General features: G+C 52.5%; 2 protein-coding genes and 2 long non-coding RNA genes across 21 annotated transcripts; 2 read left to right on the forward strand and 2 right to left on the reverse strand.

The window, feature by feature from the left end:
- The first annotated feature begins 32,753 nt into the window (after positions 1 to 32,753).
- RAPGEF1 (Rap guanine nucleotide exchange factor 1) lies at positions 32,754 to 163,268 on the forward strand. Of its 18 annotated transcripts, none has more exons than XM_053204468.1 (27): positions 32,754 to 32,965; positions 98,609 to 98,748; positions 99,335 to 99,448; positions 104,264 to 104,442; positions 108,097 to 108,253; positions 120,378 to 120,466; positions 121,141 to 121,293; positions 121,766 to 121,889; positions 122,330 to 122,513; positions 124,082 to 124,588; positions 130,195 to 130,394; positions 132,682 to 132,840; positions 145,035 to 145,307; positions 146,135 to 146,227; positions 147,956 to 148,041; positions 150,470 to 150,581; positions 152,224 to 152,299; positions 154,882 to 154,966; positions 156,596 to 156,688; positions 157,526 to 157,711; positions 158,423 to 158,507; positions 158,655 to 158,749; positions 159,929 to 160,007; positions 160,097 to 160,198; positions 161,213 to 161,310; positions 162,361 to 162,489; positions 162,724 to 163,268. In XM_053204468.1, the coding sequence occupies exons 1-27, from the start codon at positions 32,905 to 32,907 to the stop codon at positions 162,872 to 162,874; spliced, it is 3,810 nt and encodes a 1,269-aa protein (XP_053060443.1). In that variant the 5' UTR covers positions 32,754 to 32,904; the 3' UTR covers positions 162,875 to 163,268. The 18 variants fall into 18 exon arrangements, with proteins under 18 accessions (XP_053060443.1, XP_053060444.1, XP_053060446.1 ...); XM_053204469.1 differs by having other exon boundaries at positions 132,685 to 132,840; XM_027035428.2 differs by lacking the exon at positions 32,754 to 32,965 and adding an exon at positions 47,500 to 54,846.
- LOC113592902 (uncharacterized) lies at positions 35,616 to 37,406 on the forward strand. Its single transcript, XR_003412901.2, has 2 exons — positions 35,616 to 36,219; positions 36,413 to 37,406. It is a non-coding gene; the product is annotated as an uncharacterized LOC113592902 (long non-coding RNA).
- Positions 126,142 to 179,478, reverse strand: LOC128312079 (uncharacterized). Its single transcript, XR_008290882.1, has 2 exons — positions 178,359 to 179,478; positions 126,142 to 126,369 (listed from the first exon to the last, which is right to left on the reverse strand). It is a non-coding gene; the product is annotated as an uncharacterized LOC128312079 (long non-coding RNA).
- Positions 179,479 to 181,558: 2,080 nt separating this feature from the next.
- Positions 181,559 to 202,540, reverse strand: PRRT1B (proline rich transmembrane protein 1B). The gene is made up of 4 exons (XM_053204482.1): positions 202,431 to 202,540; positions 184,316 to 184,776; positions 183,414 to 183,557; positions 181,559 to 182,354 (listed from the first exon to the last, which is right to left on the reverse strand). Exons 1-4 carry the CDS (start codon positions 202,438 to 202,440, stop codon positions 182,205 to 182,207), a joined length of 765 nt encoding a protein of 254 aa, XP_053060457.1. The 5' UTR covers positions 202,441 to 202,540; the 3' UTR covers positions 181,559 to 182,204.
- Between the last annotated feature and the right edge of the window lie 3,320 nt (positions 202,541 to 205,860).

Below are 205,860 nucleotides of genomic sequence, written 5' to 3' on the forward strand. Positions count from 1 at the left end.
AGGACCCTAAGATCCACTCTGCAAAATGGAGTAAGCTCAAAGCTGGTGGTTTTACATTTTTAATATTCAAAATACCTCGACCATCTAGAAGTCACTTGATGAACAACTTAAGTTATCTAGAATATTGAGGAGAGGAGAAAAAGGAAGCTCAAAAAAAAATTTTTTTTTCTATAGGAGCCGTTTCAAGGCTACAAAACGCAAGCATTGAAGTTCATGCACTTGACCCACAGGAAGCAGAGCCATCTGGGGCCATTTAACGTGGGGGCAAGTGCCCTCGTGGGGCTTCCGGTTTGGCAAAGAGTTAGACATAAGCCGCTTGACTTGCTTAAACTTAAAGTAGTCGTACAAAGTGCCTTGGGGAAATGGCGTCTCTGAGAAATCCAAGATCACACGCTCATTGCTGGGCTCATGGACGATCACAGTGGCCAGAGGTCGTGAATTTGAGAACATGGCATCCACAGGTCACGCACGTGAATGCCTTTCTGGGAGCGGCCAGGCCGTAGAAATGAAAGCCGCAGGAGGGGTGGGTCGTAGGCAGTAGTGGTGGCCATGGCACAATGGACACCACGGGCCTGGTCTCAAAGGAAGCCGTCCCTGCGCTCAGGTCCCCTGGTGATGGAGGAATTGTGCGCCCTTTCCAAAAGAAGGCAGAAATCTAATTTTAAGATGAGATCTCCCGATTTTTGAATATCGACACCTAATTGTTATTTTCTAGAACAGTGTGTGGGCCAAACAAAGCCTGACCACAGGTGGAGCTCAGCCTGAGAACACGGTGTCCCGCCTCTCTCTTCGCTGATGAGGAAGATGAGGCCAGGAGAGGTCCGGTGGCTGCGTGACTGGCTGCCCTGCTTAGTGGCCTTTAAAGGCTTTGGTGTCTTTTCTTTTCTTCTCTTTTTTAATATTTATTTTTGGGAGAGCACAAGTGGGAGGAGAGGCAGAGAGAAGGGGGACAGAGGGTCTGAAGCGGGCTTTTCAGGACGGGCTGACAGCGGCCAGCCCTACACGGGGCTCCCGCGAGATCATGACCTGAGCCGAAGTCAGATGCTCAGCCGACTGAGCCACCCAGGTGCCCCTGGTGTCTTTTCTAAATTGAGCGAGAGGAGCTGGGTCTGGGGTGCATGGTAATCGTATCAGTTTGTCCCACTTGTCCTAAGTCCCCACACACGCTCTATGGCGCGAGACCCCCAGGAAAGCCCACCGGGGCGGCTGGTGCTCTCCTGCTTTTATCCGTGATGAGATATGGGCTCAGAGGAGTCAAGCAGCTTCGTGGGGTCCCACAGCCACACGCGTGGCGGAGTGGACTGGGGGCCCTGGCGTGAAGGCAGGGAGACCCATCCTGGGACCGGACCGTGAATTGCTTCACTGTAAAATGGAAACACTGCCGTGGTCCTTTCCCATTGCTGCTCTAACACCATCACCGCGGACTGGGTGGCTTCAGCCACATTCGTCATCCACAGTCGTGGAGGTCGGAAGTCCTAAAATGAAGGTGTCGGCAGGTCTGGCTCCTCCTGGAGGCTCCGGGAGAGTAGGTTCCTTGCCTTCTCCAGCTTCTGCAAACCTGGCTCCCGGCCCCTCCCTCCGCCTTCAGAGCCATTTCCCCCGCGTCTGACCTCTGCTGAGGCTCTGACCTCTCTCCTCCTCTGACATCCCTGCCTCCCTCTTATAAGGACCTTTGTGATCACATCAGGCCCACCCAGGTCACCCGGGGTCATCTGTAAATTAACCTCACCTGCAGTGTCCCTTTGCCGTCTTTCAATTTTTAAAAATGTGTTTATGTTTATTTATTTTTGAGAGAGAGACAGAGTGCAAGCAGGGGAGGGGCAGAGCGAGAGGGAGACACAGAATCCGAAGCAGGCTCCAGGCTCCGAGCTGTCAGCGCAGAGCCCGACGCAGGGCTTGAACTCAGGAATCATGAGATCATGACCTGAACCGAAGTTGGATGCTTAACCGACTGAACCAGCCAGGTGCCCCTGTCCCTTGGCCATATTAAGTAACATAATCCCAGGTTCCAGGGATTGGGACGTGGGCATCTTTGGGGAGCACTCTTCCATCCCCCACAGCTGTCTGCCCTCGAAGGCCCTTTGTCCTCACTGAGTGAGGGAGGGGCGGGGGAAGAGAACAACACCAGAGGGTTCTTTAGACTTCAAGTCAAGGGCGGGCAGATCACGCCGCGAGGCTTCGAGGAGCCCAAGCACGCGGGAAGCAAATCCCTGCGGATCCTCAGGAGCAGCTCAGAGAAAGCTGGGCCGGGGGCTGGCACCTCCAGTCCTGCTGACCCCACACCCGAGGTTGGAATGCTGGTGTCAGGTCTCAGGACAGAACTTCTCATCAACTTTTTACCCCCTGCCAACCTTGAGGGGGTCACTTCCTGGGAGAGGGGCTGGGACCTGGAACCCACCCAGCATTCCCCTTCCTATACCTGTCCCAGGCTGAGGGCCTCATCAAAGTCTGGCTCTGGGGCCCCCGACAGGTCTGGGAGCCCCAGGAGGGTGGACAGGGGGCACCCAGCCTCCCCTCAGCCCCTGCATCAACCAGCGGGGTACCATTCACGACTTCATTCAAGACATATGGATGAAGCCCCGCTCCGGGCCAGGCCCCACGCCAGGCACCGGGACGAAGCTGTTCGGCTGGCAGATGGGGCCCACGCCCGGGCAGAACCGTTGGTTTGGCAGGAGAGAGAAGTATTCAGCACATAATCATTTAATGGCAGATAGGAAAAAGTGCTTTGGGGATATGGAATATTTGAGAAATGAAAAGCCTCATATGGTGCATTTCCTGGAGACCTGAAGGTTCCTCCTTGAAGGAATAAAAGAAGGAGGGGGGGGGGAGGCAGGGGAGAAGAAGTGAAGTCTCTCTGAAATGCACCACTCCCTTCCCCCCCGAGTACCGTGGCAGTGCCGTGGCCCGACCTCTGACTCACACCTGCTCTGGGCCATCCGATGCTGACTCCCCTCTCTCATTTGGGATTCTGTACAGTTTTTTTCCCCTCCACCGGACCACTGGGACCGCTTCTGTTGGGGGAAGGGGCCCGGCTCTTGGAGCAGCACCCGCCCCCCTGCCCTGCAGCGTCCATCCCGTGGCTGGTGCCCAGGAGGCCACCTGGTGCCCAGGCGGGGACCTCTGTGTGAGCCCCGCCAGGCTAGGGTACCACGAGCTCTTCCAGGAGCCCGGGGTCCTGGAAGCTCTCCAGGGCCACACCACCAGGCACGTGAGACCCATGTCCCATACCCGATGGTGGACAAGGGCCCCGGCGAGTCCCACCCCATCTCCGAGCCCCAGGCCCTCCACCTGGAAAGGGACAGAGCGGATCAGACGGTCTCTACGGCACCTTGCTGCTCTGCCTCGTGGGGCCCTTCCTTGATTTCCGAAAGGGGTCTTGCGGCCGTCACGCTGTCTTCCTGGACTGGACTGCTGGCCCTCCAGGCGCAGAGCAGATGCCCCACAAGAGTGCCCCGCAGGATCAGCCTGCGAGCTGCTGCAGGCGGCACAGGCCTACTGACGTTCGCAAATGATGCTCGCGGTAGGGCTGGCACGGACCCTGTGGCTGCGGCCCAAGGCTGCAGGCACCCCACGGGGCTGTGCCATCCTGCCACTCTGTGGGGAACCACAGACACTGTGTCCTTGTCCGGGGCAGGGCCAGAGCTTAGGCCGGCTGGAGACCCCCAGGGATGCCTTCGCTGAGTTCCTAAGGGGTCCCCCTCCCCCTGGAGAGAGAGCTGAGTGCGGCGGCCTTTAAAGCGTGCAGTCGGGAACCTAACCGCTCTGGGCTCAAGTCCTACTCTCTGGCTTGCTAGCCAGTGGCCTTGGGCAAGTGGCATAACTCATAGACTCCGCTTTCTCGTCTGCATGAAGGGGGCCCCCAACACACAGGGCCACCGTGGGGCGAAATGAGGTCATAGCGTCCAGTCGAGGGCTGGGCATGTAGTAAGTGCTCAGTAAATAAATGTGCCTATTGTCATGGTCAACCTGACCAGTCTAGTGGCTTCAAGGCCAAGCTGCTACTAACTCTTTCGGCCTTGGGGAAGCCCATCCCCCTCAGAAGAGGGAGGGGGAGCGGTCTCAGCGGTCTCTTGAGTCCCTCTGAAGCTCCCATTCTGTGACTTGCACCTGCTGTGACTCCCCAGTCACTTCTCTTTCTAGCACTAGACTGTGGCCTTCTGTCCCCGCTGCCCAGCAAACATTCCACCCCTGCAGGGACAAGCAGGTGGAGGCAGGTAGCACTGTAGGCAGGAGGTGAGCTTGGCTTGGCCAGGACACTAGAGGTGCTCATGCCACCACAGTGAGGGAAGGCCCAGGACAAAGGTCATCCTTCCCCCCAGGCCAGAGGTCATTCCCACCTTTCAGATAAGCCAGAAAAGCTCCCTGGATTTAAGAGCTTATGGAGAGTTTAATTAAAGAAACTCATTGTTACTTTTGAAAAAAGAAAAAAAAAAAAAAAAAACCTCATGCCTGCATTGATCCTCCCTTGAAAGATATTTGCTCCCACAGAGCATCGGGCTGAGAGGGAGAAAGAGATTCACGGAAGGGCCACGGACGGACATGCTTGGGCGAGAGACCCGGCTGCCTAGGTCTGCAGTCTGGTGGCCAAGCCCTGCCATGTGGGAGGGGTTTGCCTCCTGATGCATTCAAAGAGGGCTGGAGGCCTCCCTGGCCAGTCCCCAGGGCCCCGCTGGCCGGCCCTACCTTCTCCTCGCTGTCCTTCTATCTGTCCTCTCTCCCCGAGAGAAGCTGGGGTGGCCACAGTGACCTAGCAAACAGTCTGGGTCCTGGGCAAGCAGCTCGGGGAAGTGAGCTCTGTCTGCTGCTGGGAGTCTTCTGAGACCTCACAGATGGCCTAGCTGACCTTGGTGTTGTTGGAGTGCTGGGCTCCCAGACAACCCCGTTGCACCCCTGAGTTATTGGGGCGTGGGGCAAGGCCGCCATCCCCAGCCCCCCGCCTGACTCCTCCATCACCTTCCACCACCACCACCCAGGCTGCCCTGGGGTCCCCAACCCTGGGGATGGCCATTTGACCTCTCTGTGTCTCAGGAGGTGGAGTCATCTGTAAAATGGGGGCTTTCATGAGGCCACAGAGAGAGGCAGTGAGGCACTGGGGCGTACCAGGGTAGACTCTGCAGGTAAAAGGCAGCAACCTTTGAGCACAGGGGGACATTGGAAGATGCGGGGTGTCTCGGGATTGAGGAGCAGGAGGCAGCCAAGCTCTGGACAGGGCAGAATCTAAGATCTGGAAACCAGGCCACAGGCCCCTGGCTCCTTCCTTCCCTGAGAAAAATCGCGGCTCACTAAGCCCAAATGGAGCCAGTGCCCTTTTTGGTCCTGCCTCCGATCATCTGAGAGAGCGAATTGAATCGGTCCTCCTTACGCCTGCCTTGTCCATACACACAGGCCGAACCCTTGTCTGGGATCCCGACCTGAGGTGAGGGAAGTGAGGTTCCCAGAGGCTCTCCTCGGGCAGAAAGTCACTCCCAATGAGTCCCTGACAAGTGTCTCTGGCTGTGGTCTGGGAGTCTGGAAGCACTGGGGGATGCGGTCGGGTCTAGCCCAGTTCAGCACCTTGGACAAGACACCCTAGTTTCTGATTCCGCGTGATGCTGGCTGCCCCGCTGCCCTGCCTTCCTCCCAGTGAGGCCAGCACAGGGACGCCAAATGGCCCAAGTGGGACTCACATCCTCAGGCTCCTCGCCAACAGCAGGCTATCCGCTGTCTACCCAAGGTAGGGACTGAAGCAGGCATTCACATATGAAGGTGTTCTAAAATCCAGGTTTTATTTCTATTCCAGTTGTGGTGAGGCCAACAGATCAGGACACGACTGCTGTTGCAAAGGTCGTTTGGGAGACTCCCGGCCCCCAGGAGTGGGGGGGGGGGGCGACGTATGGGGTTGTGGAGCTGTCCCCAGGTATCTGGTACCCGGCCCTGGGGTGATTAAGGCAGCTGGATCGTGGCCCAGAGTGTGAGAGCCCAGGAAAGGAGGTTGAGGGTTTGCGTGTGAAGGGCATCATCACAGGTACGTCTTTTATGGTCACCAGGACTTGGCTTATCCTGGGAGAGACAGTCCTCTCCAGGGTCAGCAAAACCCCCAAGATGACAAAGCATAGACGATACGGAATATTAAAAGGCATGATTAATACAGAAGGAAGGAAGTCTGGGCAGCAGAGGAGCCACAGGGCCCAAGCACCTGGGCAGCAACTGACCCCCTAGAGGGTCCCACTTGCCCAGTGAGGAAGGACTGAGGTCCCTGAGGAAGGATGCTAGTGTGGGGCCAGTCGGCCCCGTGTCTGTCCCCAAGGCCCACTCCTTCTGCCTGACATGCTCCTACTTATCTCTCTACATCCGGCCCTGGCCTCCATCTACCTTGCCAGAGTGGCCTGGTCTGGGTGTACCCAGGCCAGTGTGGGGCGGCTGCTGCCAAGGTCAGCTGCCTGACATGTTTCATGTAGCCCGGCCAGGGACAGCCTGGGCTCAGGAGTCAGACCCGGGTCTGAAACTAAGCTTCACGGCTGGAGCACCTGACATGAATTACCTAATCTCTTTAGACCTCCGTTTCCCCACCTGCAAAATGGGACTAGTAACAGTGGCATCTTCTAGGGGTGCACGGTGGGCAAAATGAGACGGTACTCGCAAAGCTCTTAGCACACGGCACGGCACGGCACAGAGGCCACTCTCGGTAAGAGGAACTAATACTAAGATTATTTTAAAGGCTCTTTATGATCTGCCTGCTCACCCTGCCTCCACTCGGGACTTTCCATGGTTTGTCCATGCTCCCTACACTGTCATTTGCCTCCAGACCTTCGCACATGCTGTTCCCTTTGGCCAGGATGCTCTTCCCTGCTCTGCTCTCCCTGCCTCTTTCCCTGACTAACTCCCACTCTTGCTCGGATGTTCTCTCCATCAGGATGCCTTCTCTGACCCTGACCCCTCACCCGGGGAGGTGTCCCTCTCACAGGTACCCAGCACACCCTGTCCCCACCTCCAACGGGGCACGGACCACCCCAGATTGCAACCTCCTGCTTCCCCCTTGAGCGGACCCAACTGAGCTCGTGCGATTGTGTTCGTTTCCCGCGGCTGCCGCAACAAGTTACTCCAAACTGGGTGCCTAAAAACGACAGAAAAAGTATTGTCTCGTAGCTCTCGTAGTTTGGAGAGATTCAGTGTCGGTCTCACTGGGTCAAAATCAAGGTGTCAGTCGTGCTCCCTCCTCCCCCTAGGGAAGAATCTGCTCCCTGCTTCTTTAGTTTCCGGTGGCCGTCAGCTTTCCTGGGCTTGTGGCCATATCACTCCAGTCTCTGCCTCTGGCTTCACCCCCTTTCTCTGTGTGCCCCACATCGCCCTCTGCCTGTCTTATAAACACACGGGTAATGACCTCTAGCGCCCTCCTGCATAACCCAGGATGATCTCCTCAGCGTAAGACCTATACTCAGTCACATCTATGAAGACCCTTTTTCCAAGACGTCATTCGATCTTTTGCCGTATGAGGTGATATTCACAGGTCCTGGGGATTGGGAAGTGGATACACGAATCTCCCGCTTTTCAAAAGCTCACATTCCTCCACTTGTACGAAGAGCCCACAGGGGCACGTGGGTGGCTCAGTCGGTTAAGCTTCCGACTCTTGGTTTCAGCTCAAGTCATGATCTCGTGCTTCGTGAGTTCGAGCCCCGCATCGGGCTCTGTGCTGACAGCGCTGAGCCTGCTTGGGATTCTCTCTCTCCCTCTCTCTCTCTGCCCCTCCCCTCCTCGCTCTCTCTCTCCTCTCTCTCAAAATAAATAAATAAACTTAAAAAACATTTTAAAGGCCCGTTTTAGTACCTGTTTTCACTAACTGAAAGAAATCCGAAAAGGATTTTTGCTTTTATGAGAAAAAAAAGGCAAAAGGCAAAAATAGTGCTCCGCCTATGTTCTGCCACGAGCCATTAGAGAGGCAGCTCACACCCAGCAGCCGGAGTGGTCCCGCCAAACTCCTCCCGGGGAACCACACTCGGCATCTCAGCACCCAGCCGCCATCACTTTGAACTGTGTCTGTGAGCGTCTGTGCTTCATCTCAATTTGTTTCACGCATCCATTAGCAAGACATACCTTGAGGTACCAGAAAAGCCCAAGAGATTGTTTTTGTGAGGGGGCTGGGAATGATCGGATTTTTTCCATAGAGGGGCGCCTGGAGGGGCTCAGTGGGTGGAGCGGCCGACTTCGGCTCAGGTCATGATCTCGCGGTCCGTGAGTTCGAGCCCCGCGTCTGGCTCTGTGCTGACGGCTCGGAGCCTGGAGCCTGCTTCGGATTCTGCGTCTCCTCCTCTCTCTGCTCCTCCCCTGCTCACGCTCTGTCTCTCTCTCTCTCTCTCTCTCTCTCTCTCTCTCAAAAATAAATAAACATTTAAAAAGTTTAAAAAAAATTTTTTTTTCCATATAAATGTATGGTAATTGGTTCTGTGCCTGAAACCACTTGGGTTCACGAAAGGTTTCATGGGAGCATGCCGCTTTCAGACAGTGGAAGAAACCTGGGCGTCTGTGCATGGCCGTGGTTTCAGCCAAACACAGGGCCCGTGTCCTGTTCGCTGCCGGATTCCCAGTGCCGATCGCAGTGCTTACACACAGTGCTAGGTAAACACCTGTGGCTGGGCTGAGTCAAGTGCAGGGTGGGTGGCAAAGGCTTTCCACTCGGCCAGGCTGGAGGGGGCAGGAATCGTAGCCTCATAAAGCTGGAGAAGAGCATTGGATTCAACCCCCTCATTTTCCTCTTGTTTTTGAAGCACAGAGAGAGAGAGCTGAAAAGCTCATTTGTGCCCAAAACACCGGAGAGCAGGTTTCTGATGCCAGGGCTCCACGTCAGGGGTACCAGCCTCACAATTTTGCCAGCCGGAGGCAGCCCAGACCCCGTCCAGCACCACTGCCCCAACCCCCACGGGTGCCACCGGGTCGGGAAGGGCTGAGCGCAGACTTCCATGGCCGCTCACACCAGCCTCCCCGCAGCCGCTGGCTTCCGAGCCCCATTTTTGTGACTTCTCTTTGGAATATTGACCGTATTCCCTGCTGGCCTTCCTGTTTGTCAGTCAGGCTTTTGTTCAGACAAGTCCTCCCTGAGGCAGCCGGGGTCACCTTGACATCCCGCCGGCCCTACCAGAGGGTCTCCTGGCCACAGAGAAAGGCAGGGAAGAAAGGCCGGACCCTGGGGAGACCCCAATCGATAGGGGTCTTTCTTCTGGCACGGCAGCAGCCCAGCAGCGGTGCTGGCTTCCGGGCAGAGGTGGGGAGGGGCTGCGGCACCTTTGTGCAGCCGGGGCTCTGCAGGCCGAGGGAAAAAAGAGCCGGGCCCTGCAGAGGCACGGGGCCATTGCAGAGAGCTCGGGCAGGGCTCACAATGCGGCAGAGGCTTCAGCACGGGCCAGCCGGGAGAGGCAGGGCAGTCCTGGGCCGGGGTCCGAAGGCTGGTCGTGCAGGCCTCCAAGGGTTATGCACCTGCTGCCCAGTGCCCTGGGATTAAAACCAGGCAGCTTGTGGTACCCAGTGGAGGCTATGAGCTCCGGAGTCAGGCAGGCCTGGGTTGAATCCTGGGGCGAGCTCCTCCACGCCTGGTCTCAGTCACCGCGTCTGTAAAATGGGGATGACGCCCGTGCTTCCTCACAGGCTGCAGGAGGAAGGAATCTCTCGCCATGATGTCCACGGTCAGGCACTACCATGACAACAACGTGTCCAACTTTCCTGCTCCTCCAGGCAGTCTCCACGCTCTGGCCAGACTGAACTTCCCTCTGCTTCTGGAAGCTTCCATGCCCTCTCACTCTTCCAGGCTTATGCACGTGCTGTGGAATACTCTCCCGGCTCCTCTTACCCAGGTCGCAATGTCACCTGCTCCAGGAAGCTCTCCCGGGTTAGACGCCCTCGATTCCTGCCCTGCCGTGTGCCCCGTGGCGCCCATGCTTCCCGCGTCCGCGCACGTCTCACGCCGGATGGGTGGGTTGCGGCTGCTTGTCTGTCTCTCCCTCAGGGCTCCCGTGAGTGGGAGCATCTGTCTCCCTCGCGCCTGTATCTCTGGTACCCTAACCCCAAGTGAACGATGAACCCCGAATGAATGATGTTCGCACGTCACAAATGAACGAGCTTGGCAAACCGGGCAACTCCATCCCGAGTGTCAGGCCTGACTGTGACCGGGTCGGGGCTGACGGAAGTCCCAGCTGCCTGGCGTGCGGGGGTGATGGCCTGTTTGCTCAGTTTTCAGGGGAAGGTGAGCTACTTCCTGGAAAGAGGGCTGTTTCCCATGCCGCCCACAGAGAAGGTGAGAGCTCTGAGCCCGGCAAGCCGGGGTTCAGGCCCCGACTCCCCCACCTCCTCCCTCAAGGCTGACGGGGGGCTCCCCTGTCATAAATACTACCTGCCCCTTAGGAATCAGCCGTGATGCTGCAGCACCCTGCACAGCGTCCAGCTTGGAGCAGGTGATCAATTTTTCAAAAGCAACAAATGTTAATTTTTTAAAAGACACTGTAAATCAAAAACACGTTTTACATCGTCTCCTTCGACTTCTTCAGCCGACCCCCCATATGCAGCTCAATAATTCTTTCCCCTGTGACATTATCTTCAAAATAATGTCTTCAATTTATAATTTATTGGGAGTTTTTTTTCCCCCCGAGACAGACATCTTCCAGTTTTGATCTAAAGAATACAATCAACAAAATTAATATTTAAATCCAGAAAGCTCCAATTCTGGTGACTGAGCTCAGGGATTTGAATCAACGGCAAGATTTTTAGACCTTCTAGGCTCTGCGTGAGGCACTTTTTATATGAATCTGCTGGGCCAAGGAGGACAGGAAACCTGCCTCCCCCTCCCTCTCAATTCCCCTCTCCCCCCAGCGTGTCGCCTCCCTCCCAACATTCCCACCCGCTTCCGGCTGGAATGCTTGGCAAGGAGAGGTGCTATTAGTAAGGACTCTGGAGTGACAGCCTTGAGCCAGGACAGTCATGGGCAAATGGGGAGCTCTGGTCTCCCTCCTGACGGCTGCCGTCACTGAAGAGTCCCAGCCTCCTCTCCCACAGAGCCCCACTGGCCTCAGAATCCCCTCCTGCCCCAGGGAGCCTGTCTACCTCATCTTCCAGACTCGCTAGACAGGATGCCCCACGCGGTCAGCAGTTCTGTCTGTATTCTTCAAAGCATATCCCCAGAACATGGCCTAGAATGGTGCCTGGCCCGTGGTCTGGGCTCTAGACGTGTACGTTGAATAAGCGAACGAAGCAGAACGGACGTGCAGGAGGAAGCCTTTTGCCAAGCCTGCCGAAAACAGTGGTGAGTATACCTCTCGGCAACAAGATGTCCTTCCGTGGTGCACAGGCGCAAACTGGTCCGTCCAGACAGCGGAACACTGCTCTGAGCTACGGAGCCTGGAAAGTTGCGTGTCTCCGTGACTCCGCGAAAGAAGGCAATCTGAGGGCGCCGCACCCCGTCTGACTCCAGCCGTGGGACATTCTGGAAAGTCAGCACTGTGCAGACAGTACAAAGACTCCCGGTTGCCAGGAGTCGGGGAGGCAGGAGGGATGAAACGGGGCAATGAGACGAGGCCGTGTGATGTTGGAAGGGCGGATGCGTGTCGTCACGCATTTGTCCAGACTGTTGGGTGTGTCCGAAGCAACAGTGATCCCTGATGTAAAGTGTGGACTCTGGGCGATAATGACGTGTCACTGGAGGATCGGCGGGGGGTAACAAGTGGTGCACCTGCCACTCTGGAGGGGGGCGTCCACGGCGGGGGAGGCGTGTGCGTGAGGGAGGCGGGGCATGCGGGAAATCTCTGTACTTTCTGCTCAGTTTGGCTGTGAACCCAAAACGGCCCTAAAAATAAATAAATAAATAAATAAATAAAGTCTGGGTTTTTTTTTAATTTTTTATTTATTTTTGAGAGCGAGAGACAGAGGGTGAGTCGGGGAGGGGCAGAGAGAGAAGAGAGGGAGACACAGAATCCGAAGCAGGCTCCAGGCTCCGAGCTGTCCGCACAGAGCTGGATGCGGGGCTCGAACCCACGAACCGTGAGATCGTGACCTGAGCCGAAGCCGGACGCTTAACCGATGAGCCACCCAGGCGCCCCTGGATTTTGTTTAAAACCCAGTTCTAATTCCTATTTTGTAGCTAAAATTGGAATGACTGTAAGAATTCTCACTCCATCTGAATAAAATCACCTAAGTCCCCTGGCGTTTTGGGAGACGTGTACCCCAGCCCCCACCCCCCGTCCCTCTTTTAAAGTGCATCTCCTCGTTCAAAATATGAAACATTTTGGCTTTGTTCCAGCTCCACGCAGTGGGCCCCCTCCCCCTTCACGGCACAGACATCCGTCTATGTGTGATATGTTCGTTTACTTGTGTTTCTAACAGCTTTGTTGAGGAATAATCCACATGCACATGTTTCAAGTGTTCAGTTTGATTCTTTCTCTGCCCGTGAAACCATTGCTATCATGAAGCTACTGAAATACCTGTGTGGGCTGACTGGTGTTCTCCCAAAAATTCTTACGTGGGAGGCGTGCCTGGGTGGCTCAGTCGGTTAAGCTTCCGACTTCGGCTCAAGTCACGATCTCACGGTTCGTGAGTTCAAGCCCTGTGTCGGGCTGTGTGCTGACGGCTCAGAGCCTGGAGCCTGCTTCGGATTCCATGTCTCCCTCTCTCTCTGCCCCTCCGCTGCTCACACTGTCTCTCTCTTTCAAGAATAAACGTTAAAATAATTTTTTTTAAAGAATGGAAATTCTAGTTATAAAAAAAAATTCATATGTGGGAGTCCTAACCCCCAGGACCTCAGAATGTGACCATATTGGTGACGGGGTCTTTTTACAGAAGTGATCAAGTTAAAATGAGATCACTAGGGTGGACCCTAATCCGACATGACTGGTGTCTTCATAAGCGGAGCTCGGGACACAGACACGTAGAGGGACGGCCGTGTGAAAACACAGGGAGAAGAGGGCGTCCACGAAGGGCCTCAGGGGGAGCCACCTTCTGCTGGGCAAACCACCCAGTCTGTGGTGCTTTATGACGATGGCCTAGCAAACAAATACAATCGTCCCTCCCAGCCCCCAGCCCCCAGATAACTACTGACCTGCTCTGTGTCACTGACTTCTCTCCCTCAGCATCATTATATTGTATCAGTTCATTCCCTTTTCTAGCTAAGTGCTGGTACAGTGACTTGATATGTTATACTTTTGAAATTTGTGACGGCCAAAACCTGGGAAAAGTCCAGATGTCCATTAACAGATGAACGGATATTTCCTCGTGATTCATCTCTTCCTCCCTCTTGGACACTCCAGGAGAGCCGGGACCTTGTTCACGGCTACGTCCATGGCATCCAGGAACCCAGGCCTGGCGCATGCTAGGCCCTCAATAAACAGTGGCTGTGTTAATGATGGAAAGGCTCGTTGCCATGGAGAGGATGTGGCCCGAGCCCTGAGGCCAGGTGCGCTCCTGTCCCTGGAACACAGCCTCCGTCGGCATGCTGGGTCAAGCCCTGTTCCGTCTCCTGGTCCTGGGCCAGACACAGGATCTGTCCCTCTGGGAAGCTATCCTGGCAATTCCTGCCTGCAAGGACTTTTCCCCTTCACTCATGCCCTACCCCTGTGGTCCAGCTGGGGAGGGCCGGACATTCACCGGGCACCTGTCGTCAGCATCACGCTGGAGGCTGGGCGGACAGGCGCCGAACTCACAGTCAGGTGGGAAAGCCCAAATTAAATGATACTGTGTATATCAGCCACTTAGATCCACTATCCTGTACCATAAAGGGCAGGAATCCCGGTGGGAGGAGCGGATAATGGTGGAGGAACTTAGTTTCCTTTGGGGGCTGTCTTAGGGGAGACCGCCAGGCTGAGGCAAGGGTTGAGGAGAGACTGGGCGCCGTGGGACACAGTTGGGGGAGAGGTCCATGCGCGTGTGCAGGCCTAGAGGGGACAAGTCATGGCCCATCGCCATGACTGAAGGAGGGTCTGTGTGCCCAGGGAACCGTGAGCACAGAGAGGGGGCACCAGGGAGGGCCAGGGCAAAGACAGGGATTTTGTTCTAAGCCCGTTTGTCTCCTGGCTTCTGCCGCGTTTCTCGCCCGGAGCCGAGGCCGCATCTCTCTCCAGCCACGATTCGCTTCTGCGTGTTGGGACCCTTAGGTCCCTCACACCCCTTGCACCCTCCAACACACCCAACACTACCAGGTCCGTGTTAGGCAGATAATTGGACATTTCTGGATCGATGGGCTGCTGATGTGGATTGATCACCTCATTCTCATGCGGGGGAAGGGGAGACTTTGCCAGGAAGGGCGCCGCGTCCTTTGGGGATGACAGTGGCTTCAGAAGAAGTTCCCGTAGAGAGAGTGGGACTCTCCTGCCGAGCAGGGCTGGGAGTAGGCCGGCAGAGGGTTTATTCACAGGCAAAGTGGGGTTTCTCGCCACACCCCTGTACTCCCCAGCGGAATAGGGGCTCTTAAGAATGCTCCCGCTGTGCCGGGGTCCAAATTCACCCTCCGTCTCCTACGCCTTGAGAACCGCTTAACGTGTGGGATTTATTCAAATAACATGGATTTATCTCTGCAGGCAAAGGATAGGGTTGGAAGAATGGACCAGAAAATGGGGGGAAGGAAGTGCCTATGTGATGTTCTTTTCCCTTTTTGTCACGGGAACAGCTCTTTCCTCACTCACTTGTCAACGACACACTCCCTCCCGCCAGGCCCCGGAGCCCGTCCCCGTCCCCGGTATCTCTGAGAAATACCACAGCTCTGGGCTAGGGGAGGGATCAATGATGTTACAAGGTGATCGTGGGGGAAACCGCAGAGGGAAAGGTACGGATGCCGATCCAGAGGGAGAAGAGACTGCGTAGAAAATCTGGGAACCCCAGAACTAGATGCGGGGGTGGAGGATGCCTGGGGTTCGAGAAGGAAAATCTTAGGATGTTAAAAAAAAAAAAAGAAAGAAACAAACAAACAAAAACAAAAAGAGACATCTGCCCCCAGTAGGGAAGAGGCAAATTGAACTTTACCAGCTAGAAATATAAATAGGTTCAAGAAAGGTTTTTCATAAAATATTCAAAACTAGAAAGGACCTTAGGAATTATGTAGTCTCGTGGTTCGAAACATTTGTTTGGGTAATTTAGCATCAAACCTCTTTTATTTTTCAGAATGAAAAACACAAAGCCTTTTAGAGCTGCTTTGGCAGGAGGGGAGGGGCTTTCGCCACTGGACCCCCAACCCGCTGCTCCTGACCCCCCAAGACCTTTGGAGCACCTCCAAGGGGCAGCGGCTGAACAGGGCTGGTGTTCTCCCTCACACGCCAGGGGAAGAAGCAGAGGCTGAGGACGGTGAAGGGAGCCCCACGCGATGCTGACCGCCCGGTGATGGCAGGACCAATGGGACCTGGGAGGTCACAGCCACTTGTGCGCACAGCGCCCCAGGCCTTCCGAAAGTTTCCCTGAGACTCTGACCAGGGGCTCCGTGGCCAGACTGCCTGAGGTGGGGTGGGGGAACCCCAGCCTGGTTCCTGCAACTTGGACAGGCTGGCTTGTCCCTCGTGTTCCCCGTCGGCCCAGTGGGAGTAATTACAGGACCTACTGTGGTGGGGGCGGGGGGGTATGGTCTGAAGGAAGGGATCAGAGCACGTCGAGCAAAGAGCTGGACAGCCAGCATGTGCTCGGGGGAGATCGACCTCACTGTCGCTGTCACTTTCCCCCTCCTTTCCCTCGCCAGCTGCTCGGAGGGCAGCTGTGAGGATGACGGGAGAGAACGTTTCAGAAGCACCCGCCTGTGTCCAGAGCAAAATATCACATGTATTATTATTGTTTGCTCTCACAGCTAACGTTACTACTAGAATTAAGCCTCCCTTGGGGCGCCTCGGTGGCTCAGTTGGTTAAGCGTCCAACTCGTGGTTTCGGCTCAGGCCATGATCTCACGGCTCCTGGGTTCGAGCCCCACATCGGAGCCTCCGTGCTGACCGCGCAGAGCCTGCTTGACTTTCTCTCTCTCCCTCTCTCTGCCCTCCCCCGCTCGCTCTGTCTCTCTCAAAAATAAAATAAATAAGCTTTAAAAATTAAAAAGAAAGAAATAACTAACCCTCCCTATTGACCCACAAAGAGGGTGAGGTGTTATTGCCGTGTTACAGGTGTGGAAACTGAGGCACAGGGGCTTGAATGATTTTCCCAAAGTCTCAAAGGTAGTGACTGAAAAAGCCAAGCGGCCCTTAGATTTGCTCCCCAGGGCTCAGTCCGCCCCAGCAGGGTATGAGGTGGGGGGAAGGGAGGGCTCCGGAGGGTAAGAACGGGGATGGGCGGGCCCCTCTCCACTCCTGTCCCCGTGCACTTCCGCGGGACCAGCTGCGCCGTCCTTCCGTGGGACCGTGCTGCCCTCTGGTGGCGCTGCGCGCACATGACTCTGGCCAGCTGACCGGGGACCAGAGGGGCGCTCTCTCCTGCCCATCGCGTCCTAGAGCTGCGGACTTATGTCACCAGGGGCCGAAGGAGAAGGACCACGGGAAGTCCCCCGCCCCGGACTGAGGTCAGCCACCGCCAGAGCGGCCTGCAGGAGCTGACTAGGTGCTGGGAGAGGGTGTGACTGGAAATGGGGCTGGGTCACGGAGCAGCATGGAATCCTTGCTTAGGTGCTTCAGCTCAAGTGCGCAGGTGTGTGTGGATGTGTGTGCATGTGCACGTGTGTGTGCGCGTCGGGGGGGGGGGGGACCGTGTCGTGGCAGCGTGACTAGGTGGGAAGGAGAACAGAAAGACGGAATTCTAGCCCATCCCGTGTCCCTCGTCACCCGCAAACCCAAAGTAGCAGGTAAGTGGAGTTTAAGGAAACGCTGGAACTCCTTCCAGGGAAGTATTCTGCAGCTGCATCATCACACGGGCTAAAAGCCAAGAGGCTGCGGCCCCTGGGGGGCCCAGTCGGCTAAGCATCCGACCCTTGATTTCAGCTCAGGTCATGACCTCACAGTTCGTGAGATCGAGCCTTGCGCCGGGCTCTGCTCTGACAGCTCAGGGCCTGCTTGGGATTCTCTTTCTTGGCCCCTCCCCTGTTTGCACTCTTTCTCTCTCTCGATAAATAAATAAACGTTCAGAGGCGCCTGGGTGGCTCAGTCGGTTGAGCATCCGACTTCAGCTCAGGTCATGATCTCGCAGTTGGTGAGTTCGAGCCCCGCGTCGGGCTCTGTGCTGACAGCTCGGAGCCTGGAGCCTGCTCGGGTTCTGTGTCTCCCTCTCTCTCTGCCCCTCCTCTACTCACACTCTGTCTCTCTCTCTCAGAAATAAATAAACACTAAATAATTAAAAAAAAAAAAACTTGACCAAGACCCCTCAACCCACAAGTGACAGCATGGGAGTCACAGCCAGGACCGGGTTCTCCACCACCAGGCTGATTCTCCCTCTGGTGCTGATGGTCGGGGTTGTCTTATTCCTCCTTTATGGGTGTGGTAGACTGTGAAAACTAACTTTCTACCCCCTCTAGGAAACCAGAGATTTCATAATTTATTTTTCAGAGCAGCAAGACTGAAGATAGAAAGGAACTCAAAGCTTCTCAGGTAAAGATGAAAGGAAATGTCACATAAAACCAGGAATGGTTGATCTTTTTTAAGTCTAAAGCATTGTCTTTTTGTTTAAAAAAAAAAAAAACAGCAATCTAAGTGGTGAGTTGATGTATTTGCCTGTCAGGAGTTTGGTAAATAAGTAAGGAATGCCTTCTGACATCCTGGGTTATATATAATGTAGAGGTTAAGTTTATCCAGGATTTTTATTGCCTGTGCCCTTTTTTTTTTAAGTTTATTTATTCATTTTGAGAGAGAGAGGGAGCGAGAGAGAAGAGAGACAGAGAGAGAATCCCAAGCACTGCCAGCCCAGAGCCCGATACAGGGCTTGAACTCATGAACCGGGAGATCATGACCTGAGCCAAAATCCACAGTTGGATGCTCGACCAACTGAGCCACCCAGGCACCCCTGGCTGTGCCCTTTCTTAATTTAAAGCGTGGATTAGTGAGGATAGAAGCTGATGGCCAGGATCAAGAGGATGAACCTGTCAGGGAAAGCATAAATTGATAAAATGTTTCTAGAGGACAATATGGCAACATGTATCAACCTGTCACACATGCATATTTCCTGACCCAGAAATGTCACCCTCTGGCAAAGAAATATACGCAAGGATGCTCATAATACCGTGGTTCGTAATGATGAAAATTAGAAATAATGTGAACTCTAACAATATGGAATTGGCTCAATAAAATACGGCACATGCACCCAGGGAGATACAGCACGGCTTTTATAAACAAAGATGCAGAAACTAATAGTGGCTGCTGTTGGGGAGGGTGGAAAGCCTACTTTTCATGGTCTACAGTCTTCAGGATTTAAAAAACAAAAAAGTTGTATTTTGAGATCACTGTAGATTCACATGCAGTTGTAAGAAAAAATACCTAGAGATTCCCCAGGAGGCTTCACCCAGTGGTAACATCTTGCAAAATTATATAACGTTGCAACATCTCAACTAGGATGTTGACATTGACACAGTCACTAGGATACTGACATTGACACGGTCAAGATACGGGACCCATTGCCACAACCATGGACTGTGTGCTCTTTTGTTAATGTCGACTGTGGAGAGCTCTGTGTATATTCCGGAAATTAACCATTTCTCAGATATGTGGTTTGCAAATATTTTCTCAGTCTGTAGCTTGTCTTTCCAGTCTCTCTCTCTTTTTTTAATGTTTATTTATTTTTGAGAGAGAGAGAGAGACAAAGTGTAAGCAGGGGAGGGGCAGAGAGAGGGAGACACAGAATTCGAAGCAGGCTGCAGGCTCTGAGCTGTCAGCACAGAGCCCAACACGGGGCTGGAGCTCATGAACCGTGAGATCATGACCTGAGTCAACATCAGACACTTAACTGACTGAGCCACCCAGGCGCCCCCTTTTCAATCTCTTAAAAGAACTTTTAGATCCAAGTGTTTTTCTCCTAATTTCTCCTAAAAGTCTTAAACTTTTACATTTTACATTTAAGTCTGATCTACTGTAAGGTAATTTTTGTATAAGGTATGAGACTTAAGGTGATGTTCGTATTTTTGCCTGTGGAAGATCAGTTGCTCTAGGACCTTTTGTCAAAGAGGCTATCTCTCGGGGCGCCTGGGGGGCTCAGTCGGTTGAGCGTCTGACTTTGGCTCAGGTCATGATCTCATGGTCCGTGAGTTCGAGCCCCGCGTCCGTCGGGCTCTGTGCTGACAGCTCAGAGCCTGGAGCCTGCTTCCGATTCTGTGTCTCCCTCTCTCTCTCTCCCTTCCCCTGCTCATGCTCTGTCTCTCTCCCTCTGTCTCCCCAAAATAAATAAACATTAAACATAAAAAAAAAAGCCATCCTTCCTTCCCTGAATTCTTTCCAAGCTTTTGTCAAAAATCAGCTGGGCATACTTGTAGAGATCTATTTCTGGGTTCTCTATTCATATGTATTATGCATCAAAAATTAATTTTAAAGCTGCATTCATTATATAGATCTATACTTATTATTAGGGGAAAACATCCATAATACATGGAGTAGAAAAAAATCAATTTCACATAATCTAATTTTGTTAAAACTCTTTTTTCAAGAGTGCCTTTGTGCACGTGTGCGAGGTCTCCTCCCAGGAAAGACCCTGAAACAGTGTTTCCCAAACTGTGTTCCTGGGGATTCCTCTGATGGGCTTTAAGGGGGAGACTGAGTGAAAGCTGGATTCAGCACGTCTACACCGCTGGGGAGCTCTTCCCAGGGACTTTTGACTATAGAATCCCCATTTTCTCCTATGAAGCCTCTCTCAGAGCTAGTGTTCAAGGGGTTTTCCTTTGGGAAACTGGTCTGAAAGGCTTTCTGCCAAAATATTAATGGTGGTTATCATGGAAATGCGGGATTTGGGTTAGTTTTCCCTTTTTCTTTCTCCTTCCAACTTCTTTTTCTAAAAAAGATTTTATTTAAAAAAATGTTTCTGGTTATTTATTTTTAAGAGAGAGAGAACCAGCAGGGGAGGGGCAGAGAGAGAAGGAGAGAGAGAATCCCAAGCAGGCTCCGTACTGTCAGCGCAGAGCCCAACTTGGGGCTCGATCCCACAAGGCTCAGACTCAGGAACCGTGAGGTCACGACCTGAGCTGAAATCAAGAACGGGACACGTAACCAACTGAGCCACCCAGGCACCCCTTTAAAATGTTATTTTTAAGGAATCTCTACACTCAACGTGGGGCTTGAACTCACGACCCTGAGATCAAGAGTTGCACGTTCCACCGACTGAGCCAGCCAGGCACCCCTCTCCTCCTAACATCTATTAGCTGGAAAAAAAAATTTTTTTTCTGCCACAAACAGGTGTTCATCGTATAAATGAAAGAAGGTAATAAAGATGTTTGGGGGAGGGGAGACCAGGTGCCAAAGGGCTAGAGTGGAGAGGCAGGTAGGAGCCGGCTTGCGGAAGCAGGAAAGAAAGCCAGGCTGGCAAGCATCCCTGGTCAAGACTGCCAGTTCACCTCCAGGAGGGAAGGAGAGGGAGATTGGGGCCAGAATTCCCACAGGCATCCACAGTGCTGCGTGGTGATGGTGGGCATTGACATGCTTCACACTCCCAGCATGCCCTTGGGAAGACCGTGCTGTGTAGACAAGGGAGGAGCAGGGGCCACTGGGACATCAGGTCCTGATGGCGCCCAGCACAGGAGGGGGGACAGCAAGAGTATGAAGGTAAGCGGGAGGCTGGGGGCTGTCACATCTCTGAGACTTTGTAGAATATTTTGATTGAGTCAGCTTAGAGAAGAGACTCCGGCTAATTATATCCACAGCGAATTCTTTTTTCATTTTTTCATTTATTTTTTTATACCCTGCCTTGTTCTGCGGGGGAAAAAAATCCGATTAAGAATGGCTCACAAGGGTTCATAAAATCAGACAAGATAGCAGAAAATTAAATGCAGATGGAAGAAGGGAGGAGAGCAGGGACGAGTGCCAAGAGGAAGCAGCAACAGGCTTATTCTTGGCTCGCTCTTCGTTATCCCGCCGAACAAGATGGCCCTGTGGGATTCCTCACACGAGCTGGGGTAGCCAGGAACCACCATGCACCCGGACCCAATCCTGCACGACACGTATCTACGGAGTGAGGAGCCTTCAATATATACCCATTGAGTGAATCCGCATCTGACGCTGAAACGTGAAAACTGCCTCGGGTTTTCACTGGTGCCTCTCAGGTTGTGCAATCGGTGGGACAGAGCTGAGATTCCCCAGGATTGAGATTTGTCTGGCTTGGAGACCAGTGTCCTCTCGGGAGGAGCGTTTGAAGAGGGGTAAAGCCCATCCTCCGAAGATGATTTTCCTTCACACCCGTTAAGATGGCTATTATTAAAACAAAACAAAACAAAACAAAACAGAAAACAAACGGTGCTGGCGAGGATGTGGAGAAATTCGAGCTTTCGTGCACTGTTGGCAGGAAGGTAAACTGGTCCGGCCACTGTGCAAAACAGCCTAATGGCTCCTCAAAAAATTGTAAATAGAATTGCCATACAATTCAGCAATTCCACTCTGGGTATACAGGTCTTCCTTGACTTACGGTGGGGTCACGTTCCAATAAACACATCATAAACTGAAAATATCGTAAGTCAAAAACGCACTGACGACGCCTAACCTACCAAACATCGTAGCTTAGCCCGGCCTGCCTTAAACGTACTCCAGACACTTACATTGGCCGGCAGTTGGGCAAAACCCCCTAATGCAAAACCTCTTTTGTAATAAAATGTTCACTGTTTCATGTAATTGATTGAAAATCACAGGGGAAGTGAAAAGCAGAACAGTTGTATGGGCACAAAATAGTTGTCAGAGTTATCAGTGGTTTACTCTCGTGATCGTGTCAGGACTGGGGGGGGGGGCAGCCCACCTCTGCCCAGCATTTCAACGAGAAAGGACTGTCCTGTGTAGCATTAGCCCAGGAAAAGGTCAACCTTCACAATTCAAAGTGTGGTTTCTACTGAATGTGTATTGCTTTCACACCACAGTGGAGTCAAAAAATAGTAAATCGACCCCTTGTAAGTAGGGCGCCGTCGTATACCCCAAAGAATCAAAAGCAGGGTCTTAGATATTTGTGTATCTATATTCATGCAGCACTATTCACAGTATCCAAAAAGTGGACGTAATCCAAGTGTCCATCGAAGAATGAATGGATAAGCAAAATGGGAGATACATGTACACATACACACACTGGAATATGATTCAACCTTAAAAAGGAGGGGAATTTCTGGGACCTGCTATAACATGGATGAACCTTGAGGACACGTGTTTTGGCCGGGGGGGGGGGGGTGCAAGTGAGCAAGGGACAGAGAGAGACAGAGAGAGGCGGAGCTCACCCGGGGCTCATGTTTTACCTGAAGCAGGGCTCAAATTCATCTGATGTGGGACTCGAACTCACCAACTGCAAGATCCTGACCTGAGCCACAGTCGGATGCTTACCAACTGAGCCACCCAGGCGCCCCTTGGGGACGTTTTGCCAAGTGAAATAAGCCAGACACAAAAGGACAAGCGCTGGGGCACCTGGGTGGCTGAGTCGGTGGCTCTTGAGGTCAGCCCAGGTCACGATCTCACGGTCCGTGAGATCGAGCCCCGTGTTGACCTCTGTGCTGACAATGTGAAGCCTGCCTAGGACTCTCTCTCTCCCTCCCTCCCCCACCCCCTGCAAATAAATACGTAATCTTAAATTAAAAAAAAAAAAAAAAAGGACAAGCACTGTATGATTTTGCTTACATGAGGCACCTAGAATAGTCAAATTGATAGAGACAGAAAGTAGACAGCTGGGCGCCAGGAGCGAGGGGAGGAGGGAATGGGGAGTTAGTGTTTTCCTGGACACAAAGTTTCAGTTTTGCAAGATACCAAGAGTTCTGGAGAGGGATGGCTGTGATGGTTGCTCAACAGTGCGAATGCACTTTAATGTCACTGAACTGTATGCTTAAAAGTGGTTACCATGGGGGGCCCCTGGGTGGCTCAGGTGGTCAAGCTTCGGACTTCAGCTCAGGTCGTGATCTCATAGCTCGTGAGTTTGAGCCCCGCATCGGGCTCTGTGCTGACAGCTCGGAGCCTGGAGCCTGCTTCCGATTCTGCGTCTCCCCCTCTCTCTGCCCCTCCCCTGCTCACGCTCTCTCTCTCTGCCTCTCTCTCTCCCTTAGAAATAAACATTAAAAACATTTTTTTAAGTAGTACCATTTACAATGGTGAATGTTATGCCGTGTGTATTTTATCGCCACTTGAAACTTTAAAGAAAAGAATAACTTGACTTCCAGAAGGAAGCTTTGTGCTGGGAAATGTGGGCCCACCCACTGTCCGGGGATGGGGGTGGGGTGGGGAGAGGGCATTCAAGGCAGGGGCAGCTACACACAGAGTAAAGACACAGGGGCAGGAATCAACAGAGATGTGCAGGGAGACAGGGGGAAAGGATATGAATGCAGAAAACGAAAGTTGGGTAATGGGAAATGACATTCGGGGGTCATTTGGGGGAATTAGTAAACAAGATATACTTCTTAACGCAGGATACAACCACAGGAACTCAAGAGAGCAAAAGGAATCAGACAGAGTTCTTGTGACTTGGTCCCAGCTGCTGTGAGTATTCATAGCAGAGGGAATAGAACAGGGGTATATGAAGCCAGACAGAGGAACTGTTGCTCGATCTTATGGACAATAGGGAGCCATTATGGGTTCTGTGAGAGGGAGTCATGATTTGGAAAGATTGCTCCTCAGCATGCTTTTGAAATATTGAAGGGATGCTTGCCTCCCGTTAGTACCCATTTCAAACCGTTTGATAAAATACTGTCTTCACTGGGTGATGAGTTGCCAAGAGGGGGATTTCTCAGAGGTCCCATTTCAGGTGAGACCTGAAGAATGAGAAGGGCCATCTCGACGAGGAGGATGGAGGTAGGGGAGGGCAGGGGAAGAGTGTCCTCAGCAAAGGGAACAGAATGTGCAAAGGTCCAGTGATGGCAGGAGAGGAAAGCCCATGGCTTTGGACGCCCAGAAGGAGCTGTGTGTGCCTGGTGGCTTTAGTGAGGGAGAGCAGAGGTGTGTGTGTGTGTGTGTGTGTGTGTGTGTGTTATTTATAGTGAGAGAAAAAGAGAGAGCATGGAGAAGGGGCAAGGAGAGAGGGAGAGAGAATTTCCAAGTGGGCTTGACGCTGTCCATGTGGAGCCTGACTTGGGACTCGATCTCACGAACTGTGAGATCATGACCTGAGCCGAAATCAACAGTCAGATGCTTAACCGACTGAACCCCCCCAGGCGCCCCAAGGGGAGCAGAGGTTGAAGATGAGAACAGGTGGCTCTCCTTTGTGCCAAGGGTGATGGGAAGCGGCTGGAGACCGACGCCATCAGGTTAGCACTGAGGAGACCTCTGTGGCCACAACATGGAGAAGAAGTTGCTAGAACAGGCGGTGTGCGGGGCGGGGGGGGGGGGGGGCTCACTCGGGCAGTATCGGAGTAACGCAGACCTGAGACGATGGAGGCCTGGACGAGGAACCGGGGAGCAGCAGTGGGGTCAGGGGGGAGGGGAAGGTCTTCGGGCGTTTGTAATTGACTGAATGGGCAAGATGGGCGCCCGGGCTTCTGGATTGGTTCCTGGAAGGGCTTAGGGTTTAGGGTTTGAAGCAGGTTCAGGGTCTGAGGTCCTGGGTCCAAGTTCGGACATTCTCAGCTGAGCTGCCTACAAGACAGCCAAGGGGAGACGTCCACCAGCCGCGGGGGATGGAGCCGAGGGGACACTGAGCGGAAGACTCGGGGAGGCACAGAGGTGGGAGTAGGACCACGGCAGCTACCGGAGACCAGTTTCCCGAAGAGGCTCACAACACCATTTTCAGCCACAGTCCCACCAAGACGTGCGGTCCGTGCTCCACCCCCTTGCCAGATCATGTGACTGCACTGACCCACACAGGACACAGGGATGGGGGGTTGACCCACACAGGACACAGGGGCAGGAGAATCCCTGGGGGGACACAGGGGCAGAAGCATCCCCAGGGGAACCAGGGCAGGAGGGATATTCAGTCAGTACCAGGAGCTGCCCTTGACTGGCCTGGGAACTTCTGCTTCCAGACGCTCAGAGGTCAGCTGCCATGTGCAAAGTGCATCTTCCAGAAGACCTTATGCCGTGAGAACCCCAAGCCAGGTGGAGAAGCCCCAGAGAATGAGATGCCACCCGGGCACAGAGAACAGGGCCCAGGAGCACTGAGGCCCCAATAGGTGCCCGAGGAAGCCAACTTCCAAGCGAATCTTCCAGGCCTCCCCAGGCTGGCGCTGCTCAGAGAAGACACGGGCTGCCAGGCGGACTCTTCCTGGCCCCCAACAGCTGCACAGATCAAACCACTAAGCCAGAAGGTAGTTTGTGGTTCAGTAACGCGGATGACGAGCATAGACAGTGGCAGGTGGGGCACATTTTGGGAAACAGGCGGAGGAGTGGAGGGCCCACACTCAGCTCTGAGAATAACCCCAGAGCCAGTGGAGGGGCGTCCTGAGGTGTGAGTAGTCAACGATATTGCCTCTTTTTCCTTTCTTTTTAAAGTTTACTTATTTTGAGAGAGAGAGAGAGAGAGATGGGGCGCCGGGGTGGCTCAGTTAGGTGCCCGACTCTTGATTTCGGCTCAGGTCATGATCTCACAGTTTGTGAGTTCGAGGCCTGCGTCAGGCTCTGTGCTGACAGTGCGGAGCCTGCTTGAGATTCTGTCTCTCCCTCTCTCTCTGCTCCTCCCTGCCTTCCCCCCTGCCCCCCGCAGCTCTCTCTCGAAATAAATAAATTTTTTAAGAAGTTGAAAAAAAAGAGAGAGAGAGAGAGGAGTGCAAGTGGGGGAGAGGGAGAGAGAGAGAGAGAGAGAGAGAGAGAGAGAATCCCAAGCAGGCTCCACACCACCAGCACAGAGCCCGATGCGGGGCTCGAACCCACAAGCCGTGAGATCATGACCTGAGCCGAAACCAAGAGTGGGATGCTTAACTGAGCCCCTCAGGTGCCTCAATATTGCCTCTTCGTCCTTACTCCACTCTTTCCCTCCAGATGGAGGGAGCCCAACTAGCATTGGCCTCTCTGCCCATGCACCCCCGGGAAGGAGGAGACGCTTGACCTGGCTGATGAATTTGGAAGGAGGAAGGGGGTGTGTGTGACTGAGCCCTTTCCTCCCTCCTCCCGTGGAGCAGACAACTGTCTGGAACCATAGTCTGCGTTGTTACCCCACACTAAGCTTTACAGAGGTGGCCCTGAGGCCACCTGCACCTCCCCTCCCCTCCCTGCCACTCTGTCCTGTGAACTCTGGCTACTTTGGACTCCCCGGACTCACGGCTCTGTCACCTTAACCCAGGGAGCCCACCTGCTCTGCCTGGGTACCGCTTCCCTGAACCACAGCCTGGAAACTGCCTTTAGGCATTACCCTGGGGCAATTGTAAGGCTTTTCTCATTTGTATCCATTCCTCAAGCCTCACTGTCCTTCCTGCCTTCATTATTTAACCTTGATCACCTTGTGAAGTAGGTGCTCGCATCCCTATTCAATTGTCCCCATTTTGCAGATGCAACATCAATATAAGGCAGGTGCTAGCTAGAATTACCCCCATTTCACAGATGAGTAAACTGAGACCTAGAGAGGCTAAGTGACTTGTACAAGGTTGCTTAGCGGGTAGCAGGGCCAGAACTTGGACCAGCTTCTTTCTTTCTTCAAGGATCTTCAACACTGCACCCTATTACCTCCCTGAATACTTCCCATAACCGAATATAATTATTCCAGATCTTTCTTCACTGCCCAGGTTGCTGTGGTTCTGGGTCCTTATCTAAAATGATAGGAAATAAAAGTCTGCCCCACAGAAATACGGGCATGAAAGCACACAAGATATGCCGACCTTGATATTTACTACAGTTCATAATTTTTCCCCACCACCCACTTTAAAAAAATGGAAGGAAACAACAGAAGCTCTCGTCAAGAAGGGAATGGTTAAATACATGTACATTTTAAATACAAATACATTTACAATGTATTTATTGTATTTATTTGTACTTATTGTATTTATTGATTAAATACGAATACATTTACAATGATTAAATACACGTACATTTTGATACATCGACACAATGTAACGCTGTACAACTGTTAAAAAGTATCAGATTCTTATGTACTGGCATGAAAGATGTTCTATCTATCTACTTACCTATCTATATATAACTTAATGAAAAATGCAAGTTGTAGATTGCATCGGACAGGGTAGGTTCCGTGCCAGGGCAGATTCAGTTCAGCGTTATTTCTGGCTCACATCACAATCCTTTAACCCTGCACAAGTCCATGGGATGGGCCAATGCTCAGCCCCAGGCAACCATTCAGGGACCCAGACTGTTCTCATTGTCAGCACATCACAGCAGAAGGAGAAGAAAGAGCAGAGGATCAGAGGTAGGAGGTTTTTATGGGCCGAGCATGGCAGTGACAATCGTTATTTCAACCACATCCCCTTGTCTGGAGCTCAGACAGACTAATTGCAGGGTGGAGGCTGGGAGACGTCGTGTAGCTGTGTGCCCAGCCAAGGGGCTCGGTGACCATGCAGCCGGCCTCTGCCTTGCGAACTGATATGTACCACTTAAACCCATTCATACAAAACCCCACAAATGGTTGCCTGGATATATTTTTAAAAGGGAAAAATCTGGGGGGCCCTGGGTGGCTCAGTCCATTAGAGCGTCTGGCTCTTGATTTCAGCTCAGGTTATGATCTCACGGTTGTGAGATCCAGCCCTTGTAGGGCTCCGTGCTGACAGCGTGAAGCCTGCTTGGGATTCTCTCCCTCTCCCTCTCTCTCTGCCTTTGGATTCTGTGTCTCCTCTCTCTGCCCCTCCCCTGCTCCCACTCGCTCTCTCTCTCTCAAAAATAAATTTAAAGAAACCACACTGGTACAGATAAGTGTATAGTCAAATTCAGATAATAAATAAACATATATTTAATAATAAATAAATTTTAGGAGCGCCTGGGTGGCTCAGTTGGTTAGGCGTCCGACTTCAGCTCAGGTCACGATCTCACAGACCGTGAGTTCGAGCCCTGCGTCGGGCTCTGGGCTGATGGCTCAGAGCCTGGAGCCTGCTTCCGATTCTGTGTCTCCCTCTCTCTCTGCCCCTCCCCCGTTCATGCTCTGTCTCTCTCTGTGTCAAAAATAAATAAACGTTAAGAAAATAATAAATAAATTTTAATAAATAAAATAAACATTCTTTTTTAAAGGGAAAAAAGTCTGGAAGGATATACACTTTTACCTCCCATGAGTGAAAGGGAGACTCTCACTTTTATTTTCTTTGTCTCTGTTATTTTTCCTAGTAATGACACATGTTTTCTGTGATTAACACTTAAAGACTTGTAAAATGAGAGTACGTTGCTTTTTTTTTTAAAGGGCTTTTAGCCAACGGAGCTTAGAATTCTAAATGGTCACTAGGGGGCAGAAGAGATACGTGTGTGCGGGTTCGCCTGTGCTGTTTGCTAATTGTTTACTACATTTCTTGCACAATTTCCTGGTTCAACAGGCCAGCTGTAACACTTACCAAATTGTTGGAAGAAATGACAGCAGCCAGGCCTCTCACACTGGCAGGCTTCATAACGTGTGGCCAAATACTCCCTGATCTAGACCCCCTACCCTCCCAGGATCACCGTGAGGACTGAGGCAGCTACTAAGCACACACCAGCCGTGGGAAACCCTTATTACCTTTACTGCCACTATCATGCATGACACCTCCTGTTTGTGCGGTAAAGACGTAGTGACTCCATATTCTTTATCCTCGGGGAGCTGATGATGCATCTGGGGAGTTCGGGGCAGGCACCTACGGACGGATTGCCAACAATCGCAGCTGAGCCCCGGAGCCACCAGCCTCACTCTGCCTTAGTCTCACTGAACTCCTGTTGTCCTGACAGCTGAATGTCATCTGCAACTGCCAAGAAGAGAATGTGACCCTTTTGGAAAGGGCCACACCTCCGATAGGCTCTCTGGGCAGCCCCTGGCCACCTGCCCAGCTGTCCCTCCCACCGTGGAGGTGGAGAGCTACACAGTGGTCATCTGGCTTGTCCTTCCTTTTTACTGGGCTTCCTATTTTAGGTCTTTGACATCACAGTTTGCATCTTTTTATATTCTGTATCTATTAATAAATTATTGTAGTTAACATTTTTGTCCTTTAAATACAAGAATTAAATGTTGAACACACCATATTACAGCATTAGAGAATGTTCTGAATTTGACTATACACTTATCTTTACCAGTGTGGTTTATTTTTATTTTTATTTTTAAATTTATTTTTGAGAGAGAGAGAGAGCAAGTGGGAGCAGGGGAGGAGCAGAGAGAGGGGGAAACACAATCCGAAGCAGTCTCCAGGCTCTAGCTGTCAGCACAGAGCCCGACACGGGGCTGGAACCCATGAACCGTGAGATCACCGCCTGAGCCAAAGTCAGATGCTCAACTGGCTAAGCCTCCGGGGGAACCCCTGTCTTGTGTTTCGACGTCTTAAAAATCTGCCAGCCTGGGAGAGACTACCCTCCCCCAGGCTAGCGAATTCTCGAAGATGGGAAAGGAAGCAAACCTTGCAACACCTCTCACACACCAAGCAGGTGTGTCCCCTGCCCTAAATCATCCCAGGGCCCGGCGACTGGAGACCACCCCTATTTCCCGGAGCCCGTTGGGATTATTCCCTCTAGGCAACCCTAAACTGTTCACTCTGCCCTGCCTTGCCTTTCCTGAAGAAACCCCAATACAGGCTCTGGCCTAAGCTTTTCCCTTACTGCTGCTTCTGCCCCCTGTGTCCCCTCCCCCCCCCACCCGTGCTCCTCAAGCCGCCCCGCCTGGTGTGGTGTGCTCCTCCCCTGGGGAAATGCAAGTAATGTGTTCTTCCAGTGGCATTGGCCTCCCCTTGTCGCCACTGAGTCACCCCTGTAAATTGAAATCCATGGGTACAAACAAGTCCTCCCCACCTGCGTGGACTCAGTGTCCTGAAGGGGACAGGCATTAAACGGATCCAAGAAACTAGAGAACTAGAGGGAGTCCCGTGCTATGACATGGAATCCCACGAGGCTCTCTGCCATCTGAGATGGCAAGACGGACGTCCTGGCTTTGCTTCACCAGCGTGTCTCTCCTCCCCCCCGTATTGCCTTGAGCACATGCCCTTCCCCTGTCCCGCATGCCGGTTCTACGGCGTCCACTCGGAGCTTTCTCGCACTTGGTGCGGACCTGGCCGATTTGCATATTCTGCCCCCGCCCCTGCGGTCATTGGTTCAGGATAGTCATGTGACCCAGACTAGGCTAATGAGTCTGCTGGTGCCCAACTCCACCACTAGGCGGAGAGAGACCACCCAGGAAGAGACCCAACCCAGCGGGGCAATGCCATGGTTTCAGAGCCTAGAAGTGGCTGTGTCGGTCCTGGCTGTATCCCTGCTTTGCTATTTGCGACGTCCAACAAACTCCCTTTTGCTCTAACCAAGCTGAGCCGGGCTTCTGACCATGAAATCAAGCATCCCGACCAGTACAGGGAGCTGGCCCTTTTGGGGGCGGCAGGAAGGGGCCCCCGGAGAAGTGACAGATCGGGAAGTGAAACACGACCAGGAAGGAGCCAGGTGGAGCAGAGGAGAGAGAACACGGCAGGCAGAAAGCCCAGCGTGAGAGAAGGCCCCGAGGTGGGAAGAAGAGAGCTTTAGGAATTCGTTTGCCTCATTAACCTGTGTGTGTTCTGTGACAGCTACAAACACGTTTGGTGAATAACCTTTGTTAAGTAAGGCCCATTCAGAAAGTGCTCTATTGTTTGAAAATCCCTCGACACTTGATATGTCATGATTTATTACATATACTTGGTTTTACTCTCATGAACCCCTGACTGGGCTTACTATTTGAGTCTAATTTTCTACTTTGCACCAAGGATTTGGGGCCTAAAATACTGGCCCTCCTTAGCTCAGAAGCCTAGAAGGACTGGGGCAGGTTTGGGAGTGTTGGGGAGGTGGGTCTGGGGTCAGGGGTCAGGGGCCAGTTTTTCCTGGTGATGTGGCTTCCAAGAGAGCTGAGAAGTGCCACCCTGGCTCCGAGCAGCCATTCATTAGCTCTAAAAGAGAAGTGAGTGTGTCAATCTTTGGCTTTGCCTTTGACTCCCAGAGAGCTGGAATTGACGACTCTGAAAATGTGGCTGCTACCAGTTCCAGAATCAGGAAACCCACCCCGGTTCCCGGTGGATGGAAACAGGAAATCTCTTGCAACCTCAGCCTCCCCTTCTTCCTGCACCTCTCCCAAATCCTGTCCTCATCACCAGATTACTTAATTTACCTATGTCAAGAGACACAGGAGGGAAAACTAGTTGCGTTGGTTCTGTGTTGCTCTTCTGTATTCTACCTCGGGCCAAGAACAATGAGCAGGGAGAAGGACATTTTTCTACATGTGACTATCCCTTGTGTTACCGAAGTATGTTACTAAGATTTATACTTGCATTATATGATTTAACTTTGCCTCTCCAAGTGTGACTTCTTTGGAGGAAAGAACCGACCATGTGCATTTTTGTGGGGCACACAGCACCCATCACAGTGCCTGGCTCTAGCAGGGTCCTTGATTCTTAAATTAATGACTTTTACTTAAGCAATCACCATGCTAGAAAAGGTTCACACCTGAGCTCCAAACTAGAAGCATAAATAGTCCCCAGCTGGGGATCCAATGAGTAGGGCAGGCAGGGGTCTCTTGCCCTATGGGTTGGGCCCAAGCCTTGGCATAGATGGAGGTTCTGAGACTCTGGAGACACTGAGCTCTGGGTGGGGTCAGACTGGCCAGGTGGCTCTTGCCTTCAGGGGGTGCTGAGTATCAGATGGGGAGAGCAGGGGAGGGCAGGGCAGTCCAGAGCCTGGAGTCCTTATGATGGCAGGGAGCACAGGGTCTGGAGTGGGTCAAGCCGAGACCTGGCCAGCTGACTTAGCTAGCAGGGGCTGCCGACACCCAGCTGACCGGAGGGGAGACTGGCCCAATGACTTTTCGTGGATTGTGGGCTAGCATGGGGCTCTGAATCCTGGGTGGAGTCAGTCACTGGTTCCCTCATGGAGGCTAGAGTTTGGAAAGGAGCAGTGTGTCCTGTATCAGGGGGACATGCTGGGCTCTGGGCCCAAGGGAGGACCCTGAACAATGCACGGGGGAGATCACTCCCGGGTCCTGGCTTGGAGACTCCAGGCCAGCAGGAGGTGCTGTGTCTCGGGTAGCAGGGTCAGGACGGGCTCCCAGCCCCGGTAGAGGGTGCTGAGGGCCGGTTGGGGGGTCATTCCCAGCCTCTGGCGAGGAAATTCTGGCCCTAAGAGGACTCCGAGTCCTGCATGATGCGGGTGAGTGCGTCAGTCCCAAGCCCTGGCTTGGACGCTCCGGGTCGGCATGTGCCTCCGGTGAGAAGGTCAGGCCGGGTGGGCAGGGGCCGCTGAGTCCTGGCTGGGGTCAATGTGATGGCTGTGGAGCCCCGGTGGGGGTGCAGGCTCTGCGGCGGTGGGTGGCGGTGCGGGCTCTGCGCGGGCAGGGGTGCTGGTGCGGGTCGGCGCCTCGCCCTGGCGTGGAGACTCCGGGCCGGCAGGGGGCGCCGCCTCCCAGACGGGAGGCTCGGGCCGGCTCCGGACCGGCAGGGGGCGCTGGGCTCGCGGCGGCGTGGCGGGCGCCCGGCAGGTGGCGCTCTGGCCGCGGCCGAGGCGGGCGGCGGGCGGCGGCGGCGGCGGCGGCAGCGCGGCGCTGCGGCCGGCTCTCGGGCCCGGGAAGCGGCAGCGGCGGCGGCGGCGGCGAGAGCGGAGGAGGTGGAGCGGCGGCGGCGGCCGGCGGCGGGAGCGGCGGCGGCGGCGGCGGGGGCCCCGGGCGGGCGGGAGCGCCGCTGGCCGAGCGCACAGGCCGCGGCCCGCGGAGCCCGCCATGCCGGCGCGGGTGTGAGGCGCGGCGAGCCAGGGCCGAGGCGAGCGGCGGCCGCGCCGGCCTGTGGCCCCGCAGCGGCCCGGCCCGGGCCCCATGAGCGGCGGCCTCGGCCTCCGGCGCAGCCCGGAAATGTCCGGCAAGCTCGAGAAAGCAGGTGAGCGCGGCGCCGGGCGGGAGGGGCGGGCCTGCGGGGGCGCGGGCGCCGGGGCGAGCCGCCGCCCAGGCCTGGGGCCCCGCCGCCCCGCCGCCCCGCGGGGGCCGTCTCGGCGCGCCGGCCTGCTGGCGCTCCCGGGGCGGCGGGGCCGGCGGGATTCGGGCCCCCGGGGCGCGCGGGCAGCGGGACGGGAGCCCGGGCGCGCGGCCGTTCTTCCACGGCGGGCGGAGCCGAGCCCCGAAAGGTGTCACTTCTGCCGAGCCCCGGGTGTACGTTGAACCCGAAGCAGCCGCTTCGCTGGCTTCGGAGGAAGCAGGCAGGATGTGTCTGGGCGCCTTCGGGGCTCGCTCGCCTTCCCCGCTGGCGCCGCGCTGAGCTCCGGCAGCAGGGCCCGGAGGGAGCCTGCGGGTTTGGGGGCGATGATAACCTCATCTCTTTGTGTGTTTCCTAGAAACCTCGGAGAGCTGCCTTCCCATCACCGGGCTTCTGCCCGTGCTGGGGGTCAGAGTCCCCAAAGACTCCGTTAGGGCCGTGCCTCCGGGGTGCGGGTGGGGGGCCCGGGGCGGCTCTGGCCAGCGACCCCCTGCGGGGCGAATCCCTGGGTCCCAGGTGAGGTGGGCGGGCAGGCCAGGGCTCCTGTGCGGGGGACACCGTTGCTTGTCATCGCCTGGGCGCCAGCCTAGCTTGGCGGCCGAGTCGTGCAAGGCAGGCTTTTAGGGGCTGCCGAGGGGCAAGTTGCATTGATTTGGGAAGTGGCGCCTTCTGCCCAGGCGGAACCCATATACTCTTCTGCGCTGGGCCTCAGGAGGGGACTCGGAAGGGGTGGGGGGTGGGTGGGTGGGGATTTGCAGGCTGTGGTTTAAGCACAGGAAGGAAATTTCTGTCGCCTTTATTGAGGGTTTTCTATACATCCGGCTCTGTGCTGAGCACCTTACAAGTGTTGCTTAGTAAATCCTTGCAGGTTCTCGGTGGGAGAGGATTTGATGGTGGTTTTACAGGCTCAGGGCCTCTCAGTGAGTTCCTACGGACTGGCCACCCAGCGAGAGGGCAGCTGGCCATCCACTGCGGGCCTGGCTGCCTTCCTCAGGGGCAGGGCCCTCGGTTTCAGGGGCTGTTTCTTGGGTATTTCTCTCAGCTTCTCATCAGGGCCGTGCCCAGTGACTGCGAGCTGCTTCTCGGCACACGTACCATTCCAGAAATACCTGAGGTTAATTTGTGCAGCGTTTCTCAGGAGCCCCATGAATAGTGTCTCCGAAGGGTGCCGTTGGGCAGGTCAGATTGTTTGCTTTAAATAAATAAATAAATGGCAGGGTTTTCTCTGCTTAGGATACGTTCATTGTCAAAAACGTGAGAATCGAGGAAAAGGAAAGAGTGAGCTGAAAAGCACGTGTCGTCCCGCGGACCGCCTTCCACAGCGCAGACCTGTCAGATGAAATGAGTCTTCAGTTGTGTGCTCTGTTACCTAGAGGGGGGGGGGGGTCCTAAGGCCAGTTGCTTTCAGCATAGATTAGCCCCTCGCCCTCTCTGGGCACCTCCTTCCGCGAGGGTCTGCCGCAGACGGAGACACCAGTAAGCGCCTTCTTCAGAGAAGCTTCTCTGAGGCAGGGAGGGCCGGACCTAGCCTGACCCCGGACTCCCGGGCCACCTGATAGGCACTGCAGCCAGAGCCGGGGCCTGGGGACAGCCAGGGAATGGGGGAGGCCCTGGAGGGGACGGGGCTCGTGCTGGGCTCCGAAGAGAGGGTGGGAGGGATGCCCAGGTGGAGTGGAGGTGGGGCGGGGGGAGGGCAGAGAGGAAGGGGCTGACCCAGGGCCGCGGGAAACTCGGGAGGAAAATGCATTGGGTGAGAGGCAGCTAAGCGAGAAAGTTCTGAGGTTGGCACCTGTGTGGAGCTAGCGGGAAGCCTGCGGTGTCTACAGCCTTTGGCTGTGCCTCACGGTCGTCGGGGAAGATGGGGGCACCCCTGGAAGGAAGGGTGCGTCTCCCTGGGGGTCCCTGCTGGTCGTTACAGGCGTGCTTCTCCTTGCGTTTGGATGAGGTTCCTGTTGGCGTTTTCTAAACAGCCCTTCTCCTAAGTCACCAGCAGAGTGTTTCATTCCAAGGGAAGGGCTTTGGGTGCAGCAGCGACTCCTGTTAGCAAGTGAGTCCCTGGCAAGTCATAGAGGCTGAAGAGTCACTTGGGGTCTGCCATGCCACCCTTCAGTATGCTGACTCAGCAGTGCCTGGCTGGGGGCGGGGAGGGGCTGGGGGAGGGGTATACCCACTGCCTTCCTCCCAGGGTCTGCCTGCCATTTCTTTGGGGACACGGAAAGGCAAGCCTCAGTTCGTGCTGTCTCCGGTCATCTCTGCTCCCAGATCGAGACGGTCTGGGTTCCAGAGGGCGGCAGAGGGTCAGCTGGCTGGCCGGTCGGGGCCTTGTCCGGTTAGCTTTGGCGGAGGAGGGCTGATGTTGGAGGGCGGAGGCGTATGGATCAGGGAGCAACCCGGGGTGAGCTTGTGCGGAGGGAGGCCTGGCAGAGAGAAGAGACTCTGCCCTAGGAGCCCAGCGGGACTAGTTCTGAGCGAGGGCACCGGCAGGAGACGCGTGTGGCCGCTCCAAGGCCACTTTGGGGGAGCCGGGGAACACGGTTCCGGTTGCACGCAGGTATGATGGCGTTCAGTTGGTTCACGCTTAGTTCCAGCCAGCAAACACATCGTGTGCGGACGGTTGATGCCCTGCGTGTCTGGAACTGAAACGCCTCTCTTGCCTATGCGCGGAGGTAGCAGGCTGGTGGCTCCGGGCTGGGTTCTGTCCATAGATGTGTTGTGTTTGAGCCATACGCGTTGCCGAAGAAAGAGGAAGGAATTGATGGCCAGCCCTTAAAAATCAGGAGATCGCTCACATGTCTCAGATTTCTGGTTCTCTTGAAAAATGACAAACTCTGGTAATTCTGAGGCCTTGTTTCCTACAAGGTGGCGGGGTGGGGCAGGGGGTGGGCGCCACTCCCCCCACCAGCCACGTCTCGGATTCCTGTTTCCCACTTGGGCCGTTGACATTTGAGTCTGCAGCCCCTTCCTTGGAGACACCATTTGTGTGTGTTCGCGTTTCATCCGGACTTTGAAATCTTTGCCCCATTCCTCCATCGATTCCTTCCTCAGTCGCTCTGCACCAGCTCTGTCCGGCTCCGCACGAGGCTCCGGGGAACTAGCGTTGAACTCAGCAGACATCAGTGCACCCAGGCCCTGGCCCTGGCAGTGTGGGGAGCACCGGAGAGGTCAGGAGGGGTCACGTCAGACTTAGGGTGGGGGCAGGTATCAGGCGGCTAGCTCTGTGGGGAGCTGAGATTCAGGGTGAGACTCAGAGGGTGGGGCGAGTTAGCAGGGGCACAATGCAGGGATAGGGAGGAAGGGGGTTCTGGTTTTACTGACCGCTCATCAGCGTCTCCCTTGCTCGTTTGTGCATCGCAGATGGTTTGTCCAGCATCTCCTAAGGGGCCTGGACTTGTTCTGGTCCTTGGAATACAACCCACCACCCCACCCCCCTCCAGGGCCTCACCTCCTAACTGGGCAGATACTCAGAATAGACACCGTGAGAACGTAGACTGTCACCGAACCCCCCGGCCAGTTCGACAGGCTCCCTGTGACCCCGAACTGCCCGCTGGGGCTGATGTGGTACACGCTCCCCGGTGCACCGCCTGAGGACAGAATAAATACGGCGTCTCAGACTCCAGTGTATGTTTTTCAGATGTGTGGAGAGGCTTTTGTTGTAAATTAAAAAGCAACATTTATCCCGACTGTGTGCGCGGTAACTTTTCGTCGTTGAGCTTTTTCCTCAGAACAGCGGAAAAGTACGAGTGCCGTCCCACGAGGCCGTAGCAAGTTCTTGTGGATCAGCACTCACTGGGTTTGGGTCAATTTTAAACTTCTTTCAGATTTTACACTTCCTCCTCCTCCCCTCCCCCCCTTAACAGTGTTTGTGGTCAAGATGAATCCAGTCAACGCATACAACATTTTTGTGGCTCCGGGTAGGCCTTCATTCACTCACACGTGCAACTTACCCAGTCTGTCCTTTGTAGGCAAACGCTGTGATGCCTCACAGCACGGGGTCCGAAGAAGACCGGCTCTCCCAGGGTCCTGGTCCAAGAGTAACATGAAAATGGTCTTGAACATGTCTGCAGCGTCCTGTCATTCTGAGAATATGCATCGAGAGACAGCCTCCTTTCACTCCACCCGCGGGGCCGTCCTGGGGGCTGGGTCAGGGCTCATTCTCCCTATTTTGCGCCTGAGGACAACTAAGATCCAGGAAGGTGTGGGGGACCGACCAGGCGGTCTCCAGCTCCCTGCCCGGCCACCGTTCCGCCTTCACAGAGCACCGCTTAGAGCCTCCCGTGGTGCTGGGCACACAGTAGCTTCATCTTGATTCTTGCTCATGTTTCTGTTTCTGGTCTTCCCTAAGGGGGGAGGGAAACAACAACAACTCCGTTAAATAAAGGTAGGCCCAGCATAGTCTTTAGGCTGCGTGTGATACTAATAACACTAACAACATTAGCAGTCCTTGAGGGAGATAAATGGCATGGGTGTGGGCTGCGTTTCACAGAAGCAGCCACCGCGGCCCCAAATGTGGCCTGGTCTCCTGCACAGCTGTTGGCAGAGGTGTTTTGAATGGGATTCCTCGTGGCCGACAGACCTGATGGGAGGCCGTAAAGATGAGTCATGTGTGAGCTTGCAGAAAAATCATTTCCCAAATTAGCCCGGACTGGAGGATGCTCTGAGCACGGGGCTGGGTCTTACTTCAGTCCAGCTGGACGTGTTCCCCGTTGCCACAATAAGGTGACGCACTGGACAGAGTGCTGCCGGCTGCCGCGCCCACGAAGGATCCGACCGGGCGCCTCGCTGCTGGGACAGGTGTTCCCCCGGTTCGTCACCCACCTTGCCCCGAAGGCTGTTCTATGATGAAAAACAAAACCCACAGTTTGTGAATTCTTAAGGGATCTGTCATCTTGGTTCCAGCCATTTGTTTCGGCCATTTGACTAAGACTGAGACCTGCCATTGTGAGCTTGGGCGACTCTTTCCCTTTCCAGGGTCTCGTTTTCTCCATCGGAGCTCTGAAGGCATGAGACTCTCAAGTTAGTGCTTCTTTGTTCTGTTTGAAGGTGGCAGGTCCTTATCTGCCATGGATGAGGGCCATCAGAAACTTTGAGGACCGTGAATGCTTCCTGTTCAGCGGTGGCCCCTGAGGATCCTCCTTGGGTCCTCCAGTGAGCAGTGTGAAAACTTACTTCCAGGATGCACTCAGTCTTCTCTTCCAAAACCAGCCTCCTCTGGGCTCGTCGTGCCTTCTCTTCCCCTAGCAGATTGTGAATTCCATGGGAAGGCCCCAAATAAACACTTGGGGAAATCGGTATTGTTTAGCTCATCCAGAAACCTCACTTTCCTTTCTGAAAGTTAAAACTCAGCAGATACTGGGGCGCCTGGGTTGCTCAGTCTGTTGAGCGTCTGACTTCATTCAGCTCAGGTCATGATCTCGCGGTCTGTGAGTTCGAGCCCCGCGTCAGGCCCTGTGCTGACCGCTCGGGGCCTGGAGCCTGCTTCGGATTCTGTGTCTCCCTCTCTGCCCCTCTCCCACTCATGCTCTGTCTCTCTCTGTCAAAAATAAATAAACATTAGAAAAATCAACAGATAGGGTCCTGACGAGACCATTAGCTTCTTGGAGGAGTGTGCCTGTCTGGTCCACCACGAGGTTGCCATCGCTGTGCTTCGGACATAGATGCTCACTAGCTACTCGCTGGAAGAACGAAGGAATTTACTTGATACTATCATAGGATGAACTCAGGTCTCTGATTCCAAGTCTCAAAATTATTATTTTTTTAAGATTTTATTTTTAAGTAATCTCCACACCCAACGTGGGGCTTGAACTTGCAACCCTGAGATCAAGAGTCCCACAGTCCACTGACTGGGCCAGCAGGTGCCCCAAAATTATCTTTATTTTTTGTTCCTTTTTCATTTCATTTTAATTATTTTAGAGAGCACTCAAGCAGGCTCCACACTCAGCCTGGAGCCCAATGTGGGGCTCGATCCCACGACCCTGGGATCATGACCTGAACCAAAATCAAGAGTCAGACACTCCACCGACTGAGCCACCCAGGCAACCCCCAAAATTATCTTTAAATGGAGCTTCTTCTGGGTTTTGAATTGCCAGTGAGGATGTTTCTTGGTGAATTAGTAGGACCACTAATCTTATCAGGATATGCGGACAGTTGTGGGCTTGTGTTAACCAGGTACGTTGATCGCTGTTTTGGTGTAGTTTTCTGAAAACTCCCGGGAAGGCTGAGATCAAAGTCTCGGAGCACTATTGAGGGAGCTCTACGGACGACGTGGTGAGAGAGTGAGCCACGCTCCCCTCTGAGCCTGCGACCGTCAGGCCACTGATGTTTGTAATGGCTGTGCGGGACTAGGGGACACACAGGGACAGTCCTCTCAGGCATCCGAACAGTTGGGACTTTGCCTTTTATTTCCAAACCGTTGGCATGTGCCAGTTCTGCTCAGCCTGCTCCCCACAGCAGCGAGGCCCTGATGAGAGTCCTTGTCTCTACTTGTTATTTTTTCAGTCGGCCTCTGGGTGTTATTTAGGACGAGCCGCCTGCACCGTCAGCTCTGTTTGTGGACTGTTTGTGAGTACACGCTCCCTGGGGGGCCAGGAGAGGTAGGCTGCTGGGGCTCTCCTGGCTCCCCCCTTTCCTCTTTGTCCAGGGACTCAGGCAGAGTGTCTTATGTCCCGTCCTCCTCCTCTGTGAACGAAGATGCCGTGCAGGGATTTACCTCCTGGATTGAAAGTCTGCTGTCTGATGGCCACCATCCCTGTCTCTCCCCACCTTTCCTTCCAGGCTGTGGTTTGGAAGGTGGGTGGTGGAATCCCCACCTGCGGTCGGACTGCGTCTTCCTGAAACACCGTTGCTGCCTCTTCGCAGCTCAGACCCTCTGTTCTCATTAGCTCCCGAAAGGCGATCTTGCTCCTTGCTTTTCGCTGGCTTTTTGTGATCAGGAAACCGCCCTACTTGTAAAGCATAGAAGTGGGGCTGTCAGGCACCGGGTGGCCTGGGTGGCCTGTGGTCCTCCCCGGGCTAGAGACAAAAGGGCGGAGTTCAGACATTTGCTTTCTGGTTTTTCAAACATTTATGCCATCGGCGCGGACTTGACAAGCGTGGCTCCCGGCCGCGCGCCATGCCGTTCAGAGTGGCGGCAGCCCGTGGAATCCTTGAGCGGGGCTTCTGCACGCAGCCTTTGGGAGGAAGCAGGCGTGGACGCGGAGTGATGAGGGAGGAGGCAGGTGTGGATGCGGCGGGAAGAGGGACAGTGGAGTCTGGTGCGGTGTGGTGGCTCCAACCGCCCCTTAGTTGGCCCGAAACTAGCAAACAAAACCCCAAAACTTCTGGTTGGACACAGTGGTTGTGTTTATTTGCTGCTTATGGATAATCACGTGTGCCTCCTTCCTGCACGTGGCTGGCCGTGAATACAGAGATGGGTGATTGTACACGGGTCATGGAATTGGCTACTCTCAGCTCCTCCTTTCAGCGATAAACACAAGAGTCATAGTAGCAGCGAGTTTCAGTAACGCTTCCCATGTTACCGTACCAGGCCCTGTGCTGCGTGTTTTACCCACGTGGTCTCATTTAATCCTTACAGCGGGAGGTTCTCGTTCAACTGCAGGAGGAAACTGAGACACAAGCTTTCCTTTTTTTGCATGGGATCTTGAGATCAGGAACAGCTGAGATCTGCCGGTGGTCATACGCTGAGTGGGGGCCAAGTTGGGACTGCAGCCCATTTTTCTGTATTTCCATTGGCTGTGATGACATTATTCTCTCGACTGTTGTGACTTGGGCAAAACTGGGCCTCTGCATTTCCAGGGACCCCTCTGCCACCGAGGCACTGAAAGGGCCACTAACGAATGCCGGATGGGATGCTGGGAAAGGCAGTGGCCCTGGCTCTCCTGCTCTAGCTCACAAGGGGGCCAGGGAGCCCTGCTTCATGCTGGGTGGGTGACCTTGGGCAAATGGCTTAATCTTTCTGAGCTTCCGGCACCTCTGTTGTAACCTGATGGGGTGGCCAGACCCGTCCCAGAACTCTTTCTAATGCTGATTCTTTGTGAGCAACATCAAGGGGGGAGTTGGATGCATTGGGGTTGTTTTGTTGGCTTTTAATGACACCGATATTGTGTGGCACTTAACTCTCATCACGGTAAAACTTACATAATTCTTCATAGCTTTCAAAACACTTCTCTAGACGTGGGTTTTGTGTGTCTTTTTTGCTGTTGTTTTTGGGTTTTGGTCTTTGGTTATCGTAAGGTATTGGAGTCATACAGTGTTTTTCCCAGTTGAAGAGAACAGCAGTTAACAGTCGCTGGGTACTTCCTGTATGTCAGGTACCGTGCTAGGAGCTTCACCTTTAGGTACGTGTGCGATTTCATGAGTTCTGTTCTTATAACGAGAGTGAAATGGCAGGTATTGTGCCCATTTGACAGTTGCTGAGGAAAGGGAGGCAGTAAGACGAGAAGTGGCTTGCTGAGGTCATGTGCCGAGTGAGAGGCAGAGCCAGCTGGGGACCCTGGGTGTTTTTTGTTGCTTCCCTTCCCCTCCTCCAATGCATGTGTTCCCTGGCCCCTCTGAGAGTCTGGATCTGGGGTCTGGTGCCCCCAGGAGGCTGGCCTGGAGCCGCCCGCATTGTCTTTTGTCTGGAGTCCCCTGGGGCTTTCCAGCCTCTCAGGGGATGGGGAAGGTGTTTCTGAATCTGTCTACAGGTTTTCAAAGCAGCATCTGGTTTCTCAGAGGTGACTTAAAAAGTACATTTGCTGAAAATATTGCAGGGGAATCTGCTTTGGACGTGAATGGCGGGAAGAGGCCCTTGGTTAAAACAGCTCTCCGCCCACCCGTCCGTCCAGCCGTCTATGCGTCGATGGCCGAGCGCGCGGAGTGCCAGGGAGTCTGCCAGGGCAGTGGAGGGTGCTGGGAAGGTTAGAGGCCATCTGTGCCTTTAGGGAGTTGACAGTCTGGCCCCCGCCTGTGCTGTGTATGTGCAGGGGACTTTTGACTTAGGCTTTCATACTCTCTTGACACTCATTCACGTTAGGAGCAGCCTGGGCCTGGGGCTGGAGGTCCGGAGACCTGCCTCGTAGGCCCTGGGTCTGCATGGAAGCACCGTCCGCACGCCTCTGAGCCCTCGGGCTCCCCGTCTGCAGAAAGGCAGGATGGACTCCGTGGGGAACAGTGACGGAGGCTTGGGCTTCTGAGTCCGATGGCCGTGGGCTTGACTCCAGCTCCCCCATACAGCGGTATGGGATGTTGGGCGAGTCACCGTGCCTGTGTAAGCCTCGGTCCTTATCTGTAAAATCGGGAGGATCATAACCACGCCTGCTTATGGCCTCCAGGGAGGGTTAAGTGAGATGATGTACCTGGAGCATATTAACAGAGTCCTGACACAGAAGTGCTCGTGAGCATTAGCTTTTGTTCTCCCCGAATGTCCCGCTCTGCTCAGGGTCTCTCCCCCCACCGTTTTTCCCCCTGAATTTGAGAACGCTGAGTTCCAGAGAATAGGTTTGTATAACTGAGTGATAAACCTCCAGAAAGATCATTTATAGGAAGGATAGATGGCGTTTCATTTCAGCCGCAGGTGGCCCCCGCACATGCAGGGAGATTGAGGAAAGGCCTGATGATATCGTCTCCTACGTCTGTGCAGAAGGAGTAGGCCTGTCCTCCTGGGTGGCAGCTTATCCCACAGCCAGAGCAGGCTGATTGCCTGCAGGCGTATTCTTGCTTCCTCCCAAGAGACAGCACCTCAGTCTCTCCTTGCAGGGGTGACTCTCTGGACTCATTAAACCATCTCTGTTCAGCTCTGAAGGAGAGCTGATCGTAGTTGGTGCTTTTGTCCTGTGACAGCAGCATTACCGCAAGCCGTGCAGGGTCCTCTTGGGCAAGTAGCTTACAAATTGCCTTCAGTGCCACAAGCAGGTGATTTCGTACCGTTTATTTTTCCTCCTTGATGAGTTTTCACAGTTAGGATAAATTCAGAGGTGCTGATGTATTGTTCTGAGTCTCCCTTAACCCGTGCTGTCCTGGGCTTCTGCGATGTGTGTGTGTGTGTGTGTGTGTGTGTGTGTGTGTGTGTGTGTGTGTCTAGTCTTAGAGGTTTGTCAGTGCAAGCTCACTCAGAGCACAGGGCTGTTTGCACAGAGACCAAAGCCCAGTCAGTTTCTTTTCACTTTCTTTAATCATTGGGTCCTGGAGCTACAGAACCTCTCACTTAATTAGCATAACCACACTAATTTGGGCTCCTGCCTCAGCTTGTCAAGAGTGCCTTACAAATAGTAAGTCTCTGAGCTCATCCGAAAACCAAAGGCAGAGATCAAAAGCATGCTTTTCTGCGTGCTCTGTCCTTGTTTTTTCTGTTCACTGGGAACCATCTCTCTTAATTACCCTAAACGTGCAAGGTTATAGAATAGATACAGTTTTTATATGTGACCAAGATAGGAATTGGGTTAGGGACCTGGACCACATTTCGGCCCTGTGTTGCAGGGAGCCCAAAGTGCCCTGGTTCCAGCTTGGTAGGTGAAATGCTCCTACTGGTGAAGAAATCGTGTGCACTAAAATCACCATGGGGAACATGTGAGTTGCTGTCGCTAGGAATGCTTCGAACAGTGACATCTTTGGGCGATGGAGAGGGACACTCACTGGCCCGAGTGTCTGGAAGTGACACAGACCTGCTGTGCCTCTGGGGCAGGCCACGATCCCTCCCCAAACCTTGGGACTGGAGGGGTGATTCCTGAGTTGTTTAAGGTCGTAAGTCCTATTAAGGATTTGACAGAAGCTCAGTAGACCCTGTCCCCAGCGAGAAAGATGCATTTATGTGTGGACATGGTTTTACCCCTCTAAATTGCTGCTACTATAGGATAAATAATAATTAGCAAACACTCCACGTCTCGGAACGCTTGAATGGAATCTCACGTATCTGAAATAATCAGGACTTAGTTTCTCCCACTTTAGTCACACCTGGGTTCAAATGACTGTTAATCATTGTATATTCCTGGAGTTTGGTGAGGGTTCTGCCAAATGATGCTTGTAAGCTGCTTAAGCATAATGTCTATGTGGGTAAAGGAGAAACCCTTTTGCCTTCTGCATGAAAACTTTTTTAATTTACATGCAGTAAAATTGACCTGCTTTGGGGTATACCGTTCGTTGTCTTGAGCTGTGACTCATCTCTAGACTTGTGTCACCTCTGCCACAGTCAGGATTGAGACTTGCTGCCTCTTTGTGGCCAGTTCCTTCCCCCACCCCTGACTCCTAGCAGCCATGGATCTGTTTCCCATCCCTGTAGTTTTGCCTTTTCCAGAATATCATGTAATACGTAACTTTCGGAAAATGGCTTCTTTTACTCAGTGTAGTGCCTTTGAGATTCATGCAGTTGTTCTTATCAGTAGTTTATTCCTTTTTGTAGCTGAGTTGTATTCCGTTGTACGAGTATCATCAGTGTTTATCTGCATAGAATTTTATCTTGGTTAACTAGGTCTGTTTCCTGCAAATAGACAGGGATGGCATTTGACCAACAAAAATCAAGCAGCCCAATTAAAAAATTTGAGTAGACGTCTCCAGAGAAGATCACAAGTGGCCAATAAGCACATGCAAAGGTGCTCAACACCATCCGTTATTAGGGAAATTAGGGAAATGCAAATCAAAACCACAGATGCAACGTCACACCCACTAAAATGGCTGCTTTCAAAAAACAGAAACGGAAAATGACAAGTGCCGGTGAGGACGTGTAGAAATTGGAACGGTTGGTGCGGGCCGCCATCCTTTCGTACGCACGGCTCTGGAGGCGGATCTCTGACCCTGGGTCTGGGGCTGGTGGAGACCAGCCTCGGGTCCAAGGCACCCTAGCGCTCTAGTTTTTGCCCTCGTGCGGCACAGTGGTGACAGAGATGACATACGGAGGCCACGTGGACAGGGAAGGCCCTGAGACTAGATGGAGGGAAAGTAGGGACCCACTTGCCCCCAGGAACTTGGTGACTCCATCGCAGCGGCGGGGGGGGGGGGGGGGGGCAGTCATTGAGGTCAGCCATCTGAGCGGTTCCTCGTTTCCTAGAACAGAGTTTATATCGACATCTCTGTGCTCAGCTCCAGATTCTCTCAGGCTCACCTGTTGTATTCCGTCCAGCCATTGCTGCCCAGATCAGTTCTGCACAGGCTCCAAACAGCTGCTCATAGGTGTCGCCCAGCACCTCTTCGGGGCTTCTCCTTAATGCTGCAGCGTGGGAGACTGTAGAAATCTGCTTGGCGTGCGCAGCCCGGAAGTGCCAGGGACCCCACCTCTTTGAGGCAGACTTTGACCAGCGCAGATGAGAACCAGTGGACCCCTGCTTTCCCTTTCGTCCGCAGGGCGTCAGTCCAGAGGCACGGTACCTGCCACTTCCCAGAAGGTCCGAGGGGTTAAGGAACGGATCTTTGTGGTGGACAACTTGATCACGCCCTCTTGGCGCTTCCCTGTCCCTCGTTCTGCCCTCTGAGACCGCACTGTTCCACTCTTCACTGGGGTTTGCACACTAAAAGAAAGAAACTGGAACCATCGTGCACTGCTAGTGGGCACGTAAGATGCTACAGTTGCTATGGAAAACAGCATGGCGGTTCCTCCAAAACTTAAAAATAGAATTACCATCTGATCCAGCAATTCTGCTTCTGAGCGTGAGGAAATAAAAGCAGGCTCTCAGGAAGACATTTGGACACCCAGCTCCATAGCAGCGTTGTTCACAGGAGCCCAGAGGTGGGAGCAACCCAAGTGTCCACCGAAGGACGAGGAGATCAACAAAACGTGGTCGTACACACACGGAACGTTACCCCGCCTGAAAAGGAAGGAAATTCTAACATGGGCTTCATCGTGGATGAACCTTGGGGATGTGATGGCCAGGTGAAATAGGCCGGTCGCAAAAGGGCAAATACTGTGGGATCCCGCTAGCACGGGATACCCAAGAGTGGTCAAAATCGTAGAGACAGGAAGTAAGTAGGATGGTGGTTGCAGGGGCTGGGGGAGGGGAGAGCGGGCGGTTACTGGCCAACGACGCCTTGTTAAGGCCAGAGGACTTGTGTGGCTGGATGGTAGTCACATATGTGACGGGATGAATGTGCTTGTTACCACCGAACTGCGCACTTAAAAATGGCTAAGGTGGTGAATTTTATGTTACGTGTATTTACCACAACTCATAAAGACTTACCTACAGTTAGCATGTTTTTCAGTATTTAGTCATTGTTTAACCTTAAATGTCTTTGCGAGTTGTATTAAAACATTGAAATAATCATGGCACAAGACAGCTGTGTTACTGGGCAGCAGTGCTCATGGTAAAAATGACTTCTCGTTTCATTAATTCATCTGAGCTGGGAGGAACCAGACGTAGTCTGTAAGCACCTGGTGGGACAACCATGCTTGGGACTTTGCGCAGTGACGACTCTAACTGGGCGTGTCCCCCGAGGAAACCTGCGTAATTATGAGATGTGGTTCCTGTGGGGCAGGAGGCTTTTAAGCCAGGGTGGATCCTATACCCACCCGATGTGGATCTTGTCGCCTTGGGCCTGAGCTGCTCAGCTGTGCTGGGCTCCTGCAAGGACCCTCACAGAGAGAGGGTGCTGCCCAGGGCTGCCCTCTGGCAGCCTTTGGTTCCCACCTCTGTCTGCCTGAACAGCTGAGTCCACGGGTGGCCAGCGGAAGCGCAGCGGGGGCCAGAGCCCGGTGGGTGTTGTGGGTGTTGTGGACTGGCACAGGGTCAGTGCTTAGCGCGCGTCAGCGCTTGATAAAGACTCTCGCGCTCCCCCGTGGCTTCCATCCGAGACTGCCTGGATACCGTTGTTGGCACTCACTCTCTGAGTTGACAACACAGATGGCATTTACTCTACCGTTTGGCAGGATTCCAGGCTATTGGCCCCATTCATGAGAAGGTATCACTGACCTGGCGGGGAGGGGAGGATGATCTATGGAGAAGCAAGATCACGGCTGTTCCCGAGACTTTTAAGGCCAGGCAGACTCTGTTAGATGGAATGGTGCCTCCATTGGGGAGCTGCCTCCTTGAGATTGCCACGATAGGGTCTCTGGTCCCGTGAGTATCACTGACCCATCTCTGTGAGCCCGGGATCACAGGCCGTCGCTGTACTGTTTTGGTAATACGGCACCAACACACGTAAGGCATGTTGTCGGTTTAATAACGCTTCTCAGGAAACAAAGAAAATACGTTAGCAACGTAGATTATAAAAGAACACCCCCGGGGCGCCTGGGTGGCTCAGTCGGTTAAGCCTCCGACTTCAGCTCAGGTCACGATCTCGCGGTCCGTGAGTTCGAGCCCCGCGTCGGACTCTGTGCTGATGGCTCAGAGCCTGGAGCCTGCTTCAGATTCTGTGTCTCCCTCCCTCTCTCTCTCTCTCTCTCTCTCTCTCTCTCTCTGCCCCTCCCCCGTTCATGCTCTGTCTCTCTCTGTCCCAAAAATAAATAAATAAACGTTAAAAAAAAAAAGAACACCCCTGATTTCAAAAGTTAAATTGTGAAGAAATATACATCTCAGGTTCAGGGAAATACAATGCGAAGCACTGATTCATCCTTTTAGCTGGTTTCTTGAGCACCTAGCATCTACAGTTCATGGCACTGGATGCTGGGGACGGGGCGATATGGAAGCCCCAGCCCCTGCCCTCACGGAGCTCAAGGCAACTGGTTCAGCCCCTGCGAGCAGCACCCAGCCGTTGAAGAGTCAGACTCTGGAGCTTAACAAATGGAGTCCTGTTCTCGTCTCACAGTTAGGTGTCTGGACACCAGAGGAAACTTACCTTGAGGATCACTGTGCTCACGTAGACTGTGACAGATGGGGTGACGATCGCGCATTCTGGCTTACACCTGCTGTCCTGGCACAGTTATTAATAGCATCCTCCCTCCCACTCTCAAAAATGTCCTGGTTCGGATGGGAAAACACCGAGGGAGGCATCATTTACGACTGCTGGGTTCCACATTTGTGCTGAAGAGGGTCTTGGTTTGCAGCGAGAGAACTGTTTCAAAATAGGGTCTGTTCCAACGCAGGATCAAGCCCACAGAAGCTGCGGGAGGGTCGCTGAGTTGATTTGGGTCCCATTCTCCCTGTGGGCACCTGCCACTCCGTATGTTCTGGTTACTCAACTCATGGAAGCATCAAAATCTGGGACAGTCAGGTTTAAAAAACAATAAACATGTACATACAACGATCAGAACGTGTTTTCCTTATGATCACAGTCAGGTTAACCAGATCTTAAATTCATATTCTTCGGAATGGATAGAAAGGATGTTAGTGTTTGTGTCGAGTCTTACAGAGGAAGTTGGAAAAATAATTACATGGCAACACTGGTCTAGGTGAAGGTGGATGGAGATTTTGTTTTCTGTGTTGCTATAGAAATGTGTATGGGAAGATTGAATTTTTATACAATTTCATTTTTAAACAGTATTTTTTTAAGTTTATTTCTTTTGAGAGGGTACGCCCAGGAGTGGGGGAGGGGGAGAGAGACAATCCCAAGCAGTCTCCACGCTGTGAGTGCAGAGCCCCCTGTGGGGCTCAGACCTACGAACCGTGAGATCATGACCTGAGCTGGAACCAAGAGTCAGGTGTTTAACCAACTGAGCCACCTGGGCACCCCTAAAATTTCATTTTTATTTAAGTGATATACCTGATGTTTAAGGAAAACATTTAGAAAGACAGGACACTCTGTATTTATGATAAATTGGTAACTTGCAGCCTGTTTCATTAGCAGGTAGTGATGGCAGGATCTTCTGGGGCCGGGTGGTCCCTGTCCTGAGGACCTGTAGGTATCCCCAAATCCTGCCCACCTTCTGTGGTTGGTCTTGGATTTTAGCACATGGAGATGCTGGGCTCCAACCCCCGGTATCTGATTCACTAGATCTGGAGTTGGACTGAGCGTTGGCGTTTCTAGCGAGTGGCCCCGTGATGCTGCTGCTGCTGGTGGGGTGGCTGAGCGGGGGACACCCTCTGGAACCACTGCTTAGAGTTAAGTGTGGAGCGGACGGAAGGGTCCTAGGAATCTGACCTCAAGCGCCGCCCTTAGGATAGTGTAGTCGTAGGCTGTGGGACGGGACTTCTGTGCATCGATGCCAGGAGCCGTGCTGTGTGCATATGTTTAATCATCTCAGCAGCACTGCAGGGAGGGGGTGGTGGCCTCACCCTACAGATGGGGAAAGGGAGGCCTGGAAAGGATCACGTGACTCGTGCAGCTGCCACGTGGGAGAGCCGGGTCGAAGCCACTGCTCGGTGCCGAGACCCTTAGAAAATGAGTAAGTGTCAAAGGCCTCACAGAGCGAAGATGATTCTGGTACCACAAGCAGGAGTGAGCAGCCCGAGAATGACCGTGTGGACACCGCTTCCCCGGCACACTGTGCTCTCGTCCGTGGTGGTCTAATTAGCGCTGACAGGATGGCCGGAAGATTGGCAGTTGTGGAGAACCTTGGATGACTCTCACTCTAAATGTATACTGTGCCTCGGAAGATTAGCTAATTAATTAGGTTGACACATCAGTCATCGTCAGCAAGCCGTCTTTAAACTGCACATCTGGAACTTGAAGATCAAATGCTATGCTTTAAACTATGTTTAAAGTCACCCAGCATTCACTTTAGGACTTTAAACGCATCGTGGTAAATGTTTACAAGCTACTCCTGAATTGTCTTCATGTGGACGTGTCCCAGTAACATGAAGGCACGTCCCTCTCAGCCCTCCTTTCTCGGGATCCTCTCTTCCAGACTCTCAATTTTGGAATGTTCTGGGGCTGAGTCCTCTGCTCTCTTCCCAGGCAATCTCAGGCCCGTGTCTCTAAACGGCACGCAGATACCGGTCATTCCCATGTGTATGTTTCCAGCCCCAAACTCTCCCCTGAACTACAGACTGCCCACTTGCTCTCTGCCCGGACGTCTCGCAGGGGTTCTCATGTGACGTGCACAGACCAGAGCTCATGGTTCTCCGCCTCACCGACCGCCTCACCGGCTCCTCTCGGGGTGCCCACAGCAGGAAATAATGCCGTTTTTGATCTAAGCGTTCAGGCTCATCCCTGACTCCTCCCCCAACCCACGCCCGATGTATCCGTAAGTCCTCTGGGGCTTGCTTTTTGATGTATCCCCTCCTCTCTGGCACTTGTTGCGGGCCACCACCGTCTCTCCCTGGACTGCCGAGGCCCCCTCCTTCCTAACTGGTTTTTTGGTTTCCACCCTTGCCTCATGATCATCTGATCGGCATTCATTAGATCAAATCAGGCCTGTTCACGATTGTCAGATAGCTTCCTGTCACAGTGTGAGGTCAGCCCAGAGTCCTTGCCGTGGCCTGTGGCGCCCTGTACTCTGGCCCCCGAGCAGGCTTTCGAGCTTTTCCTTCAAGTGTTCTTGGAACATGCCAGGTGCACTCCTGCCTCAGGGCCTTTGCTCTGGCTGTTCCGTCTACCTGGAGCGTTCGTTCCCCCGGGCATGGGGTGCGCCTCCCGAGAGCCCGGGTCAGAAGCCGCGTCCGTCATTTGCTGGTTACGTACCTTGGAAAGTTGCTCGCCCCTCCTCCTCGTAAGTGGGTTTTCTCATCGGAGAAGTGGAGCCAGCATCTGGGCCGTTGTGCGGTCCTGACGGGAAGCCCGGCGATGCCAAGGGCCGGGGAACCAAAGCTCTTGTGTGTGTTTGTGCCCTGACTCCTCCAGGTCCGGTTTGCATGGCACTCGGGGGCCACTCCCACCTTTCCCGTCACTCTCCCCCCACTGTCCCCTCAGCCCAGCCTTTTCGTTTCCCTTCTTCTAACGTGGCACTTACTTGCTGCTTTTCCGTGATCTTTTCCCTCGTCGGGAGGTAAGCTCCTGTCAGCCACTATTTCACCAGAGCCCAGGAGGCCTCCTGGCACACAGCTGAGGCCCACCGATTTTTGTGGACTGAGCAATGAAAGGCACATATTGGGTACAGACTCAGCCTCTTATTGGAGAGGGGTGTGCTTCTCGGAGAGCTCAGAGGGCACAAGCAGATAGCCCTGGTGGCCCTCCCGAGCCCCTCCCACTCAGGGTAGAGGCCACAGTGAGCCAGCTGCTTGTCGGGCTGGGGGCCTCTGTCTCTGCAAGTCAGGAGCTGTAAGGGGCAGGAGGCCACCGATCCCGAAGGCCTGGAGAGCTGGTGGAAGATGTGGGCTCCTGTCCCTCTTCTGACACCGCTGTGGTCCAAGCAGAGCAGAGATTGTGGGACCCCTTTACGGTTGCCCATTGACCGTCTGCTGGGTGTTGACTGTTAGGTTTCTTTTGCGTAGCCGGAGAGGAAGGGGAGTAGGGTACGGTGCCGGTAAGCAGGCGTGGGTTTGGGCATGGTGTTGAGCGTTTGGCCAAAGTTGCTAGGCCCCAGCATGGGGCATGTGGGAGAGAAAGGTGGGAAAGGTAACTTGGGGACCAGACTCTGCAGGGCCTTGAATGCCAGTCCGGGCACTTGAGAATTCCTCCTGTAGGTATCCCAGGAAGCCTCAACATTTTAAGAAGTGTTCTCCACGCATATTTACACTTTTCCCAAGTATTCCAAATATCATGAAGTAAGCGGCGGAGGAGAAAATTAATTTCTGTTCACTTTAAAAAAGTAGTCTCAGTTCAAGTGGAATTATACATTTAGGGGTGTGGGCTCTCTCCCCTTCATGTCCCTTGGGCTACATTTAATTCCTGGCCCAGTCCTGACTTTGAAAAGAACAACAAATGAAGAGCTTCTTCAGAAGGCCGGGTGCTGGTTAGCGGAGAGGGGCCTGCTGTGGCTGCCCTTCTCGAGCGAACTAGCAGGCCCGGTGGAGGTCCTCAGAACCCAGAAGCTGGCTCACGGGGATGCCTTGGAATCTGAGGTTCTGACCCCTCGTGGTTTGCAGGTTAGGTTAGACCCCAGGAAAGATGGAGTGGCCGGCTTTACTTCAGGGTTCATTTCTGTAGAGTGTCCCTTTTAGGCCTGCCCGGATTGAAACAAAGCAGCCTTGTTTTGGATACAGTATCAATATTCAGTGAGGATTAGTACTTTGTTGTTGTTGATACACCCCTGCCAGAAATAAGGCAGCTGGCTGGGTGTGGAAAAACACCAGACTGGAGTCTGTGACTTGGGTTCTCTGGCTGTGGAAGCTTGAGGAAACATCTTTCTCTCTGTGGATCTCATTTTCCTCATTTTGGAATGAGAGGGATGTGAACCTTAACCTTTGGAACTCTTTGAGACTTCGATAACAGCCGTGGGCTTTCCTTCTCCCAAAATGAACACTCATGGTTTGGCCAACACTTCAGGACCCCCCTGAAGCCCACGAGACCAAGCGCTGTACCTGTAAGGCCCTTCCCAGCTGACTTCCCCTTTACGTCCCCCCATTTATGTACCTCCACCTTCAACAGGGCCTTTGCACATGCTGCCCCTGCACAAAGTGCTGTTCACCCCTTTGTTTGGTCGATTCCTGCTCACCCTCTGAGTGTCACCCTTCCCTGACCTCTGAGATTAGATTAGGTTGTCCTGCTAGACATGCTTCCCTTACCCTGAACCTCTCAGCACATGTTATCTGACTCTCCCTAAGCTCTGTGTTGGTATTTATTAGGTGAACCCCTGAGGTGCCTCCGACCGCACATTCTGTGATTGACGTGTGACTGTGCGAGCATGTCAGAAGAAAATACCAATCTGTGCTCTGTGCTTCCTGTGGCACTCTGCACAAGATGTGTTGTGTTTTTTTTTTTTGTTTTTTGTTTTTTGGTTTTTTTTCTTTGGCTGATTTCCTCTGGGGCTGGGCAGGGAAGTCACTTCAAAGCAGGGCCTAGAGGGCCCAGAAGACTGGCTCCCAGACTTTCTGCCTCAGTGCCCTGCTGAGCCTGACCTCCAGGCTGGTCCTTCCCCTTTGTTTATGTTCTGGGCTGAGCTGCAGCTCCCACTTGGAGCCTTCCCACAGTGCCTGGTGCTTCCTCATATTGTTGTATATTTCTCCAGGGGGGAAGTGACCAACATCAGACTTTCCTCCGAGCAGACAAAGTCCACGCACAAAGCCTCGCGTCAGCTGCCGGGCACCTGCCTCCATCTCCTGGCCCCTTGGGGGAGGTGAATGTGCACATTACAGCCGTCACTTGCCTTTCCCCGTGATTTGTCTCTTAATTTCCCTCCAGGAGTGTTCATGCCCTGCAGGAAATCCAGCAGCGCCTTGTGTGGAGGGGAGGGTTCTCTGTAAGATGCTTCAGAAGCTCGGCAGCCACAGCATTACCTCCCTGCTTTAGGCCGCTTTCCACATTCTAAGGTGTTATTCTGATAGTTCAAACATCATAGGTGAAATTTTATTTGCGCTAAAGAAATGAGTTGTCTACCAGAATGTTGCAGCACGTTTCCTCTGATATGGGGGGAAAACAAAAAACAAAAAGCAAAAAAAAAAAAAAAAACCCTTGTGCAGGTAAATACGTTTTCTTTAATATATCTGAAGCTGGATGTTTATAGATTTTAATAAAATAATAAAAACAACCATCCTTTAAGAGTATCTGCTATGTGCCAAGCACTTTTTCAACATCATATTTAACTTTTTCGCTGCCCTATGAAGTAGGCGGCATAATTGTACACATTTTACATAAGTGAAAAACTCAGGACCAGAGAGGTTAGGTTCCTGTCCCAAAGTTGCCCAGCTGAAAGTGCTCACAGAGATTCAAACCAGGCCCGCTGTCCTCCAGGGCCAGCACCTTCCAACTGCCCTCCTTCCTCTTCCAGTCATGAGGAAATGGGTACTGGGATTTCCCAGGCAAGGATACAGATGGAACTCTGCTCTCTCACCATGTGGTGGCCCTGATCCCCTCCCCACCCCCACCCCCACCCCATCTGTAGTGCAGGGGAGGAGCTTGGTGGGCCCTGCCCTTCTGTGAGTGATTTGGGCTGCCGTAGTAATGCCTCAATACTGAACATGTGGTCACATAGAGTCTGATTATATGGTACATGCGTCCACGGCATCCCTGAAGCATTTGTGTGAAACAAGGAGCCACAGCGTATTGGCCGTGCGGTGAATGCTCTGTTTCTGGTAGCAGTGCGTTGTCCATTCAGCTCATCTGTTAGAGTCCCGTATTGCCTCCCTAACGTGCGGACCAGAGGTGGGTCACTGGCCACATTCATAAGAAAATGCATCCCAAGTTAGAAACAGTTGACTTACTGATGAGCCTTACAAATGAACTAGAAATTTGCTTGAGAGAACAACTTTGAAATGAGGACCCTGTGGTCCAGCTGCTTCTCAAGGAATCATGACCTCCCCTAATGATTCAAATGTCAACTTTCTGGGCATAGGGGAAGATAAAGAGAATGGCCTGTCGTTAGGGTTAACCCATTAAAGCTCAGCCTGGAAAATGTTTCTGATGGCACACCCAGACTCGGTCCATTTCTGACTTTCAGCTTCTTGGTCACCTGATTGCCCACTCCTCCCCCAGGAAAAGGCAGCGTGGAAAGTGTTTGGAAATACAGTTCACTCTGAGGCCGCTACCGTGCCGATGAGTAATAGAGCGTCAAAGGAAGGCCGTGGAAGAGCTTCTGAATATAGGCTGACCGGTTACGGGACCCGCCGGTAGGGCGATAACAAGCCTTTCCTTCTGGTTTCCTCCCCGGGAGTGAAGGGAGTTTGAAAGGCGGGAGGCAAAGACCTCTCAGAGCAGAAATCAGGTTTTTCCTGCAAGAGTGTGCCAGGGCTCGCTGCTGGGTGATTGGGATGTCTGAGAGACGAAGCCCCTTTCAGCCGGTGCCTTGGTCCTCAGTCGCTGCTCAGCGAAGACACCTGGGCTTGGGAGAACCCTCTGAGCCCCTGGCTTTAGAATGGGCAATGCTGCTGAAAAACAGAAGCCCCGGAAACGAAGCCGTCTGTGCCCCTGGAAACAAGGTAAGGACGCCCTGGGCCTCGTCTCCAGGAGGAAGGAGGCAGCCTTCATTGGGATATTTTGGCTCAGAACCAGAGCTGAAACTGCTTGGGAAACACCTTCCACACTAAAAAGCACTCAGTGCAGCACAGTCCAGTCTAAAGAAAATTAACCGTCCTAAGGAATAAAACGATTCGTATGTCAATATGACGTCACAACTCGGCCGAGAACGTAGCTCACCTTGAGGTTTGTGTTCCCGTGCAGCAGGTGTGCTGATTGAAAATTTTAAGCTTTAAGAAATATGCCGGATAAAAATGTTGATATCCGGGAGTTTGAATCTTTTGGAACGGTTTGGTGAGAGAATGTTAACAGCTTTTGAATATATAACATTTTTCTCCCATAGACTCCAAAGTACTTTCCATAAGAAACCTCATGCTTACCCGTCCCAGACACCCGTGATGCGGGCCCACGTCTGCTCACGCCTGCTCTGTGCCTTTCAAGGGCCCTGTGTCAGTGTCCACTTTAAGGAGGAGGAGGTCCGTGGGCCACAGGCACTGCCACAGAGCACTTGGGCCTGGGGGCCCTTTGAACCGTGGCCCCGGGCACCTTGGTCCTCCAGCGCATCTGACTGCTGTTTTCACTGTGATCAACCCCTCAGACCAGCCGCTGGCCCCCAGGATTTCGGGTCGTGGCTCTTTTACCTCCACTCCGCAAAAAATGGAGGCAACATTTGACCAGCAGCAAGACTGTGTGATTGCAGCTGTATCCGTGGGTATGTGTTTATGCAGAAAATACAACCTGGGAGAAAATACACAGAAAGGTTGACAGTAGTTGTCTTTCGTGGTCAGGTTATGGGTTATTTATTTTTCTTTTTAAAAGGGAAAACTAGGTAGGCTGCTAACGTAATGTCAAGTTCCAGCCTCACTGGCTTTATACCACTCATTCTATGTCCAGCATGTTACTGTGAAAGGAGTCCTCCCTAGTGGCCTTTGATCGGGTCTGGGTCTGAACAAAACGGTGATGAAAGACATTTGGGGGACAGCTCAGGAAACTTGAATATGAGCTGGGTAGTAGATGGCACCTGGGGACTGTTGCTAGCTTCATTATGTGTAATAGTGGTCAGGAGTCATGTAGGAGAAAGTCCTTTTTTGGGGGGTAGTCATACTAAAGTACTTAGGGGCAGAGTTTTGTGGCCTATAATTTTACTCCAAGATGGCGCAGGTGAAGGAGTGCATGTGTACATACCTGGAAGCAAAGTAGGACAAGTGTAAGAAGTGTTAGAATCCAAGTAATGGACGGGTGAGGTTTGCTATACTCTTGTTAATGGATTTTTACTCATTGTGGGGGAACCATTGAAAAAACGGTTGCTGGTCACGCCGTAGTGCGGTACCCTTCCGAAGCACGAGTCTTAGCAGTCGCGGGTATTCACTGAGGTGGGTCGGGATCCCCCGCTCTTGCTCAGGGCCACGTCTCAGGGCTGGTATCTCTGGCTGCCAACAGGAAAATCGTCGTAAAAATCCGTTAACTCAGAGGCACAGCTTTTATAACGGGAATTTAACGTGTTTGTTTTCAGATAGTCTCTGGTTTTCCTTAGAAAGATGTAGAAGAGTTAAGACTTCTTAAGATTTCCACTGGAAGCAGCTGGGTTCCCCGCCTGTGTTGCATTTTGTAGTTTGTGTGTTTGTGTCCGGTAGTTTCCATGAGAGGGGTGTGGGGGCGCCGTGCTGGCGGGCACTGCGGGGCCCGCGGCCGGCTGGGCGGAGAGGAACAGCCGCTCCCTGCCCCGGTTTCTGTCTGCCTGGACCCTGCTGGCCAGGAGCACGTCTTTGCCAGTGTCGGGTGCGTTTGTCTGTGCAGCTTAGACCAGGGAGAGCAGTGCCTCTCCCTGATCCAGAGTCCGGCCGCGCCTGCCAAGGACCCACAGGAGCAAGGGTGGGGGGCAGTCCTTCCCCGTTGCTCGTCTTTGTCTTTAAAGGTTGTTGATGTTTTGGAAACGGGATTTTCGAACCGGATCGAGTGAGTCCCAGGCACCACTGTGACCCTGATCTGCACGCATTTTCCACGGTCCACACTCACCGTGGCTGTGAAGTCTCGGTGGATGACTGGGGACTCCAGGCTCCACGGCAGAGCAGGATGGTGTCCGTGTCTGCTTTGGGGGCAAGGGAACGGGAAACGCGTGTTTGTGTGCGTTTGGTACAAACAGCCTAGGCTGCCCCTGACTTCTCCAGCCCGTCTGTGGCCCAGCCGTGGCAGGGGCTCCCGGGAATACAGACTTCAACCAGAGCCAGACGTGTGTGATTAGGAAGGTCGAGCTCAGAGTACATTCTGAAAGCAAATTTAAAGGGAATCACTATCTGCCCTTTAGATCATTTACATTTCTGTTTCCAGGTTGTACGCCTGGAAAGTTGAAAAATCAAGTGACAGGATATTAGTGCAAGAAACACAAATCTTACCCCCTCTGCCAGCTGTCCCCCTAAAGAGCATTTTACACCTGGCAGAGACACGTCTAAGGATTTTAAACAGTGTGCAGCGCACAGCCTTTGAGGGGACCAGCATTATACCCTGTCTTATTCTTGTCTTTCTAATGGCCCTCAGAACCCCGAACATAAGGATCAAACAGTACTGCCTGCTTTTTTTGCAGTGTTGGGTGCTGGCAGTGGTTGATAAATGTGAGTTATTTGCAGTCCCATAGTGAGTTCTAGCAGGCCCCCATACACACACACACACACACACACACACACACACACACGCAATGGGAGGTAGGATAAGGCAGTGGCTTCCGGTGTGATCCTAAGAGTTCCAGCCAGCGAGAGCTGCACCCCACGCTTGCCATCTGACCTTGAACAAGGGGATTTTGTAATCCCACGTGGCCTCATTCCCTCACTGCCCTTCCCTCCCACGGTTTCTCCAAATGACGGTGCCTTCCTGTGTTATTTCCTTACAGCCCTCACCGCAGGTATTTTTTTTATTGATCTGTTTTATACACTGATTGTAAACCCCCTGAAGGCTCTCTGTTGGGACCCTTGTTCTGTCTCCCACACTGGTGGAGGGGTGTCACTTGATGGCTTCCATGAGTGCATTTGGTGACAAAACTCCCACTGCCTGGCTGCTGCGTTACCATGGGTATAAAGGAGGTATGAAAGGCGGAGCCTGGGCCCTGGTACAGAGTAGGTGCTCAGTAAATGGTAGCCACCGATGCTGGCCTGTGTGCTGGTTACGGGGACCTGGAGGTGTTCATTCTTTGCCTTCCTGCTAAAGTGGAGACATCGGGGGTGAAAATAGGTACATCTTCCTCTATCCCACGGCGATTCTGAATTTACAGAGTAAATCTATTGAGGATTGTTCACAGTGCAAAAGATTGCTTCACCAAAAGCACTCAAATCATAGTGAATATTTAGTTGCTGATTCATTGACCGAAACAGCTGGTGAAACCTTCCATCTAGAGCTAAATTGAACTTTTAAAATGCGCCTATAATCCTGCCCTGTCAGAAGACTCGTTCGTTCATTCTTCCTTTTTAAGAATTAATTTGAAGAGTTGCTTGCAATGGTCGTCTTGGCTTTGGGGAGTATAACGCAGGCACGCGTTTCCTTGGGAATTAAACATTGCAGCAGTCATTGCAAATGGAATTGTTATCTCCTTCAGAAATCCCAGCAGCTCAGGGCCATACCAGCCTGGTAAATGGAAAATGTTTGATGATTTGCATGTTTGTACTCAGCTGGGTGTGAGTGAATGAAATTAACACCCTCAGTGGAAGCCCTGACTATATATAAAAAGTGTCTTTCTGGTGGGGGGGGGGGATGGGACCCGGAGGGGGGTGCTTGCGGAGCTGGGAAGGAGATTGGCTGGCTGAGGTGGAGGTGGAGGTAGGGAGTCCGGGACTTGTCGCTGATTCCACATGCTCCCTGGTCCCTGGGCTGTAGGGGCAACTGGTTGGATTCCAGTCCGCAACGGTGGTTAGACTTGCCACTCCAAGCTAGGTAGTGAAGAAGCGTCTCAGGCCCCGGACACCTTTGTGCCAGGCAGTTATACTCGTGGCTTTTCTGGCCAGAGCAGAAGCCCGCCCACCTCCCACCATCCATTTTCTGGCCTTTCTTCCATTGCTTTGGGACCACAGTGGTGCCTGTGTCAGCCTCTTGGGCAAGCACTGGGTGCTACGTTCAGGCCACCAGGCTCAGTGCCTTCTAGCTGAGGGAGGCCAGCCACGTGACCTCACACTTCCAAGCCCGATCCTGGTCTCTACGTGAGATTAATAATAACACCCACTCGAGGGACCGTTGAGAGAAGTAGATGAGGTAATTCACATAAGGGGGTTACAGCCCTTAGCAGGCAGTGAGCACGTAATGAATGATAGTCCTTCTTCTTATCATACATCCACGGATATGGATCATGGGCCTGGCTCTGTGCAGCCCCAGCTAGCAGTGTGTTTGACAATTCTGCCTGTTTCCTTCTCTCAGTGTGAGAGATCACAGGTCAGGTGATCGCAGAGGTGCTGGTGAGGTCTGTGAGTCAGCGACCGCCCGCACTGGCCCTTGCCGTCCCTATCTGCAAGCTCTCTGGGTGTTCAGTGTCCGGAGAAGGCTTCCGTTGTGCTTAGCACTGGGGGTACAGGGGGCTTTTGTGGTGTTGCGTTTCTCTGAAAATGGTTATTGTGGGACCCAACACAAGTGAACTATTCCTTGTTAACTAGAATATGAAAGTAATCAGCACAGTCCATCTTCCTGTTCTGAGTACTGTCACATTGCGGTGTTTTTCCATAACTGCATCGTGGCTAGGAGTATGGACTATGGAGCCTAGGTGCCGGGGCCGAACCCTTGCTCCTCATCGTGCTGCTTGGCTTATTGTGATCTTAGTGAACTTCGAGACCTCAGTTTTCTCATCTGTAAATCATACCTGTAAAGTGCTTACAACAGCTCCTGGCACATAGTGTTTATCGTTGATGGTATTTTTAGGTTGCAGACAGAGGAATTACATTTTACTTTAATGGAAAAGGTGTTACGTTATTAAGGAAAAGATTGGGAAAAATGGACCAAATGCAAAGAAGAAAGTGCATGTTGAGCGTCCAAAGGGCCTGAAAGAGAGCAGAAGTATTAGCTCCGACTGGTAATCTTTTCCAGAGCGGCTGCCCGTGCATGCATAGTTTTCATAGAGTTGTAACCATGTGCAAATCATTTTTTTATTTCATGCCTCTGTGTGGTCTTCGTAACTACTGTAATGACTGTACCATTCCATTATGTTAATATTCCATAACGTATTAAATCATTTACCTGCTGCTGAATATTGCAGTTATTTCCCCTTTTTGCTGTTATAAGCAAGGCAACAATAAGTAGCTTCATTCATACGTATTTGTGATTCTTTTGGATGATTTTATTTCCTTAAGGTGAGGTCCCAGTGTAAACTTCCCAAGCCAAGCTTGTAGGAGATTAGCTTTAAGGCTCTAAGGGACATATCTGTCAACATTGTCACGAGTGATGCACCAGTTTATCCATTAGCCACAAGCCCATCAGCACTGAGTATTATCATTTTGGAATTGTTTCTTTTGTAAAACTTAGATTGTATTTACTCATGCAGAGTGATGAGTTACCTAATGGCATGGGGTTCAGAGAAGGGCGTGGGAGTTCGAAACCCATTATCAGTTTAAGAATCTGTTTTTAAGATTCTGTGTTCTCCTTGTCCTTTGCATGGAACTTGACTCAATCTCATTCAGGTGCTAAGTTTCATGGAAGAGAGGCGTGAGATTTTGGGTTAAGGATAGCCGTTTACCATCACAGCTTTTTGTCTTTTGCCTCCCAGGGAGGAGTGAGTATTAAATAATTCGGTTTCCTCATGTGAAAGGGAAAGAGTGAGCCCACAGTGTTGTTAACACGGTTAGTGTAATGATTACCGTTAGGCCGCGTGACGAATGACCCAGCCCCTCCTCCTCTCCGCTTCTGTAGGGCTCTCTCCGAACCTCCGAGAACCGTTTTCCCCAACTGCTTGCCTGTGATGGGCTGCCAGCTCAGTTGTTACTCGGACGGGTATGTTGCTGTCAAACTGTGCTGCCACGGAGGTTTGAGTCAACAGGTGCAGGCCTCGGGTGTTAGGGTAAATATAGTGGACGAAGGTGATGCCTGTTCATTGGCGAGGCTCTAAGCCACGGCTGGACGTGACCATAAATAGGCTTCAGGATGGGAGAAAAGAAATTTACGAAGCAGCGGTTATTTACCATGCTAATGGAGTCACAGATGTCTTCAGCTAGAAGAGAATGATAAAAAAAAAATTCCTAAATGATCCCCTAATTTAACTAATGAAGAAATTGAGGCTTACAGAAGTGAAGTGACTTGTCTGAAGTCCTGCAGCTAGTTTGTGGCTTAGGGTCTCCTGTGCTAGGGTAGTAATATACCAGTGGTGTAGTAATGTACATAATAAAGATGCAAAACAATACAACGTATTGTGTATATTATGATTACATATTTTGTATTTATGTTATATATTTACAAGCTGTAGCATACGTTGTGTCTAGTACGTTGTATATGTGATACGTTATATATCGCATCTATCATATATACAGTATACGATATAACGCAGTAACATATGTAACGATATAATAGTAACGGGTTGGGGTATAACGTTACAGTGATGCTGATGGCTCCCTTTATGCCAGGTGTGGTACTAGAAGATCTGCATACATAGTGGGCTCTTCCATAAGTCAGTTTTTTGTGAAGTGAAAGATCAGATGTAGGAAATGGAAACGTAAGTGTGAAGGAATTTTTCTCGTGAGAAGTGTGGGGTGTTGTTTTGGGTGGGGTAAGAAAAGGGAAGGAAACTTCGCTTTGTCATCAGATGTTTCCAAATTTAGAACAATATCTATCCCTAGCCGTTGGCTTTACGGTATGCTTTACCCTGGGAACAGGCACACAATACGCTTCCGTGTTTGACCACGTCTTTCTCAGCTGTGGGGAGGGTGTCACCATTGCTTTAGATAATAACAATGGCCAGTGGCCACTTTAAATCTAATTACACTTTGGCAATTGCTTATAGGGCACTTGATTTCAGAAGTCACTTCATGCTGAAATACCAGATGGCTGTTTCTGGAGACTCTGTGGACCACAGCCGAGGAGGCTCATCTAGGTCACGGATGGGTCAGTTTCTTAAAGGGCCAGATAGCGACTCTTGTAGACCTTGCAGGGCCAAGAGGCATGTAGGTGCTTACATAACCAGCTAAAATGAAACTGTTTCAAAGTGTGAAAACCAAATTCTTTGCTTGCAGGCTATAAATAAGCAACCTGCACCAACAACCAGGAGGCTGGCGGGATTGGGGCTACAGGCAGAAGTTTGCCAACCCCTGGTCTGTGGGGTCTTTTTCGGTTTGGGTGCTCTCTTCTGTCGCCATTATGCCTCTGGTGCTCTGAAAGAGGTCGTTCGCCAGTTACAAAAAAAAAAAAAATTCAAATTTTCAGGTCAGAAGAAGACTGAAATATCATCTTCTAGCTGCTTCACCTTTATAATCGGAATTACTTAGCTGAGCCTTCTGGTTTCTAGTCCACCACACACACATTCAGGGCTTTATTGATAAAAATAGTCCTTCCTGTCACTACAGGAATGAGAAGATAGATGATGGAGGTTTGAAGAACCTGGCACTGTTGAATACAGAAGCCTTAAATAGCCTTCCTTGACTGTTAAATGGGACAGTGTACTAAAAAAAGCCTCCATTTTCTATAGTCGTTCATTCATTGATTGATGGATGTTTATTCACTCAACAAATATTTATTGAGTGGGACCTGTGTCGGGCACTGTTTTGGACACAGGGGGATGCCCAATGAAAAAATAGGACCTCACTGCCCTCTGGATTTTATAGTGTATATATAAATAAGTGAAATCCATTGTATAGAGAAGGCAGGGAGGGGGATAGGAAGTCCAAGGCTGGGGGTGGTCGTCAGCGAGGAGGACTGTGAGCGAGGGGCACTCGGCAGCAAGGTGTGGAAGTTGCCGCTGAGCGGGAGCACTCCAGCAGGAGTCACTGGTGCAGAGGGCCTGAGAGGGAGGGAGCACAGGCCTGATGAGGAAGACCATGGGGCAGGCGTTGCTGGAGTAGACCGTGGACTCTAGAGAGTGATGAGACGTGCGGCCAGGGAGTAGCACATTATGTAGGGCCGTGGAGGTGATTCTACGGAGTCTGAAGGGGGAGAGCCCATGGGATTCGCTGACCGTCTGAGCATCTGTCCCTTGTAAACGGAGGAGGGCCAGCGGAGCAGATCGGGGGTAGGGGTGGAGACTGGGAGCTGTGTTTTGTGCAGTTGGAGAGGAGTTTGAGTTGAGTTCGAGACGGCTTTTAGAGATCTCAAGGGAGATGGCCCTTCAGCAGTCGGCTGTAAGATCTGGAGTTCAGGAAAGCCGAGGCCTCGAGTCTTTGACATAAAGACGGTGTTTGAAGCTGTGAGACTAGATGAGATTACCACGGAAATGAGTGAGAGAAGGGGGGGGGGGGCGCTGGACTGGGGAGCCTGCAGCGCTCCAGCACTTGGAGGGCGAGGAGAAGAGAGAGACCCGCTAGTAAGGTAGGAGGAAGTGTGATAGGAAGGAGGGAGCACGGGGCGTGGGTCATGCCGCTTGGAGTGAAATCGGCCAGGTCACACGGGGACTGGGACTTGCCTGCGCTGGTCCCTGGGAACCTTGACACGAGGTTTCGGTGCCTTGTTGGGTGCGAAGGGGGCTTAGAAGAGAACGGGCAGAGAGGACTGAGACACTGAGCATGGTCGATTCTCTGAGGGGTTTTGCTTCAGGGGGGAGCCAAGGCACGGCGGTAGTTGATGAACGCGGCGGGGCCAAGGGAAAGCTTTGTTTAAAAAGGGAAGAAGAATGGCACGATTGGATGCTGGTGGGGAAGACCGGTGGGCAAGGAAGGTCTGACTGAGGGGGAAAGTCGCCGCACAGGGGAGAAGCCTGCTGCTTACCGAGCTCTGTTCTCGCACGTGGTCGGCCCCGACACGCCGCCCCGCACTTGGTGACTCTGGAGACGACAGCTGGCTATCTGTCTAGTTCGTGGTCCTGCAGGTGGCACTGTGCGCTGGGGTCCCTCGTGTGTCTGGCCAGCTGCCGGGAGGGCTCGTGTCTGGGGCTCTGGCAGGCTGGCGGGCGGGGCGGCTCACCTGGCATCTGGCAGGTTTCCTAGGAGCGAGGCGTGCAGGGGCTGAGGCCCAGGTTGGAACTGGCACGGCGTCACCACCAGCTCTTGTCGCTGGTGGAGGCAAGTCCGAAGGCCAGTCGGGATTCACAGAGAAGGGAGAGGGGCCCCACCTCTCGATGGGAGGTGCCTAAAGCCACCTTGCCGGGAGGTGTGGACAGCAGGTGGGGCACACTCGGGCCCCTGTGAGCCAAGCATGACTTCTGTGTGGTGGGTGGGATCATCTTCATTTCACAGATGGGGAGACGGCTCCGGTGAGGGTCCCGTGACTTGTTCAAGACCACACCGCCGCCAAGTGGCAGGGTTGGGGCCCAGACCGTCGTCTGTGGTCGCTGTGATGGCAGAGCCCCTTCTCTGTCCGGCCTTGCTGATGGCGTTGCTGTCCGAGAGCTGACTGCAGGGTCAAGTCCTCTTTTTCGTGTTAGGCAAGGGAATGATATTTCTGTCAATGATCATTATCTCCTATAAGAACGGACCGAGGGTGCTGATTGTCTTATGCGGTATACGTGTTTACCGTGTGGAGATTAGACAGCTGTACTTATTAGACTCCCGTTGAGGACACGGCGGTGTGTGTAATTAGGTCTTCTGTTGACAGAAACTCACGTCTCCACTCCCAGCTGGACCCTCAGTGCCTCTGACAGTCTTTCCCCTTCTCCCGAGTCAGCTGACTCTCCTGTTCTTGTAGCAGCCTGTCCACACGGTCATCACCGTCTGCGAGGCTTCCTTCAAACCCCCTTTGCCTCCAGGCCTCCTGACACGATGTCTGCCTTTATCCCTGCCTGTTTCTGTCCTTGACACTGGGACTCCTGCCTCTAGTCCAGGGTTAACCCCCTCTGCTCAGGTCTCCTCCTCCCTCCAGAACATATCATCATCAACATCTGTCTCCTCAACCAGCTGGATTTCAGGCTCTCCAAGAGCAGACTGCAAACAGTGGAAAAAAACGGCATCAGCGTCAGGAAACTTTGGCCCTGCCGCTGGCTTTATCGCCTTGGGCAAGTCATTTTCCCTCAGGTTCATGAATCCGAGGTGAGCAGACCACTCAGGGAGAACAGTGTCTGCTCATGTCCCCGTCGGAAACCGTTGGCCTAGAGTGCAGTTCTGTGCGCGCGGGCTCCCCGTGTGTGTCTGACGGCCGTGCAGCAAGCCAGAGTCCCCCCAGTCCAGTGTCAGAGCAGCTGCTCCCCACTCAGTGCACTGGGAAGGCAGCTGGAGAGATGGCTGGTCTGGGTGCTGGTTGCACCGTCTCGGAAGAGATGATACTTGCTTTGAAAGCAAACCACAGTGAAGATCATTTTTAAAAGCTCTCTTTGGGTCGAGAGAGCAGATAATGAGTAATTAGATGAAATCGAGCATTTCAAGTCTCTCTAACCTTGCCTGTGGGGAGCCCGGGAGCTTTGCCCTTCTTTAAAGTCCCTGGTGAGGATCCGATCGAGCTGGGTAGGAAGCAGGGCGTCTGTCTGTCTGTCTGCTGTGCTTGCCGCAAGCTCACGAGGACGCAGAGGCATGGGACTCCAGACGCACAGTCACATGGTCGGTCTTTACTCTTAGACCCCTTGCAGTAAGAGTAAATAGTCCTGCAACTTATTTATCATGTAACCTTGAGGAAGTTACTTAATTTCTGTCAGCTTCTATTTGCTTGTCTGTAAAAGGAAGGCAACTAGTAACACGTAGCTGACAGAGCATGAGGAGGAGTGAATGAGGGGTGTTTGGCCTAGAGCTGGCCCTCAGCACATCTCTGGTGTGGCTGCAGTTACTATATAAAAGTCACGTCTTGCTTATGTTGTAAGTCATTTGTTGAAGATTTCTCATACTTTCACGATTACTCTCTACTTCGAAGATGCATCCTTGTATTTTTTAGTCATTCGTTCCCTGAGTTTGTATTTATCAAGCTCCTACTTATGGGCCAGGTACCGTTGATTATTTTCTTCCTGCTCAGGTACATTTCTTAGTGGTTGACATTATAATACCCAGAGCTGCGGTTTGCTGAGCACCTACGTCAGTAGAATCGTTTACCTGCGGGTTAGTTTCGGAAATCAGGGCGTAAAGGGAACGTGGCATATAGTCAGGATTACTCCTGAACCTGCTTAAATCTGTAATAACATCAGGGGCCATCAAACTCTTTCTACAGAGAGCCGTATACTAAACACTGGCTTTGCAGGCCACACGTACTTCATTTTCTTTTGTACAACCCTCAGCTCTGAGCCTTTCAGAAGCAGGCCGTGGTCTACACGAACAGCCCCTGGTGTTCTGTTGGCCATCTTGGAGGCTGGCTGTTCTCACAGCCTCCAATATGGCCCCGTGTTCCCTGCCCCTTGGTATCCACAAGCCCAGACGTAGTACCCTCCCGCGTTGTCCCGGGCTGGTCGTGTGACTGCTGCAGGGGTGCCTGGAGGTGGGTTCTGACTGTGGCGGGGGGAGGGGGAGGGTTCTGCCTCCTTGCCACCGGGGATCCTCTGTTCTGCGGAAGGACGAGAGGCCTGTGGGGCGAGGCCCCAAGGCCCCCTGCTAACAGCACGAGGGTGGGGGGCCAGTGAACTTGGACACTGCTCCTCCAGCCCTGGCCAAGACCTGAGCTGCAGCTTTGTCAGAGACCCTGAGCCGGGACCCCTGGCTCATTTAAATCATCCTGTCTGTGGGTGATTATGAAATCCTCGGCAGTGAAAAGGGAACAGGGAGGAAGCCTAAGGAATGCCTGCTTGCCTGCCGAGTCCGGTCAATTCCTCCTTAATACGTAGCATCCGTACCAGTTAACTGTGTCACCAAGTCTGTTCATGGGTGGGATGGTTACCTGCGAGTAACCCAGCTCTCCTGGGTGGGCGAGACATGGACGTACTCCTCTTCATCGCCACAGCTCCCGCCAAGGTCCGTACTGAGGGCTCAACGTCTGCTCTGATCTGACCGGCTCCCAAGCCCTCCTAGGCTGTCACTGGTACGTGCCACGGCACTCCGCTCGGCACAGCAGTGCCCTTGCCCCCCGTGGAGAACTTGTGCCTCCCCCACTCGATTGCTCTAGATGGCCTTGCTCTTTTTCAGGTTTGCCCACAGGACCTTCTGTACTTAATGGCTCTTCCCTGGGCAGCTGGCCATTGACCTGTGTCGTGTGGCCTGCCTTGGAAAGATGAGCTGGGCCGCTTGGTTCTGGCTCAGGAATTTGACCCAGGAGTTAGGCCGTCTGATCACTGGTGGGCATTTGCGCTAAAGAGTCTTACGGAATTGGAGGCAGGCGAGCGTGACGTGCTCCCCAAGCATGAGTGGTGGTAGCTGAGAAGAGGCGCAGTCACGCGTGTGTTTAATGGATATTGACTTGAGCACCTGCTGTGTGCTGGGCATTGTTTTAGTCACTTAGGTAACAGACCTCCATCCTCGTGGAACGTAGGTTTCCAGTGGGGGCAAGTGGACAGTGGCTAATAAACACCATCCACCAGTGGGCTACAAAGACTGTGAGGAGATCAGTGCCATGGGAAGCGGAATGAGGGGCGTCAGGGGTCCCAGGCCTGGGGGGTTAGACTGCAGAGTTTACTAGGGCACACAGGGTGGCCTCATGGGGAAAGGGAGATGCGTCTCACGGAGGAGGACAGGGCGTTGGCCAAGCAGACGTCTGAGGGACTAGCCTTGCAGGCAGGGAGACCAGGTAGGCGTGTTCCGGGAACAGTGAGGACACTGGCATGACTGGAATGGAGACGGCGACGTCTTATTAGGCTCCGAGGACCGTCGCCAGGGCTTTGACTTTTGTCCTGAGAGAAGTGTGGAGCCGCTGCAGAGTCGAGAGCAGAGCAGTGAGATCGTCTGAGGTAGGTGTTCATACGATCCCTGTGTCGTGTATGTACGGGGAATGAAGGGGAGCTAGAGGAGGGGCAGGGGTCCCTGCGAGCGGCTGGTGCAGTGACCCAGGGTGGTGCCCTGCAGGTGCTGGCAAGTGCTTGGGTCTGGACATACTTGGAAGACTAGAGCCGAAGGATTTTCTGGCTGCTTGGCTGAGGGTTGTAGGGGAAAGAGAGGAGTCAAGGATGACCCCAAGGCTTTGGGCCTAGGCAGCTAACTATGAGGACGGAGTTCAAATGCCATCCGTTCAGATGGCGGAGGCTGTGAAGGAAGATTGGAGCTCAGTCAGAAGTGCGTTCTAGACATCCCAGTGGAAATAGCGAGGGACACCTGGACTGTAAGTCTGGCAAGGAGGAAGATCTGGACTGGAGGTATAAATTGAGGAGTCTTGGTGTAGGGAATGTGTTTAAAGCTGTAGGAGCAAGCGGGCTCCCTACGGGAGTGAGCCTCAGTGGAGAATGACGGCAGGTGCAGGGGGACAGAAAGCAGCGGGAGATGGGGAGGGCAGGTTCTCAGGGCTGCCTTCTTTACCCTTGTCTGCCCTTCCCGACGGCGGGGTGTTTAGCTTTTCTAGGGTTCCCAGGGTCTCCTTGCATTCCGATTTACCATAAGCCTTTCTTTTCACTTGAACGCGTTCTTTGGGTTTCTGTTCCTTGCTAAAGAACCGTGGCCAAAATGGCATCATTCCCATTTACAGGAGGGAGATGGGTTTAGGGGTTAACCTTACTCAAGGTTATGCCAAGTGGCCTCACTGGAACTGGCATCCACCCCCCTCTGGCTCCAAAGCTTGTGCAAAGTGCATCCGTATCCCATTGCCCCTCAGCGGTCTCAGGGGCCTCAGTGCAGTGAAAGGAATTGGAGCATGGAGTGGGTAGTCAGTTTGTTCGTTAATTTTTTTTTTCATTTTCTGTCGGTAAATATCTCAGCGCCTGCTCTGTGTCAGATGCTTTCAGGCACAGATCTTTCTGAACCTGAGTTCCTCGCCTGAACCACAGAACACACAGTTATTTGAGTGATGATTTTCTCAGATAATCCAGGCATGGTCCAGAGCTGGTGTCATTCTAGACACAGAGAGAATTTATTACATCCAGTAGATGCCGTAGGGTCTTAGGCTTCATTCTTTCCCGTTATTCTGTTTAGCTGAGGAAGGTGGAAACCCAGATAGCCCCCAGGTAGGTTCATAATTGTGGACTGATAACTCCTGATAGCCACTACGGAAGGATCAGAGTGAGATCTAAAGGGCTAAGTCAGAGTTATCTATTATCTAGATGGAGTGAGGTGGACCTGTGTGTGTGTGTGTGTGTGTGTGTGTGTGTGTGTGTAGTTGGAGGGGAGCATTGTCTACATGAGGAAACAACGTGTAAAGGTCCTGAAACAAAGGGGTGGGGCGGAGAGAGGAGCCCTCAGTGGAAGAGGAGATGGAGCCTTCAGTTTAAGAGCATCAGCAAGCTGAAAAGTCATCAAGTGTTTTAGGTGGTGTATGTGTGTTTGTGAAAGCTTGAGAATGGAGATCAGATTGGTGCCGTGAGGGCCGCAGGAGGGGATTTGGCAGCTGACTGAGCCATCCCAGCAGATGATGCAGTACGGACGGGGTGGCAGAAGTGGGGAGATTCGCTGGCCTTTGGAGGCTGAAGGGGCAGGACTTGCTAACGGTGGGATCTGGAGAATAACGGACAGGAAGTGGGGCAGGGACGGCGGTGAGATTCCTGGTGTGTGTTAATGGGCGCTCACCATTCACTGAGATAAGAGGTGTGGGAGGAAACCCATTTATTTGGCTTAAATATAAACAGTGAATTATGGTCCTCTTAGGGCTTTTTCTATTTTTGTTAACCATGGGAGCAAAACTATTAGTTATAGGTGTTTGCAGGTTGAAGTTCTTTTTTTTTTTTTTTAATGTTTATTTATTTTTGAGAGAGAAATGCACAGAGGGTGAGGAGGGGAGGGGCAGAGAGAGAGGGAGACACAGAATCGGAAGCAGACTCCAGGCTCCGAGCCATCAGCACAGAGCCCGACGTGGGGCTCGAACTCACGAACCACGAGATCATGACCTGAGCCGAAGTCAGATGCTTACCTGACTGAGCCACCCAGGCGCCCCAGTTCTTGAAGTTCCTGTGGAATTTGGGAGGCTGTTAAAGGGACAGTGCTCCAAGCCCATCTTGAGAGACCCTCCCTTTGCCTGGCAAGACATTTTTTCTACGCAGCTCTGCTCAGGGAGATAACTGTGCACGTCCTGACCTTCACGAGGGGCAAGAGACCTGGCTGTGGCTCATTTTTATTTCTTTTCATGGGCAGTTGGGCTCCTAATGAGAACGTTTTCCATTAGGAGGTCCCAGGAAGCCTCTATTCACGAGTGACTCACATGATTTATCGGAACAACTGTGTCAACTGTGCTCACGTGGGTAGCCAACACTTGCCACAAGCAGCCATCAGGGTGTTGCTGTCCGGTGATGGGGACCTGTGATGGTGGCGTACCAAGGTTGACAAGTTGGTTTTCTATTAATATGAAAACTAACTTCTTTTAAGGCATGTGGGTGGAGACCCCTTAGATGGATGGCATGAAGGGAGGGAAGGCAGGATCCCCACGTGGCATTAAGTATTTGCCAACTACGTTTGAACTTGGCATCCTCAGCTCCGTCCCAGGATCTGGGCGCACTCAGTTCTAACAAGGACCACCGGGAGCTGGTTGTACAAATGGGCTGATATCCTTCCATGTATCTTCTCTGCTTCTTCCAATTAAGAAAAATCGGGGTCCCTGGGTGGCTCAGTCGGTTAAGCATCCGACTTCGGCTGAGGTCATGATCTCACAGTTCGTGGGTTTGAGCCCCACGTTGGGCTCTGTGCTGACAACTTGGAGCCTGGAGCCTGCTTCGGATTCTGGGTCTCCCTGTCTGTCTGCCCCTCCCCCCTTCTCTCTGTCTCTCTGTCTCTCTCTATTAAAAAAAAATAAACCACAACAACAACAAAAAGCTGAGGTCCAGGGTGCCTTGGTGGCTTAGTTGGTTGGGCATCCAGTTCGACTCAGGTCATGATCTAGCAGTTTGTGGGTTCAAGCCCCACGTTGAACTCTGTGCTGCTGGAGCAGAGCCTGCTTGGGATTCTCTCTCTTCCTTTCTCTCTCTGTCTCTCCCCTGCTTGTGCTCTCTCTCTCTCCATCTCCCTCAAGATAAATAAACTGGAGGGAGAGAGGGAGAGAGAGAGGGAAAGAAGGAAGGAAAAGGCTGAGGACCACCTTACACTTTTTTCTTGGGACATTTTTAAAAATGAAACCTAAGGGAAACATACTCAAGCGAGAATGAGCATTTGGGGAGGGGTGAAGAGAATTCCCTGTGTAAGTTACTTGATTGGCCACTACAAAATTATTGATTATTTGAATCCATCACTTGGTTTTGTCTTCTCAGAGTTTCCAGTTTTGTTGTAAAGCCAGTGGCCAGCAGTTTGATTTAACATGTTAAACAAAGTCCAGATGTGTAAATGAGGATGTAACTGGCTTTATTGAACATTCATGAATTGGGCATCGCCCCATCTAGCAAGCAGGAAGGAGCCTGGAGGGCCTGTATAAAATGGGAGGCTTTGATCGGCAGAAGTAGGGCGGGACAGGGCAGCTCCTATCAAAAGAAAAGAAAGGATTGTTTCTGGCTAGGTCACCTTCCTTTGGCTGGAGGGTGGGGAATCTATCACGCAGATCAGCTTTGCAGTGTGATCAGGAAATTCCAGATTGATCAACTAATGGTCACATTCCTGATGTTAAATCCTGATTTGCCATGGTTTTGAACCTTTTGAACAGTTGAAATGTTCAGCTTACCTTGTATCTTCCTTTCCACCAGAACCCCACTTGTAGTTTAACTAATTATATTCTGCCTGTGCAATTACATTTAAGTGCCAAGAATGAAGAGTACCTGGGGGCTGAGAAAAGCGTGTGATGGGACCTAATCTTTTACTTCATTCAGCAGATACTAACGGGGACTTTCTGTGTACCCAGCACAATGCTGGGCAATGGGGACGTAGCAATGAGCAAAATAGACCAAGCCGGGCCTCTCACTGCCTAGTGGGAAAGAGGCGGTAAACTTAACCTGCAGGACACTGACGTGCTCGCGGGGTCTCTGACCTAGTTACCAACCCTAGTTACCAAGTCTAGCTACCAGGTCAAGGAAGGTCTCCCGGAGAAAGGTATTCAAGCAGAAGGAGCCGAGCATATTCTAGATGGTCTGGATGGGACTTCACGTGGATTCCAGCCCTAACCTTGACAGTTCTTTGTGTCGCTGCCCCGTTGTATCGTGCGTGGGGTTGCATTTTATCCAGACAGAAGGACTGGGTTTGAAGAAGGCCTTGTACACAAGGCCACAATTGTGTATGGTCAGGATTACCCTCGAAAATAACTCCAGTGTTAGTTACCCTTTGAGCATTGAAAGGGAATGCTGTCTCTTTAGAGCAGGGGCCAGCACTCCCTCCTTCTCCCCCAGGGCCAAATCCACGTGGCTCCCTGTTTTCACAAATAAAGGTCCATCTGAGCACAGCCCGTTTATTGACCAGTCATATGTGCTGCTTTCTCACTAAAGTGACAGAGTTGAGTAGTTTAACAAAGACTGTATGCCCCACAGAGCTGAAGCTATTTACTCTCTTGCCCTTTAAAGAAAAGGTTTGCTGACTCCTCCTTTGAGCGAATGTAGGGCTTAGTTTTATATTTAAGCACCATGTTCTAAAAAGAAAATTGTTATCTTTAACACCAGAATCCTATTAGTGAGGTGAGATGTTCACACCACAGAAGGCAGGAAAGATCTGAGGACTCAGTCATGGCCCCTCTCTTGTGTCACTCTCACTTGGGTTCATATGCTTAATAACGGAAGAGAGAGTGATTTGCCTAAAATATTTACCCTGCTCCCTCTCCCTTCCTTCCTCCCCTTTCTGCCTCTCTGTGTTTTCAAGTGCACATAATTGGGTTGATCTGAGGTTAATGGAATCCATCATACACTCTTGTACTTCAGACGTGGCGGCTGGCAAAGAAAAGCGCGGGGAGACTTAATATGCAGATGGTGTGGTTCTACCCAGAAGCTAAAATGCCGTCATAGTGATTTCGGTGGAGAAACGTGGTGCGAACTGCCCTGCAGCTGTCCACGCTGTTCCCGTCGTACCTGGTGATGCGGGCTCCAGAGTCCACTGTCTCTGGGCTCGACCAGTATTGTTCATCTGTTTGGAGGTTGTAGTTTCATTTGCATCGAATTATAAATTTGATTTGATTTGATGGTTGTAAAGAAACAGCAAGTCACGTGGCGGGTAGAGTTCAGGACAGCCCTCAGCGTCACTGTCTCCTCGTGTTCACGCCTTTGTCGAATCCTTGAGTGTGGACCGGCCTGTGAATGGGCCCAAGGCGATGGGCTGTCCCTCCCCTGCTAATGTGCCAGCACGCTCTGGAGACATTGTCGCTTGCATCAGAGAAGTAAGAGGCTCCATGTGGCAGGGAGCTGAGGGCAGCCTTCAGCCTACAACCAGCAAGAAGCCAGAGCCCTTAACCTTAAAGCTGCAAGGAAATTAATTCTGCCAGGTACTTGAGGGAACTTGGACACAGACCCTTCCCTGGTTAAGCCTCCAGACGAGACCTCAGCCCTGCCAGCACCTTGAACGCAGCCTTGCGGAGAACCCATCTAAATGCCCATGATCAGACCCTGACCCGCAGAAAGTGTGACATATGGGGTACACCTGCGTGTGTCTTAGTCGGTTGAGCATCTGACTCTTGATTTTGGCTCAGGTCATGATCCCAGGGTCGTGGGATCAGCCCCACAGTGGGCTTCTCACGGAGCATGGAGCCTGCTTAAGATTCTCTCTCTCCCCCCACACCCCGCCCCTCTTCCCCGCTCATGTACTATCTTTCTAAAAAAAAAATACAAAGAGTGACGTAATAAATGTGCATGTTTTTTGTTACACAACAATAGAAAACTAATACAAAGGACAAAAAGTTTACCCGGTTTTTATTGGTTCATATTAACATTATAAAAATGCAAGCTAATTCTGGGAATCTGTAATAGGTTCTCCCCCCACCCCCCTCGAAAGTTGTCCTTAGGGCACCTGGGTGGCTCCATAGGTTAAGTGCCTGACTGGCTCAGGTCATGATCTCACAGTTCATAGCTTCTAGCCCCGCATTGGGCTCTGTGCTGACAGTGTGGAGCCTGCTTGGGATTCTGTGTGTGTGTCTCTCTGTCTGCCCCTACCCCACTTGTGCTCGGTCTCTCTCTCTCTCTTTCTTTCTCTCAAAACAAAAATTAAAACATCTTAAAAAGTCCCCAAATTCTGGGTCACTTGACAAAATTGGAATATGAATGGTGGCTTAGATAAAAAGTATTGTCTCAATGTTAAATTTCCTGATGGTGATGACTGTGCTGTAGTGATATAAAAGAATATCCATATTCATAGGAAGCACTCACTGAAAAACTCCAGGGGACACACCATGGTATGTGTGAAACTCACTCTCAAGTGGCTCAGAAAACAGCGTATATGTATTGAAAGTATGTATGCGTGTGTGCGTGTTTCAACCCCTGCTTTTTAAGAGTTCAGAGAACATCTGGAAGGTCTTTCCTCTTCGGGCAGGGCATTTTACCGTTTGCCTTTCCTCTCTGTATACCTCCTGAAGCAAGACGGACTGCTGAAAATGTCACGACGTAGGACCCCATCTGATGTGGTTACTTGTGTAAGAAAGCTTCATTCTCAGGCCTTTGCTCCTTTACGACTCACAACAGCCCTTTGTGGCGGGTGCTGTTACGTGTCTCGCTTTTGCTGAGGAGGCTGTGAAAGTCCCGTCCCAGGTTTCGGAGCCAGTTAGTGGGGAGCCGGGCCCGACTGCAGGTGGGACCCGGAGGCCTGTGCCTGAAGGCTGCCACAGAACGTCACCCCAGGGGCGCTCTTCCTACTGCTCCCCTTCCAGAAACTGGCCCCCCCGGGAAAGCGGCCGAACTACGAACACAACGCTGCGGTCTGCCGCACCAGTCTGCCTTCCGTGGGTGGCATCAGGTCACGGCCCCGGGGAGCCTGTAGGCCTTCGGTCCCTGTCGCGTCCTGCCGGTGAGTCCATAGGTGGCCCCTGCGGCTGTTTCTGTGGTCCCGACGAGGTGTTGCCAGGAGGTGCCCCGCGGGCGGCCACGGAGGGGGGCCCGGTGGTGGTTCACCCGAGTGCGTGGAGGACGGGGCCTGTTCTTGTGCGCGTCCTCCCGGAAGTCGGCCTCAGCTGCTGCGGGGGTGGCACCTGGGGACGTTTGCCACCTCTCCTGCATACGGCTGGGCTGCCCGCGCACCCCCTTCTGTGAGCGTCGAGGGCCTGTTTTGGCCTCTCCTGGAGCGTCAGTGGGGGGGCCCTTCTTCCAGCACTCGGGACGTCGGACAGCGGCGCTCTCGTTCACCCGGTTCTGCCTGTGACGCGTCCGCGAGCTGAGGAATTCCTGACTCTAGATCGGCCGTGAGCCTGCTGGTCCGTCTTGTCCAGCCCTTCTAGACCCTCTCTAGACTGCCCTTCTAGACCTTCTCCGGTCTTCCTCCTAAAAAGCTGGCGAGGTGGGACCACCGCACCTGCAGCCTCCCTGAGTAATCTTGGCTGCCTGACTGAATGTTGAGTTCTTCGAAGACAGATTCCCTGGAGAGGACGAGGGCTCCTGGCTCTCCTCCCCCAGACCCCCCACCTGGCCCCAGCGTGTGGCTGCCTCCAGGGGAGCGGGCTTTCTCCTGCGCCCTGAGGCAGGAGTGTTCTCCATCCCTGTGGGGTGCAGAGCCTCAGGCCGAAGTCATCCGCTCAGTGGCTCTGACCACACTGAGCGTTAGCCTCAGATCTCAGTGTTGATGTGACCAACATCTCACTTTTGCCAAGAATAGGTGGGGAAAACCCCTGTTTCCATTAGTTCTTTAAGGGTTATTTCTGTGTTAACCTGGAGCCCCGGAAAACAACAGACGGGACTGTATTAATAATTGGGATTCCCTAAGAAATGTATCTACAAATACAAAGTTCTTGGGCTATTGAATTTTTTAATGGAGAGCGAATATTAAGTGGCTATTTGAAGAACGTTTTAGATCATGTAAAGTTTTGTGTTTTTTTTTTTTTTTTTTTTTGAGAGAGGGCATGCAAGTGATCACACGTGAGCAGGAGAAACGGTTGGGGGGGGGGGAAGCAGGGAGAGAGAGGAAGAAAGAGAATCTCAAGCAAGCTCTGTGCTGTCAGCTCAGAGCCCACCTCGGGGCTCCATCTCACAACCCTCAAAATCTGACATGAGCCGAAATCAAGAGTTGGACGCTTAACCAGCTGAGTCACTGAGGTGCCCCAAACATTGTGGATTGGTGTAAAACCAAGATTGAAGACGCAGTTCACAGTGTTACTTTACATCCCCCTAAAATTTCTTCTGGAATGTCACACCAGGAAAAGTTTTCCCTCTTCTGTTGAGTTCATATATTTTCTTTGGATGCTCAAAATTAACCCATTTGTTTACCTTTTTACCTTCACTGCTAGGCAACTTAGAGCCACACTGCCAAGGCTCAGTCGCGGTAACTCTCGTGTTCTAATCTTCTGAGTCTGTTCTCTTTTCAACTCTCTTTATTTGTTTTGTGTCTAGTACTGCCTAAATAAATACCTTCAGCCAGGGGGAGAATTGCTTTGTAACTTTGCGCACAGTTTGTAACTTTGTAACAGTTCTGTGGTTTGCTTTGACCCTGCTTCTGGGTAGAAGAAGCAGCTGTGTGTTATGTTAATTATTAGGCGTATGTTTTAACTAATGTAGAAAAGAGCTTGTTGACCTGTGCGCAGGGTGAGGACTCCGATGTCAGCTTCTACCCAGAAGTCAAACCCCATGATATAATTTTGACTGAGGAGAATTTTGTTCTGCCCGAGACTGAACTTGGGGGTCTGGTACAGACCAAAGACGTCTGCAGTGAGTGTTAATGACTGACTGTAGGAGCTGGGCCACTTGTCTGCCTTCGGGCCGTGTTTCCTTTGCCCTCCTTGGTCACTGGACGGAGGGGAGAGGAGGAAAACTCTTGGCAGATGCTTTTATTTTAGCAGGACCCCTAGGCGAGTCGGAGGAAGCTAATTTTAGTTCCATTTTTAAAGTTAAGGTAGTCTAGCTGCGTCTTTCCTCTTAGAGTGTTTTAGCTTTTGTTTTTGCTTTTGCATTTCCTGTGTATACCTCCCGAAGCAAAATGGGCTGCTAAAAATGTCACTTAGTGTTTTATTTTGTGCCTAGAATAACATTCAAGACTTGAGAGCCCCCGTGAGTCACTGAAACAGTTTTAGGAGAAAAGAAGTGTTGTCTGTGCTATTCTGTATTTCCCTCTAGAGATTTTCCGGTTGATTTTGTGTACTTATTTTAATTGGACATACCTAATCTATTTCTTTCATCAGTAGCAATATAATAACGTTTTATTGGCTGGCGCTTTGCATGCCTCCTTGTGGGCTGAATACCTTGTTTATAAAGGCACAGCACATCTTGTAGGAAGACCGTGGATAGAGAGGAAAGTGGCTGGAAGGTACAGTCGTGCTCCTTATCCAGCGGCCAACTAGCAGACAAGCTTTGTACGCATCCGTCGTCATTAGACCTTACACGTGTGCCCGTCACGGTGGACTTGGGTTCGTGCCAGCGTCTGGCACGCTGTAGACCCTTTCCGTTGTTGGGTAAATGAAGTCAGTAGCAATACAGGTGGGGAAAAGTCCAAGAAAGATGGTTTTATAAAGCAAACTAAGTAGGGAAATCAGCTAGGCCAGTGGGGCTCAGACCCCGTGTGTGTCAAAATCACCCGGAGGGCTCCCGAAAGTGGGTTGCTGGGCCCCACCCCCAGAGCTTCTGGTGCAGTGGGGGTGGCGCGGGGCCCCGGAGATTGCACTTCTGACCACGTCATGGGTGAGGCTGCTGTTGCTGCTGGTGGCTCATCACCACACTTTGAGAACCACTCATGTAGGCTTATGATGAGGAAAGAGGCTCGGAGAAATTGTGCTCGGCCTCGTTGACAAAACCATTTAGTGGCAGAACTGATCCAAAAAGCCGGCCTCCCACTTCCTGACTTCCAGGAGAGAGAAATGTTCCCCGATGTCCCTAAATGGGCAAACTGCCATGATGTGACCACATGCCCTAGTGCCTTTCTTGGGATTTAGTCCCAGGTAAGTGACAACTTTGGGAGAGGACAAGAGGTGTTGTTACAGATACTCGTTAGCCCTGCAGACAACGTGCCCCGTCCCAGCTGCCCATTTGTGACCAGACGGCATCCACCACCCATCAAAGGAGGTGGTTTGTTTGGAAGCTGGTTAGTCCTCTGAGGCCTCTTGACCCTCCTGGAGGTCTGAGCACGGCCCTCGTGCTTGGTCGGCTGTGGATGGGACAGGGTCTCGGGGGGAAGCCGGCCAGCTACGCGGGTGGTTGCCGTGCAGCACGGAGGCGCTAAGGTTGGGGTGGAGGGGCACTTTGGACAGCCCCCTGGGGCCCGCCTCATGGCCCTTCTCCACTTCCTCTGGGTGAGATGACGAACCCGATGGGCAGGCAGGCTCGAGCAGAGGCTGTTGGGTTTGGACACAAGGAGCTTATTGTAGGCGTTTCCTGCTCACGCATCTCTCTTTCATTTCCCGCCCTTTGTATGCACCGTCACTGGTCACCCTGGCGCCACTGTCCCCCCCCCCCGACACTCGTCCCTGTGACACTTAAGACACTTGAATGTCACGATGAGTCACAGTGAGCAGAGTCTGAGTGCAGGCGGGTTCCCGAGCGCCGTGTAACTTTTGGCCTCATTATCCTCTCTGAGCTTTAGTTTCGTCGTCCGTGGAATGGCCGTTGAGATCACGTGTGCCTGTCAGGGCCGGCACGGTAAGTGCTCAGTGAATCCCGGCTGTTTTAAGGAGAGCGCGGACTGGACCAGGCTGGATTGTGGGCAGTGCTTGACTAACACGTGCCTTCCGTGGCCCCTTCCCTGCACTTCGTGGTCTCTGTCAGTGTCGGGATGGCGCCCGCACGTCTGGGTTTTGCCTTAGCGTGCAGGGAGTTCGCTGTGTCTCAGCATCTCGGGTGAAGGGCCTTGTTGAGAGGAGTAGGGCTCCAGGGTGCTGTGCTGTCACCCTGCGGGCAGCATGTTTCGACCGTGAATTGAGCCGTCCTCCCGGCCAGTGGAGCCCCCGGTGCTTGTCACCCGCTGTAGAGTGTGCTTCGCGGCCTGGGGAGGCCAGAGGCCCGCCCTCCTGGACCCAGCAGCTCGCCCCTGCCTGGCCCCGCTGGCCCTGCTCCCTCTCGCCACTCCCTCCCTCTGCCGTACTGACCAGGTCTCCCGATTCACCTTGGCCCTGCTGGCCCAGGGCCTTCCCAGCATGCTCCTCCCTCTGCCAGAAACACTTTTCCTCGGTCCACACGCCCGGCCCTCCGCACACACACTACAGAAAATGAAAACCTGGCCAACTGCAGCGACTCCAGTTTAGGCCGGTTTCCTTGCAGGGTCCAGGGCGGAAGATGGCTTTAGGGCACCCATCCCTGCCTTACTCCCCACCCACCCAAGTTCTGCTGGCACCCGATCCCCGTCCCGGCCTGCCTCTGGGGGCGTGCAGCCCGCGGTCCGCGCACTCAGCGCTCTCGCAGTTGGGTTATGGGGCCTCGGCCCACTCGGTCGCAGTCGTGCTTGCGGGGGTTTGTGCAGGTCTCTCTTCCCCGTCCCTCCTGAGTGTCCGTGCCGCGACTGCCTGACACGCTGCGCACCGGGCACTGCGCATCAGAGGCTTGAAAAGCGCCCTGAGCCGTGTTGCCCCCGACGATCATGCTCCCCATCCTCTGCAGGGTTCCTTCCTCGCCCAAGAGGAGAGAGGGACCGTCACAGGCTCTTCCTCGGCATGGCGCCAGCTCAGAGTGGACTTTGTTTACGGGGAGCCTTCTTCCCTTGGGGCCATGCGGGGGGCCCCCCTAACCTGGGCAGGTGGGGGCAGTGTCAAGGGGCACGACCATCACCAGACGATGTCGTCAGAGGGTTCACACTTCTCCAGGCTCCGCCGTGCCTCAGCCGGCGCCGTGGCATCGGTGCCTTGTGCCACGCGTGGCTGCTGCCCTCAGAGGGAGAAGAAGTTCCTCCCGAGCGGAGTATGGAGCTCCAGATTTCTTTGTACCTGGGGGAGAAGCCCAAGTGGGGGCCTCTCATATTTGGGGAATGGGCCCAGGGTCAGCTGTATAGCACAGAGATAGGAGCTCTGTTTTATCAGGCGGTCGTCTTTGGGTAAGAGACCGGAATTAAAAAAAAAATTTTTTTTTAGCATTTATTTATTTTTGAGACAGAGACAGAGCATGAACGGGGGAGGATCAGAGAGAGAGGGAGACACAGAATCCAAAGCAGGCTCCGGGCTCTGAGCCGTCAGCACAGAGCCCGACGTGGGGCTTGAACTCACAGAGTGAGAGATTATGACCTGAGCCAAAGTCGGACGCTTAACCGATTGAGCCACCCGGGCGCCCCTGGGTAAGAGGTCGGAATTTTAAAGCCAAACAGTGCTTCAGTAGATTGGACAGAAGAGGCGGCCAATTTGAGATTTCAGAACTGGACTTTCCACGGACGGTCTGGGTTTCCTGCCCACAGAAACGAAATGTTGAAGTTAAAGTGGCACCATGTTCTTAGCAGCCGGGCTTTAACCAAGCTTCAGGACACGTGAGGTTCTGTGCTAATATTTTTGTTTTGATGAAAAGTTTAGAAACACTCCTCTCAGCCTCCACCACAAAGAATACAAAAGTGTTATTGTAAAGAAATTAAATATATTTCAATTCCTGCTTCGTGGTCATACTTCAATTTGTAAAGAGAGTTGGAACCCAAACGCTTTAAAAGGTGACCTTCAAAAATGTGCCAAATCTTCTGCAGTGTAGACCCATGTACAGATTCAGTCCACTGATTTTCACGCATTTTTTTCAAACATCCAGTAGCTTTTGGGAAGCTGCGTATTTTCATTATTAAGACGCCCTCAGTTCTGAGGACGTTGTGGCCGGCAGACCAGTTGCAGAACAAAGACTGAAAACTGTCTGCGGGAGGTTGAAGGCAGCAGGGTGAGTTCACTATGGGCCCAGGCTTCCTGGAAGAAAATGCAGCGACATGTTTTTCTCCATGGGCACTTGGTGGCTCTCAGAAAGTTCTGGTTGAACGCCCTGGGACTGTCTGCTGCCATCCCCTTCTTCCTAAGGAATGGTTTGACAAACCCCACCCAGACCGCGCCATAGGAACAGCCTGCTTCCTGTCAGATCTGGGGGTACCTGTGCTTGGGGATGCTGGGTCCCTAGCACATTCCTTTCTTTCCCAGCTGGCTTTGTTTTCCTGTGTAGAAAATTCAGAGTTTTCCACCTTAAATGTAAAAATGTGGCTATCATCTTAGAACGTGTTCTAAGGACTTCGAAGATACTTTTGTTTTCCATTAAGAAAACCGTTCATTCGTGGGTTGGGGTGAGTGTGGGATGAGGACCCATCCTCCTGCCTCAGGGCCAGCTCCTGAGCAGTCAGGCTGGGCCCTAGGCCTAGCAGGGTGCCGGCTTTTCACCGAGTCCTAATTCTGGACCCTCTGACACAGCCCCTCCGCTTGTAGCCTCTGTGCGTTTTGTCCAGGTTGGTTTCTTCTGATTGCAGATGTGAATGCGTGTAGTTTTGTGTGTGCTTTCGATAGACGCCTTGTCATTGACCCACTTCTCTACCTTCGTGAGAACCACTGCCTTAGAGAAATTACTGGAGGGAAAACCCACTTTTTTTCCAGCACAGAGTAGATGCTAAACAAACATTGTAGCCTGATATGAGCAAGGATACACAGGGCAGGAGAGCAATCGTGACCACTCTGGTCCCCCACTTCTGGTGAATGTTGTCCTGAGCACATGCGCACAGTCAGTCTGCGGGAAATATCTACTGCCTTACCTGTGCTCTGAGCCTTGTACTAAAGACACCTGTTTTAGCCTGATTTCCTGGCTTGGAGTGGCTGGTTGGTTGGAATTTGGTGACGGGGACGAGTAGTCACCCCTCCCCCCCAGCCCCATGGCTGTGCCAGTGCAGGCCTGTTCTAGGCACAACGTCTACATTACCTGTCTCCCTGTCAGAAGGGGCTTGTCCCAAAGAACGTTGTTGTTGTTGTTGTTGTTGTTGTTGTTTTAATGTTTGTTTATTTGGGGGGGGGCAGACTGCAAGTGGGGGAGGGGCAGAGAGAGAGAAAGACAGGGAATTCGAAGCAGGCTCCAGGCTCTGAGCTGTCAGCACAGAGCCCGATGTGGGGTTCAAACTAATGAACCGTGAGATCATGACCGGAGCCGAAGTCAGAAGCCTAACCGATTGAGCCACCCAGGCGCGCCCCCCCCAAAGAATGCTTTGATGGGAGATGAGAACTTCTCTGTCATAGTCAAAGGATGTACCTGCCTGTCACTTTGGCTCTGCTGAGTTTGCAGAGTCCCCCCATCTCCCGCTCAAGATTTGGAATTTCTTGGCAGTTTACCTCTTTCTGCTAGATCTTTATTCCCCTGGAGGACTAGTTAAAGCCCAGATTCCTGGGTGCCTCCCCTAGAGACCTTGATTCGTTAGGTCTCAGTTGGGGTGGAGAGCTGGTATCCTAACTGGCTCCAGGCCACGGTGCTGCCGTTAACCACCCAGACCCTTCACTCTTGTTGGGGGAAGGATTAAGACACTGTTTGGTCCTAGAACTAGCTTGTAGGGTTACAAAGCAAAATGGAGTTTAAATGTTTTAGATTTTTGATACACTTCGTGTACTTGATCACAGCATTTCTTGCTGTGGTTTGTGGTCAGAAAAGGTCGGAAGGCTACGGAGTGCTTCCGCCTTAGAAATGGCCCACCTGCTGGTGCTGTGCCCGGGCCCGATCGTTGGTTCCAGAGCCAGGGCGGGAAGCTCAACCAGGGCCCGGGCGACTCGGGAAAGGGCTGTGCCGCAGTCTCGATTGCACGTGACCTCATTGTGTGAGGCGGCTTCTCCACCCCACTCTCCCCGTGGAGAAGGTTCTTCAGCATTTCAAGCTGATTGTGATGGAAATAAGTTTCATGAAATGATATCTAGCCTCACTACCTCAGTGCCCTCTCACCGTTTCTATTCTGTTTCGTGTTTTAATCCCTGGAATCAGTTTGGGGACCTGCTAATGGGTCGTGACTTGGCTTGAACGTGAGCAGGAGCAGGCACCCTTCCTGCCGGGACTCCCTCGGTTCTGTCTCTCAGAGATGCCTCTCTTACCCAGGGCGACCCCGTCCCTTCACATTTGTCATGGTCCTATCCCATCATGTCTGCTCGGCTTACACAGCTTTAGGGCTTTCTTCACGAACTTTTCCTGTGTCTTTCAGGAAGTAAACCCTTCGTTTCTTTAGCACTTGACTTGCTCTGCTGTGTACTGGGGCTCTGCGTGGATGGCTTTACCTCTCTGTTAGGTTCTACACCACTTGAGGGCAGAGCCTACGTTCCCGTTCAACCACGGTCCGGACCAGAGTTCTGTGGCACCGAATGCCCAGCATGTGGCTGGTGGAAGGAGCTGAGCCAAGTTGTGCGCCACTGTGTGGATGGCCACAGGGCCCGAATTTGGTGGGTTTTTTGCTTGTTCACTTATTTATTTTTGAGAGAGCAAGCGCGCACACAAGTCGGGTAGGGGCAGAGAGCGAGGGAGACACAGAATCCGAGGCAGGATCCAGGCTCCGAGCTGTCAGCGCAGAGCCTGACGCGGGGCTCGAACCCACAAACCTTGAGATCATGACTTGAGCCAAAGTCAGACACTTCACCGACTGAGCCACCCAGGAGCCCCTGAATTTGGTATTTAACCTTGCTTCAGTGGGAAAGTGCATCCTGATTCCAAACCGCTGACTTTGAGAAGATAAGTCTCTGCCTCCTTCCTTCTTCCCTGTGTGGCCTGTGCCTGTCCTTCCTCCTGACATGCTGAGACGGGGCCTCAGACAAGCCGCAGGAGGCTGCCTCCTGTGGAAAGATTTGGTCCTTTAAAAAGAACTTCAGTTCCAGGGGACACAAAGAATACGTGTGCTGAGAGAGAAGATGGGAAAACGAGCTTCCTTCTGGAGAATTCTAGAATGAAGCAACTGGATTTTTCCTAAAGGCAGTCTTTGGAGTGGAGTGAGTTTCTGGAAGGTTCTGAACAAGAGAGAGTTTGGAGAGAGCGAAAGGAATGTTTTTTGGCTGAGCCTGAGACCCAGGAAGGGGCCAACCACTGAAGAACTATCTTGTAACAACACATAGTGACGCCATTTCGTTACTAATCACAGACCGTAAAGGTGCAAATTCTGTGAGAACTGAGAGGCCTTTTTGACTGCGGAAAGTCCCCTTCTAATGCTTCCTAGCCAAATGGCAACTCCAGCCGTTGCTCAAATACATGTTCTTCCGCGACCCATTGTTTTTGGAGTTATTTAAAAATAGTCTCGCGTCCCATCTGTAACCCCACCTCCCAAGGTGAGAGAGCTGGCGTGTGACTTTGGCCTCTTCCCCTCAGGCCAAGAGACCGCCTGAGATTTCACCACTGAGAGTATTTTTAGCCCAGGAGCCAACACAGCAAGAAGGTCTTTGATGTGCTGCTGCTGTGAGCCATCTTGGTCTTGGACTTTTCCAGAAGGGTGTGATTCACTTTTATAAGCGGCGCTGGCCTGAAAGTCTTGCTTTCTGCTCTTGTGACAGCTTGCTTACCTGGCAATCAAAGTTGTGAACACATCTAATAAACAGTACTTGCTGGGCTTTAGTTTTCTAAAGAGGAAGAGAGACCCTACACCGAGACGCGCCGTGTAAGTCGGAAGCTGGGGGTGGGGACGGGGTGGCATGCACGGCCAAACACAGAGCCCTGTACCTCCCCTTGGGTGCTGGTTCCCTTTAAGTGGAATGCTGATACAGAGAGAATGAGAATATTCCTATAGGAGACAAGAGCCCACAGGTCTTCCCCCCCGCCGCCCCCGAGCCTGTATTCCACTTATTTGAGCCATCTTTAAAAAATTTCTTTTTGTTTACTTGAGAGAGAAGCAGAGAGACAGAGTGTAAGCAGGGAAGGGCAGAGAGAGAGAGAGGGAAACACAGAATCTGAAACAGGCTCCAGGCTCTGAGCCATCAGCACAGAGCCCGACACAGGGCTCCAACTCGACTCTAAGCTGAAGTCGGACGCTTAACCGACTGAGCCACCCAGGCACCCCTTATTTGAGCCATTTTTAAGGGTGTTTACTCACTTCTCCCTCTACTGCGTTAGGAGACTGTGTGGCTGGTGTGTGAAACTGCAGTGGGTTCAGATCCAGGGTCTGTCACCTCACAGCCTCAGTCTCCCTACCTTAGAGAGCCACTATGAGGACTAGATGAGACAGGCCTGAACACTCACTGTGCGGGACATGGGCCCAGCTATTGCCGTGTGGTTCCTCAGAGCCTAAGCAGTGCCTTGTGCACACAGAACTGATGCATTTGGCTGGAAATGAGTTGAGTTGGATTGGCTATCAAGCTCTAAGCCAATGAGATTCTGGCTTTGACTAAACCAGCATGACTTCAGATTTTAGTCTGAGAATTACGAGGGCCCTCAGAGCCTCTGGGTGGTTAGACTGTCTGTGGCTGTTAAGTGATTCACAAACGGAATAGCTGGGCATCACCAGTACTGGAGGGGGCTGTCTTTTTCTTCCTGGCCCTCCACATGTTGTTTACTTATGACACTGAATTTGTCCCACAAGGAGGAGAGATGTCCGGGGGGCTGGTTGATACTTTTAGCCATTACTGAGGAAGGAGCCCTGGACTGGCCTGGTTCAGGATGCCTGGGTCCTAGGCTGGGGCATATCTGATCCCAAGGCCTCCGCTTCCTCTGCAGGCAGACTCGGGATCCTTTCAAGTTCTCAGGCTGCATGGAAGCTGAGAGCCCACTGCTCACTGGGTACCTGCCCAGGGGTGCCACCTTGGCTGGCCACTGCTGCAGAGAGATTGGCATTGATCAGCACTTGATTCTGAATGTGTAGAGCAGAGTGGGGTTGGTTCCCCCACCACCACTGGTCTGGACTGTCATGCGGAATGAATATTTCTTCCAGAACAGGCCCCCTGGCCACAAACATATTTGAGAGACAGGAACAGAGGGTCAGGGTCCATGAAAAACACGCATCAAAGAACAGCTGAGAAGACCCTTTGCTCATTTTGTTTCGGAGAAAAATTCCCTGCCTCTCCTTCACCCCCGCCCCTTACTGCCCTCCACCCACGTGCCTGGGAAGCCAGACGTATGCCTTTGGAGAAGTGGTCATTTTCAGATCCCTCTGTGGTCCTCAGAGACTCGTGAAGCCTTTCCCAAGCCGGCACCTGTTTGCTGACTCGGATGCATTTCCTTGGTCCCCATGTGAAATGCCTAAGGCCCGGAGCTGTCCCTGAAAGCCCAGCCGGTCCTCCTGCCCTCGGAGCAGGCTAGGCCTTATTCAAGGCCTCTGGGCTGCAGAACACTTTCGTCCTCCTCTCAAGCGGGGCCGTGAGCAGCTGAAAAGCCCCTGCCTTTGCCGACCAAGTCTCCATCCTGGGCCTCCTCGCTCCGTGTCATGACTGCGGGCTTTCCCGGCTCTCCACTGCGAGATCAGGGGCTCCTCGGAGAGAGAAGCTGTATCTTGCTCCTCCCTCTTGACCCTTGCACCTTGCAGATGTCAGGCCTGTAAAGATTTATCGAACAGGTGAATGAGTGGACGAATGCGGATGCCATGTAGTGCCTGCCCTGTGCGTATCTGCTGCACTGTTTCCCGGGTGATAAGGAAGGGAAGGGACTACAGGTGACCCTTGTCCTTTGACTGTCTTCTTGCTCTGTCCAGTGAGCTCCTTCTGCAGCGTCCGAAGCTTCCAGGGCTTTGGCTCTCTGCTCTTCCTGTTGCCTGGGAAAGAAAGAAATATGCGCCTGCTGACAAACGAAAGTGGTTTTCCTCTGGAAGTCCAGAGGGTGGCCTGACAAATAATGAGCCCTCGGGGGCCCCGCGCGGGGCCAGGCACAGCTGAGGCCAGCAGAGTCCTGGTCTGCCACAGCCTCCACTGCCCGTGAGCGCCCGTGCCCCACCGCTGTGGCCTGGCCCCAAATAAACAGGCCTTCCTGCCTCCAACTTGGGCTGCTTTGCTGGTGACATGATGCTAAAAACTATGCTCTGAGGCCGTTGAGGAGAATTGTTTGAATTCTAAACTGGCATCAGTCCTAACACGCAAGTTCCTCTGAGGGACAGAGGCTGCTCCAAACAACTCCACCTAAGGGACAAAGGTCAGGGTGGACCCTGCTTCCTGTTGTAGCCAGGATGCTGAGTGGTGTGGCGCACTTTGGCCCCGCTTACTCTCTGCCCAGTGCTGTGGTGTGTTTACTCAGAATAAGCTTATTCCCACCCCCCGCCCGTGTCTCATTCCCTCCCCCTCCCTTCTCTCTCTCTCTCTCTCTCTCTCTCTCTCTCTCTCTCTCTCTCTCTCTGTCTCTCATCTCTAGAAATAAAACTCTGGAGAGGTGACTAATTCACATCTCCGGATGTCTGCAAAGTCTGTGGCTTTAAGAATCTCTAGGTCGTTTCCAAACAGTGATGGAAAAAAAGTACTTCCTTGGGAGTAGGCCGCCCCGGGGGCAGGCTGACCTTGACTCGTTCACAGCACGTGGAAGGGCTGCAGTTGCCTTGTCTGTGACGGGGATGTGTGTGTGATTTATGGGGCGGGGGTTGAGGGGCAGTGTTGGGCCCTGTGACTTGGTTTCCTCGTCTGTCAAACGGAACAAAAATACTTTCCTTCCAGTGTCAGTGTGAGGATGGGGGATGACATAGAACTCCCCGCACGGGGCCCAACTTCTGACGGGATGTTTAAAACAGAGGCTGCTGATTTAACCATTTGATTGGACTCCAGGAGGGAAGCAGTTCTCAACCCTGGAGGCCCCCCCCTTCACCTTCTCTTGGGCCATCTGTCCGGTATTTGATGAAGGTTTGATAAAAGGAGTACGTCTTGGGGAGAACTCTGTGTGTGAATTCATTCAGAGCCCTCTCTGATGGCTGTGGGTGAGGCGTGTGGACGTCTCAGAGGCTCCACCTTTCTCTCTGAGTGAGAAGAGAAGCTCCGGGAGGGCTTTGAGCAGAGGGGCGACCTTCTACGAGGATCCGTCTGGTTACTGACTGGAGAAAACTCTAGAGAGGCAAGGTGCTGGGGACTGTTGGAAGGGTGGCATAGTGGCTTAGGCACCAAGTGGCTGTGGCTTGGGTCAGGGTGTTGACGGTGCAGGTGGTTATAGTGGGGAGATTCTGGATGTACTGTTAAGGCGGGATTCACAGAATTTGCTGAAAGACTGGATGGTACACGTGAGCGGGAGAGCAGAGTCCGGGATTCTGACCTGAGCTCTGGGAGGATGAAGCTTCCTGTTTACCAGGATGTCGTGGCAGCAGGCCTGGGAGGGAGTACGGGGAGTGCAGTTGTGGGCTTGAGCTGCCCGATCTAGACCCTCCAGAGGAGTGACCAAGAGCTCGTGTGCAGAGACAGATCGCTCAGCAGTTAAGCGGCGCCGATCTTCTCCGTCAGCACAGGCCCCTGGGTTGTCCTCTGGTTGCTCGGCTTCCTGTGCCATCCGTATGCTGCCAGCACCCCCACGGGTACCTCCAGCCCCCATCCATCTCCTTGACTCAGACTCGCCTGTCCACCTGCCTAATTGAAGTTCCCCTGGATGTCTGCAGGGGAGGGTTCCTGTGTCCGGTGTCCCGATACAGGGCTTGGCACAGGTGAGATGTGCTCAAGTGTTTGTTGAGAAGGAGTATTGTTTATTTCTCAGACTAACGTTGTGAATAGGTACTATTACTGTTACTATTATATAAAAATACACCGATTCGGTCTTGATTAAAAACAAAAGAAATTATAGAATACAGTTGTGTTTATGCTAAGCTCTTTATGTTTTATTTATTTTGAGAGACAGAGAGTGCGTGTAGGTGAGGGGCAGAGAGAGAGAGGAGACAGAGAATCCCAACCAGGCTCCATGCTGCCAGCACAGAGCCCGACATGGGGCTCAAACTCATGAACCATGAGATCATGACCTGAGCTGAAATCAGGAGTCAGATGCTTAACCAACCGAGCCACCCAGGTGCCCCTGCATTAAGTTCTTTAAAATTTCCATACAGCGAACGAAAGTAGAAAACACTATCTACTGGTGATTTAAGATCATAAAAATATTTACATTTATGTAAGTTCTTTTTATTACTTTTACAAAGACGAAATAGAAACCTCCTAAGATACTCACGATGCTTCCTGGGATATTCAGTGGAGAGTTATTTGGAAAGACACTCACTCTGGATTGTTCATGGTTAAATAAGTTTGTTTCAGAGAATAGGATTTCCTTAAATTTTAAATGAGCTGTTCATCTGACCCATGTGAAAATCATGTGAGCTCTTTTTTAGAAGAAGCTTAGACCCCCGTGTCTACTTTATTCCAGCGTTTCATTGATGTATACCATGAATCAGAAAAGTACACCTGGCTTTTTAAGTACTCAGCATGGAGAATTCTCACAAATCCAACACACCAGTGTAACCGGCTCTGAGCAAAATACAGCGTGTCCCTCCCTCCCTCCTGTCCCCTGCTGGTTACCCCACACCCCAGGCATCACCGCTGGCTTAACTCCTCAAATCATAGATTAATTTTGCTGGTGTTTGTATTTGTATAAACGGAACACCATACACAGTGTCCTTCTGTGTGTGTGCCTTCTTCCTACGTTTGTAAGGTTCATCCATGTTTTTTTTTTTTTTAATGTTTATTCATTTTTGAGAGACAGAGACAGAGTGTGAGCAGGGGAGGGGCAGAGAGAGTGGGAGACACAGAATCCGAAGCAGGCTCCAGGCTCCGAGTCGTCAGCACAGAGCCCGACCATCGGGCTTGAACCCACGAACCGCGAGATCGTGACCTGAGCCGAAGTCAGACATTTAACTGACTGAGCCACCCAGGCGCCCCCATCCAGGTTTTTAAAAAAAATTTTTTAATGTTTATTTTTGAAGGAGAGACAGAGCACAAGCAGGGGAGGGTCAGAGAGGGAGACACAGAATCCAAAGCAAGCTCCAGTCTCCAAGCTGTCAACACACAGAGCCCGACGGGGGCTTGAACACAAGAACAGCAAGATCATGACTTGAGCTGAAGTCAGACGCTTAGCCGACTGAGCCACCCAGGTGCTCCATAAGTAGTCTGTCTATTATATTAGCCCTTTGGATATCTTCTTTTGTGACGTGTCTGTTCAATCCAGAATCTGTTTTTAATCGTTACCAGTTATGCAGAGAGAACCAAAATGGTGCCTCTATCAGGTTTGAGCCCAAATCCGAGGTGAAGCTTGGTTTCTTCTGTGGACAGTAGGCGTAGCCTCTCTCCTGCACCCCATCCCTTCTGCCTCCGCCCCGAGCCTCACTCTTTGGCTCCGTCCCTGCTGGTCTGCACCCAGCTCAGGCATCTGGATAGTATCTTCTCAGTTTTTCAGTGCTCATACCCGTGACCTGACCGTCCCATTTCTAGGTCTGTCTCATTATACAGGCACCCAGAAAGGTACGCCTGAGAGTGCCCATCAACGCGGCGTTGATTGAATAGCAGAAGTTAGAAACCGTCCGCCAGGAGACTGGGCACAGCGGTTTCAGCAGAACGTCCTTCAACCATGAACCGTGTTTGCATGAAAAAATGCCCACAGAAGTTGCAAAATACTTCATCTCTGCCATATGTGGAGTTACGAGGGATTTTCACCTTCCGTGTTAGATATTTTTGCAGTGCTTGGATTTTTATAACAAGGTTGTTTCACTTTTTGTTGCTGGAAAAAAAAGAAAAGAAAAGCGAGCTACTTACTCCTCCCAGCAGCACCAAGTCGTCCGTCCACTGCCAGAGCAAACGGGTCGCACGAACAGATTTCTCGGGTCGGAAAAGGCCTTGCTGTTGCGAAACCCCAAACGCTAATTTTCCCTCTGCTTTAACACGAATAGTTCTGTATTAAGTAAGACAGAGGATCTTTTAATATGGAAACTGTTGGAAAAAGATGAAACCTCAGGTTGCTTTCCGTTCTAGGCCGTGGCTATTTTTAGCTAAGTGTTGGCAGAGGCTTGGTGATGTTATCAAGTAACAGTAGTGGCTTCCATTTATTGAGCATTCGCTGTGTGTCAGGTCCTTGGCGAAATGCTTGACACACGGGGTTGTGTTTAATCCTCACCGCAGCCCAAGGAGGTAGGCCCCGAGGTTATGCTTTTCCATAGGCGAGGAACGTGCAGCTCAGAGAGGTACAGACGTGGCCCCTGTGTACGGCCGAGCTCCGGGTAAAGCCCACGTGCTGGCTGCCATGCCCACAGCCTGGACTCTTGTCTCTATCTTTCCATTAGTCCGTAAAAGTTTAAATAAGTAACAGTCTGAAATCCTAGGTTTGAAAAGGTTTTTCCTAGGGGCACCGGCGTGGCCCGGTTGGTTCAGTGTCCAACTCTTAATGTCGGCCTGAGTCACGATCACACGATTCCATGGGTTCGAGCCCTGCGTCGCGCTCTGCACTGACAGAACCTGCTTGGGATTCTGTCTCTGCCTCTCTGTGCCCCTCTCCCGCTCGCGCTCTCTCTGTCTCTCTCAAAATAAATACATAACTTCAGGGAAAAAAAAGTTCCTCCTGATGTCCTCATGCCACTTCTCCACTGGGGTTACCCTTTTTACACGTTTGGAAAATGGGGCAGTGTGGGTTGGGTAGACAGCATTCGGATGGAACTCGTGTAAGTGGACAAAGGTGCCACAATTCTGTGCCCAGTACGCTGTAAGTAACAAGAAACTGGTGGCCACGGTGTTTCTCAAGACTAGCCGTAATAATTTTGGAACTGCCTCGAAGTGTTACCCACCGTGACCCTGACTTTGTGGTCCCGTGGTTGATATTTGGAGACTGCCCTTATCCAGAGCGAAGCTAAGCCCTGACAGAAACCACTGCTAAGTTGGGATCCCAGCTGCTACAAGTGACATTTGAAAGGCCGGTCGATGGGTACATTTGTCAGCCACAGGCAGAGACCGCTGTCGGGCTTGGCCGGGGGGCACATTGAAAATCTAAGACTGAAACCTCGATACCTGGCCGACGACTCAGGAAGAAAGTGGTGTGGCTTTGGGGGTTTGGGGGTTTTTTGCGATTTGGTTCTGCGAACAGGCTACGTGCCTCTCTTCCAGTCTGTCTTTCCTCTCTGGGTAGAGAAGGACCTTCGTCTGACCGCTGGGTCTGCATCCTGAGATGGTTGCCCCAGAAAGTGCCTGCTCTCCGTAACCTTGTAGCCATTTACACAGACTTGTGAGGCCCTGTAAGCCACCCTCTCTCTGGAAGAAATGACTAGCAGATTAGTCCTTGGGAGTTCCTGACCTTCCGTGGTGTAAATGCCACACTGAGCAGTGGTCGGGTGCTTTGTTTTCTTAAGTTCTGTCGATGACCTTTGAAGTTGCTCTCACAGATTTGATAGACCACAATAAGATAGCAGTTTATGACATTTCTTCTGTGAAGGAGGGGTTTTGTTTCCCTCGGTTAGGTATGGCCATAAAGACAGTGTACCAGTCGGGCTGTGCCAGGTGTTGGTGGGGAGGGGATGTAGAACAACTGGCATCTTGATAGTGGAATTGCCAAGTGGCGTGGCCACTTTGGAAAGTCATTTGGCAAAATCCATAAAACGAGGGGCGCCTGGTGGCTCAGTCGGTGAAGCATCCGACTTCGGCTCAGGTCATGATCTCACGGTTTGTGAGTTCGAGCCCCATGTTGGGGGTGCCCAGAGCCTAGAGCCTGCTTAGAATTCTGTCTCCCTCTCTCTCTCCCTCTCCCCTGCTCAAGCTCTGTCTCTCTCTTTCAAAAAGAAACATTAAAAAAAAATTTTTTTTTAATCCATAAAATTAAATATATATACTCTATAGCTAAGCAGTTCTATTCATAGAAAGCCCTTGCATGTGTTCCGGGAGACATGTATGGGAGTGTTCGTGGCAGTGTTGTTTATAGAAGCTGGAAGCATGCCAGCGTCCCCTGGGATCATGGAATAGATGGAATTTCACAGCACTGAAAACGAGAGCACTTCCATACACTTCAGCACGGTTGAACGTCAGACCTACTACTGAGTGAAAAAGCAAGAACGTGAGAATATTTACAGCATGTTTCCATTTATGTAAGCGTCACAAACCTGTAAATTAAACTATGCTTATAGATATAAACGGTCACAAATGGTAAGGGCTGATGAGCACAAAAATCAGAATCGTGGTTACCCGTTGTTGGGAAGAGAGATGTGATCACGAAGGGACGTGAGGTGGCATCAGTGGACCTGATAAGTTTCCGCCTCTAGAGCCACGCTGTCCGATCCAGCAGCCTCCGGCCACATTTCAGGTACTCAGTAGACACGCAAGGCCCGTCACGTTGGATGGTGCAGATACAGAACATTTCCATCATGGCTGAAAGTTCTGATGGACTAGCTTGGTGGATGCATGTATTTAATTTAATTCTAAATTGTGTGTGTGTGTGTGTGTGTGTGTGTATTTATATTTATGAAATCTTTCAAAATTTTGTTTTAATTTCAGTAGTAGAAACCCTCTAAAAACATACACACAGAATCTGAATCTGAATGTGTACCTTTCTAAGTGAAAAGCCAGGGAATGATAAGGGAGAGGTCAATAAAGCTACCGGAGAGTCCCGTACTGTGGGAGCATCTCTTTGCCATTGACCTCTACTCCAGATGATTGATACACTTGAGGGACCCAAGAAAAGGAGCAGGAAGGGTGTGTGTGTGTGTGTGTGTGTGTGTGTGTGTGTGTGGTGCTGTTGGTGAAATTACCCTGACACAGCTGCCCCCTGTTGCTTCCTTCCGCCTGTTGTCACTGCTTGTGGTGCTTTATCAACACTCAGACACAGTCAGAGCAACCTGCATCTAAGTCACCTGAAATCTATGCTGCTGACCCAGCGTTGCAAGGAAAAGATGACAGGCAGCCTCTGAGTGAAAATCTGTCCTAGTTAGTGCTGTCTTCTGTTTCCAGGGCTGACGAGGTTCGTTATCATTAGGAAGAACCTGCTTTCTCCACTTGATTTAACACCGTGTGTGCTAAAGGTAGCTGTTTCAAGGCTCTGAAATACTCCCAGGAGAGAGATTTATTGGTAAATGTAGTTCGTTCTTTAAATGCTGACGTGGATTCCCAGCCGTGCCCCGAGACAGACTAGAATTTCAGGCTGAGGTAGAGAGTGCTGTAATATACTTCCTGCGTTCAGTTTGCTCTCAGGTTGGGGGTGCCCTTCGTTGGCCCTTGGGTCATGACCAGGGCTGGCTCTGCAAGTGCAGAAACCAGAGAGGTCTTCTGGGGAGCCGTCCGTGCCTTGCTTGCACACCCCAGTTCCGCCCTCGTCACGATGGCGGAGATGTGAATCTGGCTTGTCCGTAGAGCAACTCGGGGCGGCAGACAGGCACAGGCAGAAGTTGGTTCCCCATCCCAGGCCTCTGAAGGTCTCTGACCACGGAAGCAAACCAAAGAAACCGTGCATCCTGCCTAGACTTCCTCATTTGTGTCTGCTTTTCTGGCCCTGCTTTCAGTCTTAGTTGCTCCGATGGAAGTCGTAAGGATTAGTACACTGCTCTAACATCCCATCTGGCTCGGGAACCTGCCTGGTCAGTGCTATGCCTGCAGGGACACGAGGGCCGAGGAGACACGTGAAACCACAGAGCAGAACAGATTACGGATAAAAGCCCGTTTGAGGCTTCGGGTCGGTGCGAAGGAAGAGGAGGAAGACTGTAAGGCCCACGGTCACCTAGGGTCGTGAGTTAAAAGTTCACTGCTACAGAATCGCCTGATAAAGATCTGTAAGCAGTTGGGAGGTAAGAATTCAGAGTTTGATCAGCCTTGCTACCCATCCAAATCCTATAGTTAGTTTGGCTAGCTCCCTGCATTGAGGTACCATGTGCCTGGCACTTGGATAAGCACCTCATTGCGTTACCCACGGGCAGCGTCTCATTTATCCTACATCACGTCAGCCATCCTAAGAACAGTGTTACCGGGGCACCTGGGTGGCTCAGTCGGTTAAGCGTCCAACTTCGGCTCAGGTCATGATCTCACAGTTTGTGGGTTTGAGCCCCACGCAGGCTCTGTGCTGACAGCTCAGGACCTGGAGCCTGCTTCGGATTCTGTGTCTCCCCCCCTCCCGCCCACCGCCCTGACCCTCCCCTACTGTGCATGCGTGCACGCGTGCGCTCTCTCTCTCTCTCAAAAATAAATAAACTTAAAAAACAAAAACCAAAAACAAAGTTACCAGCCCCATTTTCCAGACAAAGAAACTTCAGACTTGGAGAGGTGACTTTGAAGTATTTTAACCCAAACAGTCTGACTACAGAGCTCACCCTTTTAACCATCTCTTTGGTCCAGAGTGCAATGCGCTTCTAGAAGACTTGTGCGGAGCAGATAGTTTATCTGACCCTGCCTGCCACCTGGAAGGTCTGACAAAGGAATCACACTTTGTCCCCAAGGTCACGTGAAGTAATAACAGACACACTAACCGGCTGTCGTGCAGGGTGCTATGTCATTCGTTTGGAAGGGTATTTTAGTACTACATAGCTGGAAAAATGGAAAGGGGACGGGTGCTTTTTATTTTTAAAACCACAGGTGTGTGTTTTTCTACCGCATAGGATCGTGTTCTGTTCCCCAATTTTCTACCACTTTCAAGTATGAAAATTTCAAATGTGAATTTCAGCTGGTCTCGAAAGAAGCAGTCCTTTTTGCAGGGGTATTTTTTGGTTGATCAGTTCACTTGTTGAGTGAATGTTGAATGTTGGCTGAGCATCTTCTCTGGGCCAGGTACCATGTCAGCACTGGGGATGCGGGCATGAGAAGGGCAGGTGTGGTCCTCAGTGAGTTGGCATTCTTGTGAGGAGACAAGCACGTCAGTAAATCACTTCACAAGATCGTATCAGACACTGGAAAGCACGGAGGTAGATGGCGAGATGGAGGAAGGCCTGGTGCGTCTTTGCTTTTTTAAAAACAGCTTAATTGGCATATAATTCACGTATACGATTGACTCATTTAAAGTGTAGAATGCAGTGTGGCTTGTTTTTTAGTAGTTCACTGGGTTGTGCAACCATCACCAGATTCTAATTTTAGAACATTTATGTCCCCTCACCGAAAGAAACCTCATACTCATTGGCAACCCCTCTCGTGCCCTCTCCCCTTCCCTCAATCTTGGCAGCCACTGATCTACCTTCTGTCCCTAAAAGTTTGCCTTCTGGATACCATCAGTGGTCTTTGGGGACCGGCTTCCTTCACTTAGCATAAATGCTGTCAGGATTCATCCATGTCGTAGCAGGTGTCAGAACTTCATTTCTTCTGTTGTCAAGTAATATTCTGCTGTTGGGATATGCCACACTTTATTTATTCGTTCATCGACCTTTGAGTTATCTCCACCTTTTGATTACCATGCATGATGCTGCTGTGAGCTTTTCGTGTACAAATCATGTGGATGGATGTGTTCATTTCTCTCGGGTGTATGCCTAGGGATGGAATTGCAGGGGTGTAGGGTAACCGTGTTTGATCCTGTGAGGAACTGACGGATATTTTCCACAGCAGCTGCACCATTTTGCATTTCCAGCAGCAGTGTGGGAGGGTTTCAGTCCCCCAGCCTTCAGCAACGCTTGCTTTGTTATAGGTCTTTTTGATTATACCTGGTAGGTTAGAAGTAGTAACTTACGTCAGTTTGGGCATTTCCCTGGTGACTAATGATGGTGATTTCATATGCTTGTTGCTCATTTGTATATTTCATCTAGAGAGATGTCTGTTGAAATTCTTGGTTCATTTTCAGTTGGATTATTTGCCTTTTGTTTTGGATTATAGGAGTTGTTTACCTTTTCTGTGTGCAAGTCCCTAGCAGGCATGTGACTTGTACATACTCTCTTCCATTCTGTAGTCTGTCTTTTCACTTTCTTGATGGTGTCACTTGCAGCACAAAATACCGTCTTAGTTTCGGACGTACAGCATCACGATTGGATATTTGTATGTATTGCCAAATGATCGCCACCGTAAGTCTAAGGTTTTAAATTTTGATGAAATCCAACTTGTCTAATTTTTCTTTTGTCACTTTTGATGTTATATCTAAGAAACCATTACCAAATCCAAGGTCACAAAAGTTTTATCCCTAAGTTTTCTTCTAAGTTTCTAGTTTTAACTCTTACATTCAGGTCTGTGCTCCATTTGGAGTTAGTTTTTGTATATGGTGAAGTAAGGGCCCAGATTTGTTCTTTTGTATGTGAAATACCCAGTTGTGCCAGCACCATTTGTTGAAAAGAACATTCATTCCTCCACTGAATGGCCTTGAGACCCTTGTTAAGAATCCGTTGGCCGAAGACACGTGGGTTTATTTCTGGGCTGTCAGTTCCATTCCGTTGCTCTGTGTGCCTGTCCTCATACCAGTACCACGCTGCCCTGATTACTGCAGCTCCATAATAGAACATTTTAAAGTCCGGAAGCATGAGTCCTCTAATTTTATTCTTCTTTTTCCCACATAGGTTTGACTGTTCCATGTTTCTTTTATTTCCATACTTACTTTAGGGTTAGATTGTCAATTTCTGCAAAAAAAAAAAAAAAAAAAAGCCAGCTGGGATTCTCATAGGGATTACATTGAATCTGTAAATCAATTTGGGGAGTATCGACATTTTAATAATATTAACTCTTGATTCATTTATTTAGATTGTCTCAATTTCTTTCAACAACGTTTTGTAGTTTTTAGTGTAGGTCTGGCACTTCTTGTGTTAAATTTATGCCTACGTATTTTATTCTTTTTGAGGGTATTGCCAATGGAAGCTTTTTGTTTTCGTTCTGTTTTCACTGAAGTAGAGTTGACATACAGTGTTATGTTAGTTTCAGGTGTAGAACGTAGTGATTTGGCATCTCTACATGTCCTGCTGTGCTCACCACAAGTGTGGCCCCCTCTGTCACCATACAGTGCTTTTGCAGTGTCACTGGACTATATTCCCTGGTTGTACCTTTCATTCCAATGACTTATTCATTCCATAACTGGAAGCCCGTATCTCCCACGGCCTCTCACCCACTTTTCCCATTCCCCACCTCTTCCCTCTGCATCTGTCATCATCAGTTCCCTGTAGTGTAAATGGAAGCTTTTTAAAATTTCATCTTGGAATGTTCATTTCTACGGTTTAGAAATCCAACAGACACTTACATATCGATCTTATATCCTGTGGCTTTGCTGAGTTTGTTTGTTAGTACTAATAGCCTTTTAATAGATTGCTTGGGATTTTCCATATACAAGATCAGCTACAAATAGACGTAGTTTTATGTCTCCCTTTCCAATCTGGATGGCTTTTGTTAAGAGTATGACACCAAATAGGAATGTTGAGAACAGACACCCTAGTCTCATTCCTGATCTTGGAGAGAAACCATCCAGTCTTTCACTATGTTCCAGAGGGTTTTGAATACCTTAGTGCGATTTTAGTCCCCGATGCGGACTCTGAGGCCGTGCCTGTGCTGCCTGGTGACCTTCCCTAAAGGTTGATCCAGAAGGGCCTTCCTCTCCAGTTCGTACAACAACCTGAACCCCTGTGATTCTGCTGTGGTGTTCTTTCTTCTTAGCTGGTTCCCTTAGACTTGGGTCAGCTCATCCTACAAACTCTGTAGAGGACACCGAAAGCGTTTGTGGGTTCTTTTCCCACGGCTATTTGACCATCTCTGACTTCCACAATCCTGAACAACCCAGCTACATGGAAATTGCAGAAATTAAAACGTGCAAGGAGCAGCGTTTCAGCAGATCTTTCCTTTGCTTTGTAACTCTGAAACAGCCAGGGGAAACGATCTGTTTGGGGACGATGCTCGTTTCTGCAGACGGTCACGGAGCGCAGCTCCTCCCCACCCCACTTCTAACCATCGGCACCTCCTTGTTTTCAGACTCTCAGCGCTCCCATCTCTCCTCCTTCACCATGAAGCTCAAGGACAAGTTCCACTCGCCCAAAATCAAGCGAACGCCGTCCAAGAAGGGAAAACCAGCTGAGGTGTCGGTGAAAGTCCCGGAGAAGCCTGTGAACAAAGTAAGCGGACTCTCTCTAGGTGTCTGTCCTGGCCTTCGCCCACTTCGAGCCGTCGGAGTTTGTGCTGTGTTTAAGTTCACCCCCTGGGGATCAGCTGCCACTGCAGAGCACGGATTTCGTAGCATTCCCGTGCTGCCAGGCAGGGGCCTGGAGTGTCCTTGCGAAATGTGAGCCTTTGGGATGGCGAGTGTTTCTCCTGTTAATCAGAGTCAGGTTCTGTTGGCTGAAGCCATTCTCCTTTCCCAGATGTATCATCTTCTGGGCATTCAGAACAGCTCAGTGCATCATGTTTACACCCCAGGATGCCACCTGCCTGCCCCCAGAGAGCCCCACGTTGCCCTGGCACGCACACACAGAGAGGGAGCTTTGTGACGTCCAGAACGTCCTTCGTTTGGCTTTAGGGCCCATGCTCTGAGACATGTCAAATCCTTGAAACCCAGCCAAGGATGTCCTCAAGCACTAGTAACCTCAGCAGGGCCAGTGAAGCCAGATACGTTGAAACAGCTGTAGATTTTCATCAACCCCTCCCTTCAGCCTGAAACGGCCATTTCAAGCTCTGTAGGAATCCAGGTTTCCTCTCTTCCAGGAGGCAACAGACAGATTTCTACCAGAGGGCTACCCTATCCCCTTGGATCTGGAGCAGCAGGCAGTAGAATTTATGTCCACCAGTGCTGTGGCTTCCAGGTCTCAAAGGCAGAAGGTCAGTGTGACATTAAGAACAATTGGGTTTGCCTTGCCTTCTACTGCAGAATCCTGGCCCGTGGTTTTGGGGATGGAAAAAAAAAATCTCTTGCAATATCCCTGTGTTGAATTGGGTGGCGACTGTGGGCTTAATCGTTCAGGAAACAGTCCAAGGGGCCTTGGGTAAAATTAAGAGTTTATACAAGTCCCTGTGGTCTTTGGAGAGAGTTCAGCACTCCTTGACGAAACCTTGGGGGTCCTTTCTGGGGTGGGTTTGGGTGTGCTGCTTGGGTGCAGCGGGTTCTGGGGGAAGTGGGTAAGTCTTCTCTCTCAAGACCAGCTCTTTTTTCCTTGAGTTGCTAAGATGATCTGAGCAGTTAAGAAGGGAAGGGCGTCTACAGTAACAGGTGCTCTGTGAGGCATCTAGCAAGCTCAGTGTGGTGAGTGCACTCAGAACCAAGCACTGCGAGAGCCAGGGACACCTTTTGTGCCACTGACGTTTATCCAGCTTTAGCACTAACGTGCTGGCTGCTTTACACTTACTCCTACTTAACACTCCTGACAGCCCTGGAGGATGGAAACTTACTTTGCAGAAAAGGAAACTGGGCCTGTGGGAAGATGAAGCATTCACCATCACACAGGAAAAGGTAGTGAGGCTGAGATTTGAACTCAGGCTGCCTCACATCCAAGTCAAAACTCTTGCGATGCATTCCTCGTTACAAAAGCCAGAATGTAAGTGTTAACGCTCACACGTAACTGGACAGAAAAGCAAAATTAGCCCCCGCAACGTAGAATAAACACAAGCCTTGTAGAGAAACGCAGCCTCTCTCCAGGGCCCGCCCAGAGCGTAGTTGGTGGAAGAGCTTTCGTCATAGCCGTCAAGTCAATGCCACTGGCAAACAGACGCCACGATTCTTGCATTTTACAGCGTACCTGTATTTTTGTTTTGTTTGTACTTTGACCAGCAGGATATCTTAAAATTCTAGTTAGAAGTGGAGACAATTAAGGTTTTAAGTCCAAAAGTCGTTTGTTGAATAACCCTTTTTCCCGCCTCATCTGGTAGCAAAAGAGGCTGAAGAAAAAGAGGAAATAAAGTATTCAGTGTTTGCCAGATTGGTCAAATTCCAGATTGAAGAAGAATAGTAATAGAGTGGAAGATCAGTGTGTGCCAGAGTCATTTTCCGGGTCCCTCCGTACGGCCCCCTCTGGGAGCCGAGTCCGGTAACGGAGCCCACGCACGGTGCCGGTGGCCCCTGTAGCACTCGAGCAGGCAGTCGAGGGTGAAGTGACTTCCGACAACCGCGTTCTAGCAGTTGGCGCCGGGAAGAGACTGGTTCAGCCACTCGGTTCTTGGGACTTTCCCCCCTTTGTTCGTTCCTCCGAGAGAGGTCCCTGGGGGGAATTCGGTGCTAAAGTGTCCTTCGCTTGGTACGGGTTCCTGCAGATTCCAGTGGACGTTGGCAACGTCTGGAGACACTTTGAGTTGTCACGACTTGAAAGGTGAAGCAGGTGTTACTAGGGCTGGTGGATAGAAGCCAGGGGTGCTCGTAAACATCCTACATGAGACGGCCCTGCCCACAATGGAGAATTATCCACCCCAAGACGTCAGTAGTGCTGCTGCTTAGAACCCCCTATTCTGTAGCCAGGAACTGTGAGTATGAGCTTTACCCAGGAAGACTGCTACTCTGGTTTTTGGTTGTCGCCCTTTAAGAAGGGTTGAGTCACTCTGCTCTGCCCCAAGTCAGCTGCCTGAGATGACATGAACACAAACCTGTTGTCTCGTAGAGGCCCACAGGCACAACTGGAGGTGTGGGGAGCCTGCCAACATGTATGAACTTAGAAGACCGTCGAAGAAATCCGAAAACACGCGTGTCATTTGCTGTCATTGTTATTTATTACTCATGAGCTCTCCTACCTCTTAGAGAATATTTTTCTCCGTGTTCTCATTTTAATCCCAGTTTCTATGCCTGCCATTCCCTGTCTAAACACACGGGAAACTTGTCGCCCGGTAGATAGCAGCACAGATTCAGGTTCATGTACGGCTTACGGAGGGTCTCATTGCCTAGGCCCTGTCCCAGGTGATTTCACGTGCTGTCCTACTTGCTCCTCTCCATAACTGTGTGCAAAACCTCTTATTATTCCAAATGTACGGACTTTGGGCTCTGGCCCAAGTTTTCTTGATCAAAATCTGGTTTTCCCTTAAGTTTTATGCACTGCTTCTATGCACATTCTTATTCACGTCCCCACATTGGGGGGGGGGGGGGCGGATATCAGGTAATATCCTCTCCATTTTTCAGATGAGGAGCCTGAAGTCACTGGCCCCCAAGCCCAGTGGTGGCTTCGAACCTAGTCCCTCCCCTGGCACCTCTACCCTCATGTAGCTTCCCGGTTTGTGGAGGGATAGTGGCTGGTGCCTCATCCCCCACAACAGGGAGGCTGTGCCCGGGTCGGGGCACCTGCCTCTGAGCTTGTGCAGCTGGGCAACAGAGCAGAGCCAGAGCTCTGGGTTCCCAGTTCTGGCGAGTGCTCCAGCTAGTTGTCTCCTTGTAAACTCTTCTGACTGCTGGCTGCATTTTGCAAGAAGTCGGAGCTGTTTAGGAGCAGAGGTGCTTTGAACGCACAACACTCAGAGGCCATTAATTCTGGGAGTGCAGTTTGCTGGAGAGTTAATGGATGAAACCAGACTGTGCTAAGCTGTCGGCTCCTTCAGTAGGAGCCCAGGGCAGCTTGGCTATTCAGTGGCTCATTGGATCTCTCTGCAAATGATGGGAAGATTCTTTTTGCTTCAGAGTGCCTTCCTGCCCCTTCTGGGTGCCTCCCATCTCCAGGTCAGCCCCTTTCTCCCTAGCAAACCTGATGACGTTTCCTTTCTTTCTTTCTTTTTTAATTTTTTTTTTTAGTGTTTATTTTTGAGAGAGAAAGTGTGAGCAGGGAAAAAGGGCAGAGAGAGGGAGACGCAGAATCTGAAGCAGGCTCCAGGCTCCGAGCCGTCAGCACAGAGCCCGACACGGGGCTCAAACTCATGAACTGTGAGATCGTGACCTGATCCGAGGTCAGATGCTTGACCGACTGAGCCACCCAGGCGCCCCCCGATGAGATTTTCTTATAAGGTTTCCTGCTTCTTCCCCATCTTTCATCATTCCTGGTTCCAAACACGTCCCGATGTGCTGAGAGAGCAGTGCCGTGGTCAGGGTCCTCTGGCCACTCTGGCCGCCGGCGTTTCAGTCACACTGATGTCTGAGTGTGACTCCTTCATACTCACGTTCCTTGTGGCCCTGGCGGCCGATGGCAAGGCGGAGAGCTCTTGTCTGTGAGGCAGGAAACAAGTGCCTGGCCTCAAAAACAGTAAATAAACATGTGAGGTCATGAGAAGATGCAAGGTGGGGGTAATGAGGCTCCAGTGATGGGGGGCGGGGTGGGGAGGGGGGACAGGCACTCCCCGCCTTAGAGAATCCGCTCTTTGTGGTCTGCAGACCCCCTTTGGGGAAGTTTCCCGTGGAGAAGAATTGAGTCGGGTCTTCGAACGTTGTCTGACTAAAGAAGCTGTTTACTTCTTGATCGCATTTACCTATTTTCTTTTGCTATTCCCATGGAATAAATGCCTCGAGTATTGAATGTTATTTAAAATGACATTCTCCATCATTTGAGAAGAGAAGAGTTAGTGTTCAGAATCATAATCACTTCTTATTATATGTCATTGGTGTATCTCCTTAGAGCTTATTGTTGAAATCAGCTTTTTTCTAGAAATGTTCTTCTTGCCCTTGGGTGCTTTTATTTGTATGTTCGCTGGACCTCGGAGAGCCCACAGGTGACAGCTTTCCTCATATACAGCAATCACAGTTTGCGCTGGCCATGTAATCAGTTCTGCTTGAATAGGGTGTCCATTTTTGGATTTATCTGTCTTACGGATCATCTTTGATTTCCCTTCCCTGCCAGGCAGCTGGGACCCGGGCCTCTGACCTGAAGGCCATATAGAGGGAGGTTGGGGAAAGGAACCAAGGGGGTGTGTGTGCCCACTGACTGAATTTGAGGCATCCTGTAGTCAAGGAGAAAAGATTTGGGCATGGGAGTTTGAATACTGCTAAGCGCAGGGCTCCGGAGTTTGTTTTCCTCCTAGCTGTGCTTTCTTCGGGAGCAGAGGAACTATGGATGCTGTTAGCATTTGCTGCACGAGTGATGATTGAACCATTGCTACCTGCCCCAGCACCTTCCCCTTTTCATCCCAGAGCATCCACCCCTTCTAACCCTGGGGTTTCTAGACCCTTTGGGTGAGCCCAGCCATTTCATTGAGAGGGAACTGCGTCTTCGGACTCAGTGTGGGAATCTCGTGAGGGGTCCTGGGAGAGTGGGCTTTGCACACGAATGCCTCTGACCATCTTCTACTGTCCCTCAGATCTTTGAAAGGCCTGGGGTCTCTTGATTTGGTTTACTGGATGGATAGGCACCATGAGATCTAACTGCGGGTTCGCTAAGCTCCCTACAGCCATCAGCAAATTAGTCCTCACGATGCTTAACGAGTGGTGCTATCTCAGTGTGGTAGAGAAGGATCCTCGAAGCAGTTTTCAAGACCTCAGCCACATCAGTCTCTACCAGGAAGGGAATTCAGAAATATCTGAATGAACGTTCTTGGTCCGAGCTCCCTTCTGCTTCCTAGCCTAGCCTCTGTATCCTGACTGCAGTCCTTAGAAAGTAATTTGGCTTGGTTTCCGCAGCAAGAAGTCTCTTCTGCTTGCATCAGTCTCCAGCTAGTCGATAGGAAAGCGCGCTTTACTTTTTTCGAAACCGCCCCCTTTAATCTCTCTCCTCCCTCCTTGTGCTTAACATTTCCTTTCAGAACCTGAGCTGGCTGGAAGAGAAGGAGAAGGAGGTCGTTAGTGCCTTGCGCTACTTCAAGACCATTGTGGACAAAATGGCTATTGATAAGAAGGTGCTGGAGATGCTTCCAGGGTCAGCCAGTAAGGTGCTGGAGGCCATCTTACCCCTGGTGCAGAGCGACCCTCGGATTCAGCACAGGTGAGTTGCCCTGAAATCCTTGACTGTGTCAGAGCAAGGGAGGCCTACAGGCGTCTTGGTTTGGGGGCGCTTCAAACTTAGGGCTCCTGGGAAGAGTGAAGAGTGCGGGGAGGGAAAAGAGCCTTCTCCCCACCCTTCACAGCTATGACTTGATGCTCTCCCAAGGTCGAGGTCGCTGTTACTCATGAGGCCTCGACCCTGAGGGAGATCTCTAGCCTTGCTCGGGATGTAGCCACAGGGTAAGTCTGTGGTGGTTTCGTGGCCTTAGGTCATTGGCAGGAATCACACTGAGTTGGACACATTTCTGGTACCCTTCCATTAGCCGTGGTGTATTACGACATTAAATCCTATTAATATCCAGCCTGGTAGAGACCTCAACTGCCTAGCTGATTAGGCCAGAGGAGATCGAGAATCCCATTCGAGCATGGATTAATGAAACCTTTAACTGTATCAGACCAGGATCTCCCAGACAGCACCCGGATTCCCTGGAAGCCAGGGATGTCGGGAGGAGTCAGCTGCGTCCCAGCGAGCTTTGAGTGCGTTTTCCCGTCCGAGTCTGGGAGCAGCTTGCTCTGGTCTTCACTGTTAGGTGGAGAAGGAAAAGGGGTACTCGGTGTGGTCTTAGCTGAGGCCTAGCAGAGGTGCCCGCTGGCTCTGTGTTTCTTTTCTGGTACCTGCGCAGGATAAACGCAGCTGTGTTTTCTGTTCCTTGAGATGGTTTGGTGTTCGTCCAGCCCCATGAGATTGAGCTTTTGTGAACTGCTTTCAGAACTTGGCAACGAAGTGCATCGTTTTCTTCTTCTGGGAGATCATGCAAACAAGTGTCTTTATTTCCGAGAAGCTCTCTGGCCTGGGCCTTCCACCCTGGAGTTTCAGCTGACCTCTGTAGACTGTGGTCTTTTGGCCAGTTGGTGGCGGAGGGAAAAAACTGTCGGGATGACTTTGCCCTGCTACTGTCTTTGCTTTCCAGGCCGTGCTCCTGTCACCGAGGAGGAGCCTGGGGAAATGAGTCCCTTCATGCCCTGCTGAGTGGCCGCCACGCACCGAGTGCTTTGTGTGCTGGGCTTGAGACCGAGTACCATGTCCCTCCCGTAGTTAACCCCGTGCCCAGCTCGTAGAAGGGCCCGGTGCCGTTCTCCTTTGAGGGGATGTGCCCAACAGTGCGCTAGGGTCAGATGTGTAGACGGCTTTTTATGCAGAGTTCTCCTCCACCCCTTTTCGTGTGAGTGTCCCTACCGCGGTGGAGTTCGAACCTAGTGGTACCGAGCGGAGCTCTGTTGGGATTTGAAGGAGGGAGAGTTAGAGGAGACTCCGTGGCCCAGTTAAACTTCCCGCAGGTCCCCGAGCGGGACCTGAAGGAAGGGTGGGAATAGGCGCAAACACTGAGATCAAGCAGTAGGACAGTGGTTTGGGGGCATTTTTTGTCTATGGGGAGATCTTATAACTATTTTGTAGTTGGCAAAAATTATTTCACGTCTATAGCAGTTTCCTAGAGGGAAAGAGAAATGCCCGGGTGTGGCCATAGGGAGCGATGATTTTCTTTTCTCTGGCAGTCCCTTGGCTGATACCACTTAAGGGATGTTTCCTCCTGAGATTCTCGCAAAGCCAACGGATGATCTTTTTCTCGACCACCCTGATATCTCCTCTTCAAAGGTTTCTCTTAGGTTCCTTCCGTCATCATTCCTCCCGGTGCAGTTTGTGAGCTAGGAAGGTGTTTCCCGCCTTCTGCTCAGAGCATCTCTGTGGGTTGGGTCCCAGCTGGTGGGCCCTTCGTCTCCATCCCCTAGGGTGCTGGGACAGTGGCGGACCAGCCTTTGAACAAGCAGCAGCTGTTTGGCGTGAACAGTGAGCGGAGGAACCTTCTCCTGCGCTGGGGAGTGTGTGGCGCATGGAGACGTGTGGCCACTGGACATTCTCCTGGTTACGGGACCCTCCTTCCTTTCTGAATGTCTCAGCCCCTGACACAGAGGAGTATTCCAAGCTAACGCTGTGAAGCGTGGCCACGACTGCTGAATTCTTCAGGTGCTTTCAGGATGTTACCGTTCAACGCAGGTAGAAATCGAGCATTGTGTAAAAGTGTCTGCCTGCCTCCTTTTCATCTAGTTCTGGCCAGTAGTTTAACAGTGTGATTGACGCTTTGGCAGGATCCCCCACGGGCACTTTGGCAGAAGGTGGCCGTCTTGGTTGAAAGAGGCCTCACCTGGCCCTGCCGGGAGGAGGCGGAGGAGGCTTGGAGTTGCTAGAAGGGCCATCCCCCCACCTCCTGCAGGATGGCACCACCGATGGCCCAGCCCCCAGGGGAGACCAGTTCTCGTCCCCTTCAGCAGCCCTCTTTCCAGCACCCAGCACTTTCACTCATACTCTTCCCTGAGGCAGCCCAACCCTGGCTCTCCGGGGGCCCCTTTGGTAAATTGTTCTGGTTTCTAAGGGGACTGGAGTTTGCTTTCATTCCTTCTGACTGCTCTCTTCTCCTGCTGGAACACGCACAGAGCGGAATGAGTGGCTAAATGGAAATTGTAGATCTCCTGGAAAGTGTTTGCCCGTCACCTGATTCTGAAGAGCTTCTTGCTAGAGCTTTGTTTGTTTCAGGGTTTTGTTATAAGCAGCTTTGTTTTTAGAAGCTGTCTTAATCGTGTCTTACAGTATTGTATCTTTTCCTTCAAATTCTATCTTGGGCTGCTCAATATCTCCCTCGTTCTTTTTCTCCCCCAACCTTTTTTTTTTTTTTTTTTTTTTTTGAGGGGAAGAAGGGGCATTCCACAAATTCCATATTTTTGCCCTTCCTCTCTTATGGTACATGATATTTAAAATGGAAAGGTAGTCCTTTCCATAATTCCTAGAGAAAAGTACCTCCGGTTACTTAAAAATATGTGGAAGATATATAGAGTGTACATCTGGGCCTCCCCTCCCCAATCAGCGAGGCATCCGGACGTAGCCGGGCCTTCCGTTCGCGGTGAGCGGTCGACGCCTCCGCCAGCACAGGCCTCCTTGCCCCTCGTCCGTTGTCGTTCTGGAAACGCTCTTCATGAGTGCGGGGCTCTGGCAGGTCTGCCATGGTTATGGTGCAGAGAGTGGAGCTCAGCCCACGTTGGAAGGAATTCTGGTGAGCTACAGACCATTCAAGCTCACGTTTAGAGGCTGTTTCGGTAGAGGATCCTGCCTGCTGAAATGCCACGCACCCGCTGGCTCCTTGTGGCCCATCTAACATGAGTGTTAGTCTGACTGAGAACGAGAAGCGTGTAGTGCTTTTGACCCATGATTAGCAGCTAGGAGGAGCGGGGGGAGGGGAGGGGAGGGAGAGGTCAGGATCCTGCGGAAGGGGGGTGGGGGGGTGGCGGGAAGTTTGAAGAAGCATGTCAGCTGTGGAAATAAGCACATAAACTGTGGCGGGATTTTTATCTGTTATGTTTGGAAAATGAAACAGTCTTATAACAGACTAGAATGTAAAGCTGCATACGGTGTGTGTTGGATTTATAAGGGCATAGATCCAGGGGAACGTTTGTCACGAAAAGGAGGTGTGGGTCTTCCGGAGAGAAAGGGTTAGAAGTGAGCCCTTGTCTCCAAGAAACCGGTTCTGTATCAAACAGTAGCTTCAAGTGACGGTCGTGCTTCAGAGGGTTCACCTTCTTTAAGAAACTCTTCTCTTGCCCCCAGCTCAGCCCTCTCCTCCTGCTACAGCCGGGTGTACCAAAGTCTCGCCAACCTCATCCGCTGGTCTGACCAAGTGATGCTGGAAGGGGTGAACTCAGAAGACAAAGAGATGGTCACGACGGTGAAAGGGGTCATCAAGGCTGTGCTGGACGGAGTGAAGGTAGGACACGGGCTGCCAGCGGCCTCCCCGCTGGGCGTCTGTCACACAACAACTTGTTCCCAAGCTTCACGCGTTGGAACGAACGTCTCCGAGCGTCTCTGGTGTTGCTGCTCGGTCCGATGGCCATTTAATTCTCTCTGGGACAGATGGCTCTCAGAGCACTAAAGCCTTTGGCCTGATCGTCTCGATACTGGAAAAGCTGCCAGAAGCAGTCAGCCTTGCTCGAGCACGTAGTCAGCCCTCAGTGAGGCTCTGTGGTACAGCTCTGACTGTGTGTGCCTGCCTGCTAGACAGAACGCAGAGGAAGTTGTCTCTGCACTGACTGGTCGCAAAGCTCTCAGCAAGTCGACCGCCACCGTTTCACATTCTGAGAACTTCTGTGATTCTTGGTAGAAAAGTCGGATTGAGATGAGTAAGGAATGAAACTGGGTCTGACGTTCTGGAATTTACCGGCCAGAGAAGTCGGGAACAGCGTGATGGGAAATTACGAAACCTAGTTGAGGTGGGAAGCAGAGGCCACAGAGGGTCCGGGATAAACTCTAATTGACACAGTAGGTCCTATGGGTGAGGAGCAAGACAGGATGTAAGTACGAGGTGGCTGAGGGCCTTCGGGTCGGGATTTGTGCCACAGGCAGTGGGAAAGTGGAGACCTGCTGGTCCGCGAGGCCATGTTAGCAGTGGAAAGAGGGCTAGCCTGGGGCCTGCCCGGCTAGGTTTGAATCCAAGTTCACCACTTACTAGTCTGTGAACTTAAGCAATCTATTCGGTCTAGGGTTCCACACCTCAATTAACTCATCTGTGAAATGGGTATGATGATAGTGCCATATATCCTCAGGTTGTGGGAAGTATTAAATTAATACATGGAAAGCTCTTAGAACAACACCTAGTACATACTAAGCACTCAGACTTTAGTTGCTATTCCTTATTAATTTTGTGGTGCTAGGTGTGTGCTTTGGAGACCAGTCTCTTGGCTTAGGGGAAGGAAAAAACTGCTGTGTCCTCCTTTCCACACCCTTCAGTTCAAAGTTGTAGCTGAGGTGCTTAACCTAGGTCCAAGAAAACCTCCTTCACCACTCAGCCGTCCCAGCAGATTCCTAAAAGCTGTCTCCTTGGATTGACGTCCCGCGGAAGTTCCGGAGAGTCGAGTAAGGATGCCCAGATGGTAAAAGTCACAGAGGGAAGGCTAAGAAAGCCTTGCTTAGCATTACGACTTGCTCTAGAATGAATCGTGTCGACTGGGGCCACATAAGTAGGGCCGCCGTGTCGGTGGGACGTCAGGAAGCTCATGTAGAGAGAGGCTTGGCTGGATACCACCACGTCTCCTCTGCTGGCCCAGGCTCTGTGCATTCCCCAGAGCATATTAGGTCCTGCCATGTCTGTGTGGGCCAGGGCGACTTAAGGGTAAAGGCCCAGAGTGGCCCGTCCTGTAAGGCCTTGTGTCACTTTCCAGATTTTGGAGTGTAGCCATACGCATTTTCCCCGTCGCTTTCCCCTGGAGCTCTTGGAGGTCGGCAGTGCAGAATGAGACGTGACCTGGGTCGCACGTCACCAGCAGAGCATGTGGAATTCTGGCTCACACACCCCTTGCTCTTCCTGCCCAGGCTTCTGGAAATGCTGTTGTTTTGCAGGTGACATTGTTCAGGTTTCCTTCTACTGAATTATCACGAGATGTGTGAAACAAGTTAGAGTGCCCAAAATAGACGAGATGGAGTTTCTGTGTGTGAAGCTTTGTCACGTTCCCAAGTAACTTCTCGTTACGGGATCATTAAAGCACCCCAGTACCCGCTGAAGGGCATGTCGAAAAGAAAAAATTTCTCTGATTTTTCAAACTGACCAATGAGAGAGGGAGAGAGAAACCTCCAGATTATGAACCTGTCAGTGTCTGGACACAAAGAACATTTCCACGATTTTTTTTAAGTTGTTTATTTCAAGAGAGAGAGTGCAAGTGGGGGAGAAGCAGAGAGAGAGGGAGACGGAGAATCCGAAGCAGGCCCTGCACTGTCAGCGCAGAGCCCCATGTGGGGCTCAAACTCATGAGCCGCGAGATCATGACCTGAGCCGAAAACCAAGAGTCAGATGCTCAACCGACTGAGCCACTCGGGTGCCCTTCCACAATTGTTTTTAAAATACTTGACCCAGGGGCGCCTGGGTGGCTCAGTCGTTAGAGCTTCCAGCTCTTGATTTTGACTCGGGTTATGATCCAAGAGCTGTGGGATCGAGCTCTGCACTGAGCATGGTGCCTGCCTGAGATTCCCTCCCTCCCTCCCTCCCTCCCTCTCTCTCTCTCTCTCTCTTTCTTTCTCTCCTCACTCTCCCCCTTCACCTCCCCCTCCCATATTTTCCCCCTCCCTCCCCCTCCCAAAATAAGAAAAATAAAAAATACTTGACCCAGAACGAAGACTGTAGGTGATGACCTCTCTGAGTCCAGTTTTGTTTCATTTATTCAGGATTCCCTTCTCGAGAGCCTCCTCGAGTGCCAGCCGGTGCCATACGATTGGGAATGTAGTGATACCCCTGCCACAGTCCCTGACCATTAGCTTAGGATCTGCAGAGGGAGAAGGACAGCAGAGCTTGTCATTGTGTAATCATGATGAGGTCTAGTGTTAGAAAGTGGCACGTGGCCTCACTTGGTCGGGTGTTTGGGTCACCTTCCCCTTTCAGGGTGGTCAGAGACTCTGCCCTGAGGGCGAGACGGGCCAAAGGCAGAAAGGGGTGTGCAGGAGTCGGCCTGCTGCTGGAAGTGTGTTGCAGCTGGAATCGGTCGAGGGAGCAGGGACGGTCCGAACACTGTGGTGTTGGCATTTGTTGTTGAGATGTCATAGTAGCAACAGGTGACATATAGTCCCTCCCGATGCTCATAACGACTCTTGCCGTGGGCGTGATCGCCCCTTCGCAGGTGTGGGAACAGGCCGAGGCAGCCCAGTGGTCAGCGGCGAGGTCGTGACTCCCACCCGGGGCTGCCGGACCCCAGACCCTGCGCGCCTCCTGTCACCCTCGGTCTCCCCCCCACGTGAGGGAGACCCAGCTTAGCCCAGGGACTGCCTGTGCGTCCCCCCTCGCCGCCAGCCGGCCTCCAGCCCCTCTCCTGTCCCCATCGGGTTGAGGACACTGTATAAGCCTGGGTCGTGGTGGGGTGAGTGAGCCTCAGTTCGCCGGGAGGGACGGGGCCACGCAGAGATGTGAGGATGTCGTCATCCCGCTCGTAGGAGAGACGTTGGCGCGTGCCTTTAAAGTGACTCACCATCTTCCAAGTAACTCATTCAGTTGTTAAATGGAATTCTTTTTTTGAACGGTCGAAGAAGTATTTTCAAACAGGGTTGCTCTGCTTCTGTCCCTGAGTGGGGGTAGCACCGTTTATTATTTAAAGCCCTGAGTAAATGTCACTTGCTAGCTCTGTAACCTTGGGCAAGTGACTTGTGTGAGTTTCGAGTAGATTTTTAAATGTTTACCCTGAAGAACTGGAGAAAGGTCAAGAAAGAGAACGTCTATGAAGTACCTGGCCAGCAAGTGCTAGGTGCCCAGTAAATGGCGGGTGGGTGCCACGAACCACGGAAATGTTAGCGTCCAGGATGGCTTGCACCTGCCTGTCTTTGACGGTGCTTGTGGTTCGCTTCCGTGCATCTCCGGTCGAAAGACAGACCTGTCGTTATCACCTGATCTGGCCTGGGCAGGTGCTCTGCTGGTGGGGCCTGAGGCCCAGAGAGGATGGTGACCGTCTAAGGAAGGAATCGAAAGGCCCTCACTTTCCCTAGCACCTGGCTCTCTGCGGCCCAGCTCCTCTGGCTCCAGCAGGTGACCCGGCTTGTCCTTCGGAAGCCAGTGTGTCAGCTCTTCGTGCCCTTCCGTCTAAACATCAGTCTTTCTTCTTGTCTCAGATGCACCGTGTCTTACCCAGCTCCCTGGGCTCTGCTTGCCCTCTTGGCACGCCCTCCCGGATGTCAGTTCTCAGACCCAGAGCCTCTTTCCCTGGCCTCCGGCTCCCCCCGCCCCTTCACACACACACTTTTATTTTTCAACCTTATGCCGACAGCCTTGGAGGAGAGTACCTGCAGGTCTGTCGTCACCACCCGCACTTGCGCTCGTGTTCTGTCCTGGACCCCCTTCGTACCCATTAACCGACAGAATAGAACAGCCCATTACTCTACCAGCAAAATGGGTTTATTCGGGAATACCAGACAATTGCAATTCGGGACCTGTGAGCCGGGGCAAAACCACGGGCAAGTCCAACAAAGAGAGAGGATTATTTTAGGAGGAAGACGCTGGGAGGGGCTGTCCTGACCCGGAGATTGACAGGAAAGAGGTCAGGGTGAGGGCCGTTTCTCACTGGCCGAGTCACTGGGGTGGAGGGTTTCTCGTCGGAGACGCCGGGTCCGTCCTTCCCGCTGGGCCCGCAATCACGGTACTCTCCTGGTGAAGGTGCCTCTGCTGGGCTCTGTAAGCGACGATTCCTCCTGTAACTGATGTCATTGGTGTGGCTCCCTTCGTAACCTCCCAGGTCCAGTTTTAGTGAGCTTTGCCTGTATCAGTTTTCACTTACAACGGGAATATTTTGTAGGAAGTGTTTTTCTGACTACATCAGTCAGGATTATGTTCGACTGCAAGAAAATCCACAATAATACTGGCTTTTAAACTTAACTCTCCTTCATGGCCAAGAAGCCCACAGACGGGCAGTCTGAGGCTAATGACATTTTCACAAAATGGTCAGGCATGTGGTCGTCTCCCATCTTGCTTTCCTGCCATCCTTAGTTAGCACATGGATTCCACCTCATGGTCCCGAACGACTGTTCCTGCTCCGTCTATCATGACTGCATTCCAGCGAGCGAGGAGGAAGAGAGAGTAGGAAGGTGTGCCCTCTCCGTTTGAGGATGCTTCTTCAAAGGCCTCACAGAACTCCCTCACACTTCATTGATCACAGCTTGGTCACATGCCCAGCTGAAATTCTGCTAAAGAGGAAGAACAAGTCGTGGGGCAACTTGCTGTCCCTGCCACACTGACATCTCAAATAAGCCATCTCTTTTATTCCTCGTTCAGCCTATTTTTTTATTTTTTGATGAAAACGGTCAAATATCTGCCAAGAGAAAAATGGGGTAATGAAGCCCCATTACATAGTTCTGTGGTTGTTCGCTCCTGGCCAGTCTTGTTCCTCTGCCTGCTCCCCGGGATCGCTGGAAGCAAATCACAGATCCCATGTCCTTCCGCCTGGAAATGCCCGTGCAGAGCTTGAGGCCACGGCGAGCTTTTTCTGCAAAGGGCCAGGGAATAAATACTCGAAGCCTCTCAGGCTACATACCTTCTTTGCTGCCTGTGGGTCTCTGTTGCATGTTGTCATTGGTTTATGTAATTTTTTTTTTTTCTTTTTAAAGAATTCTCACCTTGAGGGCCTTACAGAAAGCAAGGGCATTGGATCCTGGGCTGGATCCTGCCCGTATGCAGGGCATAGTTTTCTGGTTTTAAACAGTTTGCTTTTCAGTTCAGGGTCCAGATAAAGCCCGTATGCTTCTTAGTCCGTTAACATGCGTCTAAAGATCACTTTTCTCTGTCTGTTTGTCCTTGCAGCTTATTTGTGTTGTTAGGAAGGGTTACTGCTGTCACAGGTCTCCCACGCTCTGGATTTTGTGCTGATGACATCCAAACAGTGTTGTCTGGCATGTTCCTCTCTCCCCTGAATTCCCTGTGAAACTAGAGGGTAAATCAGTTTCAGGTTTTTGTAATTCGAATGCTCCCTCAGTGCTGCCCTCACCTCCATCAAGAGGCATGTTTCCTTTTCTTAAAAAAAAAAAAAAACTGTTTTAAGTTTATTTATTTACTTATGAGAGAGAGAATGAGCGTGAGCAGGGGAGGAGCCGAGAGAGAGGGAGAGAGATGATCTGAAGCAGGCCCAGCAGAGAGCCCGACGGCAGGGCTTGAACTCCCGAACCATGAGATCGTGACCTGAGCCGAAGTTAGACGCTTAACCTACTGAGCCACCCAGGCGCCCCTCCCTTTCTGATATTAGTAGCCATCCATGATTTTTGCCTAGATCTGTTCACTGATTTGGAGCTGCAGAATGATGAGTTTCTAATTCTTCGTGCCGTTCTCTCATTAGCTGGGAAACACTTAAATGACAGACCTCCCTTGTAAACTTACGGTTTTCCTGGGTGATCATTCTCAGAGAAGAGGCAGGATCCATGCTTAATTCCTTCCTTTCTTTACCAGTTTTCAAAACAGTGCCTGTCTCCTAGCACCCTTTAACATGACCAGTGAGTTGAGCTGTTTAAAATATCATTCTGAACTCATGAATTTACACGTGCTGGCCGTGCTCCCACCCACTGTGCTTGTCCCTCTTCCTGGTCCCCAGGCCCCATCTTTGGCCACTGAAAACTTTTTTAGGCTGTTTCCTGAGTTCCCTGTGATATGACCCTAGAAGTCTTTGATAGTTTTCTTCGTAGTTGTCTTGGTATGAAAATCTGTTCCAGGCTCTTACCATCTGATAGTTGTTTTGTTTGGGGGTGGTGATACACAGCTTCATTGAGCTGTAATTCCCGCACCATATAATTCACCCACTTAAAATGTATATGGTGATTTTTCTTTTTACTATATTCACACACTTGTACAGCCATCACCACGATCCATTTTAGAACATTTTCGTCACCTTCAGAAAGTAACTGCCTACCCTTTATGCTCTCCCCTCCCCCCTCATTTCTTGCCATCCCCCACTGCCCAGCCTTAGGCAGCCTGACCTCTATAGATTTGCCTATTCTAGACATTTCATATAAAAGGAATCGTATGCTCTGTGGCCCTTGAGACCAGCTCCTGTCACTTAGTACAGTGGTTTCAGAGTTCACGCGTGCCACAGCGTGTATCGGTACCTCCTTTCTTTTCCTTGCCAAATGATATTGCACTCTGTGGGTGCACCACGTGGCATCGTTTTCTCGTGGCCATTTGGACGTCTGAGTTTCCACCTTTCGACACCTCTGAGTGAGGCTGCCGTGAACACTCCTGTGCACGTTGTTATGCGGGCGTGTATTTTCATTTCTCTTGGTGGTACACCCAGGAGCACAGCGGCTGGGCCACACGGTAACTCTGGGCTGGAAGCGGCTGCGTCATTTTCCACCCCATCTGCCGTGGATGCGGGCCTCAGCCTCTCCGGCTTCTCCACAGCCTCCATTCCCACCTGTGCTTTTTGGCAGATGTTCATTTCCCTGAGGGCTAATGATATGGAGTCCCTTTTCGTGCGCTTATTGGCCGTCTGTGTATCTCTTTGGAGAAATGTCTGTTCAAGTCCTTTGCCCGTTTAAAAAAAGTCTTTCTTTAATCTTTATTTATTTTTGAGAGAGAGAGAGAGAGAGCGAGCACATGAGTGGGGGAGGGATAGAGAGAGAGAGGGAGACACAGACTCCGAAGCAGGCCCCAGGCTCTGAGACATCAGCACAGAGCCCAATGCGGGGCTCGAACTCACAAGAGCAAGTTCATGACCTGAGCCAAAGTCAGATGCTTAACCGACTGAGCCACCCAGGCACCCGCCTTACCCATTTTTAAATTGGGCTTTCGTTTTATTATTGAGTTATAAGGTACCTTGTACATTGCTTACCACAGAACTGGAATCAGCCGTTCCTTTAGGGAGCCCTGCTTCCCTTTGCTGGGAAGTCCCGTTTAGAGACCACACTGAGGGCTGATGTTCTCATCGCTGCTGGTGGGTCACGTGGTTAGTTTCTGTAAGACAAAACACATCTGGAGTTCCTGCTGGTACTTGCAATTCGCATTCAGCACCACCGGGGTTTTCACTTAACCTCATCAGGCTCATGTCTTAATTTTTTTCCTCCCACACTGAATCTGAGGTCTCCTCCGGCTGCCTTGTCTTTAGTCCGTTTGAGGAGTGACAGCCAGTGTCTTGCGGCTGGAGTGGCCCTCGGAGAGCTGACTTCGGGAGTCCTTCACTGCCCAGCCCACTTGTTCCCCAGTGCTTGCTGCACAGCAGAAGGAGGCCGCCTCCTCTGCTCTGTGGCTGCCTCACCCCTCAGACTTCAGGTGGGAAGGTCCCTTCTTTTCACCATGAAAAAGCTAGACACCCCTGTGATTTCATTCTGCTGCTTCGGTCCGGGAAACTCCCAACTGGTGGCCTCCATGCGGTGTCCTTGGCGAAGGACTTGTCTTAGGACCGCTGAGCAGTAGAGGGGCTCTGTCATGGCCTGAACCCAGAAGACTCACAGGGCCAGAAGGTGACTGAGGATGGACAGCAAGGGGCCGGGGTGAGGGGGGAGCAGGATTGGTGGCCACTGCCCATAGACCGGTGCGCTTCTCAGGCACGGCGTGTGAGCCTGGGAGGATTGGCCACGGTGTGGTGCCCACGGATAGGGGCAGCGTGGCAGCCGCTCTTAGGAGCGTTGCCCGTGGCCGCACCTCGTAGGGGCCCTTGTGCGGCCCGTGTGCTCTCTGCCGGACGGGGGCTTTGTTTTAGTGCCAAGGAGGAGATGGGAGGACCACAGCTCGTACTTTGACTTGTTGAAGGGCACTGAAGATGGGAACATCACTGTGATCATTTTCAGCACGAATAAAATGAGCACAGAAATAAAGTATTATGCACTTAGAAAGATACTCTTCCCAATACCCTTTGGCTTTTGAAGACTGCTTTTCAGTGGACCGGTCGTTGTCTGGTTCACAGTCACCGGCTGTGCGCACAGTCTGGTCTTTTCACACCTGTGCCTCAAGAGGGCTGAAAAGTCTGACGTCCCTCTCGAAAATTCTGCCTTTAGTAGGAGTCAGGCTCTTGCCGCACTGCCCATGGCCAGCTTTGACCGAGATTAGGTTTTTGTTGCAGTAGCCAGACGCACGCACCTTCTGGAGGTTCCCTTCTGTCTCCTTCTGAAGGTTCCCTTCTGTCTCCTTCTGGGGCCGGAAGGGTGGTAGGGGTGGAAAAGCTGCCTGCCCCTTTTGCGCCCTCCGTGAGCCAAGGCTGGCAAACCGGCGGAAGGGAGACTTTCCGCCACCACGTCGTCGTGTGGGAGTTCGGGTGCGCGCTTGTGCCGATGTGCCCATCGTTCCGTGACTCCTGCACCGTTGCTCAGCTGCCCCTCCAGAAAGATGGCATGCTGATCATAATTGCTCGTGAATCAGTGAAGAGTTAGTGGACTTTTCTCCTACGTCAGCCGATGCGAGGACACATACTTCTCTCTGTTCTTCGCCCTGCTTGTGGAAAAGAGTAATGTGAACATGGGCCTTCCGGGATGCTTTGGTCTGGCCCTCTGACCCCCTCTGACACAGCGATGCTCTTCTGTGCAGCCCGGCAACTTGCTCCCCCTCCCACTCCCTGCTTTCTCTCCTCAACCCATCATCTGTCTCCTTGCTTTCAGTCTCGTCCTGGCCGTAATCACCAGCTAGGTAACTAGTGTCCAAGTGCCCATGAGATTTTACTTAACTTGTAAATTGTGAGAACAGGAACATAGGAACATTCTCCTTTCTTTGTCTAGTACTTGACTCTTAGAGATCTTACTTCTGTGTCTCCAAGAATAGGCAGCCACTGTCCTGTCCTACAGAGTGGGGTGATGCTGATTCCAGCTGTACTGAGCATGCCTTTGGTTGTATTTTCTCGTTTTAATTAGTATATCAGAAGTAACACGTGTTCATTATAGAAAATTTACAAAAACGCAAAGAAACAAAAGCAAGAAAATTAGGGGTGTTTCATAGCCATACTTTCTTTCTAGATGTGTATTGTTTCCATTAAAAATGTTTTTTTCAGTGTTTGTTTATTTTTGAGAGAGAGCGCATGAGTTAGGGAGAGGCAGAGAGAGAGGGAGACACAGAATCCAAGGCAGGTTCCAGGCTCTGAGCCGTCAGCACAGAGCCCAATGAGGGGCTCGAACTCACAGACGGTGAGATCATGACCTGAGCCGAAGTCGGACACTTAACCGACTGAGCCACCTGGTGGCCCCTTCTTGTTTACGATTTATTTCCAAAACATACTGTATATCTGCCATGGGACCACCTGGAGCTATTTTCCACCAAACATTGTATTACATTTTCTTTCCGTGATATCATATATTCTCACGAGTTTGACTTGTATTGGCAACGTAATGGTCTGTTGCTTGGTTCTGTCGTAATTGACACAGTCTGTATCTAATAACTATTTAGTTACAGAGCATTGAGTCTAATTTTATCTATTACATATAATGCTGTGATGACCATCCTTTGCAGCTTATTTTTTGCATACACCCATGACGTTTTCCTTGGGCTAAATTCTTTTTTTCTTTAATTTGTTTTAATGTTTATTTATTTTTGAGACAGAGAGAGAGAGAGAGAGAGAGAGAGAGAGAACGACTGGGGGAGGGGCAGAGAGAGAGAGGGAGACACAGAATCCGAAGCAGGCTCCAGGCTCTGAACTGTCAGCACAGAGCCCGAGGCAGGGCTCAAACCCACAAACTGTGAGATCATGACATGAGCCAAAGTCAGACGCTCAACCTACTGAGCCACCTAGGCACCCCTCCTTGGGCTAAATTCTTATAAAAAGAGTACAGATATTTAATTTTGACACATACTGACAAATCATCCTCTAAGAAGGCTGTTCTCAAAGGACTACTCCTACCTGCCGTGTCTGGAAGGTTCTGTTTTGTTACCATCAAAGCTGGAGAGTCCCTGATGACTATTGAGCACTGATGTTTATGTCTGTGAGTTTCCTCTTTGGTATTAGTTTTGATGTATTTGTCTTTTTCTTCTAGTTTTCATGTTTCTGACAGAATCCTTGTGCTAGGGACGATATTAACCTTTCCTTAGCCCATGTGTTGTGATTCGTGTCTGTGGCATTTTGAGTGTGGAGAGGCCTTGCAGTCTCATTCAGGGGCATGTTGATGTTGCCCACTCACGCCCATTGCTGCCTCCTCTGTAACTTAGAAATGGATATTCATGCTGAAATACTGAACCTTCCCCCCTGCCCCCAGACGCAAACAGGTCTTACCCAGATGTCCATCAACAGGAGAATGGATAAAGAGACGTAGGTTTGTGCATACGTTGGAATATAACTCAGCAACGAGAAGGAACAGATTCCTCGTGCGCATGATGATGTGGACGGTCATACTGGGCAAGAGAGAAGCAGAATAGAGACAGGGCAGGGCAGGATGGTGGTTGCCCGGTGCTGCGGCTGCTGGGGGAAATGAGGAAGGGCTGGTCACGGGCACAGCTTCTTTTGTGGGGGAGCAGAAGTAGTAAAAGTCGCAGTGCTGAGGGCAGCTCCACCGCGAGCAGACAAAACCATCGCGCCGGCTTTTACGGCACGTGAGTTAGATCGCCCCACAAAGCTGTTCAGACAAGATGCGTGCAGGAGAGTGCATACTGTAATGGTTCCGTTTATGTCAAGTTCTGGGCAAATGTAATCTGCAAAACAGAAGTAAAACCATGGTTGGGGTGGGGCAGAGGCTCTGGAGAGAGTGGCGGAAATGTTCGGTATTTTTTCGGTGGTATTTACACGGGTATTTGTGATCATCAGACCCCATCAAACTGGGGAACATTGCATTCTAGTTGAGAAAAAAAACAAACAAGCAAGCAGGCCCTGATCTTTCTCTCTTTTTCTGTGTAAAAAATATATTTTCCAAAGTCACGTCTCCACTGGGTAATAGGCCGTTAACTTTCTGTCGGTCAACAAAGATGCTGACCAGTCATCTCGGGATACCAGCTGCCGCCACACCCGGGGCCACCTCGCTTTGGGAAACCACCCTCCCCATGCTGGAGGTTTGCTCCTTAACATAGGCAGCACCCTGCACATTATAGGATGTAATTTAATGGCTTTCAGGAACTAAAGAGTAGTTCTCCCCCCGCAAACTGGCTGGGAATCTGTTCTGCTGGAATGTAATTTCAGTGTTAAACTTCGTCATTTTGAGACAGCAGGGTTTGTCATTTCCCTCTTCCAAGAGGAAGTACCTTTATGTATCTTGAAACGTCTCAACACGCTATGAAGGTATTTTTTGGAGGGTAGGGGACATTTTGGGAAGTTCAGATTATCTAAATCGAACAGTACTTGCATTAACGGTGTGCGGGAAATCTCCAGGCACAAAAAGAGACTGGGCGGAGGACAGACAGCTGACCTGCCTTGGGGTGAGAACCGAGCAGCAAGGAGCTGTCGTAGTGCCTCATGGCTTCTCTCTTGTGTGGGGTATAGGAGCTGGTCAGACTTACCATCGAGAAGCAGGGGCATCCGTCTCCAACCAGCCCAGTGAAACCCAGTTCCCCAGCCTGCAGACCTGACGGGTGAGTTCTGACTAAACCCTCCAGCCGCTGGCCACTTGGGTCTCCCCTTGAGAGAGAGCGTGAGCCCCATCAGGTAGGCTGTTGGTGGCCTGTGTTGCTTTAAAGTGTGTCCAGCTCGCTCATGTTTCCAAATATTGCCTGATCTCAGGGTTAGCGGTCAGCGTGACTCTTTCTCAGGCTGCTGCGTGAGACCATGACCCCCACCTGTGCTTTTCCGGAGCCACTTCCCTCCGTAACTGGAAAGAGCTTAGAGGGTTGGGTTTTGGGGATTGGGCTTGAGAGAACTGAGCTTCATCAAGAGAGTAAACTGCTGAGGGCAGTGTGGACAGTTTCAAGGCCTTGTAACCATTTCTGCTACAAGCTCCTAGTAAAAATATAAAACATGATAATTTGGAGCATGTCGAGGACCTTTAGACCATGTCTTCTGAGGTTTCCTCTTACAGACAAGGAAACAGATGCAGTCGGGGGGTCCTGGCCGGACTCCTGCTGTTTTTGGTGATCAAACAGACCTGCAACCCCATCCGTGCCATGGAGCCCCAGGGACAGGGTCCAGGGCTCCTGCTGCTCGGCCCGGTGCCCTGCCTCGGTTCCACGGCCCGGTCACATCCTGCCCCGCTCGGGACCTGCGTGTGCTCTGTAACCTTCTGTAATCCCAGGTTCTTCTCCTCCTCCAGCCAGTCTGAGGTCCCCCTGACAGATCGAGAGATGGAGATTCTGAACAAGACAAGTGGCCTGTCCCAGTCAGCCGAGCTGCTTCCAGACTCTACAGATGAAGAGGTCGCGCCCCCCAAGCCCCCCTTACCTGGCATTCGGGTGGTTGACAACAGGTAAGTGTTTGTTTTTCTGGCACCCTCCTCTGTTTATGATGCAATCTGATAAATGGGTGGGTAGGTGAACCGAAGCGAAGACGGTGCCATTAGGGCAAGAACTTGGAACCCAGCCCCTCGCTCTTTAGAAGCCTTGGAATCTTGATCACCCTTGGGGAGGACCATCTGTGGAGGACGCGAGCCCGGCCCCAGCGCCCGCCCTTGCCGCGCCCTCCAAGAATTCCCAGCGGCTTGCCTCTTAGCCTGCGTACGACTTACTATGGAAGGAAAAGAAAAGATGTTTCTGATTCTTGGTGTTTTGGCATCGATAGGTTTTCTTTTGGCAGCAGTGGAGTGGGACGGGAGTTAGGAGTGTTCAAAGTAGGTGTGAAGCGTCTGGTAATGAAAGAATCCCACATTCTGTACCCTGACGCCTTTTTAAAGAGCTTCTGTTTGGGTTTTCGGTGTGATAGGATTTCTCAATCTATTTCAGTCCTCCACCAGCACTGCCACCGAAGAAAAGACAGTCAGCTCCGTCCCCGACCCGGGTGGCCGTCGTGGCCCCCATGAGTCGGGCCACCAGTGGTTCCAGTTTGCCCGTTGGAATTAATAGGCAGGTAATGTCGCCCCATCTGGAAGGCAGAGGAAGGCTTTGGGTGTGGGAATTTGGCTCCCGAGGCGAAAAGAAACCCAGTGGTCTTCAGCCCCTGGCAGTGGGAGGACCGTTCCTTCTCTGTACGGGGCCACCAGACGGGGTGGAAGTTCCCGCATGGGGGAGGAGGTCGGGGTGGGGAGGCTGGAGCCAAAGAGCGTCTCCTGCGGACATCGGAGGCTGGCCCTGGGGCCCTCGCTGGCGACGCACTCCCGGCACTCGTAAAGGCTCCTTTCTCAGGAGTCACAGACGCAGCTTGTTAGTGCTTACACCAAAGACGGGCCTTTGCAGCCGGTTTCTGAGCTTGGCAGTCTCCTCTAAGTCAGTGTACCGATTCCTCTCCCCTGGGCTCTGCCACCATTTCTCAGAAGTGACTTGGGCCTGGTTTTCATTTCTCCACACCAGGATTTTGACGTGGACTGTTACACACAGAGGCGGCTGTCAGGAGGCAGCCACTCATACGGCGGAGAATCACCCCGCCTGTCCCCCTGCAGCAGCATGGGCAAGCTCAGCAAGTCAGACGAGCAGCTGTCCTCTCTGGACAGGGACAGCGGGCAGTGCTCCCGGAACACAAGCTGTGAAACACTAGGTGGGCTCAGCCATCTCTCACCTCTCCTGTCTCTCTGCTTCTTGGTGGCCGCTTTGGGGTCATACGGCGATGCCAGCCTTGGTCCTACGACCCTGATCTGTCTCTTCGACTGCAAGATGGGGCTGCCGGTATCTGTCTGTCCCCAGGAGGTTGAACGTTTAGATGGAACAACCATGTGAAACTGCCTGGGAGACGCTCAGATGGTGGCTATTACTGTGGTTAATCCGGCAGTGTGTGATCTGACTCCCGTGGCCAAAATTAAGAGCCATCTGTGCTCAGAGCTACAGATGACGGGGAGAGCCCCTGACGGCTTTTGACGGAGGGTGAGGGCAGGTGGGCAGCACATGCTGACCTCCCGGTCGGTGCTGAGCGCGTGCCGCGGGGGCCGGAGGAGAGTCCGAAAGGCAGCTTGGTGCCAGGGTCCGAGAGCATGAAGCTGTTCGTGTCCCGTGAGCTGGACACTTCACTTTGAGGGTTTAATCAGAAGCTTGTAGCAAGATTTCTTTTTTTTAATGTTTATTTATTTCTTTTGAGAGAGAGAGAGAGAGAGAGAGAGCTTGAGTGGGGAAGGGGCAGAGAGAAGGAGACACAGACAGTCAGACGCAGGCTCCGAGCCATCAGTGCCGGGACCACGAGATAATGACCTGAGCTGAAATCAACAGTCAGACGCTTAACTGACTAAGCCCCCCAGGCGTCCCTGTGGCAAGATCTATCCCAGGACGTTACTCCCGGCATGACTGGGAGTAGTGGTGGCCCAGAAGCAAGCTAACTACTCAAGTGTTAGGGAATCCGACGAACCGTCATGCATCCGCTTGGTGGAGTGATACATAGCTATGAAAAGTCAATCGTGATGCCTTGAGTAATGGCCAAAATCCAAGACCACTGACCTAGTATTTTCTCAGTTGGGTGTTTAAAAAATGAATCCTAGGGGGGAAAAAAAGACATGTAAGGAAATACGTCAAATTGTAAACAGGTGATAGTTAAGTAATGCGGTTGTGGATGAGTTTTATTTTCTTGATTTTGGTTTCTTTTTTTTGCCACATTTCCTACAGTGGTCATGCCTCTTTCTTTCTTTCTGTCTTCCTTTCTTTTTCTTTCTTTCTTCTTCTCTTTCTTTTCTTTCTTTCTTTCCTTTTCTCTTTTTCTCTTTTCTTCCTTCCTTTCTTCTTTCTTTTCTTTCTTTCTTTTTTCTTTCTATCTCCCTTTCTTTTTCTTCCTTTCTTTTTCTTTTTTCTCTTCCTTTCTTTCTTTCTTTTTATTTCTCTTTTTCTCTCTTTCTTTTCTTTTCTTTTCCTTTCTTTTCTTTTCTTTTCTTTTCCTTTCTTTTCTTTTCTTTCGTAAGAAATTCAAACGATGGAGACAAATAAGCAAACAGCCATCTTCCCACTCGGCTTTACTTCTGTAAGCAGGGAGAAGAATGAGGAGTATGAAATGAAGCATAGAGATGAGACGGGGATGCTGTGTCCTCACGCTGTGATGAATGGCACCGGGTTAAGGGGAGGGTTGGATTGTTTCTTTCTGCGGGGCCTCGTGACTGACGGGTCATGTTCTTCCCGTTGTGAACGCAGATCACTATGATCCCGACTACGAATTCCTTCAGCAAGACCTCTCTAATGCAGACCAGATACCTCAGCAAGTGGCCTGTAATCTTAGCCCATTGCCGGAGTCCTTGGGAGAGTCTGGGTCTCCGTTCCTCGGCCATCCCTTCCAGTTGTCCCCGGCACCTGGCAGCTGTCCCCAGCAAGAGGGGTCCTCGGCTCCAGGACAGCAGATGGACATGCCGCCTGCCCTCCCCGAGAAGAAGCGCAGGAGCGCGGCCTCGCAGACCACGGACAGCTCCGGCTGCAGGGTGTCCTATGAGCGACACCCCTCGCAATACGACAACATCTCTGAGGGTGACCTGCAGAACCCAGCCTCGGCCCCGTCTGTCCCCTTCACGCCCTTTGCTGCTGTTCTCCCCTTTCAGCAAGGAGGGTCCCCAGCCTCTGTCGAGTTTGTGGGTGACTTCACCGTTCCTGAATCATCGGGTGACCCGGAAAAACCGCCTCCTCTACCAGAGAAGAAAAACAAACACAGTAAGCTTTTGTCCAGCCATTGTCAGCAAGCACATTTTGTCACCTAAAACAGTGGTGTGTTCTATTTAAGCACTAGGCCGAAATCAAACCGGTGGCCTCGTGATTTCATAAAAGATAGGGCCCGTGGCACGTGGACACTTCCAGGAGCCTTGTCTTGTCCATATTGGTGATGGTTTTCAGAGCCCGATAAGCCAACCTGTCCTTATGGCTGCTCTAAAACCTCGGGCCAAGCCTCCGCAGAGCCCGAGTGTTTGGCCAGAACACGCAGCAGCAAAGAGAGACGAGGGTCCCAGCTTCAGGACAGCATTACAGCAACATCAGGGCAAAGCAGGGTGGACATTTGAATTTAGTTAGAGCTCACCACGCCCACAGAGGGGTTTTCTGAGGATCCCCGAGAGTGTGCACAGTTGCTGTTTAGAGAGGTCCCTGGCACCCCCGCTGTCTTCTGTTTGCAGACATGAAATGTCATGTACTGACTTGGAATCTGAGGGCACCTGGTTGCAGTTGCTGAGGACGTTTCTTAGACCACATATTTTTAATAGATGATGTTCTTGGGGCCCAGGGATGGAGCTGAAATTTTAGATTTTTGTATTTTCCAACTGTAAATTTGCCATCAGGTTCCTAAGTAGAGTTCTACCGGAGACTGTTTTTCTGCTAGTTCCCGTAACAGCTGCCCCGCCCTCCCCCTCTCCCCACCAGCCAGGCTCTGCTTGGCCCTTCTGCGGCACTGGCTGCCACCACGCAGATGTGTGTGTGCTCGCGTGGGCCACACAGCCCCAGGATTCCCTGGCCTCAGTCGAAGCATCCAGCAGAGGACTTCCACCAACTAGGACTTGAATCTCCCTTCCAGGTTCCCAAATGAGAGCATCTGATTGGCCCCTGCTAGAATGGGACCCACTCTCAAAGAAGGGGAGACCCGGCCTGGTTAAATGCGGCAAGGACGGCCCCGAGGGCAGCCGGATGGGCCTTGTCGCCCAGCTCCTTGCTGGGTGTCACCCAGCATGTGTCACAGCCTGGGTGGTATGGTCTCCCCGCTGGAGGGAGAGCTGGCCGTGCAGACTGATGAGGTCGTTCCCACCTGTCGTTCGCTCAGGAGAAAGCAGGGCACTACTGGTGGGAGTCACCAGGGGCAGTGCTAGGAACGTCTCCCTCTACGCGAGCAGGTGTCTAGGGAGCTACTGGCCCTTCCCCTCCACCCACCTTACCTTGACTTGAGCAGTGTGCCAGTGTGCCGTCCTGGGCTCACACCGTCTCCTCTCCCTCTCTCCCCTCTCCCCTCTCTCTTCCTCCCCTCCTCTCCCCTTGTCTCCCCTCCCCTTTCCATTAAATTATCCAAACCCAGAATGCAGGGTAGGATTGCATCCACGCAGACTGCAACAGATGTGTGGTGCCTGGCCACGGAGCCAGGGGCCTCACCTTCTCAGCTCTTAGAGCAGGTCAGGGCACGCAGGGGTGTAGAGAGGAGGAGGAAAAGGAGAGTCGTCCGCTCTTGCCTTTCCAGCAGCCTCAGGTCTCCGGTGGCTGAAAATACTTTCTGTTAATTTAGACGTCTATTTTTTTTTTTTAATTTTTTTTTTCAACGTTTATTTATTTTTTTGGGACAGAGAGAGACAGAGCATGAACGGGGGAGGGGCAGAGAGAGAGGGAGACACAGAATCGGAAACAGGCTCCAGGCTCTGAGCCATCAGCCCAGAGCCTGACGCGGGGCTCGAACTCCCGGACCGCGAGATCGTGACCTGGCTGAAGTCGGACGCTTAACCGACTGCGCCACCCAGGCGCCCCTAGACGTCTATTTTTAGGCTTTATTTCCTCTATCAGTGTCTGTAGCACTTGTGTCTGCAAACCTTTAAAAACTAAGAGCTTAAGGTGGGGCATACCTGGGTTAAGGCTTCCCGCACTGTCGTATTTAGTCCTTACGCCCTGGTCAGGCAGTGATGTTGGCGCCCATTTTATAGATGAAGAAACGGGAGCGCAGGGGGACTAAGCCTTGCCAGGATCACCTGGCAAGTGGGTGGCAGAAGGGGGTTCAGAGCAGGCCTGTGTTTTCCCAGCACAGCGCACGCACTGCCTCCCGCGCTAAGAAGGAAAGCGACCGGCCCTCCTTTGTGGAGACCGTATGGGTTTCAGTAGTGACCCCCAGGCAGCTGGGAGTCGTTTCTGTGCCCTGTGAAAGGACCCCAAACCTGAGGCACAGCCCTCGTCTCTAGTCCGCTCCTCACTCCCTGAGGGGACCCTTGGGGCGTTCCAGGCTTTGCCCCAGTGGAAAACTTGCACAGTTGCTTTGAGAGAAAGGAGGAGATCGACATCATCCCTTATATGTGATTAATGCTGGACGAGCTCGTACACACGCAGTGCTGGTGTCACAGTGTCCTCCTCCTTTGGGTGGCACTGACATCCTTAGGGTCCTCGGCCCCTCTTGCTGAGGGCAGCCCCCCGAGCCCCTTGTGCCCGACAGGCTTCCTAATCACTGCCCTGGGTGCCCGCAGGGAGCACCAGCCTGCGAGCGTCTCCAGTGATGCCGCTGCCCCCTTCTCTGAGCTCTTGGGCTGCTTTTGAAACGGACCCCTCTTCCTTATTCCTCCGGTCCCGAGCCTCACTGCTGTTTCTCTGCTTGGTTAGCCAGTCCCTGCGAGGACTTCGTCAGTTCAGGTCTTGTGGAAGCTTCCCGTCTGAGTCCGCCACAGAGGGTTGTGTGCAGTCTTTGTAGGGGGCACTCGGTAGGCGTGTGGGGTCCCCTTCAGAGGCTTGCGTCTTCCTCTGGGGCCTCATGGTGTTGGTGCCGCATGGAAGGAGAGCCTCACGGGGCTCAAGGGGGACAGTGAGGTGCGCTTGTGGCAGCTGTCCCCTCCGGGCGAGACTGCCTTTACGTACCGCGTTTTACAGCCACGCTCTGCTCAGTGCTTGTCGGAGTGAAGGCCCTTATACCGGTTCTTTTCAATCCCCCTTTTGGTGAAGGACATCAGAAAGACATCCCCCGAGAGAGGCATTCCCTATCTACCCTCAATGTGGAGACTATTTGGAAACACAGAATTAAGCCCTGCAAAATTGTCCTGGCCACTTTTTCTTGGTATCTAGCGGGTGTTCATAGAGCTTGTGACATGACCCAAGAGGACAGCACCCAGCTCCAGATGGTGCCTTCGCTGGCATCCCTGTGCCTGCCACACACGCACCTAAGTTCCCTTGCTTCCAAACCTGGACGCTTTTCCTTCCCAGCTCCCGTCGTCACCGGTTCCCCCCTGGCGCGTGCACAGCGGCCCCGTAAGTACGTTGATCGGCCCTCGTTCCTAACTCGTGAATCAAGGAGGCATAACAGCACCTGCCCTTCAGCCATGGGCGTGTTGATGTTGGCCGGGGATCCCCTGCTCTCAGGAGCTTCCTCCACTGCCGAGAGAAGAGAAAGGCAGTACTGCATTCCGGGCCGGCCTTGACCCAGACTTTGCCACGGGGAGTGTCACGTGCAGGTTCTAGTCCCACAGAGAGACGGGGATCGGAGAAGGCCTTCCTGAGGATGCCAGAGGGCTGGACACAGGTCCAGACGGTCGCTTTCCCAAACCCGTGGAGTCGTCAGAAGGGCCTGGCTCTGGAGGTGGGGCTTGGATCACCCGAAAAGTCAGGAGCGAGGCGCATACTGATGCTCGCACCCGAGGGCCGAGGCCTCTGCGCCTGCCTCAGGAGAGGGTGCCTGTGAGGACGGGTCCCTGAGACGTCTCGCCTCCCCGCGTGGGTGAGGCCCCTGCTGGCGTCTGCTGCCGGGGCCGCTCCGGTGATGCCACACGGCTCAGGTGAGGGAGCCTGTCCCTGGGCGGCCGCACAGCTACGGGCTGTGCCACCGTGAGGCGGCCGCTTGATGGCAGGTGGCAGGGCGGCAAGGGCTGGGGTTTCTGGAAGGATGTTTAGGGAGGAGAGGACGCACGCATTTGAATTCAAACACGTCTTTCTTTGCAGTTTGTCTCTCGCCCGAGAACGTTCTGTGGCCTCTGGGCTGGAAGGGGGGAACGGAGTTTAGCGACTATTACTTGTTTACCCAGTGGGTGCGTTACAAGACCCACCCTGGGGCCGACGCCTGGTTTAGCAGGGACTCAGCCGGGACGGAGGACACGTGTTTCCTTCACTCATTCATTCTGCAAATATCTGTGGACACCTGTGGCGTGTCACGTGCTGAGGATGCAGCCGTGGACCCGGCGGACCCTTATGGTCCCTGCCCTCCAGGGGCTTCAATTCGAGTGGGAGGCAGTAAGCCCTGTTACATCAGCTTTAAAAGTGTATCCTGCATCAAACCACTCTCCCCGCCTCCGCCCACCCCGCAGTCTTTCGCCGGAACCACCACAGAGGCCCCGCGTTGTTTTCTCAAGACAAAGCGGCCGTGGGCAGGCCCCGAGGGGAGCCCTTGTTGGTCCTCGCCCCCGCAGCATCCCTGCCCCTTTCCCACAGCCTCTCGTGACCCCTCCAGGCGACTGCCTCGCTCCTTCCAGTCTCCCCTTGCTGGCTCTGCTCTGCTCACCGCACCCTGGGCCCGGCCTCGGCCTTTGCTGGCCTGCAGCCTCAGTGCAGAAGTCCTTCACGTGGCTCATCCGTGCTCGGGAGAAGCGCCCGCCACCAGCCCGCTCTGCTGTCCACCCCCCCCCCCCCCCGGGCGCCTCTCTCCGGGTCTGTCTCCTGCCTTGTGGGAGGGTGTAGGCCTCAGGTGGGCAGAGGACTTGTTTGCTGGCCCCTGTGAGGCCCCGGCAGCTGAGCCGGTGCCCGACGCGTTGGTGCTCCTGGGACAGTCCTGCAGACGGCTCAGGACACGCTGTGGGAAGGGCTGAGTGGCCACAAGGGGGAGAAGGTGGGGCTGGCCGGGCAAGTGACTGGCGAGGAGCCCCTGGGGACGCCAAGCCACGAGCGAGGGAGGAATGTGCCCGGCAGGACTGGGAAGAGCAGGGAACAGCATGTGCACACGTCCCGGGTGTCCCAGGTGCGGGAGGAGGAGTGCGTACCTGGGGGGGGGGTGGGGTGGGGTGGGGTGGGAACAGGGCTTGTCAGCAGGGAGGTGGGGGCCCCAAGATGCTTTTTTATTTTTTTAATTATTTTTTTTAACGTTTTTTTTTTATTTTTGAGATAGAGAGACAGAGCATGAATGGGGGAGGGTCAGAGAGAGGGAGACACAGAATCCGAAACAGGCACCAGGCTCTGAGCTGTCAGCACAGAGCCCGACGCGGGGCTCGAACTCACGGACCGCGAGATCATGCCCTGAGCCGAAGTCGGCCGCCCAACCGACTAAGCCACCCAGGCGCCCCAAGATGCTTTTTAAAAAAGAGGCTTTATTTCTTAGAGCTCAGCGACACTGAGCGGGAAGTACAGGGAGTTCGCGCGTGTCCCTGCCCCCACACGCCCGGCCTCCCCGCTGTCACCGGCTCCACCAGAGCGCCACACGTGGGTCGCCCAGCCTGCAGGGTCGCGCCGGCCTCGGCCCGAGCCACGGTTTCCGTAGGGCTCCCTCTTGTCGTGTTTCCAAAGCTCCTGGCCTGGTGTGGCGGGCCCGCGGGGACGGGTCGGGGTGCGGAGGGGTCGCGCTGGCGGGGGACCCCCGCTCACGGCCAGGGCCCCGCCCGCTCTCCGTCTCGCAGTGCTGGCCTACATGCAGCTGCTGGAGGACTACTCGGAGCCGCAGCCGTCCGTGTTCTACCAGACGCCGCAGAACGAGCACATCTACCAGCAGAAGAACAAGCTCCTCATGGAGGTGTACGGCTTCAACGACTCCTTCAGCGCCGAGGCCCCGCAGGAGCTGGCCCCGCCCCCCGCCCTGCCCCCCAAGCAGCGGCAGCTGGTAAGCCGCGCTCTGCTTCCGGGGCCCGGGCCGTGCGTGCCGTGCGTGCCGCGCCGGGTGCCACGTGGCGCTCTCACTTCCTCCTGGCCGGCTCACGGGCCTGCTCCTCGAGCTCCCCGCCCCGGGGGTGGTGGCGCCCTCGCTTCCATTGCCGCCCCTGCAGCTGGGCCTGGCTTGTGCTCAGAATGTTTGCTTTCTCTGCCGACGGTCTCGTGTTTTTTCCTCTCTTCTTTGGCTCCACTATAGACCTCCCAGAAAGGAGGGACTCCATCAAAGCACAGGGCATGGTCTGTGCACGGCCATCTGTGAACTTGATTTACATAATGGCCTCGCTACACAGGGTGACTTACACCCCACCCTGGCCAGGGATGGCCCCGTGGAAACAAGCCCTATTGAAGCACGATGGCCGTAAACAGAGCCATTCTGTGTCCCAAGCACGGTGCCCCTCCTCCCCTGAAAACACTCCTGTGTGAGGATTCCCTATAGGTAATGAAGCCCCAGTCGGCTCAGAAGGCCGGCTGTCCTGCGTGGGCAGCATGTGAGATTCCGGGACCGGGCAGGGGGGGTGTGCCTGCTGCCCGCCTCTGAACCCTGTTCTCCCTGCTGCCGGTTTCCTAACCACGTGGACTGTGTTCAGGTTGTAGCATCCAGGCATCTCATCCGGCCGTGCTTTCCGGGAGGAGTGCACCTCCGAAGGGGATTCTTGTTCAGAGCTGCACGTGCCGTTTTGGTCATGGGCTGGCCAGCCTGGTGGTGTTTCCACCGCAGAGGTGACCGGCTAGCTGGCCATCTTTCGTCTGTCCTGAGGGGACACAAAGGTGCCACCCTTCCCTTGCTGGGAGGCAACTGCTGACTGGACAACCAAGGTCCCCAGGTCACTCCCCGAGCCCCCGCCCGCAGGGTCCCTGAGCCCACGTTCAGTGAGCTCAGGGGCCGACAAGGCAGGAGCACGCCTAGCCTGCTGGGAGACAGCTCGGTCTGTCAGAGGAAAGGCAGCACCCGCCCTGGGTTCTTGGCCTGCCACTGTCTAGCCGTGTCTCACGACTCAGACTCAGGGTCTCAGTCCTTCACCCACCCTGCCCACCCCCACGAACACCCAAATGTGCCCCAATGTGAATCTGAATTACTCTGAAAACGTTTCAAAAAGGGATCTTTACCATGGAAATAGAAATGCCTGCCGCATGGACCCCTAACCTAAAATGTTTGGTTGAGCAGCCGAACCAGATTTCATGGAGATCTGAGACAGTCTCGGCCCCTCCTGCCAGTGTCCGCAGGTGCCCCTTGGCATCTTCTCCGCACCGTGGAGCCCACAGGCTTCACACACATCCCTAGTGAGCACGCTTGGAACCAGAGCCCGTCTGGGAGCACCCGCGGAGCACCTCACCATGCTGGCAGGGCAGACGCTCGGCTGAACGCATCCCTATGTCAGCACTGGGGCTTCTGTCTGGTTTCCCATGATCCTCTCCACAGCCTCTATCACCCCCGTGTTAAGTAAACTGAGGCTGAGAAAGCCAGAGTGACTTAACTGGAGCCTACCCACTGCTGGAAGTAGAAGATGCGGGGACCGAGCCCAACTCTGGCTGAAGCCCCGACACGGCATGTGATGTGCCCTGTGCCAGCTGCTTGGCGTGCCCGCTCTCAAATGCAGGTGCAGGGAGGACTCTCTCCGTTTTACCAGCAAAACAGTAGTGATCACTGTGCCCGTCAGCCCACGTACAGTGTGGCAGTCACAGTCGAGTGCCTGACACATACGTGGTCCCAGACGGCGTTGTCCCCGCTTTACAGATGATGAACCTGAGGCACAGAGAGCTTTAAATAATGCCCGAGGCCAAGCAGGTCACGAACAGTGAGGCCCAGGTTCAGAGCCGGATGGCCTGGTCCCAGGAGTGCACGCACTCCACTGGAGCATAATGACTGCCTGGGCTGCTCCCACGGAGGAGGAAGAGGTCCTGAGTAGTAAGTGGAAGAAACGGGATTCAGAGCCAGGTCCATGGGGCTCCAGGCCCTCTTGGCCTCCTTGTACCTTACAGCCACTTCCAGCGGATGCGACTTGTACGAAAGTTCGCATTTTAAATCTGTCACGAGGAGGTGAAGGAGGGCACCCTCTCATCCGGGTAGCCCTCGGCAGGCGTCTTTGATTCCTAAGCTGAGCGGAGAAGCCGTCCCTCTCCAGAGTGTCCGAGAGCAGACTTAGGTAGCAGCCTAGGTATGCTTCTCGTATACCTGCCTGACCGTTCTCTGCTTTTCTCCCTCCTTCCCTGTCTTCTCTCTCGTCCCTTCTGTCCAGCAGGCCTCCTATGCTGCTTCTTCCTTCTCCTCTGTCTCCTACTGTGTCCAGCAAACTAAAGTGGCCTTCACCCCCGAGGACGGCAGTGCCACTCAGGGCATCAGTGTGTCCGTCTCTAACTCCTTTCTCAGCCGGCACGGCAACTTGCCCGTGCCCTCGGTGAGTCGCTCCCCGCTGCTCTTTCTCAGAAACGTGAGTGCGATCTTTCGTTTGTCGCCTGTGCCTGCTGATGTGTGTGCTGCCACCCAGGCCGGACTCTGTCCTCCTGCAGACCCTGCACAAGGGGGAAGGGGCGTGCGCGGTTGGCTCTCTGGGGCCTAAGGACTGTGTGAAGTGTTGGGGTGGATGAGGTGGGGGTGGGGATGGGGGAACGTTGGGAGCCCCGCTCTGAGCCTCACTGCTCAGGCGTAAACTGGCAGAGTGTTTTGGCCTTTTTATTTTGATCTCCCTTGGGCCTTGGGTCAGCCCTGTAAGTGTTCTGTGTTGAAGAAGAAATAGTCTTTGCACAGGAAGCAAGGCCAGAGAGAGCAGGCTTCACCAGGCTGTGACGGAGTTTGAGTCTGAGTCTGGGGACCCTGTGTGACAGGCCATTCCAGAACTCAGTGGCCTAAGATGACGGTAACCACTTGGCATTGCTTAGGACACAGGTCAGTAGGCTGACTGCTGATCTGATTTTGGCTGACCTAGCTAATCTCTCCGGAACCTCAGCCAGGACCGCGGGCTGATTTGTGGTCCTCATGACCCGCTAGCCTCCGTGAGGCTAGCCCGGGCTTGCTCCTGTGGCAGCTGGCGGGGCTCCAAGGGAGCAAACGGAAGCACGCGAGGTATCTTAAGGCCTAGGCTCGGAATTGGCACCCTGTCACTTTCTTGCATTCTCTTGGTTGAATCACAGGGCCGGTCTGGATTCGGGGAGTCGGGAGGTACCCTCAGCCTCTTGCGGCGGGGGGGGGGGGGGGGGGGGTGTTCCAGCAGATCATGTTGCAGAGGGACAGACGTGGACAAAGGAGGGGAATGGGTGCAGCCATTGCTGTGAACGGTTTACTTCTGAAACTTAGGGGACACTGACAGTGGAGGAGGCACGGTGCCGGTCTGTCGTCTTTTGCTGGAATCTCCATCTGTCCAGGAACCGAAAAAAGCTACAGTTCTGCGTTTAATTTGTTGAAATGGGACTGAGCAGCAGGGATAGAACACGGACAGGGGTTTGTCTGGGTCCTCCTTAAAATCAGTTCTGCCTTTGGGTAATTTATCTACTCTTCTTGGCCTTCACTTCTTTCCATTGAGGTTATGCTTTTACTTGTCTCTTATTTTGTGATTGTAGGGAGTAAGTAAAATCATAGGAAACTGCCAGGCACATGGTAAGCTTAGAAATGTACTATCATAGCGCTTGCTCTCAGAGCTCTGGATTCTAGTCTCCGCTCTGTCCTAATCCTGCGCATGAGAGCTTGGACGGATGACTTAACCTCATGGTCAACCCAAATGGACTTCCTTTTCCCTCTAAAACCAGTGAGGTTAACCTGGTGACCCTCAGAGAGAGACCTACTGAAGCTCAGGTTCCCAGTGTGGTCCTGTCTGGTTTCCGTCTTTGGGAACCACCGATCCAGGGCCCGGGTCGAGATGGTCCTGCCTGCGGTGAGGAATGCACTGTTCTTTTGGGCGCTGGGGCCTAACTCTTGAGAGCCCTCGGCGGCCCTGTGCTTGCTATGGAAAGGCCACACAGCCTCCCTGCCTCCTCCCGGCCCTGCCCTGGCACACAGACGCCCTCTGTTTCCTCAGCAGGCACTTCTGGCGAGTTTCTTTCACAAATCGTGCAGAACTTGGCCTTTAGACAATCCAGCTCTTGACCGTTTTTTCCCCTCTGTGAACAGAAGGAAAGTGTGAGTTATCCTAAGAAAGCGTCCACAATGTCCCTTTTGAATGGTTTGGGCTTAGGGGGCTGTCAGTGAGCTGCTCTGTTTACTCCGGAGTTGATGAAAGTTTCAGGGCATTTTAATGAAGCCTGGGCTTGAGTATGTCCCAGTTTCCAGCCCCGGGACGTAGGGGAGTCCCCAGACACCTCGCATCAGAAAGACCACATTCTGCGTACCAACTCCGCAGCAGAACCCAAGGGAATGAACTACTAAAGGTGCTTTATTTCCGAAAGGGAAAGTCCCCCACCCTACCTCCCGCCTCCAGAGCTGTTAGTAATGGCCTGAAGGTTTGGAACGTTTGACATCTGGCACGCTGACCCCCTCCCCCGCAAAGTGGTGGTGTATTGCAAGGCCAACATCTTTGTGTATTTCCTACTTGCCTTCTGAGATGAGCCCAAGTGGAGGGCTTTGGGTGGCTCTCAGAGCAGCCCGTTATTCCCAAATCTCCTCGCTCTGTCTCTCCTGGGCCTCTGTCGTCAGTCCACCACAGAATTCTGAAGGGACGCCATTTAGGGGTACAGCAGTTGTCAAACCCGAAGACCCCTCACCCTGTCAGCGACCTGTTACTCCTACCAAAAGATTCTTGAATTGGAGCAGGACGGCTGCATTGACCGAGCGTAATTGAAACGGGGGCTGAAAAAGCCTCTTGCTCGCTCTTCCTGCTGTTCTGGGTTGAGTTTAATTCAGCGAGCGCAGGGATTCTCCTCGTGTGGGGATCCGCAGCGGCTCAGAGGCCCCGTCACCCTCGACAAGCACTTGCCTTTCGGTGGGCAGAGTACAAGCATGGAAGAGGCTCGTGCTGAGGCAGGGTGTGCGTAAGCCCAATAGAGTCACAGGCTGTCGTGGGAACCGTCGGGGCCGTGGAGCCGGGACAAGGACAGAGCCTCCTGGGAAAGGTGGCACTCGGGCCGTTGCCTGAAGGACAGTTAGGATTTCCGGGAGATAAAGGGCAAAGGTCAGGGAAAACAAGTCCAAGATGTTCCACGCCACGGATGTTCTATCCTGCCTGGAGGGTGGGGGCCTCCTATGCATGCTGGAAGGTCACCGCAGGTGTAAGCGCTCAAGGAGTGAGGTTATGGGGCAGCTGGCTGAAGGGTAGTGAGCGAGCCGGCCCTCCCCCGTGTGCTTAGCGTCGCACACCTTCACTGCAACGGACCTTTGCCCCCGAGGCTCCTTCCTGAGCATGGCCCTTGGGGGCCACGCCAGGGGGTGCTCACACTCTTCCTGGCATCTTCCACTGTGTCTGCCCAGCTCTCGTCCCACAGAAGCCTTCGCTCCCAGTCCACAGACTTCCCGTCCTGCCCAGCTCGTGCTGCGTCCTGAAACTTGGACATCTACCCAGACAGGCATGTGGTCTCTGGGCTGTTAGATAGAGGAAGGTGTTCAGGGACATGAGGAGTGAGCGAGTGAGAGCCAGGAAGGATGTGGAGAGCCAGGCGCAGGGAGGCCGGGTCCCTGTTCCTGGTAGGATTCCGCCGGGCCTTGGCAATGTAGCTGGCCCCGGAAGGCACTTCAGTGATGTGCCTTCCTACAGACAGCTCTCTGACCTGATAGTGGGGCCCTCCCTTTCTGTCCCCAGAGTCTCTCTCTCGGTTACTGGTACCCCCCCGCCCCCGGGCTGCCTGCCCTGTCCTCCCTGCAGCCCCACCATGCTGGCCACCCGCCCTCCGCCTCCACTCCAGTTCCGGTCCTTCCGGCGGCAGCCCTCCCCGCTCTGCACTGAATCCCCAGGTCCCTCCTCTGGCTTGCTTCGGCTTTGCCTCTGAACGCTGGTCTTGTGACTCTAAAAAGGATCTTAAAAGTTGGATCGGGTCTATATGCACTTGACCCTCGACCAGGGTGTTGAAAACCTCCCAGCAGCCATCAGGGTTGCCAGTGCCCTTCAGGGCTTGAAATGTTGACGTTAGAACAGTCACCTTCCTCCACCCCCAGACTGGTTTCTGGTACAGCCCTTCTCCGCTGACTGCAAGGCGCAGGTATTTTACCCCTAGAAGATGGACTCAGGTGCTGGGAATGTGTTGAAATGCTTCTTTACCATCTTGGCTTCCGGAATGATTCTGGAAGTAAAACTGCTGAGAGACCCAGGTTTTGAGGAGAACTTGAGAGGGACCCATGATAACTGTCATTTATTTGAAACATTTTTAGGGTAAGAACATCCAGTGCGTATCGTCTCTTAAGACTTCAGTGAAAAAGGACGGGGGAGGGTGGGCAGAGCAGCTGGTGTCCCGTCCTGGGCAGAGAGTGAGTCTCTGAGGTGTTGAACCCAGGTTTTTGCACGTCGGCACAAATGCTTTCACTGGAAGGCCTGCTTCGTGGACCGTGTTCCTCTGCCGTGCCTTCCCCTCACAGTGAGACGGCAAGGGCCCACTCCCTGAGACACGTGGAGGCCCCTGAAGTCCCACGAGTGCCTTTGTCTCTCGCCTTTGCTGCCTTGAACGGCAGCCCAGCGGCTGTCACAGAGACCGTGGGCTGAAAGAGCGGTCTGGCGAGCAGACAGGAAGTGAAAGTGCGGAGGACAGACGGTGGAGTGCGGAAGGCGGGGAGAGTGGCCGGGAGCTCAGGCTTGCTGGGCTGGGCCCGGTGTGTGCCTTGTGCTGGAAGAGAGAAGTCCCTGGCTTCCTCGCCTCTGTGCCTTGCCGCTTCCTGATGTTGACTTACCTCTGTGCTTTCCTGACCTGCGTAGACCTCCCTCACTTTGAGAGATGAGAGCGGGGGAGGGGGTGGGCGACGCTGGCGGCCCAGCGACGGGGGGTACCTCTCCGAGCTCCAGCTGTCCTGGCTGGGGCTCCGTTCCGCTGGCCTGCCAGACTTGCCAGGCTCTCCCTCAGAGTGGCCCAGCCCCGCCGTCGCAGGGAGAGCCAGGCCTCTTGGTCGCGTGGTCCTTCCTGGCCTGCGGAGGCTCTGGGGCCTGTCGGGGTTTCACACCCCGGAAGTCGTGGGCTCGTACACTGCCCCGTTCTTGGGGGCCGTACCGCCGAGTAGGGTCCTCAAGGTGCAAGTGCGGGCGCCTCGCCAGACCCGGACTCGTCCCCCTGGGATTAGGAAGTAGACCCCACAGGCCCAGCCAAGCCCCTCCGCCCCCATCCTTGTTGTCTCTCGGAACGTTTCCACCGTCCCCGAGCTGCCCAGGCAGGAAGCGAGGAGCTGTCTTTCCTCCCCGGCCACACACGCGCCACGTTGACCTGTGACGTGCCCCGCTGCTCACCAAGCCCTGCTGTGTGTCCTAGCCTGGGCCCTGAGCCCCTCGCCTCCAGCCCTGTCACTGCTTCCCTCTCCCCGCCCCCCGCACGGCTCCTGTGGCCTCCCCACCGGCCTTCCTGCCACCGTGCCCCCTTCTCGCTGGCCAGGTTGCAGTGTCCCCTTATCACTGCAGAGCCTTCTGAGGCCTCGCCAACTACCAGTGCCCACCTGTCCCCTGCCCACGCCCTGTGCTCCCTCCGCCTTCTCCAGGCGCCGACTCCCTGGCTCTCCTGCACATCCTTCCTTCTGTCACGTGTCCCACCCTTCCTGGCGGCGCCCGTCACCTTCCCCACCTTGTTTTTCCTTACTGGCGGGGTGGACCCGAGCGTGCCGCCTCCGGATCAGTAGGCCGCCCTTTCCTCTTCGGTGACGGGAGCCCCGAATTGTCGTGAAGGTTAAAGGCAGAGCACATGTGGAGCGAGAAATGTAGTGAAAGGCACACAACCAGTGTTTAACAAAAAGGGAGGCATCATAGTAACGTTTATTACCACACTGGGAAATTCTTTCTTTCTTCTGTAAGGCTCAAGTTCTTTTTTCTTAAGGTCGCAAATGCTCTGAGGCTGGGGCTGGGCTTGTTACGTGCTTGCAGCCTTGGTATGTAGCTCAGGGCCGAGCCAGCAAGCAGCGGGTGCTCTGTGATACCAGACTGACCAGGAGGGTGTTCGGTTCACCCAAAGGCAGGGAGCAGGGAGGCACGCGGTCCTCTCCGCCCGCCATTGCGCCCACGTTCCCGCTCCCCGCGTTTTGTCGTGACAGCCAGGTGTCGGCTCGCCACAGTAGCCTCTCCGCTTGTATGCGTCAGACACGCCGGTCCCACGCTGTGGCCAGAAACCCCGTTTCTTCCTCATTTTCCTTCCTGCTAACCCAGAACGCCCTGGCTGCTGTCTGTTGGGCCCGAGACCAGAACTTGGGGATCCTCGGCCTTGGAGACTTGCCGAAGCAGCCACTGCGACTCAGCCACTTCTGCTCCTCTCTTTCAAGACTTCCTGCTGCTGTTTTGCCGGCGCTCGTGGCATTTTGGATGGTCATTGCTCTTGGACCAGCTTCAGACCCAAGAATTGGCGACAGCCCCTCGCTGCAGCTGTGCCCCTGACTCCGTCCATGACTGTCCAGCTGGCCGGGTGCCAGAAGGACCCCGTTGGTCCTTGCGAGGGTCCTGTGGCGACCTGAACCCCAAGGGTGCTGTCCGTGCACACGGACCCTCACCCGTTTCAGCCCGCTCGTCCACTTGTGAGGGTCCCTTTCCCACGGCTCTGGGAGGCAGTGCTCGCTCCACTCTGGAGACGGGGCGACCGGGCTAGAGAAGCTGCCCATGTCATTTGTTCAGAGTCTTTGGTGAGAGCTGAAGCTAGGATCCAGATCCCCACTGTCGGTTGCCAATAACTAACGGCGACCCGGGAAGGCTGTGTGAAAGGAAAGGCCCGCACGTAGGCTGGACATCGAGAGGAGTGCTGCTCCTTCGTGTTCTGACACTTCACACGCTGTAGCCGCAGGCTCTAAACGGAGTTCTAAGAACGAGTCTAAGGTAGAGCCCCTGGCATGCCGTTTAAATCCAAACCGGGTAAAAATAGTTGTCAGATTTCTAGAACAGAAGTAAAGTAATTTTTGAGTCTGTATTAAATCCTTCTATAAAGCGTTGATGCTCTTAACGTTTAGTGCACATACAGAGCATCCTAAAACGTATTCGAGGTTTTTGCAAGAACGCGATTAGGCAAGAGACCATTGGCTTTGAAACCAGTGGTGTTCAAGGAAGATCTTGTGATTCAGATTGCAAAAATGTCACATGACAAGAAATGCAATACGTTTCTAACTTTGCACCCATCCTACCAAAAATTCTCCTACGCAAACATTCTTGGGGTTTTATTCTTTACATCCTTTGTTATAAAATACTAATTAGAATTCTCAAATGGTTTTTAAAAGTAGATTCCACCAAGAAGTTTATTCAAAAAGAGAGAAGATATTTTGGGGGTCCACTGTGCTGCCGCTGTCCCTTTCTTTGCTAAGATGCACGCGGCCCCCGCACCCACGCCAAGGTGCCTCTCCGTGCCACGAGCAGGCGGTGGTGGCCTCGGCCTCAGAACCCGCCTTCTGACACAAAGGCATCAAAGAAGGAAGTCGCTTCTGGGCGTAAGGGAGACCCGAAAAAGGGCTTTGGCAAATAAGTAGTTGATGGGGGAACAGGAAGGAGAGAGGAGACGCGTGCAGCGGTCCCCCTCCCAGTGTGCCTCACGGAGTGACGAGGAATGTGATCAAGGGTCCTTCCTGGGGACCTCCCATCCCTTAGGAGCCGAGTCTTCGGACGTGCTTGTCCGCAGGAGATCCGTCCCCCGGAGATGGCGGGGGGTGTCGTGCGGCGGCTGTGAGCTGGACTTCCCTCCAAGAGGAACGGCGTAGCCCCGTGCTGTGTTGGTTGTGTTCACACTCACAGTCTCTGGTTTCAGGGAAGTGTGAGCCCAGGACCGGTGCTGAGCTGCGGGGTTCCCAGTGACTCTGCGTACGGGAAGGAGGCCCAAGCCACGCTAGAACAGCAGCCTCCCTGGAGCGTGTTTTCTCACAAATGATGAATTTAAGCCTGAAAACCAGCTGTCCAATAGCTTATCTGTGTTGGTGAGCAGCGTCCAGAAACACTGAAGTCATAAGCCTCGCTCGAGCCAAGAGTGTGCAGTGATGACCAATCTCTGGCAACTTCTGTCCTTCCCAGACGCTTTACGACAGTGAGTCCATTCGCTCGGATGATTGCGTCTCCCTGTGACTGGTGGAGTTGCGGGTTCTCCAGAGCTTGGGGCGCAGGTCACCGTGGAAACGAAGAGCCATTGAGGCCCTCGGGCCTGTGGCCGTAGCCCTCAGCCGCTGGCACCCTCTCTGCCGCCTCCGGCACCCTCGTTCTTCCTGGTAATCAGGGGAAGTGAATGGGATGTCTGTTACAGCGAGGAGCCAGAAGTTTCCTTTTGAAGATCTCTTCTCCTGCTTTCTTGCCAGCACAGCACAGGGCTCCTCCCCAGTCATGGTTCACGCCAAGACTCTGCTGGAGATAAAGTGTCATTGAAAACTGCATGCCTGGCCAGCTTTGGGTGGCTTTGCTTCTTAGCGTGTGAATGGCCTGTTAACATGTACGGTCGTCAACCTCCACCGTTTTTTCCACCCAGAAGACTCTTGGTGGTTCTTTCGAGTGTATGTTTTCAGAACGGGTGGCCACTTCCTGCGTCCCCCGTCTCTGTGAGGGCAGATGTCAGATGTTATCTCTGCATCCCTGGCTCGTATATCGGGCCTCAGCTCACTGCCTTTTGCATGCTGGTCATCGCAAAACACTTAGCCAAGGAGATTTCCCAGCGAGTTAGGAGGCTGTATCCTGCGGAGCCGTGGGATGACAGGGTGGGGCCTGTCACATGCCCAGAACCCTCGCTGACAGTGAGATGCCCCACACGTCTCTCAGGAGCCAAGCCGTGTGTTATCGGGTGCGTAGCCTGCACTCTCAGCCCGTTTCTCCATCTTTGTGACAAGGATCGTAACAGCCCTTGGTGTAGATTAAATGAGAGGATTCGTGCAAAACCCTTAGCACCTCACTGACCAGCAGGCATCGTCATCCCCAGACGGGTTTTGCTGGCACTCTGACAAATTGTGACCGAGGCTGATGGCAGGGACCAGGCAGCCCCTCCTAACTGCTTTCTTTTGCAGGAACTTGGCTCTGGCACGCCTAGATCTTCTGCAGAAATCTGCCGTCTCCAGACAGGCAGCCCCCCTCCTGGCATAAAATCTCAGCCCAAACAGTCTTACTCTGGCTATAAATAAAAATTCCTGCTACAGAGAAAGCAGCAACTCTCTGTCAGAGGCAAAGCCAGGCACCAACCAGGTCCTAGAATAAACTCCAGGCAGGGGCGAAGTGGTGTTTCTGCTCCGTGGCCAGCCTGCCTTTCTCCTGCCCCTACGAAAAATGTGGCCTCAGAGGGCCTGGAGAGAACTCCCTGGGGGATCCGTGGAGGCAGAGCTTGGGGGGAAACGGTGTAAGGATGAGCCCCCAAGTGCCCTCCCCTCCAGAGTTGCCGGAGGGGCACTGCGGGGAGGGGCACCACGGGGCGCTTCCCCACTGGAAGGTATTTTTCAAGTTTGGCTCTTGTCCCAGCAGGACTGCATAGCTGGGATGCCGGAGCTGCTCCCAGGCTGGGGGGGGGGGGGGGGGGGAGCAGGGGGAGGGGGATGCTGCTGCGGGAAGGGAGCGCAGGCAGCCCAGGAGCCTTTGTCCTGGAGAGGCAGCCCCCTTGCGGTCTGTCTCCTGGCGGCGGCCGCCCCCCTCCATAGCGCACATCCTTGGGTATCCTTCCTTCCCCTGGGGGCAGCCTGTCACCCTGCAGACTCCTGTGAGTCAGCCAGTGTTTAGGCACGTCGATACTAACGTTAGAATCAGTCCCTAAGTAGCCCCTCGTTTCTGTGAATCCGCGGTAGACCCCACTGAATACCTCAGCTCTGGGGTTTCCTGGTATTTTGGAGGATGAGGGAGGAGAGCTGACCGAGCAGCCCTGACTGCACCCAGGACTCCCAGAGTATCATCTCTGTAACTCCCCAGAGACCCCACCACAGAAGCGTGGTCCCTGCCTCCTGGGTTTTCATTTTGCATTTTTTTCTTCTAGTATAATTAGCATACAGTGCTATGCATTTGCATCGCTGTTTTAAAGGGAAGGAAACTGAGGCTCAAGAACTTAGGCTGTTTACCCAAGGTCACACAGGTGGAAAGAAAGAGCCGGGGACCGGAGCCCAGTCTGTGTGACTTGAGAGTACGCCCTCGGCAGCCACCCTGAGGCCGTCTCCTGGAAAAGGCACCCATGGTGCTTGGGAGTCCGCCACCCTGAGCAGGCCAGATCAAAGCTGGTCAAGAAGGTACCGTCACACCTGATGCATCTTGTGACCGCATAGAAACCGCTCGTGAGTGTCTGTCCAGTGCTCAGTTATTGCGGGGCCTGCCCAAGTGCCGAGAGACTTTACGCTTCAGGGGTGGTCCATGAGGACAGGTCCCGGACCCCTAAAAGAGCTGGCATCTGTCTTAGTCTGTTCAAGCTGCTATAACACAGCTCCACAGCCTGGGTGCTTACATACAGCACGGTTCTGGAGGCTGTGGTCCGAGGTCAGGCTGCCACCATGGTCGGTGTCCCCTTCCGGTCACAGACTTCTGGTTGTATCCCCACACGGTAGAAGGGCAAGGCATCTCTCTGGACCCTCTTTCCTGGCACTGATCACATTTAGGAAGGGAGCTCTTAAGCACCTCCCAGAGGTCCCCACCTCCTAATACTTAAACTAGTTGGGTACGTGCTCAAGGGAGAGGCATCCGTCAGCACATCTCATGACAGCCTCTGCCCTTGGGGACACACAGGCAACAGAGCTGAACCAGGCTCCTGCGTGAGACCAAAGCCGCTGCCTGAAAGGGCCACGTGGGCTTCTCAGGGTGGCCTCCCGGGACCAGACCGTACCATCCGTTGGCCAATGCGTTCCATACGCTGTCTTCTCTTTGGCCTTTCCCAGCCAGTGAGAGAGCCTCACTACAAGGGGGGACATTCACCAGGGATGAATGGAGAGCCCCCAAAGCCAAACATTTGACCCCACTGCCATCCCCAGCAAGGTCCAGAGTGAGTCCCCCAGGCCTGGGTGGTTGCTATGAAAGATCAGTGAAATGTGGCACCTGGCTGGTGAGGGCACCGTGGATGTTCAGGCTCGTCTGCCCCCAGTATGAGAACCACTGAGCCGGGCATCCCCTCACCCAGCTTGTGTAGAAAGCTTGTGGGAATGGAGCTTCCCAGGAATCTCAGCCTCTGGTGCCTGTCCTTCAGAACATGGACGGCACTTCCCATGAATTCATGTGACCACGTACGGGGTTGGTCTTGAGTTTGGGAGTTAGATGGGGAAATAAAATGCGTACGAGTGAGTAGGTGCCTGGGGTAGGTGTCCTGAGTCTGATACAAACCTGCAGAGCGAGAGGGAGCTTTAGACTACTCAGGCCAGCCAGGAAGGAGCAGGGCTGGCCGGCAGCCGCGGGGGGGGGGGGGGGGGGGGGGGCGGGGGGGGCGCCTGTCCCTGGAGTTGAGGCAGCCCCTTGGTCCAGTGTAAAGTGTAGCTTTACAAAACCACCTAAGGATGTGAGTGGCTTTAACCTCCTGTTTAGAATTGTGTTTCTTCCTCCTTTTCCTTGTCCGTGGGTTCTGAAAATCCAGTGGCAAAACGCAGAGAACATTTGAGGGAGCCGTGTGCACATTTGTGTTGAGTTTGGCTTCTGGCAAACTCTGGCATCTGTGGTGGGCAGGTGAGCCGGGCCAGCACTTTGGATACAGACCATTCCACACTCCCTTCTCCCGCTTCCCTGTGACAGCATCAGGCTGTCAGGCCCTTTGTGGGACGTGGTGACATCTCAGGTTCTGAGCCTGGTGGCCCCAGAGCTCCTCTGTCCCTCCTCCCACAGCAGAGCTCAGGCCTGGGCAGTGCTCGTTGGCTCTCAGAAGCTGTGGGCGCTCGCTGTCACCCCTCAACCTGGCCTCGAGACTTCTCTGTCTCCATGAGAGTTTGGGAGAGTGTTAGCCTCGCAGCTCTAGGGTCGTACCAGAGACATTGCAAGATCCCTCCATTGGTGAAAGAAAAGAGAAAAGATTGGGTAGGGAGGGAAGTGAGCTCAGAGAAATTTTCAGCATTTTGATCGCATTTTTAAGACTCCCCTTCCAAAAGGATTTGAAGCGGGTTACGGTATTTGAAAGGCTGCGGCGTTTGACTTTTAAGGGATAAAACCAAAGAAGTTCATCCGAAAGACTCGAAATGAGTAAATATGACCCGTGGTCTGAAGGCGCACACTGCATTTAGCCACCAGGTTCCTGAAGGGACAGAGGCACGGGTTGGGTTCGTGGGTTTGGTTCTCTGACACAGCAGACGGTGGTGGGACCACCCGTACCGCGCCTGGGGCTTGCTCGTCGCTGAGGGCGCCCGCGTCCCTCTGTTGTGGCGGATGGCGCGGGTCGGTCCCCAGGCCCTGCTCAAGGGAAGGCGCGCCCGGGTTGGGGGACCTCGGGCCGGAGGCATGTGGGGGTTGCTTCGGCCTGCTCCGTGGTCCTCATTAGAATCGCTGTGAACGGCCTACCTCAGCTCGGCCGACCTAATCTAACGACTTTTTCTTTTGTCTGTTTTCTTCTTCCCATCTTCCCGTTTCTGTGTCTGTCTGCCGCTTTGATTCTGTAGTATAAATCTGTGTTTAGGTCCTACTCCCAGGATTTCGTGCCTCACAACCAAGCTTCCGTTCAGCCTTTCCTCCCGTCTACCCCCTCTTCCTCTCCACACTTCCCGCCCGTCCACCAGTCTCAGAGCTCTGACTTAGCGGTGCCGACCGTGGCCAGTCTGCCTCCCAGCACCGTGGACGGGCCTCTCTCGTCTTCTCAGGAGAGCAGCTTTCATGGGAACACTGTCTGCCTTCCTTCCGAAACCTCTCTCACTGACTCGCCCCCGACGCCTTCGGTGAGAACTCAGCACACACACCCCTGCACGTGGGTCTGCACGTTTTGAGAAAAGCGGTGTCACTGTTCGTGAGTCTGCCGCCCCGCCCCCCACCCCCAGTGGCAGCCAGGCCTGTCTGATTGAGGTCTGTGGAAGGTCACAGAGTGAAACAGGAGGGTGTCTGTTTCCAGAACAGAAACGGAACCTTCCGTACAGAGTTCCCATCAGATGGGGAACCCGATTTTCCAGAAACAGATTAGTGGCCGTGTAGAGACAGCCATAAGCACGAGACAGAAAATGCGCCTGGTTTCCTGGTTGGTTGTGCGTTTTTAGAGAAAGACACAAACACCTGTGGAAGAAAGGTGCGGACAGAGGACTGAGACCGGAGGCAGTTGCCTCTGTGGCTGCAGGTGGTGCTGAGGACAGCGGCCCTGCCTGCCTGTGCTGCTGAGTTCCCTGAGCGCCTCATCTGGGGACGGGGTGCTAGCTGGCAGGGCGGAGAGGACTGGGGCCGGCAGGCGGGGGCGGCGCTGCAGCGAGCTGGCCTGTCTTGGTACGTTGCCTCCCTCCGGGGCAGTTTGAACGGCCCTTGACCTCCCTGGAGAAGATCCAGCGGGAAACTTGCGTCCCCTGTAACACAGAAGGCAAGAGGTGGCAGAAGTGGCTTCCTTCTCGGGCCTGGGAAAGGTCCCCAGGGAGACCCGAGCTCCCGCTGCCGCCCTCTTTCCTTCCCTGTGAGAGGAGAGTCCCGGTCAGGGCCGGCCCGGTAGGCTGCTCTCTCTCGGAGCCGTGACGGCGGGCTGGGGGGCCTGTCACATGTGCATCTCCTCTCATCCTGTCTCCCCCAGAGTGAAAACGCCAGCGAGGAGGCTGGTGAGGGTGAATACGTCAATCTGTATTCCTCTGGCCAGAGCAGCGAGGAGCTGCCTCACTCCCGAGGAGTAAGTAACCTCAGGGCTGCCTCGTGCATGTGGCCTGGCCTGGCAGGGTTGGGCCCTGCTTCTGCCTGGCTGAGCCTCCCGGTCCCTAGCCGGCTGGGCCCCGCAGCCTTGCCGAGAGCCACGCTGGCTCGGTGGGGAGAGGACGTGGCTCCCCGTGGAGGCCCTCCCTTTGCTTTCAGGGCTCGCGTGACGCTCTCCGGGCCTGGCCGGATGGGTCTTCTGGAAATGAGAGGAGGCGGCATAGTGTTGGCCTGGCCCCATGTTGGTTGCTCTCTGAGATTTCTCTCTATCCCGTCTTCTAGTGTCAAGGCCCGTCTTCCATCCCCTCCCCAGAGGGAGGGACTCCTCTCTCCCTCACCACCAAGCCTCCCGGGCCTTTGCCCCCTCCTCCTCCCTCAGCGCACTCCCTTACCCCCACAGGAACAGCTTCTGAGGAAGCTGGATGGGGTCTGTCCGGGAGCCCCCGCCCTCTGTGTTCACGAGCCCTCTGTCCTGAGAGTGTAGAGAGCTACCTGATGTGGCTGCCCTTGGTCGACCTCTGTCCCAGCCGGATACAGCCGTTCTGTTGAGCAGTCGGCTTTCCAAGTTTTGCTGCAGCAAGACGCGAGCAAGCTCAGAAGCTTGAAAAAGAATGAGTCCCTTGACAGGAGGGGCCATGAGGACACGAGTCCTCCCTGGTGGTCAGCTCACAGGGCCCAGCCCATTAAAACTGTGGTCACCCCTGGTAAGACAGCCCCGCCGAGGACGCCCCCGCAGGACCTTCCACGTCCGCACAAGGCGAGCCCCGCTTTAGTTACTTGCAAGTCCTAGAACACTGTGGGATTCGACCCTGTCTGTGGAAGCTGTTTTTACCCTGGGGTCCCCTCCTCACCTGTCCACACCTGGTGACCTATGCCCCCGCATCGTCCAGTTTAGCCTCCACACGGTGGAGCCCATGCCAGGCTGGCCTTCCGTGGCTCTCCCCTCTGCCCATGACCACGCTCGGTGCTGGCTTCACCTCGCAGCACTCTCCACGAGGACGATCCATGTGTTCGTGCTAACCTGGTTTCTGTCACGGCCACGGTGGCAGAGCAGGGATGCCAGACAGCCGTGTCGTCACCGAGTGGGGTGGGCCCGGATGCCCAGGCCCGGCTGCTGGAGGAGAGGGGCTGGCCCTCGTGCCCTCGAGCAGCTAGACCCCTTGGAGCCGTAGCTGGGAGGCAGCTGTGCGTGGCAGTCCTGAGGACTTCTAACCAGGAAGTCAGCAGGGGTTTGCCGCACGGTGGTCAAGGTCACAGGTTTTGGAGGCAGACGACCCTGGGGTTGAGTCCAGGCTGTGGCCTCCAAGCCGCGTGCGCTTGGGCAGAGCCTTCAACCTGTGTCTGTGTGCGTGAGTAGCACGGTGCCTCCAGCTAACGGACAGGGTCCTGGTCGGGTCAGGTGAGAGGAGGCGTGGGAAGTCCTTAGCACAACGCCTGGCTCAGCTTGGCCGGTAGCAGCAGCTGTGAGTCCTTTCTTCCAGGAGGTGCTTGGATGGTCATAAGTAGGGGCCCCCTTTCACCGTCCCCAAAGGCAAGAGGGCCTTGCACTTCTTGCGGGATTAACTGCATTCATGGTTCCCGTGTCCACGTTTCGGATTACTCCGGAGGAACTTACGCTCAGAAGCCACTTGCAGGCAGGAATGCCGGGAAGCAGATCCGCCCGGCTTGGAGCACCCGTCACAATCCCAGCGCTGGCTTCTCTTTTCAGGAATCACCAGCTACGAAAGACGGACATCCCAGAGACCCCGCATTGGGCAGCGGCGCACCTGGGAAGGAGAGCAGAGACGGCGAAAGGTAGGACGTGACCGGGTAGAGTGGGGGCCCTGAAGGCAGCGAGCCCACTCGGGGAGAGCTGCCCCCTGCCCACCGGCAAACAGGCCTCCCGGGGCTTTAGGTTTACGTCCTTTCCCTTTTTCTGACTCTCAAAATTATACATGCGCAGGGCAGAAAGCATGGCAAGTACAGAAACATACAAGTAAACCAGAAAAATCCTTGATAATCCCACCCTTAAAGGCTCCACTCTGGCAAGCATTCTGCCATTATTTCCTGGTGATGTGCTCATGTATTATCCACTTTGCAAGTCACCCACGACAGTATTTTCTTTCTCAAATCCCAGGCCAGGTGTATTGTGTTGTTAAGCCATTTGAAAGTAAGTCACAGATGTGACATTCAGGCCCTAAATACTTCAGTGTGCCTCCCGAAGTATTTTAAAAGCTTCCCCGATTACAATACCATTACCACACCCAAGGAAAGTAATGATAAATTGCCTTATATCATCTGGTACGCAGACCATCCTCCACTTCCCCCAAGTGTCCGTAAAGCTGCTTGCATAGCTTATTTTTTTGGAACCAAGATCAGTCAGGAGTCACTGCGTTGAGTTGTGGGTCTTTGGTTTTTTTTTAATATTTTTTTTAACATTTATTTATTTTTGAGAGAGCATGAGTGGGGGAGGGGCAGAGAGAGAGGGAGACACAGAATCCGAAGAGGCTCCAGGCTCCGAGCCGTCAACACAGAGCCCGACGCGGGACTCGAACCCACACACCAGGAGATCGTGACCTGAGCCAAAGCCAGTCACTTAACCGACTGAGCCCCCAGGAACCCCATGTGTCTTTAATCTTTTGTAACATTTTTCAGCATTTGCCGGAGTCAGACCTGACCCGGTTTAGAAACGTGTAGTCCGTTTCTGTACACGTGGGACCTCCAGATCCTCTCTGGCCCTGCCATCGGCAACCACGTGGTGACGCTGCCTTCTCAGCGAGATGTTCCGCAAGTTCGAGCTTTTCCTCCCTCTGCAGGCCAAGGTTCTGCTACCTCTGGGGTCCTGCTTGCCAGGCCTAAGCATAAACGGTTCAAGAGGTGGTAAATAGCAAGAGGCAGAAGAAGAATCAGAAAGCGCTCGATAGGGGCCCGCTGAAGAGGGCTGCCCGCCCAGCCTGCTCTTGGCCGCTCCTCGGTGCCGTCCGTGTGGGTGGAGACCGTCTGATCCGTCTGCCCGGGCTAAGATCTCCCCAAGTATTAAGCAAGGGATGATGGGTCTTCTAATTGAACACCTGGCAGCAAACGGGGGCTGCGCCAGGCAACAGAGACTCATGGGTTCAGCCTCCAGCTGCACGGAACCTGAGAGCACCATTTTTCAGAGCTGCAGATGGCCTGTGTGAAAACAGAAGGATGAGCATGTCGACCACTTAGAAGCAATTACAGAGATGTTCTCCTCCTTCCACAAAGGTCAGACTGCGGACCGGACCCTGAAGGGACACGAAGCAGATGGTTCTTCCCATGACTGTGTGTGATTTTGCTCTGGGCCATCCCTGTCTTACTGAAAGCACAGGTTTTTATCTCCCAGATACTTAGGGTTAAAAATGTGGCCTGTGACCACAAGGATCCACGGTGGAAACTGTCAGAATAAAACCGGAACATGGGAGAAGATGCCGGGGGAGGCATGGTGCCTGCAGACCCAGCATCTGTCTGCTCCCGGGATGCCCCCCTCACCCCCCACATCCCTCCTCTGCTGGCCGTTCTCTCCTTCTCCCCCTTCACGAGCAAACCCCGGCTCAGTCCTTCAGGCCTCAGCCCGTGTGTCCTGCCCCAGGGCCTGCTGGCCTTTAGACTGTGCTGTGTCCTTCTCAGGCCGGTGCCCCAACTGCTGGCTTTAACGTCCACCTCTCCTGCTAATCCCAGCACCCCCGAGGACAAGGGCCAGTCTGCCCGGCTCATACTTCTCAGTTCCACAGAAAGGCGGCCCTTAGAAAAAAACTTGAGGAATGGCGCGAATAGCCATGCGAACTTTCTTTCCCAAGCTGCTTGCCCTTTTGCCATTTCTGTCCTTGAAATACCGACTATGTGGACGGTGGCCTTGACAAAGAGCGGCTGATCCTATCACTTACTTAAATAGTCCAATGAAACCTTCTTGATTGCCTTCTTAATCCCGTCTACTTACACACGGAGCAGACAGCAAGAAACGTCCCAAGGTCACAGAGCTCATCGGTAGTGGCACCAGAAATCCAGTCTGTGCCCTGGCTCCCAGCCCCGACTCGGGCCCCCTGTGCTGGGGCGGGGGGAAGGGTGTGGATTTCCCCGTTGTAGCCGCAGTTCCAGAAGGACCTGTTCAGGGGCAGTCGTAACTCCTAGTCCTCACGCAGCGGGCCGCACTGCCTCGGGCCCCTGCTGTCCTGGATGCCGGGGCCTCTTGGACGCTTGCGACACAAACCACTTCTCCCTCCAGGGCCCCAAGGTCACCAGATGCTTCAGAGTTGGCTCGGTCGGAGGAGGAAGTTGACGAGCTGTCCCTCATCGACCATAATGAAATCATGGCAAGGCTGACACTGAAGCAACAGGTGAGGACAGGCCTTCCTTGAGCGTCTGGGCCATAAAGGGAGTGAGAGGGCTTTGAGGAGAATGGAACCGGGAGGTGTCTCAAACAGAAGACCCAAGTGAGGCACCGACGCCCCAGGTGGCCACCCCACGCCTCCTAGGCTCTGTGCACGGCATTTATTCTGACCCCGTGCCTGGGCCACGGTGGGTGCTGAAGGACACTGGGCAAACAGATGGACTCCTAGAGAAAATGTCCCGTGTCCCCTTCTCTGGTACTTCCAGAGAGTAATCTTGGGCGAGTCGTGTAACCTAAGCCCCAGAGGACAGGACTCCGGAGGTATCATAACTGTGAACTCGGTGGAGGGTGTTCAGTTCAGAGCTTGAGCATGGGGAGCCCTCATTAGCATAAGCCACCTTCACATTACTGTTGACCGAATGCCCCACGGTAGTTTCCGTGTGGGAGACACAGGCTGATTAAGAAATCCCAGGCCTAGCCGCCACAGCCGCCTCTGTCCTGTGCCTTGCCGGGATGGTGATTCTGGAGGCACAGAGGAACAGTTTCTTGTCATAGCCTTGACCCCGCCCTGGGGAAGGACTGTTTCTGGGCTCCGGCTGTGGCGGCACGCAGATGCAAAGACAAGCAGTGGGTATACCGCCCTTGGCACGGGGTGCGCTGGGCCGGGCCGGCCGCCGCAGAGCGTGACAGGAAAGGCGAGGCTGGCGGGGACCCTGGGGCAGCTGGCTCCTCTGCCGACAGAAGTCACGTCTCGTGACCCTTCGCAGAAAGTCCTGAAAAATCGGGGCGTGGGCGTGGCTGCCCTCACCCTTAGCTGGAAACGCACGATGCTCTCGGGACTCGAGTCCAAGCGTGGAAACACAGAAGTGCTTCGAGAGGCAGGCGCCTCTGAGCCTGCGGGCCGTGGGCCCACGGAGGCTGGCGGGGTGGGTGTCCTTCAGGATCAGAGGCAGGGGTGTGGGCTCTCGGGCTCGCCTGCTGCCAGCTCTCTTTGGCTCCCAGCAGGTTTATGGGCTAAAGCCTCTGTTTGCCCACATGAAAGTAAGACTCGTTCCTTAGTCGGGAGACGGCAGCTGGTGTCCCATAAGCAACGTGGGCATAATCGAGCGTCTTTGCGACGCTTTCGGGCTCCTGGGAGTGCTCCCTGTGGAGGGACTTGTGACTCCTCCCACCTGGGGAAACAGTAACGCGGAGCGGCTGGCTGCAGTTGTGGGAGCGGGTGCGCCCGCAAGGAGCCCACTGCCCCCGCTGCCTTCTCGGAGCGGCCGCTGGCAGCCCTGCCTGCCTCCCCGGGGGGTCCTGCCCTCCCCACCTCTGAGACCCCAGGGCGGTGAGGAGGGAGAGATCTGATGGTACTATTGTCCCCTGACCCCACTGTGACCCAGAGCGGGGTGCCCTGGTGTCCGGGCGGCTCCCAGACGAGCCGTGGTCTGTCCTGCCTGCCGAGCGCACAGAGCTGGGCGGGCCACGTGGGCACACCGGCCTCCGTGCGCAGCCACGCTGCTCCCGGGTGACAGAGGCCAGAGGGAAGGGGGCCCCGGGGTCTCCACAGTGCAGGGACTTGGTCTCGTCCCTACCCCGGACTTCCCGGCGCAGCTCTCCCACAGCCGAATTCTGCCCCACGCCCTGCTTTGCTCTTGTCGTTGCAGGGTGACGATGGGCCGGACGTCCGTGGCGGGTCCGGAGATATCCTGCTGGTGCACGCTACTGAGACAGACAGGAAAGGTGCGTCAGCGCCCCGTGCGGCGGCCTTTGTCACGGCTCTCCAGGCATCCCCTGGCCCTGTGGCCCCGTGGCCCTACCCTCCGCGGCCCTCCCTGCCAGCCCTGAGCGGGTCGGAACGGCGGCCCGGGTGCAGCAGGGTCACCGTGAGGAGAGCCCACCCCGGGGGACAGAGCCGGGTTCGCTGCTTCCCAGCCCTGTCAGGGCGTGTCCTCCACTGGTGAAGGGTAGTGACGACCCCAGGGGACCCCAGGGTCAGTGGAGAGGGAGCTTCAAGTGCAGAGCTCGGCACCCAGTAGGTGCTCCCCCCACGGTCCCTCAAATAACGTCACGGTGACACGTGGGTAGCTTTTTCTGCTTTTCCTGATGTTTGACTCATTACGTTACTCCAGACCACTAGATGGATTTCACTCACGGAGGTCCTGGCACACGTTCCGGCCGGGAGCCTCAGCCCCAGAGCAGTGGCAGCACCGTCACAGGATGGGGTTCCGACCCTCCGCACGCGGCTGCCGCCCCAGTCAGCGTCCTGATCCACTGACGGGGCTGGAGGAGCAGGGCACCCACTGTTGGGCAGACTTTGTGCTGGCACCAGAGCTGTCGTGCCCTGAGTTCTGACAGGGAGAGGAGGAGCAGGGCCGTGAGGAAGGCGCCACGGCCTTGACCTCAGTCAAGACGGGGGACGGGTGCCTGGTGTTCTGTTGATGTCTTTGAAAATGAGTGAAAAGGTGATGTGACCGCAGGACTAAAGTCACTTGTGGGAAGAATTGAAACACCCCAGTCCTGAAACCTTACTCTGCCAATCTTAGTTTTATGAATGGCCACGTCCCTGTTTTTATAGCAGGTTTCCCAAAATACGTTACACAGAACGATTCTGGGAATTTCTAAGTTACGAAAATAGTACAGAAATGTTCACGTGGCAGACAATTTGAAAAATAGAGAAAAAGAAGAAAGGACTCCAACAAATTCACCGTAGCCACTGGGCTTTCTTTACCCCCGGCTTCCTTGGACTAGGGCAGACCCCGGCCCTGGACACGGAGTTCAAATCCGGGCACATCCCTCCCCTTCCGGCCTCGGCTGCTTGAAGAGGTTGGCCGTGGCCCGGGGACAGGGAGGTGCACGGAGCCGACCGAGCCAGCGCGGCACGCGGCCAGCACTCGGGAAGTGGCGCTCGCTCTGCTGCGGCAAACCTTCCTCCACGCCCGCCTGAGCGCCGTCCTCGTCCTCAGCTGGGCCGAGAGGAACAGTTCTCTTTCCCCAAAAGGGCGGAAGCGGGGGCTGACTCCCGTCCTCGGCTTTGAGCGGCTTACCTGCGGGTGTGGCCAGAGGGGGCCCCGAGGGCAGGGCAGACCAGAGCCGCCCGGTCTGCCAGGGCCGTGCCCGGGGCAGGTGTTGCCGACTGGTGCCTCCTCTTGATGTCATTCACGGAGATCCTGAGGATTCCGGGGGAAACAGTCATTTGTACCTGGGTGGACTGGGGTGGGGGAGGCCAGGGGCCACACGGCACGTTCCTTGGGCGGGTGGCTTCCCGTGGACCAGAGACCACACTGGTGGCACTGTACCCGGAAGCCCACGGCTCAGGGCACACGGACTTGGATCTGTTCTTCCGGACGCAGGCGGTGGCCTGTGCGGGGCTCACCTCTGCCTCCTTGCCCCCGCCTCTTTGAACAAAGGCCTGGTTATCAGTGAGCCGGGTGAGTGGAGGGTCCAGGAAGGAGGCGCCTGAGCACAACGCCGTTGGGCCCCGCTGTGCGTTTGCAGCCTGTGAGCCTCCCTCACGACACCTGCTGCGCCAGCCGGGCCCACCCCTCTGCTGGTCCCCTAGATTCTTGCACTTGGGGAGGTGGGGGACGAATGAGAGAAGACAGAGAAGGGGTCCGTGTCCAGAGAAGGACACGGATTTAAACCGTGTGCGGGTGTCACCCTCGGCCTCACCGTGAGCAGCACACACTTTGGGACCCAGTCAGGACTCAGACCTCAGCTCCGGCACAGAATTAACTCTGAAGTTCCTAAGCCTGGCCAGACGGGGAGTCTGTGATGGGGAGTGTCCTGCGTTTAAAACATTCCTTTTTTTTTTTTTTTTTTTTTTTTTTTAGCGTCAGGGACTGCATCACCAGCACAAGCGGAGCCAGGGGGCTGTTGGAATTCTGGGAACGTTGGGAATCCCCAGCTAGAGCCAGCCCTTCTGAAGGGCAGGGAGTGAGGGGTGGGAGCTGCTGGTCTGGGTCCCACCCGACCGCCGGGACCAGGCTTCTCCCGGTTGGCCTTCCCTTCCCTGGCGCTTCTGTGTTCCAGCAACGTGCTGAGCTGTGGCCCTTCAGCCTTATCGCTCAGTATGTGGAAATTCCCAAGATCTTTGCCCCTGGACACTGCCCCCTAAAGTATTACCGGTGACCTGGCTTCAGAATCCTGCTGATGAGTTTGGATTATTTTCTCTGTGCCCATGACGATGAAGGCCCTTTGGGTCTTAGGGCAGACAAGACGCGCTCAGTGTGTCGTCAGAGATGGCAAATACGTGCAGCAGGCACGCTGCCATCTCCGTCCCCTGCCAGTGGCAGCCATCCCTCAATGGTCGCTCTTCTCTCTAGACTTGGTGTTGTACTGTGAGGCCTTCTTGACCACCTACAGGACCTTCATCACCCCAGAGGAGCTCATCAAGAAGCTGCAGTACAGATATCCTTTCCCGTGTCCCTCCGGCCCGGCTTGCTCTTCGAGCCCCTGTCCTCGCCCAGGGGCTGAGTGAGATGGCATAAGGGATGGGGGGTGGGCTTGCCTGATGGCGGTTGCAGTCACTAAGGAGTCCTGAAAAGGAGTTAGAATTGGCACGCCTGCAAGGGGGGGAGCACCCAGGCCCCCAAAGAGACCCAGGTCAGTGGCACCTGCAGCTTCTGAGCTGAGCCCCAGGGCATTGAGGTGGCAGGAATCAAGTGTGCAGGGCTTACTGGAATCGGGACTCCGATAAACAGCCACAGAGGTAGGCACGGCCACTCTGCCTGGCGGCAGACCAGCGGCGGACAGAAGTACCATGTCCAGGGAGAGTCGACTCCCGCCCCTTGGCCACATCTGCCCCGAGGGCTCACCCCTTCAGGGACTACCCTGTGCGGGAGCAGCCGAGAAAGACCCAGGGCCCCGGGAGCCGCTGTCATTACCTTTCTCTCAAACCTGCTTTTCTAAAAAGCCGGCCAGCCCAGGGTCACCTGCTCCTTGGCCACCTCTCCCTGTCGCAGCCCACGACTGCCCTCTGCTGGACAGCCTCTGTTACTTGGGGCAGGAAGTCCGCGTTCTCCCTCCCAGCTGTCTACCTTCCTTTCCTGCGTGTCCTAAGGCTTCCCCCACCAGGCTCATGTCTCCTGCAGACCTCTGTCGCTCCTTCCGCTGTCCCCGTACCCCAGCACTAGACGACCTGGTCCCTCAAGACTGAAGTGGATAGTCTGCATTCACTTGCTCGCAGGCCTGGCTCAGCGTACCTGTCAAGAACTTCCTAGCGTCGGGCAGGATGCTAACTAAGCCCGTGCCATGAAGGCTCAGTCAGTTACAGTACTGTTTCGTATGTTATTGCCATATTATGGATGGTGCCGTGGTATCACTATTCTGTGATTCGAAATAGGCTCAGAGAAGGTAAATGACCTGTACGGCTGTTTGGTGGGAGAGTAGCCACTGACATAGGTTCCCAGCTCAGGTTCCAGGCACCTACCTTGTTCAGCTGCTTCAGGCATTGATGGGAATGTTGCAGCCTTAAGATCCCAGGCCTAGCTGGCTAGTAAGTCCTGTGCTGCAGGCTCTGGCAACGGTCCTTGGTGTGTCCCCACCCCTCCAGTGTCCCGTGGATCACGGAAGAGCGGGAAGGACAGCCAGAGAAGGGTTTGGAGAGGATGGCAAGGATCTCTGACTTTCTGGGCAGAAACCAGGACCTTGGGGAGGAGCAGGAGGTGAACAGGTGTTGGAGTGGCTGCGGTGGGGAAGGGGCCTCGGAGGCTCTGGAAAGATGGGAACTGAGCGGACCCAGGGCAAGAGTGCAGGAAGCCCCTCTGGGCCATGCCCCTTCCCTGGAGACCTGGAGGTTTTAGGGCATGTGGGTTTTGACCACCCTTTTCCAGCTGAGGCTCAGCAAGGCAGCCTGCAGCGGTTCGGTGAGCCCTGCAGGAAGCTTGGCCTCGAGGAGCAGGGGAGTGGCTTCCAGGGGACCAGGGCTCCTGTGCACTGTAAGCTCTCTGTACGTGGCAGCTGGGGGAGGCAGCCCTCCCCCCACCACCACACCATCCCTGCCTGTGTAAGAATGCCTTTCTTTAACCCACACTCCACGTACGAGAAGTTCTCTCCCTTCGCCGACACGTTCAAGAAACGCGTGAGCAAGAACACGTTCTTCGTGCTGGTGCGGGTGGTGGATGAGCTCTGGTGAGTGCATCTGCCCGTGAGATGGCAGGGAGGCAGGTGGGGAGCCCTCGGGCATCCCGGGATCCCCCCAACCCCGCCACCCGCCAGGGCTGCAGGGGGAGAAGGGGCCATCCATCCCATCACATGCCACCAGCTTCTCCCACCCACTTTAACAAGATCCCTTGGGGAGAATGGCCCTCCCACCCAGACTTGGCCGGGCGTCCCTCGCGTAGGGCACAGGAGCATGAGGCCTGGTCTGTGGCACCTGTGCCCTCAGCCCCCAGCAGTAGTGGAGGCCCCGTCTGCTCTCCTCAGTCCCCCACGTCCCCCCAAGTCAGCACTCGCCGTCACCATTCACTTAACAAGTACCCATCCGGCCGGTCCCTTTCCTAGGTCTGGAGACCTGCGGGGAAGAAACCGCAGGGCCCCTGCCTTCAAGGCATTTCCCTGCTGCGGGAGGGAGGCCTTAGTCCATGACTGCACAGCCTTCGGGCCACTGTGCTCGGGAAGTGCCATGCAGAGAGGGTGCAGGAGTGTCCTACAGGCAAGGCGGCTGGTCTGAGGGGCCGGGACCACTTAGTGACTGTCACCTGGATGGGAACGGGAACTTCCTCTGGGGTGGGATTTACATGCTAATGTCTCCATAGCCCAAGCACTAACAGGGACCTGGTGTTCATCCGGTGCCAGCAGGCACTTGTGGAGGGCACGACCGCTAAGTGTCACCAGTGGGACCATCCCCAGTGTTGCTGGTCGCTGTCACGTGACCCTTGGGTTTGTGAGGTGGATGTGGGCCCGGCGGCGGCATCCTCTTCCTATGCTGGGTCCTTGTCCCTCACCGCATGGCCCTCGGCCCTCTAGCCTAGTGGAGTTGACAGAAGAGATCTTGAAGCTGTTGATGGAACTGGTCTTTCGCTTGGTGTGCAACGGGGAGCTCAGCCTGGCGCGCGTGCTCCGGAAGAACATCCTGGACAAGGTGGACCAGAAGAAGCTGCTCAGGTGTGCCAACTCCGACCAGCCCCTGGCAGCCAGGGGGGTGGCCGCCAGGTGAGCGTCCAGCCGTGGCTTCTCCAGCTCCTTCCTCTGGCAGAGTTGCCCCCCGATCGCAGCCTCTCCGTTCCGTTGCCCTCGGCGTACCTCCCCAGCCTCACGTCCTGGCTCTGCCCGGGCCCTGCCACGAGGTTCAGCCCAGTGGACGGTCCAGTGGGTTCCTCAGGGGCTAGGCCTCTTCTCCGGGGTCATGATGTGTGATGAGTCCCCGTTTGGCGAGGAAGTGAGGAGCCAGGACGGGGGCGCCTCCTGGGACAGGAGACAGGCGAATGCATTCTGGGCCGTGGTCAGCTCTTGTCTTCTCGGCACTAATGTGGCAGCCGCGAGCTCTTGCCTGCCCGCCCCCCCCCCCCATCCCCACCGTCCTGAACATTCTCCAGTCTGTCACCTGTGCCCCAGCCACAGATGTTTGTTGATGTGTCACTTCCTGTCGGTGTTTCGGCCTTCAGCCCTGTGGTGCCATCTCTGCTCCCACTGGGCCCTGGCAGTGGGGCTACCCACCTAGCAGAGCACCAGGGTCTCCGGCCTGAGTGCAGTGTGGCCCCGTCCCGCTGCCTGTCAGCTCTGTGGCTGCCATCCTCCTGCGAGGCCGGGCTTAGGGGCAGCTGCTCCCTCTGCACCCCACTCCCCGGCTCTGAGGCCGCAGTACAAGGCCCACCCAGCTCCTGCCGTCCCGTCCCGACTGCTCATCTCGCCTCTGTCTTCTAGGCCGGGGACGTTACACGACTTCCACAGCCATGAGATAGCTGAGCAGCTGACCCTGCTGGACGCTGAGCTCTTTTATAAAATAGAGGTATGGCATCGAGCAGGGCTGGGGACTGGGGATAAGGCTGTCTGTTGCCCTGGGCAAGCAGCCACTGCTTGTCCCCAGACAGGAGAAACGGCCCATCACAGAGAAGCCCGAGGGCTCCAGTTCCATCCAGTCTACTTCCTTTTTCAGATTCCTGAGGTTTTGCTTTGGGCCAAGGAGCAGAATGAGGAGAAAAGCCCCAACTTGACCCAGTTCACGGAGCACTTCAACAACATGTCTTACTGGTAAGGCGCATCTGAGCGGGTTCCCACGCCGTCCCCCACAGAGCGCTCTGAGGGCAAGGAGGAGGTGCCCCCTCCATCCCTCCCAGCTTCTTCCAAGGCCCTGGGCATTAATTGGGCACTGCAGGAAAAGAGCAGGGCCAGGGCAGGGCGGGTCTTGCATGTTGGAAGGGGCCACCTGGGGGGCTGGCTGAGATTGGGGAGTGCCAGGATCGATTGGTAATGTCTGCCCTGGGTGGCGACAGGGGAGTTCAGTGTGCCGACCGGCTCTGGTCACTGCCAGCCCCCAGGCAGCCTCAAGGCTGAACTTCACCCGGCCTCTGCCTGAAAGAGAACAGCTAAGGAGGGTGCTCTGTTTATACTTTAAGCCCTGAATTCTTGGCACAGAATGAGGTCCGAAGTGTTTGCACTGTAGTGTGTAACAGAACTGTTAGCTTTTCTAGATGTGACTCAAAGGCGCCCATGGCCTCTCGGCATCGGACGGAAGATGTTCAGAGCGTGGCAGCCATGCGGCCTGCACCTGGCCCCGGCCACACCCCATCCACCGCTGCCACCGACAGAGCATCTAGTTGTTAAAAGGCTCTGGGGACTGCCTTTTGGAGAGAACGTGGGTCACCTCCCACTTTGCTGGTTTTTCTCCTCAGCTCAACTGTAGCAAGCCTCCGTGGGGCGTCCTCAGGGGTTCCAAGGAGGAGGTGCAGGCGGGGCCCTTCAGAGCCACGGTCCTCAGGGTGTGCTCAGGGCAGGCGCCTAAGACGAAGCAGGGGTGGCTCTTCCTCGAGTGGCTGCTGTGGCCCCTGTGACGTCCTCATGCAAGGCTGGCCTTTTGCTGGTCCTCAAGGCGGCCTCGTCCCCCACGTGCTCACTCGTCCCCTGGGCTAGTCCGGAGGCCACCTGAGGAGCACTGCCAGCCCCAGTGGTGCCCCGGCCCGTGCTCATCAGGAACTCTCTCCTTCGATGCTCCCGCGCCTCCATCTGGAGGACCCCGTCTTGGTGTGTGGCCTCCTGACTATCCCTGCGATGCCGTGAGCTCCTGGAGAGCGGAGACGGGGGCCTGTGCTTGGCGCCTCGAAAGCCCTGGGCACGCAGTGCAGGCATCCACATCCCTCTCCACCAGGACCACCTGGGGGTCTGGGAGGAGACTGTTCAGCTCAGTGGTCTCTCTCTCTCTGATTCACGCAGGGTCCGCTCAATAATCATGTTACAAGAAAAAGCCCAGGACAGGGAGCGGCTGCTGTTGAAGTTCATCAAGATCATGAAGGTAACCGCAGGCGCCCCGCCCAGAGTCTGCTCCTCTGGGCCCTGCCCAGCGGCCCCGGGCCCGCCTCACGGCCTCCCCTCCCTCCGCAGCACCTGCGGAAGCTGAACAACTTTAACTCCTACCTGGCCATCCTCTCGGCACTGGACTCGGCGCCCATCCGCAGGCTGGAGTGGCAGAAACAGACCTCGGAGGTGAGTGGCTGCGGGGGAGGGAGGGTCTGCCTGGCCCCCGGTGAGCCAGCCGTGGCAGCAGGCACACAGATGTCTGCTCCGCACCCCCAACCTGGGTTCTCCGTGGCTCATCTCCGATCTTCGCGGTTGGTGCTGGGGTTGTCCCCTCACAGGGTCCTGCCACCTGGGCTGCAGGCCCGTATCGGGGTCCCGGCTTCACCTGTTCCTTCCTCCCATCCACCCGTGCTCCTGGAGGGGCTGCTCTGGGCTGGGGGCCACACTGGTCACCGCGGACATACTGTGAACAGGCTAGAGATGTATTGGATGGTTTCTTTAGGGCAGGTGCCCCAGGGGGAGGGTGGGGAGGTCTGGCCTGGGGACGGGGAGGCCCCCTGAGGAAGCGTCCATCACACCAAGACCCAAGTAGGAAGAGTTTCCTGGGAAGAAGGAAATCCTGGGAATTCCTGTCAGAGGGGACGGGAGGGCACACGCTGGGAGTTAGGCACCTTCAAGCAGCAGGACAGGGGCTGGGGAGGGGCCCTGCTCTGGACCATGAGGGCCTTGCAGGGAGGAGTCGGGCAAGGACCTGGACCTTTATCCTTGTGTCGAGAGGTTCCTTAAGAGGGGCAAAGCCCCTAGGGGCTGGGTGTCAGCTGGGCCACTCAGCTGTCATCTCAAGGGGTGACACAAGGGGACAGTATTGTAAGACAGTATCGTACGGAGAAGTGTGGGACGGTCACAACAGCTGCTCCAGGAACACGTAGGAGGTTCCCGAGGAGGTGAAACATCGGGGGAAGAGACAAGCTGGGGGTGAGACTGGCAAGAACCCCACCCTGCGTGCCGAAAGGGCAGCTCGGGGAGGTCGCTGCCTCGAGTGCAGGGAGGAGCAGAGGCAGGCTCGGGGCACGACGCAGGTCGCAGTGTGCTTCAGAAGAAGCCCACTTGGGCCCCCGGGCGCTCAGCCGTGGCTCTGGGGTGCCGGGCAGGGAGGAGGGGCTGGCGTCCCCGCCCTCACACACTGTCCCGCCTGCCCAGGGCCTGGCCGAGTACTGCACACTGATCGACAGCTCGTCCTCCTTCCGCGCCTACCGGGCCGCCCTCTCCGAGGTGGAGCCCCCCTGCATCCCGTACCTGTGAGTAGAGCCCCCGCTGCCTCAGAGAGACCTTCCCTTAAGGGTTTCCAACCCAGACAGTTCTACTTCTAACTTTAAAACCAGGGGCGCCTGGGTGGCTCAGTCCATCTCACGGCTCGTGAGCTCAAGCCCCGCGTCGGGCTCTGTGCTCACAGCTCAGAGCCTGGAGTCTGCTTGGGATTCTGTGTCTCCCTCTCGCTCTGCCCCTCCCCCGGTTGTGCTCTCTCTCTCTCTCTCTCAAAAATAAATGCAAAAAATATTTTTTAAAAAGGGTTTGCACCTCTCCCATCTCCCCGTCCCACTTCTCTCCGCCCCACCCCCACCTCAGGGAGGGGTCGTCACCCTTGGCTGCACGTTACAGTAAGCTGAGGGCCCCGAGAGCACTCCACGTAAAGCAGCTCAGAGAGGGTTTCCCCAAGTGTGCGTACGGAATGGACTCAGCGGGGCTTTGGGGGAGAGGCATCTTCTGGGAAATAGCGGAAAAAATCAAAGTGGGACCGGTTTGTTAGCAGAGCCCTTAATAAGCTGGGACACCTTGGGAGTCTCGGAGAGAGGGGTAGAAGGCTCAGTGGGGTCCCGGGGCTGGGGCTGCCCTCAGGGCCCTCACGCTCGGAGATCCAGATCTTGCGGCCACTGACCCTCCCTTTGCTGACTCGCCTTTCTGCCCTCACCGGCTGCCACCGTGCTTTCCCGTTGGGGTGGCCGGCTGGGCTCCTGCGAGGGCGTCATCTGTGCCCCATCGCTCACCTCGTGGCTTTGTGCCCTCTGTAGTCAGAAGCATGTTCCTTCACCTGTTAAGCAAACCCGAGACTCGGTGGGGAGGGAGGCCTGGAGAGCCTCTCTTTGTTATGTTTTTCCCGTTCGTTTGTTGACGTAACGAGGCTTGTCCAGCACCTGAGCTGGCTTTCCCGGGGACCCACAGCTCGGAGGTCGGGACTTCCCGCTGGAAGAGGCGGACACTCCCAGACACGCTGCCCGGGCGCAGCCCACGGGCCCGGGCGGGCCCCGACTGCCGTCCAGGGCGGTGACAGGGCCTCTCCCTCCTCCCAGGGGGCTTATCCTGCAGGACCTCACCTTTGTTCACCTGGGAAACCCAGACTATATCGACGGGAAGGTGAACTTTTCCAAACGGTGGCAGCAGTTCAACATCCTGGACAGCATGCGATGCTTCCAGCAAGCGTGAGTACCGCCGCCGGGCAGAGGGGAGGGGACCGCCGGGCCGTGAGGCTCAGCACGCACGGAGATGGTGGCCTGCTTGTTCCCTGCACGGCACGTAGGAGGCGGCTCCAGAGCAGTTGGCGGGGGGGGGGTGTCCCAAGGAGCGGGGTGTCCTCCTGGGGCCTGCTTGGGGGCGGACGGTGCGCGCGGCCCCCACCGGCTCTGACTGGCGCCCTTCCCCCCCCCCCCCCCCAGGCACTACGACATCCGGAGAAACGATGACATCATCAACTTCTTCAATGACTTCAGCGACCACCTGGCGGAGGAGGCGCTGTGGGAACTGTCTCTGAAGATCAAGCCCAGGAATATAACGAGGAGAAAAACAGACCGGGAGGAGAAAACCTAGAAGCTGGTGGCGTGAGCGAGGAGAACACGGCTCGAGAGGGGCCCCGAGGGCGGCTCCGAGACCGGGAGGGACGTTGGACCTGTCCCCGGGCAGGCTGCACGCGTCCTGGCCCCGAGGCCCAGCCAGCCCTCGGCTGTGACGGGTGGGAGCCCCGGCAGCCTCCCAGCCCCGCGGGAGCAGACGCCAGGCCCGCAGTGGAGCCAGCAGGCGGGTCTCGTTCCCGATTTGTGAACCCCGTGGTGTTGGTTTCTGCTTTCACTTCTGTGTCCCCCTCCGCACCCCTCCCCCGCCTGGCAACAGCACAGGGATGTCAGCAGACAGGGTGGGGGCGGGGATGGTGGCCTCTTCGCCCCCCCCTGGGTCCTGGATCTGCTGACGTGACACACAGGTAGAGGACCCTTGCAAGGCAGGGGGGGGGCTGGACTCCCAGTGACCTGGAATGAAGGTCGGTGGGCAGAGAGCAGAGAAGACCCGGGAAGGCTCCTTCCACTTCCCCCGCCCTGCTTTTTAACTTCGTACGTGGCCCCAAAAGGTTCTTCCGGCAGGTGGCCTTTCAGCAGGCCCAGAGCTGGTGCTCCCATCACGGTACTGGCCCTCACGGTGGTCCCCCGTCTGTCCCTTCATCGCCCCTGTCACCTAGCGCTCTGGGGGGTGGGCAGAGGGAGGAGCAAAGGAGGACTTCTGTTTTATCTGAGCTGGGGCCGGGAGCTCCCGGGGGAGTGAATGTGGAGAGCGGAGGGGTGTTTCTGTCCTGGGGAAGGCCCGCGGCCCCCTCCTCTGTCACTTGCTGTGTGCCTTAAACTCCATCTCCTGTCCCCCCTGCCCCGTGGGCTCCCCTCCTACCTGCCTCCATCGGGTGGAGCCAGGGCTGCTCCACCCTGAGAGGACAGGGCCCGGCCTGGCTACGGCAGTGTCTACCCGGGGCAGGCTTGCTTTCTCCTCTGGCAGAGCGTCTTCCTTGTTGGAAACCCCTCTCGCTGCTGAGGTTGACGGTCCGAGGCAGGGAGCTCTCCGCACACAGAGGGGCCGGGCGGCTGCCCCCACGCCTCTCGTGTCCTGGTCTGTGGCTGAGCGCTCGCTTCTCCTGGGCTCAGGACTTGGTCAAGCAAATGCCGGGATCTAACTTCCTAAACGACCAGTCCCTTTGAGTCCCTCATGGGTTTCGAACAGCTCCCTTCACTTGTTTGTGGTCCTGTATGTGGAGGGGGGAACATCTGTGAAATGCCAGTGACGCCCCTCTGGTGGCGATCTTGCGGCCACAGGCCGGAACGTGTCACTTTCTTGTTTGAAGTGTGTGGTTCAGTGCTGAGGGTGGGCTTGCTTCCCACTTGGAACCTCTCGCCGCAGTCTTGTCCTCTCCCTTCCCGTCACGCCTCCCTCCACCCCAGCTCCGCTGGATGCTGTCGTGTGCACGCACAGGGGCCGCCGTGTCTCCACCACACACGTGGTCAGGTGGGTGTCCATGGTCAGGGTCTGGCGACCGGCCAGGCAGGGGGAGGCAGCGTGGCGGGGACGAGGGGCCCGTGTGTCAGGGCGACCCTGTGTGAGGACCTCAGGGGCAACATGTGCTTAACTTATTGGCTGACGGGCTTCCCACCCCGTGCCTCGCTGAGGCGCCCTCAGGGCTCTGGGAGCTGCAGACCCTGTGCCGTCACCGCAGCCTGCCCGTGACTTTCTGCCTCGGGAGGAAAAGTCATTCTCACCTGCAGGTGGGGCTGGGGCCAGCGGCAGGGCAGGCACATGCCAGGTCAGCACGAACCCAGCTCTCCAGAAGCGCCTCCACACACGCCCCCGCGACGTTCGTTGTAAGATATATATATCCCCCACTAACCTGGCTGATAGCAGCATCTTCCTGCAGACATTTCAAACCTGTAACTTTTATATGCGAGGAAAATAAACACGAAAGCGTCCCAGCGACAGTCCGAGCTGCCTCCACACAGGCGGGGCCTCCGGCAGGATGCAGTAACAACCCAGTCCTGGGACCCGTGCGCTGGGGCCAGGTGGTTTTGGCAGGGGGGGATAGAGGTCACCAGCCCCTATCTGGGATTTTCCCTCCTAGGCCTGGGGCTCCAGAAGCAGATTAATGCACAAGCCCTACACTGCTCCCTCAAACCCAGCATCCTAAAAAAACTGAAATTTCCAAGGTCGAGTTCAGAGGGCACAGAGGTACCTAGGGCTACTTTCCAAAGCCCCTAAAGCTGGTCTCTGAAGGTGCACCCTCTGCAAGATTCCATCCGCCTGCTACTCACAAGGCAGCACACATGGGCTTGGAAACAGCCCGGTAAGTTCCGGTCTTTTCTATCTGAGGTGGGCTAGGTCTCCTCCATTTATAAAGTGAGCCATGGGACTTCTTCCCAGCCTGTGTGTCAGCCCCCTTCACTGTCCTGCCCACGAGAAAGAAGAGAGGTCCTGAGTCCTCCACTAGCCGACAATACCAAGAACCAGCCTGGCCTGGCCCCACCCTCCCTGCAGGTGACTGGCAGGTAACGGGCCAGGTGCAGATGGGTGCACTGAGCCTGCCGACCAGAGCTGCAAGGCCTGGCTGGTGCCGCCCATTCTGGTTAAATGCCTGGGCTCCACTGACACCCCCAGAGGGGCCTGGGAATCTGCATGTCTGGCCCAGCAACTCAGGATGCTCAGATGACCTGAGAAGGACCCTCCCCTAGCTGCCCCCACCCCCGTTCAGACCGTAGGTCCATGCGCAGGGCCGGTCTTCTGTGGGTGCAATGGCCTCGCACTGTTCTCTCCCGTCCTGGTTCCGCAGCTGATAAGCCCAGAGACCTTAGGTAAGCGGTCCCTTCTCCACTTCCTGGTTTCTGCAGCCGACAGTGGAGGTATTGTCATCTTCCACCTCATAAGGTGAGAGCCCAGCGAGGTAGGACCTGGAAGAGGTCTGGCAAGCTGCCACCTCCCTCATCACTTGCATACATGTAGATCCTGCAGACCAAGCACTCTGCAGACCCCTTCATTCAGTCCTCTTAACTGAAAATCCCCACAAGTGAAGTATTCGGGCCATGATGACAGCCCTGAGGAAGAGGCTCTTGACATTAAAGAAATTGAATCTGGTTTGAAATCCACTCACAGACATCAAGTCCAGACAGGCTTAACAGGTGATTCGTGCCAAACAAATAGCTTCAGGCTTACCTGCACACCCCAGAGAACAGAAGGGGAAACACTTCTCAACTCGTTCTGAGTAGAATACAGTCTTGACATCAAACCCAAGACAACCGTCCAAAAAAAACTACAGGCAAATACTTGCACGATACTTCTAAAATAATCTTGGCAACCCCAAGCCAACAGTGTGTAAAAATCAGCACTCTCCCTTGGGTGCAGGGACAGAATGCCCATACGCCGGTGAACAGACTAGACCTCGTGCACTAGATGCCTTCTTCGGGTGCTCCCATCTGGCCGCCTCTCCTTCCCGGGCGCAGGGGAACACTCTGCTTCCCAGCCCCTCGCAGGCAGGCCCCTCAGAGCCAGACGTGTGTCCCCGTGGGCCGGGCACAGCATGGGTGCCACCTTCATGCCCGCTCTTTCCTCACCGTGACACCCTTAGATTCCTGGCACAAGATGGCAGAGTTCCAAGTTTCCAAGGGAAACCAGACCGGGGCCGCCCCCACTAGACCTGACATGAAGAAAAAACGAACTTGTGCTAAGCCTCTGAGATTTCAAGGTTCGTAAGGTCTCATGACACGGCCTGGCCACTCCTGAATGAAACACGCTAACAAAGGAAGAACGCCATATAATCCCCTCAGTCGTCATTAGGACCTTTGTTAGAAATGCAACACCCATAAATTTTGTTTAAAACTCTTAGAAATCAAAACCTTTCTTAATCTGGTAAAAGTTACCTTCCAAAATCCCATGCAAACATTATACTTAATGTTGGAATACTCAGAGCAGCTCCTTTAAAATCAGAACGAGGGAAGAATCCTACCGCCACGTTGTCTACTTGTACTGGAGATCCTAGTGAATGCCACTGGAAAAGAAAAATAAGGGATTACTAAGCAAATCTACCGGGCGGCCTGGCTGGCTCAGTCGGTAGAACATGCGACTCTTCATCTCAGGGTTGTGAGTTCAAGCCCCACATTGGACATAGAGCCTACTTTAAAAAAGCAAAAAAAGAAATGGGGCATCTGGGTGGCTCAGTCGGTTCAGTGTCCGACTTCGGTCTAGGTCATGAGCTCTCCATTCCAGAGTTCAAGCCCTGTGTCGGGTTCTGTGCTGACAGCTCAGAGCCTGGAGCCTGTTTCAGATTCTGTGTGTCTCTCTCTCTCTCTCTGCCCCTCCCCTTCTCGTGCTCTGTCTCTCTCTCAAAAAAAAAAATATTAAAAAATTTTTTAAAAACTTAAAGAATCTACCAAGATAGTTAGCTATACAGTCAGATAAAAGATTGAATATGTTCCTGTATACAGTCAGTAATTAAAAAACAATTCTTAAAAGATCCCATTTATGCTACTATCACAAGTCTTTAAGGTACTAGGTACTTCAAAGGACCTTTGTCCCAACAAAGGACACGTATATATAAAGCAAGTATTAACAGACCTAAAGGGGGGGAGGGACAGCAATAGAATAATACAGGATTTAAGTGCCCCACTCGCATCAACGGACAAATCATCCAAATAGAAAACCAACAAGGGGCCATCAGCCTTAAAGGACACAGGAGACCAGATGGACTTAAATCCAACGTGCCATCCAAAAGCAACAATACACCATTTCAAGCTCTCGTGGAAGGAACATAGAGGTTAGGCCACAAAACAAGCCTTAATGAATTTAAGATTGAAATCCTGTCAAGCATCTTTTCTGACCAGAATCCGACTAGAAATCAGTTACAAAAAGAAAACTGGAAAAGCGTTCTGCCAAGAGTAAACAACACATTACTACTGCACGACCACTGGTTCCAAGGAAAAATCCGAAAATACCTTGAAGAAATGAAAACAGAAATACAGCATGCCAAACGTGTGCGGCACAGCAGATGCGGTTCTGAGAGGGGAGGTGACAGGTAGAGATTAAAACAACCCGGCTTTACCGTCAAGGAGCTAGAAAAAAGAACAAACGAAACCCAAAGTTAGGAGAAGGAAGGAAACGATCAGAAATACATAAAATTGAAACTAAAAAGATAACAGGAAAGATGAATGAAACGAAGAGCTGGTCCTTTGAAAAGATGAACAAAATAGACTCACCAACAGAGTACTCAATCTAATGAAAATGTTACAGCTAAAAAAGGCGAGGGGTGGCTGGCTCAGTGGGTAGGGCAGGCAACTCTTGACCTTGGGATGATCAGTTCAAGCCCCACACTGGGTGCAGAGCTTAAAAATTGATGTTATAACCGATACCACAGAATCAGAGGGTCATAAAGACAACCAAGAACACCCATATGCCAACAATTTGACAGTCTAGAAGAGGTGAATAAATTCCTAGAAATATATAACCTACCAAGACAAAATCATGCAGGTGTAGAAAATAAGAACAGGGGCACCTGGGTGGCTCAGTCAGTTAAGCGTTGGACTCTTGATTTCAGGTCAGAGTCTTGATCTCACTATTTGTGGGATCAAGCCCCACATCAGGCTTCACGCTGACAGAATGGAGCCTGCTTGGGATTCTCGCTCCCTCTCTCTGTGCCCCACCCCACTTGTGCTCTCTCTCTCAAAATGGTAAGGTCAGTTCATTCACCAAAAACTTCCCAATAGGAACACCTGGATGGCTGAGTCAGTTAAGTGTCTGACTCTCGATCTCAGCTCAGGTCATGATCTCACAGTTCATGAGTCCGAGCCCCATGTCAGGTTCTGTACTGACAGTGTGGAGCCTGCCTGGGATTCTCTCTCTCTGCCCCTCCCTCACTCGCACACGCACACACTCTCTCGCTCTCAAAATAAACTAAAAAAAAAAAAAACCTCCCAACAAACGAAAGTCCAGAACCAGATGGCTTCACTGGTGAATTCCACCTAGCATTCCAAGAATGAACACCAATTCATCTCAAATGCTTTCAAAAAATAGAAGAGGAGGGAAGACTTCCACATTCCTTTTGTGAGGCCAGCCTTACCCTGCGACCAAAACCAGGCCAGGGTGCCACAGGAAAACCACAGGCCAATGGCCCTGATCCACATAGATGCAAACCTCCTCAATAGAATGTTAGCAAACCAAATTCAGCAATATATTAAAAGGATCATGCGCCATGACCCAAGTGGAATGAGATTCCAGGGATGATTCAGTATACACAAAAATCAATGGGATACACTCCCTACGTTAACAAAATAGAGGGAAGAAATCCTAAACTCATCTCAATAGATGCAGAAAAAGTATTTGACAAAATTCAACGTCCATTTATGATAAAAACTCTCAACAAAAGTGGGTACAGAGGGAATACACCTCAGCATAATAAAGACCACCATATACGACAAGCCCACAGCTAGCATCATACTCACTGGTGAAAAGTTGAAAGCTTTTCCTCTATGATCAGGAACAAGTCAAGGATGCCCACTCTCAACACTTTTACTCATAATAGTATTGGAAGTCCTAGCCACAACAATTAGACAAAAAAAAATAAATAAATAAAAGGCATCCCCATTGAAAAAGAAGAAGTAAAACTATTTGCAGATGACAGGATATATATTTTTTTTCCTTTTTAATGTTTATTTACTTTTGAGAGACACAGCATGAGCAGGGGAGGGGCAGAGAGAAAGGGAGACACAAAATCCAAAGCAGGCTCCAGGCTCTGAGCTATCAGCACAGAGCCTGATGCAGGGCTCAAACTCATGAACTGTGAGATCATGACCTGAGCCAAAATCAGATGATATTATACACAGATGATGTTATATACAGAATGTATCTGTATATATAGAATATATCATTTGCCCCTCAGATTATATACAGAAAACTCTAAAAACTCCACAAAAAAACCTTAAGACTAATGAATGAATTCATTGAAATTGCAGGGTACAAAATCAATAAACAAAAATCCATTGCATTTCTATCCACTAATAATGAGCTATTAGAGACATTAAGAAAATAACATAATTGCATCAAAAAGAATATCTAAAAATAAATTTAACCAAGAAAGCGAAAGACCTGTACACTGAAAATGAGAAGACATTAATAAAAGAAATTGAAGACACAAATAAATGGAAAGCTATCCCATGGCCATGGGTCACAAGAATACTGCCAAAATGTACTACCCAAAGCAATGTACAGATTCAGTGCAGTCCCTCTCAAAATCCCAATGCCATTTTCAACAGAAATAAAGAGATCCTCAAACATGTATGGAACCACGAAATACCCCGAATAGCCAAAGCAATCTTGAGAAAGAACAAAGCATCCCACTCCCTGATTTTATACCATATCAAAGAGATTGTAATTTAAAACAAAGATACAAAAATCAATGAAACAGCCCAGAAATAAATAAACTCGTGCATATATGGTCAACTGATTTATAGCAGAGGAGCCAAGAATATACAAAGGAGAAATGAGAGCCTCTTTAATAAATGGCGTTGGCAAAACTGAACAGCCACGTGCCAAAGAACAAAGTGTCCACTATCTTACACCATACACAAGAATTAACTCAAAGTGGACTAAAGACCTGAACTACGACCTGAAACCATAAAACTTCTAGAGGAAAATACAGGCAGAAAGCTCCTTGACATCAGTCTTGGCAATGACGTTTTGGATTTAACACGAAAAGCAAAAGCAACAAAAAGTACAAATGAGCAAGCAGAACTATACCAAACTAAAAACGCTGCTACACAGCCAAAGAAACATCGACAAGGTGAAAGACAACTGAATGGGAGAAAACGCTTGCAAATCGTACCTGATAAGGGACTAATATCCAAGATATATAAAGAACCCCTACAACTTACTAGCAAAAAACCATGTGATTTAAAAAATGGGCAGAGGATCTGAAGAGACATTTTTCTAAAGAAGACCTACAAATGGGGGAACCTGGGTGGCTCAGTCGGTTGAGCATCCAAGTTCGGCTCAGGTCATGATCTCACGGTCTGTGAGTTCGAGCCCTGTGTTGGGCTCTGTGCTGACAGCTCAGAGCCTGGAGCTTGCTTCAGATTCTGTGTCTCCCTCTCTCTCTCTCTCTGACCGTCCCCTCCCCCATTCATGTTCTGTCTTTCTCTGTCAAAAATAAACGTTTAAAAAATTTTTTTTAAAAAGAAGACCTACAAATGGTCAACAGGCACATGAAAAGATGCTCCGAATCACTCATCATCAGGGAAATACAAATCAAAACTGCAGTGAGATACTGCCTCACACCCATTAGGGTGGCTAGTACCGAATACAAGGCATAAGTGTTAGTGAGGATGTGGAGAAAAGGGAACCCTCGTGTCCTGATGGGAATGTAAACTGGCGTAACCACTATGGAAAACAGCACGGAGGTTCCCAAAATATTAAAAATAGAACTACCACGGGGCACCCAGATAAGTTAAGCACTCAGTCAGTTAGGCGTCTGACTTCAGCTCAGGTCATGATCTCGCGGTTCGTGAGTTCAAGCCCCGCACTGGGCTCTGTGCTGACAGCTTGGAGCCTGGAGCCCGCTTCGGATTCTGGGTCTCCCTCGCACTCTGCCCCTCCCCCGCTCACACTCTCTCAAAAAATGAATAAACATTAAAAAAATAAAACAATAGAATTACCACATGATCCAGAAATTCCACTTACGGATATTTGTCCAAAGAAACAAAAACACTAATTCGAAAAGATACATGTGTCCCCACGTTCACTGCATGTTCTGGTGGCTGCCAGAGGCAGGGAGTGGAGGGTAGGAGGAGTGGGTGAAGGGGTCAAAAGGTACAAACCTCTGCTTATAAGTCTTGGGGCTGTAACATACAGCATGGTGACTGCAGTCAACACTGTGTTGCATACTTCAAAGTTGCTGACGATAGATCTTAAAAGTCATGGTCACAAGGAAAAACATTCATAACTATATAGTAATGATGTTAACTAGGCTTACTGTGATCATCTCACAGTATCATATATTGAATCCTTACCTCGTACACCAGAAATATAATGCTGTGTCTCAATTATACCTCCCTACATAAATTTAAAAAATAAGATTTTATTTAAAATATGAAGACTTTAATAAATTGAGAGATACACAAATTTCACGGACAGAAAGATTGGCTTTCTTAAAGATGTCAATTATTCCTCAGTTAATGCATACATTCAAAAGTATTCCGGAAAAAAGACCACAGGGATGTCATGTGGTCCTTAATAAGTCTATTCTAAAAACGTATAAAATTTTCTACTTCTGGTAATGGCAGACTCAGTAATTCAGACCAGCCATCCTGCTAGAAAAGCTGTACAAAATATTTTTAATCACTGCCTGAATTCATCAGAAAGCAAGCAGCTGATGCATTACTGGGCTGGGATTCAGGGGAGATAGTAACCCAGGGAGGGGTCAGTCTGACATGTGGGACCACACAGTTCAAGGTGCCGGCCAGTTCCAGAAGAGATGGCTGACAAGCTCTGTGGCACTTCTGACAAACGGGAATTTAAAATAAAAGTCCAGAACTCACCATGCCTAGAGTTAAGACCCCAAGGAAGCACCCTCCAGGTGGAAGGGAGACAAGTACATACGGGTCCTCCTGGGGACGGAGCCTGCTTCCAGTCCTCTCAATCCCCAAAGTGGACCGCTGGTGTCTCAGGCACCTGTCAGAAGCACATACAAAACCTCACTGGAGGAGGGTAACATCATCCTAGGCCTCAGATTATTTCCTTAGTTTTTCATATACAATAAGAAATAACCAGGGACCCAAAGAGACAAGCATGAACAGAAAAAGACCCACAGGGGCTGGGATTTTGGAAGCACAGTGCCTGGCCTATCCTAGGAGTAAGGCGAGATTGAGAATTTAGGTGAATGACTGGAAAATACAGAGGACAAGCAGAAAATCCAAAACCAAAATAAACATTAACTGCTGAGAAGAACGCCATGAATATGTCGAACAGAATTAGTGACCTGGAGACAGAGGAGGAGCTACAGTCGTGGAATGAAGCATCAGGAGAGAAAAGGACAAACACGACAAGTAGGAAAAGACCTGGGCCTGCGAGGTCACGGTGTTAACGAGCGCCAGAACAGGAGGAAGGTTAGAGCAGAGACCGTGTACAGAGCAGCATTATTGTTCGTAACAGCCCAAAGTGGAAACCCTCTGAATGTCCACCAGCTCGTAAGAGGATGAGCAAACGTGGTATTTCCATACAGTGGGACGCTGTTTAATAAGAAAATGGCCTGCCATGCTACAACATGGAGGGACCTCAAAAACGGATGCAAAAGACTGCATCTCACATGCTGCCATTTACATGAAATGTGCAGAAAAGGCACATCTAGAGACCAAAAGCCAGTCGGTGGGTGCCCGGGAGTGCCAAGGGATGGACAGCAAACTCACGAGGCGTCTCTGGGGTGTGGGATTGGTTTAAAAACCGGATCGTGATGATGGTAACACTATTAAAAATAATTGCACACTCAGGATGAGCTTACAATCTGTAAATTCTAGTTCAACAAAGCTATTTTTAAAAAATCACAATTTCCAAAACGGATTGTGCCAGTTTTCAATTTCCTGCTTTTCATGCCCAGGTCTACCCTTTACTTGCTGTTCTGTAGTGAGCAGTGTTTTGTCAGTGGAGAGCCCTGGAGGGACACAGCAGGACCGGGGTGGGGGCTGTGGTCATGGTGCTCGGGTCGTTCTTGCTCTGCCCACGTGGCTGCTACAGGCGTGTCCGGGGAGACATGCAGCCAGGTACCCACACCCTGCAGCCCCCCAGCAAGCTTGCAGCTCAGCCCTGGCTTGGTAAGCACCTCACTGTGGCCCCCCAGACGTGGACCGTGCACATCTCGGGGAATGAGCCACCCTGCCAGCAAGTAAGTTCCCCACCCCCAGATCCACATGCACACTCACCTACCAGCATGGCCCATCTGTACCTCCAAGGGGTCAGTCCTGCTCATCCAGCTCTGACCCAGCTCTGGTCTGCACAACACAGTGAGTTTCTTTACAGCCACACCGGGAACTTCTGAATCCCAGCCTTGGGAACTGGGCCCTTCTAGGTTTGCCTTCCTTGGGTGGTCACCTTCAGCCCGAGGGTGACTTCAGCATTCTCTTTCTACCTTCACAGCTCTCTCCCATCATCGGTAATAGTTCTTTATATTAATCTTTCTCTCTTCAAATTACTCCATCGTTTACGTCTCCTGATTGGTCCTTGACTGAAAAAAAATCAAGCCCTAGATCGAAGAAGCTTTATCCCAAGCAGGATAATTTAAAAAGAGATCTCTAAGCACAGCGTGGTTCAACTTCTGAAAACTAAAGACAAAAAAAAAAAAAAACAAAAAAACAAAAAAAAAAAACCACGAACACGTTAAGCAGAGAAGTGAAAAAAAGGACACATTGGCTTCAAAGGTACAGCAGTTAGACTCCTCAGCAGAAGCAGCTGGGACAGAAGTCGATGGGATGAGATCTTCAAATGCTGAAAGAAACCACCCACCCACCCACACTGCTCTCTCCACTCAAAATCCCTTTCAAGAGTGAAGGTAGAAACCGAGAGAGTGTCAGCCGAAACCAGGCTTCATCCTCAGACTTACACCAAGCAAAGGCAAAACAGTGTTTTCGGGCAGAAGGAAGATGACCCCAATATGGAAGGTCTGACATGCGAGAGGGAATCAACAAAAACCAGTTGACACGTAGATAAACCTTAATGAGCATTAACTGTATAAATAGTGTCTTTGGGGTTAAAAGATCAAGAATCAACAGAGGGAGCAGGGGCATGGGGCCCAGGAAGGGGATGCATGGAGGTATTCTTGAATTGCTTCTTAGATTGTCTAGGAAGAAGATACTAAAACACTTGACTTCGAGGGGTGCCTGGGTGGCTCAGTTGGTTAAGCCTCCGACTTCAGCTCAGGTCACGATCTCATGGTCCGTGAGTTTGAGCCCCACGTCGGGCTCTGGGCTGATGGCTCAGAGCCTGGAGCCTGCTTCCGATTCTGTGTCTCCCTCTCTCTCTGACCCTCCCCTGATCATGCTCTGTCTCTCTCTGTCTCAAAAACAAATAAACTTAAGAAAAAAAAATTTTTTTTAATAAATAAAAATAAATAAATAAAACACTTGACTTCGAGAAGTCTGGAGTGCCACCTGTGACTTCTAGGGATCCACAGAAAGAAACCGTGAAAGGATGTCTCGTTGCCAGGCTGATGGGAAGGGATGGGAAAAACAACAATGGCCTATCCAGGAGGAGGCAGGAAGCAGAACACAGGTGGGACCAGTAGAAAGCAAACAAGATGCGGATTCAAACCCACTTTTTAACTACATTAAATAGAGGCACCCGGCAGGCTCAGTCGGTGGAGCCTGGGACTCTTGGTCTCAGGGCTGTGATTTCGAGCCCCGCGTTGGGTATAGAGATTACTTTAAAATCTTAAAAAAAAAAAAAAAAAAAACCACTAAATGGACTAAATTCTCCCATTGAAAGACAGGCCATCAGACTATTATTTTTTTTTAATGTACATGCTGTTAACAAGATGTATCTGTCCAAAATATAAAGATACAGAAAGGTTGAAAGTAAAAATTGGAGGGAGGGGCATCTGGGTGGCTCAGTCGGCTCAGGGCATGATCTCAGTTTGTGAGTTCAAGCCCTGCATCAGGCTCTGTGCTGACAGTACAGAGCCTGCTTAGGATTCCTTCCCTCCCTCTTGCTCCCTCCCTCCCTCCCCCTGCCCCTCGCCCACTCATACATGTGCGCATGTGCTCTCTCAAATAAACTTAAAAAAAAAAAAAAAAAAGTAAAGGGGCACCTGGGTGGCTTGGTTAAGCATCCAACTCTTGATTTCAGCTCAGGTCATGATCTCACAGTGCATGAGTTTGAGCCCCGCATCAGGCTTTGGTTGACAGTGCAGAGCCTGTGTGGGATTCTCTCTCTCTGACCCTACCCAGCTCACGCTCACTCTCTCTCAAATAAAATTTTTTAAAAATTATATACATATATATACATTTAGACAGATATGTATATATCTATATATATGTAAAAACTGGGGAAAGATACATTCCACAAATACAGTCCCCCAAAAAGTTAGCATGGCCCTATCAATATCAGAAGTAGACTTTAAAGCAAAAGGCATTACTAGAGTTACAAAGACACAGCTGAGAATATATGAAGTACATTCAAACAAAAGACTTAGTGTTTAAATCTGTATGCATCTAATTACATAGCCTCAAAATATTTAAAGCAAAAGCCAGCAGAACTACAAGATCAAACAGACAAATCTGTGATCCTGGTGAGAGGCACTGACAGCCTGAATATGGGGCTTGATCCCATGAACCGAAGTGTGAGATCATGACCTGAACCGAAATCAAGAGTCAGACATTTCACTGATTAAGCCACTCAGGTGCCCCTTGGTGAGAGGGTTTAACATACTTCTCTCAGGTGCATGTAAGAAATGACTCTTAATCTTATACAACACTTAAAAAAAAAAGAAAAGAAGAGAGGAGACGGGAGGGGAGGGGAGGGGAGGGGAGGAGGGAGGGAGGGAGGGAGGGAGGAAGGGAGGAAGGAAGGAAGGAAGGAAGGAAGGAAGGAAGGAAGGAAGGAAGGAAGGAAGGAAGGAAGGAAGGAAGGAAAAGAAAATGAGAAGCACTTCCCAACTCTTGTGATGAGGCCAACATAACTCTGATACCAAAACCATAACAAGAATGAAAATTTCAGACTTCACTCACGAACACAGATGTAAAAACTCCTAAATAAGACACTAGCCAAATCTAGTGATACATAAAAAGAACACATCATGACCAAGATGGGTTTATTCCAGGAGAAGTCACTTTAATATTTGAAAAATCAACATTAACAAAATAAATCATAATTTTCTCAGTAGATACATGAAAGTAATTTAGTAAAGTTCAAAATCCATGCACAATTTTTTTTAACTCCTAGCAAATTAGAAATAAAAGGGTACTTCCTTAATCTGAAAAAGCTTTTTTATTTTTTAGTAATTGTTTTTAGGGTTTTTTAAATATTTATTTACTTTTGAGAGAGACACACACACAGAGTATGAGCAGGGGAGGGAGGGGCAGAGAGAGAGGGAGACATAGAATCAGAAGCAGACTCCAGGCTCTGAGCTGTCAGCACAGAGCCCAACACAGGGCTTGAACTCACAGACTGTGAGATTGTGACCTGAGCTGAAGTCAGACGCTTAACCCACTGAGCCACCCAGGCGCCCCTTATCTATTTTTTTCTTTTAAGGCAGAATGTTGAGAGCGTGACTTTTGAGACTAGGAGAAAGGTAAGGCTGCCACTGTCAGCACTTCTTTCCAGCACTGTTCTGGGGGGTCCCGGCCAGTGCAGGACAGCAAAACACACATACACACACATACATACACACACACACACACACACACACACACACACACACACACACACACGTAAGGCTTCAAAAGGAAGACAATCCATTACACATAGAGAATATTCATGTGAATAAAAAATTCAACAATCTACAGATAAATTATCAGAATAAGTGGGCTTAGATTGCTGGATACAGAGTCAATAATCAAGAATCAACTGTATTTCTGTATACTAGCAAGTAACAAAAGAAACAAAATATTTATAATAGCATCAAAAAATCAGATACCCAGGGATACTAACAAAATATGTACAATATTTCTGTACAGAAAACAAATTCAAAATCAAGGGGAAAAATTTTTAGAGATCTAAACAAGTAAGGAAATTCATCATTTTTGTTGGAAAAGTTAGTAAACATACCAGTTGTCACCAAATTAATCCATAGATTTAAAGCAATCATAGTCAAATCCCAATCTTTACTTTGGTGAAAATTGACAAGTTAATTCTAAAATTGATTATAAATATAAGTGAATTTAAATGTCCAAGACCCTTAAAGACAGTGGGAGGGCTTGACCTTCCCAATATCAACACTTACTCTCACGCTGCAGTAATGAAATGTGACAATGGAACAAGAAATAAACAAATGGACTTCCAGGTAGGTGACAGATCCAGATGTGAAAACACACAGTAAAGCTGTGGATCTAGAAGGCAATATAAGAGAATATCTTCATGACCTAAGAGTAGGGGAATTTTTATTAAGCCACAAAAAGCGTTATCCGTAAAGGAAAAGATAAATTTGTATATCTTAAAACTGAGGACTTCTTTTTATCAGATGACCCCGCACAGAGTGCAAAGGCGAGACTACAGGACTCGGTGCCAGAACAGATAAAGAACCCCCCTAGACTATTAAGAAGACAGGCCAGCATAAAATGGGCACAAGTCTTGCACAGGCACATGATAAAAAGAGATGGAAATTGCTGATAAGCACACGATAAAAGGCTCAACATCATTCGTCATCAGAGTAATGCAAGTTAAAGCCATAGCTCTCCCTGCCAGCAGCACTGAAACCTACAAGACAAATGCGGGGGGCGGGGGAGGGGTGGCAGCATTTGCATCTCTGTTGCTGGGGGTGGGATGCAAAATGATTCAGCCACTTGGGGGTGCAGGTTGGCAGCACCTCATTGCACTTTTTAACAGATGCACAACGTCCTCAGGAAAGCCTGTCTTTACCACTTTCAGGTCAAATACTTTGAAGTCTAAGACTCTAAGACACACACACTCCAACATCTCTGAAGTTGGGATGCACCCAAATCAGGTTCTCCTCCGTTCCACTCCACTTTCGAACTTGCCTAGCTCCCTCTCCTTCGTGGTGCTCTGGCACAGCTGGTAACTACGCTGTCTGATAGATCCCGCCGCACTGGACTGGAAGCTTCAGGAAAACAGACTTTGTTCACCACTGTAAATCCTAAAGCTGGAATTGCCAGCTCAAAGGGCATGCACGTTTTTCAGTTGTGTTTTCATTACACAACACACGAACACAGCTCTGTTTTAAAGTTCAGTAACATATTGCACAGACCCTCCGCTTCCTCCCGATCCCTCCTCAAGGGCAGCCCACTGTCAGCAGTTTAGAATATATCCTTCTAGACTGTTCTTTGCACATACATGCATGTGAATACAGCGTGCATGTATTAATAGAGGCCGTCTACTTTCCAGAAATACAGTGGCAGCATACACATTGGCAGTAGATGAGTTGGTGAGGGAGCCCTCACCAACTCTGGATGTATTCAGTCAATTCTTTACCCATGTGACAAGTGAAAGCCACCTCGTGCTTTAGATCCATATTTTCCTGATGTACAGGACTCGGTTCTATCAGTCTTTCTGGATGGTTTTCCAGATGTGAGCAGCCTCCCCTCTGTCCTGCACCAGCACACTGAGGTTAAAGACATCCTCCTAGGCTTTCGTCCATCGTGAGTGCAGGGCTATTTTATACCTAGCTCTTTAACCCATCTGGAATTTGTTTTTTCATACAGTTATAATTACTCTTTCCAACCAGATAACTCTACTAATTATAAGCCATCCTTGACTCTCCCAATTTAAATGCCATTTTCAAATATTAACTTCTCATACACACTTGGAACATTTTCTGGACTTCTGTTATTTTTTACTGATCTATCTCTGTGGCAAAGCCATGCTGTCCTGATCACCATAGCTTTATGCTAAGTTTTAGTATCAGGTGCAGAAAGTTCCCCCCTCGTTAAACTGAAAAAAAATAGCAATTGTTGCACACTTTCCTTCCATGTTAAACTATGGCAAAATATTTTTAAAATTAAGAGCTTGGTTTCCTTTTGGGAACTCAATTAAATCTCTATTTAAGAAGGCTAGATATCTTTACATTACCTTTTCCTATCTATTTTGTCCAGCTTTTTGTTTTTGCCTTTTGGTAATTTTTTTAAAATCGTTCATTTGGATCTGGATCTGTCTTGTTAAATATGTTCCTAGATTTTACAGTTTTTATCACTATTACGAGTGGAATGTTTAAATTTGTTCCACTTTTAACTGATTCTTGCTATTGACTATTTGTAGATTTTAAATTCAACCATTTTACTGAATTCTCCAAATTTCTTTCATGGATTCTTGGATATTCTTGCTAAGGAATCATTGTCTCTTCTACTTTTTATACTACAAATCTCACTGTTGTTTTTTACAGAAACTAGAACCTCACAGCCATGTTGAGTAGACACTAGAGGCCATCCACAGCTTGATCCTGGCTATATTGGCTTTTAATGGTAATTTAAAATGGTATTTTAATTAATGGTAATTTAAAATGGTAATTTAAATGGTAATTTAGTAATTTTCCATTGAAATGTGCCATTTGCTGTCGGTACATGTCCCAGCTTCAGCATCGCTGGGAGCTCAGTAGAAACGCAAAATCTCCAGCCTTACTTACTGAACCAGAACCTGCATTTCAAAAAGATTTCCTACATAAAGTTCGAGGAACGCTGGTCTAGATGATTTCTTTCTATCTTGATTTTACTTAAGAGTTTAGTAAGAAAAGCTGTCGCTGTTGGGGTCTACCAAACATCGTTTGGCATCTACTGGTCCTTTAAAAAACGGAGCCCTCCTTTTTGGTGGCTACCATGCTTTCTAGTGTTTGATACCCTAATTCTGGACCAGCCCTGTGCCGACATCAGGAAACCACCTTTCAACCATCCCCTAGCGTTGTCGCTCACCACTTACTTCCTCATCCTGACTCTTCAGCTCCCCAGAGCATCTCCAGGCTGAGATGGGACGTTCTCCTGCTTCAGGTGCGAGGACAGTGGGCGCTCAGAAATCACTTGATTTAACTTGATCTGTCATTCTGGTACGGCTCAGCTGGGGGCGCTGGGGGAGGCTTCCTCTTCTCCATGCAGATGCTTTTTTATCTTGCTGAATCACAGACCCCCCGGAATCTGGACACCTCCCCAGGAAAACGCCCATTAACAGCTTCCCCTTCTGGTTGGGAAACTCCTGGGTCCCTAAGCCCATAGTAACAGGCTTGCTCCCTGCTTTCCCAAAACCTCTGGCTGTGGGAGACCCTGGAGAAATCCCCACCACCGGTCCCCAGCAGCCCCACTCCACGTGCTCACCACACACCAGGCACCGTGCTGAACACCCACGGGCCCTCCATGGAGTCTGGCCACAACTCCAGGGGACAAGTTACACCGCCAGCCCATTTTACAGATGGGGAAAACACAATTTCCTCAAGAAGCCAGAAACTCCTTAAAGTCAAGGACTGTTCTTGGGGCTGGGACCTGGACAAGCCAGAAGGTCACTGCCGATCACAAGGCGTGGAGGGAAGCCGCGGCAGGGCCCCCACTCCCTGTTCCCTAAGCCCCTTCCTCTGCAGATGGCTCGAAACCTTGTTAAAATGGAGAGCCATTCTCAGGACCACAGCTGACTGGACCGGTGTACCAGGCATGACGCAGGGACACCGACATAGAGCTGTCTAGGCTGTCTGGCACTGTGCTCCCCAGTCAGGGTGCCCTTACCACACAGGGCCCAGTTGATCCTCCGCTGGTGGGCGATAAAATTGGGGGCAGAAGGAGTGAGCAGAAAATGCACATTCCAAAAATGCTGCAAGACCACAGATGGAGATAGTGGGCCCAAACCAGGAGACAGGAGAGGAGACAGAAGCTTCTAGTGAAGCAGACCCAGGAGAAGCAGGTCTAGGGAGAAGCGGCATCACATCTCAGAGGGGCCACACGACGTGAGCGACAGACGGGCCCTTGACAGAGCTGCCTTTGTGCGAACAGCATTCCTGGGAGGGGCAGGCGTGGGAGCCCCCAGAGGCCGGCTGTGGACAGATGTGCCGCTCACCCCTGAAACTGAGCCAGGAAGTAGCAACACCCGCCCGGGGGCAGCTTGTTGTTTATTGACCAGACACAGTGGCCTTGGTTTCTGGACATGGAGTCGACATGAGAGAGCCTGTCTCCTAGGAAGGGGCCAGGGCTCAGGACAATCAGCCAGGAGCGATGAGGAGAGGGACGACACCACACTCAGCTCCCCGACAGGGAAAAGGACACACCAGCAGCTTTGCCCCACGGACACCAGGCTGGGCTGGAGGTGGGAGGAGGCCGGAGTTTGCAACGTCCTTCCAGATGGCTCTGAGGACGAGAGCCCCGGTCCCTTGGGTGGTCTGCCGGGTGTAGGGTGTAAGGTGAAGGCAAGGGCCATGGGGGCCCAGCCAGCCCAGTCCCAGAAAGACCTCGGGAGGAAGCACAGGATGCGGAGCTCCAGTGGGCCCCGTCCCACCGCTGGGCCTGGGCCCTGGAGCCACTCCGGTGTAGGCCGCTGCCTGAGGCCACCCATAGGAGCTGAGGCCCAGCCACAGATGTGCCAAGGGCTGCAGACCCCACCTTCTTCTGGCCCTGGGGCCCCTCTGGAGGCAACAGATGGCCACCGGCAGGGATCAAAGTCCACAGGAAGCGTCTGGCCAGGCTGGGTGTCCTTGTGCATCCAGGCATCTGAAAGGAGCCTGCGGCCCTCAGGGGAGGTACAGGGCCACGACCACGTAGATGACCCAGCTGGTGGACACAAAGACCCCAAAGAGCAGGCTGAAGAGCACGAGCGAGCGGGCCTTGCGGGAAGCCTCCTCGGCCTGGGCCAGGTCCCCCCTGCTCAGGGCTGCACGCGTCTGCAACGAGACGGAGGCAGGGAGTGGACGGGAGCCCCCGAGGCCCCCCACGTGCCACCAGCAGGGCCAGGCCCCAGCACACAGCCTGGAATGCGGATAGCCCGAGATGCTCAGGACCCGCCCGGCCACCTCACGTGAAGGAGCAGCGACAACAGAGGCCACGGGCGCGCACACTCAGCCTCTCCTACAACCCTCACGACAGCCCTGAGACCGGGGTCACTGCTGCCCCCACCGTGCAGATGAGGAGACAAAGGCCCACCCAGGGCCACACAGCTAGCGGTGGAGTCAGAACTCACAGGCAGGCTGTGGCCTCCAGACTCCCGCCTCCAAGCGGTCCTGAGAGCTGCCTTCTCCCTACCATCCTGGCTTATGATGGGGGAGCCTGACCAGCGCGGGGAGTTCAGGGCCCAGCCAGGTCTGCCGTGGGCAGAAGCCCCCAGGGGCTGGCCTACTCCGTTAGAACATCCTCACACCAGCGTCACCGGGTCCCCAGGGTACCCCCTCCTGGTAACGGTCAGCGATGTCAGGAGGGAGGAAGAAAGCTGTGCAGATAATGGATGGACAGAAGGACAGGTGAAAGGTGTTGGACGGACAGGGAGAGGCAGACGGGTGAGTTAATAGATGAATAGAGGGGTGGGTGGGAGGGTGGTTGGACGGAAGGAAATGGAGGGATGGGTCCATGGATGGATGAGGAGCTAGAGGGACGGGGGCGGAGGGCTACAAGAGACGAGTGAATGGACGGAGGGCTGTCTCTACCCTGTCAAACACAAGCCCCCACTGAAGCAGGCAGTTCCTGGGGCCTTATCAATCATTCACACCTTCGCTGTAAACTGGTTTAGCGGACTTTTCCAGAGCAGATCTTGAGTGGCACGGAACAGAGACAGGAGAGGGGAGGAGGTGTCCATCCAAGAGGGGCCAGGACCGCAGGGTCAACCGTTTTCCCAATTCCTGCCACCCTCCCGAGACACCCAGTGGCCAGGACAGGGGGGCAGGGGCTGTGTGGGCCCCGCCGGGGCTCTTCCCCCCGACTGCTGGCAGGGCTGCCCCACCCCCACCTACCTCGTGGGAATAGACGATAGCGATGAGCCCCGTGAGGAGGCAGCAGAAGAGGGTCACGAGCACGGACTCCATCATGTAGTCCTTGGGCAGGGGCCTGTGCTCCACCAGGGGCGGGGCGGGCATGCTGGCCACGGGGCTGTTGTACTGCAGGGGCAGAGGCCGCGGCCAGTCAGGGAGCCGGCCCAGCCTCCAGACACCGCAGTGAGGACACGGCCATGGGGGCCACCGGAGGGTCCCCCCGTCCACCCCCGACTCCCGCCCAGTGAGGCTGTGGGTCACCACGGGGCCGGGTCAGGGCCCCCGTCTGCCTTCTCCCTCTGCACTCCCTGGCCCCCTGGCCCCCAGGAGTCCTGTCACTTGTGCCCTCCACCAACTGCTCAGTCCAGGGTGAGGCGTGGCGGTACCCCCCTGTCCTGACTGGGCTCCCCACCACCAGGGACCTCTAAGCTCTCCTCCACGGGCATCCCAGGATTTTTTGGTTTTTCTACAAATCTCACCAAGTCATCTCCCACCCAAAGGCCCCAGGGCCCCTTACAACGGACCCCACCCCCCCCCCCACCCTCCTTTCTTCCCTGAGTCGACCACCATCATTCCCAGAACAGCCGGGCCTGGCCACCCCCTACCCTGTGCCCAGAGCACCCCTCCTCATCCCTCAGAACTCAGCTCAAAAGCCCCACCTCTGGGAAGCCTTCCAGGCTTGCCCACCCCCCAGGCTGGCGTGACCTTCTCCTTTCCCTCATCTGGGCACCGAAGCCCCTCTGCAAGGGTCACTTAGGGTGACTTTGGGTCACCTGCGTCCCCAACTTTCCCCACCCTCCACCCCCACTGGGGAGGGAGGAGGGGCAAGAGAAGTGAGACAGCGCGACGGGGGAGACCCGGGGTCAGGGGTACAAGGCACTCACCACCGGGAACGATGCAAAGAGCGGTGGCGTGGTGGGCGCGGGGTACAGGGGCGCGGCCGGTGGCGGCGGGTACAGGGCCTGGGGCGAGGGGCCAGGCTGGAAGAGGACGGGCCCCTGCGGGAAGGGCGGGTAGAGCAGGTGCACTGCCTTGGGGTCCGGCGGTGCGTAGGGCGGGGGCTCGCCCACGAAGCCGATGTTGGGCACCCCTCCGACGGCCACCTTGGGCCCCAGTCTGGCCTCGCCCGTGGCCTCGGCCTCGGGAGGGGCCGCCGTCGAGGCCTCGGCCTGGGACTCAGCCCGGGGCTCCTCCGGGGCCGGGGAGCTGCCCGCATCCACGGCCACTTCCTCGCTGGGCCCTCCGTCCTCATCCAGGAGCTGAGGGCGGCGCGGGAGCTGGGGCAGCGCGGGGCCGCGGGGATCCTGGGGGGCTGCGGGGCCGCCGCCCCCTTTTGCGTCCGCTCCTGGGAAGAAACGCCAGGGACAGTGAGCAGGTGGGACTCCTCCCCGTGAGCCGCAAGTCACAGCCCCTCCAGGGACAAAGTCACAGCGACGCTGCCCGTCCCCACCCTGCACATGCCCGCACTCAGGCCTCTCCCGGCTGGGCTGGCTGGGCGCTGGAAGGATCCACCCGAAGTGGAAGGGTGAGACGAGAAAACAGGCGCAGACGGGAAGGGTCTCCGGACAGCCACACGGTCGGCACAGCACCAGGCAGGGATGGGACACAGGCCTTGGTCCCCATGGCGGCCGCTGGGTCCTGCCCCCACTGCCCTGTCCCTGGAAGACCGGACCAGTAAGGATCTTAGCCCCGGAGAGCTGGTCTGAGAGATGAGCCAAGCCAGAGTCCTGGCCTGTGAGGTAGGGAAGACGAGGTACCCCAGGGTTGCCAGGCCCGGGCTAAGGATGGACTTCAAAGAGCCAGGAGGTCACTAAGGGCCAAGTGCCAGCTGAGGCACAGAGGGAACAGAAGCCTGGGAGGGGGCAGGGAAGGGGCAGCCAGCAGGGGTGGGGAAAGCCCGCCAGCTTCGGGAAGCAAGGACGCAGGGGCCCTGAGCCGCCTTCCAGCCCCGGCCTGGCCTTCGGCACCCACCCCGGGGGCTCCTGTGGAAATCCCTAAGGGAAGGCTCACTAAAATGGAGGCAAGAGGCCAGATGGCAGAGCTGTACCCTCGACATCAATTCCAGGAACAACTGTCGGTTACTGACAGAGCCCAGCAGAGGCACCCTCACCAGGAGACCATCGTGATCGCGGGCCCAGCGGGAAGGACGGACGGACCCTGCATCTCCAACAAGAGACCCGCCACCCCAGCGACTCGGCCAGTGAGAAACCGCCCTCACCCTGGACTCCTTCCTGCCAATCTCCGGGTCAGGACAGCCCCTCCCAGCGTCCCCCTCCTAAAATAATCCTCTGTGTAGGACTTGCCTGTGATTTTACCCCAGCTCGCACATCCGGAGTTGCAATACTCTACTCTTCCCGGATAAGCCCATTTTGCTGGTAAAGTAACGGGCTGTTATTTCTGAGGCTATCACTCCAGAGGCACCCGAGCAGGTTCTGCAAGTCCCAAAGGTAGCCTGCCACTCCTCAGAGCACCCTGACAGCTGAGAACCTCTAAGTCTCAGGTGGGTTCCAGAGGAACGGCCTGCGAGAGGGACCTGGGTGGGCATTCAAGGCCCCACAGCAGGGTGGGCGGCCCAGGGCGTGGCTTTGGAGGTTTACTTCCTAAGTGTTCTTAAAGGTGACAAGAGATGGGGCGCCTGGGTGGCTCAGGCGGTTAACTGACTTCGGCTCAGGTCACGATCTCACGGCTCATGAGTTCGAGCCCCGGGTCAGGCTCTGTGCTGACAGCCCGGAGCCTGGAGCCTGTTTCGGATTTCGGGTCTCCCTCTCTCTCTCCCCCTAACCCACTCACATTCTGTCTCTGTCTCACTGAAAAATAAATAAACATTAAAAAAAGTTTTTAAAAACTAAAATAAAAAATAAATCAAATTCTGTGGTAAAACAGGGGTGGGCGCCTGGCTGGCTCAGTCAGTGGCACGTGCAACTTTTGACCTCAGAGTCATGAGTTTGAGCCCCATGTTGGGCATGCGGTTCACTTAAAAAAATAAATATAGGGGCAACTGGGGGGCTCAGTCAAGCGTCTGACTTCAGCTCAGGTCATGATCTCATGATTTGTGAGTTCAAGCCCCACGTCTCTGTGCTGACAACAGATAGCCCACTTCGGATCCTCTGTCTCTCTCTCAAAATAAATAAACATTTAAAAAATAAATAAATTTAAGTCTATCCCGGGCGCCTGGGTAGTTCAGTGAGTTGAGTGTCCGACTCTTGGTTTCAGCTCAGGTCACGATCTCACAGTTTGTGGGTTTGAGCCCAGCATCAGGCTCCATGCTGACAGTGTGGAATCTGCTTGGAATTCTCTCTCTCTCCCCTTCTCTCTCTGCCCCTCTCCCGCCTGCTCTGTCTCTCTCTCAGGATAAATAAACTTTAAAAATTTTTTTTAATTTTAAGTCTCTCTCTCCTATGGATGTAGACAAAGCACAAAAGAAAACCACCTGAAGACACAAAAGTGACCGAAAGCAGACAGACTGTGGAGTCAAACCCCATTCGTGAGTTCGAGCCCCGCATCGGGCTCTGTGCTGACAGCTCGGAGCCTGGAGCCTGCTTCAGATTCTGTGTCTCTCTCTATTTCTGCCCCTTCCCCACCCATACTCTGTCTCTCTCTCTCTCTCTCAAAAATAAATGATAAAACATTTTAAAAAATTAAACATGTCAGACCAGATGGACTTAGATCTACACAGAACATTCCACCCAAAACCAATAGAATACACATTATTCCCAAGTACACAAAGAACATTCACCATTACAGAATATACGTTAGGCCACAAACAAGTTTTTTTTTTTAAGTTTATTTATTTTGAAAGAGAGAGCAAGCACATAAGAAGGTGAGAGGCAGAGAGAAGGAAAGAGAGAATTCCGAGCAGGCTCCACATCACCAGCACACAGCCCAAGGTGGGGCTCAAACTCATGAACGGTGAGATTATGACCTGAGCCAAAACCAAGAGTCAGACACTTAATGGACAAGGCACCCCCACAAACAAGTCTTAATAAATTCAAGACTTCTATCTTACCAAAGATCTTCTTGAACCACAGTGGTATGAAACTAGAAAGCAATTACAGGAGGAAAACTGGAAAATTCACAAATATGTGGAGATTCAACAACATGCTGCTGAACCACCAATGAGTCAAAGGTGAAATCAAAAGGCAAATTAAAAAATACCTCATGATGAATATATAAATACAACAGATTTCCTGTATGGGATGGGATGCAGCCAAAGCAGTTCTGAGAGGAAAGTTCACAGTAATAAATGCCTCATCAGAAAAACAAGAAAAATCTCAAATTAACATCCTGACTTTACAAGTCAGAGGAAAATTAGGGGAAACTAGAAGGAAAGAAATTAGGGGCAAAAGAACAAATAAAGCCCAAAGTTAGGAGAAGAAAGGAAATAACAAAGATCAGAGCAGAAATAAATAAAATAGAGACTAAAAAGGCAAGAGAAAAGATCAGTGAAATGAAGAGCTAGTTCTTTGAAAAGATAAACAAAATGGACAAACTTACAGCTAGACTCACAAAGGAAAAGACTCAAAATCAAAAACAAAAGATGTTACAACTGATACCACAGAAACACAAAGGATCGTAGAGACTACGATGAATAATTGTAAAAAGCCAACAATTTGACAACCTAGAAGAGATGAATAAATTCCTAGAAACATACAATCTACCAAGACAGAATCATGAAGATAAACAGAATCTGAACAGAATCATGTTCATCAAAAACCTCCCAACAAACAAAAGTCTAGAACCAGATGACTTCACTGGTGAATTCCAAATATTCAAAGAATTAATACCAATCCTTCTTAAACGCTTCCAAAAAATGGAAGAGAAGGGAACACTTCCACATTCATTTTATGAAGCCAGCATCACCCTGATATCAAAACCAGACAAGGATGCCACAAGAAAAGAAAATCACAGGCCAATGGCCCGGATTCACACAGATGCAAACATCCTCAATAAAATGGTAGCAAACCAAATTCAACAATACATTAAAAGGATCATGCACCATGTCCCAAGTGCGATGGGATTCCAGGGATGGTTCAACATACACAAAAGTCAATATGATACACTCAATACATTAACAAAATGAAAGGGGAAAAATAAAGCACAAGATCCTCTCAACAGATGCAGGAAAAGTATTTGGCAAAAGTCAACATCCACTTATGATTAAAAAAAAAAAAAAAACTCAACAAAAGTGGGTATAGAACACACCTCAGTATAATCAAGGCCACCATATAGGACAAGCCCACAGGTAGCATCTTACTTATTGGTGAAAAGCTGAAAGCTTTTCCTCTAAGATCAGGAACAAGTCAAGGATGCCCACTCTCACCACTTTTATTCAACATGGTATTGGAAATCCTAGCCACAGCAATTAGACAAGAAAAAGAAATAAAAGGCATCCCCATTGAAAAGAAAGCAGTTGGGGCGCCTGGGTGGCTCAGTCAGTTGAGTGTCTGACTTCAGCTCAGGTCATGATCTCACAGTTTGTGGGTTCGAGCCCCATGTGAGGCTCTGTGCTGACAGCTCAGAGCCTGGACCCTGCTTCAGAGTCTGTGTCTCCTTCTCTCTCTGCCCCTCCCTCCCCTGCTCATGTTCTGTCTCACTCTGTCTCTCAAAAATAAATGTAAAAAACAAATTTTTTTAAAGAAAAGAAAGAAGTAAAACTGTCACCATTTGCAGATGACATGATATTAACAGAAAACCCTAAAATCTCCGCCAAAACACTCAGAAATAATAAATGAATTCAGTGAAGTTGCAGGATACAAAATCAATAAACAAAAAGCCATTTCATTTCTATCCACTAATAATGAACTGTCAGAAAGAGAAACTAAGAAAACAATCCATTTTGGGGCGCCTCGGTGGCTCAGTCAGTTGGGCATCCAACTTTGGCTTACATCATGATCTCACGTTTGTGAGTTCGAGCCCCACGTCAGGCTCTGTGCTGACAGCTCAGAGCCTGGAGCCTGCTTCGGATTCTGTGTCTTCCCCTCTCTACACCCCTCCTCTGCTCATGTTCTGTGTCTGTCTTTCAATAATAAATAAACATTAAATTTTTTTTTTTAAAGAAAATAATCCATTTAGAGGAGCCTGGCTGGTTCAGTTGGTGGAGCATGTGACTCTTGATTTTGGAGTTACAGGTTGGAGCCCCATACTGAGTGTAGAGATTACTTAAAAATAAAATCTTAAAAAAGAAAGAAAACAACCCATTTACAATTGCATCAAACAGAATATCTAATAATAATAATAATAATACCTAGGAATAAATTTATCCTTTTTTAAAGTAAACTCTACCCCCAACATGGGGCTTGAACTCAGAACCCCAAGATCAAGAGTAGCATGCTCTACCAACTGAACAAGCGAGGCGCCCCTAGGAATAAACTTAGGGGCACCTGGGTGGCTCAGGGTTAAGCATCCAACTCGGCTCAGGTCACGATCTCATGGTTTGTGGGTTCGAGCCCCGCGTCAGGCTCTGTGCTGACAGCTCGGAGCCTGGAGCCTGCTTCCAATTCTGTGTCTCCCTCTCTCCCTGTCCCTCCCCTGCTCACGCTCTGGCTCTCTCTCTCCCTCTCAAAAATAAACAAACATTAAAAAAATTTTTTTAACCATGAAGGTACAAGACCTATAAGCCAAAGATGAGAAGACATTAATGAAAAAAAATGAAGACAACACAAATAAACGGAAAGCTATTCCACACTCATGGACTGGAACACTACTGTGAAAATACCCACACTACTGCCCAGAGTAACATATAGATTTAGTGTAAGCAATCCCTATCAAAATCCCAACAGCATTTCCCACAGAAATAAAGTGATCCTAAGATTTGTATGGAACCCCAAAAGACCCTGAATAGCCAAAGCAATCTTGACAAAGAAAAACAAAGCATCACACTCCCTGATTTCACACTACATCACAAAGAGGTTGTAAGTAAAAAAAAAAGGGGGGGGGGCACCTGGGTGACTCCATTGGCTGAGGTCCGACTTTTGGTTTCAGCTCAGGCCATGAGATCAAGCCCCGCATCAGGGCCCACACTCAGCGTGGAGCCTGCTTAAGATTCTCTCTTTCTCTGTCTCTCTCCCTCTCCCCCTCTCCCCCGATAGCGTGCTCTTTCTCTCTCAAAAACAAAAACAAAAAACCCCCAACGACCCAGACACATAGATCAATGAAACAGCTCAGAAATAAACCCGTGCATATATCATCAACTGATTTACAGCAAAGGAGCCAAGAATATACAACAGAGAAATGAGCGCCTCTTTAATAAATGGCGTTGGGAAGACTGAACGGCCACGTGCCAAAGAAGGAACCATCCGCACTCTTACACCACACACAAGAATTAACTCAAAACAGAGTAAAGGCTTGAATTTAAGACCTGAAACCATAAAGCTTCTAGAGGAAAACAGGCAGAAAGCTCCTTGACATCAGTCTCGGTGACGATTTTTTTGGATTAAACACAAAAAGCAAAAGCAACCAAAACACAAAGTAGCAAGCGGGACCACATCCAACTAAAAAGCTTCCCACACAGCAAAAGAAACCATCAACAAAGTGAAAAAGGCAATGTAGAGAACGGGAGGAAATACTGGCAAATCATGTATCTGAGAAGGGGCGAATATCCAAAATATGCAAACAATTCCTATAACTCAAGAGCAAAAAACATACAATCCAAGTAAAAACAAAAACAAAAACAAAAACAAAAAAACAAAAAATCTTAAGCAGGCTCCACGCCCCATGCAGGGCCTGAACTCACCACCCGGAGATCGAGACCTGACCTGAGATCAAGTATCAAGCCCGATACTGAGCCACCCAGGTGTCACCAGCAAACATTATTTAAAAAGGGAACCAAATGGAAATTTTCAACTAAAGCATATATAATAACACCTGAAGTTAAAAATGTACTGGCTGGCCTCAGTAGCAGAATGGAGAGAACAGGGGGGAAAAAGGGTCTGTGAACCTGAACAGGCACTAATCCAAAGAACGGAGAGAGGACGACGAAAGGAAAAAACAGGAAAAGAACGATACGTCAGGGGCCTGTGTGGCCACACAAGGTCTGATGCATCATCGGTCAGGGAAGTCCCAGGAGAGATCTGGGGGAAAGATATATTTGAAGTACGACATAGCTGCCAACTTCACAAGTCTGGTGAAAAACAAATTTACAGATCCATAAAACTCAGAAAATCCAGAACAGGAACTCTGGGGGGGAACACTCAGCCTAAATATATCATCGTGTAACTTCTCAAAACCAACGATCATAATAAAGTCTTGAAAACAGGCAGAAGAAAATGGGATCTCTCTTTAGAGGGGAACAATAATCCGAATTTCTATAAACATTCAATACATGGCTAGGTCAGAAGACAGTAGCTTAGAGTCTGGCTTAGAGTGCCAAAAGGAAAGAAGGGCCAACCCAGAAAGTGAGACCTAAAAAAAATGTGCTTGAGGAATAAAGGTACGTACGTTTTAGCATTCTATGGTCCTATCACAAAGTAACCACAAACACAGTAGCTTAAAACCACCCGTCCGCCTCGTTATAATCACTAGGATTTAAAAAAGGGGCGCTTGGGTGACTCGGTTGGTGGGGCACCGGCTCTTGATTTTGGTCATGATCTCACAGTGTCGTGAGTTCAAGTCCCACGTCGGGCACTCTGTGCTGGTGGCACGGAACCTGCTTGGGATTCTCCTTCTCCCCCTGCCCCTCCCCGGCTTACGCTCTCTGTCTCTCTCGAAATAAACTTTAAAACATAATTTAAAAAAAATTTTTTAATTAGAAAAGCAAAAACAGAGGCCAGGACGTGGAGAAAACAGACCCTTGTACGGCTTCGGTAGGAACGTAAAAGGGTGCAGTCACTGTGGCAAAACACTGTTAACAGCAGTTCCTCAAAAAGGCAAAAACAGAATTTCTAGATGATCCAATTGTGCCACTTCAGGGTAGACAGCCCAAAGAATTGAGATCAGGGGCTACAGGAGACCTGTGGACACCCATGTCCGTAGATGCAGTATTTACAGCTGCTAACACAGAGCAGCGGCCCAACTGCCTGCTGATGGATGATGTTTGGATAACAAACGCAGTCCATCCATACGATGGAATATTGCTCAGCCTTAGAAAGGAAGGAAATTCGGACACGCTCTACAACACGGAGTGGCCTTAAGGACATGATGCTAAGTAAAAGCAGCCAGTCGCAGGAAGACAAATACTGTGGCAGTCCAGGGATAGGAGGTCCCTAGGGTCATTAAGCTCAGAGACCAAAGGAGAGTGGTGGTCACCATGAGCTGGGGGGGGGGGGGGGGGGGGGGGGCGCAGGGAGCTACTGTTTTGTTTTTTTAATTTTTTTTTTAACATTTATTTATTTTTGAGACAGAGAGAGAGCATGAACAGGGGAGGGTCAGCGAAAGAGGGAGACACAGAATCTGAAACAGGCTCCAGGCTCTGAGCCGTCAGCACAGAGCCCAACGCAGGGCTCGAACCCACGGGCCACGAGATCATGACCTGAGCTGAAGTCGGACGCTCAACCCACTGAGCCACCCAGGCGCCCCACATCACAATTTTTTTTCTTTAATGAGGAAAAAATAACCAAAACGCCCATGTGTTAGCTCACAGTTCTGTGAGTCAGAAGTCCAGGCGGCTCAATTCAGGGTTTTAAGAAGGCCAACATCAAGGCATCAATTGGACAGAGCTCCTATCTAGAGCTCTAGGGAAGAATCAACTTCCAGCTTCATTCAAATCGCTGGCCAATTCCAGTTCTGTGGGTCTGAGGCTCTCTGCCCCCAGAGGCTGCAAACAGTCCTTCCCATGTGACCCTCTCCGTCTCTGAAGCCAGGCACGGCGCATCAGATCCTTCTCATGCTTCAAAATTCTCTTTCTTTCTGCTACCAGTTAGAGAGATCTCTCTGCTTTTAAAGGACTCACCTGATTGGGTCAGGCCTACTCAGACAATCTCTGTATTTTAAGATCAGCTGACTTGGGACTTTAATTCCATCTGCAAAATCCTATCGTAGCAGCATCGAGATCAGTGTTCCTTTGACTAGCTAGGGGAGGGGGCTCTGGGAGTCATCCTTATTGTTCTGTGTACCACAAGTAAAACAAGCCATTCTCAGATGAAACAGGGAGGAGACCTTGCCAGAGACCTTCTGGAACAGAAAGGCTGAAAGTTGTTCGGGCTGAAAGAAGTGATACCAGAGAGAGACTTGGAAATTTCGGGTGAAGGAAAAACAATTATCGAGGTAAATATAAAAGATCATTTTTCCTCCTAAATTTGTTAATATACATAGGACTATTGAAAGCAAAAACCATAACATTTTATAGTGTTTTCTTTTTTAAGTTTATTTATTTGAGAAAGAGTGCAAGAGGGGAGGGGCAGAGGCAGAGAAAGAAGGAGAATCCCAAGCAGGCTCCATCGGCGTGAAGCTCGACGTGGGACTCGAACTCACATAACTGTTAGATCATGACCTGAGCTGAAATCAAGAGTTGGACGCTTAGCCAACTGAGCCACCGGGATGCCCCTGGTGAGTTTTCAATGGATGTAGATGTACTACACATGAAAACTATATGTAAAGCTTGACGGATATGAGAGTAAAGAGACCTGTAAGGTTACAAAGGAACACTGACACAATATTAACTCTAAGCAGACTGTGAAGGGTTAGGTATGCTTCCTAATCCCTAGAGCAATCACTAAAATAACAGTAATAACAACATGATGTAGCCAAAACACCAAGATATAAATTTAAATGGAATATTAAAAAATATTCAAATACTGGGGCACCTGGCTGGGTCGGTCGGTAGAGTGTGCCACTCTTGATCTCAGGGTTGAGTTCAAGCCCCACGTTGAGTATAGAGATTAAAAATAAAATCTTAAAAATTTTTTTCAAATATTACCTAAACCGGGGGAAGGGATGGGACTAGGAGGTAAACCAGAGGAGCAAAACCATAGAGAAGACGAACAGAAAACAATAATAAAATTATAGACTTAAACGCAACCATATCAATAATTACATTAAATGTTGATGGTCTAAACATTCCAATTAAATAGCAGAGATGGACAGAATAAATAAAAACCAAGACCTACAAGGCTACCTACAATAGACACTCTTTATTTATTTTTTTTAAACGTTTATTTATTTTTGAGACAGAGAGAGAGACAGAGCATGAACAGGGGAGGAACAGAGAGAGAGGGAGACACAGAATCGGAAGCAGGCTCCAGGCTCCGAGCCATCAGACCAGAGCCCGACGTGGGGCTCGAACTCACGGACCGCGAGATCACGACCTGAGCTGAAGTCGGACGCTCAACCGATGAGCCACCCAGGCGCCCCTACAATAGACACTCTTTAAATAGAAAGACACACTAAGGTTGAAAGTAAATGAGTGGGAAGGATATGCCATACCAACAGTAAGCAAAAAAGGCTACAGGGGATTTTAAGATCAGATAGACTTCAAGACAGAGTATTATCAGTAATAAAGAGAACACTTCATAATGATAAAAGGGACAATTCGCCAGGAAGGCATGTGTGCCTCATAGCAGACCTTCAATATACATGAAACTAAAATTGAGAGATAAAAGGAAGAAGTACACAAAATATACAATTGAAATAAAAGATTTTAACACTCTTCTTACAGCAATTAATGGAATAACTGGACAAAACATCATTCGGGACATAATGGATCTGACCAACGCTATAAACTACCTTGATCCAACCACTGTTTACAGAATACAACATCCAATAATTGCAGACACTGTTCTTTTCGAGGACAAAAGGTACATTCACAAAAATCACATGACAAGCCATCAAACAAGTCTCAATGTGAAAAAATATATATATTGAAATAACCCAAACTGTATTCTCTGACCATCCACAACAGGAGTACGTTAGAAACCAGTAACAATGATATATATAGGATAATACCTAATATATAAAAATTAAACAACATCAGGGCACCTAGGTGGCTCAGTCGGTTGAGCCTCTGACTTCGGCTCAGGTCATGATCTCCCAGTCCGTGAGTTCAAGCCCCGCATCGGGCTCTGTGCTGATGGCTCGGAGCCTGGAGCCTGCTTCAGATTCTGTGTCTCCCTCTCTCTCTGCCCCTCCCCTGCTTGCACTCTCTATGAAAAAAAAATTTTTTTTAATAAAATTAAAATAAAAATTAAACATACTTGAAAAGAATTCATGGATCAAAAATAAAATCATGAGGTAAATTAGAAAGCATTTTGAACTGAACGATAACGTAAAAACAAAGTATCAGTATGCGTGAGATCCAGCTAATGCAGTTCTTAGAGGGAGACATAGAACTTTAAATGACTACATCAGAGGGGGCGTCTGGGTGGCTCAGCTGGATAAGCATCCAACTTTTGATCTTGGCTCAGGTCGTGATTTTGCAGTTTGTGGGTTCGAGCCCCACATCAGGCTCTGTACTGACAGTGTGGAGACTGCTAGGGATTCCATCTCTCCCTCTCTCTCTGTCTGTCTCTCTCTCTCTCAGAATAAGTAAACAAACCTTAAAAAATAAATAAATGACTACATTAGAAAAAAAGGAAGGTCTCAAATCGGTCACCTAGAGTCCACCCTGGAATCTTGCTGGAGAAGGAAGACCAAAGTAAACGCAACATAGATAGAAGTATGAAACAATAAAGAACAAACATCAACGAAACAGGGGCACCTGACTGGCTCAGTCAGAAGAGCATATGACTCTCGATCTTGGGGTCATGCGTTCGAGCCCCATGTTGGGTACAGAGATTACTTTAAAAAAATGAAAGATATTCTTTAAAAAAAAATCAATGAAATAGAAAACAGACAATAGAAAAAATTAACAAAGTCAAAAGATGGTTGAAAAGATCAAATTGACAAACCTCTATCTAGACTTAAGAAAAAGAGAACACAAATAGCCATGTCAGGAATGAAAAAGGGGTTATCATCACAGATCCTACAGATGTTAAAAGGAAATCAGGAGAATACAACTTTATGTCAACAAATCTGACAACGTAAATGAAAGAAATTTCTTTCTCTCTCCAACTCTCCAAAATTGACACAAGAACAAACAGGAAATCTGAATCGTATTTCTGTTAAATTTGTTACCAAAAACCAAAAAAAAACCCAACCAAACAAACAAACAAACCTCTATGCCCAGATGGTTTCACTGTTAAAGTCTATCAAACATTCAAAGAAGAAAATAACAGCATTATAGTTGGGTTTTTTTAATAGAGGAGGTAAGATCACTGCCAAATTCAAGAAACTGCAAAACAAGGAATAAAACTCTCCTTGTCTGCAGATGATATGCTTGTTATGTACAGAATCCAGGAAATCGACACCAATTCCGAAAACAAATAAATGGATTTAATATGGTCAAAGGTTACAAGGTTAATATACAGAATCGATTATGTTCTTATGCACTAGTAGCAAATAGTTAAAAAACAAAATTAAAACTAAAATCCAATTCACAGTAGCACCAACATAACTGGAAAATAAGTGGGAATAAAACGAACCAACGAATTCCAAAACATCTACACTGAAAATTACAAAGCACCGCTGAGAAATTAAAGAAGTCCTAAATAAATGGAAAGGTATATACCGTGTTCATTGTTCAGAACACTCAAACTGTTAAGATAACAATTCTCCCCACATTCATCTATAGATTCACTGCAGTCACAATAAAAATTCTAGCAGGCTTTTTTAAAATGCAGAAAGTGACAAGCTCATTATAAAATTTTTATGAAAATGGGGTGCCTGGGTGGCTCCGTTGGTTGAGCATCTGACTCTTGATTTCGGCTCAGGTCATGATCTCAGGGTTTTGGGATCAAGCCTCATGTTGGGGTCTGTGCTGAGCATGGAGCCTGCTTGAGAGTCTCTCCCTCCCTCTCTCTGCTCCTCTCCTGCTCTAAAATAAAAATACAATAAAATAAAAAATAAAGGGATAAAATTTTTATGAAAATATAAAGCACCTAGAATAACCAAAACTATTTTCAAAGGGAAGGCAAAATTGGAAGACTCTACCTGATTTCAAGACTTACTATAAAGCCATCACAGAGCAGATGGTTCATTACTAATGAAATAATAGACACATACATCAATAGAGCATTAAAATATGAGAGTGTAGAAAGACACACACATATTTGGTCAGTTGATTTTTGCCAGAGTTTCTTGGTCAGTTGATTTTTGGCTGAGTTTCCAAGGCAATTCAGTGGAGAAGGAAAGCCTTTTTCATAACTGGTATAGGATCAGGGCGCCTGGGTGGCTCAGTTGGTTAAGCGTCTGACTTTGGCTCAGGTCATGATCTCATGGTTTATGGGTTTGAGCCCTGTTTCCGGTTTTGTGCGGACAGCTCAGAGCCTGGATCCTGCTCTGTGTCTCCCTCTCTCTCTGCCCCTCCTCTGCTTACACGCTGTCTGTCTCTCTCTCTCTCTCAAAAATAAATTTCAAAAAAATTTTAAAAAACAGGTTAAAAAAACCATATAGGATCACCTGATTACCTGCATGGAAAAAAGGGAATATTGACTCTTCCTCACAATATCCACAGGAATTAACTCCAAAGGGATCATAAACCTAAATGTAATACCTGAAACTATAAAACTCCTAGAAAAAACATGGCCGATCTGCGTGACCTTAGGATGAATAAAGATTTCTTATATATGACACCAAAAACATGATCCATAGGAGAAAAAAATTGGTAAACTGGACTTTAAAATTAAAAAAAAAAAACTTTTCCTCTTCAAAAGATATCATTAAGCTGCACAGCAGAGGAAACCACCAACAAAACTAAAAGACAACCTACCGAATGGAAGAAGATATTTACAAATGACATATCCAAAAAAGGATTAGTATCCAAAATACATAAAGAACTTATACAATTCAACACCAAAAAAAAACCCCCCAAAAATCTGATTAAAAATGGGTAGAAGACGTGAAGAGACATTTCTTCAAAGACATACAGATGGACATACAGACACAAGAACAGATACTCAACATCACTCATCATCAGGGAAATGCAAATCAAAACTACAATGAGGTATCACCTCACACCTGTCAGAATGGCTGAAATCAACAACACAAGGAACAACAAGGGGTGCCTGTGGCTCAGTCGGTTGGGTGTCTGACTTTGGCTCAGGTCATGATCTCACAGTTCCTGAGTTCAAGTGCCACATCGGGCTCTCTGCTGTCAGTGCAGAGCCCGCTTTGAATCCTCTGTCCGCCCCCCTCTCTGCAGCTCCCCCACTCATGCTCTCTCAGAAATAAACATTACAAAAAAGAAGAAGAAACGTGTTGGCAAGCATGTGGAAAAAGAACCCTCTTGCACTGTTGGTGGGAACGTAAACCGATGCAGCCGCTGTGTTAGACAGTACGCAAGCGCCTCAAAAGAAAGTAAAAACGGAACTACCCTACGATCCAATAATTGCACTACTGGGCATTCCCCCCAAAGAATACAGAAGCACTAACTCAAAGGGGTACATGCACCCCTGTGTTGATCGCAGCATTGTTTACAGCAGCCAACTTAGGGAAGCAGCTCAAGGGTGCATCAATAGATGAACGGATGAAGAAAATGTGGTACATACGTACAATGCAATATCACTCGGCCATCAAAAGAATGAAATCTTGCCATTTGCAACCACGTAGATGGAGCCAGAGTGTATTAAATGAAACAAGCCAGAGAAAGACAAATACCGTATGATTTCACTTGCATGTGGAACTTCAGAAATAAAACAAAGGAGCCGGAGGGGGCGAGGGGGACAAAAAGAGAGAAAGAGGGAGACAAACCAAAAAACAGACTCTTAACTATAGGAACACACACACAGTTACCAGAGGGGAGGTGGGTGACGGGTGTGAAACAGGTGACAGGGATTAAGAGGTCACTTACCCTTGATGAGCACTGAGTACGGAATTGTTGAATCGCTATATTATACACCTGCAGCTCATATAACACTACACTGTGCTAATATTAACTACACTGGGTTGTTTTTTTTTAACCCAGTATTAAAAAAGGATGATATCACCAAACACATACAAAGGCAAGTCAGAGTGAGAGAAAATATTCACAACACGTTATCAGACAAAGGAGTTTTATCAACAACGTATAAACAACTCTAACAACTCAGTAGGTCAAATATCCCAATGAGAAAATGGCAGGAATATTTGTGAACGCTTCACCCAAGAGGACATCCAGATGACCCGTAAGTGCATAGGAGGATGCCCCATGTCACTGGTCACCAGAAGTGCCGTCAGAATTGGAAATGCCAACTCCAGGCAGGAGGCAGCACCACACACCCATTAGAAAGGCTGGAACAACAGCGAACCCGGGCCGAGCGAGCTTTGGTGAGTATGGACAACACCTGCAGCTCTCAGGTACCACAGCGGGGAGTAAAGACAGGGCAACCACTTGGGAAACAGTCGGTTCTTCTGAAAGTGAAGCATACATCCGCCATATCATCCAGCTGTTCCACTCACAGCCACTTACCCAAGAGGAACAAAAAATACGACCACACAGGCTTGTGCACAAATATTTCCAGCAGCTTGAGAAACATACACACTTGTCACTTGACGCAGCTGAGTTCCAGTTAGTTGGTTACACAGCATAAGCCAACTACTGACCAACAGAGAAGGGTTCCCCTGGCAGCCAGAGCCGGGGCGCGGGACACGGCTGGAATGAGAGTGGAAGGGTGGGAAGGGGGCCGTGGGGACAAAGGGAGAGAGGACAGTGGACTGAGCAGAAAGGAGGGCTGTGGGCAAGCGGCAGGATGCAGGCAGGACTGAGGAGGTACACCTGCCCGACGGCATATAGAGGCAGGACGGGAGGGCGTCATCGGGAGTGACAGGCAGACCAGACCCCTGATCTCCTCCCTGAGCGTCCAGGGCAGAGCCGGCCTGCGGCCCTGGGACGAGGCTGGGTCCCAGCCAGGAGCTGGAGCTCAGGGCCCAGGCCAGCCGGGCTGCTTCACCTCCCTGTGCCTCCTCAGGTTTCTCATCCTTAAAATGGGGACAACGCCACCTCTTGGGGGTGCTGTGGTGATTAGATGGGTGGTGATTAGATGGGGGCACGCCCAACAAGTGCTCAACTGACACCGGCTACTGTTAGCTGAGGTCAGGAAGAGCCTGGAAGATGAGGAAATGAGGTGTTCTGGCCAGTTTTGGGGGGGGGGTCGTCTGTAAGGAACAGGGGAAATGAAATCGAGAAGAAATGAGGTCGACCCTTAGAGCCAGAAAGATCTGTGACTTTTTGAAAAATGTTTATTATGGGGGGGCGGGGGGAGGAGCAGGGGAGGGGCAGAGAGAGAGGGAGAGAGAGCATCTCTCCCTCCATGCTGTCAGCACAGAGCCCGACTTGAGGCTCGAACCCACGAACTGAGATCGTAACCTGAACTGAGACCAAGAGTTGGGCGCTTAACCGACTGAGCCATCCAGGCACCCCCAGTTTGACCCAGAGAGCTGGGCTCTTCCCAGAAGAGCAGGGAGGCAGGGGGGACCTAGCAGTTGCTGACCTACAGGAGGGTGGGGGTGGCCCAGATACTCCCCAGGGGGCACCAGCCAGACCCCAACCCGTGTTGAGGCCTTGTTAGAGGCTTCTGGGATTGCCAGTGCCCCCACCCCAGCCAAGGGCTGTTTCTGGAAGAACCGAGGCCACAACCACAAAGAGAACACAGGAGAAAATGGGAAGTTGGGCTTGCTAAGGGGGAGCTGGCTGACTTAACTCAAATCCACGCCCCGCCCCCCACCGCAAACCACCTTGTGCGCATGGGATTCACGGAGGCAGCCATCCAACCACTCAAGCCCACCCTCCTATCGAGTACCTACTACGGACCAGCGCTGTAGGCCCGGAGACACGGTTCTGCACACAAATCCTACCCAAGCACCACGATTTCAGCAGGTCCGCCTGCCTGGGGGGGCTGCCGAGCGGGTGGAGCTCTGCAGGTCAAGACATCGCAGCCAACGCTAAGGGCAGTGCGGGGAACAGCGGCCAGCGTCGCCGCGCATTTTTACGAGGTGCGGGGCCGCGGCTCGCAGACCGCTCGCCTGCACGAACACGGAGCTGGCGCAGCAAACGCGTGAAGCCCGGCTGCGCCCCCCGCCCCCGCCCCCGAGGGCCCCCGACAAACGCTCCACGCCTCAGGCGCCTCATCTGTGCCACGAGCACTGCAAAGTCACAACCGTGGACCTGCGGCCAGCTCTGTGCGTGCCTCGCCGGCCATCGTCAGGTGCCCTACCGCCCAGGTGGGACGAGGGAGGCCGACGGCAGGGACCCGCAGCCCCGGCCGGACGCAGACGCATTCCGGGAGCCGGGGCCGCGTCGAGGCCGGCCGGCACTGCCCCGGTTATCCTAACAAAACCCGCAGCTTTCCGGGGGGGCCCCGCCGGGGCAAATACCTGGCCCGATGGCGCGGAGATAGGGCTGCGGAGTAAATCAATCAGCCGGCGGGGCTGCTGGGCCCGCGGCCTCGGGTTCTCGGGTTCTCGACACCCGAGCCTCCTCGGACATTCCAGCCGCTCCGAGGGCGGGGGCGGGGCGGCGCCGGGGGTCCGGCTGCGCTGGGAGCCAGGTGCGCCCCCCACCCCGGGCCCAGCGCCAGCCTGGGGCTCCCGGGGGCGGGGGGGAGGGAGGGGGCGTCGGAGTTCCGGAACGAGCTTCCCCCGGCCCCGTCCTTGTCCGCCCGTCTCTGCTCCGCCCCGCACCCCGTCCCGTGGCGCCCGCCTCCGTGGGGTCTCTTCCCTCCGCGTGTTCCTCCCCGCCCAGGGCCCCCTGCCCTCCCTCTAAGGACTTCGGCCTGGCCCGAGGGGTGCGCGCTCACCAGGGGAAGGAGGGGCGCGGCGAGGAGAGTGGAAAATGCCCCCCCCCAATCGCCCCACTCGGGGCACCTGCTGCCCGCCCTCCCGCAGGGGCGCCCACGGGGCTGCAAGGGGGCACCGCCTGAGTTGCCAGAACTTAACACGGCGGCCTCCCGGTCTCCCCGGTTCTGGGCCGGGGTGGGGGGGGGATCCCAGGGCCGGGTCGGGGACGCGGGCCCGCCCCGCCCCCCGCCGCGGCGCCGGGACCCCGGGAGCCCTCACCTGCGTCCATGGCTCGCCCCGCCGGCTGCCCGCGCCCCGCCTCCCGCCGCCGTCGGGCCGGGCTCGCCTGGCGCCGCAGGCTCGGGTTTCCTGCTGGCGGCCGCGCGGCTGGTTAATGATTGACCGCCCTGATGGCCGGCGGCTGCGTCCGCAGGTGGCCCCGCGCGCCGAGCGGGGGTGGGGGGAGCGGCAGCGGGGAGGGGCCGGGGTCCCCGCGAGTGCCCCCCCCCCGCCCCCAAGTGCAGGAGGCCGGCGGGACCGCAGGGCCCACGAGCGCCGGGGAATCGCGGTTGCCCGACCTGCCTTTTCATCTTTCCCAGCAAGAAATGCCCGAAATGGAGAGTTTTCGCGTGAAATCCCCTGAGTTTTCAAACAACGTGTGCGCGACTTCTAGCCCCGAAGCTTGCCAGCCCGGGGAACCCGAAGCCGGGCTGCCCGGCAAAGCCAGGCGGCTTTTTCAATTCCTAGCTGCGCTCCCCAGGGCGACGGGAAGGTCCCTGGGGACCGAGGAGGAGGAAGGCGCCCCCGAGGCCGGCAGCCCTGGGGACCGTGCGCTGCTGGGGGCGGGGGCGGGGGGGGGGGGGGGGAGGTGGCCCAGGTGGGTGCGGCCTGAGTTTTTCACCCACATGTGGAAAGGCCGGGAAACCTTGGTGGGTGCCGGCAACAAGGGGTGCGTCGTTTTTAGGGGATTTTTTAAAAAATTCTTTCTTCTATTTTTTTGAGAGAGAGGGAGACAGAACCTGAAGCAGGCTCCAGGCCCGGAGCTGTCAGCCCAGAGCCCGATGCTGGACTCCAGCCACCAAGGGTGAGATCATGACCTAACCCGAAGTCAGATACTTAACCGACTGAGCCACCCAGGTGCCCCCCTTAGAAGAAGATTTAAAGACAGAATGACTGGAACTTGTTCTGCTTTTGATGAGTAGTGACAGGAATTCTAAACGACGCCAGCGACAAAATGCTCCCGCTGGGGGGAAAATGGTTTGTTGATCTAAGTTCTGGACGTTCGCTGTGGTTATTGCTGGCTCAGAGAAAGCCAGTGGATGGGCCTTCACCCTCCTGGCAGAACACTAGAATCCTCTCCTGGGAATATGACCCGAGCAAGAGAAAAGATACACAAATACCAGGGTTCCTCCATGAACATACTCAGCGAAGTATTACCCCCCCAACACACACAGAATTTCCAACCATCTCGCTAGTCCCCCGCCCTTAGATATCATCTGAGAGAGGAGGGCCACTCACCGAGAGAAGCAGGTTCACCTGAGACAGACACAGATAAACAAATGGAAGAAACTGAGTAAACAGAGATGGTGTGGAGAGAAGAAAACTTTAAAAAACTCTCTTCGGGGGGCGTCTGGGTGTCTCAGTCGGTTCAGCACCCGACTTCGGCTCAGGTCATGATCTCACGGTTCGTGAGTTCGAGCCCCGCGTCGGGCTCTGTGCTGACGGCTCGGAGCCTGGAGCCTGCTTCGGATGCTGTGTCTCCCTCTCTCTCTGCCCCTCCCCTGCTCATGCTCTGTGTCTCTCTGTCTCTCAACAATAAATAAACGTTAAAAAAAAAAAAACCAACCACCTCTCTTCGGTATCCTCAGTTAGAGAAGACAATCACGAAATAAGAACAAGACGCTATCAAAAGAACACTCATTAAACAAAACAAAAATGTCCTTGAGAAAAGCTGACATCACAGGGGTGCCTGGGTGGCTCCGTTGTTTAAGCATCCGACTCTTGATTTCTGCTCAGGTCATGATCTCCGGGTTGTGGGATTGAGCCCCAAGCCCGGCGCTGTGCTGACAGCACGGAGCCTGCTTGGGATGCTCTCTCTCGGCTTCCCCCCCCCCCCCCACTTGCACGCTAAATAAATAAATAAGCTTAAAAAAAAAAAAAAGGTTGCCATCAGAAATAAAACACTGAGGGAATTAATTCTGGGAGAAGCACTATGACATCAGACTGAAACACGGATCTACACAAAGACATGTCGAAGCGGAAGACTGCAGAGTACGACAAAAAATTTCCTTAGTCTTAATGGTGCTGAAAGGTAACTAAGGCAAAAAAAAAAAAAAAAAGGAAAAAAGAAAAAAAAAGCAACGTACCAAATGTTGCCAACACTTTTCTTCTTTTAGTGAGCTCTGTGCCCACTATGAGGCTTGAACTCACAACCCCGACATCAAGCCTTATGTGCTGTACCCATGGAGCCAGCTAGGCGCCCCCGTCTTTGGCACGTTTGAAAGTAAATTGTGAAAAAAAAAAAAAAGTAAATTGTACGACCGCGAAAGTAACAGCACAAAGGATGGGCGGGGGGGAGGGAAGATGTGGGTCTGTGTATGGAGAAAGCAGACCTTACGCTGCATTTAAAGAGTAGTGTGTTCACAAAGTTGTCCTTACTATACTCGGCACCCAGATCTCGGTTTCCAAATACTATCCTCCCATAAAAGAACCGAGGACCCTTTGGAAAGAAGGGGTGGATCCCAGGTCAGGGGCAGGGAAAACCGGAAGATGAGCCCGGAGTGTGTTGTAACACAAGAAGGTAACGATGTGCTTTAAAAAGGGGGAGGGGCACAGGAACAAACATAAAACTGGTGTCTGTGGCCAAAAGTGGAATAGCCTGAGTAACAAAATAACGACCCCATTGTCATATGACCCGAGAATAAAATACCCATAAGCCCATGCCGGTATAAATGACTGAATGAATACGTAAATGGGAGAGAAGAGGCAATTCTCGTTTCACGGCAGAACCTAATAGCAGAAGGAATGTGGGAAATAGAAAATCACCATTAGAATATCGCAGTAATAGGGGCACCTGAGTGGCTCAGTCGGTTGAGCGTCCCACTTCGACTCAGGGCATCATCTCGCAGTTTGTGAGTTCGAGCCCCGCGTCGGGCTCTGGGCTGACAGCTCGGAGCCTGGAGCCCACTTTGGATTCTGTCTCCCTCTCTCTCTCTCTCTGCCCCTCCCTCGCTCACGCTCTGTCTCTCTCCCTCTCAAAAATAAAGAAACATTACAAAGATTTAGAAAACAAAGAACATCGCAGTAATAATTGCCACGGGAAAGACCCACAAACGCGCTAGGCCTAGTTAAGGTGAAAGTTGTTTCAGCAGAAACAGAGTATTTGGATGGTCTCAAAGTACCTCCTTCAGAATACTTGCGAAGTACGAGGGGAGGAAGAGTAAGTTTTCAGTGGAAACCCTGCTAGACACCCCCTTAGCCAGGTGATCAAGGTTAACATCACTAGTGACACCTGAGGATGTCATATGTCCCGGTGTGATGGCCCCTCATCTGTGGTTTCCCTCCCAAGAACACATAAACCCCATCACACCCAGAGAAAACCTCAGGGGTGCTTGGCTGGCTCAGGCAATGGAGAGTGCGGAGCTGGACCTCGGGGTTGCGGGTTCGAGCCCCACACTGGATGCAGAGATTACTTTAAAAAATAAAAAAC

Source organism: Acinonyx jubatus, chromosome D4, assembly GCF_027475565.1.
Source record: "Acinonyx jubatus isolate Ajub_Pintada_27869175 chromosome D4, VMU_Ajub_asm_v1.0, whole genome shotgun sequence".
In the NCBI taxonomy this organism is placed as follows: domain Eukaryota; kingdom Metazoa; phylum Chordata; class Mammalia; order Carnivora; family Felidae; genus Acinonyx; species Acinonyx jubatus.

What these genes read in the sequence shown, in the direction of transcription:
- RAPGEF1 (XM_027035428.2), top strand. Translation starts at nt 54,783, where the DNA reads ATGGGCAATGCTGCTGAAAAACAGAAGCCCCGGAAACGAAGCCGTCTG. An exon ending in GACCCTCGGATTCAGCACAG is followed by an intron (nt 104,443 to 108,096) that starts GTGAGTTGCCCT and finishes TCTTGCCCCCAG; the next exon opens with CTCAGCCCTCTCCTCCTGCT. An exon ending in AGAGAAGAAAAACAAACACA is followed by an intron (nt 124,589 to 130,194) that starts GTAAGCTTTTGT and finishes TCCGTCTCGCAG; the next exon opens with TGCTGGCCTACATGCAGCTG.
- PRRT1B (XM_053204482.1), bottom strand. An exon ending in TCTTTGCATCGTTCCCGGTG is followed by an intron (nt 183,558 to 184,315) that starts GTGAGTGCCTTG and finishes CTGCCCCTGCAG; the next exon opens with TACAACAGCCCCGTGGCCAG. An exon ending in CTATCGTCTATTCCCACGAG is followed by an intron (nt 182,355 to 183,413) that starts GTAGGTGGGGGT and finishes GTCTCGTTGCAG; the next exon opens with ACGCGTGCAGCCCTGAGCAG.